Source organism: Rana temporaria, chromosome 5 (assembly GCF_905171775.1).
Source record: "Rana temporaria chromosome 5, aRanTem1.1, whole genome shotgun sequence".
NCBI lineage: Eukaryota > Metazoa > Chordata > Amphibia > Anura > Ranidae > Rana > Rana temporaria.
The window spans coordinates 254,354,508-254,614,661 of NC_053493.1; the positions used below are offsets into that span (position 1 = coordinate 254,354,508).

Below are 260,154 nucleotides of genomic sequence, written 5' to 3' on the forward strand. Positions count from 1 at the left end.
TGACACTTTGGCCATTCGGGAAATGGCCGTGCTTGCATTTCTTCACTATCTATTCTAAACTAGATTTGAACACTGTCCTAACAAAGAGTTAAAAGTAGAAATTGCCCTCCTGCATTGCATGTTATTGAGGGATGGCTCAGTGACTGTATAGACTGTTTACCTACCTATACTGACCATCAATTAAAAGTAGCAGGTCTCCAAAGACTACGAATGTCGGGGGACTCAAAATTGATATCGCCTTCATTTATTTTCTGTTGTTAATTTTATTCATGCAATTTCAACAACTGTAAATGTTGTTGTATGGGGTATGAGGGTAGAAAAATTAATGTGTTAAATATGGTAGGTATGCAATATCATTTATTCATACATTTATAATGTTCTACTATTTTAAAGATCATGCTAATAATGTTCTGCAGATTGCAGGTATACTATTTTTAGCAGAGGTTCTCTGAGACCTGTAAACTAGAGTTCCACCACAGTAAAAATGTTGAGAAAGGCTGGACTTGATTTTCTGTTTGACTGTCTTTGTCTGCTGTGTCCTAACACCCAAACACTCTTTCCCCTGTCACCGGAACAGTAAGACATAGACTTCCCATCACATTCTGTCCATGTAATATGTCACTAGAACAGGAAGTAATGGAAAAGCTCCCACATGAGGCAGCACATAGCAGCAAGAACCTGTAAAGGTTCTAGACCAGGGGTGTCCAATCGGTGGCCCGCGACCTCTTGCTCTGGGATGGAGGGTCGGCAAGCCCACATGGCGGGTTGCCAACCCACCACCCCAGAGCATCAGTGCTGTGAATGGAGCTGGTGGTAGAGGAAGAAGAAATCCCTATAAGCCGATGATTCCTGTATAGCGCCGGCTCCCGTCGCAGGCGGAGCGATACCAAATGCACTCCACAGCAACATCCAATGATACCTGAATGGAAGACTGTTATTAAAGGTCAATTTATTACTAAAATCACAGTGTACATATGGGAATATCTGTTCTATAGTGGTTACTGGATTGCTTTCAACCTGATCCACAGGTGCAGAGCGGTGCTTACCTGCACTAAGCCATAGACTTCTGTTATTACCTGTGGGTTTGGTGCACTTTCTGAAAGTGCACCAAAACCATCGACTGCAGGAGTTTTTGTGCACTTTCAAAAAGTGCACCACACCTGCAGGATATAATAGAAGTCTTTGGCAGGAAAGCCACAGGTGCATTGCGCTGCACCTGTAGTGTGGGTAAACCACATTGCATCAGTGTGAAAGCAGCCTAATGCCCTGTACACACGATCAGGCTTTAGCCCGACCAAACTCACATCGCAATGCAGAAGGAATTCCATCGGAGGAAAAGAGAACACGTTCTCTATGTAAACGCAGACGGAATTCCTGGGAATATCCGATGGAAAAACTCAGATGGGCATACACACGTCGGAATTTCCGATGTGAAAGTCCGTCTGACTTTTTCCATCGGAAATTCCGATCGTGTGTACGAGGCATTAGGCCCCTTTCACACGATCGGTTTAATCGGGTCTGCCTTCCATTTTTCAGGCAGACCCAATCAGACCCTCCATTCACCTGTATGGAGCAGAAAATGTACCTGCAAATTACACCCACGTACCTCCAATCCGATGAAAAAAAAAAAAACTGAGTAGAGCAGGCTGTGCCTGTGTCTGCTCTGCATATGCCCTTCATCCGCCCGCTCCACCCATTGGGTCCCGCGACCAGTTACCAAATTGTTCTTCAAAAAGTTGGGCACCCCTGTTCTAACACTCCCCTAGTCTATCCAAAACTAAAACACATGTTTAGCTTGGGTTAAGCTTGTAAGAAATCTTTTTGTGAGCAGGTCCAATCCATTAGTCTTTGAGCATCTTCCATTCTTAACACTGATTACCATTATCAAGCCAATTCTAATAAGCTAAAAGGAGAAAAAATAGCACCTTAGACAGTAGGAGGCACACTTTATTGCACACAGAAATGTTCCAACTTGCAAGCAGGTCCAATCATTCTCTCTTTTCTGTAGAAGACTGAAGGATCCAAAGTGCCTTGTGCATGCACCACAGTCAATATCAAGTACGTTTTTGGTCTTGAGCAATGTCATCTCAATGTTTGAGTTTAAATACATACAGTATGTGTCAACTGTATTAGCAGAGCTCTTACATAAGGAGACACTTTATTTTTTAGGTCTGTAAAAATCCTCAGGCCTTGTACACATGACCAAGTTCGATCGTGTGTGCATTTTCGTTGAGGAAACTGTCGAGAAACTCGACGAGCCAAAAAGAGAGCATGTTCTCTATTTCCTTGACGGGAATGGAGAAAATTGGCTTGTCGAGTTCCTCGACAGCCTAACAAGGAACTCGACGAAGAAAACAATGTGTTTCGCCCGTCGAGTTCCTCGGTCGTGTGTACGAGGCTTTAATCTTTAAATGCATCTTTAGCCAAAACATTTTCAGTTTTGGATAGCTTGAGGGAGGTTTTGAACCTATATCAAGGTTTTATCTCTGTCTGTGTTCTTGCTTGAATATTCACCTTCTCGATTTGTACTAGTGACCACCCATACCGGGAAAATATATAAATTGGGAAATGCAAAGTTTTATAGTGGACACCAAAATAGAAGGTAAGGGAAGAAAATAGATCATATCCCAATTCCTATTAGGTCTTTGCCTTCAAGACAGTGAAGGCAAATATCTCCAATAACACACAGTTCACAAAACTGTGTTATGTTTGGCCTATAGATACACTTTAATTGATGCGCCTTGAACGATATTTTTTTACCTCACCTTTTTACAATATTCTTCTACAGCCTGAATTCTTAAAGCGGAGCACCACCCAAAAGGGGGAAGTTGCGCTTTAAGTACTCCTCCCCCATCCCCTGCCACATTTGGCATGTCATTTTCTTTTGGGGGAGGGGAGTGTGTACCTAGTTTTGACAGGTACCCGCTCCCACTAGGTGATCCAAGTGGAAGTTCTCCTCTCTCCCTCCCTTCAGTCTTCTGTCACAGCCGGGTGCCCACAGTTGAAATGCTGGCGCCAGGGAAAGAAGCAATGGTTTGGGTGAGCCCATCGCTGGATCCTGGGACAGGTAAGTGTGTGTTAAGAGTCAGCAGCTACACTTTTTGTTGCTGCTGACTTTTAATAAAACACAAAAACGTCTGGAGCTCCTCTTTACTATATTATATACATATTGCATCAGTTGTAGCTGTAGTAATGGCACATCAGTGAAATGTTGGCGATTCTAAAACCACAGTTCAAAGTGAAGAACTCTTCACTGATATTAGAAGCTCGATTCCATCCCATAGAAGACAGCATCACACCTTTTCTTTCTCATGCCTATTTTATTTCCAGGACAAATCTCCCAATGTCATCATACCAACTTGATCCTCTACATCCCTTCTCCTAGGTGGCTATGTAATTGGAAAAGAAAACAGCAGGATACTGCGAACAGATTTTAGAAGGATATTTTTTGTACTTTCAAAATTTTATTGTATTTCTGTTTTCAATGCACATATGGATTCTTTATTCTGGTGTCTAGACTTTCAATGTAATTTGTATCTTAGTTTATTGGTACCTCTTCCTACCTTTCCACACACTGCTGGGTCCAGACCCGTGCACATCCATTCTTGCCAACTCTGATGCCTGCTGCTTGGCCAGTAAAAATAATGCAAGCTGCCAGGCACAGATGTCCCATAGGCTTGAATGGGACATTTTGATCAAGCAATATGGGTTTGTCCCATTCAAATCAATGGAGTGTTAATGTGCAGGCACAGGCAGCTTGGCACTAGGCTGCAGACAGCACCAGAGGAGACAAGTATGGACCCTTGGGGGTGGAAATTCCGGCTGTGTGTGTTAAGAGGAGCTAGGGGCATTTTTGTTGCATAATGTACTTGAAATAAAATCAGCAAATATATTTTTTTCCCAGTAATGTTTGTAAAAGACAAATGAACCCACGTATCTGTTCTATGGCATCCTCTTTGCGTTGGTGTATTGCTTTTCAAAGTCATGCTGCATTGCAATTATAAAAAAAACTTTTATAAGATGGGACCAATTTTGTAGATGCTGATTATTACTTCAGATTTTTCCTTTTCTTTTTAACCAAATCTTAAAAGCTTAGGTTAAAAGTATAAACCATATGTTCGTAAGAGGAAAAAATAAATATTAGAAATCTCTTTACACAAGTGTGGCTACATGGCTGGTATTTTAATATACTGGCAAATAAAAAAAAGTGAATTTATGTCAATGGTAATAATAGGATGTCAATGCAACAGTAGGCATGTCATGGTTTCTAGTGAATTTTACAGTAATTTATGGCTAAATGGTAGAGACATTAAAGAGAACCCATGCTAAGCTTTTTAAAGAAAAACACAATGAGAGTGTATAGCAGGCACACTGAGGTGCCTATCCTTACCTTAAGTTAAAATGCCATTGCAAGCACTACAATCTCATACAAGCTTTAACATGTTGGTGCACTTACAAAATGTATTTCCATTTTTTTTTTAATATCCAAATTTTATTAAAAGCATTATAAATCTTCCTATCTGAACCTTGTATTTTTAACCTGCATACGATGTGTGTTGATCCTGCAGCTTCATGGTGTCATTAGTTGGCCTGTACACATAGCCTATAGTAGGGTAAATCTTCACATCCCGCTGTCACAATTTTAGTTTGTGTTCAATCATAAGGCATGCAGCATGGCACTGCACAGATTAATGTATGACCTCTGTCTGTAGTCCAAGAACTGACACTTCCTGTTAAGAAACTACATATCTAACAATCTTTGCCTCTATCAGTCTAGTGCTCTGCAGGTTAAAGCTAATAATGAATCTGACACAGACAGAGAGATCACCGTTTTATAACATTAGCAATCTCTCATTTGTGATCCAACACAGGAAATGGCAAGGCTTGCACGGGACGTTATGTGACCCGGAACAAGAAGTTGCTTTTCCCTTTAGTGAATAGGGACAGGCTAGTTGTATAAAACTATGGTGAATCAATAAGCAATTACACCGCAGCTACAACATATGGGCCCATCATTACAAGGTAAGGCAAAAAAACAACACAGGGAATAAAACTACACTAATAGATAAAACAACAAAAAACAAACATTTAAAAAAAAGAATACGTTGCCTTTAAACTAGTTATCCTGCCTGGTTCAGGCTCTTCTAGTTATGAGGTGATGACTTATTATCATGCTCCTTTGTTGTCACGATATGAGTTGGCACACATTGTCTCCATCAGGGTTGCATGCGACATGCAACCCTGATGGAGTCAATGTGTGCCAACTCATATCGCGCAGGCATTGGCCATTGTTACACTATCAGTATGTAGGTCCAGAGCAATGTTGTTCTAGAATGTGCATGTAGACAGGAGATACCAAAAGCATAAAACAAAAATATATATAAAAACATAAATTTTATAAAAACTGTTAAAAATATAATAATTTATGAAAAAGAAAAACATATGTATGCTTTTGCAAACTGTCTTCCAGTGCAGTGCCTGAATGACAAACATGTAGTAGCAGGAACGTTAGTGTACCCACTAAACCATGGGTACTCAACCTGTGGCCCTCCAACTGTTGCAGGACCACAAGTCCCATGAGGCATTGCAAGGTTGATAACTACAAGCATGACTGCCAAAGGCAGAGGCATGATGGGACTTGTAGTTCTGTAACAGCTGGAGGGCCACAGGTTGAGCACCCATGCACTAAACACTATCACTATCATTTCCTTAAAATACTTAGCATGGGTGTATTTGAAGCTTTTGGCTTGAATTTATCATACACAATAACAGTAATGCATATTATATACTGCAGGTGGACATTTTCAGATGGAAGTATACATCCTAAACAGCATACTACTTACAAGGAACTTCAAGTGAGATGTATGTGCATTGTGCTTTGTAGGTATAGCAGTCCATGTGTTTAGGACATACGCAGCACCATTCATGCTGCAAACAAGAGAGTCAAGAAATTCTGAATACAGGAGACAAGGGATGATTGAGCAGTTTGGAAAAGACTGACATTCAAATGTTCTAAAAGAAAAAACTAATCTTATTAAAAAATGAACATATCTGCAGTGGTGAGCCATTTCTGAAGCTCAAAGGCAAATAAAGTTATGCATTTGTGGCTAAATACCCCATGGTAAAATACATTCTCATAAATGTTCACAGCTTGTCTGTGATGGAAAGTTCAGTTCCTTTCCAACTACAGCAGTTATACAGAGATGCATAAGTTATAACACGAACTTGTACCATAGGCCTGGTACATGTACGCATGTCAATCAGCAGTTATTTACAAACGGTTCCAGATTTGGTCACCTATGGCTGCTAACAGTACAAAGACATACGACTCCGGCGCATAGCTTCACTTATTAGATAGGCAGGGCTTAACTCAGGCTCCTCTGTCATTATTACTATATTTTGCCATTCACCAGTCTGGTTTGATTTTTTTATAGTGTCTACTACACACAGAGCATACAGACAGTCATCAAAAGTGGCTGCCATTGTAAGCGGCCTGCCATCCCATGTTCTTCTGTCTTCCTGGTCTTCAAATGCTTGCCGCACAGCCTGTACCATTTTAATAGTCCCTCTCAGGTAAGGAGAAGGTATGTCGCTAAAGGCCTTTTCAGGCAAGAGGGAGTTGCTGACAGGTGTAGAATCTTTTAACAGTAATTCTCTCTCCAGTGAAGTGTTCCTTTGGCCGTAGAGGTCCGTCCCCAATACCATTAGTCTACCAGCTGATCCACCAACTATAATGTCTTGTTTAAATTCCCCGGGGACATTGAAGTTTAGAGTAACTGTACAGCAAACGCCACCTTCCAGAACCATCTGAAATGTACAAAAGTCATCACTCGTTATCTGGCGTATTCCTTTTATATGGTCTGTCTGCTTCACAAATGTTTTCAGAAGCCCATGGACCTTTACTGCTTTCTGGCTGGTCAGGAACGTCAGCAGATCAATTATGTAGCTACCCACAGAATGCAGTCCACCTCCGCCCATAAGGTCGTCACAGCTCCAATTATACTTCTTTCCCAAGAGGCTTCCACTGTGAACCTGTACTTCACATACTTGAAGCTCCCCCACGTATCCCTCCTGAATCAGCTGTTTCATCTTTCCAAAAGCAGGCAGAAACCGTAACACATTTCCCATGATGCTCATTAACTTCGGGTAATAATGGGCCGCCGACATCATGCGGAAAGCATCAAGAGGCGTTGCTGTTCTGTCACAAATGACGTTCTTTCCGATCCCTGTAGGACATAAACAAAAATAATTAGACTAATATATTGACATGTTGTTTCCAATGTACATAAACAGTGTATAGGAGTTAAATGAATGCAACTGGTATAAACAAGCTACAAATTATTTTCAACACACCAATCTCAATGTACAGCAAATGAGACATTTGTCAGTTGGGATCCTAAAAATAGAAATGTCAAGGGTTCCAAAGGAGCCAACAATCACAATATGCCGACAACATTGAACATCAACATCTGTCCTTCAAGACGCAAAAGAGGGTTTAATTTCTCAAAGAATAAACATACCGTCTATACTCGAGTATAAGCTGACCCGAATACAAGCCGAGGCACCTAATGTTACCACAAAAAAACTGGGAAAACGTATTGACTTGAGTATAAGCCTAGGGTGTCCATCTTCATGCCTCACTCTGTCAATGTGCATGCCTCACTGTGCCCATGCCTCACTGTGTCCATGACTAGACTTACGTTTAACATGGAAGTATATAGAAGGAGCGCCCGGCTTTGAAAAATCCGTGCTTCTCGGCCATAGGTCCTCCAGACAGCAAACTTTGCACATTTATACAGGAGAACTGGGGCTACATGTGTGCCAAGTTTCAGAGGACCTACGGCCGGCCAGTACCGGGTCCCCAAAGTCTGGGAGATTAGGCGCAAAAAGGTGACTCGTATAAGCCGAGGGGGGCATTTTCGGCACGAAAAAATGTGCTGAAAAACTTGGCTTATACTCGAGTATATACTGTACATAAAATGTGTTAAAATCCAAAGTCTATTATCACAACCAAACTTAGCAGTGTCAAATAGCAAAAAGTAGCTAAGGGCAATACATATATGTAATGGCTGACTGAAGTGGACATCATAGCAAGCTTTCAAGTTGTCAGCTGGGGTTAATTCAAAGAGCAATTCAAATATTATTTATATCAAGTGTGCTTTCGATCGTTATCCATGAAGGGAAAAAGCAACAGGTTCACTTTAATGCCTGCCTCCCTCCCCAGTAGCACACACACTTCCCATCGCTCCCCTGCTACTCTATTCAATAAGGAAAGCAAACCATCCATGTCAGACCTTACATAGGGCTCACTGCCCCTGTGACTGGCACAGCCCATGCATCAAGCATCGACATTGTCACAAGAGATGAATCAGAATATAAATGGTATGACAGCCATTGGAGAATGGCTACTTTCACATCATTTGTACAACAGACAAAACACAGAAATTGCCATTTGTTCACACTAAACCTGATTAATGCTACATTTCAATGTGCAAAAAAATTGCAGAACCAGGGTTGGGGTTTTCTGTCCCAGGTGAAAAATACAGAAGCTGACAGTTTAATTCATAATGGTTCTGGTATGACAGGATACCTGATAATGGTTATATGAGTTTAGGGATAGAGGTGTTAGGTTTAGCAGTAGGAGAAGAATAGTGAGTTTTCGTTTTAGGGGTTTGATTTAGGGATAGGTTTAGGTTACGTTTAGTGTTTATGTCAATTGATTTTTGAGTCTGATACATTTAAAGACACCCAAAACTATTTTATTACACCACAAATGACTACAGCAAGCCAACAACAGACTCATGCTTTTAGGTTGTTGCCCATCGAAAAAATTAAATAAAAATGGTCTTGCAATGATAGAGCATTATGGGCATTGGGAAGTTTAGGTACTCCATAGGAAACCCCCGTTCATCAGGGCTGCATAAAAACTTCTATACATGGAAGGAAATCGACAGCAGTGAAGGTAGACTCAAACATAACAGAATTTTTAGGAATACCAGTAAAACCTTGGTTTGCGAGCATAATTTGTTCCACAAACATGCTTGTAATACAAAGCACTTGTATATCAAAGCATTTTTTTTACAGGGTATAAAAGAGAAGAGAGGCACCTCTAAGTGTAGCAATAAGTTGCAAAATGTTGTACCTTCATTAAATGTAACCATATTGCTACACTTAGAGGCTCTTCTCTTCTTTTTTATACTCAGTTGTGACATGACACTACTCTTATATAAAGACATCGCTTGTATATCAAGGCAAAATGTATTAAAATATTTAGCTCGTCTTGCAAAACGCTCTTAAACCAAGGTTTTACTGTACAAGCTTCATCAGCTGGTTCACGCTCTTATTTTACACTTGCTACTTTACAAATGGCTTGCAGGCCCCCCCCCCCCCCAGTCGTTAGGTGATGAAGGTCATGTATAGGTGATATAAGTTATGTTTATGTACTACAAGATACAGACAGACATCAAAGTTTAGTACCGTATATACTCGAGTATAAGTTGACCCGAATATAAGCCGAGGCACCTAATTTTACCACAAAAAAAAACTGGGAAAACGTATTGACTCGAGTAGGGTTGTCCCGATACCTATACTAGTATCGGTATCGGGACCGATACCAAGCATTTGCCCGAGTACTTGTATTCGGGCAAATGCTCCCGATGCTTCATCCTATACTTGTACTGTCGGCGGTGATCATTCCTTCGGGAAGTTACAAGCACCGATCACCGCTGATTTTAAAGCAGCTGAAAGCCGCTGTGTATCCCGTGTATGCCGCTGTGTATTCCCGTGTATGCCGCCGTGTATCCCGTGCATTCCGCCGTGTTTCTCTCTTCTTCCGTGCTCCTCCTCCACTCCCTGGAAATGTCAGGATGAAGAGCGGGGTAGGAGTCTGTAAATCCGGCTCCTTACTGCTCCGAATGGACAGAGTCAGTGACCACTGACTCTGTCCCTTCACATAACTGAAACATCGTAACCTGTGTTTACAAATGTTTCAGTTTATGAATGAAGAGAAGACGCTGATGCTGCCGAGAAAGGGACAGGGAAACATGTGTTCCTAGTCCCTTTCCCTGTCTCAAAGGGAAGATGTCAGAGGTCTGTTAAGACCCCTGATATCTCACCAAAGCCCCCCCAACAGGGCTGAAAAAATAAATAAAAAAAATAAAGAATAAAAAAACAAAAGAATAAAAAAAATGATTGTAGAAAATAAAAAAATTTAAGAAAAAACACACTGACATGGTCCAGCCCCTCCCTTAAAAAAAAGAAAGCATTATAAATAAAAAAAATTGTAAAAAATTAAAAACAAATTGTTAAAAGATAAAAAAAAAAAAAAAAAACCATACTGACACATGTGCCGCTGTCACGAGATTAAAAAAAAGTATCGCTATTTGGTATCGGCGAGTACTTGAAAAAAAGTATCGGTACTTAAAAAAAGTGGTATCGGGACAACCTTAGACTCGAGTATAAGCCTAGGGTGTCCATCTGCATGCCTCACTGTGACCATGTGCATGCCTCACTGTGCCCATGCCTCACTGTGCCCATGACTAGACTTGCGTAAAACATGGGAGTATATAGAAGGGGTGCCCGGGTTTGACAAATCGGTGCTTCCCCGCCGTAGGTCCTCCAGACAGTAAACTTTAAACATTTGTAGAGAACTATGGCTACATGTGTGCCAAGTTTCGGGTCCAGAGGACCTATGGTCGGCCGGTACCAGGTCCCCAAAGTTACAGGAGAAATTACCGTTTAACATAAGAGTCTATGGAAGGGGTGCAGACTTTGAAAAATCGGTGCTCCTCGGCCGTAGGCCCCCTGGACAACAAACTTTGCACAATAGTAGAGGAAGATAGGGACTATATGTGTGCCAAGTTTGAGGTCCAGGGGACCTACGGCCGGCTGGTACATGGTCAAAATCCAGGAGATTAGGTGCAAAAAAGTGACTCGAGTATAATCCGAGGGGGGCATTTATAGCACAAAAAAATGTGCTGAAAAACTCGGCCTATACTTGAGTATATATGGTAACTATATTTCCACCAGAGCTCTGATTTGGGGGCAGAATGTGTTTTTTACCTTAGAACAACTTTAAAAATACACGGGAATGCAATGCAAAATTGTACATAGTATAATACTGCACCTCTGACAGAACATTTGTCAGTGGGGACACCATGTTATAAATATTCCGCTCTCGGAGGAACAACAATTCTACAAGAAGTAATCGAGTCATTAGAGACGCTTCAAGTCTTCTAACTCCTCTGCAAGGCTTGTTGATGCACACTGCTGGAAACAGCATAATAAATATTTTGCCACTTAAAGTAGATTTAGGAGAAAGATAAAGATCTTGTATCTGATTAGATACCGTACACATACAGGAGATTTGCATCTACTTCCATTAGAACACTGAGGCACTGGCTGTCTGCAATAAATACATTCATTGTACCCTGTCTCTTGCTGGAAATCTAATAGCGATTTCCATTTACCAACATCTTGGTGAGATCTGATACCGTGCTACAAGTCCACAAAATTCATTATTGGTCACCAATGGTCATCATTTTGTATTTTAAACCATAAAAACAACAGTAGACTCTGCCAATGTTTACATGGAAAAAGACTGCTACTGTCAAATTTACCTTCGTTTACTGCCACCTTCCTTCTGCAGTCCACCCTGAGTACATAGGCTGATCCAAATCTGTCCAGTTCAGCAGGGACCGGTTTGGTCAACTTCTGTCAAAATGACAGGCTGGAAAACTTTTGTCAAATCAGCAACTGGAGCCAATCAGCTGCAGCCACTGATCAGTGTATTCTAAAGCCTCGTACACACGGTACAAGTGTTGGCCAACTGAGCCTTTTATTTTTATCAAAAGGGAGCGTGCCAGGATCTTGTCTTGCATACTAATGTTACACAATTGCCGTGCCACAAACTCAAATGTAGTGACGTACAACAAGGAATTTCAGTTTGAGCGCTACCCTTCCTTTTGCCAATTTCGTGTTTGGTGAGCATCGATTCCTGAGCAAAAAACAAAAATCAGACGCGCAGCGGTTGCCCCGCCGAAAATTTACTAGCCTGTCATCCAACATTTGTTGGCCGAAAGTTGGACAACATTTGTCAAAAGGAGCATACCAACGGTCAGATTTTAGGACAACAGTCTGTCAACAGACAATGTGTACGAGGCTTAACAATGGTGGGTCCCACTGTCAGAAAACAATGTACCCGCAAGGGGATGCCTCCATGCGCCGCTGGCTGAAAAATACCTGTCTACGGCCAGCTTAAGCTTTCTTAGTACTTAATAGTACTTAATCATATCAAGATGGATGATGTCAACACCCGCCATATTCTGGCCTGGCAACTGTCCTCTTAAAGTGATTGTAAAGGTTTTTTTTTTTTTTTTTAAAGGGTAACTCCACTTTCGTGGGGGAAAAAATAGCAAAGAAAGAAAAAATAATATAGCACATATAATTGTGACACTAATCATATTGTAATTTAATGTTATTTAAAATTACCTTTCCTTTTCAATCTGCGCCACTGTACGTTTCTGAGAATGCATTGCAATACGGCTACCTGGAGTTGTTCTGTAGGCATGTGTACTGACCACTCCCCAGAAACCTAATTTCCTGCTTTTGTGATTGGCTTACCAATTTTCCCAGAAGTCTGCCTAAGATACAAGTCAGATTTCAGGCATCCCCTGCAACACAAATGTCATTTTTGGAGAGATACTTTCAATAGGAACCCATCTAAAGGGATGGAGGCCCGGCAGATTTCCTCATTAGTGCCCTGTAGCTGCACTCCTGACAGATAATTATGAAACCACTCCCATTAGACCTACTCGGACAGAGGCACAGACAAACACACATGGATTTCTTAAGAATAACAAAAAGGTAGGGATCTGCAACAAAGGTTGTTATAATCCATGCAATGTACATTGTCCACCGAGAGGGGAATGTTTTCTACAGGAGTAGGGAGGTGGCAAAGAAGCAGAGGGCAAACATTGTTGCTTTCTCTATAAGGACAAAGGGACAGTAGGGGTTGATTAAAGCTCAAGTTAGAATTTTTCAAAAATGGTAATTAATCTTTATGCAAACATGCTGCAGTGTTTTTATTTACATTCCACATACTAATTTATGCACAGTGTATGCTACATTCATGCCTCTGGTGAGAACTGTTGGCTCTCAAATGGTTTCAAGAATGGCTGGTGACATAGCTGATCACATGTACAGCACCATGGCAACTGCAGATTTACATAAAGACTAAGATGGCGGCATACTCGGGGGATAGGAAATACTAGGGGTGCAACAGATCAAAAAACTCACGGTTCGGAACGTTTCTTGGATCAGAGTCACGGATCTGATCATTTTTTGGATCAGCAAAAAAAAAAAAAAGACAATAAGTCAGGGAAGGCAGGGGAGCTCACCTAGGCCGCCGCCGGGTGGAGCAAGATGGCCGCCGCTTTAGGAGGTAGGCTGACGCCGCGGTCAATCCTAAGGCAGGTGTAGGCTGCGGATGTGCTGCGGGAGCGCTCTCAGGCACTCCGGAGGCTGATCCAGGAGGGGAGCGAACTTCAGGCAATCTGGAAGGCCACGAAGGCTTGTTGCGGCCACCGCCATGTGGGCCAAGATGGCCGCCTCTCCGGGAGCTAGGCTGAAGCCGCGGCCTTTCCTATGGCCGATGCAGGAACGGGAGGCCGCTCACACTACCTGCGTCCTACTCCAATCCACGGATCACATGTGTGCCGACCCGAAGGTGTTGATCCGTACGGATCACAGGTTAATGACGATCTGTTGCGCCACTAATACATACATATGCACTTTCATTTTAAATTACCAATATACTTCCGATTGGATGAAAATACATTTAATTGATAGATTAACATTTATATTTACTAAAACTTGCAACCTGTACTTTTCACTTTCCATGTATGAAAGTTCAGTAATAATTTGCTGAATTATTCTAAAGTTCCAAGTTTACATCTTCTTTGAACAGGTCTAAACATAATGGGGTTTATTTACTATAGCAAATAGGCTGTTCACATTGCAAGGTAATTTGCCTTACAGTTTACTGAATGTGGTGACATTTCACTTTACAAAAGAGATTATCCAATCATGTACAAGGAAAAAAAAAAAAACAGCATTTTTGCTTGCACATGATTGGATGATTCAAGACAGAGATTCACTTAAATTTACCTAAGCTCTGGGGAAATTCCCTTACGAAGTAAAATGCCTATTTGCCTTTAGAAATCAACCCCAATAGCTGTATTGCTATAGTACCCTGTGCTTCAGGTTTGGCTATTTCTATTTCTATTTAGGTCTCATCTTAGAATGGATCTCTTGTGCATATCAAACCGTTCTATTTTTACACTGATTAATGTAGATAATCTCAGTCACCAACTTCCGCCAGACCTCCGCAGCCAGCAAGTGTAAATGCGGCTTCATTACCCAGCTCTTAGCAGCAATGTATAAACACTTCAATTACACCCAGTCAGGCTTGTGAAAAACAGAAACAGGAAACATGCTGTGCCATCCCGCTGATGTTTTTTAATGTGTAGATTACTTTATTGTAATTTATTGTTTTATCACTACAAAATAGCTTTTTAGTTATATAATATCGGAAACAGAGTAGGCGAAGCCAATCTGTCAAATGTTTAACAATCAAGCACTGGTTATTTACTACATAGTCCTTGGTTTAACTTGAAGAGCAAACATATGCCCCCTCCTTTACCCTCACCCTAATCCCTAAACGCAATGCTCTTTCATAACCAATAGAAATACTCGCATTGCAAGGGTTGAGCCAAAGCTCTGACTTGGGGCAGAAAGTCACTATTTGCATAGTGTGAAGGGGCAGTCTACTTTTTCATTTCATGGACTGCAGATTTCATTACTAGAGTATGGCATTTTTTTTTTATTATTATTAAAGTGGTTTTCCACCTTTTTTTTTTTAGTTTATGAAAAGTCAGCAGCTACAAAAAGTGTAGCTGCTGGCTTTTAATAAACAGACACTTACCTGCTCCACGGCTCCAGCGACGCACCGGCCGGAGCTCCGCTCCTCGTCCCCCCTCGCCGGCCGGCATCTTCATTCTTAGTGTGGGTACACGGCAGTGACAGCTTTTGGCTTCATGGCCGGGCACCCACTGCGCATGCGCGAGCGTCAGTGCGCATGCGCGAGCGGCGCGGCACCGTCCGATTGGACAGGCGCTCGCCTACAGGGAGGGGCTGTGAAAAGGCGATTAAGCTAATCGCCTTACCAGCCCCTCGGCGGAAGGAGGTAGTGGGACAGGAAGTCCCCTTCTCCTGAAGCCCCCACTCCCCCCCCCCCCAAAAAAATTTACATGCCAAATGTGGCATGTAAGGGGGCGAGGAGTGGGTTAAGCGAAAGTTCAATTTTTAGGTGGAACTCCGCTTTAAAGTCCCATATACATATTACTAGAACTGACCAATAGATATGATCATATATACCATTTCTTTTAATTGCAGTAGTAAGTGTAGCCATCTTCATTGTTTAAATTTCGACTTTGAGTAACTGCAGTATCAATTCATAGAGTAGAGTAGAGGAAGCAACAGGAAACTTCCATCAACTGTAATGCAAATTACAAGCATCTGCACTGGTCTTTTATTATCAGTACCCAAAGAATTTACATGACTATTGTCTGACTTTAACAATACTGAATGACAATCAGGTTTTCTAAAGGGTGTCTACATTAGAAAATTTGCCATCACTTCTGTTAGGGCAAAACTTACTGGCAGTGACAGAAATTTCGGCCAATTACTAATTTGGGCCGATTTACCAAAAGAGTTGAGAATGTTTTCTAACTTGCGTGAATATTCACTTCAATCATTCAGTCATATGCAGATGAAATAAGTAAACAGGATTTTTTTTTAACATGATTGAATAACTGAACTTGGTGATTATCGCTAGCGGCTACAGCTGCTGTTAGTGATAATTGCAAGAGATCTGGCAGGCTGGTCGTACCCAAGTTAGACGAGCGATCAACTTGGTACATTCGGCAAGCTCATTAAGGGTCCTTTCACACTAGCGGACCGTTCGTCCGCTCATTACAAGTCCGTTAACAAATTTGTAATGAATCCCTATGGGATTGCGTCCGTTAGCGGATGGAGCATCCGCTAGCGTCCGCGTCAGTCGGGATCCGCTTTTCCGAACGGAAGAAACCCTATTTTTCTTCCGTTCGGCGGAACGGATTGGATGCAGACGGACAGACGGTCCGTCTGCAGCCGATCCCCCATAGGGGAGAGCGGAGCAGAGACAGGGCGGTCTCTGCACTGTGTGCGGGGACCGCCCTATCCGCCGACAGCTCAGCGGGGATCCCCGCTGAGCTTTGGCGGACACATGGAGCGGACCCAGAAACGGTCCGCTCCGTGTGAAAGAGCCCTAATGGTCTGAGCATCGGCCGATTCCTGCTGAACAGGCCAAGATTGGAACTGTGTATGGCCGGCCTAAGGCAGAAAGAGCAGTAAAAGCACAATCCAAATGGCAGGGCAGTTCTGTTAAAGATGACAATCACACGACCCTGACATCAATCAGACTTGCTAGCTGATGCGTTTCAAGGGATGTGCCCACTTCTTCAGAGCAAAGCTTTGGTAATGCACTAAGCCTTTGCGCCTTTTTTTTATGGTGCAAGACTCCCTGGTCTGAAGAAGGAGGCAATGGCATAGCTTGTCAGTTGCTGATGGCAGTTGACATCTGAATGGTCAAAGGAAAGGGGAAAGAGCGGTGCCAAGCCGTCAATAATGTAGATTTATTGTATGGCAAACTAATATACAGTTAAAAATGCACTCAAAAAATTTCAGTAGAAAACGAGCATGTCAATAGCTCCAAGGAAGATTGCTAGTGGGGAATCTTGTAGCAGACCTGTCATCCTAGTGGCTCCAGGCTGGATTTGACTCCCCATTAGCAATTTCCCTTGCAGAGGTATCGGCAAGCCACCGGGAAGCCGCTACAAGGGATTCAAGCCGTCAGAAGAGCTGTCAGATACCAACGATGCAGGAGACAATCAGGAACGCATTTCGAGGGCCAGGTCCCGCCTCCTTTGCCAGCCAGCCTTCGACCTAGAGGCTCAAGTCTGGATTTGATTTTCCATTGGCGGTCTCCCTTGGAGCTAATGACGTGCCCGTTTTTCACTGACATTTGTGAGTATATTTTTGTCTGTATATTAGCGTGCCATACAATAAAACATGCTAAACTATTGGCAGCTTGGTGCCTTTCTTTCCCCTTCCCTTCTTTTATTGCAGTGTATGGGTTCCCAGCCTGCTCCAGGAGGCTTTTACCAGCAGTGTCAGGCTACATACTGTTAATTATTCTAAGCCTATACCTCCGGGACTATCTTTTAAGTGTATTACTTGCACACAGATTTATCTCTAATTGTACCCTGGATTGGCAGCTAGTGCAGCGCTAAAGTATTTAGTTGTGGTTTGGTTTATAGACATCTGAAAATTTCTAAAATTTAGATATGTAAATCCCAATGTTTACATGCACACTGGACTTGTGCACTACCGGGAAAGCAGGGGCCAGTGCGCAAGTCCCCACATGCATGTAAACAATGTGATTTGTGTATATACTTCTCTTCTACTATGCTGTATGGCCCTCTTGATGTGAGCAAGAGGCCGTTGTAAATCAGATTGAATTTGTTTCTGTGCTGGGTCAGAGTGACATGAAAAAAAAAAAAAAAACCTGCACTAAAAAAGGTAATTATACAATCACTTTCACTCTAGATATCCCTGCAAATTTCCAGAACAAAATATTAAAAAGGTATAGCTTACCTTTACCAAAAAACTGCCTATGAAAATAAGGGATGTCTGTATATTAAACCAAGCTGTGTAGCTTTGTCCAAAATTTAATAATGCTTTTGCTACAGGTATAGGCCACTTAAGACCCTTTTCACACGGGTTGTCTGATCAGGTCTGCCTGTTAGTTTTTTAGGCGGACCTGATCGGACCCTCCAATGTCCTCTATGGAGTGGCAGATGTCATCGGTGACATAATCAACTGACATCCGCTGCTATCCTATCCAGTCTGCAAAATACACACGGATAGTGGTCCTATTTTCAATCTGGCGGATCGGATTAAAACTGACAGGTGGTCCATTTTCACCTGATTTGCCCATAGAGGTAGCGAGACTGGATCCCCCCTCTGAGCATGCAGAGTCCATCAGGCGGAGGCTCCCATGTGAAAGGGCCTTAGTACCTCATGAAGCCTGACCTGAAAACTCCCAGGATATTGCTAAGAGAGTGCCAGCTATTACTGTTGACCAGGGTTCGACAAATCCCGGGCGCCAGGTCGCCATGGCGACTAGAAATAGGGTCCTGGCGACTTGGCTTGGAAGGGGGGCAAAAAAAAAAAAATTTTTTTTTTGTGAGCTGGTGCCATCTGGTGGGCAGCCGTTGGTATTACAAGTTATTACCACCATATGTGTAAGCTGGCGCCATCTGGTGGTGGTCGTTGGTATTACAAGTTAAGCATTACAAGTTAAACAGCAATTCTAATGTTATTTTTCACTATTTTCACTGCCATCTTCTTCTCTCTAATTACAACTCCCAAACATTATATAGATTTTTTATCCTAACACTCTAGAGAATAAAATGGCGATCGTTGCAATACTTTCTGTCACGCCGTATTTGCGCAGCGGTCTTACAAGCGCACTTTTTTTGTGAAAAAATTACACTTTTTTTAATAAAAAATAAGACAACAGTAAAGTTATCCCCATTTTTTTTTTATATTATGAAAGATAATGTTACGCCGAGTAAATTCATACCCAACATGTCACGCTTCAAAATTGCATCCGCTCGTGGAATGCCGACAAACTTTTACCTTTTAAAATCTTCATAGGCGACGTTTAAAAAAATCTACAGGTTGCATGTTTTGAGTTACAGAGGAGGTCTAGGGCTAGAATTATTGCTCTCGCTCTACCAATCGCTGCGATACCTCACATGTGGTTTGAACACCGTTTACATACGCGGGCGCTGCTCACGTATGTGTTCGCTTCTGCGCACAAGCTCGTCGGGACGGGCGCGTTTTCTGGCTCCTAACTTTTTTACCTGGCTCCTAGATTCCAAGCAAATTTGTCAACCCCTGCTGTTGACCTTCACAGGAAAAGAACTCAAATGCCGGGCTACGCATCAGAGGAGGTTTGACTCGGACAGTTTTCAGGTCAGGCTTCATGAGGTACGTAAATGGGCTCCACCTATAGCAAGGGCATCATTCAGCTTTAGGCTCGGTTCACACTAGCCAACTCCAAAGTTGCACAATTTTCAATGCAACTTTGCAGTTCGAATTTGGTATGGCTTTGAAGTGACTTTGATAAGACTTTGACAGTCTCTGGCATTGAAGTTGTGTTAAAGTCAGATCAAGGTAGTGCAGGAACCTTTTCTGAAGTTGACTTCAGTAGAGTCAATTGGGACAGATTTCATAGAGATACATGGCATTTTACATATCCTGCAACTTTGGGTCTCAAAGTCGCATCCTAAATCGAAATGAGACTTACCGTATTTACCGTATTTACTTACCGTATTTATCAGCGTATAACACACACCCTAACTTTAAGAGGGAAGTTTCAGGAAAATAACTTTCCACCGCCCTCTATTTTCAGGGTAAAAAAGTGAGCGTTATACGCCAATAAATACAGTACATAGAGCTGCAAAGCTTGTTTTTATATACAGACACCCCTTATCGGCACAGGCAGTTTTTTGGTAAAGGTGAACTAAGCCTTTAAAATTTTGTATCTACCTACTAATGACCAACTTCACAGTAAAACAGTTCTACCGCATACACACCATCGTTTTTCTTGTCGTTCAAATACCCGTCGTTTTTCACGACGTGATTCCTCTCCAGCCTGACTTGCATACACACGTTCATGCAAAAAAACGTCTGACCAAAGCGTGGTGATGTACAACATGTACAACGGGACTGTAAAGGGGAAGTTCCTTTCAAATTGCGCCACCCTTTGGGCTGCTTTTGGGCTGCATACTTGTTTCTGAACATGCACATTTCTTTCCCCTCGGAAAAGCATACACACGACTGTTTTTCGCGACGAGAAAAAGACTGACGTGAAATATGACGAGAAAAAAGAGCCGATTTAAAAAAAAATTGGCGGACATTTTTTTTTGTTGAGAAAACTGCTAGGGTGCATACACCCGACCGGTTTTCTCGACCAATATAAAAAATGGCAGTTTTCTCGTCATGAAAACTGTCATGTGTACGAGGCATCACAGATTATGAAATTCTTTTTGATTCATTTGACTGGTTATGTTTTTATCATGGTATGTTATTATTGTTATGAATTGCTATTGATTATGAATTTAATAATTTTAAAATTAAAATTTTAGACTTAAATAAACTTTCAAAAATTAGGCAAATACAGCACAGCGTGGGAATAAAAACGTTTAGTACAAATCTCAAATCTGTTGGCAGCAAATCAGATCATGTGAATATAGTTTAATCTTTCAACGAAAGGACGCAAAGTACTTCTCTATCACAGTCAATAACTAAAATTCCTTGTAAAGGCCTTCTTTCAGATCACCATTTGTTTATTCTTATATTAATACCACCCTGGGAATTTCATATATTAGCTATAAAAGCTACCCTTTCTCAATACTAAAAAGAGAGACCGGAAACATCACTGACTATGGGAACAGATCTTAAGTCTAAGATGGTTCTAAAAGGATAACTAGCATCAGAGGGGACATGGTGTTATTTTCGCCAAATCCCAGAGCACAATCTTAGCGTATAAGGGGATTGTAGAAAACAGTACATCCCGGATAACCCAGATGAACTCTACCTAGTACATCTGGAGAATGCTGCAACCCCACATCATGTGCAAAAGTGAACTAATCTCAATATAAAATTGAGATTGTTGATATTATAAAGAGAATAATAATGGGTATGCAAGTCATTAATCAATGCAGCAAAGACGACATGGCATTTCCTACATTTCCATAACAAACACTTGCCTTCATGTTCTTTTAAACTACTAGTTAGCAAGTGTTGAGTAATGCAAATATTAAGGGCCAGATCCAGAGACAATTGGATCCGCGCAGCGTATCGGAGATACGCTACGCCGCCGTACCTTACCTGGCGGAATTTCGAATCCTCAACGATTTCGCGCCGTAAGTTACAGCGGCGTAGTGTATTTTTGGCGGCGGAATTCAATTCGGCGATCAGGGGGCGGGTTTCATTTAAAATGAAGCGCGTCCCCGCGCCGAATGAACTGCTCATGCGTCGTCCAGAAATTTCCAGCCGTGCATTGCGCGAAATGACGTCGCAACAACGTGATTTTTTTTAAACTTAGATGTGAGTTACGTCCATCCCTATTCACGGACGACTTACGCAAAAAAAAAAAAATTCAAATCTCGACGCGGGAACGACGGCCATACTTAACATGGCAAGTCTATCTATACGCCGCAAAATACCAGCTTTAACTATATGCCGGAAAAAGCCGACTACAGACGACGTTAGAAAATGCGACGGCCGCGCGTATGTTCGTGGATCGTCGTAAATCGCTAATTTGCATACCCGACGAGGAAAATGACGCAAACTCCACCCAGCGGGCGCCAAAGTATTGCATCTAAGATCCGAAGGCGTACGAAGCCGTACGCCTGTCGGATCTTACCCAAATGCCGTTGTATCTTGGTTTGAGGATTCAAACTAAAGATACGACGCGGGAAATTTGAAAGTACGCCGGCGTATCAGTAGATACGCAGGCGTACTTGCTCTGTGAATCTGGCCCAATGTAATTTAGAAGTACGCTCCAGTCAAAATGAAAACTAAAGGGGTTGTAAAGGTACAATTTTTTTCCTAAATAGCTTCCTTTACCTAAGTGCAGTCCTCCTTCACTTACCTCATCCTTCGACTGTACAGAAGTGTACACATGCCTCAGCTGCAAATCGCGTTACTGCAAAAATTATCCCCCAGTCGCAATCTGTCCGCCAAACGCAACCCATTCAATTTACCACAGTTGTGGGGCATTGGTGCAGACTATTTGAGGTTAAAACAGGTATTGAGAAGGCAGCACAATGTCTCCTCACTGCCATTGCTGTAGAACACTCTGTAGAGGGCTAACGCAAATGTAAATAAACCATAAAGCAGGAATAGGTGATCTGAGAAATTTAGAAAAGCTAAACGCAGGGGTGCCAGTGTGAATATGGCCTTGGGCTCCAGTATAAGGAATTTTCAGTTTTTCCAATAAACCCCCTTGAGCTACCTGTAAGCCGAAAAAACATATTTCTTTACACCCCTCTGGATTTCAAGAAAGAAGTTCCCCTTTACTGGACTATGATTGTGCTTTGTGACCCTCAGAAATATGCTATGAGTTAGAACACCCTGTCGGGTTTTTACTAATGTACACCTTACCTCTCCTGTACAAATTTATCAATATTAGTTACAAACAAAATTATTTTACTATCCTGCTTTACCATTTCAGATATGTTTGCTTTATGTTGCAAGCAATTCTGTGGGAGAGTTTGATGTTCAGAGCAGTCCAAAATATTCTTCACGTCTTAGTGTGACATATAAACGCTGACTGCGCTGTCATAATACACTTCATACAACACTTTGCGAGTGTTATAATAAAACATTCCTAGCATTTCTACTCCGCTCAGAGACATGATAAAATAGTCGCTAGCATAGCTAAACAAATGCCAGGTCAGACAGATATATTTTACAGAAGTGGTTCTGTAGAATTTGAACAGTCACTGTCTACTTTTTGCGAATATCAGTCCCATAGAGTTAATATGATGCCACTGCTAGAAGTTAGTGGGAAAAAAACGAATTTACGGTCATCGAAGGAAACCACAATATCACAGTTTCTACTGGGCTACAGATTACAATTTTGTGTTGGGGAGTGCAGATAACATGATGCTGTTTCAAGTAAAGCCAAACTCCAACTAAATATAAAAAGACCCAAACAAGTGCATCCATTGGCTCCCGCTGCTGTCAATTAAAGCAGAGTTCCATCCACTTTTTAAATTTGATCGCATTTAAATTAATTTTCTGACCTTTGTTTTTAAAAGCAGTTTACCTTATTTGGCAAGCAGAAATTTTCTCTTCTTCTTTACCCCGCCGTACGTAATTTCCACCCGCCCATTGGCTCCTGGGATATGGGTGTCATCAATCTCAGGAGTCAATGGGCATCCCCCGCTGCTAGCATCGTGTTATTTTACAACTGGAAAATGACGCAACGCTAGGCGTAGATAGACACTTTTGTTTGTATTGGTACTCGGCGGCAGCGAAGATATCAGTAGCGACTGGTGGCGGCAGCAACAGGAGCAAAATTGCAAAGCAGAGATGCTTTTATTGCACTGCATGCGAAAACCGAGATGGGGCACTGCACTTGCATGAGATCGGGAGGTGCATGCTGGGTAGCCAGCTGCACCTAATGCCGGAAGGGAGTCCCAGCAGGCTTCAGATGCCCACAATCAGGATGGTTGCTTGCTTTATCAAGAGTTCCAAGTCTGTCCTAAGATGTGCAACAAAGGTGGAAACTCTATAATATACAGGACATGCCGATTATGTACAAACGGCGACAGTCACGGGGGTTATAAAAAAAAAAAAAAATGGCTGGAACTCCGCTTTAAATCATGTGAAGAGGGAGCGAGGGGGTACGAGCAGCGCTGTGTTTGTGAGTGGACGCACGCAGCTTTGCTCCGCAGTGAGCTCCCATATCAAGCAGCTTGCTTTGAAGGCACACGCATAAGAGGGCAAGCCGAGAGCACATACAGGGGGCCCTACAAGAGGATATTTGGGGCTGCTCAGCACAATACCATTTCACAGAGCAAGCATAACATTTTAATTATTTTAGTAAAAAAACAAAACAAAAAAAAAACATGCACTTTAAAGTATAACTGAAAGTAAAACATTGCTATTTTTTGGTTAGAGTGAAGATTAGGACCCCTGTTGAAGTCTTATTGCGGTCTGTGTCCCCGCTAGGGATATTCCCCCTCTCTGTGCAAAAACTTCCAAATTTGGAGTGGAGTGGACAACATAAATCGTAATAGCAGGAAAACTTCCAACCAGGACACCAGTTCTAGTGACCACCAGAGATTTTCCTTACTTTAGAGGGACTCCCGCTCACATTCTGTTGCGTCTATGGGACATGAAGTAAAGCGAAATCTCCCCAATGGGACACAGGTGGCAAATAAATTGTTCTCCTCTTCCTGTCCTGGTGACAGAATTCATAAAGAGCGAGGGGAAATCTTTCTAGCGTAGGGAGAAGTCTCCAACAGGGATACAGACACCATGACACACTGGGATTGATTTACTAAAACTGGAGAGTGCAAAATCTGGTGCAGCTCTGCATATAAACCAATCAGCTTCCACGTTTTATTGTCAAGTCTAAATTGAACAAGCTGAAGTTAGAAGCCGATTGGCTACCATGCACAGCTGCACCAGATTTTGCACTCTCTAGTTTTAGTAAATCAACCCCAGTATCTCGATTTAAAAATGTAGAACTTGTATTCTTTTATGTTCCAATATGGTCTGCCAAAATTCCAACCTGAAAACGCAAGAAAGAGTTAACTCCGTATAACGTAAAACTAATTTACGAACGTGTGTTTTTTTTAATTCTTAGTTTCTATGGACTAATGGTTATGAAACCATTTCCTCCTCTGCATGAAAAGCAGTCAAAGTACTGTGCAAGATGGTCCACCAGAAATGTTAAGCAGATACAAATGTGACAAAAAAAAGTAAACATCCCCATAGGTAATGTACTGTTTTACACAAACTCAAGAACAGCTACGTAGGTCTGATTAATGTACTAGGTCTAATGCATTAGCCTGAAATAGCTTGCTGGGTTGCAGACAGAAAGCCTTGCTTGTATCACACATTTAAGAGCGGCCTGCTTTTCAGATGATTTAGTAGGACTCTTGTCTCTCCAGGCAGACAAATATCATTAAAGAACCTAATTATCTGTAAGGCCTTGTACAGACGACCCAACATGTCCCATGAAAACGGTCCGCGGACCGTTTTCATCGGACATGTCTGCTGGGAGGTTTTGGTCTGATGTGTGTACACACCATCAGACCAAAATCCCCGCGGGCAGAGAACGCGGTGACGTAGACGTCACCGACGTTCTCTGACACGGAAGGTCAATGCTTCCATGCATGCGTCAAATCAATTTGACGCATGCACGGGATTTCGGGCCAGCGGACATGTCCGATGAGTTGTACTAACCATCGGACATGTCCGATGGACAGGCTTCCAGCGGACAAGTTTCTTAGCATGCTAAGAAACTTTTGTCCGCTGGAAACCTGTCCGCTCGGCCGGAAAACTGTCCGGTAGGCCAAACACACGGTCGGACATGTCCGCGGAAACTGGTCCGACGGACCAGTTTCAGCGGACATGTTCGGTCGTGTGTACAAGGCCTAAAAGATTTTGATGGGAATTAATACATTGAAAGCCGTGTAACAACACGTAGCCAGGGTTGCCAACCGCCAGTAAATTTACTGACAGTTTGTAAAAATCTGTGATTTTTTTTTACAACTGCCAGTAAATATCAGGGGCTGATAATTTCATGCTGTGTTGACTTTTTAAGGGGAAATCAAGCAAATTACTTTGTTATAGGTATTGTCAGTGTTTCCATATTATGTTTATACTGTTCAAATATTCACTGTGTAAGTTTTCAATAGGACTGCTGTAATTTCTTAGGTTGCCAGTAAAAAAATGTGCTCCGCCAGTAAATTTTTCATGTTTTGTCAGTAAAAAAAAATGCTGCGGGAGGTTGGCAACCCTGCACGTAGCTGAAAATGTCATATGCTATATTCTATCCAGCATGGCCAACAATTGTTAGGGGAGAAACCCATTTTTTGATGCAGCTTTATGGATTGATGATAAAGAAAACCATCTATGGAATAATATTGCATCTGATGGTTATGGAATGTGCTGGATTTTTTCTTGTGGGACCTGATAGTTTAGAATGTAGACAGAATGTTTCTTATGCCCTGTACACACCATCGTAATTTCTGATGGAAAAAGTTTAACGGTCCAAGTACTGAATGGTATAATTTGTGGACAGTGATGGAAAACATTCATTTTGTCTCCAAATGTATTAAATGAGTTCAAATATTATATCAGGATCCCCATGTAAGAACTAGATTATATTACATAGTTGTTCATTTATACTACAGGAGAGTCCCGGTCAAGACATTATCTGTATTTTTGCACGTTTTCCCTGTGCTTGTGTGGGTTTCTTTCAGGAACTCCGATTTCCTTCCACACATCAAAGACATGCTGCAAATATTAAATACAGTTTATATACTGTATGTATATGATAACATACATGTGGGCATACCTCACCCTTCCTCTTGCTTTTCTAGGTGCCGCTCTGATGAGCTGGTATGGCATGTAACACAAAAGCAGGAAGTTCTCCAAGGATTCCTCCCTGCTTCGGTCAGCCTAAGACAGGGGTTACCAACCAGTGGCCCAGGGGCCACATGTAGCCCGCAGAGCCCTCTGATGTGGCCTACGACCTCCTGCTCTGGGATGGAATAGAATGGAAGACAGTTATTAAAGGTATGTTTATTACTAAAATTACAGTGTAAATATAGGCATATCTGTTCTGCAATGGTTACTTGGCTGCTTTCAAACTGATCCGCAGGTGCAGAGCAGTGCACCTGCGTGTTACCTGCACTGAGTCAAAGGCCCCTTTCACACGGTCAGTCCGACCCAATTGGACCCTTCATTCACCTCTAAGGCCCCGTACACACGACCGAGTTTCTTGGCAGAATTCAGCCAGAAACTCGATCGGAGCCGTATTCTGCCGAGAAACCCGGTCGTGTGTACACTTTTGGCCAAGGAAACCGACGAGGAACTCGTCGAGCCAAATAGAGAACATGTTCTCTATTTCCTTGTTAGTCAATGGGGAAACTTGGCTCACCGAGATCCTCGGCGGCTTCACAAGGAACATCGTTTTGCTCGTCGAGTTTCTCGGACGTGTGTACGGGGCCTAAGGAGTAGCAAATGTAAATGTAAAATGTAAAAGTAGAGTGGACTCTATAGAGTAGAGTGGGCTGCCATCCACCCACTCTGCTCATTGTGGCCCGCGACCCATTACCAAGTCACTTAGGTGGACCTCGTGCTTCAAAAGGTTGGGCACCCCTGGCCTAAGAGAACAGGACATCTCTTCACTATGCACTGGTCAACAGTCTGATTAGGAAGTGCGATTTGTGATAGGTCTTCCTTCAGCAGGCATTGTCAATATCAGATAGTCCTGCAGAGCTGCAGGAAATGTGACTAGTGGCTTTACACGGATACCAGAATAGTGATAATGCCTGCCCACTGAAGTAAAGGTTGAGTCTAGAGTAGTAAAGTGAAATTTACAAAATGGGACACAGATTACGAAAAAAAAAAAAAAACAGGAGGTATTAACCATTCCTTACTCCATCCCAAACTAAAAAAAAAAAAAAGAAAGTTGTTAGATTAACTGTCCATGTAAAATTGTAAGGCCTCCTACACACGACCAGTTTCCTCGGCAGAATCCATCAAGAAACTTGGGAGAGTTTTTTTGCAGAGGAAACTGGTCGTGTGTACATTTTTCATCAAGGAAACTGTCGAGGAACTCGTCGAGCCAAAAAGAGAGCAAGTTCTCTTTTTCCCTCAACGGGAGTCAAATTGGCCCGTCGAGTTCCTGGTCGGGCTGGTTTCGGACGAGAAACTCGAGCGTGTGTATGCCAAGGAACCCGCGCTTGCTAATAATAAAGTATGAGACGGGAGTAAAAGTAACATTTGTAATGGAGAGAACACATTTTTAAAGCTGTAACAGACTGAAAAGTGCAAATCGTCTCTTACCAAACTTTTACTTAACACGCAAACACATGAGATTAGCAAAACCAGCCCCAAGAGTTTAGCAAGTGGAATCGAACTTCCCCTGCCGTCCTATGTGTTGTAGTCACCGCGTTTGAGAATGAGGAGATTTTGTCTTGACTGTGTGTACGCAAAGCAAGCTTGTCGAGTTCCTCGACAAGCCTAACAAGGAACTCGACGAGGAAAATAAAGTGTTTCGCCCAACGAGTTACTCGGTCGTGTATACGAGGCCTAAGACACACTTTGGATGAGATTGGTCCTTGAAAATTATTAGAAGGGTATTCCGATTTTGGTGAATTAGCTATCCTGAAGATATCTAGTGTATAGAAATTTCAACTACATAACACAGGGGTTATTGGTTTAACCATTTCACTGATGCACTACCTCAAGATATACCTCAAAAATGAATTAAAGGGGAGTTCCACCCACAATTTCACTTTTTAAATATAAATACCCCTGTAATACACAAGCTTAATGTAGTCTAGTAAAGTTAGTCTGTAAACTAAGGTCCGTTTTGTTAGGTTGTTAGAGTATTTAGTTAGTTTATAATCTAGAAATAGACCGTGGCCATCTTAAGTGTGGGCATCATGAAGCCAGACTGTAGGACTTCCTGTATTTCAGCCTTGCAAATCTCGCACATGCTCAGTGCTGCACGAGCGATGTAATAGGTTTCAGTCAGGTTTCCATAGCAACGGGAGTGTCAGAGGAAGTTGCCGCCCCTTCTCTATGCAAATAGGCTATTTGCAAGGACTACTGGGATACATGATGCCTATCCCAGAAACCCTTGCAAATAGCCTTGTGACTTAATAGCCTAGGCTAATAAGGAGGAGGAAGTAATGAAGGACTACAAAATAAAGGTATTTACAAGCAACAAATTAAATAAAAATTGTCCATTCTGAACACTATTAGATTAGGGCATGCAGCACAGACAAACATAAAAAAATGGGTGGAACTCCACTTTAAAAAGAAAAAATGCCTGGATAAACATTTGTATATAAAACATGTTACAAGTTTTGTGTTCTCTTTTATAAAAAAAACACCATTGGTGCTGCTACACAGAACTATAAATAGTTACTTGGAAGTTAACTGCTGCTTAGGGACCTGCTAAAAAGGATCCAGCAACGGCAGTAAATTCTTCTGCATTCAATTAGTATGATCGTTTAGCAGAATCTGATGAATGAGGTTCCGTTTGTGTTCCAAGAGAACTTCAGCATCATAATCTCTCCAAAATGCCTGCAGGCACTCACTGCATATTTAATATGACGTCTTCTATTTACATCCTGCTTCTACCGATACGCCAGACTATTTACGAAGACGAGATTTAAGGACAATGGCTGTCTATATTTTTGTCTGAATGCACTCCTATTTATAAAAACATATGATACAAATACAAAGTATTCATTGTACCCTAAGAACACATAGCCATTTCCACCAATACTCGTTCAACACCTTACTGGATCTATTGCCGTTTCACTATACAATTTTACAGCAACTTCTATCAATTTAGTTTTCGTTTATAAATGCTGTGCAGTAAGAGCCATTACTCGAAAACTGGGGTCTCCAAACTTTTGAAACAAAGGGCCAGTTTACTGCCCCTCAAAGTTTGGGGGAGGGGAGCGGACTTTGTTCGGTGGAAGCAGAAAATGGTGTCAGTGGAAGGAATATTGTACCATCTTTGGTGTCAATGGGAATAATAGTGCCTGATTGTTGTTATCAGTGTGAGGAATTGACCCCATCATTGGCGCCAGTGAGAGGAATGGCTCCTTGTCATTAATATCCGTGAGAGGAATAGCTCCTTGTCATTAATATCCGTGAGAGGAATAGTCTCTCATCATTGGTGTCCAGTGGGAGGAATAGTGCCCGATGTCCAGATAAAGGCAAGCAAAGGTTTACGGGCTGTAGTAAAGGCCCGTACACTCGATAAGATCAGAAGAAAATTTTAGTACGGCGAATGTTCAGCCAATTATCTGATCGATAGTACTGTAAATTGCTTTCGACAGCGGATTCCGACTTTTCGGACAACAAAAACTGAAGGTGCAGGCTAGAAAACTTTTAGTGTAAGTGAACACAACGTTCAATTTTCATTTAATCAGTACATTTTTTGTCCGAAAAAATATTCTGTCATACGAGAATTTTTGTAAGATGGGTAACCTTTTCATTTTTGATATGATACTAGCATGCAACAAAAACGGGCTATCATTCATCCGATATTCTCATTGCATGTAGAATACGTTTTACAATTGCTAGCTTTTAAAACTGCCTTCATTCACAATTATGATATAATTCAGCAAATAATGGTCCTGTTAGACCCCTTTCACACCAAGGTGGTCTTCAGGCTTTTTAGCGCTAGATATAACCTCTAAATAGCGCCTGAAAACCGCCTCCCATTCATTTCAGTGTGTCTTTTCACAATGGGGCGGGGGCGCTTGCGGGACATTAGGAAAAGTCCTGCAAGCAGCATCTTTGGGGCGGTTTGGGAGCGCGATGTATAAATTAACAGCGCTTCCAAAGGGCCTGAAAAGTGCATTGGAAGCGCCGCAACACGGGCGTTTTTAACCCCTTCTTTGGCCGAAAAGCGCCGCTAAACCAAGCAGTGCTTTAGTGCTAATGTGGACACGGCTCAGTGTAAAAGGGGTCTTGGATGCCCAGGGTTTTTTTCTCCCGTTTTTTTTTTTTTTATTATTATTACATTATGGATAGAGCAAGTAATAATTAGAACCTCTCGCATGGTTATATTTAGGGGTGCAACGGATCGTGACCGATCCGCACGGGTCGGCCTGTACGGATCGGCACAGATTGCGATCCGCGGAACGCACCGCTGCCTTAGGAAAGGCTTTGGCCTACCTCCGGAGTGGTCGGCCATCTTGGTACACGTGGCGGCGGCGGTGCGCGCTGACATCATCACCCCTCTGCTCGTGGAGCTTCTATTCTACGAGAGCGCGCAAAGCGGTACAGTGAGTTGGATCATTTTTGGACTGGCTTTTATTATGCCTAAACTATTGGCAATGGCTATTATTACTAATATGTGGGGGCAATGTTATACTAGTACTACTGGCTATTATTACTATTGTCATGTGGGGGCAATAGTAATACTAGTACTACTGGCTATTATTACTATTGTCATGTGGGGGCAATGTTAAACTACAGGCTATTACTATGTGGGGGCAATGTTAAACTACTGGCTATTACTATGTGGGGGCAATGTTTAACTACTGGCTATTATTACTAATGTGGGGGCAATGTTGCACTGGAACAGTGATGGTGATGACGAGTGGGGGGCAATGGTGGACATTACGTGATGAGTGGGGGGCTGGGGGCAATGGTGCATTGCGGGATGCAGTAATTTCAACACAAAATGGAGCTTATTTGCTTAAATACAGTATTTGTAAATCTGACGGACAGTTTAAATGTTAAAATAAAAAAGTGAAAATCAGAGGTGTTCTGTCACATTAGCAACCATGTGAGGTCAGCAGGTTTGCTGCGGCTTTTAAAAATTAACATTAAACAGTCCGTCAGATTTCCAAATACTGTATTTAAGCACATGAGCTCTGTTTTGTGTTGATCCGAAAATTATCCGATCCGTGACTCCTGATCCGAGGATAGATCCGATCCATGAGTTTTTTGATCCGTTGCACCCCTAGTTATATTGCTGTCTATTGCTGTCTACTCCAAAAGACATCCTGGTAGGTTAATTGGCTTCTGTCTAAATTGGCCCTAGTATATGAATGTGAGTTAGGGACCCTAGATTGTAAGCTCCTTGGGGGTAGGGACTGATGTGAATGTACAATGTATATGTAAAGCGCTGCGTAAATTGATGGCGCTATACAAGTATTTTAAATAATAAATTATAATATTTACATCTATCCTCTCTATTAATTCTGATATCATTGTCACCAGGGCCGAAAGTGAGGGAAAATTTTACATTTTAATTTGCAACTCAAATTAAAATAGAAGGGGAACCTTCCAATAGGAACACTTGAATTTTTATTATGCTGGGAAAATAGTCTATCACTTAAATGAGTATGAAATTTCATTATGAATGTATGCCATCACTTTCTGGTCTGCCTTAAGAAAGTAAAGTAAGGCCTCGTACACACAATAGGTAAATCAGAGGACAACGGTCTGATAGACTGTTTTCATTGGTCAAAACCGATCGTGTCTGGGCCCCATAGGTTATTTAAACTATCGGTTAAAAAACAGCCAACTTGCTTTAAATTTAACCGATGGATTCCTAACCGATGGGAAAAAAACAATCGTTAGTAGGCACAACCATCGGTTAAAAATCCATGCATGCTCAGAATCAAGTCGACGCATGCTTGGAAGCATTGAACTTCGTTTTTTTATGCACGTCGTTGTGTTTTACGTCACCACGTTCTGACACAATCGTTTTTTTAACTGATGGTGTGTAAGCGCGACGGACCATCAGTCAGCTTCATCGGTTAACCGACGACAACGGTCCATCAGACCGTTCTCATCGGATGGACTGATCTTGTGTACGAGGCTTAACATCTACCCAATTGGACACAGCAAAAATAAATAATAATATAATATTATTATTAAAATATATATAATCTCAGGGGTTTTACACATTCTATATCCATCCAAAAAGAAAAAAAAATACGTTTTGGCTTCTGGATATATTAAGCTTTCAGTTATCATTTTCTTCAGTCATGATGTACAATTCTGGTTTATAAAACTTGGCAATTTTGGAGAATATCATCTTACAACCACAGCAATCTGGCACCAACAATTTCATAGAGTTTCCAGTTTCTAATAAACAATATCAAAATGAATGTGGAAATCAATTAAACCCCCTGCAGAACCAGCTGCACAGCAATTATGAATACATTTATATGCCCATTTGGATTATTTAGTCACTATCTAAAGAGTAGATGGCAGCTTGCTGCGACTGAAAGGCCCAAAATCCAGCAGCAAAATTAGCAGGCATTGCCAGCATAAGACTTCAACCTATGGCAAGGGAAAGTATCTCTATCTTGTTTTAAACAGATATCATTTAAACCCAGTGATCGCCCTTACAATACTCTTGCTCATCACGAAGAAACAGGCTGCCACAAGTGATTTTCCTTTAGCTATTGTTAGCAATGCCAGTGAGTTGTATTGTTTCATATAGGATGCCAATATTGCTTGCTAATCTTAAAATAATATAAAGTTTATAAATAAACAGATTGAAAAGATAAAAATGACAGACATCAAAGCTTTGAGATATAATTAAATATATATATAGTGTAGGCGACATGAGAACAATAACACGGAATGTTGCTCAGGTTATCAGTGGTTACAAACCTGTTCTGAGCTTCCTTGTACAATCTGGCCTGGTCTGGTAATAAGTTTGTGTACAATATGAACCTTCTACCAGATTATTCCAATTCACACTAAACATCAGACCCCAGACATTTTAATTAAAGCGGGGGTTCACCCGAAAAACAAAATTTTAACATTAGATTGAGGCTAATTACGGGAAGCACAAATCGGGTGTTTTTTTTAAAATCAATGCAGTACTTACCGTTTAAGGCCCCATACACACGGGAGGATTTATCCGCGGATACGGTCCAGCGGACCGTTTCCACGGATAAATCCTCGCGAGGATTTCCGCGGATTTCTATGCGATGGCGTGTACACACCATCGCATTGAAATCCGCGCCGAAATCCTCTGGCGATGACGTGTCGCGCCGTCGCCGCGATTATGACGCGGCGACGTGCGCGACGCTGTCATATAAGGAATTCCACGCATGCGTCGAATCATTACGACGCATGCGGGGGATCCCTTCGGACGGATGGATCCGGTGAGTCTATACAGACCAGCGGATCCATCCGTTGGGATGGATTCCAGCAGATGGATTTGTTTGGCATGTCAGCAAATATTCGATCTGCTGGAATCCATCCCAGGGGAGAAATATCCGCGGAAACAGATCCGCTGGAGTGTACACACCATAGGATCTATCCGCTGAAACCCATTTGCTGGGATTTTTCAGCGGATGGATTCTATCGTGTGTACGGGGCCTTAGAGATAGATGTTCTCCGCCGCTTCAGGGTATGGTCTGCGGGACTGGGCGTTCCTATTTGATTGACAGGCTTCCGACCGTCACATACAGCGCGTCACGAGTTGCCGAAAGTAGCCGAACGTCGGTGCGCAGGCGCCGTATAGAGCCGCACCGACGTTTGGCTTCTTTCAGCAACCCGTGACACGCTGTATGCGACGGTCGGAAGGCTGTCAATCAAATAGGAACGCCCAGTCCCGAAGACCATACCCGGAAGCGGCGGAGAACATCTATCTCTAAAACGGTATGTACTGCATTGATTTAAAAAAAAAAAAAACACCCGATTGTGCTTCCCGTAATTAGCCTCAATCTAATGTTAAAATAAAAAAAATTCGGGTGAACCCCCGCTTTAAAATAATGGCGCAGGACCACAACTTCAAGATTTAAATCACCCAGCAGTTTTATATGCTGGCCTCGCGATTTCCCTGGTCTCCACATCTGCCATTAGTTCATTTTATGCCATTATAAAAAAGATACACAAAACATAAAACCACTCATACTGCACTAAGATCCTGAGTGCATAGGCTCAAATAACAATAAAACCCTAATCTAAATGGAGTAAGGATATACTGATCCCAAGAAGAGTGTCTGGTGCATCTAGCCCAAGAGAAAAACTCTTTCAGTGTACAGTCCAAAGATTGACTTTCATCCCAGGAGACAAGCACAACCGATACAGAGTATTTGCTTAGCGTTCCCCTGTATAAATGTACACTATGCCATTATGAGGGTTATTCCCCCTCTTTTCCATGAACGTTCCTCTCTTTTTAGTGGATTTTTATTTATTTATTATCATTTTCTACAATGGGTAGTAGGCACAACTGTGAGGATGGACAAAAGCATGGAATGGAACTATGGAAGGGAAATGCAAGGAGCCAGAGGGTGACTTGGACCACCATACCCCACTTATTATGGAAACAAAAAGGTTTGGATTAGAATGACCCCCTAAATATTGACACATGTAGACAGGATGCATGTACCGCCACCAATGCAATGATTCAAACGAGGGCTGTTACTCATTAAAATTTTCGTGTTCGATTAATCAAATTTTTTCTAATCGATCAACTAAAGGTACAATTTGTTTTCCCTAAATAGCTTCCTTTACCGTAGTGCAGTCCTCCTTCACTTACCTCATCATTCAATTTTGCTTTTAAATGTCCTTATTTCTTCTGAGAAATCCTCACTTCTTGTCTGTAACTACACACAGTAATGCGACACTTTCTCCCTGGTGTGGAGTGTCATGCTCGCCCCTCCCTTGGACTACAGGAGAGTCAGGACGCTCTCTACGTTGCAGATAGTGAAAGGAGCTGTGTGTTAGCTGACTCTCACGTAGTCCAAGGGAGGGGGCGATCACGACACTCCACACCAGGGAGAAAGCCTTGCATTACTGTGTGGAGTTACAGACAGAAGAACAGGAAGTGAGGATTTGTCAGAGGAAATAAGGACATTTAAAAGAAAAATTGAAGGATGAGGTACGTGAAGGAGGACTGCACTAAGGTAAAGGAAGCTATTTAGGAAAAAATATATATATTTATACCTTTAAAATGATGTGGTCCAAGGCACCATAGGTAAATGGCCTCCATCCCAAATTTGAACAGAAAAAAAGAGAGAGTTTGGTCAGCGGGACTTTAAATGAGGCCAATCACCATGCGGAGTAAGCATACAAGGTATACAGTATTGCTTGATTGGGTTCCAACACAAAAAGGGCAGTTAGTTGGGGACTTGGAATGAGAGATGTATAACAAAGAGCAGTCTTCGCAAAGAGCAACCCCTTTAAGGTCATAACATTTAACACTCACGTCTTTAGAAAAAAAAAATAAAAAACGTATAAAATTGCTTCCTGGCCATTTCCATATTGTTTGTGGGCATGTGAAGTCCATAAGCATAATGTTCCGGGATACGGTGCAGCTGAGGGACCAGCATGCTCCGCCTGTTCCCGCGCATTTTCACAGCATGGCAGCGCCATCAACTTCTCAAGTTGCCATCCCAATGGTCACCGTTGTGATGGCAACTAAACCCTTGAATCAAAACCCATACTGTCCGGGTGAATCCCGTACAGGTGGCAACCCTACGGCCTCGGCGCTGCCCACTGACTCCTGAGGAATGGTGACACACATCTCCCAGGAACAGTAGCAAGCGGAGGCACAGAGGGAAGGGACGTAAGGTGAGGAAGGGGAACATTTGAAGGGACCACATAGCAACAGGCAAGAAAAGGTAAGTTTTAAAAGAAAAAAAAATCTCCAAATGCAATTTATTATTTGCTGCACAGTAATATTTTTTTTTTTGTTATGGGTGGAACTCTGCTTTAATGTGGCCTGTGTACCATTTACTTATAATATACCAATAGTTTTACTAAAGGCAGAGTTTTGCTTTAATAATGAATCAGAACAGGGTCATGTAGAAAATTGGAAGAGCTGTAAGCCCATTATTCTTGGGAAACAAAGCATACGGGCACATTCTTCCTGCCTTGATTACTTTCAGGATGTTGCTTTGTCCAGGCCCACAAAAACTGTTTCCACTTTCTTCTGGTTGCTTTCCATCAATTTGTTCTTATTATGCAGGGAAAATAAAATAATCAGTAAAAAGCTCTCTAAAGCCCTGTCTAGATTATAGAACACTAGGAACAAATGACAGTAAAACAAATAAAAATGCCTCAGTCTCCATCAATGAATATAATCTTCAAGTCTTTCCTACCATTATGCTTGTTTCTCCATTGTAGGTCAGAAGCCAAAGTCAAAAGAAGATTGCTATGAATTCCCATGGCTCTAATAAACAGCAGTAATTAAATAGTAAAACAAGGCAGAGACTAATTAAAAAACCTACACATGAGTGCACTCTAACAATTGGCACAACATATTTCCAGCAAACACAAATCAGCGCAGCGCACAAATGTGGCAAATGTTTTAGAAATATTGAATGGTTTTTAAACCACCATAATAAGGTATGAGCAATTCAACCTCAGACAGGGGCGGACTGACCATTGAGTCACTCTGGCACTGCCCGAGGGCCCCATGCCACTAGGGGGCCCCATGCGGGTTGCCAGGCTCAATAAAACCAGGGACAGTATGTAAAAATCTTTTTTTTTTTTTACATCTGTCCCTGATATGTCTGAAACCGACATGCTTTTGATGTGAAAATCCAGAGATTTTAACTGCCCTGCCTCGGCACTGCCTCCTGGCATGGTGGCCATCTGTAAGCCCGGGGGCCCCATAGTCTTCTATTGCCCGGGGGGGCCCCATGAGTTGTCAGTCCGCCCCTGACCTCCGATATGGTTAGTACGCCACACCAGTCTTTTTCCACCAAGGTGCCTTTTGGGTTCTTCATGGGTGCCTTGGCAAAATGCCCAAAAATTTATCCAAACTGCCCAAAAATTGTGAACAAGCTAGCAGGTGGGCCAAGCCTGCTTTTATGTTACACCAAGCCAGGTTTTCATTGTGCAAGATTACAACCTTGGGCACTGGGAAGGCCAGCTGCCAGCGTCCTAACAACCAGTGACATCGTTGGTTGATAAGGAGGACATCGGGGACCTGCGCAGCATTCTTGTTTGCCCCCCCCCCCCCCCGCACTTCTCTGTCAGCACTGGGGTCATGGAAGTAATGCTGGAATAATAATCCGTACAAGTGTGCAAAAATGTATTTTCTTTCTAATAAGGGGGCCCTGTTCACGCCTGGGTGTTTGCAATTGCGGGCAGAATCGCTGGGATTCTGCCCCCGATCTCAAAACGCTCTGCAAAACTGACAAATCACTCTACGCTTGGTCAGGTGCCATTTGAAAATTTTCAAACGCGGGTGTGATTCCTTCGCAACTGTAAAGATCATGACCATATGGTCGGAATTCGCCCACATGTCTGGACCGGTACCTGGCTCCACCCCCTTCACAGCCCAGTGCTCAGCACTCCAGTGAGCGAGGGGGGGGGTCAGAGAGCCTGACTGTCACCGGCTCTCTGCTCATGGACCTCTGAGAAATGAGCGCTCAGCTGTGTTTGATCGCTCGGTTCCCAGCCTTAAGCCTCGTACACACGATAGGTTAACCAGAGGACAACGGTCTGAAGGACCTTTGTCCTAGGTTAACAGATGAAGCTGACTGATGGTCCCTCACGCCTACACACCATAGGTTAAATAACCGAACGTGTCAGAACGCGGTGACGTAAAACACAACGACGTGCTGAAAAAAAACGAAGTTCAATGCTTCCAAGCATGCGTCGACTTGATTCTGAGCATGCGTGGATTTTTAACCAATGGTTGTGCCTACCAACGATCGGTTTTGACCTATTGGTTACCAATCCATCGGTTAATTTTAAAGCAAGTGGTCTTTTTTTTAACCTATGGGGCCCACACACGATCGGTTTTGACCGATGAAAACGGTCCATCAGACCGTTGTCCTCTGGTTAACCTATCGTGTGTACGAGGCCTTAGAGCCGGCAGGGGACAAATACAGCATCGGGCCAATGCTGCAGCCACCTAGGTAAAGTATGATTCTAAAAAAATATATCTTCCCATGCCTCTCTCTTTTAAAAAGATGTCAGATCATGAAAAAGAGGGGCAAAGGGAGAGCTTGTGCTTTCTAAAATACAACGTTGGGTCTAGCAAGTATTTTTTATATTATTTTAAGATGGGGATCATCTGCCTGTAAATCTCTGCCACTTTGTAGGAGTAATGCTTGCAACAGCTCTGACACAGATTCACCATTTATCACCGTATCCGAAGACAAAGGGAATCTACCACACTCTTTATGAATTCCAGCAATGGTCTTTATTCATTCAAACTCGTAGAAATGTCATTCATTTAACCACTTGAGAGCCGCGCTGTTGACGTCTTTTGTCAATAGCGCGGGTCTCAAGTGCCAACTGGACGTCTTTGGACGTCATTTAAAAGCATTACCCGCGCGCGCCACTGGGGGGCGCGCAGCAGGTAAACACTGTCCCGGCGCTTCGCTCGGGAGCCGATGCGTGTACCTGGCGGCCGCGATGTCCGCCGGGTACACGCGATCGTCGGTAACACAGCAGGGACGTGGAGCTCTGTGTGTAAACACAGAGCTCCACGTGCTGTCAGAGGAGAGGAGACCGATCTGTGTCCCTTGTACATAGAGACACAGCATCGGTCCCCTCCCCCAGTCACCCCCTCCCCCCACAGAGTTAGAACACACCTAGGATACACATTTAACCCCTTCCTCACCCCCTAGTGTTAACCCCTTCACTGCCAGTCACATTTATAACCCCTTCACTGCCAGTCACATTTATACAGTAATTAGTGCATTTTTATAGCACTGATCGCTGTATGTGAATGGCGCAAAATTTGTGTCAAAAGTCTCTGATGTGTCCGTCATAACGTCGCAGTCCCAATAAAAATCGCAGATCGCCGCCATTACTAGTAAAAAAAAAATAATTAAAAAAAAAATCATAATTCTGTCCCCTATTTTGTAGGCGCTATAATTTTTGCGCAAACCAGTCGCTTATTGCGAGTAAAAAATATATATATATTTTTAAAATTGACGCTCTTTTTTGTTTATAGCGCAAAAAATAAAAACCGCAGAGGTGATCAAATACCACCAAAATAAAGCTCTATTTGTGGGGAAAAAAAGGACGTCAATTTTGTTTGGGAGCCACGTCGCACGACGGCGCAAATGTCAGTTAAAGCGACGCAGTGCCATAAGCTGAAATTTCGCCTGGGAACGAAGGGGGTTTATGTGCCCAGTAAGCAAGTGGTTAATACACATTGAAAAAAAACAAGATAATGTCATTGCTTGCTGTAGGCAGCATCGTAATATTTGCTTGGTTTCTATAAATATGCTGCACTGTAGATAGTAGGCATATTATAGCTCAGGGAGTCTGAATCAGCATTGTGCCTTTATTTGGTCATGAAACTGCATAGTAAACACACGCTCTTATTACCATGTACAATGGTTGTGTGCATTATTCCATGTATACATAAAGCTCTTATGTTATACAACATCTAGGAAATGTGTGATCAAGCCTGATCTTTTACTATGCCTTTTGCACTTTTGTATAGTAAAACAAGATACCGGTAAATATAATTTGATAAATAAATGTGGGCTTTAAATAAGAAATGACACGGTTGTAACTATACTACTTGTATACATATATTTATAAAATGCAAACTGCACTGACAGAAAGCTTGGTCCTTATAGGACTTGCAATTCAGGAAATTCTTGTTCTACAATGCTAAGGGGTACACACCCTTTTGTGTGGGGATTGCAAAACGCAAGTTGCGATAAAAAATAAAATAAAAAACAGATTCATGTCCTGACCCTTTAATATGTTGAAGGAACCATCACCGACATGGGAGTTTTTTTTTTTTTCAGATTTCCCCTTATAATCCAGTACCAATACAGACTACACCATTATGCTTCAATATAACAATCCTTTGCTGGTGCGAATATGACTAAAAGATCGCTTAAAACATGGGTCTTCAAACTATGGCCCTCCAGTTGTTCAGGAACTACAATTCCCATCATGCCTAGCCATGTCTTTGAATGTCAGAGTTTTACAATGCCTCATGGGATGTGTAGTTCCGCAACAGCTGGAGGACCGTAGTTTGAGGATCCCTGGCTTAAAACATGCTTTAGCCTGGGTTCACACTATTGCAATGCGGGAACCAGTGCGATTCCAGTGTCGGTTCCCGCTTCGCATCTCCCTCGCAGGCAGTTCACACTGCAGGTGTCAATACAAAGTTAATGGCACTCCCAGATCGGTTTGCAGATCGCAGTGCGAACTGTGGAACCGGACAGGAATCAGATCGCATGGGTGTACTTCTGATCCGATTTCAGTGTGGGAAAAAAAAGAAAAAAAGGTTCCTGCACCTTTTTCGTGCAAATCCAATTCGAGTTCAGCCATAAAACTGCATGACCCCTTTCACACTACTGCGACGTCAAAGTCGCGCGTTTTTACTGTGATAACGTGGCTGCGATTTCAGGGAATGCCTGTGTAACTGGCATCAAAGTGCAGTCGTACCAATACGAATGGTTGTCATTGGAAATCTGAGGGAACGACTTGTCATGCTACTTTGCAGTCACAAATCGTTGTACAAGTGTGAAAGGGGCCTATTGCTGAATTCGCATTGCACAGACATCACATGTACAAATCACATGCAATATCTGTGTTCGCAATAGTGTGAACCCAGGCTTTAACCTCCCTGGCGGTATGATTCTGTCAGAAAAAACATGCTAAAAGCGGTACCATTATTTGCAAGGAAATTTGGCGTTTTATATTGTAGGTCTGTAATTTTTAGAAATAACTCACTTAAATCTGACCAAACAAGATTCTAATAGGCATCCCGGGTATGACATTTTTTTAAAAACAAAATTATAAATTATAATATAATAAATAATTATAAATAATTATAACAAATAATAATATAATTATAATAAAAATTATTCAATAATGTAATCAAATCAAAATCACTGAAATTTGCTCAGTTGCAGAATTGTCGCTGTCATTATTTTTTTTATTTTTATGACGAATTTCCCCACAAATCGCTATCGCACAATTCTGCAAGTGATTATAATTTATTATCGCTGTTTTTTAGCTGATCTAAAACTATTTTTGACATAAAGGGACACTTTTGGTTGCTATGGACAATCTACAGTTTGCAGGGAGAAAGAAACGTTTTTATTATATAAAATGACATGCATGACACAGGACAGACCACTAGGGACAAGGGGGGTGTGTTTTTTTTTACATACAGTACTGTAATCTATAAGATTACAGTATACTGTATGTAAGGTGTTTGTTTACTTTTTTGAATTTGGCGCCGTTCTCCGTCCCCGTGCGTCGTAACGTCGCAGGGAACGGAGATCGGCGTCACACGGAGGCACTGTGTGAATCGAGCGAGGTCCCACTCGCTCACACAGCGCGGTGGCATCGCTGGATCCAGGGACAAGGTAAGTAACTTTGCCTGTGGATCTAGCGAGGCAAGCCCGAGTCTGACTCGGGGTTACCGCTCGCAGCAGGAAAATCTAACCCCGAGTCAGACTCGGGAATACCGCCAGGCAGGTTAAGGGGTCGTAAAGGTTCCTTTTCTTTAAACAACAAACATATCATACTTACTCCACTGTGCAGTTCGTTTTGCACAAAGTCCTGGTCTTCTGGGGTCCCTCGGCGACTGTCTCAGCTCCTCCCCGCAAGAGCTAACCCCCTTCTGGGAAGCGCTCTCCCAAGGGGGTCAGCATGCGGGCGCACCCCCGTGATGCAGTCGGTGGCCATAGCCACCGACTGTATCACTCGGCCCAGCACCCCACGTCATTGATTTGATGGACAACGGAAGCCAATAGCTGCGCTGCTATCAATCATCCAATGAATGAGCCGAGAAGCCCGGCCGAGAAGCCAGCGCGTTCACGACGCATGATTTTCGAGGGCTCAGGTAAGTAAACAGGGGGGGGGATAGGGGGGAGCTAATCGTCAGATGTTTTTTCACCTTAATGCAAAGAATGTATTAAGGTGAAAAAAAATGTACCTTTACAACCCCTTTATAGTATTGAAACTTCAGCTTTTGTAGCATAACACATTGAGCACAATAAATAAACATTCCCCAGTAAACTACTGTATTTATTGGCGTATAACACTCACTTTTTTACCCTGGAAATAGAGGCTAAACTGTGCCTGCGTATTATACGCAGGGGGCTGTGGAAGGTTTTTTTCCTGAAACGTCCCTCTTAAAGCGGAGTTCCGGCCACAATTTCACTTTTTAAATATAAATACCCCTGTAATACACAAGCCTAATGTATTCTAGTAAAGTTAGTCTGTAAACTAAGGTCCGTTTTGTTAGGATGTTACAGCATTTAGACACTTTATAAAATAGAAATTGACTGGGGCCATCTTAAGTGTGGGCATCATGAAGCCAGACTGTATAACTTCCTGGATTTCAGCCTTGCAGATCTCGCACAAGCTCAGTGCTGCACAAGCAATGTAATAGTTTTCAGATCAGGTTTCAGCACCTGTACTGTCCAGGTCACATGATTCTTCGAGACTGGGGAGTGCACAGACTCCTGGAAAGTTACACCCACTACATTCCCAGGAGTCTGTGCGGTGTAGCTTAAGCACCTAGGTGCAGGAAGAGGGAAGATTAACTATTCTGCCTAGCAACAACTACTTATGTAATGTTATATTTATGGGTGGAACTCCACTTTAAAGTTAGGGTGCGCGTTATACGCCGATAAATGCGGTATTTGTTAGAATTCTTATCCCTGCTCTTGCAGGTTACAACTTCCAATGCTGCTCCGGCTTTTTCAATGCTGCTTCACTGAACTTATGGTCTTCAAACGAAAGGGTTAACAGTGGACAGTAGAGCCTCCGGTCAGTCTGTTAGGTTGGAAAAGGGAGGAGTAAGGAGGAGGAGAGAAGAGCAGGGGGTGCCCTGACATCCAGGCTACAGGGATGGGAGTTTCTATTGATGCACACAGTGTAGGAAGACACAACTAGTCCCTGCATGTAATAGTGGTTTGTTAACAAGCCCAGCTGGTGGGGTCAGTGTCATGTTTTATACCTATGGCTGATATTGTGCCAAGTCCTATAGCTAAGCATGTGTATGGTAAGATACCATTTATTGTGATTTTAAATGATAAGCTTGGGTTTCACAAATTTCAAATATTACCATGGCCATTTCTTGCAAATAAACAAGACGTAAAAAAAAAAAAAAAAAAAAAAAAAAAAAGAATATATATATATATATATATATATATATATATATATATATATATATATATATATATATATATATATATATATGTGTTTTGTTAAATATTTGGCTTGGTTGGGTGCCATTTACAGTCCCATGTATTATTATGATTATAAAAGCAATATTATAATTACAATGCAAGCTACATTGCTACCTAACAATTGGTAAAGGAGGTTTTAAGTGTTAGCGGCCCATTTAATCCACTCTCTGTATTTACTTCTGTGACTGCCTTACTGCTTAATGTGTAATAAATCTGACATATGATCATTTTAAAAGGTTTGGATAAACCTGCAGATATAAATAGAACTAGTCAAGTAACAAACTGCAGTAGGAAACTTGATTCTGTTTAATCCTTAAAGCGGATCTTTACTGCACTTGAGCAACACAAACCAAAATTGCTATTTACGGTAATTAATTTTTAATATTCAAAGCAAACTCCTCCATCCATGCACATCTTCATACCTTATTTTGTTGAGAAATCACATTGAAAAAAAAAGAAACACCCTAGCATTTCTGGCTATGGCCATCTTGAGTAAGGGCAAACGATTAATGTAACATTTACTTCCTGGAATCCATCTGCCCTTAGCTCAAGCATGCAGGTAGGAGGGTGTGCTTAGCTGAGAAAACTAGGAAGTAACTAAAGAAATGTAAAAAAAAAAAAAAAAAAAAAAGTTTAAAGAAAGTAAATATGCTATACTTTCCTATCTATTTACTAATGCTAGCAGCGAAAGGATTCAAATAATCAATGTTGGGAGAGTGGAGTTCCACATTCATAACCACTCCAGCCCTGGAAGGTTTTACCCCCTTAATTACCAGACCATTTTTTATGATACGCACTGCGTCGCTTTAACTGACAATTGCATGGTTGTGCGACGCTGTACCGAAAAACTAAATGGATGTCCTTTTTTTCCCCACAAATAGAGCTTTCCTTTGGGGGCATTTGATCACCTCTGCAGTTTTTATTTTTTGCGCTATAAAACAAAAAAAAAGACTGACTATTTTGAAAAAAAAAAACATAATTTTGTAGTTTCTGCTATAATACAAATCCCTGCATACAAAAAACAAATCAATATATATTCTACATATTTTTGGTATAAAAACAAACAAAAAAAAAAAAAACACAATTTGGGTATATTGGTTTGCGCAAAAGTTATCGCGTCTACAAACTATGGGAAAGACGTATGGACTTTATTTTTGCTTGTAATGATGGCAATCTGTAGATTTGTCCACTGCAATGTTGCAGTCCCGCTAAAAATCGCAGATTGCCATCATTACAAGTAAAAATAAAGTCCATACGTCTTTCCCATAGTTTGTAGATTTGTCCACTGCAATGTTGCAGTCCCGCTAAAAATCGCAGATTGCCATCATTACAAGTAAAAATAAAGTCCATACGTCTTTCCCATAGTTTGTAGATTTGTCCACTGCAATGTTGCAGTCCCGCTAAAAATCGCAAACTATGGGAAAGACGTATGGACTTTTTATTTTTACTTGTAATGATGGCAATCTGCGATTTTTAGCGGGACTGCAACATTGCAGTGGACAAATCTGACCCTAAGTGACACTTTTTAGGGACCAATGACATTATTACATTGATCAGTGCCAAAACATGGCACTGATCAATGTATAAATGGCACTGGCAGAAAAGGGGTCAACACTGGGGGGCGATCAAGGAGTTAAGTGTGTTCCTTGGGTGTGATCTAACTGTGTGGGGGCTGGGCTTACTGGAACACCACAGAGATTCCAGTGATTGGGAACAGCAGATCTCCATGATGTCTCCTGTCAGGCAGATCCTCGTTCTGCCTCTGTATACCGCGATCGCAGGTCGCCAGCGGACATTGAGTCTGCGGGACCCACGGTGTGTCCACAGTGTCACATGCATGGACTGCCATACAGGTACAGTGGTTTGCACTATCGAGCTGACCCGCCACCATATACACACACACACACAGTGGCTGGTCGGCAAGTGGTTAAGGTAACTGAAGAGGCCTTTATAGAGGTCATGTAAAAAGGTGTCTATAAACGGGTTATGCCCCGTACACACAATCAGAGTTTCCGTCAGAATAAACTGACAGTTTTTTTTAGACGGAATTCCGTTCACGCTGTCTTGCATACAAAACGGACACACCAAAGTCCAACGGTCAAAAACGCGGTAACGTACAACACTGCGGTGAGCCTAGAAAAATGAAGTTCAATGCTTCCGAGCATGCGTCAAATTGTTTCCGAGCATGCATGTTTTTTTCTCCGTCGGAGTTCCATACAGACGAACGGAATTTCCGATAGATTTTTTTTCCGTCGGAAAAAAAGGGAACATGTTCTGTTTCTAACTCCGTCAGAATTTCCGACGGAAAAAGTCAGATGGGGCATACACACGGTCGGAATATCCGAAGAAAAAATTCCGTCTGACTTTTTCCATCGAAAATTCCGATCGTGTGTACGAGGCATTATAAGGAGAGCCAACAAACACACTGGGGTTGAAGGTAAATAGACTGTGCACTTTGCCAATGTGCACTTGCTCCATAGCTTAGCAAACTATGGGATAAAAATGCATGGCCTCCTTACTATTTAAAATAGAAACAAGACAGAAAGTCATAGTGTATGTCTTCCAGTAGACAGTCTTGTACCAATCTGACAATATTAACCACTTCAGCCCCGGACCATTTTATTGCTAAAGGACCAGGCCACTTTTTGCGATTCGGCACTGCTACGCTTTAACTCACAATTGCGCGGTCGTGCGACATGGCTCCCAAACAAAAACAACGTCCTTTTTTTCCCACAAATAGAGCTTTCTTTTGGTGGCATTTGATCACCTCTACGGTTTTAATTTTTTGCGCTATAAACAAAAGTTTATATGACAAGTTTGAAGAAAAAAAATGCAATCCAAAAAAAATGCAATATTTTTTACTTTTTGCTATAATAAATATCCCCAAAAAATACATAAAATTTATTTTTTTCCCCCTCGGTTTAGGCCGATATGTATTCTTCTACATATTTTTGATAAAAAAAAATAAAAAAATCGCAATAAGCGTTTATTGATTGGTTTGCGCGAAAGTTATAGCATCTACAAAATAGGGGATAGTTTTATGGCATTTTTATGAATAATCTTTTTTTTTTACTAGTAATGGCGGCGATCAGCCATTTTTATCGTGACTGCGACATTATGGAGGACACGACACATTTTTGGGACCATTGTAATTTTTACAGCGATCATTGCTATAAAAATGCACTGTGAAAAGAAGACTGGCAGTAAAGGGCATAACCAGTAGGTGGCGCTGTAGGGGTTAAGTGTTTCCTAGGGAGTGCTTCTTACTGTAGGGGGGGTGGGCTGTGTGTCACATGACACTGATCTCCGATCCGAGTACACGGAGCGGAGATCAGTGTCCTTGTCACTAGGCAGAGCGGGGACGGTCGTGGGTGTCCCTGCGGCGATGAAGTCCACGGGACCCACGGAGCAAGCGTCAGGGTCGCGATCACCCACGGAGCAAGCGTCAGGGTCGCGATCGCGCTGCCGGCAGCGCGCGCACGACCACACGGCGGCATCTTAAAGGGGACGTATATATACGTCCTTATGCCTGTCCGTGCAACTCTGGCGACGTAAATATACAGGAGGCGGTCCTTAAGCGGTTAAACCTTTTTCCACCCAAAAGGGGAAGCTCCACTTATCCCTCCCCTGCCACATTTGGCACCTTTCGGGGGGGAGCGAGTACTGTACCTGATTTTGACCCACTCCCCAGATGGCACCCATGTAAAAGCGGCATAAGCCAATCACTCTTAAAGGAGAGTGAGCAAACCAGCAACCAAAAAGTACCTCAGGAGGCTTGTATGTTAGTGGGCAAGCAGCACATCCTGTAACACTTCTAAATACACACAACACTCATTTGTTCAGGTTTTGACGTGTTCAAATGTGACCCATTTACATTAACTCTCTTTAACTGTACAAATCCATTTACAGTGGGCGCCTAGAAATGCCCGCACATGTGGTCAGATACCTTGTATAGAACCTCAGCAACACTAAAGACCTCTACAATTCAAATATGGCTACCCCCCTCCATGTCTTACTAGTGGAGTGATGTGCAGCCTCATTGACCAGTAGTGAGGTATGGAATGTGGTCAGTCATGTTCATTTTAAAAGCCTGAGTTGATACGGTTCGAAATCTCGGAGAGAAGTGAAGTGCAGCAAACGTGTTTACTTCAAAACATCCAATCGTGTGCAGAGGAAAGGAAAAAAATGATAGCTTGTACACATGATTATATGGTTCAAACGGGCACAGGCTCATCTCACTGCACAGGCTTCACACTAGGAATTGACACATTTTAATATATTGTTTATTCACAAGCTTTATTGCATTTTACAAAGCTGGAGACTAAAAGGACTTTCGATTGATCATTTTCATGTTTATTTTAGTCTGTTTATTGCACAAATATTTAATTGCATATAGCATCCCTCCATCATGCTGAAATAATAGGCTACTCGGCTTGAGACAATCTGTCTCAATCACCAGTATGTCCAATTGTAAGACTTGCATATCAACATGGATCCCAAGGTGACATTTTGGGATCCAAAAGCACAGGTTACCCCCCACTTGTGCAAGTTAAAATTCCATCCTAAAAGTGACATTGCAATGATAAAAAATATTGGGCTGCCATTGATTGCGCTGGTTCACTGCTCCCTGCTTCCCAACCAGTTTTCCCTGGCTCATCCATGATGCGAAGGGAGGTTGCCACCAGCAATGTAACAACCAATGGCTTTGTGATGGGGGAACTAGGTGGTTGGGGGGCTCTGTGGTGGAGGGGCCTCATGAACAAGGAGCCCTTAAATGTATAGGGGGGCTCTCATGTGAATAAGGCCTCTGATGTGATGGGGGAGCCTCTGATGTGATGGGGGAGCCTCTGATGTGAAGGAGGCCTCTATTGTGATGGGGGAATCCTCTGATGTGATGGGGGAATCCTCTGATGTGATGGGGGAATCCTCTGATGTGATGGGGGAGGCCTCTATTGTGATGGGGGAGGCCTCTGATGTGATGGGGGAATCCTCTGATGTGATGGGGGAATCCTCTGATGTGATGGGGGAGGCCTCTATTGTGATGGGGGAGGCCTCTGATGTGATGGGGGAATCCTCTGATGTGATGGGGGAATCCTCTGATGTGATGGGGGAATCCTCTGATGTGATGGGGGAATCCTCTGATGTGATGGGGGAATCCTCTGATGTGATGGGGGAACCTCTGATGTGATGGGGGAACCTCTGATGTGAAGGAGGCCTCTATTGATGGGGGAACCCCTGATGTGATGGGGGAGCCTCTGATGTGAAAATCATTTTATCAAGGCAGTTATGTGTACAATCCCAGGCTCAGGTTTCTTATTGAGAAGTAATATTTTTCTTTAACATTTTAAACTGGGATGCTAAAGATTTTGCATGCTTTTAACGGGTGCCACAACTGAAAGGACAGTTTTGGAAACGCTCCTTTAGTTGGCTGTGTCTGGCTTAAAGTGTTACTAAACCCAGGATCCTGTATTCACTACATCTCCCCCCCCCCCCCCAGTACACAGAACATGGAAATGCAATCATCTTAGTAAATATAAACTGCTAAATACCATTTCTCATCAGCAGTATATAGCAGTCTTGTGACTTATATCAGTGTCTGGCTGAGCACTGGTTAAAGCTTGTAGGAGATGGATTGGGACAGTGGAAGAAGGAGAGGATCAAAGAGGAAAGGCTCAAACAGCCTTTTTACCTCTTTTGACAGCGAGTCTAACAAGCACGCTTTACTGCATATACAGACTGATTTTACTGTTGTAGGTTTAGTAACAATTTAAAGTGGTACTAAAGCTTTGTGGTTTAAAGAAAAAACAAAAAACCACAACATACATATCATACTTACCTCCACTGTGCACTTAAGTTTTGCACAGCGTGGCACAGAGTGGCTCCGAACGTCCTCTTCTGCGGTCTCACGGCGTCTCTCGCAGCTCTTCCCTGCAAGACCTAACCCCCTCTGGGAAGCTCTCTCCCAAGGGGGATACCCTGCGGGCGTGCTCCTGTGTGATACAGTTGGCAGCCGTAGCCGCTGAGTGTATGACTCAGCCCCACCCCCTGACAAATCATTGGATTTGATTGACAGCAGATGATTTTATTTCCCAAGGATCGCTGCAACTGTCACTAGGAATGTCACTGTTATGTAGTATGCTGTTTTCCTGTTACTGTATTAAAAAAGGCCACCTATAATTAATCATGGTTGCTTCCTTCCCACAGTTTACAAATGGAGGATCCTTTGCTAGAAAACATTTGTTCCAAGTCAAAGACTCAGCATTGAAGTCAAAGCATCAGCATGACAGCCAGGGTAATGACATTCTCATAGGAGAGGTCAGCTACGGCAACCTCCATACCTTTCTCAAAGCAGAGTCACTTTAAAGGCGCTTTTCCGACATTCAGCTCAGTAATGTAAAGAATTGTGACTCACTATACATGTATGCACATGCAGTCACTGCAGCTATTAAAAAGAACAACCTTTTGGTATCTGCAATAGAAAGGAGGAGGCCAGAACAGACAGCTTGCAATGAATATTAATGTGTGACTGTGCTTTTACTCTTTAAAAGAGTGTGAGAGCTAATGACGCAAATCCCAATATATACTTGTGACTTGTCTGTCTTATACTGTATGCACATCACATTTGCACATAGAACATTTACTAGGTATAGGTGTTGGAAGCATAGCATTGTAGCTTCTACTTCCATGGGCTTACAAGTGTATATACAGTATTACAAATATCTTTTTCTGTACTGCAAGCTTCAAAAAAACAGTACACACTCAACTGGGTGATATTTGTAATGATACCCTTGCTCGCTTGCTTCCGCTCTCCCGACACTCCTCTGCTACTATTGGATCAGCTTGCAGATCGCAACGTCTGATGGTTCGGTCATCCAAGGCTCCGGGATCCGAACTACAGCTATGTGCCGTTTGGGATCCATTAGAACAAACACCAGGCAGGCTGTATGTAAGTTCAAACAGGAAGACCTTTATTGGAAGTATACAACACACTTTTAAACAGAATTTGGAACATCCCGCCCCCAACAACCGCTTTCCTATTGGTCAATTGTAAAGTACATGTAGTCCTCCTTCAGGTCCTCCTTAGCCATGCAAATGAGGACTTGAAAATGAGTCAGCGGGGATTGGTCTGATAGCTTGATTAGACCGACTGTTATGTGTAATGTAATGAGACAGAAGCCCCAGGGGGCAATCAATGTACACAATAGCCAGACACATGGAGCCGTCTGGAGCCTTAAGACAGGGCAGAAGACCCCCCACTGTGTAACAGATTTCCAGGAGGAACACTTCCGCATTCCAAGGTCCATGACAATATTGTTTTTTTCATTTTTCTGCACAGGATTGCTATTTTCAATGTGAACACAAGTACACTTGGCCAAGAGAAGGTACACTACATCACCAAATGTATTGGAATGCCTGCCTTTACACGCACATGAACTTTAATGGCATCCCAGTCTAATGCCCTGCACACACGATCGGTCAATCCGATGAGAACGGTCTGATGGATTTTTCCATCAGTTAACCGATGAAGCTGACTGATGGTCAGTTGTGCCTACACACCATCGGTTAAAAAAACGATCGTGTCAGAACGCAGTCACGTAAACCACGTACAACGGCACTATAAAGGGGAAGTTCAAATCCAATGGCGCCACCCTTGGGGCTGCTTTGGTTGATTTTGTGTTAGTAAAAGACGATTTGTGCTTTTCTGTCTGTTACAGCGTGATGAATGTGCCATCTCCATAATGAACACTAGTTTTACCAAAACGAGCGCTCCCGTCCCCTAATTTAGTCTGAGCATGCGTGGATTTTTAACCGATGGACGTGCCTACAAATGATCGTTTTTTTTCCATCGGTTAATTTTAAAACAAGTTTCAAATTTTTTAACCGATGGATAAACAACCGATGGGACCTACACACAATTGGTTTGGTCTGATGAAAACGGTCCATCAGACCGTTCTCATCGGATTGACCGATCGTGTGTACGCGGCATTAGTTTGTAGGGTTCAATATTGAGTTGGCCCACCCTTTGCAGTTATAACAGCTTCAACTCTTCTGGGAAGGCTGTGCACAAGGTTTAGGAGTGTGTCTATGGGAATGTTTGACCATTCTTCCAGCAGCACATTTGTGAGGTCAGGCACCGATGTGGACGAGATGGCTTGGCTCGCAGTCTCCGCTCCAATTCATCCCAAAAGGTGTTCTATCAGGTTGAGGTCAGGACTCTATGCCAGTGTTCTGTTAAAATAGCCAACTCGTCTAAATCTCAAATCACATCACTTACGATTACTCTAAAGCAGGGGTAGGCAAACTTGGCCCTCCAGCTGTGGTGAAACTTCAAGACCCATGAGACACTGCAAGACCCTGACAATCAGAGGAATAACTCTTAGGCCTCGTAGTTGCCGAAAGAAGCCGAACGTCGGTGCGGCTCTATACGGCGCCTGCGCACTGACGTTCGGCTTTTTTCGGCAACTCGTGACGCGCAGTATGCGCCGGTCGGAAGCACGTCAAGCACAGCCTGTGATTAGGAACGCCCACTCCCGCGGGAAAGCCGGGGGCTGAAAAAAGCCCTAAAATGGTATGTACGCAAGAAAAAAAAAAACACAAAAAAAAAAACAGCATACTGTCGGTCTCATAGGTCGGCTCCATGCAATGTTAGACATTTTTTTTAAGGTGAACCCCCGCTTTAAGAAAATTACATGTGTAGCCCCAGCCTGTCAATTAAGACTCTCCTTGTAGTCTTTGAGCCCCTGACGATTGTGACACTTTTACAAAAAAAGCCAAGTGATTGTTAAATGAATGCATCCAAGATTTGGGATTTATAGGATGGGCTGTATTTTAGGTTGTTCTTCCCCTGGGCATTATAGTTGAAAACACCCAAATAAATAGGACTTCCGACAAGCAATTACCAATCTGTATCACACACCCTTTTCAATGACTTGGATTGTAAAGAAATTTGTTTTAGATATTTATTCAGTTTTTCTCTTCCCTTTTTTTATTTTATTTTTTAAGAAGTCCTTTTGTGAATACTAGTCGCTTGATTGCCTCAAGTTCTAATCCTACCCGAGTCACTGGAGTTGATTTACTAAGCTTAGGGATTGATTCACTTAGCTTAGTGAATGAGGTGAAGTTCTGCTCACTTCCATCATCCAATCGTTTGCAAGCAAAAATACTTTTTTTCTGTTGCTTAGGATTTAGAATTTTTTTGCAAAGCGAGTGTTTATTTTCACCACGTTCACTGAGCTAAATAACAAATTTCCTTGCTAAGGGAACAGCCTGTTTGCCTTTAGTAAATCAAGCCCCGGTGATTCAGATTTACTGGCTGGATCACCAGATAAAAATAGAAGAAAAAATAGAAGAAAAAGCCTAAAAAGCTGCAATATAATAATTTTTTTTGTTTTGGGTGTAATACTGCTTTAAATCGCATGTAATATTACATATTTTTTATGCACATTTGGCAAGCCTTTAATGAATATGCTCTTCAAAGGAATTATGACAAAAATATGGGAGCAACATTTAGTGACTTGTGGAAAGAACGTGCGGTCTTCTTCATCTATGCTAAGACTACTTTGTAAGTAACTGACTTGAAACAATTATTTGTAGGTTAGAGCATGCCCCTTCCAAATGAAGTAAGCAAAGGCCACTAACATACTTTTAGGGTAGATTCCTATTACTATACTATAATACAGTACAACGATCTCGGAATCATTCATCCGAGATATGATTGAAAATATATGCAATGTCAAATGCGATTTACCGGGTACAACTCCGATGCATTAAGACAATTTTGAAAGCTTCAATTCAACTGACTCGAGATTTATTTGGACAACCTGGTATAATTCTTATTTGAAGCCCAACTCCAGTAAAAAAAAAAAAAAAAAAAGTAGCCACCTGTTAAGACCCGCAGTGGTTATGGTACTGCGGCCTTCTTTCCACCCCTCAATCGCCGAGCTTAAGTGATTATCGCTACCATAGGAGGTATAGGGATAGTGGAGATGAATGCAGTTTCCAGGATGATTCTTCCCAATGGTTAGAAACATGAGCCAAGACTTCATGAAGGGTGTACCAAGCATAGAACATCTTTATTGAGAAGGCAGGCTCTTGTATACACCAAAAAGAATACTTGCAGTAATCAGATGGACAATGACACTCCACCCACAACAGCATACAATGGGTACCAACGAGCCCCCAAGACACATTTATCATCAATAGAAATTCACACAATACAGTGTCTTGAGAGCCAGACTAAGGTTCATTTACATGACAGTAGCAGACGACATTACCACAGCAAGCTTTTATAGTACACCCGCCCTCTCTCTGCCTGGGAGATAGAGATCAGTTAAGGAAAAAAACAATTATCTCCAGGCAGAGAGCATACAATTTCCCCAAAAGTTTGAACACCCCTTTCCACACAAGGTATCCCTACAATTAAATATCCCCTGATAGCCCCGGTCTGGGGGACCAACATATCCAAATTTCACCCAGATCGGTCCAGGGGTTCTTAAAAGAAAACCGAACCTATGAGAAAATACAGAATAAAGTCTATTTTCTTCACACCACCCTTCCTCCAACTCCATTCTATCTGATCGCTGAGTTGAAGTGGGATTCCAGAATAACCCCAACTACTCATAAAACTATTCCCGCCCCTCCTCCTACCACCTATGCTTACTAACCTGTGTAAAGCCTAGTACACGGGCCTAATGTCGGGCAGTTCAATATAAACCAGCCGACATTTGGCCCGTGTGTACTGCAGCTGGTTGAACAGAAACCAACCTTTGGCCAGCTTCTGTCAATGGGGCACGACCGAAAAAGGTCTGCCAATTTTCTCCCGATCAGCGCTTTCAGCCAATGGTTGAGAGAGCTGACCAGAGTGTTCTGGCGGGGCAGCAGGGGAGATCACAGTACCAACATCGGATTAATAATACAGCGGCTTCTCTGAAGCTGTCAGGTTTTTCTCCTTCAGCCCTGCTGGGTTGAACAAAAAGAACAAATAGTGTGTACTAGGCTTAAAGTGGTTGTAAACCCTTTACAAACACTTTTTACTACAGGTAAGCCTAAAATAAGGCTCATCTTTAGCTACCCCGGATATCTCCAAAACCTACACGGTTTAGGAGATATCCCCTGTATCAGCATGTGCCGACGTACTCGGCACATGCGCACTGAAGCAACGGCGCGGGAGTGACGTCATCACAGCTCTGGCCAATCACAGCATCGGAGCCCGCGATTCCCCGGAGGTAACTCCGGGAGCGATGTCGCCAGCTGGAGCAATGTGCAAGGACCGCTGTGGTGGCTTCGATCCAAGGAAAGGAATTCATAATGAGCTAGTATGCTATGCCTTTGTCTTTCAGGTTTTTTTTGTGGAGGGGGTTTACAACCACTTTAAGATTACTATACTTGCTTATATACAGGCTGCTCCAGTCCGGTCACGTGATCTCCCCTGTATTAGCCAGAGTTGGCTAAAAAGGAGAGCAGAGAGCGCTTTGACAGCAGCTAGTAATATCTGGAAGCTGGATATCACCCATAGGCTTCAATGGCCAATGTTGTCAATGTTCCCGCATAGTCCAGATTACATGACCAAACTTAAGAGGTCTGAAAAAGGTAAGTATATACATCTTTCTTTCACAGGTTAGTAAACAAATCTTAAAAAATGGATACCATTCATCTAAGAGGCTTTTAACAATTTTTTTAACGCATATGAACAACAACGTATGGAATTCGTGATTAAACGTAAGCAAAGGTGTTGGGGCGTTGAGGGAGTTAGTTTTAAAAGTTGTTAGGTTATAAAAAAATAAAAATTCCCAATGGCCAGCCAGCAGAGGGATCCTCTTAGGATCCTGAAAAGAGATAATGTGGACCAATGGGAGTGAAGGGAAACGGATGGTGAGGGTTAACAAGCAGTGCTGGATTAACCATGCCAGTAGGAGGAAACATATAGCCAGATTCAGATAGACTGGCTTAATTTTGAGGCGGCGTAGCGTATCGCATATACGCTACACCGCCGTAAGTCCGAGAGGCAAGTGCTGTATTCACAAAGCACTTGCCTCCTAAGTTACGGCGGCGTAGAGTAAATGGGCCGGCGTAAGCGCGCCTAATTCAAATGATGAACAGGGGGGCGCCGTTCGTGGACATATCCCAGTGTGCATTGCTCCAAAGTACGCTGCAAGGATGTATTGGTTTTGACGTGAACGTAAATTACGTCCAGCCCCATTCACGGACGACTTACGCAAACGAGGTAAAAATTTAAAAAATTTGACGCTGGAACGACATCCATACTTAACATTGGCTAGGCCAGCTATTTGTTCGACTAACTTTACGCCGGAAAAAGCCTTGCGTAAACAACGTAAAAAAATGTGCCGGGCGCACGTACGTTTCTGAATTGGCATATCTAGCTCATTTGCATATTCTACGCCAAAATCAACGGATGCGCCACCTAGCGGCCAGCGTAAATATGCACCCTAAGATACGATGGCGTAGGAGACTTACGCCGCTCGTATCTTAGCCTAATTTAAGCGTATCTGGTTTCCAGAATACGCTTAAAATTTACAACGGCGTAGATTCAGAGTTACGACGGCGTATCTACTGATACGCCGGCGTAACTGAATCTAGCCAATTGTCCACAAGGAATCTGGATGGGGGAATTTTTATAAAAACACAACATCATTTGAAAATCGCGTCCTAACTTCCTGTAAAAAAAAAAACATTTCTCCACTTGTGTCAGCTTCAAGACCATCATAAAATTTAACGCAGAACTAGACACCATTTTTACCGGTATGTCTTTCAGGCTAAGAAAAAAAAAAAATATTTCCTTTACTGAGGCTCAAGAGAAATTAAATTTCCTGAGAAAAGTCTGGTTTTATTACAAAGAACTGGAGTTTTTACAACCTTGCAGCAAAACTAAAAAAAAAAAAAAAAATATTATAAAAAAAATAAAAAAAAACAAACAAAAAAAACACCCTTTTTAGAATAGAAATGACCAACGATGGCACAATGTCCCTCTTCTGAAGTCACATAGCTGCTTTGGCTAGGCAATGTTCTGCAAAACTGGCACTAAACACAAGCCATGAATAGCCATAGAAAATTGGTTTCCTCAGAAAGTTTGTGAGATAAACAATTAACATTTTATGTCATGCCTATGTTTTAGTTAAGATTTCTTCATGGGAACTAAACAACAATCTTCTACACAGCTGTATGGGGTGCCCAGTGGTCTTTTCACGTTGGCAGTCAAATTTGACAAACCCCTTTTATGTGTTCCCTTTCACAAAGCATACCTAAATTAATTAAAGAATATGCTTCTTCCTGTTCTATTTGTATCTTTTGAGCAGATTTATATACATAAGACTCTATAAGCAGCTTCCATTGCTTTGAAAAGATGGTAATGTGAAAATAAGGGACAGTCGTATGGACAATTTTATTTATTTTTTTGTGTGTGCAGTGGAGAGCTTGGTAGGGTGTTTAAAGGGGTTGTAAAGGTTAATTTTATATTTTGAAAATAGGTTCCTTTAAGCTAGTGCATTGTTGGTTCACTTACCTTTTCCTTTGTTTTCTTTGTCTGAACTTCTCACTTCCTGTTCCTCCTCAGTAAGCTGTTCTGGCTGACTAACCCCCAGCCAGAACAGCTTGATGATGGGGGCAAGCTTACTGAGGAGAAACAGGAAGTAAGAAATTCCAACAAAGAAGAAAAACATTTAGAAGGGAAATCGAAGGAAAAGGTAAGTGAACCAACAATGCACTAGCTTAAAGGAACCTATTTAGAAAACAAACAAACCTTTACAACCCCTTTAAGCAAGGAAAAAACAAACACTTAGGCCCCTTTCACACGGGGCGGATCAGTAATGATCCGCCCCGTGAACCTCCGCTTGCTCAGCAGGGATCGCTCCATCGATCCCCGCTGAGCCGGCGGATGACAGAGCGGTCCCCGCACACTGTGCAGGGACCGCCCTGTCTTTTCTCCACTCTCCCCTATGGGGGGGGGGGGGGAAATCGGATGAACACGGACTGTCTGTCCGTGTTCACCCGATCCGATAGACGGATGGAAAAGTAGGTTTTTCCTCCGTCACACTTTGGCGGATCGGATGTCAGCGGGCATGTCACCGCTGCCATCCGCGGCTCCATAGAGGAGCACAGAGCGCCCGTTCAGGTCCGCCTGAAAAACTGACAGGCGGACCTGAACGGGCCCTTAAAACGGTAAGCCGCAATTTTTTTTTTTTTACGATATGTAAATGTTACAAAAATGAAGTAGGTTATATCCAAATTTGGCTGAAAAGTGGAAATACTGTTTAACCACTTGACTTCCAGAAGACCCCCCCCTCTATCATGACCAGGCCATTTTTTGCGATACGGCGCTACTTTATTTTAACTGACAACAGCGAAGTCGTGCGACACTGTACCCACATAAAACGTATGTAATTTTTTCCCCACAAATAGAGCTTTCTTTTGGTGGTATTTGACCACCTCTACTTTTTTTTTTTTGCGCTATAAAAAAAAAAAAGACAAATTTAAAAAAAAACAAAAACATATATTTTACTTTCTGCTATAAAACACAAAACAAACAAAAAAAAAAATGGTAAAAATCGAATTTCTTTGTCAACGTAGACCAATATGTATTTTGCTACATATTTATGGGCATTGATTGGTTTGCGCAAAAGTTATAGCAAATTATGGGATATTTTTAATTATTTTTTTTTTTTTTTACTAGTAATAGCAGCGATCAGCAACTTATAGGGGAACTGCAGATATTCTGACACTTTTTGGGAACCAGTAACACTAATACAGTAATCAGTGCTAAAAATATGCCTAACCAGTGTTTATGTGAACTGTGTGAAGTGCCTTTATTAGGGGAAGAGATGGCATTTATTCCCCGCTTTGCAATGACACAAATTCCTTCCTTTCCCACCTGTCAGAACGGCGATCTGCCTTGTTTACATAGACAGATTGCAGTTCTGAGTCTCTGTCCGAGAATTGGTGGGTGCCGGCTGACAGAGTACCTGGTACCCACCAATCGGCTCCTACTGGCGACTTCTCCTGGATGTAATTAATATTATTATTATACAGGTTTTATACAACGCCAACAGTTTGCGCAGCGCTTGACAAAATAAAGGCAGACATTACAGTTACATTACAATTTGGTACAAGAGGAATCAGAGGGCCCTGCTCAATAGAGCTTACAATCTAAAAAGGGAGGGTCAATTGATACAAAAGGTAATAGCTGTGGGGGATGAGCTGATGGAGGAAGTAAAACAGTGTTAGTTAGAAGCAGGATAGCCTTTTTTAAAGAGAAGAGTTTTCAGGGATCGTTTAAAGATTGATAGATTAGGGGACAGTGGGACAGATTGGGGTAGGGAGTTCCAAAGGATGGGAGAGGCTCTGGAGAAATTCTGGAGGCGAGCATGGGAGGAGGTGACAAGGGGGCTAGAGAGAGCAGGAGGTCTTGAGAGGACTGAAGAGAGCGGCTTGGTTGGTATTTTGGGACTAGGTTAGAGATGTAGCTGGGTGCCGAGTTGTGAATGGCTTTGTAAATTATTGTTAGTACTTTGAATTTTATTTGTTGGGTGAGCGGAAGCCAGTGCAGGGGTTGGCAGAGAGGAGTGGAGGACACTGAACAGTTGGTAAGGTGGATGAGTCTTGTAGCGGCCTTCATGATGGACTGAAGGGGGGGATAGTCTATGTAAAGGTAATCGAATGAGGAGGGAGTTGCAGTAGTCGAGGTGTGAGGTAACCAGGGAGTGAATTAGAAGCTTGGTGGTGTCATGAATCACAGCGGGAGCGAGCCAGCGGCAGCGCGCATTTGCGCCCCCTACCCGGAAGTGAAACTCCAGGCAAACGCCACATACAGTATACAGTAGAAATACATAAACACACAATTCTGTACAGCTAATCAAGTGAATTTTGTGAACAGTGAATCAAGTGAACACACTGCACAGCAAAACAACTGATACAAAGTATAACCAAAGGCAAAACGTTTTACATAAAGTGCTAGTATGCAATGCATACTAGCACATTAGGCCCTTTACCTTGTAGGTAAGAATTTTTTTTTTACAAATAAAACGTTCTCAGCGGCTTAAAACCACTTTAAGCAGAGTTGGCTGCCTTGCTATCAGAAAATAAGTACATTGTTGCTTCAGCAATAGCAAGGTTGTACGGGATATGATGCCAACAGTCTCCCCGGCGCTGCTTTTAATAATGCCCCACTGTGTCTGAACTGCAGACAAATGGATGGGGTCGGCCACATGCTAAAGAATGAAACCCAGCTTGCCACTTGGGCGTAGTTTATGGACACAGCGCTGCACAGAGGTACAAGGGGATGTCGAAACTGAATGGAAATTGCGCAGTGCCATGGTACTGCTCCTGAGAGGACAAAACACTTATTTCGGTTTGCAAGGAAGAATGTATGGGTCTGATGTTTTGGACCAAGGTGTATACCAGGATAGCAAATAAATGTAGCATGCATTAACGTGACCTCCTTTGTTCAGTATGCTGGGCATAATGGCTATTAAGTGATGAAAACCATTATCAAACAGACATCGATTTCCATTAGCTGCAAGCTGAAAATATATACTATATACAAAGCTGGTAAGTAGCAAACTCACCAGCCCCCCCCCCCCCCCCCAAAGATAGGATCCTCCTATCTCATGTACACACAAGAGGTCTTGGGAGGAGTGGAGAGGATGATTTGGGCAATATCTGCATATGAGGTTGGTGATGTAGCTGGGGGGGGGGGGGGGGGGGGCAGTATTGTGGATGGCTTTGTACGTTGTGGTTAGTATTTTGAACATTATAATTTGGGCTAGAGGAAGCGATTGGCAGAGAGGGGCCGGGGTCACGGATCGGCAAGTTGGGTGTACAAGTCTATCAACAGCATTCATAATAGACTGAAGGGGGGACAGTCTGAGTATAGGTAGGCCAGTGAGGAGTTTAAAAAAAATACTCCGTGACTGGAAAAGAGGCTGGGCACATGACCTTAACAGGTCCGGGACTCTCCTCCTCTTGCCTTTTCCTCCCCTATTTATTGATCTGAAAAGGTGTTTGCTTGCTTTACAGGTCTGAAAGAAGGCCTAGTACACACATATGGAATATCATGCGACATCAGCTGGTTCAATAGAAAATGGCCGCCATGCAGTGTGTCCTGCAGACGGTCTGACAAAAGCCAACCGTTGGGCTGGCTTCTGTCGAAGGGGCGTGACCAGAAAAGGTCTGCCGATCAGCGCTCTCAGCACTACGAGTGTGTACTAGGCTTAAGTGAAGCGCTAACCAAGTACATTTGAAAATCGTCCTGTTGTACTTTACAATTGTACATTTTCTTTATTAATACAGTTGTATGGCCATATGTAAATGTGCACCGTTACTATAGATGGGAGATCCAGGATAACAGAGCAAAGATAAACAAATATAAGCAAAGCATGGATTATAACTCTCTAGTGTCTACATTTTATATCTGCAGCAGTTCTATGTCAATAATTGAGATTTCTTCAAAGCTCTTTATGCATCTAAACTGGCTACATCACAATGAATTTTACAACAGTAACAACCCTTCTATCAAGTCAATGTTTACTTTTACAGTCTAATTTGGGTAACTGGCTCATTTACATATTAGCAGCCATACTAGCTTTAGAAAAGGAGAGTACTTTCTGTCATGTTATACTTATATAGCTATACAGCACTGCCATTAGAAACCCTATAAATGTTGTTTCTACATTATTTTTTCTTCCAAGAATCCTTTAAGGCAGTGGTTCTCAACCTGGGGGTCGGGACCCCCTCGGGGGTTGAATTACAATTTGCCAGGGGTCACCAAATCCTGGGCTGTTTCTGAAGCCGGCACCTCTCTCCCTGCCTTTTTACGTGCCCATTTAGTTCACGGCATGGCTGGAAGACATAGACTAGAGGTCAGCTGACTGGTGAGAAATGTGAAGTGGAAGGGGCTGGAGGAGACCCTATCTGCTGATTTCGGTAGAGGTGTCACTGCTACGAGACACCACAAAGTCGAAGACACAGTGAGTAACACTGACTGTGAATATAGTTCCCAATTAAAAGTCCCCACTACAGTTCTCAGATCAGCAGATTACCTGGATCAAGAGCCCCTTATTAGGGGCGCAAATGACTTGTCTTGCCCTGGGTGCTGACAACCCACACTACGAAAATAATTTTACTGTTAGGGCTCCCCACAGCTTGGGAAATTTTATCAAGGGGTCACGGCACTTGAAAGGTTGAGAACCACTGCTTTAAGGCATCATGTACACTAGCCTTACTCTAATCAAATTGCTGTGCTTTGTTGTAAAACCTATTCTGAGTCTAAAACGGACTCTTATACTAGTATCGGTACAGATGCAGAGTATTTGCACAAGTAACAGTACTTGTGAAAATACACCGATACCTGAAATAGATACTTTCAGGCTCGGTTCTTTGAGCTCTCAGTGGGTCTCCACTGTTGACAGCTGAAGTGTTAAAGAAGTCCGGTAATTGAAGCCGTCAAAAAAAGCGGCAATGTGTGTTTATTAAAAACATTGCTTAGCCCTAAAACACTAAAATAAAAAGAAACGTTGTTTCTTTTTGTATCTTTCTGTTTCTTCATCTGCAGATCAAAAGGGGTGAACAAATGTTCCTCTGTTTAACTTCCCCTTAATTTACTCTAAATCAGCCCTAATTAACTCCCTATTCTCCATTAAATTATTATTATCTTCTTGCTTTTTTATTTATTATGTTTGTTTGCTTTGTTAGTGAATATTTGTACACATATACATTAATATATATTTACACATTTCACATTGAAAAAGCCCAAAAAAAAAAACAAAAAAAAAAAACACACACACCAAACAATTTATTTAATTTGTAAATAACTATTTAATGCTTTGTACCATTGCTAACAGCTGAAGTGAAAACAAAAAACAGTTGCGGTAGGTATCGGTAATTGGTATATATATATATATATATATATATATATATATATATATATATATATATATATATATATATATATATTCGTAAAAAAATCCCTACTTATAACAAAAGCATTCCTTAAAACTAGGGTTGTCCCGATACCACTTTTTTAGGACCGAGTACAAGTACCGATACTTTTTTTCATGTACTCGCCGATACCGAATACCGATACTTTTTTTAAAATACAGCCACGTGTCCCCAAATGCAGCCTTGTGTCCCCAAATTCAGCCATGTCCCTAAATTCAGCCATGTCCCTAATGCAGCCTTGTGTCCCCTAAGACAAAGCCAAGTCAATCCCCCCCCCCTCCCCCCGCCGACATCTAGTTACTATGCGCTGGGGGAACACAACAGCTGTCATTTGCATTTGAATAGCTGTGTGTTCCCCCGCAGCGCCGTCATGTATAGCCCCTCCCCCTTGCCCAGAAACTTTGATAGACAGGTCACCCGTCCGACGGGTGACCTGTCTATCAAAGTGCCCGGGCAAGGGGGAGGGGCTATACATGACGGCGCAGCAGGGGGAACACACAGCTATTCAAATGACAGCTGTTGTGTTCCCCCAGCGCATAGTAACTAGATGTCGGCAGCGGCGGGGGGAGGGGGGGGATTGACTTGGCTTTGTCTAAGGCGGCAGCAGCAGCTCTCCTCTCCCCCCATACGAGGATTGCTCTGCTCCGCTCTCCGCCTGCACTCCACCCCCTCTCCACCCGCACTCAGAAAAAAAAAAGTATTCTACCAGGCATCGGGAGTATTTGCGCGAGTACAAGTACTAGCGCAAATACTCTGTATCGGTCCCGATACCGATACTAGTATCGGTATTGGGACAACCCTACTTAAAACCAAAAATAGTCCTTGACATGAAAAATCCTAAATTCATAAAAATAAACACAACTACATACATATAATATACATCAACAATAAACTATTCCACAAGCAACTGATGTTCACATCGAGCTCTTGTAATGTTTTTTGTACAACACACTTTTACACCTTTGTTTTACTACAGACTTTTATATGATGCTGCTTAACGAACTACTTTTACTTTTACAGTAATATATATTTCTATTTGAACGATGGCGGAAGTACTTAAACCTCATTAAAAGAAGTTTGAGTCCAGCTACACATGTGATGAGGAGGATTTCTCAACATGTAGATATATCCTGCCTGTTGTAACTAAAGCAATGTTGTACACACCCCTTCTGTGTCTGTGGTTATGATGCTATTGCAAAAAAAGAGGAAAAAAGCAACCAAGAGGTCACTGAAAGTATATATTATTAGTGTTTAGGGGTGCAACGGATCAAAAAACTCACGGATCGGATCGATCCTCGGATCAGGAGTCACGGATCGGATCATTTTCGGATCAGCAAAAAAAAAAAAGACAAATCTTGGTACACCCACCAGAGTTTTTGATTTCACAGTTCTTGTCAACACAAAACGGAGCTTATGTGCTTAAATACAGTGTTTGGAAATCCGACATGTACGAAAGTGGTGTCACCAGTTCCCTACTGTGACCTGAACTATCCCAATCATCAGATCCCTTTAGTGTCATTGATCGGCGGGCTGAGTGTCTAGTGAAAATCCCCCCTACGTGCTCAGTCCATACAGATCCCCCCGATCGCCTCCTCTCTCTTCTCTGGCAAGCAGCAGGACGCCCGGTGCGGCGGCTGCAGCGGCTCCCCGTGTGGATTCCTCAAGGTGCAGCATGGAGCTCATCGCTGGGCTGTTAGGAGTCAATGACATATTGAGCTCAAGTGCCCACAAACTTCCGAGGAGCAGCCTGCATCCCCCGCGCCGGGTGGACCTCGATGGCCGCCGCTTCGATAGCTAGGCCGAAGCCGCTGCCTTTCCTATGGACCGGGAGGGCCCGTGGATCGCCGTGTGTCCCGACCCGAAGGTGCTGATCTGTACGGATCAGTTGCACCCCTAGTGACAATACTTGATGTGTTCCCACTGTCATATGGCATTCTTGTGCCACAGTGCCTACACAACGTCACGGTTTTATCCACTAACCTCTTTCCTTCATCATAATATTTGACAGGGAAGCCAAAATGCTCCCATACAGGGGATTTAAATGACGCGGGGCATTCAAGCTCCTCCGTTCGCCATTACCACGCTGTGTGTGGACTGAACATGCGCAAATTATTATTATTTTTTTTTTTTAGAAAACAATCCTCGGATCACGTGTGTGCGGTTCGGATCAATCTTTTTCGGTTCGGATCACGGATCAATGACGATCCGTTGCACCCCTATTAGTGTTAATGTAGAAGTAAGACTAAAGTCATGTGTAACCATGTGTCCAACACCCATCTTGTGGCACACAAGAATTAAAGTGGAACTGCAGCCAGAATATTTTTTTTTTAGCTTTGGATAGACTATGGAAATGCTTAGAACCTCTGGGACTGAAGGTTTTTATGGGAAAAAGGAACAATAGGATTCAAAAATCGAACTTTCAAGTTTTAGTGTTACGGCCTATTCATGTCACGTTTATTGGGCTGCGTTGCTCAATGCTGGCACAACACAAGCTGGAATCTATTATTTCCCATGGACCCAGTTCACTCCAATATACTTCACTGATGTGCACTGGGTGAAAATGGAACACGCTGTTATGTGCTGGGGAAAGAAAAATGCTCATCAACGCAAAAGGTTTAAGAAAGAGCATGTCAACTCTTTCAGCACTGTCGCACTTTGAATGACGCTTGCGCAGTCATGCAGCGTTGTACCACAATTACATTTTTTTCCCTTGCTATATAAATGGAAAAAACAAACAAAAACAAAAAAAAACTTTTTCCATTAGTTAAAATTAGTTAGTTAAAATTTTGCAAACAGGTACATTTTCTTCTTCACTGATAAGGCTGCACTGAGGCTTTCAGTGCAAAGTGGATTTGCCTTTCGTAAATAACCCCTATGTTATCACTCTCTTGAAAGATTCTCATCTCGTCTCCAAGAGAGCAATACCACCAGTTCTCTTCACCAACAGCAGTGCCTCAGTATCGTTTCTGCATAGCCCAAGTTTTGTGTGTGGGGATAGAGTGTTATGGAGTATCTACCCTCACGAGGTACCCTCCCCAATACGATAAATAAGTGCCTGAGTTGTTGGTGGTAAACAGCCAGCCAGGCCCGGGGGGAAACCAAACCAAGTCCTCCAAAAGCTACCTCATATCCAAGAGTCACCAAGAATGTAAATGTAGATATTAAGATTTAAGGTTCATCAAAAATATCACATTATAAAGGGAAAGGTAAAACAAGGAGGAGGGGAGAGGAGGAGGGGGAAGAAAAGAGGGAGAAAGGCAGGGAAAAAGAAAAAGGGGAGGTTGGAGGAAAGAAGGGGGGTGAGGGTTGGGGAGTGAGGGTTGGGGGGAACCCCCACACCCCTATTCCCCAACCCCCCCTCCTTTCCTCCACACACCCCCCTCCTTTCCTCCACACACCCCCCTGTTCTACCTTTCCAATGTGATCTTTTTGATTAGCCTTAAATCTTAATATCTACACCATTGGCAACTCTTTGATATGAGGCAGCTTTTGGAGGTCTTGGTTCGGTTCCCCCTGGGCCTGGCAAGCCGTTTATCACCAACATCTCAGGAACTTTTTTATAGGTGATTATATTTGATTGATGTATTGTCGATCAACATTAAGTAGTTGATCATGTTGTGAAGTTTGGTGTCCAGTAGGTTTTTTGGGCATGTGTTGGACTGGCTATAAGAGGACGTTGGAGGCCAGTATGTTTTTGAGGCGTGTGTTGGGCCGGCTATAAGGGGAGGTTGGAGGCCGGTATGTTTGGCCGGCTATAAGGGGATGTTGGAGGTCGGTATGTTTTTGAGGCGTGTGTTGGACCAGCTACGAGGGGAAGTTGGAGGCCAGTAAGTTTTTCAGGTGTGTGTTGGACAGGCTATGAGGGGAGGTTGTCTTCCTGTCTTCAGAGGTGGGAGGAGTCTTTCCAGCTTTTTAGGCTTTCTCTGATGGGGAAATGAGAACTCTTCCCACCAGTGAGGTCTTCATGGAGAAGTCAAAGTCCTCACTCACATGATGTGTATAAATCTGTACCCTGTGTGGGGGCTGTGTTTACCCCAAAAAGGACATCCATGTGGGTGTAGTTGCGTGGACGCACCCTGGGTGCGTTCAGGGCCGTGCACCGGCACCCACACAGATGTCACATTGGGTACAGCCACATCACCCCAGTTGACAGCAATGGGACTGCCTACATGAGATGCTGGCAACACCTGTGCATCCCTGTTGCAGTAATCAAGGCTCTCCCATGGGGTACGGATTCATACCCCGAGTGAATGAGGCCCAAGTGGAAATGGAATATTTAGCTCCATTGTGTTGCCAATATGGGGACTAATGTACCCCTCTTCATTGTTATTTGGATGGGTTTTATTATAGGAGTGTTATATATTGTAAATTAGGATAAATGTTTATATGTTGTGGAGCTGTGCGTTATTCTTTGGGTGTGTTTTGGAGTGTTATATATATATATGAATTGTAGTTTTGTTTTTTTTGGATTTCGTCTGAAGGTGCTTTAAGTAAAACATAACTGATGGCGGGGGCGGGCCTTAGAGAACTGAGGCTGCATATGGGCAGCACAGAGGCTTAGTGGTTAGCCTTGCAGCATGGGGTCCTTGGTTTAAATCCTGACCAGGACACTATCTGCATGGAGTTTGCTTGTTCTCCCAGTGTTTGCGTGGGTTTCCTCTGGATACTCGGTTTCCTCCAACACTACAAAGACATGCTACCTTGCGTTGGTGGTGCAGTGGCGAGCATAGCTGCCTTCCCAGTAGCTGACCTGAGTTCAATTCCCAGCCAACGCCAACTCCAAGTACTTGGAGTCCCCAGAGAGAAAAGTACTATACAAAGGTTAATGCTGAGTATATATTAGCGGTGGAATAAATAATGAACGCATCATAAACACACCCCAGTGCATCTAAAAGCATCAAAAATACACCACAGTGCATATAAACACAACACAAATACACCAGAGAGCATCTAAATGCATCAAATATACACCAGAATGCATCTAAATTTATCAGAAATACACCAGAGTGCATCTAAACGCATCAAAAATACACCATGTCTGCAGTTTCTAACCATTCTCCTGCATCATATCTGCTAGAGGTGCACCGCATGGAAATTTTGCTAATACGATTAGCAATGTGTTATGTAAAAATGTAAACATTTTATTTAAAATATAAAAATACATTTTATTTAAATATATATATAAAAAAAAAAAAAAAAACGAAACATACAGTCATTTTCGGTATCGGTTTTCGGCCTAGTGTATCCTTCATTTTCGGCACCAAAATTTCCATTCGGCGCACCCCTATCTAGAAGTATACTGCATTTGATTTCTGTACAAGAGCCCTAAAACATTTAGATATAGAGACCTGGGCTCGTTGTGCTTTTTATACCCGGACCGTTTATTTACTCCCAGTACATCTCTGTACTGAATACTTCTAGAAAACAAAAAGGTTCAGGACCTGAAGGGTCAGCCCGATTTCCTGAAAGAAAAAGATAAGGCTCCATGGCAGAGCACGTATATATGAAATCACACCCAGCCAGGCCACAGTTCCATACGCCTGTTTTCTTCCCTGCTTCAACATACGGAAATCATTAGATTGTTTCCTCTAAACTAATTATTACACAGAATGTAAAGAAAAAATGTCACCAGTGAATGTACAGAGATTTTCTTAAAGTAGCCATTCCTGAGGAAAACATGATTGCTGCCATTGCGGACCTCTTTCTGAAAAGATAGTTACCTGGCTATTATAATGACCCCCTAGCTTCCATCCTTTCTAGGACACTCTCCTAAAACATAGAAAGGATCACCAGACCAAAATTAGATAAAAAGGAGTCCAAGATCATTTTCATTGTTGATAAAAAAAAAGTCATATAAACATTTCCAACGCGTTTCAGGGGCATGTGCACTCCCCCTTAATTAGAGCTCAACGCAGGAGAAAACTTTGATGGACCGAGAGAAAAACAATGACTTTACTGATCTATATTAGAACCAGTATTGAACTTTCCTCATGGAGGAACTTGACAGCAATATCTGCTCAGCAATCGGAAATCAAAAATCAAGAATGATGTTAGAAATTATAAAGCAGACTGTGGCCAGAGGGCCAGATGTGGCCCTATGCTAGCCTTTATCTGGCCCTCGGACACTATTACTCCCACGGACACCAACAATGGGGCACTATTTCTTCCACTGATACCAATGATGGGATATCATTCCTCCTACTAAGAGGGGCACTACTCCTCCTATTGACCACTAACCCTGAGACCTTTTTTAGTCTTACTGATGCCAGGCCCCGAACATTTCTACCCCCGCTAGCCACAACCCGGCCCTCCTAAAGTCTGAAGGACAATAAACTGGACCTTTGGAAAGTTTGGAGACCCCTGGTATAAAGGGTAGTGCATATTTGTAACAGACTTACAGCAGAGGTGATTGGTCATCCAACAGTAAGTGAATTTTCACATGCTTAGTATAATCATAAGTCTATACTTGAAGCTTCCAAAGTATCTTGGCTAGGACGAACCTTCAGGCTGGGTTCACACCAGTCAGGTACGAATTCCAGCTCAGTTTTCCTTGCAAAGACAAAAATCAGTTGTTCGGTGTTTCAGGTCAGTTTTTGATCAGTATCAGGTCAGGATTGCATCAGTATTTTATCCTGTTCACAATGGAACACATCTGCGAATCAGATGCATGCCCATAGAAGATAATGGGCCTGAATTCCCACCTGAGCCGGACCCGCACTTTTTTTGTGCAATGCCCCGCAGATATGTGAACCAGCCTCATTAAATTAATGTATTTTAAAATGTTATGCGAATTGGATGCGATGCATCCAATTCACATAGGTGTGGACCCAGCCTCAATCCTGTGTCTGGATTATACCGAGTGCCTGCAGCTTGTATAAATATACACAGGTGTGCCGAGTCAATAAATACTCAAGCGTGAGGATAACCCAGGACTCCCAGTTTGCAGACAGAAGATCTTGTCCCAGGGGTCAGTAGGGCTCCCATCGGCCTATCCAGAGACCAGGCCAGGTCCGTGCAACAGTGTGCTGCGACTAAAGGCTAAGAGAGCCAAGTTAACCAGGAGAGCTGGGCAACACAGTAAGGCCCCTTTCACATAGGGTGGATCAGTGATAATCCGCCCCGTGCACCTCCGCTTGCTCAGCGGGGATCGCCCGTGTGAAAGAGCCCTAAGAGAGAATGGTAGGAAGAACAGCAGAGCTGCCAACGAGGGAGCCAGGTGGCTCGGCAATTTTCAGTTGACTATTCATGTTGATGTGGAAGAACCCCTGCGTGGGCAACTGATGTTTATGTGAACTTTCTGTTTTGCGGGCAGTCATGCTCTAAAATGCAGTTTGGACTTGTGCAACTCATCGGAATAATCACCCCAATACCACAGTACTAAAATTGATGTGCTGAAATTGTGTAGGGTGATTTTGAACTTGACGCCATGACTATAATGGTGCTCACAATTTACATTTAATGGTGATATAAAAACTAAGGCCTTGTACACACGACCGAACATGTTCGCTGAAACTGGTCCGCGGACCAGTTTCCGCGGACATGTCCGACCGTGTGTAGGGCCTAGCGGACAGTTTTTCGGCCTAGCGGACAGGTTTCCAGCGGACAAAAGTTTCTTAGCATGCTAAGAAACTTGTCCGCTGGAAACATGTCCGTCGGACATGTCCGATGGTTAGTACGACTCATCGGACATGTCCTCTGGTTATGACGTATAACCAGCAGCCCGAAATCCCGCGCACGCGTCGAATTAATTCGACGCATGCGTGGAAGCATTGAACTCGCGTGTTAGAGAACGTCGGTGTCTTATACGTCACCGCGTTTTCTGTCCGTGGGGATTTTGGTCTGATGGTCTGTACACACATCAGACCAAAAGCTCCCAGCAGACATGTCCGATGAAAACGGTCCGCGGACCTTTTTCATCGGACATGTCTGCTCGTGTGTACAGGGCCTTACAGTTCTGCTAAAAAAATAAAATCATTATAATGAGTATAGTGTTGCGTATAGATTATTTTACAATATGCAAGACGATTCTCAAATATATGCTATAATTATGTTGTGGCACAATGTTTCGTTATTGTAATAAGATCTGTTATGTATAGAGAAAAAGTGTGTTTTCTGAGTTGTAGAGGAGTTATTAGGCCCAAGGACAAAAGACTAGGCCGGGATTCGATTCAAAACAGTTAATAAGAAAAGTGCTGTTGTCCCATTAAAATACACTACTAGGGAACCCCAAAGGACTTCTGGCTTCTATAATCCATTTTCTGTAACCACCCTGGAGGCAGATAGTCTACAGTGCAGCTGAGGTAAACGCTAGTCAGCAGCCTCAATTTATAGGAACAATTAGGCGGACTTTCCAGCAGCTATAGGCCTGCATACAAACACATTACAAGTTTTTATGTTTATCGACTTTGCTGAAAAATTTCCATCTGATAGACAAAAAAAATTGAAATATCCTATAAAACTATAACAGGCATAAGCTATATGCAGTAGAACAAAGCCCTTCCCCAAATATATATATATATATATATATATATATATATATAAAAAACTCCAGGCAAACTGTTCTATCTGCCATAGCATTATTAAATCGTGCTCAGCTTGTGATGCAGGCACCTCTGCCAAACAGCGCACCCAAGTTGGTGCCCCCTCTTTTCTCTACTGCAGTTAATGTGGAACTAAAGTTTAAATGCATTCTTTGCATTTAGGTTAAAAAATGCCCCACACCTGTCCTACGCACCCCGATTCCTAAACACCTACTTGGCTCCATGTCACTGAGTAACCCCGCCCCCTTGTGACGTCGCTTACCGGGCCACGCTAAAGTCATAGGGTGACTCCACCCCTTAGCTCTTTAACAAATGTCAGTCTGGGTTCACACCTATGCAAATTGGATGTGGCGAAACCACATCCAATTATCATGACAGGAGATTGAGACTGGCTCTCTATGGAGCTGGTTCACATATCTCTGTTGCGGCTGCGGAGCGTCTTTGGCTCGGTTTCAAGACCCAATTCAGGCAAAAATTTGTGCCGTATTCACCCCTGAAACAGAGATGTGCTGGACTCCGCATCCGATTTAGGTGTGAACCCAGCCTCAGACGGCGGAGCAGGCAGTCGGTGGGAGTGTTCGACAATACACGGGATTTTTTTTCCCTTTCCTTGGGTCCGGCGGCATAGCTGGTGTCGCGATTGACGATGGATCTACACTGGGGGCAGTTAATTTTTTTATTTCTTAATAAAGGAATTGTGAAAACGTATGTACTGTCTTTATTCACTTTTTAGGTGAATGAGTAGGCAGAGCCCCCCCCTGCCCAAAAGCACCCCCCCCCCCTCCATGTTAAGGGCATGTGGCCTGGTATGGTTCAGGAGGGGGGGCGGGTGCGCTTGATGGCCCCCCCCACCCTTTCCTGTCTTGCCTGGCTGCATGGTCTGGTGTGGAGGGGCCCCTCATAGCGTAGAGCTTCCCTTAAAACCCAAAGGGTCTGGTATGGAATGGAAGGGGGGGTCCCCACATAGTTTTTTTCAGAATTTTCTGTCAACGAAAACCGTATACAGTGCGATACAAGAAGATTGAGCTGTTTTGAGCACATCGGCTAACAATAACAAAAGTTGTCGCCACCCCAGGGGCAGCCATTTTGTTGGCTAGTATCGGTGCAGAGTAACAATTTCCGCTCATAATATCCTGCACCTGACTATTCGGTTGTGTCCAAACACCAATTCGTCAAAAGTTCCCATTACTGCTGGTTTAAAGAAACCAGAAGTTAAGTAGTTGGAATTTCTGATTGGTTGGAGAAATTGACAGAACACTGGCATTCTTTTGTTTACATTTCAGGTCTCAGCGGGGATGCCTGCTGACAGTTGTTAAAGCGGAGTTTCACCCAAAAGTGGAACTTCCGCTTAAACCACTCCTCGCCCCCTTACATGCCACATTTGGCATGTCATTTTTTGGGGGGGGGGGGGGGGGGAGTGGTGGCTTCAGTAGGAGTGGGACTTCCTGTCCCACTTCCTCCTTCCACCCAGGGACCGCTAAGGCGATACGTCATATCGCCTTTTGGCAGCCCCTCCCAGTATGCGATCACCTGGGACACTTGATAGGCCCCAGGCGATCGCCTGTCCACTCAGGGAGCTCTGCGCTGTTCACGCATGCGCAGTGAGTGCCCGGCCGTGAAGCCGAAAGCTGTTACGGCCGGGTGCCCACAGTTACAATGGAGGCGCCGGCGGAGAAGGGGGGGGAGGGAGAGGAGCAGAGCTCCGGGCTGCGCGGCGCTGGACCGTGGAACAGATAAGTGTATGTTTATTAAATGCCAGCAGCTACACTTTTTGTAGCTGCCGACTTAATAAACATAAAAAAAGGCTGGAACTCCCCTTTAAGGACGCGGTAGCCGGCTTCCCAGCCCGCTCCTCAACAACCAGCTATTCTTTACACAGAATCCAAATCGGTTGATAATTTTTTCAACCAATCTAAATTGATCCAAAAATTTGGGAATTTGTTAGAAGATTAATAAACAAAACTAAATTAAACTTAACAAAATGATTGAAACATTAGTAACCAATATAAAAAAATCTATTCAAAACTAAACAAAACACATTTTTCGGTTATGCACATGTCTGATTATAGCCGGCTGCACTGATCGATCAGGAAAAACCCGACTGGCTGGTTGTACACAAGTTGATCAATAGATCCCTGACCAACCAGCCGGTTTTACATTGTAGGCAAAGAGGGATTCTTGTGGAAAAAATGCATCTTTACAAAAGCATCCTCTCTCCTGAGCACACCAACATAGGCAACACGCAGTTACACAACAGCTCTGCAATAAAGTAAACAGGCTTTACAATTAAGCAATCTGGGATGACACTGATAAATTAAATGTACAAGCCCGGCAGGCAGCACAGTTAAAATACATTGCTAAAGAGGACAGAGCCCTCAACGCAGATGGAGCAAGGGAAAAAAAAAAACACTATTGTACACTAGTAAATAAATCACTGGCAGTTATATAACTCCTAAAGGTGCCTATAGATATGTGATGTTATAATAAATGTATTTGTTATATATTTTTTAATTATTATTATATTTATCATTTATTTAATGAATGCATTTATTATATATTTTTTTTAATTATTACTATATTTATCATTTATTTAATTTGTCCACTCTGGCACAAATACACATACTATACTCACAGCAGCTGGCATGTTTTTTTTTTTAAGTGAACAGGCACTCCTGGCACCGGCCTTATCACAGGGGAACACCAGCGATCAACTGCCAAGCTGCATCGCCGATGATCAACTCTCACCCCGAGATTAGCCAGCTGGTAAAGGGTCACAGCCTGTTTACAGCTATGCACTTTTTTCCTGCTCTGACTGTAAGGACATGTTCACACCAGCAGGCGTGTGTTATGGTACACATAAAGCAAGTGAGCTGGTGTGCCACATGCTTAGATGTGCGATTGCTTTTTTTTAACTTGATTTAATAAAATCTTAACAGCAGAACGCGTGATGTGCCGACCAGTGTTGCCAACCGTCCATATTTTTATGGAAAGTTCGTAAAAACGGGCACTTTTTTTCCCCCCGTTCGTAAATGTCCGTGGTTGCGGGAACGTGCCAGTAAAAATAGCCGAGTTTGGTTCGGCTTGGAACTGCGCATGGAGATTGGAAGCAGGGGGTGATGTTGGCAGCGGTGGCACCGCAGAGGCCGATGGAGGCAGGGGGGAGATTGGAGGCAGGGGGAGATTGGAGGCAGGGAGTGTTGGTGGCACCGCAGAGGGTGGGGGATGGAGACAGGGGTTGTTGGTGGCACCGCAGAGGGGGATGGAGGCAGGGAGTGATTGGAGGCAGGGGGAGATTGGAGGCAGGGGGAGATTGGAGGCAGGGGGAGATTGGAGGCAGGGGGAGATTGGAGGCAGGGGGAGATTGGAGGCAGGGGGAGATTGGAGGCAGGGGGAGATTGGAGGCAGAGGGAGATTGGAGGCAGAGGGAGATTGGAGGCAGAGGGAGATTGGAGGCAGAGGGAGATTGGAGGCAGAGGGAGATTGGAGGCAGAGGGAGATTGGAGGCAGAGGGAGATTGGAGGCACCGCAAAGGGGGGTGAAGGCAGGGGTGTTGGTGGCAGAGGGGGATGGAGGCAGGGGTTGTTGGTGGCACCGCAGAGGGGGATGGAGGCAGGGAGTGATTGGAGGCAGGGGGAGATTGGAGGCAGAGGGAGATTGGAGGCAGAGGGAGAGGGGGGTGAAGGCAGGGGGTGATGTGACTAAATAATTTGCACTTATTATATCGAAAATAACAAATGTTTTTTTACCTTAATATATACCTTAAATCACATTGCTATTTGCCTAGCGTACTTGTTTGTAGCCTAAATACTGAAATTTGCACCTAAAAATGTAATTTAGTACCTTCTGTGAAATGCCAGTAAAAACGTGGCTACGCCAGTAGATTTCGGGTGTCGTGACAGTAAATTGCAATTTGGTAGGTTGGCAACACTAATGCCGACATGCGTTGTAACGGGTTTTTGTGCACTGGACTGCAGAAAAATACAGCATGGCTACACATTTCTCCCCCCTACACCCCCCCCCCCCCCCCTCATTCTACATCACACTGCTGCCTTACACAGACTCATCATTATTGGATCTGCACTACTCCAGTTGCATCCCTCTGAGTTCACAGGAGCCGAAACTACAGAGGAGGCGAGTGAGTAACTTTTATAGCGCTACAAATGTGAACTACATCGCCCCAAGGCGCTTTTTGCAGCCAGTGTTGCCTGTGTCTTCAGAAGAGATGAGTATTAAGCTTCTTCCTGAAGGCCTGATGGTTTTCTTCCAAGCAGATGTCCGTGGGTAGAGCGTTCCATAGCCAGGGTCCTTGGACTGCGAATCTTCGTTCGCCTTTGATTTGTAGCGGGTCTTGGGGATGTGGAGGAGGTTTTGGTTAGTTGACCGAATGGGGCGACTTGGGATGTAGTGCTTTATTTTGTCGCAGAGGTATTGCGGAGCATTGCCTTGTGTACATTTGTGGGTGAGGCAGAGGGTCTTAAATGTGACCCGATCCTTCACAGCTAGCCAGTGGAGGGTCCTCAGGGACAGGGCGATGGATTCCCAGGTTTTTAATGCACTGCCTCGGTTATTAATGCACTGTTAGCGCGCATTGAGAACAACACTGGAAACAACATTGGGCGGTATACATCCGCCTACAATGTTGATTTGCGGCAGAACCCCATGGGGACCACCAACATTTCCTCATGGACCATCAGTGGTCCACGAACCACTGGTTGGCAACTGCTGATTCAGATGAACGTAGCTCAATGCTCCTGGGTGAAAGAGCCCCGACTGGTTTGAGAAAGCATAATTTCCATCTATTTTTTAAAAATGTATTCTCATTTTCCAACATTTTTTTTGGTCATTTAACCCAGCAGGCTGAACGAAAAAAAAAAAAAGAGAGACCGTGTACCAACGGTGTTAGTATAGTGAGCCCCCGAGCGTTTGTGTTCTGACAGGGAGGATTGGATGCCAAAGCTGATCAGATGCCGGTTGGATGCTGGTTTTCCAGCATGCCCATATGACAGGAGGCGGTCGGCTTCTATAGAACAGAAAGCTGTATATACTGGGGGAAAGTCAGCTAGTTCCTGCTGAAGCGGACAATTTCGGCTGATTTTCGGCCTGTGTGTACAAAGCTTTAGACCCTTTCACACTGGGGCGTTTTTCAGGTGCTTTGGCATTAAATAAAAGTCTGTAAAGCGCCTGAAAGAAGCCTCATCTGCAATCCCAATGTGAAAGACCGAGTGCTTTCAGAGCCCTTTCACACTGCCAGCGCCCCCGGCACTTTGGTGTTAAAAAAAGCTCCCTTAATGGGCAGGGGGCTTTAGGAGCGGTGTATTCAACACTCCTAAAGCGCTGCAAAGAAGCTGCTTGCAGGACTTTTTTGGACGCCCTGCCATTGCAGCGCCTCAGTTTGAAAGCACTTGGGGCTTTCACATTGGGATTGCAGATGCAGCTTCTTTCAGGCACTTTTTTAACGCCAAGACCCCTTTCACACTGGGGTGTTTTTCAGGCGCTTTAGTGTGAAAGCACTCAGGCTTTCACATTAGGATTGCAGATGCAGCTTCTTTCAGGCGCTTTATTTAACGCTAAGACCCCTTTCACACTGGGGCGTTTTTCAGGCGCTTTAGTGTGAAAGCACTCAGGCTTTCACATTAGGATTGCAGATGCAGCTTCTTTCAGGCGCTTTTTTTAACGCTAAAGCGCCTGAAAAATGCCCCGGTGTGAAAGGGCCCTTAGAGCTTCTATAGATTTATTGCCATCTATGACCCCACTGAGGAAATATCCCTTTGTTTTTATCCCTGTGACACCAGGGAGTAAATAAGGGAATGGGGTCACCGCAACAGCAAAACACAAACAGTAATAAAAAAAAAAAAAATAATAAAACAAAAACAAAAAAACACAGATTTGTCTAACCTTAAGAGCCGATTCACACAGGGGCAACACGACTTCCAGCACGACTTTGGGAGGCAACTTGGACACGACTTGAGCATGAATCATCAGGCAACTTACAAGGCAACTTCAAGTTGCCTCCAGGACAAGAGGCTTTCCAGTGGCCAATCCAACAACAATCAGCTCTGTGGGAGGGAGGGGTTGGCCTGAGAAATGTATGTTATCCTGTATTGTTGCTTCAGTTAAAAAGGCCAAAAATCTTTTGCCTAAAATTAATGTCTGCAAGGTAGACAGACAGAATAGTGTAATGATTCTGTTAAAAAAAACTAGTAAATACCTATTAAATTCCTTCATCTATATCACCTCCGGCGTTCTAGTTTCTGTTCTCTCATTCACTTCCTGGTTTGCATCGCTCCTTCATGTAAGAACTACATTTCCCAGTATGCATTGCGGCACGCCCAGTAATTCACACCTCCTTGAAGTCTCTAACACGTAGAGAGCGTCCTGCCGCACAGATGTAGTTCCCAGGAGGGGGTGAGCCCATCACTGACCACCGCAGTAAAGCCTCCCATCACGGTGGTCAGTAAAATCAGACAAGCAGGAAGTGAACAGAACAGAGAGGAAATAGAGCAACTTCTGAGCAAAAACGAACAATGAGGAAGTGAAAAGAGGAATGTCTGCAGGTAAAGGATGCTTATTACGGACCTGATTACCTTTTATACAAAAGCAGCAGGAGGGAATTTTCAAACCTGTACATAAAATGCATTCATGAAAAGAAGGTAAAAACAGAAATGAATAATGTTGGCAATAAATCAACATAAATTTGTATATTCTCTGCAATCGTCCTGTAGTAGCCCTATAAAAGTCAGCAGGCTGAGATGCAGTCACTTTTATGAGAGATCGGCAATACATCCACATAGTGCTGTTATAGCAGAGTCACTTCTATTTACAATACTTATCTTCTGACCCATAGTAAAAACACAATTATTGATCATCCATCCAAGCAAGCCCTGATTGACCTGAAGGTCGCACAGCGGAATCAATGGCCACTTACTGAAAACCTGCACTTTATGCATTCATACCACTCTCCTGGTATTTATAGGGATGCAATTCAAGGCTTTAGTACTAGCAACAAGCACTGATGAAAGCTGATTAATATACCACAAGGTTATTGGCAATAGTGCACATTAGTACTGTAGTCAGGTTTCCAAAAAGCAAAAAAAAAAAAGTCACCAGATAAGTTGCAGTATGACTGATTAGGATATTACCTATGAATTAAAACATTAACACATCGTAGATTTTATATATATATATTATATCTATTATATATATATATATATATATATATATATATATATATATATATATATATATATATATATATATATATATATATATATATATATTACACACACACACACACACACACACACACACAAATAAAAATATGTATATATCATTTTTTTGTGGTGGTAAGTGGTATTAAAGGTTTGGCCTTAAAAAAAAAATAACAAACAAACATGCTATACTTACCTTCTCTGTGCAAGCCCTGATCTGCCTCTTCTTGAGTCCCCCACTGGCGCTCCTGGCTCCTCCCTCTTACCCACTGGCCCAATAGCAAGCCGCTTGTTATGGGGGCACTGGTGTGTGTTCACTTCCTAGCCCTGCTCTCTGCCCTTCCCCCCTCTACAAAAACAAAAACAAAAAAACACATTGGGACAAGGGCCTCTTCCCCACAACCCTGGCTGGTGATTGTGGGGTCAGCGGATGGAGGTCTTATTGGAAAAAAAACAAGAGGGCCTCCAGATCTAGTCCTGCTCTATGGGAATGAGTATTGGGGACATCGAGTGTGCAGCCTGGGAGCGTACAGCAGCTTGTCAGACTGCATACACACTCACACAACTGCAGTGTATGTCTGCCCCAGTGTCCCTGATGTCTGCCCCCAGCATAATACAAAGAGTGCAACCAGCCTGTCACCTGTCCCAGTGTCCAAAGTAACACCGTAATCACAGTAATCACCACCATATCAGCACCCCTATCACCGCCATACACCATATCCGAATCTTGATCACCACCATACACCACACCAGCATCCTGATCACAGGCATACGCCATACCAGTGTCCTGATCACCGGCATACAATAATTTGTAGACTTTATAACTTTCACACATACTTAATACTATACACAGTTTTGGGTTATTTTGACTAGAAAAGTAACAGAATACATTCTGGCCTAATTTTATGAAGAGCGATTATTTGCAAAATGTTGTAACAAAAACGAAGGAAAAAAAAAAAATTTGTTGCGTGCCTCAGTTAGACCCCTTTCACATTGAGCTGGGGGAGCGTTAGCGCTAAAGCTCCGCTCGTTTTAGTTTTTTTGTAATATAAAACAATATATATATATAAAAAAAAGCATATACTCAATACAAAATGTTCCCCACAGTGTTCATCATAGCAGATTTTTCTCTAGAAATATTTCATTCTCATATAACAGCTTAAAAGTCCTGAGAAAGGATGTCAATAAATCCATCCCTACTATTGTCCTACTTCCCATGCTGTGTTTTGTTGATCGGCGTTGGGAATGAGCAGGAAGCTCATGACAAATGAAGCTCCAGCCTAGAAAATGCACAGTAAGACTTGCCATGCAGCTGCAGAACTAGGGTAGTCACACAGCGTCCTGTACAGTCTGGCACAAATCTTTATGGATTTCTGCCCATTTCATCTGACACAGCAATGTTTTCACATTCACCGTACAGCTAAGCAAATTGCAATTCCGTGACTGTTCTCTTCCAATGTAAGGGGAGGGGATGCGTTGGACATCTAATCTTACAGATACAACCGACCCTTTTGAGAACAATCATAATGCTGATGCGGCCCGCGATGAAATGGAGTTTGACACCCCTGCCTATGATAAAAAGGGGAGCCATGTGCTTTTTGATCCTGCAAAGACTTTGGATAAGCTGGCCATAAACAGATCAAAATTTGTCCGGTTCTGCAGTACCCGGACACATTTCGATCCATCTATGGGCAGGCTGGTTGTACTGAAGTCGATCTATTGATAGAACAACCAGCTTGTTGGTTTTGTTTTTTTATTTGATCACTGCCAGCAGGTATAGCCATCGCTAGTGATCATTGTATTCTGGCAGCTAGGAAATCTCCAGCTGTCAGAATATAACAGTGAAGCCTCGTACACACGACCGAGAAACTCGACGGGCGAAACACATCGTTTTGCTCATCGAGTTCCTTGTTAGGCTGTCGAGGATCTCGGTGAGCCAAATTTCCCCATTCCCTTCGAGGAAAAAGAAGACATGCTCTCTTTTTGGCTCAACGAGATCCTCGACAGTTTCCTCGTCGAAAAGTGTACACACGCCCGGTTTCCTCGGCAAAAAAAAAAAAACACAGCAAGTTTCTTGCTGGTTTTTGCAGAGAAACTCGGTCGTGTGTACGAGGCCTGAAGCGGATGGGATTTTCCCATCAACATTGACAAATCAAGCAAATTTAATTCCTTCAACTGATGGTAGAATGAAAGAAAACGGCACAATATATGGTCTACCATAAAAGTGGAGGTTCACCCTAAAACAATTATATAACATTACATCCAACATACTTGCGACATGAACAGTATGCTGGTATTTTTAGATGATTGACGTCTGGTGAAAAACTTCCCAAGGCAAATCACCAGTTTTCCGTAAATAGCCGACCTGCAAGTCTACTCTATACGGCGCCTGCACCCCCCATGTAGAGCTAACTGCGCAGGCGCCATATAGAGCTTCTCACCAGACGTCAATCATCTACCTCCTGAATAGGAACGCCCAGTCCCGCGGGAATCAGAACCCAGAAGCCGGGGGAAAAATGACAATATAACGATATGTACGGCGAAAAAATAAAAATACCAGCATACTGTTCATGTCGCAAGTATGTTGGATGTAATGTTATATAATTGTTTTAGTGTGAACCTCCACTTTAATAAGGCAAAAAGCAACATGCAAAATGAAAACAGTAAAAACTATGCCCAATAGGCTCTATTCTGTACCGCAATTGAAATACTGCATAAAAATAATAATGAAAAAGAAATAAATAAAGAAAGAAAAAAAAAGAGAAGGAAAGAAACAGTAAAAACTGATCTCAATTGCTAAATGTTTTATTTCTCATAACTACTATAAATTTTAATTCCTGACTGTCATGTCGATCCAATAGCTTCGGTCAGCACTCTAAACGAGTATTAAGAGCTCTGACTTTCCTAATGGACTACAGGAGAGTCAGGACGCTCTCTACGTTGCAGATAGAGAAAGGAGCTGTGTGTTAGTGGGCGTCCTGACTCTCCTGTAGTCCAAGGGAGGGGGGGATCACGACACTCCACACCAGGGAGAAAGCCTCACATTACTGTGTGGAGTTACAGACAGAAGAACAGGAAGTGAGGATTTCTCAGAAGAAATAAGGACATTTAAAAGCAAAATGGAAGGATGAGGTAAGTGAAGGAGGACTGTACTAAGGTAAAGGGAGCTATTTAGGGGGGGGGGGGGGATAGCCCTTACTACCACTTTAAGTTAAAAAAAAATTATATATTATATATATATATATATATATATATATATATATATATATATATATATATATATATTTATATTGTTTTCCATTTCACTCTGTAGAAGTTGTAACTGTCAAAAAATGTTGGGTCACTTTCTTGCAATATTTGGAGGCATTGCAGAATGTCTTCCGAAATGTTGCTTCCTGCTTGTGTGATTGGCTCCCGCACTTTTCTGCAATGTCGGCAATGAAACACATTTATGGTATCTGCTGGTATTTTTAGCGAGATACTCCAAATCTCATCCTTTTTTCAATCATTTTTTTTTAGGACCATGCATGCAAGGATATCTGCAAGGCTCTTCTTAAAGTGATAGGGGTAGAACATGATGCTTTGTTTCTGTATGGAACGCGGCAAAATGCATAAAAACGTCTCTGAATGCATCAAAAATGCACAAAAGCCTCTGAATGCATCAAAAATGCAGAAAAGCCTCTGGAACGCAGAAAGTTTGGTGTGAACCGGCCCGTAAAGCCAACCAGGTAGAAGAATTGGCCAGCAGCTCCTCAAAAAGCAAGGTCCTGCCTGGCAGAATATTCTTGTTCATCAGGAACAGTGGCATAACACCTCCCTATCACATGTGGAGAAATGGCGATCAATGTTTCCTGCAACATCGGCTTTGGTCAGAGGACTCCTTTGAGCATCATTGATCCAAAAGGTAATGGTCAAACTTGTTGACTATCATCTCATGGGTACCCCAATGCTGGCCATACTGGCGAAATTGCGTCCATTTCCTGCTAAATCAGACAAACTTCAAGCCACAGATGGCCCTGTCTGCACCACTTGGCTCAACAAACTTCTATCTGAAAATCAAAGCAGAAAATTCTCAGATTCATTATACCTGTAGCTGTGGAAGCAGCAGCTGTCACCACACAATGGGTAGTTTGGGATATACCTCCATTCATACTGTTCAGCACTACCAGTGTGCCCAGCGGTTTAAAATGAAATAAAACGGACAGCTCATGTCAGAATCGCTGTACTAACAACCCAATGTTAGTACAGCGATCTCCCCTGCTGTACTATTGTGTGCTGACAGGGGGGTGCGCCAGGACGCTCCTGTCTGATCAGGAGTCGGTGGGCTGATGGTTTTCCAGACCGAATGTCAGCCGGTGTTTATTGAACCGATGGATGTCACCCGGCATTCAGCCCATGTGTACTAGGCTTTAGACATGGATAGAGGAATCAAGTGATTTCTCTTGTTCTGTCCATGGGGCTTAACTAGAGATATCTTAACACGTATAGCCATGGGCGCCCGCTGAAATTTTTTCTGGGGGTAGGCGGCACTTTGGCAGCGGCGATACACAGTCGCATTTAACCCTTTCTTCAAACGCTAGCTGGGGTCAAAAGCGCCTCGCTAGCGGCCGAATAGCGCAGCTGAAAATGGTAAAGCGCAGCTTTTTAGTGATGGTAAAGCGCCTAGAGAATGTACAGACCCCCCTTCAGCACAGATGGATCCCTCTTCAGCACAAACCCCCCCATTCCGCACAGACCCTCCATTCTGCACAGATGGATCGCCCCTTCAGCACAGACCCCCCCCATTCCGCACAAACCCCCTCCCCTTCAGCACAGATGGACCCCCCATTCAGCACAAACAGACCCCCCCCCCCTCGCCCAATCCCATTCAGTACCTCAGATCAGCCATCAGCACAGCACAGGCACTGCAGGTTCCCTCTCCCTGTGTACACAAACACTGGAGTGGGAGGTGGCTTCACTCTGCTCGCTGTGCCTGTGTGACATCCGGCCCGGGACTACTCAGACAGCCCGCGAGAGAAGGGATTGGTTGGTCACCCCACACCAGACCACCCCCTGCCCCCCCCCTTGCAACGCCACGGGCAGCAGCTTGCCTCTCTCTTGTTGTTCTAACCTGCCTGTCACCACGGCGCTGACATTACTTTAGTCGTGGAGGGGTGTCTTTACTCTTCAACACCTTCTCGATTTTCCAGGGGGGGTCAATTACCCCCCTTGCCCTATGGAGCGGACGCCCATGCGTATAGCTAGCCTAAGACTAAAAAAAAAGTTAGCTGTTTAGGAAATATCACACCCACAATAAAAATGTTATTCCAACATAATGTCAGCTCTGAAAAACCCATCAGATCCAGGTTATTTCCCCCAAAACATAACAAATGGAAGAAAGAAGGAAGAAGGAAGAAGAAGCAGAGCTCAGTGAGGAGAGTTCTGAGAGCTGATTGGAGGGAAGAGACATTCCTCTTCACACACCACACAGGAAGAGAGCGGAGGCTGTCAATCAGCTGGAGGTCCCTCCCCTGTCACCATTTTTCTTTTGGTGTCAGGAAAACTTTTTAGAAGTGCTGATATTAGCAGAACGGAGGAGGAATTGAGATAAGTACACACAATAGATATATGCTTTGTTCATATTTCATATCTGAGGTTTACAACCACTTTAAGCAACAGTTACAGCCCTTCTAAGTAATGTTGGCATGCACAGAACAACCGTTGGCCTGCACACATTCTTTTACGCCTATCAATTTTACTAATAGGTGGAAGAACTCAAGGGCCCACTCATAACATCAACATCATTTGAACGCAAAGAATCAATAAGCAAACTGAACTTTGGCCAAAATGGATTTTTCCATTTTTTGAACAAGTCAGACTGTGTATCTATTTAGAAAATGAATATGAAGTGTTTAACAGCATTGGTTAATTTTTAATGCAAAGTTGAGTGACGGGTTAAGCAAAGTAAAGGGAACAGCCTCAAATGTTATTCTATAAAATAATTCATGGGACACCAGAAACATACTGGGCTACTGAGCTAAAATATAGAGGAAGTCAATGAGGGTCATGTATTACAATAACATGAGGTCCCATCAAGGGCCTAGATATTTGGCTTTGACTGCCACTAAGGACTTCACTACAAATGCTAACTTTTTGCAGGAAATCACACACAAAATCTAGGTGTGTGTATATACTTAAACCCACAACAGTAAAATGAGTGTGTATATGCAGTAAAGCATGCTTGTTATACTAACTGTGAAACCTAAGGGGTTAATCCTCTGCATTGTGTAAGAAAAGCTGTTTGATCCTGTCTGCTCTAAACCTCCCCTTCTCCCACTGTCCCCGCCCTATATCCTTATAGAACCTTGGAGGGCAAGCTACACATGTTCAGTTTTTTTGTGCGTTTTGCTAGAGCGTTTGATTTTTTTCTTGTAAGGGTGGATGTGATCAGCACAGGGCCAATTCGCACTGTCCAGACAGAAGGTCAGGGGTTCTGCAGCCTCATAGGACTGTCGGGGGGAATGAAAACTCCCCCTACAAGCTTTACCCAGTGCTCTGCTGGACACTGATAGAAGTCACAAGACTGCTATATACTGCTGATGAGAAAGGGTATTTAGCAGTTTAGATTTACTAAAATACCGTATTTTTCGCACTCCCCCCCCCCCACAAAAAAATTGAGGAAAATGGCTGTGTCCTATGGAGCAAATATTGACCCTTCACCGCCGTGTTAGAACGGGGGGGGGGGGGGCGGCTGCAGCGGCCGGCAACTAGCTGTCACTGTTGCATTCTGGGAGTTGTAGTCCACTCTCCGTGCACGCTCAAGCCTCCCAGTGGGTGGAGAAGCAGCACAGCCAGGGAACTGCAACTCCCAGGATCTTGGAGGAAGGGCACACCAGAGAGTCGGGACTTGGGACCAACGTGACTAGCTGCAACTTTGCTTGACCCCAGGACAGAAGCATCCCACCCCTAGGACTGGAGAAGACTGTGCAAGAACCTGAGCTGGCACTAGCAGCTGCTATCACTGAGGTGAGGGACCCTGACACCCCCAGGGCCAGCTGACCCCCACATCCCATCTATACCCCCCGCCCCACCATACCCCATTTACTCTGCCCCAGTGTCCACCCAGTAACCTCAAAATAGCCCTCAACACTGTGGGTCCTGCTGGGAGCTGGCCATGGTCTGTGGGTCCTGCTGGCCCATGTGTCCTACTGGCCACTGGCCTGTAGGTCCTGCTGGGAGCTGGTCATGACCTGGTGTGTCATAGGCCATGGCCAGCTCCCAGCAGGACATACAGGCCAGTAGCCAGCATTAAGGATGAGCTCCGGCGTGTTCGGGCAGTCCATGTGCAGAGCCCGCCAGGAAGACAGCACCGTGCTGCGCTAATCATAGGCAGGGAGACATTTCCCGATGCTCGGCTGCAGAGACCGGGAAATGTCTCACTGCCTGTGATTAGCGCAGCGTGGTGCCGACTTCCTGGCGGGCTCTGCACAAGGACTGTGCGAACATGCCGGAGCTCATCCCTAGCCAGCAGGACATACAGGCCAGTAGCCAGCAGGAACCATAGGTCTGCGGCAAGCTCCCAGCAGGACCCGTAGCCATTTGGGTCAGAATATTTTTTTCTTATTTTCCTCCTCTAAAACCTAGGTGCGTCTTATGGAGTAAAAAACACGGGTAATTGCATTTCCATGTTGTGTGTACTGTGGGAGACCAGATATAGTGAATGCAGGGCCCTGGGTTTAGTAAGGGCCCTTTCACACGGGGCGGGTCAGTAATGATCCGCCTCCGTGTGTACGTCAAGCTCAACGGAGATCCTCCGTAAAATACCTGCTGAGCCGTCAGCTGACAGGGCGGTCCCCGCACACTGTGCAGGGACCGCCCTGTCTTTTCTCTGCTCTACCCTATGGGGGGATCGGATGAATAATACTTTCTGTCACGCCGTATTTGCGCAGCGGTCTTGCAAGCGCACTTTTTTGGGAAAAAATTACACTTTTTTTAATTAAAAAATAAGACAACAGTAAAGTTATCCCCATTTTTTTTAATATTATGAAAGATAATGTTACGCCGAGTAAATTGATACCCAACATGTCACGCTTCAAAATTACGTCCGCTCCTGGAATGGCGACAAACTTTTACCCTTTAAAATCTCCATAGGCGTTGTTTAAAAAAACTCTACAGGTTGCATGTTTTAAGTTACAGAGGAGGTCTAGGGCTAGAATTATTGCTCTCGCTCTACCAATCGCGGCGATACCTCACATGTGTGGTTTGAACACCGTTTACATATGCGGACGCTGCTCACGTATGTATTCGCTTCTGCGCACAAGCTCGTCGGGACGGGGCGCGTTTTCTGGCTTCTAACTTTTTTAGCTGGCTCCTAGATTCCAAGCAAATTTGTCAACCCCTGCTTTAAGGGTTGCTTGCATATTAAATACATTTATAGTAAATGTGCCAGTCTGGTGACCACAGATACTAGTAAGTTGCATCCTAGTTAGAAGCGTCCTCAATCATTACTAGGAAGCAAGGCAATACGCATTTAAAACTGTGAATATCGACCTATCGCCACAGGTGCCTGACTTTACGTGTGCCTTGTTTTTCAGCATATGAGCTTTAGTTCACATACTTTCAAAGTAATAAAAAAAGGGATTTTTAATACAGCTTACCTGTAAAATCCTTTTCTTGGAGTACATCACGGGACACAGAGCGGCATATTCATTACTAGTGGGTTATATGGAGTACCTTCAGGTGATGGACACTGGCAATCTCAAACAGGAAGTGCCCCTCCCTATATAACCCCCTCCCATAGGAGGAGTACCTCAGTTTTGTAGCAAGCAGTATGCCTCCCAAAATGGTCCCCATAAGAGGGGTGGGAGCTCTGTGTCCCGTGATGTACTCCAAGAAAAGGATTTTACAGGTAAGCTGTATTAAAAATCCCTTTTTCTTTCTCGTACATCACGGGACACAGAGCGGCATATTCATTACTAGTGGGATGTCCCAAAGCAATGCTTACAATGAGGGGAGGGAGACATCTTCCCAAGACAAAAGGATTTAATTTAGAGATATACTCAAATCATAATAAATCCAACTTAGTTGAGAAAAATAAATTTAAATTTTAAATTTTACTCAAAAGGGAGCCCCCGGACTCCGAGGGTCTCAAACTGCAGCCCGCAGCACTGCCTGCCCAAAGGCTGCATCAGTATTCCTTCTTACGTCCAACTGGTAGAATTTTGTAAACGTGTGGACAGAAGACCAGGTTGCCGCCTTGCAAACTTGAGCCATAGAGATCTGGTGGTGTGCTGCCCAGGAGGCGCCAATGGCCCTAGTAGAATGAGCCTTTAATGATAACGGAGGAGGCAACCCCTTCAAGCCGTAGGCCTGAGTGATTAACTGTTTAATCCACCTCGAGATGGTGGATTTTGCAGTTGCCTGCCCCTTCTTGGGCCCATCCGGTAAAATGAACAACACATCTGTTTTCCGGATCTTCTCTGTAGCTTTAAGATAGGCCTTCATGGCCCTGACAATATCCAAGGTATGCAGCAACCCTTCCTTTCTGGAAGTAGGTTTAGGAAAGAAGGATGGTAATACCAAATCCTGGTTTAGATGAAAACTGGATATAACCTTTGGTAGGAAGGAAGGATGAGGGCGGAGAACGACCTTGTCCTTATGTAAAATAAGATATGGTTCCTTACAGGATAAGGCTGCCAGTTCCGATACTCTTCTGGCGGAAACTATGGCGACCAAAAATACTAACTTCCTTGTCAGTAAAACCAAAGGAATTTCAGCCAACGGCTCAAAAGGTTGTTTCTGTAAACTTGACAGAACAAGATTTAAATCCCACGGACAAAGCGGGGATTTAACTGGAGGATTAATACGCAAGACCCCTTGAATGAAGGTCTTAACCAGCGAGTGGGTGGCCAGCGGCCGCTAAAACCATACTGACAAAGCTGAAATCTGTCCTTTGATTGTGCTTAATGCCAGTCCTCTACCCACTCCTAGCTGGAGAAAACTTAATACTCTATCGATGGTAAACTTACGAGAAAGCCATAACTTGGACTCACACCAGCCTACATAGGCCTTCCAGACCCTGTAATAAATCACCCTAGAGACCGGTTTCCTGGCTCCGATTAGGGTAGAGATTACTTTCTGAGACAGACCTCTACCCCTGAGAATCAGGGATTCAGCTTCCAGGCTGTCAAATTTAGATGCCGTAAGGCAGGGTGGAGGATCGGACCTTGCGATAGCAGTACTGGCCGTAGAGGAAGAGTCCAAGGGTCTCCCACAACCATCCTTAGGATTAGTGAATACCATGCCCTTCTGGGCCATGCTGGAGCTACCAGGAAGACTGGTATGTGCTCCACCCTGATCCTGCGCAGCAGGCGGGGTAGTAACTGGAGCGGGGAAAATGCATAAAGAAGTTTGAACTGATGCCAAGGGCAAACTAACGCATCGGTTCCGCAGGCCCTGGGATCCCTTGTGCGGGACATGAACCTGTCTAGCTTCTTGTTCAGTCTCGATGCCATGATATCCACGTCCGGCACTCCCCATTACTGGCAGAGTGTCTGAAAGACCTGTGGATGCAGAGACCACTCCCCCGGCAACAGAGTCTGGCGACTTAAGAAGTCCGCCTGTAGGTTGTCGACTCCGGGAATGAATATAGCCGATATGCAGGGCACATGGGCTTCTGCCCACAAGAAAATCAAGCTCACTTCTTTCTGAGCGGCTTGACTCTTGGTTCCCCCTTGGTGATTTATATATATGCCACCGCCGTGGCATTGTCCGATTGTATTTTCACCGGGAACCCTTGTAGTTTGGACGTCCAAGCCCTGAGGGCTAGTCGAGCAGCTCTGAGCTCCAAGATATTGATGGGCAACTGCTTCTCTGCCGCTGCCCAAGAGCCCTGGCGAGTGCAACCATCCAAAATTGCTCCCCAGCCCATCAGGCTGGCGTCTGTGGTTACTATCTTCCAGGTCACAGGACTGAAAGTCTTTCCCTTCAGGAGATTCTGAGGGTTTAACCACCAAGCTAGACTTTGCCGCACTCTTGGTGAGAGTGGCCAAGGAATTTCTAAGGCCTGAGGCCTCTTGCTCCAGGCTGACAGGATGGCTGCCTGCAGGATGCGAGTGTGGCTCCGAGCGTACGGAACCGCCTCGAATGTGGCCACCATCTTGCCTAGTAGCCGCATACATAGGCGAACACAGTTGGCCTTCTCTAGCTTAGAACCATTTGTATTAGCTCTTTGATGGCCTTTAATAGGGGTAGAAACACTCTCTGTTGTTCTGTATCCAATCTCATGCCGAGACAATCCAGCTGCCTTGTGGGCAGGAATGCTGACTTGTCTCGATTTAGGACCCAGCCGAACCTCTCGAGGTACTGAACCGTGAGGGCCACTGCTCTTTCCAGGCCAGGAGACGAATGGTCTACGACCAACAGGTCGTCCAGGTAAGCCAGGACCGTGACCCCCTGGATCCTTAGATTGGCTAGGATTGGGGCTAGGACCTTCGTGAATACCCGGGGGGCCGTAGCCAACCCGAAGGGGAGCGCCACAAATTGGAAATGATGCTGAGCCACCGAGAAGCATAGAAATACTTGATGTGGCTGAAAAATTGGCACATGAAGGTAAGCATCCTTTATGTCCATGGACGCCCTGAAGTCGTCCTTCTGGAGCACGGCGACAGCTGACCGAATAGTTTCCATCCGGAATGAGCGGACCTTTAGATACGCATTTACTCCCTTTAAGTCCAAAATTGGCCTGACATCGCCGTTGGGCTTTGGGATGATAAACAGGTTGGAGTAGAACCCCAATCCCTGTTCCCGGACTGGTACTTCTACTATCACCTTCTGGCATAGCAGATGATTCAATGCCGCCATCAATGCGGCTCCTTTCACAGGGTCGCCTGGTACTCCTGGTAATGAGGAGGAGGGAATTTTAGAAATTCTAGCTTGTAGCCCGTGGTCACGGAAGACCGTACCCAGCAGTCGGGAATGGTGGCCTCCCAAACCTCTGCAAAGAGACGCAGCCTTCCCCCCACCATCGTGGGTGGGGGCGCCCCTTCATAGGGCCGACTTAGGGGCTGGCTTCGCAGGCTTGTGGTACCACTGCTTCTTGCCCCCAGTGGCTTGGCCCTGCGGCTTATTGTTAATGCCTGATCTTGCAGGAGGCCGTCGATACTGTTTGGTATTAGAGGGCCCCTGCCCCGGGGAGGGCTGGCGCCTAAATGCGGGCCCTCGGGCCTTCTTCTTGACTGGCAAGAGAGTGATTTTGCCGCTTGATATAGTCTGAATATATCTATCCAAGTCTTCTCCGAAGAGACGTCCTCCATGGAAGGGAACCCTACCAGGAGTTTTTTGCACGGGGGCTCAGCCTCCCAATTCTTCAACCATAAGAGCCTTCTCATATGGATTAGAAATAAGGATAAACGCGACGCCTGCTGGATGGAGTCCTTGATCGCATCCACCGTAAAGCGTATAGCCCTGGGTATATCCAAAATTCCTCTGCCTGCTGGGCAGGGATAAGTTTAAGCATTTGCTTAGTCTTATCTGATAATGCTCGGGCCACTCCAATAGCAGCCACAGCGGGCTGAACTATCGCCCCTGCTGAAGTAAAGGAGGCCTTAAGTAATGTTTCCAAGCGTTTATCAACCGGATCCCTAAACACCTGCAAGTTTTCTACAGGACAAGTTAAAGATCTGTTCACACATGAGATGGCTGCGTCCACAGTAGGGACAGCCCATCTCTTTGAAAACTCTTCCTCTAAGGGTTACCTGTCTGGCTTAGCCCAGTCCTGAAAAATCAGGTCCTTTAACAAAGGATGTACCGGGAATACCAAATTGGCTTGGGGCGCTTTCAGGGAGCCCAATGAGGATACCGCGGAGGCCAGAGGCTGAGGCACAGGTATCTTAAAAGCCAACCGCACCATATCCGTTAGGGACTGAACCCACAGTCTTTCTGCGTGAGAAGCTGAAAAAGGTTCCTCTATTGTAGAATCCTCAGAACCTAAATGGTCAAGGTGATCCTGACCTCCCTCTGTCTGGTCTCCCTGATCCTCCAATTCGTCAGTCGGAGAGGATATCCTCCTCCAGAGACTCAGACCTGGGAGACGGGGATCTAACCCGCTTCTTCCCTGCCAAAGATGCCGTAATTAGAGCGGCCATCCTCCTTTCCAATCCACCCAAGGTGGAGGCTAACATCTCTTCCGTTACATAGGAAGGAGCTGGTTGAGTAGGGCCAGCCATAGCACCTAGCAACCCTGATGGCTCACCTAGGACAACAACTTCCGGGCATTCCGGAGTAGTAGGGGCCACTAGATTTTGGATATCCTCAGAGCCCGATGGAGAACCTTTTGGTTTAACCGTTTTAGCGTTCTTAGCGCTACCTGCACCCTTAGGAGCCATAATATACAAATTCTGAGGCACTCCGCTAGTATACAACTGACTGTAATAGCTGGAGAAAATACACATATAATCAAATAAATGTGAAACAATAGGATAGGGTAATGTTAGAGGGACTCCAAACCTCCCATAACCTATAAAAAGGGAAAATCAATACTGAGCCCCAAGGGCTTCAACCAGAAATTTTTTTTTTTTTTTGTCTGGTATTGACCCCCTAATGCTGGGCTAGGTGAGCACCCTAAGTGTTCAAAGGCGCTGCTTAGTACACAGGCTTGAATGCAAACTTTTAAGCCAGAGGCTCCTTAGTAAGGTGTACTTCCCACAACTGCCACCGGGTGTCACTGTGCCAGAAAGCTCTGTCAAACCTTCCTATGCTGTAGCCAGCATCGCTGCTCCGTGTCCCCTCACAGCCTTTACAGACTGAACAGCCCTCCAGGATTTATCCTCCCTGTGTGCAGGGGGGAGGAGCCGTCCGGCGTCAACCGCCCCCTCCCCGCGGCGCCGCCGCGCGCAAGCACACGCACAGATAAGTAAAAGCGCGCACACGCGCGCGCGTCAAACGCCGCTAGGGGAAGCAGGAAGCCATGTGGAGAGGAGACACCAGGACCCTAGACGCTGGAGCAGCAGACACAGGTAAAAGGGAAGCTTTAAACTGTCTCCCTAATGGTATGGTTCCTTCTCTGTGGAACACCCTGCCCAAAAGAAGGCCCTCCTTGTGACAGAAGCAGCAGCAGCCTACTAGCCCAGCCAGGGGAACCATACCTGGGTGTTTTGAGCCATCCCGTTTAAAAACTTTGTGGTTCTCCTTTGCCCATGCACAGAGGCATAAATAGGCTGCCCAAGAATCCCCTGTAGGAAGCCTACTGACAAACCAAGTTCCGTAGGCCCCCTGCTTACCTTTCCACGCCGCAGGGTATTGCTCTGCAAGAGGCCCAATCTTCACCCTTCACCGTGGGTATGGTCATAGACCTTCAGGGACTGGGGTCTTAAAAGAACACCACAACCTGGACCTATACAGCACCACTGGCAACAGGTATTCTCTAGGTTAGAAACCAGACCTGGAACCCAGGGTCCAGCCCTCCAAGGAGAGGCATTATAGGCAAAACCCCATCCACGAATTGGGGCCCGGGTACCGTCCACTTTGGCTATGAAGCACCTTGGACGGATCCGGTCAGCTGGCCCTGGTCCCAAGGACTACTACAGGCACAGCCTCAACGTGCACCAACACCTAAGACACTGGCGAAAAAACTGAGGTACTCCTCCTATGGGAGGGGGTTATATAGGGAGGGGCACTTCCTGTTTGAGATTGCCAGTGTCCATCACCTGAAGGTACTCCATATAACCCACTAGTAATGAATATGCCGCTCTGTGTCCCGTGATGTACGAGAAAGAAAGGCATTTTTATTAAACCTGGTGAATGACAACTTTCAAGCATTTCAGCGAGCCCACTGAGCAAACCCTTATCTTTAGTAAATCCGCCTCTAGAGCCGGCTGTGAGCCAGTTCTTGATGAACCGGCTGAGATCTGCACTATGGTTGACCCTGACGAAACCCTCTGACCCAACATCCTTCGATTGAAAAATCCAAGTAGTCAGACTGAAAAATGTCTCTGCAATATGTTCACATCCCCCGTGTTTTAGCCCTTAAAAAACAAAAAAAACAAACACATTGCAAGTACAACAAAAAAAATATATAACTGTTGATCTGCCAAAAATGCACTCAACTCGGATGTTCTCTTGTGGGCTGACAGCATTCTTTTGGACCGAGTGGTGTCAGGCCGGCCAATTGGTCTTTTTGTTCATTCTGTAGTGCCGATACAAAAATGAAAAGGGCTATTTGCACTTCAGTAGCTGGATTCAGAGAGGTTAACGCCGAGGTATCAGTAGATACACCGTCGTAACTCTGAATCTACGCCGTCGTAAATTTAAGCGTATTCTGGAAACCAGATACGCTTAAATTAGGCTAAGATACGAGCGGCGTAAGTCTCCTATGCCATGGTATCTTAGGGTGCATATTTACGCTGGCCGCTAGGTGGCGCTTCCGTTGTTTTCCGCGTCGAATATGCAAAGAAGCAAGATACGCCGATTCACGAATGTACGTACGCCCGTCGCAATTAGTTACGCCGTTTACGGAAGACATACGCCGGAACAAGCGTATCTTTTTACGTTGTTTGCCTAAGTCGTACGCGAATAGGGCCGTTCGTTCAAAACGTCATTTCCGTAGGGTCATGGTTTATTTACATAAAACACGCCCACCTCAACACAATTTGAATTAGGCGGGCTTACGCCGGCCCATTTACGCTACGCTGCCGTAACTTAGGACGCAAGTTCTTTGTGAATACAGCACTTGCCTCTCTAACTTACGGCGGCGTAGCGTATATGAGATACGCTACGCCTGCCTAACGTTAGGCAGGTCTTACTGAATCTTGCTACAGAAGTTTTGCACTTATCGAACATAAATAACAAAACTTTCAATAGTATATTTAAAAGCGGTTCTTCGGTCAGTTCAGCAAAAAAATTTATTCAGCAGCTACAAATGTTTATTTAACCACTTCAGCCCCAGACCATTTGGCTGCCAAATGACCGGGCCACTTTTTGCGATTCAGCACTGCGATGCATTAACTGAATATTGCGCGGTTATGCGACGTGGCTCTCAAACAAAATTGATGTCCTTTTTTTCCCCACAAATAGAGCTTTCCTTTGGTGGTATTTGATCACCTCTGCAGTTTTTATTTTTTGCACTATAAACAAAAATGGGAGAGACAATTTTAAAAACATAAAAAAGATTTTTTACTTTTTGCTATAATAAATATCCACAAAATATATATATATATATATATATAAAAAAATCTTTTTTTCGTCAGTTTAGGCCGATACGTATTCTTCTACATTTTATTTTTTTACCAAATATATCACAATAAGTGTTTATTGATTGGTTTGCGCAAAAGTTATAGCATCTACAAAATATAGGATTGATTTATGGCATTTTTTATTAATATATATATATATATATATATATATTATATTTTTTTTTTTACTAGTAATGGCAGGGATCAGCGATTTTTATTGTGACTGCGACATTATGGTGGACATATCGGACACTTTTGAAGCCATTTTGGGACCATTCACATTTATACAGCGATCAATTCTATAAAAATGCACCGATTACTGTATAAAATGTGACTGGCAGTGAATGGGTTAACCATTAGGGGGCTAGGAAGGGGTTAAGTGTGTCCTAGGGAGTGATTCTGTTAGGGGGCCTGGCTACGAGTGACACGTCACTGATCGCTGCTCTCGATGAGAGGGAGCATACGATCAGCGTCAGTGTCACTAGGCAGAACAAGGAGATGCTTGTTTACACTGTCCTCTCACCATTCTGCAGCTCTGTGAACCAATCGCTGGACACCGGCAGACAGAGTCCGCAGGTCCCGCGGGCACAGTTACAGAGCTTGTGGCAGGGGCGCGCGTGCGCCGCCGGCCGGGAATTCAGTGACGCAAATATACGTCACTTTGCCCAGCCGTGCCATTCTGCCGACGTATATGCGCCGTCCTCACCTGGTCAGATTCTTCACCGGTCTTCGGGTCTCTGATGTCGGCATGTTAACTGTGGGAAGTCGGCTATGAATCCTTGCAGCTTCACAGCCGGCTGCCCACTGTGCATGCGTGAGCCGAACTGTGCTGTATGACTGGTCCAGCAGCCTTTTGGGGCCTTTGACATGTCCTAGAAGGCTGTGGGTGGGGAACTTCCACTTATATCACAAGCAGGAGTGAGAGCGGGTACCTGTCAAAAGTTTTTCTTTTTGATCTTTTGTTTTTAAAGGTAAAATAAGAGATTTGGGGTGTTTTTGACCCCAGATCACTCCATAAAGAGGACCTGTCATTTTTACTTATATTAAAAGGGATGTTTACATTACTTGTAATAGTAATAAAAGTGATTATTTTATTTATTTTTTTCAAAAAAGGGACAGTGTGAAAATAAAACATTAAATAAATAAGAATAAAAATGTAAAAGTGCCTCCCATCACTCTGTTCTCGCACACAGAAGGGAACGCATACATAAGTTGCACACACACATATGTGAACAGGGTTCGCACCACACATGTGAGGTAACATTAGAGCGAGAGCAAAAATTCTAGAGCTAGACAGGTAACGTGTAAAAGGCGTTTAAAGCGTTGCCTATGGAGATTTTGAAGTACCGTAATTTGTTGTCATCCCACGAGCGTGCGCAATTTTAAAGTATGACATGTTAGGTATCTTTTTACTCAGCGCAATATCATCTTTCATATAATACAACTTGGGGTAAATAATGTGATTTATTAAAATGTATTTGTCCAAACAAATTGCGTTTAAAAAAAACGCTGCGCAAATAAATACTGTTTGATGTAAAGAATTGCAATGATCACCATTGTATTCCCTAGGGCGGGCATCACTAAATGGCGGACCGCGGGCCAAATGCGGACCGCCTCACTCTCTTATGCGGCCCGCCGCGGTACCGCCATTTAGCAGCCTTTTCTTTCCCCTGCCGTCTCTGTAATCCTCACACAGAGCCGACAGGAGGAGGCGGGACAGTTCTGGATGCAGGGCGGAGTTGCCGGAGGTAAACAAGCAGGTGATTGGCTGCTAGGATGAAGGGCAGTCTTAGCAACCAATCATCATCTTACAACACCCGCCCTCCATCGGAGCTATGCCGTGCCTCCCTCCGATCTTCGGTCTATGCAAGGTGAGTGAGGGGGCAAAGTTGCAGTGGCTCTGTAGTTCCCTCACTGCGGGGGGGCCCTCAGGAGACCGGGATATCGCTCCATTGTTGCTGGCTGCAGTTATGAGCAGAGAGCGTCTACTCTCTGTCACACTGCCAAGACCTCGCACTGACAGCCCACCCCCCTCCTCCTCCGGACACTCAGACAGGAGAGGAGATAGAGAGAGCAGGAGCTTCTCCTCCTGTGTGCACCAGCAGCCCCGCCCACATCCAATCCCTGGCAGCTCCGTGCCTTGCAAAGGGAAAGTTCAGCAGCCTGCAGCTAGATAGATAGTGGATGAAAGATTGCAACCCTCCACAATAGGGGATCCACAGCTCTCCAGGACAGCCTTTCTTCCTTCCTTCAAACCTCTCAGTGATTGAAAAGAAAGCAGCTCACAGGTGGGTCAGTCATGAAGAGAGAGTCTGTTGTCACCTCCAGTGCCCCTCTACCAACACAGCAGCCTGCTGGGATTTCCCTGGTATGGTGCACTACAAGCCCCAGCATGCTCTGTCAGCCTATGTGTATGTATAGCACAGGTGACTAGGCCTGCTTGCTGACCACAGTGGCAGAACTCCACTGCCCAAGTCAATGGCAGCTGGTGCTCAAATAAACTGAAAAAACCCCCCCCCATCAATTGCAGCCTCACTGTACCATCAAACGCTCCCACTGTGCCCCATCAAACGCTCCCACTGTGCCCCATCAAACGCTCCCACTGTGCCCCATCAAACGCTCCCACTGTGCCCATCGAATGCTCCCACTGTGCCCCCCCTACCGCTGTCTGCCCGGCACTTACCCTGTCTCAGTAGGGCAGACGGCGGGTGGGCACAATGCCCCCCCGCCATTTAGCAGCCTTTTCTTCCCCCTGCCGTCTCTGTAATCCTCACACAGAGCCGACAGCAGGAGGCGGGACAGTTCTGGATGGAGGGGGGCAGCAGTGGTTTCCTCCATGCTACCTTATATTTATTCTCTTTTCTAACACAGCAGGGGGAACTGCGAGTGCCAAGAATAGGGGGTGTCGGCGGCGGCCATTGATAGATTCATGCATTGCATGAATCTATCTATTGGTGATAGAGGGGGGTGGTTGGAGAGAGGGGGCAGCGACCGGGCGCACCACCACTGACCCAAGCCTCCATCTATGATGGAGGCTTTCTCTTATCTCGCCAGCCTCTGAGCACACCAATGTAAGGGAGAGCTCCGTGGACTGTAATGTAAAGGGGGATTCTGATATAAGTGAGGGCTTTGGTGAGTAGAGACCCCCTTATATCGGTTCCCAGAGCACCCCTTACATCAGAGTTCCCCTTTATATTACAATCCACAGAACTCCCCCTTAGGGCCCTTTCACATGGGACAAAACGGACACCATGATCATTGGAAAGGGCCCCGGGACCAGAGATCAGGGGGGCCTTTATGGTTCCCTGCACCGGGGCCCAGATGGTTCTAGTTATGCCTCTGAGTTACAGGGAGTGAGGACACTGGTCTGGAAAGCGGAAAAAGATAACTCGCTGAGGACATTAAAGTGGAGTTGTTGAGGGCTGTCATGTGGTGGGCTGAGGACATGAGGGTGGGGGGGGAGGGAGGCTGAGCGGACTGTGATGTATGGGGGGAGATGTGGATATTACAGGGTGGGAGATGTGGACATGACAGGGGGGAGGCTGAGGACTGTGATGTGGGGGCAATGAGGACAGTAATGTGAAGGGGGCTGAAGATAGTAATGAGGGGGGATAATGTAAATTGGGGCAAAGGACAGTACTGGCGGGGGGGTTAGTGTCAAGGTAGTCTGAGAACATTACTGTGGAGGGGGGAGATATAAAGGAGGACCTGAGGACACTCCTCAAGAGGGCTCTGATGTGCACTGGGGACTGAGGATGCTGATGTAAGAATGGGTTCAGATCTGTACATGTGCATATGTCGTGGGTAGGTCAGCCCTTTTTAATGGGCTGCACTGCCCGCAAAAAAACTGGGGAAAGACGTCCTTGACGTCTTTTCCAAAATAGTGCGGCAGCAACATGCGGTTTGGCACATGCGAAAAGGCGCAACGGGTAATGACATGATGTTCGGACCCCTGCTGGAAGAAAATTTTGCTGACCGGACCTCAGTGAATTTTAATTCATTACCCCTGCCCTAGGGTCTCTGCTAAATATATATATATATATATATATATCTTTGGGGATTTAAACTTGAAAACAAAAAGTGCGAGAAAAGGCTTGGTCTGCAAGCAGTTAACAGACTAAAAGCTAGCAATTAAGAACATTTCACATAAATAAAACTGGCTAAACATTTTAAAGAAAGCTACCCTTGGTTTGAAGATTTACTTCCGTTGGAGCTTAACAAATGCTCCATAAATACCAAAAAGCGCATATCTTCTCTTACGTGTTCTGTTCTCCTTTTATGGAAATATAGCTAATGACTAAAAAAAGTGTTGCAGAAATTTATGATGGCATTTTACAACAGCTCTTCTACATGAAAATGTATACAGTACAGCAGTGTACATAGAAGTTGTGTAAGATATGATGATATATTTTACACAGTAAAATCTATAGAAAGGGGGAGATGAAAACTTCCACTCGAGTCATCTAGGCAACCCGAGCAAAAGTGGGAGCTGGGTACCTGTCAAAACTAGGTACGCCCCCCCCCCCCCCCCCCAAAAAAAAATGACATGCCAATAGTGGTATGTCAGGGGGTCCTTAAAGCGGAAGTTCCACTTTTGGTTGGAACTCCGCTTTGATGCCACATACACGTTTCCGGCAGGAAAACTGGGATGACAGTTTTTCGTCCAGGGAAAATGTCCGTGTGTATGCTAAATTGCAGTTTTCCCGACAGGAAAAGCGCCGGGAATCCCCACAGGAAAAAAGAGAGAACATGTTTTATTCTCCTGCCGGGATTCCCGGCGTTTTTTTCTCTGCAGTTTTCCAATGGTAAACACTGCGAGGCAGTGCCAATGGAGCATACACACGGCCGGAATTCCCGACCAAAGCTCTTATGGCAGTTTTCCTGTCGGGAAACCCCGGCCGTGTGTAGGGGGAAAAAAAAAAAAGCTACGAGCAGGTTCTCCGTTTTCCCGGCGATCTTTTTCCCCGCCAAGAAAACCGATCGTGTGTACAAGGCATAAGGGTTTTTTTATTTTATTTTTTAACAGCAGTTTGTACTCCCCCTGGGAACATATACCTACCCTGTCCTAAAGTAACCCAACATCCATCCACCCAGCACCATGCTTACCTGAATATCTGTGCCGTGTCCACAGGAAAGATGTAACCAGCATGAGGACATTGAGGAAGTCTAAGTATACATCTGGAGGAGCAAGCTACTTTGGGTTGGTGGGGGGGGGGGTTAAAAATGCGTGCACTTTTTCTTTAAGGCATATAAGAAGGGTGGAATTCCCACCATTGACAGTTGTTACAGGGAAGTTTTTTTTTTACAAATTTCTACTTTTGTTTGAGTGATAAATGACAAGAGTAGATCTTTCCCTATTGGTGGATATTCATCTGATTTCGAAAAACGAAGGTGAAGTTTTGGAGAGGTTGCTTACATCTGCCAGTTAGTTCCACCTGTGCCACGGAATCTAATTTCTATGAAAAGCCTAGAACAGGTTAGAAAATAATCAGACATGTTGTGGGCAGAACTTTCATGTCTCCATACTTTTTATCCATGTGAATCCATTATAGCTCCTCATATCAAGAAGTCTACAGTAAAAACTTGAATTATAATGTGCAGAAACTGTGTATGAAGGTAAGGCAAAGGTAATGTTTGCGTAGTATATGGCGAGCAAACATAAGATAATGCGTACTGTGAGATAACACTGCTTTATGTCATTAGTCCGAACCTCTATGGGTGAACGATGGAAACCTGCTTTGTGTGTATCTTGGAAACCCATCTCGCATTGTACTATCTTTACATATGGTAAGAATACCTATCTAGATGGCCATAAAGAGTTAAACATTTACAGCAGAGACAGCAGCAAGTAAAATCGGGAGAAATTAATGTGTACTGATAGCATATGAAGATAGCAAAACTAGGACAACCTGTCATTGCAATGCTACAGTACATAATCTGTTGACATTAGTAACGCGCACACACAGTCGCAAACTGAAAAATTAACAAGTAGGAAACGATATAATGCCTAATGGATACATTTAAAAGAGGTGTAAGTACATTCAGTAAGGATCTGCAGTAATTGCTTTCTTTTTCTAACCTTCATTTGTAAATTAAACAACATCAGTTGCCTTCAGAAGTATTGAAGTACTTAAATCAACATTTTAGTAAAAAGTGAAGCTTACATTGATTCTTCAATTGTTTTAGTGCATAGAAGTGAAAATTTGTTTAAGATGATGTTCCTATGATAATAGGAGACAGGGATGGACTGGCCATAGGGACTACAGGGAGTTTCCCGGTGGGCCGATGGCTCAGTGGGCCGTTTTTTTAAAAACAGAGATGCTGCCTGGAGGACTTTTTGTAACGCCCTGGCAGCGCCCCAGTGTGAAAGCACTCAGGCTTTCACACTGGGACTGCAGCGGAAGCGTTTTTCAGTCGCTTTACAGGTGCTATTTTTAGCCCAAAAGCTCCTAAAAAACGCCTCAGTGTAAAAAGGGGTCTTACACTCACCCCCTCTCTTTTACACTCACTCTCTTTTTCTTACACTCATCCCCCTCTCTCTCTCACCCTCTCATGATATTCAATAATGGATGTAGGGGCCTTTTGGTGGGCGTGATTTTTGGGGGGGGTGGGGGCAGCATTTTATTTAAATAAAGTGGGCCGGTCTGGATGAAGTCCAGGGCCAAATTTTTGTCCCAGTCCAGCCCTGATAGGAGATGCTTCTCCCAGGCATAAATTAGCCATAAAACTGGGACTCGCCTGTCCAATTGTGGTTTCTGGTTGGCAACAAAACTTCAACTAAGCCCTCCTTTGCCTTACACATACATAGAGTAGGTAGAATGGTAGAGTAGTTGGGATGAGATGGTTGGTAGGTAGAATGGTAGAGTAGCAGGAATGACAGTATAGGAAGAATGGTAGAGTAGTAGAGATGAGAGAGTAGGTAGAATAGTAGACTAGTTGGGATCAGAAAGTTAGTAGAACAATAGAGTAGTCGTAATGACAGAATAGGTAGAATAATAGAGTAGTAGGAACAAGAGAGTAGGTAGAATAGTAGAGTAGTAGGGATGAGATAGCTGCTAAAACAGTAGAGTAGCAGAGATGGCAGACTAGGGAGAATGGTAGAATAGTAGGAATGAGAGAGTAGGCAGAATGGTAGAGTGGTTGGGATGGGATAGTATGTAGAACAGTAGAGTTGTAGGGATGACAAAATAGGTAGAATGGAAGAGTACTAGCAATGAGAGAGTAGGTAGAATGGTAGAGTAGTTGGGATGAGATAGTTGGTAAAACGGTAGATTAGCAGGGAGATGGCAGAATAGGTAAAATGCTAGAATAGTAGGGATGAGAGAGTAGGCAAAAATGGTAGAGTAGTTGGGATGAGATAGTTGGTAAAATGGTAGAGTAGTAGGTACGAGAGAGTAGATGGAACGGTAGCTGTAGTAGCAAAGTATCTCTTGATACTATTAAAATCCTGATTGGGTAAATGGATTTGTGAAATGGTTTCCACAGACTGCTCTGGGAACAGGAGCCAACTCCAAGTTCATGCATTAATGTTACTGAGTTCAGACAGGAGACAACACCAGATCAATTTTCTTTGTTGTTTGAATTCAATAAAAAGGCCAACGCGTATAAGGCCTCGTACACACGATCGGTTAAACAGAGGACAACGGTCTGATGGACCGTTTTCATCGGTCAAAACCGATCGTGTGTGGGCCCCATAGGTTATTTAACCATCGGTTAAAAAAAAGCCAACTTGCGGCCAAGCGGCGGCGCATTCTGGGGTTTGCGCACAGGTCCTCCATCTGCGCCAAAACCCAGGAGACCAACTACAAAATTCTGTCGCGCTGGTATAGAACCCCTCCACAAGTTTTTCCCGGAGACGTCTGACCTTTGCTGGCGCTGCCGGGCCGATAAGGGGACGCTGCTTCACATCTTTTGGTCTTGCCCTGGGCTGAGTCACTTTTGGCGAGTGGTTCGGGAGGTGGCTCAGAAATTTACTCCTGCATGCATCTAACATTCCAGAGAAAGTATACAAAAAATCCGTGCTTAGGCACCTTTTAGATGCAGCCAAGGCCTGTATTCCTCTACATTGGAAGGCAAAACTGCCGCCGACGATCGCAAAGGTGGAAGAAATACAACGCATGGAGGACCTTATCCTCATGGCGCAAAACAGGCAGGAAACATTCACTAACACCTGGAGATTGTGGAATATCTTCGGATATTCAGATGAGGGCCAGGCACTGAGGGAGCCCGCGACGGATGTGTGAAGGTGTAATTCTTGGCATGCTCCCGCACACTCATGTCAGCTCCCATAAAGATGAGCGACAACACAAAATAAGAGAATCCTCCCCTCACCGGGGCATCTGCGTACAGGGGATTTTATGCCCCAAAAGTTACCACCCCCCCCCCCCCCCTCTGTTTTTCTTGACCACTTTCCTTTTCTTTTGTTTCTTCTCTTTTCCTTTCTCCCTATCCCTATCTTTAGCTCTGACTTTCCTTTTTCTCAAGAGTACTTAAAAAAAAAAGGGGGGACCGGTTGCGAGGTCCGGACATTTTGTTATAAATGGACACGGTTGTTATTTCTTATTGTTGTATTTATATTCAATTTCGTGTACTGTTTGCACTGTTTTATCCTGTCGGCCGGCGTGGCCTTGTCCCCGTTTACAATATTAAAAAACAAAAAACAAAAGCCAACTTGCTTTAAATTTAACCGATGGATTACTAACCGATAGGTCAAAACCGATCGTTAGTAGGCGCGACCATCGGTTAAAAATCAGCGCATGCTCAGAATCAAGTCGACGCATGCTTGGAAGCATTGAACTTGATTTTTTTCCAGCACTTCGTTGTGTTTTACATCACCGCGTTCTGACACGATCGGTTATTTAACCGATGGTGTGTAGGCGCGACGGACCATCAGTCAGCTTCATCGGTTAACCGATGACAACGGTCCTTCAGACCGTTCTCATCGGATGGACTGATCGTGTGTACGAGGCTTTAGGGGTTACAAAGGACTGCCTCCTACAGGTCTTAAAAGGTACAATCTAGATTGCGATACATACGAGTCACAGGAAAACTTTGTTTGAATTTAAAGGTCTGCTTGCAGTTGATGATTTTTCTAAAAGGACATTGAACAAGTCAATAAAAAGGTTCAAAAGCAGGAACACAAAAGCGGCTTCCTACTTAATAAGGACCTCAAATTATATTCATCTCTATTACGCCATAAAACATGTATTTTTATTATATATTTTAAAAGGGTATTGATAATGGCGAGAAAGTAGACAGTATCTAAAATTGTATAGGTTTTGAGATATGAGAGAATAAGCCAACACGATATGAAATATTGTCTCAAATTGGAATTCAGAAGAGCTTTAATGAGCATAATTAGGTTTCATATTATGTCACTTTACGCCATCAAATTGCATGCTTAGATCTGGGTGCAGCTACTTTTCAAATACTTTACCTATGAGTGACTGGCTAAATCAACCTTTAGTATATATTACTAGCCCATGAGAAGGTCATATGAAAAGGTAAACACTTCTTTAACCTAGAGAATGTCTGAGCTAGGTCACAAGTCACAGTTACCTTGAAGAAATGTGGAAAAGCTGGAATTACTGGTGGTAACTGCACACTAAACTGAAGAGAATTTACACTGTAGATCATTCAGGGAACCTACCACAACCTTAGGTTCAATCCCATAGTCTCTTCTGCTAAAAACACTCACCTCTTTTCAATGCCTTTTAAGAAAATAATGCAAATCTGTGCCATTAATTACCATTTGAATTTGTTACTGGTGTACAGGAAATATCCTGACAACAACAAAAACATAGGGCCAGATTCAGAGAGAACTTACGCCGACATATCTGTTGATGCGCCGTCGTATCTATGCGCCGTATTCTTGAAACCAGATACGCCTGAATTCTGTCTCCATCCGACCGACGCAAGTCTCCTACGCTGTCGTATCTTGGGTGCATATTTACGCTGGGCGCTAAGGGCGCTTCCATTGATTTACGCATCGAATATGTAAATGACCTAGATACGCCTATTCACAAACGTACCTGCGCCTGTCGCAGTAAGCTACGCCGTTTACGTAAGACTTACGTCCGGCGTAAAGTTAAGCCTCATAAAGCAGGGGTAAGTCATGTTAGGGTATGGACGTTGGAACAGCCGTCATATTTTACGTTGTTTGCGTAAGTCGTACATGAATGGGGCTGGGCGTAGGTTACGTTCACGTCGAAAGCATTGAGCCGACGTAACTTAGGGAGTATATGCGATGCGATTCTGAGCATGCGCGCGCATGCGCCGTTCGTTAATTCATTTACATGGGGTCACGGCTAATTTTAATACAACACGCCCACTACCTTCCTAATTTGAATTAGGCGGGCTTATGCCGGCCCATTTACGATACGCCAACGTAACTTAGGGAGCAAGTGCTTTGTGAATACTGCTCTTGCCTCTTAGAGTTACGACGGCGTATCGCATATGAGATGCGCTACGCCCGCACAAAAATATGCCGCTGTCTCTGAATCTGGTTCACACTGGGGAAACACGACTTCCAACGCGACTTTACAAAGCAACTTGGAGCCAACTTGAGCGCGACTTACAACGCGACTCCAGGACAGGCGACTTTGCCAGTGGCTAATCACATAATAATCTGCTCTGTGGGGGGGGGGGGGGGGGGGGGGTTTGCCTTGGAAAACAATTTTCGCTTCCTCCAGGAATGCGTAAATCAATGGAAGCGCCATTTCCAAAGTTGCTTCAGTTAAGGCAGGGGATCTGACTTGGAGGCGACTTCCATTGAAATGGGTACAAGTTGCCTAGAAGTCGCCTTGAAGTAGTACAAGAACCTTTTCTGAAGTGTGCATTAAGATGGCTCTCATTCACTTCCATGTAATTTGTCATGTCGGGCGACACAAGTCGCCCCCCAGGTCGCGGTAGTGTGAACCGGCTCTAATGAACACTCACTAGATCCATCTTTTGACAACTCATATCTGATAACATTCAGATTTTCTGGAGTTGGGTTTAACATCAAAACAGAATATAAGGGCAGATAATGCAGACATCTCAGGAGTGTTGTGAAAGTTCCTAGCTATCCAGACAGGTTTTTCTAAAAAGCCCACAAAGTCAAGAAAAACACGGGACCAATCGAACAGAGAGGAGAAGCAGATCCAACATATGTGGCTAGAGCATCAGAAAAAACTCCAAAAGATTTTTAACAAACATCCAGCCCCTTGTGTTTTTCAAGTCGAGCAATACACAGAGACAGAAGCTTCTACACCCAACACCCAAACACCCCACTCCGCCACCCCGATTGGAGAGACGGCGGTTTCTTCCTGATTTTCCCGCTCATGTGCACTGCGAGATCCTGTCCCTCACAGAATCCGACTCATATGTATACAAGCCACGGGTCTCTGACAGATATTTGGAATCTTACAGAGACCTGTGGCATGTCTGTGTATGCTCTGGTGCCCATAAGGAATGGGATCTTGGGGCAGAAAATCAAGAAGAATCATCCATCTTCCAAATCTATCCTATCCCCCCCCAGTCTCCCTGGGGACATATGCATGCTGATACGTGGTACTACAAAGCCTTGAAAAAGTGATCATACCCCCTTGGAATTTTCAACATTTTATCATGTTACAACCAAAAACGTAAATGTATTTTATGTGATGGATCAACACAAAGTGGCACATAATTGAGAAGTGGAAGGAAAATTATATTTGTTTTTTACAATTTTTTACAAATATGTGAAAAGTGTGGTGTGCATTTGTATTCAGCACCCTTTACTCGAATACCCCTGACTGAAATTTAGTGGAACCAATTGCCTTCAGAAGTCACCTAGTTAGTAAATTGAGTACACATGTGTGTAATTTAATCTCAGTATAAAATACAGCTGTTCTGTGACGCCCTCAGCAGTTTGTTAGAGAACCTTAGAGAACAAACAGCATCATGAAGGTCAAGGAACACACCAGACAGATTAGGAATAAAGTTGTGGAGAAGTTTAAAGCAGGTTTAGGTTATAAAAAAATATCCCAAGCTTTGAACATCTCACGGAGCACTGTTCAATCCATCATCCAAAAATGGAAAGAGTATGGCACAACTGTAAACCTACCAAGACATGTCGGTCCACCTAAACTGACAGGCCGGGCAAGGAGAGCATTAATCCAAGAAGCAGCCTAGAGGCCCATGGTGACTCTGGAGGAGCTGCAGAGATCCACAGCTCAGGTGGGAGAATCTGTCCACAGGACAACTATTAGTTGTGTACTCCACTCCAAATCTGGTCTTTATGGAGAAGTGACAGAAAGAAAGCCATTGTTGGAAGAAAGCCATACGAATTCCCATTTGCAGTTTGTGAGAAGCCATGTGGGGGACACAGCAAACATGTGGAAGAAGGTGCTCTGGTCAGTAGAGACCAAAATTGAACTTTTTGGCCTAAAAACAAAACGCTATGTGTTGTGGAAAACTAAAACTGCACATCACCTTGAACACACCATCCCCACTGTAAAACATGATGGTGGCTGCATTTTATTGTGGGGATGCTTTTCTTCAGCAGGTACAGGGAAGCTGATAAGAGTTGATGGGAAGATGGATCGACCCAAATACAGGGCCATCTTCTAAGAAAACCTGTTAGAGTCTGCAAAAGATCTGAAACTGGGGCGGAGGTTCACCTTCCAGCAGGGCAACGATCCTAAACATACAGCCAGAGGTACAATGGAATGGTTTAGAACAAAGCATATTCACGTTTTTAAAATGGCCCAGTCAAAGTCCAGACCTAAATCCAATTGAGAATCTGTGGCAAGACTTGAAAATTGTTGTTCACAGATGCTCTCTATCCAATCTGACAGAGCTTGAGCTATTTTGCATGCAAAGAAGAATGGGCAAAACTGTCATTCTCTAGATGTGCAAAGCTGGTAGAGACATCCCCAAAAAGACTTGCAGCTGTAATTGCAGCAAAAGGTGGTTCTACAAAGTACGCCACGCTTTTCACTTATTTATTTGTAAAAAAAAAACTGTAAAAACAATTAATAATTTTGTTTTCCACTTCAATTATGTGCCACTTTGTGTTGGTCTACATAAAATCCTAATAAAAACACATCTACATTTTTGGTTGCAACATGAAAAATTTCGGAAAATTTCAAGGGGCGTGAATACTTTTTCAAGGCACCGTATATACACTTTCTATAGTTTTTCTTATAAAGCAGACTAATGTCTGAGAAATACGCCAAAACAGTTACCACCATTCCACATGGCCATCTCTATATATTGGAAGCTGCATATTGTAAAAATCTTCAGTGAAAAGTTTATTGGGTAGTTATTACGGACATATATAGCTAGATTCAGGTAGCCGGGCGCATCTTTGAGGCGGCGTAGCGTATCGTATTTACGCTACGCCGCTGTAAGTCAGAGAGGCAAGCGCTGTATTCACAAAGCACTTGCCTCCTAAGTTACAGTGGCGGCGTAGCGTAAATGGGGCCGGCGTAAGCGCGCCTAATTCAAATGAGGATGAGGGGGCGTGTTTTATGTGAATGATTGGTGACCCGACGTGATTGACGTTTTTTACGAACGGCGCATGCGCCGTCCGTGTACATATCCCAGTGTGCATTGCTCCAAAGTACGCCGCAAGATGTATTGGTTTCGACGTGAACGTAAATTACGTCCAGCCCCATTCACGGATGACTTACGCAAACGACGTAAAAATTTCAAATTTCGACGCGGGAACGACGGCCATACTTAACATTGACTAGGCCAGCTATTTGTTCGACTAACTTTACGCCAGAAAAAGCCGTACGTAAACGACGTAAGAAAATGCGCCGGGCGCACGTACGTTTCTGAATCGGCGTATATAGTCATTTGCATATTCTACGCCAAACTCAACGGAAGCGACACCTAGCGGCCAGCGTAAATATGCACCCCAAGATACGACGGCGTAGGAGACTTACGCCACTCGTATCTTAGCCTAATTTAAGCGTATCTGGTTTCCAGAATACGCTTAAATTTAGGACGGCGTAGATTCAGAGTTACGTCGGCGTATCTACTGATACGCCGGCGTAAAGCTATCTGAATCCAGCTAATAATATGAAATATTTCATGTACCATGTCTCTAAAGTACTCTAGGTATATGTATTCTAGAGGTGTCTTTACATTTTGTAAAAATAAAAGTGATTTTTATTTTTTTTATGATATAATTTGGAGTTTTTGTAATTATGATCTTGCAACACCATAAAAGTCCCGTTTGTTCATCCAACTGCTATTTAGCCTCTTATATAATTGTAATTATTATACATTTAGCTCATCATTACAGTGGATTGGCCTTAGGAGCAGCAAAGCAGAAGATCCATTTTGGGAATTCCTTCTTACTTCCTGTCTCAATGCAAATCAGATACCCTCATTGGCTCTAATGCCCTGTACACACGCTCGGCAAAGTCTGTTGGGAATCCCGATGGGGAAAAAAAAAAAAGAGAGCTGGTTTTCTTTTTTGCCAGCGGGTTTGGCAGTTTTCCTGCGAGGGAGCATACACACAGCTGGGATTCCCGGCCAAAAGCTCTCCTCGCAATTTTCCCGTCAGGAAACTCAGTCGTGCGTAAGAGGCATAAGACCGAGAACTAAGCGACGAAACACTGTTGATCTCTCAGCTCTTAGTCTCCGGGCTGCAGAGGGCTCTCCACTCTGCCCCTCCAGTACTCACTGAAGCTCTGGCCTGTGCAGGGGACAGAAGCGGCTAGCTCAGGCTCTCAACGAATCGCTGCTGGTCCAGGCATCTGGATGGATCCCGATCTTTTCACAGCCTGAACTGGCTCTATGAAAGCCCGCTGTCTGCTAAAATATGGGTCACAGGAGTACAGAACGAACTGCACTCCTGTGATCCATAGGAGAACAGAGAAAAAAGCTTTGGCTATACTTCTTTAACCACTTCAGCCCCGGACCATATTGCCGGTCAAAGACCAGGCCACTTTTTGTGATTCGGCACTGCGTCGCTTTAACTGACAATTGCGCGGTGGTGCGACGTGGCTCCCAAACAAAATTGGCGTCCTTTTTTTCACACAAATAGAGCTTTCTTTTGGTGGTATTTGATCACCTCTGCGGTTTTTAGTTTTTGCGCTATAAACAAAATGAATATTTTTTACTTTTTGCTATAATAAATATCCCCCAAAAATATATAAAAAAAACATTTTTTTTCTCAGTTTAAGCCGATACGTATTCTTCTACATATTTTTCGTAAAAAAAATAAAAAAAATCGCAATAAGCGTTTATTTTAAATATGTGGTAGTCTTTAGCGCTGGTCAAAGTAAAATTGAATGAATAAAATACAAACGTGTATACAATATAATTGCTGCTGCAATCTAAAGTGGAAACAACTCACTTTTTTTAATAAGCGTTTATTGATTGGTTTGCGCAAAAGTTATAGCGTTTACAAGTTTTAGTTTTATAGCATTTTTATTAATATATTTTTTTTTTTTTTACCTGAAGGAGACTCATACAAGCTCCATGCAAATAGTGTCCTGCCTGGGTTTCAAACCGGTGACCCCACCACTGCAAGGCATAAGCGCTAACCACAAAGCCATATGTGCTATATTCAAAACGAAAAAATAAATAAAAAAGTTGAAGTTGTGAGAAATACGAGTTCTATATTTATTTGTAGTTCTCTGTATATTGGTTTGACCTAATACCTTCAACTACATATGACCAATACATGGTGTACAGCAGGAAGTATTTTGGTTTTTGATTCTCTGAAGCATAGGGAGCATACTCTATACCACTGAAGTTTACATCTGAAAAGATGATTACAACGTCATGCAGTAAAGTAAAACAAAAAAAAAAGCCAGGAAATGGAAATACTATAACATGCAATGTGTAAAAACTGAACTATGCGTCATGTGTCACACATAGGATTACTGCATATCTCTTCCTTAATAGTTGAAAACACAAATGTTGTATAGGCGGTTACTGAATGCATCTTTGCATGAGGTTTCCTTCCTGCCTTTGCTCAACGATCCGAGCGGTTTTACCACTTCGCTTTCATCACATTTCATCCAGCAAAGGCAACACTAGTAAAATGCGAGAAAAAAAGTGTCTCACAACAATGTAAACGCTCCCATTTGATCTGCCGTTCTTATACATTGTATTTGAGATATGAAAGCAGTACTGAAAAACATGACTATTTACTGGATTGTTCAGCTAACTTCTGGTACTCCGATTTATTTCCATTTTAAGTATAACTGGACTTTAAAATAACGTTTCTAAACACGCCAGTAGCTTTGCAGTGAGTTTTTCAACTTTTTGCAATAGCGGTTTTTAGCGGTGTATTAGCGTTTTTTTTTTTTTATTAAAAAAATTAAAAATAATAATAATAATAATAATAATAATAATAATAATAATAATAATAATTTTTTAATGGATCAAACACATTTTTGAATGTTTATCTGCATTTTTTACAGCTGAAAAACGTCTCTCAGAACCCATTAGTTTGATTTATTTTTTTACTGCCCAAAACTGCTGATAACTGCTGATGTGCATGGACACATAGGATAACATGATGGAGAGTTTAAAGTGGAGTTCCAGCCAAAAAAAAAAAAAAAAGTTTTCATTAATGTGCATGAAGTATTTTTTTTATTATTTGGAGAAACTTTTATTTTGATTTTTTTAAAAACTTACCTCTTTTTGCCTGTTGCTATGCGGTCCATTGAAATCTTCCCCCTTCCTCACCACGGCTCCTTACGTCACTTCCCTCAGCGCCTCCGCTCGCTACTGCTCCTGGGAGATGTGTGTCATCATTTCCCAGGAGTCAGTGGGCAGCGCCGAGGGCTTCGTTGCCATCACAATGGGGAGGGCACTTCCGACGCCACCGCCCGTTGCGATGGTAACCTGAATAGTTGACTATGATGACAGAGTGTGCATGCGCGAGATCGAGGAGAGAACAGATGGTGCATGCTGGTCCAGCAGCAGCACCGTGTCCCCGGAAACCCAAAACACATTCATCAAATGAAACCCGACATCATGGGACACATTTTACTATGACATTTAAAACTCTAAATGGTTTAAAAAAAAAAAAAAAAAAAAAAGAAGAAGAAGATTGTGGTTTGCAGTTGGAACTCCGCTTTAATGATTGTAGAAAAAAAAGACTACAACAAAAACAGCTGCTGTAAAAACTTAAAGTGGAAGTAAACCCTACTATTGTTTTCAGCCAAGGAAGCTGCCATCTTGGCCTCTGTTTAATCTGCAACTGCCATAATGCTGCACATGTGATCCATTATGACACCGGTCATTGGATTGTTTGACAGTTTGGTTGAGAGCACAACCAATGTGACAGCTAGCATTTCCGGCATGCCGGGAATGTTAACTGTTTTTTTAAACTATAAAATAGAAGGGTTTACTTCCGCTTTAAAAAAACGTCCAGTGTGCATGAGGCCTAAATAGTACAACAACAAAAAAAGAAGTATAGGAATAATGTATTCATATAAAAGTTAGCTTTAAAAAAAAAAAGTGTGTGGGGGGGGGGGGGGTTGGGACGGGACACATGCACCATCCATAATTCAGAATTGTGATATGATTCAGAAAGGAGATAAACTCTGGCTGCTCTCCCCAACAACAACAAAAAGCAGGCAGAGTACAAAGTACCAGCATTGTCTGTGTTGATTTACTAAAGGCAAATAAACTGTGCACTTTGCATGTGCCGTTGCATTCATTTTCAGAGCTTACTAAATGCTCTGCTGATTTCCATTATCCAATCATGTGCAAGCAAGATTTTTATTTTATTTTTTTCCTTGCAACTGATTGGGTATAATTTATAAAAAAGACTCACCACATTTCATTTACCAAGAAGAAAAAACGAGTGCAACTGTCAAAAGCACACAGTTTATTTGCCTTTAGTAAATCAACCCCACCATTACTTGTTCTGAAATGTCTCTGTGTGGAGACAGCCGGGGCATTGCTTCAAGTCAGACTCCAGCAATGGGAACAGAGAGCACAACAGTAGTGACGTCACCAAATGCCACTCCACATGTCCTGGCAGTCAGAGGTAGCAGTGTCTTAAGGTGTTACTAAACCCAGGACCCTGCATTCCCTATATCTGGTCTCCCACAGTACGCAGAACATGGAGATGCAATTGTTTTAGTACAGATAAACTGTTAAATACCTTTTTTAGGTTCACAACTCTGAAAGATGTGGCTCGCAGCAGGGGTGTTCTCCGTTTCAGGGACACATTTTTGCCTAAATTCAGCCCTGAAATGGAGCAAAAGACGCTCAGCATTCCAGTGCAAGCCGCTCCGCAGCAGCAATGGAGAAATGTGTACTGGCTCCATAGAAAGTCAGTCAAAATCTCCTGTCATGCGAATTGTATGCGAGAGAAAAACGCTTCCAATTCGCATAGGTGTGAACCCAGCCTTAATCAGCCGTTAGAACAGTTTGGCCCTGTGCTGATCACATGCACTCTCCCAAGCAAAAAAAAAAAAAAGGAGCAATACACACCAAACTGAGCATGTGCAGCCTGCCCCCTGGCTCTGTAAATATCAGGAGATATATTGGAGGCAATGGAGGAATGACATGTCTAGAGGAGACAGGATCAAACAGCCTTTTTACACAATGCAGAGGACTAAAATGCTGAGATTGGACGCACAGGGACTGGACACCTCATTTGCAAGTCGTTTTCAAGCATATGGCCAGCTAAAAAGTTTTTTTTGGGGGGGGGGGGGGGAAGTTAAAACCCGTTTTGCAATTTAGGGCTCCATTACAGAGATGCCCCCTCACCTCCTGTCCTGAGGACAACATTTTACCAAGCAGGAAGTGAGAGGAACTCTCCAACAGCAACACCAACAGAAATAGAAATGCTCCTCTTTAGTAGGGTACGAGAAAGGCCAAATCCCCCGCTTTTTATTTCTGTCCACGTGCCTGTTGTAGAATTTCCCTTACGTCTTGTCTAGTAAGACCATTGTAAGCAAGAGTTCTACTTCTCAACTCTATCGAAAAACAGAAAAAAAGGTTTTGAACGGACATACTTTAAAGTCTGATTCAACTTACTGTAGTTCCCATTACGCATCTCAGCCACTACCCCAAAGCTGTTAGCATTACATATTCTTTTATAATAGCAGCAAATTGCTCCGATTCATTGATTGGCACTTGGCCCCAAGCCTTAGATTGAGACATGCGTCTAAATCTCTCTTGCCTCTGAAGCCTGATCTGCTTTCCGATCACGCTCAACTCCAAAGGCTACTGACAGGCGGCAAAGAAACGATGCGACGCCTCCTCATCACCCGTTTTGACCCAATTTTTGCCGAAAAATTAGCCATAGTAATGGCACTTCCCCATTGACATGCCACCCACAGATGTTGGGTCAACTTTGCCATGGGCATGAATCAAAGAATTGCAGTCACAGCATGTAAACATTCCCGTCTGCTGCCTATTGTAGCTTGAAGGGGGGTGGCTGGCGGGCTAAACAAGGCCTTTCAGACAGTATATAAACGTCCTATCTTTAAAATATATATTCTTATTAAAACACATAATTGTGTTTACAACCCCTTTAACAAAGGGAAGACAAAGGTACAATTTTTTTCCTAAATAGCTTCCTTTACCTTACTGCAGTCCTCCTTCACTTACCTCATCCTTCCATTTTGCTTTTAAATGTCCTTATTTCTTCTGAGAAATGCTCACTTCCTGTTCTTCTGTCTGTAACTACACAACGTAATGCAAGGCTTTCTTCCTGGTGTGGAATGTCGTGCTCGCCCCCTCCCTTGGACTACCGGAGAGTCAGGACACTCACTAACACACAGCCCCTTTATCTGCAACGCAGAGAGCGTCCCGACTGTCCTGTAGTCCAAGGGAGGGGGTGAGCACGGCACTCCACACCAGGGAGAAAGCCTTGCATTACTGTGTGGAGTTACAGACAGAAGAACAGGAAGTGAGGATTTCTCAGAGGAAATAGACATTTAAAAGCAAAATGGAAGGATGAGGTAAGTGAAGGAGGACTGCACTAAGGTAAAGGAAGCTATTTAGGAAAAAAAAAAAATTGTACCTTTACAATAAGGTGACCAGATTTTTTAAATTAAATCCGGGGACATATTTTTTCTTTACTAGTAATGGCAACAATCAGCGACTCTCTGCCCGTCGCTGCCACCTCACAGCCTCTCAAGTCTTATGCCCTGTACACACGATCGGTCAATCCAATGAGAACGGTCTGATGGATTTTTCCATCAGTTAACCGATGAAGCTGACTGATGGTCAGTCGTGCCTACACACCATCAGTTAAAAAAAAAACGATTGTATCAGAACGCGGTGACGTAAAACACAACGACGTGCTGAAAAAACTAAGTTCAATGCTTCCAAGCATGCGTCGACTTGATTCTGAGCATGTGTGGATTTTTAACCGATGGACGTGCCTTTTCTATCGGTTAGGTATCCATTGGTTAATTGGATAAATAACCGATGGGGCCCACACACGATCGGTTTGGTCTGATGAAAACGGTCCATCAGACCGTTCATCGGATTGACCGATCGTGTGTACGCGGCATTACTCTTCGGGCCCCCGACTACTACTGGATGGGGAGCGGAGGAAGATCACTCTACCAGGGAAGGCAAGGCGATAGGCAGGTGGCTGGCCAGGATTTGAGCCAAGGCAGAATAACATGTGAGCGAAGCAAAATTGGCATGCGCCCGAAACTGAAGAAATAATCCCTCCGCTCCGACCAGCACATGATCATCAGAAAGGGGCACAGATAATGGGAAAAATACAAACCCCCTATGCTAGTAGGCACGGCCGAGCGGGGGGGTGTAATTCAATTTTTTTTATTTTAATTCTGCAAATTGCCCCTGCCCCCTATTAAATCCAATCTGGGGACAAAACCAGGGACAGACTTGGTCCGGGGACAGTGTCCTCAATCAGGGGACTGTCCCCTGAAACTGGGGAGGTCTGGTCACCCTACTTTACAACCCCTTTAAGAATGCTTTTGATGTCGTAGTGATGTTCAAGGATTAATTCAGGCAGCTAAACTGGCCATGGTGTGGTAAGTATACTACGAATATCTGCAGCCAGAAGCCCAGGTGTTTGTTGACAGCTGCAGCCGGGAAGACCGTACAAGTCAATGACAGGAGCCACAGATGTCCACCGCTGTAAGCATGCAACCGCACATCGAGCAGTTACATGCTATTAAGGACAGATGATCAGCCCTGGATGAAGACCGGTTACTGATTTGGCTATGTGAATGAGGCCCAAGCCTAAAAACCAGGTAACCAGAGGAGATGTACTTTTCACCGACTGCTGTCACAAAACTGAATAGCTTTGCCAATTACCGCCAACTCCTTTACTATTACTAATTGTGTTCTCTTCATAGGTTAGTGCTCCAGTTCATTGATTTACCGTTTAGCGCCAACCTTTACACCCTGCAGAACTTACAAAAGACATATAAGACAGCCTAAATGTTTTATATATTATGTTTCATATATTATGCATACATTTAATTTGTTACCAGTTTCTCTTTGTGTTACCCTAGATTTGACCCGACCATTTTATTTTCAGTTCACACAGTGAGATTCCCTGTGTCAGGATTATAAATAGCATTGATTACGCTCATTATTACATTATGTATGTACAGGCTCTTGAATTATTCACTGTGCCTAGTGGAAAATGTTCAAGGTTTGCTTGTCGTCATTGAGATTGGTCTAAAACCTCCGTGGAATTCCTGTGTAAACTCAGTATTTCATTGGTCTGCAAACATTGTAATACAAATAAAATGTAAATCATTTTTCCACTGTATAAAGTGGATATTGTATGGAGGAGCCTGTACAGGCATACAAAAGGAAAAAGACGTTAAACGTACTCACATATACAAAAAAAAAAAAAAAAAAAAAAAAAAACACACACACACACCATAGAAGGACTGCTTCTTGTTTGGAAATCAAGAAAGTAAAAAGCCTCCTTAGATGTCATTCACGACGTTCTGCATTTCTCTACGTTGGATCTTGCCAGAATGATCCTGCATGTAGGCATATCGCGCTTGATGGATGTTTACATGAATACAGCCATTGGCCTCTACTGGCTACCACCAATGCTAAGCTAGATTCCAATACAGACTGTTGCTGAGCACCGTGCAGCAGTATCTGTGCTTTTCCAACCTTGGGATTTTCCAATATTGTCTACCCAGGCCCTCATATCTCTCGACTCCCTGGGGGTCCATCTACCATCATCAGATCCCAGTTGGAAGCCTTTTCTGTAGTAGCTCTGTCCACGGTATTGAGATTCTGGTGCATTATTATGTTCATCTGCACTCCAACAAAATTTTTATATACACACAAAATTTTATTCTGGCTGTCTCCTGAAAAGGGGGGTGCTGTCCCCAAGAAACGCGTAGACATCACATGTATTTACAACTCTATGTGGCATTTTGTATATATAGGTCTGATCCGTTGTTATTGAAGATGCCACCAGAACTGAATTGTATATTTTTTCTGCATCTTTAAATTAATTTGTATTTTTATAATATCTGGTTGTACCATTTTATCTGGCACTACTGGCCTCTTTTGGTCTTTTCTCATATATTGGGGACCGAGTTTAGGGCAGTTGCTCAACAGGTCCACTCTTGCAGCCGGTAAGAGCAGCCATTTGTGCCTATATGCAATTTGTTTGGCTTTGCCAATCAAATTCATTATAAGCAGAATTGGCTCCTCCCACCAACAGTCAGAAGAAGACCTGATGAGCACTGTGAAACTATTCTAGCTCCACCACTGACATATCCCATCGGGTCCGCTTTGACAGACAGTGGGAGGAGTCTTTTCTGCCCATGTACGATTTGCTTGGTTCCAAAATGGATTACAATACATAATAGGCATGCGCATCTCAGTGTGCATTCTCCAAAAAGATTGCAAGCAGGCAGGTAGGTACATTTTATTGCCGAAGAGATATTGGGGTTGATTTACTAAAACTTGCGTGCAAAATCTTGTGCAGCTGTGCGTGGTAGCCAATCAGCTTTTTACTTCAGGTTGTTCAATTAAGCTTTGACAAAAAAAGGCTGAGCCTAGGTTCACACTGAGGGCCAGATTCTCGTAGAAGAGCGTATCTTTGTTCCGGTGTAGCGTATCCTATTTACGCTACACCGCCGCAACTTAGACGGGTAAGTGCAGTATTCTCAAAGCACTTGCTTCGTAAGTTGCGGCGGCGTCGCGTAAATAGGCCGGCGTAAGCCCGCCTAATTCAAATGTGGAACAGGGGGGCGTGTTTTATGTAAATGTTATGTGACCCGACGTGATTGACGTTTTTAACGAATGGCGCATGCGCCGTCCGTGGACATATCCCAGTGTGCATTGCTCCAAAGTACGCCGCAAGGACGTATTGGTTTCGACGTGAACGTAAATTACGTCCAGCCCCATTCACGGACGACTTACGCAAACGACGTAAAATATTCAAAATTCGACGCGGGAACGACGTCCATACTTAACATTGGTACGCCGCATGTACGCCTCATATAGCAGGGGTAACTTTACGCCGGGAAAAGCCTAACGTAAACAGCGTATCTGTACTGCGTCGGCCGGGCGTACATTCGTGAATTTGCGTATCTAGCTGATTTACATATTTCTAGCCGTAAATCAGCGTACACGCCCCTAGCGGCCAACGTAAATATGCAGTTAAGATCCGACGACGTAAGAGATTTACGCCGGTCGGATCTAATAGAAATCTATGCGTAACTGATTCTATGAATCAGGCGCATAGATACGACGGCTCAGACTCAGATATACGACGGCGTATCTGGAGATACGCCCTCGTATCTCCTTTGAGAATCTGGGCCTTAATAGGGGTTTAGAAACCCATGATTTCATCCCGGCATTTCAGTCCAATTTGGGAGGGGGAGACAGGTTCATGCACAGATGTTTAATAAAAATGCCCTCAGAGTCAACAAAAGTAGTGCAGGATATACTTTTTGGAGTCGGTGCGGCGTCGCACTGATTCGGATAGTGCCGTTGCCAGGAATAGGCTCCAATTTGACATGTGAACAAGGGCTGACAGCTGATTGGCTACTATGCACAGTAGTAACAGATTTTGCACGCTCCAGCTTTAGTAAACCAAACCCATTGCATGTTTCTTGCGCAAGAAAAAGTCTGTCTGCAAACAGTGTTTTTAATATTAGAGTTTAGTTCCACTTTAAACAAGATTCTTACCTTAGATAGCTACAATTACTGTAGCTGCTGACTTTTAATAAAAGGACACTTTCCTGTCCAAGTATCCAGCACCATCCTCACCCAGGCTGGTTCTTCACCGCTCACAAGATCCCCGGCGATGACATGTTTAGTTTGGGAACCCAGCTGTGACCCCTTGTTGCTTCACAGCCATCTTCCCACTGCTCATGTGCAAGCTGTGCTTTGTGAATGGTCCCGTAACCTCCTGGGAGATTTTCCAGATAGCTGTGGGCAAAGAGAGAGGGCTAAACTTCTGCTCGGATCGTCTAATCCATGGGTGCCCAACCTTTTGAAGAGCGAGGGCCACTGAAGCGACTTGGAAACCGGTCACGGGCCAAAATGAGAGGAATGGGTGGATGACAGATCTGTGTCCATGCTGCATATGCTGAACAGAAAGACACAGCTCACGCTACTCTATGGGCCCTCCAATTCAATCCGCCCAGACGGAAAGGGGACGGATACCCTTCTGGTTTTTTTTAGCGGATTGGATTAGAGGTAAGTGGGGCTAAACCGACAGAGGTGAATGTGAATGGAGAGTCTGATCGGGTCCTAAGGCTGCTTTCACACTGAATCACCACATGCACCTGTGGCTTTCCTGCAGGTTAGCTGCACTTTGCCATAGACTTCTATTATATCCTGCAGATGTGGTGCAATTCCGGAAAGCGCACCAAACCCACAGGTAATAAACAGAAGTCTATGACGGTACAGATTTCAGTAATAAACATACCTTTTAATAACAATCTTCCATTCAGTTTTTTTGTTGCTGTCCCAGGCAGAGTGCATTTGGTATCGATTGTGACAGGAGCTGGCGCTATACAAGAAGCATCAGCTTATGTTTGCTTTCTCTACCACCGGGTTCATTCACAATGCTCTGTCATGACGAGTCAGCAACCTGCGATCTGGGCTTTCCAAATCCCCATCCCAGTGCAGGAGGTTGCGGGCCACACCAGAGGGCTCCATGGGCCACATGTGGCCACTGGTTGGTCACCCCTGGTCTAGTTGATCCGAGTGGAAGAGCGTACCTATCAAAACTAAAGTACCCATTCTTCACCAAAAAATATAATATGCCACAAAGTGGAATTTCCCCTTTAGGGTTGTAAACATACCACTTTTACCTACAGGTAAGCCTTACCTGTAGGTACTGGAAATATCTCTCAAACCTGCACGGTTTAGGAGATATTTTCCATATACGCTTGCGCAGATCTCATCAGCACATGCGCACTGTGCCGTTTCTACAGAGCCCATGCCGCGACCGTCGTCTCCTGCGGCGCACAGGAGTGACGGTACGCGACTCCAGCCAGTCACAGAGCTGGAGTCCGCAGCCCCAGAAGGAAGAGGGGTGGAGATGGATCGCAGGTTTTCGTTTGCAGGTAAGTGGCACATAATGGGATGCGATGCATACTAGTCCATTTTGCTTTTACTTTGCAGGGATCAAAAGAGGAACTAAAACCCATCAGGGTTTTCTTCCTAAGTAGTAGAGGTGTATGGATTCTTTTTTAAGAATAAAGATATTGTTTAGGGTGCCATTTTAACTAGATGCCGACCAGCAGCCGGTCGGCTCTCCTGCACGAGAGGCCGTTGTATAACGTCGGCTCTAGGGGCGCGTGCGTGCCTGGCGGTCGCGATCCCTGCCGGGCACCCGTGATTGCTCGTTACAGAGCGGGGACCGGGAGCTGTGTGTGTAAACACACAGCTCCCGGTCCTGTCAGGGGAGAAATGCTGATCTTCTGTTCATACAATGTATGAACAGTGATCAATCATTTCCCCTAGTGAGTGCACCCCCCTACAGTTAGAACACACCCAGGGAACATACTTAACCCCTTCCCCGCCCCCTAGTGTTAACCCCTTCACTGCCAGTGGCATTTTTATAGTAATCAATGCATTTTTATAGCACTGATCGCTATAAAAATGCCAATGGTCTCAAAAAATGTGTCAAAAGTGTCCGAAGTGTCCGCCATGTTGTCGCAGTACTGAAAAAAAAACAAAAAAAAAAAAAAAAAAAAAAAAAAAAAACCGCTGATCGCCGCCATTACTAGTAAAAAAAAAAAAGATATTAATAAAAATGCCATAAAACTACCCCCTATTTTGTAAACGCTATAACTTTTGTGCAAACCAATCAATAAACGCTTATTGTTTTTTTTTGTTTTTTGTTTTTTTTACGAAAAATATGTAGAAGAATACGCATCGGCCTAAACGGAGGAAAAAATATTTTTTTTTTATATTTTTGGGGGATATTTATTATAGCAAAAAGTAAAAATAATATTTTTCAAAATTGTCGCTCTATTTTTGTTTATAGCGCAAAAACTAAAAACCGCAGAGGTGATCAAATACCACTAAAAGAAAGCTCTATTTGTGGGATAAAAAGGACGGCAATTTTGTTTGGGAGCCACGTCGCACGACCGCGCAATTGTCAGTTAAAGCGACGCAGTGCCGAATCGCAAAAAGTGCTCAGGTCTTTCACCAGCAATATGGTCTAAAGTGGTTAACCTCCTCTTACATTTACTGAACTTATTGGCTTTTTTTTTCACCACTATTATTTTTGTTACGATTTGCAAAAAAAAATGTTTTAATAGAAGGTACAAGAACTTCTAACTTTCTATTCGTTTAGAACTGCAGAGGTCCCGGTGCTCCAATGACTCGTGTCCTATTCAACCTATAGGCAGCCCTAGTTATATGGTTAAGCAATAGACCTTTAATGAGGGACCTTTAAAGTTGACATTATTTATACACCCCATTGTCTTTTTTTTCCTGTTTTTACAGATGACTAAAACTCTATTGTATAACATTCTGCAAGTTCTTCAGAGGATGACCTAATTTTCAAACAGCCAGGACATTGCCAATTGTCTATTTTAGTCACGTCAGGCAAGTGATCCGGCAGACCAAAAGATGCTGTGTCAAAGTATTGCTTCTCGATAGTCATCGCGAGTGATGCAGATCACAGCTGACCTTCACCATTCAGGTTTGACATTTGTAGGTTTATTATCAAGTCCAAGTAGTAACTGTATATAGGTCTATAAATAGCAACAAAACAAACTGACACGTACCCAAATGTCATTCCTGTGGGTGCGTTGTTTAGAATGGATGTGGTTCTGTACAGCATAAAAACCGCACCTCTACTACATTTTGGAATACATTAAACACATCTCATTACAATACTTAATTGTTCTCTTTTTGTGCTCTGCTTATTTTCATATTATGCCCCCAATCACACAGCATTTATATGTGAGTGAGTGACTTGTATAGCGCAGCACATGCAAACTGAATCACCTCAGGGCGAAAGAAAGAATTTAGCGTTTTCCTGCAGCTGGATTCACTGGTAGATGCAGATAGTTGCGGCAATCCCAGTCTATACAAGCAATAACATAGGTGTTTGGATGAAATCGCACACGGAGCGACTGCCTGCCATAAGAGAGAGATGAATTCCCCTCAGGGTGGATTTGATTTAAATCAAGATTGAAAGCGGGCCTACAGTCATATTGTCATGTATTAAATCTTCTGCCCTTGTTGTTTTACCTTTGGATAGTAAAACGTTTTTTTTCTGCCAGTAAATACCTTATACAGCCCGCTTCCTGATTATTGTCTGGAAAATATCTTATGCCGCGTACACACCATCACTTTATGTGATGAAATAAAAACGACATTTTCTGTGAAGTAAAAAAGGACGTTTTTGAAACTTCAATTTTCAAAGACGATGTTGCCTACACACCATCGTTTTTTCACAATGCTCTAGCAAAGCGAGGTTACGTTCTCACCACTTTTTCCATTGAAGCTCGCTTCATAACTAGCTTCTGGGCATGCGCGGGTGTAAAAACGTTGTTTTAAACGTCGTTTTTTGCTACACACGGTCAATTTCTGTGAAGTAAAAAACAACGTTTTGAAAAACGACACATAAAATTGAAGCATGCTTCAATTTTTTTTGTCGTTTTTCACAAGACATAAAACAACGTTTTCCCCCACACACCATCATTTAAAGTGACGTTTTTAAAAACCTCGTTTTTTTTCATCACATAAAGTGATGGTGTGTACGCGGCATTAGGCTTATGACATCATGCACAGCTTTCTCTCTCACTCTGAGGCTGCATTCACACCTGAGCGTTTTGTCGCCTGAAGCCTGAAGCTCCAAAACGCTAGAGGCGAAAAAATACATTATTCTCAATGGAGATGGTTCACATCTCCACTCCAAAATGCCTGAAGCCGAACGCCTGAAGCTCAAACAAGTTCCGGACCCTTTTTTGTTGCGTGAATTGGGCGGATTTGGGCATTTTAGAACATTTGCATTCCCATAGAAAGTAATGGAAACGCTCGATTCAAGCGTCTAGCGCGACAACGAGTGTTTCTACGGGCGTTTTGTCGCTTTAATCTGTTCTGTGAAATAGAACATTTCACCCAGGCAGAAGATAAAAAAATCTACAAACATAGCAACAAGTGATGAAAGAGATGATAATTTTTCCTATTGGCTAAAATAAAAAACGTCGAAAGTTCAAAAACGTCGGACAACGCTGTATGCAAACGCGCGAATACGCGCGACAAAACGACCAAAAACACTACGCTCAGGTGTGAATGCAGCCTGAGGGTTTGTCAGGAAGGGAGGGGGGGGGGGTGAGTCATGAGGGCCAATGAGACCTGCAGAGCTGGGAGGTGTGCCTCTGTGCCTGTAAATCCAGGAAGTGAACAGGCAGCAGCTTCAGATAAAATGGCTGCAGCCAGACTCATGATTTAAATCACTTGTAAAAAGGCTCGATTTAAAATCGACTCGATTTAAATCATCCTTTTTAACCACTTAAGACCCGGACCATTATGCAGTTAAAGGACCTGGCCCCTTTTTGCGATTCGGCACTGCGTCGCTTTAACTGACAGTTCCGCGGTCCTGCGACGTGGCTCCCAAGCAAAATTGGTGTCCTTTTTCCCCCCCACAAATAGAGCTTTCTTTTGGTGTTATTTGATTACCTCTGCCGTTTTAATATTTTTTGCGCTATAAACCAAAATAGAGCGTCAATTTTGAAAAAAAAAAATATGCAATATTTTTTACTTTTTGCTATAACAAATACCCCCCAAAAATATATAAATAAAAAAAAATCCCCTCAGTTTAGGCCGATACGTATTCTTCTACATATTTTTGTTAAAAAAAAAAAAACAACAAAAAAAACGCAATAAGCGTTTATTAATTGGTTTGCGCAAAAGTTATAGCATTTACAAATGTGGGGATAGTTTTATGATGGCAGATTTTTTTCTCCAAAAGCATTGTATTAAAATCAGTTTAATAATAAAAAAAAAAATTATATATATATATATATATATATATATATATATATATATATATATATATATATATATATATATATATATATATATATATATATATATATATATATATATATATATATATATATATATATATATATATATATATATATATATATATATATTTTTTTAATCCTCAATCTTTATTCACCCCGATTCCCCTGGATTCAAACAGTCAGCATACAGAGCGCTTATCTCTTTCTAAGGGCTCTCTGAGAAGCAATCTGCATTCAGATTGGTCTTCAGAAAGTATTTGACAGGCGGTGATGGGGCATTGTATCGCCTCCTGCTTTAACTCCTTGAAGCCCACACTAGCAGGTCGCAACAGTGTGCATTGCATGCGATTGCGAGACGCTTGCAGAGTGTCTCCATTCACAAGGCGCTATGCACACTAGGGGCGGCAGGGGATATAATTCCTGCTGTGCCCATGGCACGTGAACACAATGGCTGCTGCCTCTGCAGCTAAAAGGGGTAGAAGTTGGCCACTGGGTTTTACCCCCCCCCCCCCAACTTCATGTGTGAACAAGCTCTAACCACAGGTAATCTCTCCATGTGTGATTACACCTGCACACCCACAGACAGCTGTCACCGCCACAACTACCTCCATCGACCAGAGAATCCAGCTACAGAAATACACTAGGTCAGTGATGGCGAACCTTGGCACCTCAGATGTTTTGGAACTACATTTCCCATGATGCTCACCTACACTGCAGAGTACATGAGCATCATGGGAAATGTAGTTCCAAAACATCTGAGGTGCCAAGGTTTGCCATCACTGCACTACAGTAGGTGCTTGTCACAACTGACACATAATAGCTGTGTGAATGAGGCCTAATATCTGTCCCTCACCGCTGTAGCTACTGATCTCCTCAAAGCTTTTTTTTCCCCCTCCAGCTCAGGTGACGGAATATTTTGCGTTTCCATTGTGTCTCAAAAATCTCAATGAACTAGTCTGATGTACTGGTACTTGTTATCAGCAAAGGCATGCCTACACAAATTATCAAAGGGATGTCCTTGTAAACCTGTATGAACGTCCTTGCCATACAGGAGCAGGTTTGGTATCATGTTTAATCGCTCTCCTGAGGAAATGTAGCAGCCATTGTGCAAATGGATGGTGAACACAAAAACCTGTGATTTCTATGGGCTGAGCAATGGTTTGCTTTAAGTAAACTTGTCGCCAACATAAACAGTTCAAACTGCTCCGATGATGAGAGAATACATAAAAGCGCACTTGTTCTTTAAAGGCCTCATGTACACGGGGGTATTAGGTCATACAATGGAAATAGCATTCGCATTTCTGTGCTCCGTAGACACAACGGCAGCATAAAGCTGCCCATAGTAATGAATGGCTGTACTTACGTAAACTCACACATGGTCATAAATCCCTGGACGCATACAAGCGTCATTTAGGGATTTACACAAGCACCGCATATACCCACATACAGCTAGCATACAATCATTACCATAAGCAGCTGTGTCTCCCAGTCATCAAAATACTGTAGAGTCGAAATTTACACTTACAGTCTCATACTTCCATGTGCATGAGACATTTAAAGCGGAGTTCCACCCTGAAAAATGTTTTGCATATTCACAGACCTTTAATAGTATTAAATAAACATTCGGGGGGAATTTTTTTTTTATACTCGGCAGAAATGCCCTGTTGCTATTTAGTGCTCCTAATCTGCCACTTCCTGGTCCGCTGTGCTCCTCATCACTTCCTCCCTCGCCTGCGCTCCTGAGAAATGCGAGTCATCATTTCCCAGGAGTCAGTGGGCAGTACTGTGAGCAAAAATCGCGTTATTTCCCGTCAGGTAATGACGCGATTTAAAGTGGTTGTATAGTCACTTTTTTTACTTTTACCTACAGGTAAGCCTATAATGAGGCTTACCTGTAGGTAAAAAAATTATATATATCTCCTAAACCTGTATGGTCTAGGGCATGGGTCTTCAAACTACGGCCCTCCAGTTGTTCAGGAACTACAATTCCCATCATGCCTAGTCATGTCTGTGAATGTCAGAGTTTTACAATGGCTGGAGGGCCGTAGTTTGAGGATCCCTGGTTTAGGAGATATTCCCCTCGCAATGAGCTGCTGACTGCAGCGGCGCATGCGCACAGGGGATTCTCGGCTGAAAGCCTGGCAGAAGCCGGACCTTGCTGAAAATAAATATCCCGCATGCATGCGCGGGAGTGACGACATCGCGTCTACAGCCACTAAAGAGGGCTGGAGCCGTGATACCCGGAAAACACGCCGAGGCAACATGTCAGCTACCTCGGCGTGGAACAAGTGAGTTACCGACGCATCATTCTAAGGCAAGTATTTCATAATGAGCTAGTATGCCGTGCATACTAGCTCATTATGCCTTTTGCCTTACAGGGGTAAAAAAAAAGAAAAATTCAGAGGGTATACAACCGCTTTAAGGCGGTTGTCATAACAACGGGGCGGGATATTCCTCCGTCGTCGCCCATTATGGCAATTTTCTAAACAATCGGCCGCCAGAGCATCGCGCGATATCGAGAGGTGCATCTCCATCAGTTATGCCAGAAAAAGTTGCGACTGGGCTTCAAATGCCCACAATCATCATGGCAACGGCCATAAGAGGATTTACCAAATAGTAAGTTTAAAATAAAGAAGTTAATTTGTTTCTGGCATTTCTGATCGCAGCTGCAATGCTTTACAGGCGGCAGGGTAAAAAATAAAAAGCCAATTTTTGTACCTGCAAAAAGATGTGCATTTATTATGTTTTTTTTTTTTTTTTTTTACAAAAAGGTGAACTTAACCTAAGAGATGAAAAATGTACAAACACTAAAAATAAGTCTGCCTCAGGGGGGTAGAACATTTAAGACCAAGCAAGCCTGTACTAGAAGAAGCTTTAGGGCACAATTATACTATATGCATTGGGCTACAATGGGCAGCCTTACAAATAGAACCCCAAACACATACAAGTGCAATTTGCATTATGTGCAATTGGTCTGATTAACAACAGTGTGCTACAGTTTTGTGCGCTAAAAAAAGTAGGATGTGCTGTCATTTTTTTCAGCGCAGTACACTGCATCACATCAGAGTATTAAAGATAATAGTAATGTCATGTTATGACATTTCAATAAAGTGTAAATAGTGAAATGACACTACGCCATTTCCTTCACAGCGCACAACTGCAGCCATGGCAAAACAAAGCTGGTGGTGTGAAGAAGTCCTTATACTTAAAGCGGAGTTCTGACGTTTTATTTTTTTAGTCAGCAGCTACAAATACTGCAGCTGCTATCACTCGGCTCTCGGGTGCTGCCGCCACCATCTTCAGTAAGGGACTACTGCGCATGCGCGACTCGCACTGAACGATCCCACTGGACCTGTGCGTCTCCCAGAAGACAGGGGGGGTGAAATGGCGTAGATACCCGCGGGTGGCTTGGGTATCTATGCCCGAAAGTGGGAGAAAAATACCTGTATTTCACAGGTATCTGTGCCCCCCTCCCCCTGAAAGGTGCCAAATGTGACAACAGAGGGGCGGGGTTACGAGAAGTTCAATTTTTGGGTGGAACTCTGCTTTAACCTTTTGCCAGGTAACTTCCAAGTGTGTTGGATGGCACCCCACCGTTTTCTACCACCAAGTTCACTGGAATTACTGCAGGTACTGTATAATGTATTTTATAATTGAACAGATATACCGTATTTATCGCGGTATAACGCGCTCTGGCGTATACCGCGCACCCCCAAAGTGGCCCCCAATCCTGTGGGAAAAAAAGATTTTTTGTTGTTTTGTACTTACAGTTTTGATGTCTTGCGCGGCGTCCATCTGCGGCCTCGTCGGGTCCGGCGTCCTTCTGCGGCCTCGTCGGGTGTCCTCTTCGGCGGGTCGGGCGTCCGTCTTCGGCGGGTCGGGCGTCCATCTTCGACGGGTCGGGCGTCCATCTTCGACGGGTCGGGCGTCCATCTTCGACGGGTCGGGCGTCCATCTTCGACGGGTCCGGTGTCCATCTTCGGCGGGTCCGGCGTCCTTCCGCTCGTTTCCCGCCACGACTTTGAATACTGCGCCCGCATATAGCGAGCGCAGTACACTCGTGAATCTTCGGGCAGGCTCGGGCGCCTCTCGCACTGACGTCCTGTACGCGAGGTACGTACGAGAGGCGCCGAGACTGGCCGAAGATTCACGAGTGTACTGCGCTCGCTATATGCGGGCGCAGTATTCAAACTCATGGCGGGAAAGCGGGTATCGGCGTATATCGCGCACCCACGATTTTGCCCTGATTTTCAGGGCAAAATAGTGCGCGGTATACGCCGATAAATACGGTAACAAAAACAAAACGACGGGAGCACAGACCGGCTTAAGATATACATCTCGAGCCGGCCTGTGCTATATATATATATATATATATATATATATATATATATATATATATATATATATATATATATATATATATATATATATATATATATATACACATACATACATACATACATACATACATACATACATACATACATACATATATATATACACACACACATAGCCTTGAAAAAGTATTCATACCCCTTGAAATTTTCCAATTGTTTTTTATGTTACAACCAAAAACTCAAAAATTTATTTTATTGGGATTTTATGTGATAGAACACAGTGGCACATAATTGTGAAGTGGAAGGAAAATGATAAATGGTTTTCAACAGTTTTTACAAATAAATATGTGGAAAATGTGGTGTGCATTGTATTCAGCCCCCGCCCCCCGGAGTCAATACTTTGTAGAACCGCCTTTCACTGCAGTTACAGCTGCAAGTCTTTTTGGGCATGTCTCTACCAGCTTTGCACATCGAGAGTGACATTTTTGCCCGTTCTTTGCAAAATAGCTCAAGCTGTCAGATTGAACGGAGAGCTCCTGTGAACAGCAATTTTCAAGTCTTGCCACAGATTCTCAATTGGATTTAGGTCTGGACTTTGGGCCAGTCTAACACATGAATATGCTTTGATCTAAACCATTCCAATGTAGCTCTGGCTGTATGTTTAGGGTTTTCGCCCCAGTCTCAAGTCTTTTGCAGACTCTAACAAGTTTTCTTCTATGATTGCCCTGTATTTGGCTCCATCCGATTTCCCCATCAACTCTGACCAGCTTCCCTGTCCCTGCTGAAGAAAAGCATCCCCACAACATGATGCTGCCACCACCATGTTTCACAGTGGGGATGGTGTGATCAGGGTGATGTGCAGGGTTTGTTTTCCGACACATAGCATTTTGCTTTTATGTCAAAAAAGTTAAATTTTGGTCTCATCTGACCAGAGCACTTTATTCTGCATGTTTGCTGTGTCCCCCACATGGCTTCTTGCAAAGTGCTAATGGGACGTCTTATGGCTTTCTTCTTGCCACTCCTCCATAAAGGCCAGATTTGTGGCGTGCATGACTAATAGTTGTCCTGTGGACAGATTCTCACACCTGGGCTGTGGATCTCAAAAGCTCCTCCAGATGCAAATCGCAAAAAAAAAAAAAAAAAAGTATTACAGAAACTACTTTTTGAAATCAATGCAGCGTTGCACCAAATAGGACGGTGCCATTGCTGGCAAATGCCGTCATTTTGAGATGTCAAAACGCACCAGTGTGAACCAGGGCTTAAGGGGCCTGAATACAAATGCACACCACACTTTTCACATATTTATTTGTAGAAAATTATGAAAACCATTTATCATTTTCCTTCCACTTCACAATTATGTGCCACTTTGTGTTGGTCTATCACATAAAATACATTTACGTTTTTGGTTGTAACATGACAAAATGCGTAAAATTTCAAAAAAGGTATGAATACTTTTTCAAGGCACTGTATGAGATATAGATAGATAGATAGATAGATAGATAGATAGATAGATAGATAGATAGATAGATAGATAGATAGATAGATAGATAGATAGAATAATCTCTATATATTAGAGCTGCACGATTAATCGTAAATTAATCGTGATCTCGATTCACCCCCCTCGACGATCTCCAGGCCGGATGACCCGCGATTTTCGGGTGCGGCCATAGGAAAGTCCCCGGCTTCGGCCTAGCTCCGGAGCGCGGCCATCTTGGTACACCCGGCGGCGGCTGTCTCGTCAGGAAGTGACGTTTCGTCGCCGCCATCTTGCTCCACCCCACACTCCTGTACAGTAATGTTAGTTAGAAGGGGGGCAAGCGGACATCTTGTTACACCCAACAGAGTAATAACTTTCACAGTTATTTTTCAACACAAAACAGAGCTTATATGCTTAAATAAAAGTATTTGAAAATCTGACAGACGGTTTCCATGTTAAATTTTAAAAGCAGCAGCATACCTCACATGCTTAAAGCGGTTGTAAACCTGCATATGGAATTTTTTATTTAATTTTTTTTACACCTGCAAGGCAAAAAACATAATGAGCTAGTATGCACCGCATATTAGCTCATTATGAAATACTGGGCTTTCAGGTAGGTTTAAAAAAAAAAAAAAAAAAAAACACGCACACACACACACACACACACACGAACGGGGCTTACTACCACTTTAAATAAATAAAAAAAATATTGAGAATCGTGATCTTCATTTTATGCAAAAGAATCGCGATTCTCATTTTTCCCCAGAATCGTACAGCCCTAATTTTTTTATATATATATTTATATTTATATATATATATATATATATATATATATATACATACATATATATATACACACATACATATACACACACACACACACTGTATGTGCATAATATATACAGTATAGATCTACAAGTACAGCATTTTATAACAATATTATTAACAGTGCAGGAAGTGTAGGGATGTCCCCCAATGGACCCCAGGACAGCTGTAAAAACTGACAGAAGTTCTCACCCTACTTCATTCTATCTAAAAATACATGGAAAAAAAAAAAAAAATCTTTTGTCTGACACTTTAAATAAACAGCATTCATTTCCTGTAAGGGTGTCAGACCTCAACATCCAATGACTATACCATTACTCACCGCTTGTCTAGGACACTCCATTCATAGAATGAACTAGCAACATATCCGTCTATTATTAATCACCAAATTTTAATTTTAAGGCTCCTTTCACACAGGCGCCTCCACTAAGTGGAAGCCACTTCCTCATTGGGGGAATCGCTGCTCTGGTCCCCGCTGAGCAGGCAGATGAAAGGTCCATGTTTGCTCCGCTGTGCAGAGCGGACACGGGCACAGTGCCGCTCTCCTCTATGGGGTGGTCCGTTTCCATCTGAAGCCATCCGATCCAATCCGCCGGACAGCTGGGGAATAGGACCACCATCTGCCTGTTTTTGGCACACGGAGTTGGATTGGATGGCGGCGGGTGTCAGCAGACATGTGACTGCTGACATACGCCCACCCATAGAAGAAACTGGAGGGTCCGATCAGGTCCGCCTGAAAAACTGACAGATGGACAGCCCGTGTGAAAGGAGCCCAATTTATAGTAGCTTAGTATGTGAACAGGTTACCATTCCAAATGAGTCTCTGTTCACATATGTGCAACAATAAGAGAGCTTTCACAGCGTCCGGGCCTCTGCGGTAAAACGCCTCTATCTTTAGCGGCGTTTTGTCAACGTTTTTTAGCCACTTTTAACCCCTAGCGACCGAAAAAGTATTAAAAGCGCCCGCAAAGCGCCGCTTTACCAGTGGTTTAGCGGCGCTGCCCATCGATTTCAATGGGGAGGGGCGCTTTAGGAGTGGCGAGTTCACCGCTCCTAACGCACTGCAAAGAAGCTGCTGGCAGGACTTTTCTTGATGCCCTGCCAGCTCAGCAACCCAGTGTGAGAGCACTCAGGCTTTCACACCGGGTTTGCAGCTGATGCTTTTTTCAGGCGATATTTTTAAGCGCTAAAGTGCCTGAAAAACGCCTCCAGTGTGAAAGGGGTCTAAATGACCAAGGGAATCTCATTATTGTCTATGTCAGGGGTCCCCAAACTGCGGCCCGAGGGCCAGATGTGGCCCTTTGCTAGCTTCTATCCGGCCCTTGGGGCACTATTCCTTCCACTAATATGAGGCACTATTACTCCCATTGAGACCAACAATGGGGCACTGTTTCTTCCACTGATACCAATGATGGGATACTATTCCTCCTACTAATAGGGGCACTACCCTTCCTATTGACCACCAATTCTGAGGCCATATTTATTCTCACTGATGCCAACATTTTTTGCCCCTGCTGGTCACAATCCGGCCCTCCTAAAGTCTAAAGGACAATAAACTGGCCCTTTGTTTAAAAAGTTTGGAGACCCCTGGTCTATGGAGCCCATTCATGACTATACAACGTGCTTCCATGTCACTTGAAAAAGTAAGGCCCCTTTTACACAAAGGGTCCGAACAGGCAGACCTGATTGGACAATCCATTCACCCCTATGGACCGCCTACCTCCAATCCAATCTGTTACTCTTGGAAAAAAACAAAAAAACGAAAGGGGATCAGTCCACTTTTATTTAACCATTTGCCGACCTCCTCATGTACATATACGTCAGCAGAATGGCACGGACAGGCACATGTACGTACCTGTACGTCCTCTGCTTGACGTGGGTGGGGGGTCCGATCAGGACCCCCCCCCCCCCGCTACATGCGGCGGTCGGTTAGCCTCGAGGAGCGATCCGGGACGACGGCGCAGCTATTCGTTTATAGCCGATCCGTCGCGATCGCTCCCCGAAGCTGAAGAACGGGGAGAGCCGTATGTAAACACGGCTTCCCCGTGCTTCACTATGGCGGCGCATCGATCGAGTGATCCCTTTTATTAGGGAGACTCGATCGATGATGATGATGATTTTTTTGCTGTGAAAATGACAATTGTCCCAAAAATGTGTCAACATTGTCCGAAGTGTCCGCCATAATGTCGCAGTCACGAAAAAAAAAAAAAAAAAAAAAAATCGCTGATCGCCGCCATTAGTAGTAAAAAAAAAAAAATTAATAAAAATGCAATAAAACTATCCCCTATTTTGTAAACGCTATAAATTTTGCGCAAACCAACCGATAAACGCTTATTGCGATTTTTCTTACCAAAAATAGGTAGAAGAATACGTATCGGCCTAAACTGAGGGAAAAATTTTTTATATATGTTTTTGGGGGATATTTATTACAGCAAAAAGTAAAAAATATTGCATTTTTTTCAAAATTGTCGCTCTATTTTTGTTTATAGCGCAAAAAATAAAAACCGCAGAGGTGATCAAATACCACCAAAAGAAAGCTCTATTTGTGGGGAAAAAAGGACGCCAATTTTGTTTGGGAGCCACGTCGCACGACAGCGCAATTGTCTGTTAAAACGACGCAGTGCCGAAATGTAAAAACCCCTTGGGTCATGTAGCAGCATATTGGTCCGGTCCTTAAGTGGTTAAGGTGGAACGGATTGTATTTTGTGGATCAGATTGACGGGCAATCAGGTGTAAAATGGGCAGCATATTGTAGCCGCTAGCAATCTAGTGATAATTGCAGGTAAAACCCGGTATGCTGGTTGCATGATCGACCAACTTAGTACATTCAAGCTGCCCATACACAGTTCAATACCCAATGAATTTTCAACACTAGATTGAGAGCGGGACCACGTGGGAAATAACTGTCAGGGCTGACTATTTTAAAGGTAAGTGTGCCCTTCTCAATGAATACAGAGAGCTGAATAGGCACAGTGGCATACATTGGGCGTGTGCAATGCATTTCCTGCCCACCCTGAGAATCTAAAACCACATTATGCTGTACTGGCCGTACACAGAATGAAAATCACCCATAAGCCTGGATTACTATGGATAGAAAATGCATTTGGCTAGTATGATCCCAGTTATTAATGATTGGCACCTCTCATTATCTAATGGCTGTGCTTGTGTTCTGCAAATGGAAGAAGAGTAAATTATGCAGCAGCTGGATAGATAGGAGCTATTAATTAATGCCAAGAAATGATGCTGCCGTAGACTGCAACCCCCTCTCAACCGCAAAGACAGTAAGACAAAGTAAATGGCATAAACATATGCTGACACAGACTAAGTGCAAACTTTTTACTGCTAGGAGCCCACTGATTAAAGATCGAAATTGGGAACTCAATGACTCCTACTAAAAACACACAGAGGGGAATTTACCAAGACCGAAGAAGACAGAATCTGGAGCAGCTGTACATTGCAACCAATCAGCATCTAGCTTTCATTTTCAAAGCTTAAAGGGGTTGTAAAGGTTTGTTTTTTATGTTCTAAATAGGTTCCTTTAAGCTAGTGCATTGTTGGTTCACTTACCTTTACCTTCGATTTCCCTTCTAAATGTTTTTTTCCTTTGTCTGAATTTCTCACTTCCTGTTCCTCCTCAGTAAGCTTTCCACCATCATCCCAGCCGTTCTGGCTGGGGGTTAGTCAGCGTGCTCGCCCCCTCCCTTGGGACTACATCGTTTCATAGCGTTTCCCTGCAGGGATGTACTCCCAAGGAAGGGGGCGAGCACGCTAACTAACCCCCAGCCAGAACGGCTCGGATGATGGGGGCAAGCTTACCGAGGAGGAACAGGAAGTGAGAATTTCAGACCAAGAAAAAAAACATTTAGAAGGAAAAGGTAAGTGAACCAACAATGCATTAGCTTAAAAAGGAACCCATTTAGAAAATAAAAAACAAACCTTTACAACCCCTTTAAAAGAAGTTGTAGATCCTTCCATATACGCAGTGAAGTGACAGGCCTCAGGTGATACACAGAACTGAAAAAAATCCTCCTACATAAGTTGTACCTGTTTGAATGAAAATAGAGAAGTCAAGACTTCAGACAAAGTCTAGAATTTATAAAATTTGTCTGAGCTGTCATAAAAAAAAAAAAAAAAGGAAGAGCGGAAGTTACACTCTGCAGAGCTCAGTGAAGAGAACTCTGGGAGCTGATTGGAGGTGAGGTAAGGGGAAGGGGAAGGGAAAGGAAAGGAAAGGAGGGAAGCACACACACACACAGGAACAGAGCTGAGATCCCTCCCGTCACCTTTATCATCTTGGTGTCAGGAAAACTTGGCAGAAGCGATTTATGCTGATAGCAGAGGAACAAAGCAGTAGACAGAAATGGCACTTAGTGCTCCCAATTGAGACAAGTACACACTATAGCGCAGGGGTCTCAAACTGGTGGCTCTCCAGCTGTTGTGAAACTACAAGTGCCTTGAGGCATTGCAAGGCTGACAGTTACAAGCATGACTTCCATAGGCAGAGGCGTGATGGGACTTGTAGTTTCACAACAGCTGGAAGGAGGCCAGTTTGAAACCCATGCTATAGAGGGATATGCTTTGTTCATATTTCACGTCTGAGGTTTGCAACCACATTATAGGGGTTGTAAAGGTTTGTTTTTTATTTTCCTAATAGGTTACTTTAAGCTAGTGCATTGTTGGTTCACTTACCTTTTCCTTCAAAAATGTTTTTTTTTCCTTTGTCTGAATTTCTCACTTCCTGTTCCTCCTCAGTAAGCTTGCCCCATGATCTGGCTGGGGGTTAGTCAGCCAGAACAGCTTACTGAGGAGGAACAGGAAGTGAGAAATTCAGGCAAAGAAAAAAAAACACTTAGAAGGGAAATCGAAGGAAAAAGGTAAGTGAACCAACAATGCAGTAGCTTAAAGGAACCTATTTAGAAAATAAAAAAACGAACCTTTACAACCCCTTTAAGTTTATTATTATTTGTATCTTGGATTGCTGGCTTTTCCAGCCGCTTCCTGTCTACATGCACTGGATCTGGCATTGGTGGCACATCATTGATCTGGAATGGTTTCCGAAGGGTTTGTACACACCAGCCTGCAGCACACAGAAGGTACGGGATGGTGTCCTTTATGTACCAGCAGTGAGATGTGATGTTCCAGCAAAGGAGGATTTTACCTCTCCAACATCCAACTTCTTTTGGACAATTTTAGGCAATTTCTGCCTCTCAGGTAAGTAGCCATTGACACCAATGATCTTTGTAGCCATCTGTAAATAATGCACTCATCCCAATGACCATCACACTTTCATTTATAGACTTCCCATGTGACAACACAATAGACACTTACCACCCCCTAACAGGAAGTGCCTAAACAAGGTCAGTCAAGGCAAGATCATCGGGAATTGTATTAATAAATACTGCATATAGAAAAAAAATTACATTAACATGACTGGCTATAAATCTACTTTTATATGCATAACTGCAGATTGGTTAGCGTCTCCTTTCTCAACTAGGGTTCCTCCAGAGGTTGCAAGGGGCTCCTGGAGCAAAGACCAATCCCTAAAGGTGACCACAGGCGGATTGAGATTTGGGCAGGAACTGGACAAATTTCATTTTGTCTAGTATAGGCAGGCTGGTTGTACTGAAAACAAACCACAGATCGACTTTAGTATGACCAGCCTGTCTGTTTTTTTCCTACCAGATCACTGCCGGAGGCTATGGCTGTCGACAGTGATCATTGTATTCTGCCAGTGGGGAAGCCCCCCTTCAGAACACAAAGCGCCAACAGGGGGATTTTGCCATCAACGCTATATGTGTTGATGGTAGAATCAAGACATTTTCATAAAGAATGGCTTGCCCAACTCTCAGATAAGTGACCAATGATCTTTGTACCCATCTGTAACAAGGGCATTCTGCCCACTGAGCACCAGTGTAAGAAACATTCTTTCCACTGACCAGTACACCAATGCTCCCCGAGTTGGAGATATAGTAAATATTCTTAGGGGTTCCTTGAGGCCTGAAAGTTTTTTCAATGCTTATTTTGGGTGTAAAGGGTTGGGAAAGGCTGAGTCAGCATATAAACTGGTCACAAAAGATGTAGAAGTAGCCAGCATCCCTTATCTGATCCCAGATTCCACATCACATACCACATCCAGGATCTCTGATCAGATACCACTTCCATGATCAGATCCATGATCTCTAATCAGATACCACTTCCATGATCTCTGATCAGATACCGCTTCAGTGATCAGATCCATGAACTGTGATCAGATACCACTTCCGTGATCAGATCCATGAACTGTGATCAGATACCACTTCCGTGATCAGATCCATGAACTGTGATCAGATACCACTTCCGTGATCAGATCCATGATCTCTGATCGGATACCACTTCCATGATCAGATCCAGGATCTCTGATCGGATACCACTTCCATGATCAGATCCAGGATCTCTGATCAGATACCACTTCCGTGATCAGATCCAGGATCTCTGATCAGATACCACTTCCGTGATCAGATCCATGATCTCTGATCAGATATCACTTCCATGATCAGATCCAGGATCTCTGATCAGATACCACTTCCATGATCAGATCCATGATCTCTGATCAGATATCACTTCCATGATCAGATCCAGGATCTCTGATCAGATTCATGATCTATGGTCAGATACCACATCCCCAATCACACACCACATGCATGATCATATCCATGATCTCTGATCATATGCCACATTCCCGCTCATATACCACATCCATGATCAGATCCAAGCTCTCTGGTCAGATACCACATTCCACAATCACACACCACATGCATGATCTCTAATCAGATATCACTTCCATGGTCAGATCCCAGCTCTCTGATCAGATACCACATCCTCAAGCACATACCACACAGATCCATGATCTCTGATCAGATACCACATCCCGATCACACACCGCCATCCATGATCTCTGATCAGATACCACATCCAGGATCTCCGATTAGATACCACATCCCGATCACACACACCACATCTATGATCAAAGGCAGCTCTAGGCTTTATGAGGCCTTAGGCAAAACTTGACATGGGGCCCCATTCACACCCATGATGGGAAAAATAATTCAAGAGCCTCTTCCCCACAACCCTGGCCGGTGGTTGTGGGGGTCTGCGGGAAGGGGGCTTATCAGAATCTGGAAGGCCTCCAGATCCTGCTCTTTAATAACTAAAGGAGCGGGGGGCCACCAGGCGATGTCACCTGCTGAACCTGCCCCCTTGTGACGTCATTGACTGAGGGCATGCTGGGTCATTGACGTCACAAGGGGTGGTGTCATCGATATTCACTGGTTGTTAGGGACGCTGGCGGCCCCGACCCTGAGTCAGGGCTCTTAACGCTGCCTGAGCACAGCAACGTTAAGGTCCCCTGTCCCTCAAAATTGGGGTAAGTTAGGTGGCCGCGAGGCCCCTGTGAGTGTGAGGCCTTAGGCGCCCACCTAATTTAAGAGCCGCCTCTGTCTATGATCAGATCCCAAATCAGTTACCACATCCATTATAAGATCCTGGATCTTTGATCAGATCCCACATCCATGATTTCTGGTCACAGACCACATACCTAATCAGATCCCACATCCCTGATCTGATACCACATCCATTATCAGATCCCCAGGTCCCTGATCTGATGTCACATCCCTGACCATATCCTCACCCCTGATCAGATTCCAGATGAGATTCCTGAGCACACTGAGGCTTCTGGGAGGAAACATGTCTAGGAAGCCCCCTCCCTGTATATAATGCACTAGTGACAGCAGAGCAGGACAAGCTGACTTGTTGAGGGTGGTAGGTGGACCTGGCAAATGGACTTACCTAGGGTTTTGACTGCAATCTGTTTGGTGAGAGGTGGCGGTAGGTTGATGCAGACCAGATCCACATCTTGATGCAACAAGACGTCGTCGATGCGGTTGGTATAGAAGGGGACACTCATTTCCTTGGCCAGTTCCTCAGCCTCTTCCTGGGTCCGACCCCACAGAGCCTTGACCGAGAAGCCTTCATCCTTGAGCAGAGGGATGATCACCCTGGAGGTCAGGCTGGTGCCGAACACCCCGACTCCGGGCAGCATGGTGGTGCTATGTATCAGATGAGGCGCACCTCCTCCTCCTCCTCCTCCTCCAGCAGGCACAATGACAAGGTGCAGTAGCAGGAAGCGTGCATGCAGAATGACACACTGGAATGCATGGGGTGTCCACCCTTCGATGGCTCTAGCCTCGGATGCCCCTCTCACCTCTCAGGCTGGAGGGGCCAAGCTCTTCCCTCCATGTCCTGCTCATGTCAGGATCTCCCAGGCAGCCTGCTTCTCCTCCCCGATTCTTCTAATCAAAGGACAATACGATCCCAGGAGAGGACATCAAGGAGCTGCTGGCTGTAGGCAGATCCTCATATTCCTAACCAGAGAGAGGAGCTCCGGCTGCAATCAGGAGGTCCCCGGGCTGGAGGCAGTGAGCCGATCTGGCCAGTCTTTAGTCTTGTTCTACCATGATCTTCATTGCTGTGATACAGAGAGTGGGCGGAGGCAGCCGCTGTCACCTAGTGTGTGTGTCTTTTCCTGGAACGCCCTCTCCCAACAACTCCTCTCCTATTGGTTACTGCTAAGGGGAGATTTAACCATTGCTTGCCCCTGGAGGACCACATTTGGCATGGATCTACAACTGGTCCAAGATGATGCTCATTGCAGGTGCTATGCAGATACTGAGTACATAACACACACACATAGGATCACATTATACTTGTGGGTGCTGCAATCAGCCATCAATGTTTACACATTTACAGCACTCAGCATTTCCACTTTACAGGGACAAAAATAATAATCCCTGAAGACAAAGGGTCAATTCAGTAAACAGGCCTAGGCGTGTCTGTAAACAAATGGTGAAGATAGAGTAAACAGAGCCTCCCCCACCCAACTGGGAGTAAGGGAAAACATGCAAAGAACCAGTTCCACCTGAAAACAGGAGGGGGGTTGTCATGAGGATACTAATTACATGGAAGCACCCGTCTGCGTCGTTTTATTGTAGTGTTCTCATAGGATTTGTTTTATAATGGATAGATCATCAACCTTTCTCTACATGTTTACCCCCAGAGCCGATCCGAAAATCGTACGAAAAATGCCGCTTTCGAATCGATCGTACGATAATCGGATCGTTAGTACAGAGTTTTCGAGAGCCGAGCAGGACAGTTCATCTGATATTATTATTATTATTATTATACAGGATTTATATAACGCCAACAGTTTGCGCAGCGCTTTACATCAGGGAAGACGGTACAGTCACAATACGAATCAATACAGGAGGGAACAGAGGGCCCTGCTCGTTAGAGCTTACAATCTAGAAGATATTATTCTATGGGACATGCACAGATTTTTTTTTTGTACAATGCCAGATCGTACGATTTTCGTTTAACCCCTTAAGCCCCGGACCATTTTGTTGCTAAAGGACCAGGCCACTTTTCGCAATTCGGCACTGCGTCGCTTTAACTGACAATTGCGCGGTCATGCGACATGGCTCCCAAACAAAATTGATGTCCTTTTTTCCCCACAAATAGAGCTTTCTTTTGGTGGTATTTGATCACCTCTGCGCTTTTTATTTTTTGCGCTATAAACAAAAATAGAGCGACAATTTAAAAAAAAATTCTATATTTTTTGCTTTAATAAATATCCCCCAAAAATATATAAAACATTATTTTTTTCCTCAGTTAAAGCCGATATGTATTCTTCTACATATTTTTCGTAAAAAAAAATCGCAATAAGCGTTTATTGATTGGTTTGCGCAAAAGTTATAGCGTCTACAAAATAGGGGATAGTTTTATGGCATTTTTATTAATAATTTTTTTTCTTTTACTAGTAATGTGGCGATCATTGATTTTTATCGTGACTGCGACATTATGGCGGACACATCGGACACTTTTGACACCATTTTGGGACCATTGTCATTTTTACAGCGATCAGTGCTATAAAAATGCACTGGTTACTGTGAAAATTACACTGGCAGTGAAGGGGTTAACCTCCAAGGGGGCGCTGAAAGTGTGCCCTAGTGAGTGATTCTTACTGTGTGGGGGGCGTGGCTTGGCGTGTGACGTCACTGATCGTCGTTCCCTATGACAGGGAACAGACGATCAATGACACTCTCACTAGGAAGAACGGGGAAAGGTTTGTTTACACTTACCTTTCCCCGTTCTTCAGCTCTGTGACCCATTCGCGGGAAACCGGCAGCGGGCAACCCACGGCTGGGCATTTTAAAGGGGGTGTTCCTGTACATGCTTATGCCCAGCCGTGCCGCTCTGTCGATGTATATGGGCGTTAGGCGGTCCTTAAGCAGTTAATGAGTACAGCTGTTGTTCGAAAATGCAATACAAATGCATTACAAGTTAACACATGACATCACTTCCAAATTTTTATTCTGTCGTACGAGAATTTTCGTGACTTTAGAAAACTCATCAGATTCAACGTGAGATTAGCATGCAAAAAAAACAAAAAACGATCATTCATCCGATAGTCGGATCGTGTGTACCGGGCATTAACGTTATCCAATCAAAGCGCTGCGTAAACTGTTGGCGCTATAAAAATCTTGTATAATAATAATAATAAGGCCATTTTTTTTGTGATACTGCATTACTTTAACTGACAATTGCGCAGTCGTGTGGCGCTGTACCCAAATAAAATGTATGTCCTTTCTCACAAATAGAGCTTTCTTTTGGTGCCATTTGATCACCTCTGCGGTTTTAATTGTTTGCGCTATAAACAAAAAAAAAAGACAGACAATTTATTTTTAAGAAAAACAATATTTTTTAATTTCTGCTATAAAACACTTCCAATAAAAAAGAAATGCCTTTTTTTTTATGTATTCATCAATTTAGGCCAATATGTATTCTGCTACATATTTTTGGTTAAAAAAATCCCAATAAGCGTATATTGATTAGTTCGCGCAAAAGTTATAGCGTCTACAAACTATGGGATACATTTATGGATTTTTTTTATCTTTTTTTATCTTTTACTAGTAATGGTGGCGATCAGTGACTTATAGTGGGAACTCCTTCATCAAAGCTCTGTGTAAACTGTTAGCGCTATATAAATCCTGTATAATAATAATAATGACCAGGCAATTTTTTGCGATATGGCACTGCGTTACTTTAACTGACAATTGCGCATATTGTGGCGGACAAATAGGACAGGGCAGATCCGCTGGACAGACTCCACTAGATCAGCAAGGGATCACTTTTGACACTTTTTTTGGAACTCGTAACACGAATACAGTGATCAGTGCTAAAAATATGCACTGTCACTGTACTAATTACATTGGCTGAAACTGGGTTAACTTCAGGGTCCACTGTGTACCTAGCCAGTGTTTTTGTACAGTGTGGGAGGTGCAGTTACTAGGGAAAAGACATGGATCCATGTCCCTGCTTTGCAGGAACATAGGATCCGTCACGTAGCTGACAGGTGAGCCTGACCGAAGGCCTGTGTACAACCCCCGGCTCAGGGACCACTAATATTATGAATAGTGGTCACAAGAGCGGAGTGGTGTAAGAGTGCCTGGATCTTCACTTGTGCAGCTGATGAACTCCCAGAGTAGACCAGCAGGTAACAGCAGGTGTAGTCAGCTCAGTAGACATGAAACAGGAAGCTGGTAGATGAGGAGCTGTGGGGACACTGGATGCGTGGTCAGACAAGCCGAATTCGGTAATAGATGATCAAGTAGACACAAACGACAGGCAGAGAATCGTCAGGATACAGGCAAAAGTTTGGCAACATGATATCAGCATGTAGCGGGTGGTTTCTATGAGTTATTACATCCACACATTTCACCCTACTGCCAGACATCCATTAGACACACTCTTTCAGTCAATGAAAAGTATTTTGCTTGTTTTTGTTATTTTATTAGGGGATTAACTTGGTTGGGGAATAGGGACATGGGATGGCCATAGGATGAATTGATACTTGAATTAGTTATAGCAATTGATGCGTCACACTTCTTCAGATAGTGCGTCACACTTCTTCAGATAGTGCATTACACCTTTAAAGTAGGACAAAATGGCAGACACTAATCTTGACAGACTTTTACCTCAGAACATTTCCCGCCTCTGCACTCTGCCTGCAGACTTTTACCTCAGAACATTTCCCGCCTCTGCACTCTGCACTCTGCCTGCAGACTTTTACCTCAGGACACTTCTCTTCCTGCACATCACTTTCTGTCACAGCCTAAGTACTCCTTTTCCTGCCATCCTCAGCTGACTAGGCCTCACTCTGAATAAGACCCCTTTCAAACTGGGGCGTTTTTGAGGCGCTTTGGCATTAAAAAAAAGTGTATGTAAAGTGCCTGAAAGAAGCCTCATCTGCTTTCAGAGCCCTTTCACACTGCCAGTGCCTGAAAAATGTAAAGCTCTGCTACGACACCAATGTGAAAAACGCCCAATGTGTGAAAGGGGTCTTAATCACCACTGTGTTTTTTTTTTTTTTTTTTTTGCTAAAACGAAAAAAGAAATACATTTCGAAAATAAAAACATGTTTTACTTGAAAATAACCCAAATCAGTGTTTATTATTTAGTCCATAGTAAAGAGTCCACAACTATGATGTGATCGATCTATCTATCTATATATATAAAAATATATATATGTAGCAAGGTATTACCCTTGCAAGTGTCCTGAAGGACTGCAATTTGTGCTTTGAATATAAGTTGCCTCCCTCTGGTGTTGGTTTCATGCTAGCTCGTTATAACTTGTTTGGTTCAGTTACCCAGAGACAAAACTCTATTATAGTGGGCAGCACAGAGACTACATTGCCCACAAGGCTACTGTGCTACCAGAGGGCAGTGCACCGCGCATGGCTTTATGGGAGGACTTATTTAAGACGAGCGCGCCTTCAGCTCTCTCTCTCGGGATGCCATCTTTAAGCCGGCAGGAGGCCTGTGCTGAGGCCTGCTGAAAGTTTCCTAGGTCCAAGGAGCCTGGTCCTACAGTAGGGTGACCAGACGTCCCCGGTTTCCGGGGACAGTCCTCGGATTGAGGACAATGCCCCCGGGCCAAGTCTGTCCCCAATTTTTTTCCCCGGATTTGATTTGAACAGGGGCTGCAGTGATCCTGCATTTCTGGGTATAGGAGCCAATCATCGGCTCCGGCGGACTCGATGTCCATCGGTAACCGCTGATCATTATGTACACAGGCAGAACGGTGGTCTAGCTATGTAAACAAGGCAGATTGCTGTTCTGTCAGTATGCAAAGCAGGTACAGGGATCTATGCCTTCCCTTAGTAAAAGCATCTCCCCACAGTAAGAAAACACTTGTTAGGCACACACTTAGCTGTTTGATTGCCCTAGATGTTATCCCCTTGCCAACCAGTGTCATTACTACAGTGACAGTGCATATTTTTAGCACTGATCACTGTATTGGTGTCACTGGCTCCCACAAAGTGTCACTTCGTGTCCGATTTGTCCGCCACAATATCGCAGTCCAGCTATGAGATGCTTACTAGTAAAAAAAAAAAAAAAATGTCCCCGGATTTCATTTTAAAAATCTGGTCACCTTATCCAAAGTCCCCCTCTATAGTGGCGGGGAAATGGAGTGGATGGGGCTGTCTCATTGCTGTTATGGGGGCTGTCTCGTTACTGTTATGGGGGCTGTCTCGTTACTGTTATGGGGGCCGTCTCGTTACTGTTATGGGGGCCGTCTTGTTTCTGGTCTTGGGCCGTCTCTTTGCTGGTCTGGGGCCGTTTCTCTTTGCTGGTCTGGGGCCGTCTCTTTGCTGGTCTGGGGATGTCTTTGTTGTATTGGGATGGTTCTCGGGGTGACTATCTGGTCACCAACCACCCCCGCGAACGCCCGCCCCACATCTCCGACCTACTCCCCCCAGGGATTGGGCTGCCCAGTTTAAAATGCCCGGGCCTATTTCTTATCTCAGTCCGGGCCTGCCTCCCGTTACACTGCTCTTTAATAACTAAGGGCCACCCAGTGATGTTACCAGGTGAACCCACCCACTTGTGACGTCATTGACTGAGGGCATGCTGGGTCATTGACGTCACAAGGGATGGTGTCACCAATATTCATTGGTTGTTAGGGATGCTGGCGGCCCCGCTCCTGAGTCAGGGCTCCTAACTCTGCCTAAGCACAGCAGCGTTAAGGTCCCCTGTCCCTCAAAACTGGGGTAATGCATTGGGTAAGTTAGGCAGCCACAAGGCCCCTGTGAGTCTAAGGCCTTAGGTGACCGCCTAATTAAAGAGCCGCCTCTGACATGATGTGCACACAGCATGGTGCTAGATAGGTGTGTGTGCAGCTGCAGCATGAACACTGCAATTGGAGGAGACTAGAGGCTGGAAAATCGGAAAGTCTTCACTGTCCAGACACCCCCCTCCACATAACAAATCTGCTTCTCTGAGCCGGTTCACACTATGCAGATGCGGGACAGCACTGCATTCCTGTTCAAATCACATGCGATTCTTCAGCAGTGCGAATTGAGACACTCCTAGGTGTGTTCGCAGCCCCTAAACGTTTTCTATCAGTTGCTGGGTTCACCTTCTATACATTCTGGGGGAACATTTTCTTCCTCAAACATTCCACACATTCTCTTTATTCTTTATTCCACCGCTAATATTATACTCAGCATTGACCTCGTATAGTGCTTTTCTCTCTCAGGACTCCAAGTATTGGAGATGGCGTTGGCCGGGAATCGAACCCGGGTCAGCTGCTTGAAAGGCAGCTATGCTCACCACTGCACCACCAACGCAAGGTCTCCTGGCAGGGTCTCTCTATTACACACACTGCTGACCCCAGAAACTGACTTCTGATTACTTTATATGAGAAGTAGAGGCGATAGATCGGAGTTTCTTCAGAATGTGGAACGGAAGTGATGTTCCCTCGCCGCCATCTTGCTACACCCCACACTCGGCCACAGTAAACTGTAGCGCCTGTGTACTTTATGGTACCGGTGCTAGTTAAATTTAAGGGTAGATCAGAGTATAGTTAAACTCTGATCCAGATTAAGTGTAATATAGGGTCTCTGTCTCAGCTTGGCTGTGCTGTGGGTCATTCTGCTGTACTGGGGTGTTCTTCCAGCCCCGGTGCTGCAGGTGGCAGCAGTGGAGTTGAGATTTGGGTGCTCTTTCCTAGCGGCCAATCAGGAGGGTTTGTCCTTGCGGTGCATGCTGGGGAGGGGTATTTATGAGACAGACGCCATTGGTTCTGGGTCTTCTTCGTCGGTGATGTGGCCACCTACCTGGCCGGGCGTGCGTGCCACGCAGTGTTCCTGGGTTCCCACCTTTGAGAATCCCAAGCTGCACTGCTGTTCGGTGGGGAGTCAGTCTGAGGAGTGCCATTGAGAGGCTGGCGGTCCAAAAGGGCCTCGACAAAACCACCGGGCATCACAGGTAGCCGGACACTGAGGGATTGATCACCTGTCAATTGGTACCTGGGCGGCAAGTTGAAGGAGATCCAGGCGTAACCCATTCAAGGAGGTATATCTCAGAGAATTCAATCCAGAGAGGACCTGTGGCAGAGGTACCTTTTCTGAGGCTCACCGAGGAGGGTCTGTGGCAGAGACTTTATCCTACAATTGTCCGAGTGATACTCCGGCTGCCAGGTCAGTGAGAGAGGCCTGTCTGGGTACGCTGGGCCCAGGGCCGGCGCTCGTGCATGGCAACATGGGCACTTGCCCAACGGCGCCAGCGCTGGCCCTGGGGGGGAGGAGCGCCAAAAAAAGCTCCCTGCTCGGAAAAAAATTCCAACCCGTCCTATGGTGGCGGCACGGCACTTCACTTGGGCTCCTGCGCCGTTATCTGTGTTTTTCAGGCCTTCAGCCTGGTTGGCTGGTGGAACTGTCTGTCTCACTCGATGTGGGGTGGGCGGGGGAACATACAAATTTTTTTTTTAGGCTCGTTTGTGCGCGATTGGCGGGCGGCGGAGTGGGAGGCGATGTGCCTCTGTGGTGCGCTGATTGGCCGTATAGGACATGATGCCCATGACGTGTGCGCATTGCTCTGTTTACAGCGTGGCGGCGTCAAGTTTGGTTTTCTCCATCTGGAGCATCCAGCGGGTAAGCAAAACACTCTCTCCTGTACTGCAGGGGAGAGAGACAGTGAGCAGTGCCGAGTAGAGAGCTGCTGAAGCTAACGTAAGTAAACCAGCAGTTGATTGCCCTCTGTTCAGCGCTGCTCACGGTCTCTCCATCTGCATGATTAATGTAGGAAAGGACAGAGCTGGGGGGGTATCTGTGTAAATCTAAAGGGGTCTAGGGGTGCAGAGTGTTGCTGTGTAATGTTAAAGGGGTCCAGAGGTGCGGTGCTGTGTAATGTAAAAGGGGTCCAGAGGTGCAGTCCTGTGTAATGTAAAAGGGGTCCAGAGGTGCGGTGCTGTGTAATGTAAAAGGGGTCCTGAGGTGCGGTGATGTGTAATGTAAAAGAGGTCCTGAGGTGCAGGGTGCTGTGTAATGTAAAAGGGGTCCAAAGGTGCAGGGTGCAGTGTAATGTAAAGGGGTCCAGAGGTACAAGGGCTGCCGCCGCAAGTTTGGAGGTAAGTGGTTTGTGAATTACCCACTTGCCTCTCAAACTTGCGGCAGCGTATCTTAAATCACATAGATCACGCGGATCTAAAGATCCGCTGATCTATGTGAATCTAGCCCATTGACCTTTTATGCACACACTAATTACAAGCAAACAGATCACAGGTGAGGATGGTTATCTTTAATAGCCATTCAAACCCCTTTGTGTCAACTTGTATGCATGTTATCAGGCCAAAATCACCAGGGTATTTAAACTTTTGATCAGGGTAATTTAGGTAGTTTCTGTTGTCATTACGATTTAAAAAGAGTAAACATAATTGATTGATAATAAATGGCTTCAGCCAAACACTAACCATGCGTTAAACATTTTTTTTTTATATAATTTTTTTTTCTACATACAGTTACCAGTGCAGTACAGCATCATCATCATATAACTGGCGTGGTGGTGATCAGGAACACTGACTGGTGACAGTATGTAAAAGAAAAACAAAACAAAAATTATAATTAGTTTTCTTTTTTTACCGTTTTTTCTTTCTTTTTTATACACATTGGGCCAGATTCATCAAGAGATACGACGGCGGATCTCCTGATCCGCCGTCGTATCTCTGAGATCCGACGGTCGGATCTATGCGACTGATTCATAAGAATCAGTTCCGCATAGATCTCCCTTAGATCCGACTGGTGTAAGTGACTTACACCGTCGGATCTTAGGCTGCAATCTCCCACCGGCCGCTAGGTGTCGCCTCGGTTTTTTACGCGTCGGATATGCAAATGAGGAGAACCGCCGATTCAGTAACGAACGCCCGCCCGTCGCTTTTTTTCACGTCGTTTGCGTTCGGCTTTTTCCGGCTATAGCAGGGGACGCGCCTGATTTAAATAGTACACTCCCCCTAGCCACGGAATTTGAATTCCGCCGGGGGAGTTACGATCCGCCGGTGCAAGTTTCGAGGTAAGTGTTTTGTGAATACTGCACTAGCCTCGCAAAATTGCACAGGCGGTTTGTAAATCAGATAGATTACGCGGATCTAAAGATCCGCGTAATCTATCTGAATCTGGTCCATTATGATTACTTACTCCAATGAATTTCATTGGTATAAGCTGGCCCTGCCTGTACCATGTGATCACTATAACCAATCACAGCTAACAACACAATTGTACACAATTGATGGCATGAAAGGGAGCAATCCATTGTTTATAATTATTATGTGATCTGCTGTGATTGGTGACAGCGATCACATGGTACCGGCAGTGGGCTAGAACAGTGATCTGTCATCGGCGGCGTCAGTGGTCACTGCGGGTGACAGATCGAGCCTGCAGGTCCAAGGCAGCATATGACATCCATCCGGAATGATGAAAGTTTTGCCTGCCTATCATTGTGCAATAGGCCGAGTGGGAGGTGGTTATCCCTGATAACAAGGATACCTGCCACAAAGTTGTGGCAGTTGTAAGGGGTTAGCTCGGTAGCAGGGGTGTGTGACCTCCTGAGTGGGTTCACTACACACTGAAGTATACAGAGGCAGCCGTTGGTGGTTGAAAAAACAAGGGTTATGGTTTATTCTTCCATATTGCTGGAAACAAGTGCAAGCATCCAAACAGCATAAACAAAACAAAACATAAAATAAACCCTGGCCACTTGGGCGGTCTATCTTCACAACATAGGAACCTACCTATGGAGTCTGGCACAGCCTACTGCTGGGCAGACACTGCTGGTCCTCCAGCAGAAAACAATAGTCTTTTTGATTTTCTTATCACACAGCAAAAATATCAACAACCACATCACCTTCAGACGTCTTCCTCAGCTCACTGCTCTCCTTAACTCAACAAGCCTCAGGATGCAGCATTCAGTAGTAATCCTCTGGACAACTTATAGAGGCCTTAATTTTCTCATTCTGAACAGCTGAAGCTATCCAGCGTCCTTAAACCTTTCTGGATACCTCTGCAGCCGACACCTGATAGTAATTGGTGAATTTTCTAAACAAGGCAGAAATGTATCTCCCGTCTGACAACACCACCTGTCACACAGTGTTGAATTGTAAGCCTTTTAACTTGCTACACATTTTCACTGGCTAGTTGTACACTTGCAGAGCATTTGAAGCACAAGTTCTAGTTGATACTTTTCCAATTTGTAGCAAATTTGCATGGCAAGTCTCTAGCAACACCAGAGTTTCAGTGGTGAGTCTACAGCAAGAGCTCAGTAAGTCTACATCATGAAAAATCAGCCACAGTGTCAGGTCACCTGTGGCCAGGTGACAAGTGCACCCCGTTGGGGTCAGGGATGCACCACAGGGTAGTGAACCCTATGGCCGACTGCTGCGATCAGAGAGGAAGCGTGAGCCCAAGATTCCCCAGGGCGCAGAGTTTAAGACCCAGCTTTGTGTTCACCAGAGCCTCTGGTGGTGAGAATGGCCTTTTCCGCAGCTGGATCCAGGTCCCCAAGGTCACGCTCCGCAGGGAGAGAGGGGAAGCAGCAACCAGGACAAGTGATAGTGATGGGTAAGCCGAGGTCGGGGCAACTGGCAGACAAGGGTAAACAAGGAACAGGCCAAGGGTCAGGGAAACAGGCAAACAGGAGAAGTCAGAGACGAGCCAAGGTCGGTACACAGGAAGGTAAACGTAACACACTGCAGACAGGAACAAGCTACAAAGGTTGAACAGCACTGCAGACCTGTAGTGCAACATTTAATATAGACTTCCTGGGATGGCCTGGGTGGGGCCATACAGGGAGGAAGGTGATAAAAGACAGCCAGAAAGAGGGTCAGGCCTCTAATGGACACATGAGACAGGTAAGCTGCCAGACTTTATTGCATAACCATGACACAGACCTTCCTTGATGGGTATCATACAAAATCAAAGTACACAAATTGGCAGCAAACCACAAAGTGAAATAAAGCAAAGTACCTTTAACTGTTGGTAGTATTGTCACAGAAAAAAAGCCAATGTGTTTTAGGGGCAACAAAACTCCCCATTCATCAGGGCTACAAATCAAAAAAAGAGTAACAGAAATGAACACAAAAGCGTGTTAGCTCTTTTTATGCGACGTATTACTAACAATTTAAGACACTTTCACTTTGTGGCTTGGTGCCCACTTGTATACTTTGGTTTGATATTTATTGTATCAGCTTGATCAAGCCTGTTTTCTTGGGTTCGGATCGATTTATCTATAAATTAAAGTCCAAAACCCTCTTTTTTTTATATACCAAAGAAATAGAAAGACCACAACACATATAAAGAGATAGATGAAAGGCGCCTCGTGGTGACCTAGCCACAATATCTCCAACAGCTACTCAGGTTTGCTATGGCTCCATTCATATGGCATATGAGGTAAAGACAGAAAAAAATGTAAATTCATAGTGCAGAAAAATCTTAAAAGCATGGACAATTTATTGTAATAATCCACTCACATGAGCGAAACTCGCAGTATAGAGAAACCAAGATGACGTCACAAGCCTAGCACATTTCCACCACACAGTCATCATCAGGCTTCTTTTTGGTTTTATATGTTCAGTGAATGTAAGCACTCTGGCAGGGATCTAGGTCTGTGCGCAATACCGGGCAGTACCTCATAGTTCTAGCACAGAGGATGTGGGAATAATCATGTACAGAGCAACTCCTGTTTCAGGTAAGTAATCACTGGATTAAATAGTTATTTTTAGTCTTGTGAATGTTCAGCTATCAGTGGCACTTTTTGCTGAAAATAACGATGCTTATAGTTTATTAAAAGAGGGGGATTTTTGCACCAGTATGTGAACTTCTCAGAATCCCACACTAAATGACTAATAGTAAATAATAGGCTTGTACACCCCATTAACACCCATCGTATTACGGCCAGGTGCCACCATAAAATACCCTATTTAAAACTAACAAGGCCAAAACGGGCTCAGTAAGGTGGCTGGTGGGACACTTCATATTGTAGCACCCCCTTGCTTTCAGCATGGGCACTACGCCTAAATTTAGTGGGAAGGGAGAGTTACTTTGCTCCCTTGCAGTGTTTGTTTAAATTTGGGACCTCTGTCATTCTGGAAATGTCCACTGGGTTAGTCTGCGGTCAGGGAGTGCAATGCCACCCCTGGCCGGCAGCTGGCGCCAGAGGGGTTCTAGCAGAGCAGATCTTTTCTTAGCAGCCAATTAGAGGATGTTTTCCCTCGCAGGGCATGCTGGGGGAGGGTATATCTGGGACAGAGTTCATGTGTTGAGGATCCTTTTTCCGCCCGGTCCCCATTCCAGGTGCGGTACCCACCTTCAGCCCTACCCTGCGCAGCCCACCTGGCCAGAGCTGAACTCTGCAGCCTGATATGAGAAGGGACCTCAGCGTTCCACTGGGTTCCAAGGCCTATTGAAAGAATCCCAGCCTGGGATCGGGTGTCCGGAAGACTGACAGGTATGCTTGCTGTCATCCGGGGACCATTCATAGAAAAGTCTACTGGGAGGATTCTCTTTCCTTATTCACTCAAGTCCTCTATTGAAATTGGCCTGTGGCAGGGGCCCTAGAGACAGGTCTGTGTGAGAGACCTGTTCCTCCCAGTAGTATCCTAAGTGAAGTTCCGGCTGCCAGGCCTATAATAGGGGCCTGTCCTGGGGCACTTCACCCACTCCGAGTAGAGTGGCGACGTGTAACCAAATTGGTTCAATGCAGAGCAGTGTATTGCTCAGTTCTATATCCAGGCCTGATACCGCATGGTTCTCTTTTTCTTCCTTCATCAACTTTGATCTCCCTAAATTGTGTTGATGTTGGCCGTGTTTGGCATGGGCAATAAAGCATTGAAACTTTTATTGAATGTCTGGACCTCCACTCACTGTTGTTATTCTTACTGTTACACCCCTAGACACTGCCAGGGTAACTTAGTAGGCCGATCCCCAAATCAACCAGCGGCTCCTTCGGGGGTAGCGATACAATATCACATGTTGTCACCCATTAACAAGAAGGAGAAGCTGCCAAACAAAGGAGGATGGTAAATAAAGTTTTAGTATATAGAATAACATGATACTGCTGTGGAAAGGAAACTACAACTCCCAAAAAGCTTTGAGGGGAGTAGTAAAGCTTTGAGAAGGTTTGAGGTTTTAGTCGTCAGACGAGTAAAAAAGGAAGGACACAGGGATCCGAGCACTGAGCCTGGTGAATTTCCTGTCCTTCAGCAGAATCAACACATCTGCCGCGGAGTGGCCAGGTCCTGCATTCTGATACCAAAATTTTTAGGAGCATCGGCTGTGTCAGGAAGTCCACCGCAGAAGAAATCCTATTGCTGTTCAAGCTAATGCAAGTTTTGTGAGTGCTGAGGCACGTGCGTGTGCGATTCTCTGTGCCAAACTAACTATTTAAACCAGGCTTGTAAACAGGATCAGCGCTGTCTGATCTGCAGCTCCACGTGACCCCTGCTACCTGTATCTGGCATCTGTGAACTGTTCACTTGTTTGACCCGGTTTGCCTCTGACTCTTCCTGCCTTCTGCCTGCACCTGACCCCAGCTTGTCTTTGACCTTGATCCTGCCTGCTTCTCAGATTACCACGCTGTCCGCCTGTTACCGACCCAGCTTGTGCTCTGACCCCGCCTCTCTTTCTGCATCTGCTCCAGCATTTACTGCTTGTGTCTAACCTGGCCTGCCTTTACCTAACAGTGCTCCATATCCATCAGAGCCTATCTGCTGTTAACCAACCTCTGCATCCCTGTGTGTGGTGTCCAGATATCAGCTGATCCAGTTTCAGCCTGCCTGCTGTCCCGATCTCCCATCTGGCTGGTACTCATCACAGTGCCATCAGGAACTCCAGAGCGGCCCTTCTGACAGCAATTCCGCCAGGCACTTATACCACTCTGCACTCTCGAGCCTCCTGGCTCCTCTACGAGGGGCCGTGATTCAGATACGCAAGAGATGCCTTCCTCTGCGTTATCGGGCTCATCTACGAGGTACGTGTAACGTGACAGTATCAGACAGTAATGTCTGAGGGAGAAGGAGGAACCTCTCTCATGGACAATTTTTGCCAGCATCTGGTGGGCCTGACGCAAGCCGTCAAAAATTTACAAGAGGGATAAACCCGACTGGAGGAACGAGTCCAAGATCATCCCCTGCCAGTACCCAAGGTGTTCCTCACTCTTCTGCTACTTTTGCCAGGACATCACCCACACCCGCAGTTGTGATGCTACCACCAGAACCAAGAGTACCTACACCTTAAAGATTCTCTAAGGAACGCAGCAAATTCAGAGCGTTCCGCAACGCATGTAAACTTAATTTTGCCTTACAGCCACGCACGTTCTCCCTGGAGGCAACCAAGGTGGGCTTTGTCATCTCGCTGTTATTGGGTGAGCCTCAAGCCTGGGCACACCGTCTCCTGGAACAAAAAGCGGTATTCTTAATAAACCTCACCACCTTCTTTGATGCCATGTCTCAACTATATGAGGATCCCCAGCAAACTGGCACTGCTGAGGCAGCATTACATTCAACCTAGCAAAGTCGCACAGCGGCTGAGGACTACGTGGACAAATTCAGGGGCTGGAGTTCTGATACCAATTGGAACGACACTGCCCTCCATTACCAATTTCGTATGGGCCTATCAGATCCCCTAAAGGATGAGCTAGCACAGGTAGGAGTGCCTCAATCTTTGGATGCTCTTATTAAATAGGTCTATACAGATTGACTGACGTCATAGAACGATGAACGGAGAAATCTTCAGGGCAATATCGTTCAACTTGGATGTTACCCAAAGTTCCCAGTTTCTCCAGCCAGGCTCCACCAGCTCCAGTAGCTTCTGCTCCCGATACATCCGAGCCCATGCAATTGGGCTTGCTCCATCCTTCTCTCACCACAGAAGAGCACCAAAATCATCTCCAGAACAATATATGCATGTATTGTGGAAAACCAGGGCATTACGTGAGATCCTGTCCAGGGAAGCTGTGTAAGTGCTTATCAATCAATTCTACTTATACTACTGCTTTGCCCAACAAATCTTCTCACCTCGCTTCCCATTCTGTTACAGCTCCCAGGAAGGAATATCCAGGTGTTCACCATCATTGACTCTGGAGCCTGCAGCGGCTTCATGGACTTGTCCTTTACAGCAAGACACCTAAATCCACTTCAACCCAAGGCCCAGGGACATCTGGTCGATGGGTCTACCATCAAATCAGGATCAGTCACACAAGAAACCATTTCATTGCCAGCCACCATTGCCAATCAACACCAATAATTATTATGCCTAGATGCCATCTCCTTACCGCTATTCCCCATCATCTTAGGCATGCCCTGCCTGCAGAAAGAAAAGAAAGATCATACTTTAGGGCCCTGTGTAGATTATCATAAAAAAAAAAAAAAAAAAAAGATTGCTACACCGGCATAGGTATGTAGTATGTCTAATGGCAGAGCTTAAGTTGGATAGGTTGATTTTTGGAGAAGATAACCAAGGACATGAAGGCTTCCTCAAAATCTTCCCATTCCTCTCATCAACAATTGTGGAATAATATGTCATTTGGAGCGAATTAGCGGACTTAGGCCTCATACACACGGTTTGATTGTGGTACGACCGAGCGTCTGATTTTTGTCAAAAGCGTGTGTGCAGGATTTTGTCTAGCATACTAACCAGAGCATTTTTTCAGGGGGAATTATGGCGCGTGGAAGGCTGGAAGGATATGGCGTGTGGAAGGCTGGAAGACTATGGCGCATGGAAGGCTGGAGGATTATGGCGTGTCCCTATTCATAAAGGAGGGAGAGGGAAGCAAGGTTTCGGGCGGCCGCATCATTGGACCGTGGGACAGGCGATTGTCTGTTTATTAAAAGTCAGCAGCTACACTTTGTGTAGCTGCTGACTTTTAAATGGGTGGAACTCCGTTTTAAAATGAATAACTCAACACCAAGTTCGCTATATGGATCCCTTATGTATTTGTACTTGGTCATCATATGCCCCCTAATCTCCTCTTCTCGAGAGAGAATAAATTCAGTTCCTCTAATCTTTCCTCATAGCTGAGCTCCTGCCTCTTATTAGTTTGGTTGCTCTTATCTGCACTTTCTCCAGTTCCCCGATATCCTTTTTGAGAACTGATGCACAAAATTGAACTGCCCATTCCAGATGAGGTCTTACTAATGATTTGTACAGAGGCATAATGATATCTCTCTCTCTTGTTCAGTTTGGCTCTTCTGCTTGATTCTGAGCATGCGTGTTTTTTTGCGCGTCGGAATTGCATACAGACGAGCAGATTTTGCGATAGGAACTTTTTCTATCAGAAAAATAGAGAACCTGCTCTCAATCATTTGTTGGAGGAAATTGCAACAGCAAAAGTCAGATAGAGCATACACACGGTCAGAATTTCCGACCAAAAGCTCACATCGAACTTTTCTTGTTGGATTTTCCGATTGTGTGTACGCGGCATTACACAATACAAAAAAGGACTTTGCTTTCTTTGGAAACCGCAGCTTGGCATTGCATGTTATCATTGAGCTTATGATCTACCAAAACCCCCAGATCCTTCTCCACCATTGATTCCCCCAGTTGTACTCCCCCTAGTATGTATGATGCATGCAAATTCTTAGCCTCCAAGTGCATAACTTTACATCCATCAACATTAAACCTCATTTGCCACTTAGTTGCCCAATTAGAAAGTGCATTGAGGTCATCTTGTAAATTGGAGACATCCTGTAAGGACGTTATTCCACTGCACAGCTTAGTGTTATCTGCAAAGACATAGACCTTAGACCATTCACAGTACGAGTCATTAACCACCACTCTCTGAATTATGTCTTTTAGCCAGTTCTCTGTCCATTTACAAATTGATCTTTCCAAGCCTGTAGACTTTACCTTACACATGAGCCGTGTGTGGGGAACGGTGTCAAACGCTTTTGCAAAATCCAAATATACCACAGCCACCCCTCTGTCCAAGGCATGTATTAAAATATAAATATATATTTAGCTGTTTGTATGGAGTTTAGCAGCAAAAGTAAAATAGAATTTCAATGTTGTTTCAGTCTTCCCTACAAGATAATCCTTGCTCCATTCATCACATGTGACAGATTTGCTTTAATTGTTCAGGAAAGCAAAGGATCCTTCCTAAACAAAGGTGCCAGTGTTATCACCATTAAACAGTTAAAACCCTGCAAACTGAGGTTTAATGAAAATCCCGCACAATGATTACTAAACATAAAAAAACAAAAAACACATTTATAATTCTAAGTTCTCACTCAGATCTACATATAAGTCAACTTTATTCATAATTCTACAGAATACACCACCAGAATTGGCAGAAAGAAGTCATAAGAATTGCTTGTCTTTAGTTTGCACCATCTAACAGAAGATATGTAAAGAATCATAAAACTCAGCATGCTAAATTATATTAACTGCAGCTATAGGTTAGAGCAGGGCTCAAAATTTCAAGTCCTGAGCTACTAGCCAGGCCTCAAGAGTTACTCGCCACCAGTTGCCCCACCCAATTCATACACTGCCCTGCGCCTAATTGCACCCGTAAACACGCCCTCGTAGATTATCTCATGGAATGACAATGTTTTATGCAGAATCAAGTTACAAAATTATATATTACCAACAACAACTTTAACAAAATGGGACAGGGCACTGGGGGCAGACCAGGTGGACAAGGCACTGGGGGCAGACCAGAGGGACAGGGCACTAGAACTGTGTCTCTTCCCCATTCTCTTGCTGTCTCCTCTGCAACTCCCATCCATCCTCTCTCTCTCTCCCATTCATCTCATCATCAGGAGCCTGTGTGTGCGGCTCCACGTTTGCATGTCCCCACTTCCCCCTTTTATTCAGGCTGGCAGAGAGGAGCTGCAGCACAGCGGGAGGGAGTACAATCCAGCGCTGAGATCCACACAACTGCACAGCCATTGACACCATAGCACAGCACACACTGACAGCGCACAGCACACATTGAGACCAGTCTGTTCAGTGCTCAGGCTAAACTGTTGGACACTTACATAGAGCACAAGGAGAAGAAAACTGCACAAACTAGAAGGCTGCCGCTCTCATGTCAGGGCAACTTTCAGTGAGCGCTGCACCGGAGTGGTAATTTTTGCAATCCTCCACCTCACTCATCACTTTCTGCTCTCCAGCTACATTGGTCTTGGCCCGGGGGAGGGGGGCAGGCTCAGAGAGGTCATACTGTTAGGTCCCATGGCTTAATGAGAATTGTAAGGAGAGCACCTGTGTACTGCTCTGCTGTGCGCGGCTCACCAAACTACTTTTCCCGAGCATGCACCTTTCCTCTTCGGCCGCCAATCTCATCGGGACTCTAAGTGTAGGCACAGATTGGAGGGAGATTGGCCATGCAGCCCTTTCATCACTCGCCCCCTGCTTAAATCTACTCGCCAAATGCTAGTAGGCGAGTGGAAATTTTGAGGGCTGGGTTAGGGTATGGGGGGGGGGGGGGGGGGAGTGCATAGTACATACTGCATTAACTGCCTGGACTTCTGAATTGAAATAACCTTAAAACAAAAATGTATCCAGAAATACATTTTCCAACCAGCAAATATATTTTATATTAAAAAGAACTGTAGTAAAGCAACTGTTAAGAAAATTAAAAAGGGGTGCAGTTTTTGTGCTCCAAAAGCAGAAGGTAATCAAATGGATTTATATATCTGGGTAAGGTTGGCCTCTAGTGGCAGAATAAAGTAACTTTCTCTGGAAAGGTAATTGTAATTGGTATAATAATTTTAGGAACTCCACAGATGATCTCGTAGCACCACCTTTTTGCATTGAAAATAGGAGTGTCACCTAATCCTAAATTACTCCGAACTGTAAAGCACACTCTAATACAAATCCCCGCTAGACAGATGTCCCTGTTGGAAGATATTTGCTCTATTCCTGTTCTGGTGGCAATGCAAAATTTAGGTCTCTCTCTCTCGAAGTAACCATCAATCTTTGCCAACAGATAGACCTCCCCAGCTGCCATTCCTTTTGAATGTCCACAGGCCCAGGTCTCCTCACACTCTGGCACCTGCAGCGGCTTAGGGACGTGCAGAAACTCCCAAATCAGGTCATCCATCCTTCCACTCTCCCTGGGAGTCCTAAACAATGTCTATGATTTCGGGAGAGACATGGGATTCCATTCCCCATTCCAAAGCGACCCCTCCTTTGAATCTCCAGCTGGAACTGGGAAAGCCTGGGCAACTCTCTAGGCTTACCTTTCCTGGGATGTCACAGTCATTAGGGGACCTCTTCACCCACTGCCTGTAGGTGGGCGCTCTGGTCTGGGTGGTGGAGGGTCTCCAGATAAAAAGCTTTCTGCCGCAAATAAGGGCTCCTGTAGCTCTTCCAGGTTCCCCAGCAAGATCTGGCTCCTCTACCCATCTATGGCTTTGTCCCTGCACTCCCCTTCCAGCTCCCATGAAGACAGACTCCCTTCAAATGTTGGCTCCAATCGGACACTGGTGTTGACCAGCGTCCGCTCCCCTCTGGTGGTTGCCGATTGCAACAATAACATTTTGCGACCAATGTCTCACTGAAGGGTACTCATTTAGCACAGTCCCATCCTCAGGCTGACCCCGATCACCCCGGGCAACAGCAGACTTGCCACGCACAACTTTACTGTTCAAGCAGGAATTTGGAGTAATATTTGTAATCCATGGGCGTAATCGCCTGCCATGGTTATTTCTTATGACAGCACAAAGGAGGACCCACACGAAGGTGGACTTTAAGTCCAATAGGGGTGTTCAAACTACTTTTGGGTTTCAGTCTAAATCTGGCTAGTTAATTCTCTTTCTTTCTAACAACTATGCCAACAGTACACTATGTACACCCTAAATTGTCTTCCCCTGCTCTTAAACATTATCTCACAGCTTTTTTCCCAGAAGTCTTCACAGATCTTGTTGTAGAATGTAAGGTATGCTCTGCCTTACCCTTAAGTTAATTGCTGTGACCCTTTCACCTTTGGTCATATTCCAGCAATTCAACTATGGAGGAGCTGGGGATGATGCTTCTGACATTACATCTCTAACATAAAAACACTGCACTAAATGGTGAAATCTAACAATTAGCAGCTAGCACAACATTAGCTACACAAATGGTAAAAACACATAAATCAAAAAGACGTGCAGCACTAATCAAACAGGATCAAAACTAATAACAGTACAGTTTGTGTATCCATCCATAACATAACATCCATAACATAACATCCATAACATCAGTACTAGGGTTGTCCCGATACCACTTTTTTAGGACCGAGTACAAGTACCGATACTTTTTTTCATGTAGTCGCCGATACCGAATACCGATACTTTTTTAAAATGTCATGTGACAGTTTTCAAACCACAATACAGACTAAGGATATTTTCTTTAGAATTATGAAGAACTCTAACTCAAGACATTATAAAAATAAAAATGAGTAAAAATGAATAAAAATGTTTTATTTGCTTGTCACGCAGTAGTAAAAAACTCAAAGAATTTTCATAGAACATGTTGATAAATACAAAAAAAGTATTCTATTTAGGTATCGGGAGCATTTGCGTGAGTACGAGTACTCCCGCAAATACTCGGTATCGGTATCTGGACAACCCTAATCAGTACCCAACATTCCTATACCCCCGTACCACCAGATGATGTAGGTACGAACTGAAAAACCAATGCATAGTCGGCAATAAACAAATTATAACAATACGTTAAAGCAAATATACAGCCAACCCAGGGTTGGAAATTGTAATTTTGTACAAAAATTGCCTCCAATCTGGCTGTGGGAGGATCTAGAATTTTCCAAGTAAGAAACACACATAGAAAACTACCTACTATAACTGCTGGAAAGAAGCATAGAAAGATACCCTATTAGAACTAGGAGGGGGAGGGAGAGAAAAAAAATAGGGGAGGGGGATTGAGAACCAACCAATAAGCAAAAAATGTGTGCATAATCCAAGAGAAAGCCACAAGGGCTCTCCTGCAACCTCAGCTTGTCTTTCACCAGCGAGATATTTGTGGTAGTCTTGGGAGGTATCAAATATTTAATTAGAAACCATTGTTATAAAGGGGGGGGGGGAATGGCGCTTGCTAATAAACAAAAGACAGAGTATTACATTAAATAATAAAATAGTGCTTCGATCGCAATCCAAATCTATATCTGACGAGCCAAATGAGCCAGAAAGGATGTTTCACTCCTAATCAATATCACCCACCATCGATCAACGGGATGATAAGGGGGGTACACTGTGATTTTTTTTGTAAAACGTGAACCAATTGATGGTATAAAGAGTACCACCAACTTACCAGTGCAAAATAACAATATTAAGAAATAATATGTGAAAGTTGATATAAATGGTATAACAACTACAAATTAATGAATATGTAGATTATCAAGTGACAACAATGAACAACTACCAAAATAATAATTAAGGTGCACTAAATATAGAATGCAAGTATCAAAACATGCATAAAAATAATAATAAATAAAAAAAAGGGAATTTAAGATGTGAATCTCTGTGCACACTCCAAAATATGTGCATGAAGTATAATATAATCAAGTGTCCAAAATAGATTACAACAACGTGCTTCAGTCAACAATATTTTTCCAAAGTGCATATGTGCTCCAATACAGTGCTTGACTCCACAATAGGTCCCACGGTGCATACGTGCAAAAAAAAGGTGCTCCGTTTCCCCAAGCCTCTACAACAGCCTATAGATCTCCAATCCTGCTGGCTTGATAGCACAGCAGATTCTGCTTGTGATGGACGATTCCCGGCCAGCCTGTTAGCCCACATCACTCCAATCCTCAGGTTAATAATGTCCAGGTCCCAGCAACAAGCTCACAGGGTGGATGGCTCTTGTAGTCCGGACCCCCCAGCAGCTCTCCTCCTGAGCACACCACAAGTTTCTCAGTCTGAAGAGCCCAGAAGTTTGCAGACTGGTGACTTCTGGGCTCTTTAGACTGAGAAACTTGTGGTGTGCTCAGGAGGAGAGCTGCTGGGGGGTCCGGACACCAAGAGCCATCCACCCTGTGAGCTTGTTGCTGGGACCTGGGGATTACTAACCTGGAAATTGGAGTGATGTGGGCCAACAGAATGGCCGGGAGTCGTCCATCACAAGCAGAATCTGCTGTGCTATCAAGCCAGCAGGATTGGAGATCTATAGGCTGTTGTAAAGCCTTTCTGAGGCGAGAGGCTTGGGGAAACGGAGCACCCTTTTTTTGCACGTATGCACCTTTGCACGTATGCACCGTGGGACCTATTGTGGAGTCAAGCACTGTATTGGAGCACATATGCACTTTGGAAAATATTGTTGACTGAAGCACGTTGTGATCTATTTTGGACACTTGATTATATTATTCTTCATGCACATATTTTGGAGTGTGGAGTGTGCACAGAGATTCACATCTTAAAGCGGGGGTTCACCCTTAGAGGGCACTTTTTCCCCCTTAGATTCCTGCTCGTTTTTACTAGGGGAATCGGCTATTTGTTTTAAAATATGTGCAGTACTTACCCGTTTACGAGATGCATCCTCTCCGTCGCTTCCGGGTATGGGCTGCGGGAATGGGCGTTCCTTCTTGATTGACAGTCTTCCGAGAGGCTTCCGACGGTCGCATCCATCGCGTCACGATTTTCCGAAAGAAGCCGAACGTCGGTGCGCAGGCGCAGTATAGAGCCGCACCGACGGTCGGCTTCTTTCGGCTACGAGTGACGCGATGGATGCGACCGTCGGAAGCCTCTCGGAAGACTGTCAATCAAGAAGGAACGCCCGCTCCCGAAGACCCATACCCGGAAGCGATGGAAGAAGATGCAGCTCGAAAACGGGTAAGTACTGCTCATATTTTAATACAAATAGCTGATTCCCCTAGACCGAACGAGCAGGAATCTAAGGGGAGAAAAAAAAAAATTTTAATAAATGGGTGAACTCCCGCTTTAAATTCCCTTTTTTTATTTATTATTTTTATGCATGTTTTGATACTTGCATTCTATATTTAGTGCACCTTAATTATTTTGGTAGTTGTTCATTGTTGTCACTTGATGATCTACATATTCATTAATTTGTAGTTGTTATCCCATTTATATTAACTTTCACATATTATTTCTTAATATTGTTATTTTGCACTAGTAAGTTGGTGGTACTCTTTATACCATCAATTGGTTCACGTTTAAAAAAAAAAAATCATCACTCAGTGTACCCCCCTCATCATCCCGTTGATCGATGGTGGGTGATATTGATTAGGAGTGAAACATCCTTTCTGGCTCATCAGATATAGATTTGGATTGCGATTGAAGCACTATTTTAGATTATATTTATTATTTAATGTACTATTCTGTCTTTTGTTTATTAGCAAGCGCCATTACCCCCCCCCCCCCTTATAACAATTCCTGTGTGAGAACTATATTGTCGTGGCTGCTGCTTAGTTGTATTTTAGTTTATAGGACCTATTGCTCTAGCTAGTGTGGTTTTGCGCATCAGTTCCCCCCAGTATTCATAATTAGAAACCATACTACTTGCATCTAAAAAAATATAGACAGCGCTGGGCTCCATCCAACATGTTTCGTCAAAAATGACATCGTCTGACATCTTTATTATACATTAGATACCATTGATTTTACAGTATGCGGAGCTTTATTTTTTAATGTGCATTCCTTTGAGTGCCTGCCCATTTGTATTGTGGAGTAAAGTGGCAAAACATACATCTAGTATTTAAACTAATCACTTTCAAGTGCTATATGACTTCTCATTTGGAGGTTCATACTGTTCTGCTAAGCCTCCGATTTGCGCATTGGTGTAGGAGCAGTGTGCTTTTTTTTTCACCTGGGAGTTTTGCACATTATAATGCCAAGATTTATATTAACATTATCTCAACTAGAATTCACAGTGGAGTTCTTTTGTTTGCATGGCCATTTTATAATAGATACACACAATAGAATATTTTTATTTTATTATTTAGTTTTAAGAGCTCTGCACTTCAATTTGTTTATTCTTGTATTATATCACTAGGAGTGAATTATGTGATTATAGCTGGCAGACGTTCCTAATTGCACTCCAAGGAATTAATTATGTTCTGCCTCAGTATCTACAGAGCAACAAGTAGGAAAGAATCTGAAACAAAAAGTTTGTTAGAACCCTTGCAATGATTATGACTGGCTTGGAAAGATGTTTTCTTCATTAACCACTTGACCGCTGGAAGATTTACCCGCTCTTAACCGCTTGCTGACCATCGATGTACGTCGACAGAACGGCACGGCTGCGCATATTGGCGTACAGGTGCGTGCCACTTGCGCCTTGGTCGGGTACTCCGTGACCATGCCCGCAGGAACCGATCGCCGCCGGAGTCCCGTGATCGGGTCACAGAGCTGAAGAATGGGGAGAGGTAAATGTAAACAAACCTCTCCTTCCTAGTGAGAGTGTCACTGATCGTCTGCTCTGTCATAGGGAACGACGATCAGCGACATCACACGCCAAGCCACGCCCCCACACAGCAAGAATCACTCCCTTAGGGCACACTTAAACCCTTCAGCACCCCCTACAGGTTAACCCCTTCACTTCCAGTGTCATTTTCACAGTAATCAGAGCATTTTTATAGCACTGATCGCTGTAAAAATGACAATGGTCCCAAAATAGTGTCAAAAGTGTCCGATGTGTCTGCCATGTCGTCGCAGTCACGATAAAAATCGCTGATCGCCACGATTACTAGTAAAAAAAAAAAAATTTAAAATGCCATAAAACTATGCCCTATTTTGTAGACGCTATAACTTTTGCGCAAACCAAACGCTTATTGTGATTTTTTACCAAAAATATGTAGAATACGTATCGGCCTAAACTGAGGAAAAAAAATGTTTTTTTTAATATATTTTTTGGGGATATTTATTATAGCAAAAAATAGCATTTTTTTCAAAATTGTCACTCTATTTTTGTTTATAGCGCAAAAAAGAAAAAAACTGCAGAGTCGATCAAATACCACCAAAAGAAAGCTCTATTTGTGAAAAAAAAAAAAAAACGACGTCAATTTTGTGTGGGAGTCACGTCGCACGACCGCGCAATTGTCAGTTAAAGCGACGCAGTGCCAAATAGCAAAAAGGGGCCTGGTCCTTTAGCAACAAAATGGTCCAGGGCTTTAGTAGTTAATGACCAGGCAATTGTTCGCTTTTTGGTACTGCGTTACTGTATATAACAAAAAATACAAAAGAAAAATAATTAAACCGCGCTAGAAATATTGGTTTGTACATTAATGAACAAACAACATAATAGACCAATATTAAACAGTCCCAATAAACGTGATGTTCACAAGTACTCAAGCTCAAATATACATCTGTGCTCTTTGGTGCTCAGACTGGACATGGAGGTACACCCACCCCTAAGTATTGACCAACTATTGCTAGTGTGGTCAAACAAGCATGTGGTGAGACCCCTGAAGATGTCCGTTGCTGGCAACTTCTTGAAGTGGCTAAGCCACAGAGCGCTTTTGAAGAGCTTTTCAGGCGCTTTTGAATAACTTTCCATTCATTTCAACGGAGAGGGGGTGTTTTTTCACCGCACTGCCCCAGTGTGAAAGCATTCATTTATTTTAATGGAAATAGGTTTTTGTAAGCTTTCCAGGTGCTTTTTTAGTGTGAAAGAGCCTCAGTGTGAATGGGGTCTAACAGACACATTGTAGGAACCAGTGACACCAATACCATAATCAGTGCTAAAAATATACACCATCACTGTACTGACACTAGCTGGGAAGGGGTTAACATCTAGTGCCATCAAAGGGTTAAATGTGTGTCTAACCGTGCTTTGTGCATTCACTGTGTGCAGTTTTTACCAAGGGATGTGCCAGTTTTTTATTACCCGGCTTTTAGGGAAACAAAAACCGGCACATCCCCACTAACAGGACAGAGCTCTTTATCGTTTACATTTACAGAGCTCTGTCCTGTCATCCTCTTTGCCAATGGTCAATCATTGGCCGGGAAACCGCTGATCGGCTTGTGCTGTGACTAAACAACTGGAAGTGCTGGATCACATGAATTATATTGTCAAAAGTATTGCGACACCTGCCTTTACACGCACATGAACTTTAATGGCATCCCAGTCTTCCTCCACCCCAAACGCGCTCATCCATGTCTTTATGGACCTTACTTTGTGCACTGGTCCAAATCATTTGGTGGAGGGGGGAGTTATGGTGTGTGGTTGGTTTTCAGGGGTTGGGCTTGGCCCCTTAGTGCCAAGTAAAAGGACCTCTTAAGACATCAGCATACCAAGGCATTTTGGACAATTTCATGCTCCCAACTTGGTAGAAACAGTTTGGGAGTGGCTCCTTCCTGTTCCAACATGACTGCACACCAGTGAACAAAGCAAGGTCCATAAAGACATGGATGAGCGAGTTTGGTATGGAGGAACTTGACTGGCCTGCACAGAGTTCTGACCTTAACCCGATAGAACACCTTTGGGATGAATTGGAGCAGAGACTGCGAGCCAAGCCATCTCATCCAACATCAGTGCATGACCTCACAAATGCGCCTTTGGAAAAATGGTCAAACATTCCCATAGACACACCTAAACCTTGTGGACAGCCTTCCCAGAAGAGTTGAAATGGTTATAACTGCAAAGGATGGGCCAACTCAATATTGAACCCTACGGACCAAGACTGGGATGCCATTAAAGTTCATATGTGTGTAAAGGCAGGTTTCCAAATACTTTTGAAAAAAAAAAAAGTTTATCTAGCACGTAGAGCTGAGCGATTTTTTCCCCTAAAAAAATCTGCGATTTTTTTTTATAAAGAATTACGAATCGAAACAAGTTTTACTTTTTTTTGATGGACACCGAGCCGGTCCCGCAGTGTCAGCGCCAGTCTTGAGGAGCTGCAGGCAGGAGTTTTTAGGCAAGGCCGCGGCTTCGGCCTAGTCCGCGGTGTCCAGCCTCACGGACTAGGCCAAAGCCTCAGCCTTGCTTAAAAACTCCTGCCCGCAGCTCCTCAGGACCGGCGCGGTGTCAGCGCCGGTCCTGGGAGAAAAAAATATATAAAAAAAAAAAAAAACGACTCTAAATCGATTTGACCTACCAACTGGATTTTTTTTAATCAAATCGATTTTTTGCACAGCCCTACTAGCACGTGATCCATCGCAGGAAAGCCGCTTTGCTGCTGTACTCCTATATGAGGCGGTTAATGAGAGTAAAACATCACTTTTCGTTCAGTTCAAAAAGACCTGCCATATTTCAGCAAGTACTCAATATACATTAACTGACAAGCATGAATTATAATTTTTTTTTCCAAGTTTATTAACTTTACAAATGATTTTAACAAACCTAAAAAACACAAAACCACACATCTACACAAACACACAATTGAAATCGAATTGATGTCCCTGATGCCGACATTTTAGGACGAGAAAACTCCAATGCTGTGAAAGGGATAATTAAGCAGCAATGTTGTGTGTATCTATAAAGCGGTATGTGCAAAACAACATATCCTAACAATGGCACTTAACAAACCAAAGTTAAGGATGTCCCCGAGAGGTTTGCAAGAAACCTGTAACATACAAGTAGTGTGCATGGCAACTGTTGGCCTAGATTATTTTGTTCAGGGTATAGATGGAAAACATGAGCCCTAAACAGGCTTTCGGTTTCATTTAACTGCTAGATAAAAGAAATCAAGTTTTTTTTTTGTTTTTTACAGAACCTTTGCGGACACCAAAGATTACAATTTTTACCTTCATCTACAAAACCTAACATTACAAATTTTTATTGTACAAGAACAATTTAAGCTAGCAGAAAACTAAATTGAATATAGAGGCAAAAGCAGTGGTATGCAGTAGCTCATAGCAGATACATTCTTCCAGCAGATTAGAATTTGCAGATTCGGGCATTGGAGATTTTTTTATATATTAGAGAGAGATATATATAATTTTTTTTTTTATTTATATTAAATCTCTATCTTGTTCCTTCTTACAGAGAGATCCAGGCTGTAAGGCCAACATAGAGCCACCACGCAGGTGCCTCTACAATTTCTATTGCTGGTCCCACATTTCTGCATTAGAAACCCCCATTTATTCCTATGGTGGAGGCAGTCTCTTGCTGCGATGCAAAAAATTATGGCTTCTGCACAGTGATCAATTACATTTTTCTGCATATTCACAGAAGAAATTAGAGACCAGCTGTAGAGTACTCGGCAGTAAATTTGTGGTTCTCTGTGGGCCCAACAATGGGGTTGATTTACTAAAACTGAACAGTGCAAAAATCTGATGCAGCTCTGCATAGAAACCAATCAGCTTTCATTGTCAAAGCTTAAAGCGGAGGTTCACCCTAAAAAACAAGTTTCTACCATGCCATCCAGCATACTAGCGTGAGCTACAGTATGCCTTTATTTTATTTTTTTGCGCCGTACTCACAGTTTAATCCCTTAGTTAAGTTTCAGACTCCCCGCGGGGAGTAGGCGTTCCTATGCAGAGGGGAACATGATTGACGGCCGGCTATGGCGCGTCACGCTTCCCGAAAATAGCCAGAGTAGGACTTGGCTCTTCACGGCGCTATACGACGCCAGCGCACAGACTAGGAGCTGACTGCGCAGGCGCCGTGAAGAGCCAAGTCCTATTTCGGCTATTTTCGGGAAGCGTGACGCGCCATAGCCGGCCGTCAATCATGTTCCCCTCTGCATAGGAACGCCTACTCCCCGTGGGGAGTCTGAAACTTAACCAAGGGATTAAACTGAGTACGGCGCAAAAAAATAAAATAAAGGCATACTGTAGCTCGCGCTAGTATGCTGGATGGCATGGTAGAAAAATAAAAAAATGTTTTAGGGTGAACCCCCGGTTTATTGGACAAGCCAAAATTAGAAGCCGATTGGTTTCTATGCAGAGCTGCACCAGATTTTGCACTCTCCAGTTTTAGTAAATCAACCCCAGTGTCTCTTGCAGGATAGTAGACAGAGTAAAAGACCTTTGGGGGAAACTTAAAAGGCTAAATATACAAAAGTTTAGTTATGCCTTACTGATTATTATGGGAACACTATTGATAAAGAAACAGACTGAACTGACAGACTGAGCTGTGTGAGGGTGGCTCTATACAAACTGGAAAATTACTTCTGAGAAGGATTATCGTAAACATCATAAACCTAGGCCATTCAAACTGTGCATATTATTAAAAAAATGCAAAAGCAGCGGTTACATTAAGTGAAATCGCATGCCAACGTTATTATCAGAACTAGAGATATAGGTAGCTGAAGTTCTATGCATAATTTCACTTTTCCTTTAAATTTTCATTTTGGCCCGACCTCTCCTATGGCCTCAATGAGATTTGGGAGAAGTTAGGCGAAGAAAAAAAAATTTGATGTTTTTGCATATGAACTTTGACGATTTGTCAAAACATACAGCAGACCCAACAAGATAACTAACTGTTTTCACTGCTTATGTTTTTTTTTTTTCCCTGTTATATTTTCAGTTTGAAGTTTTTTTTTTTTGGTACATTTTTTGGTAAATACATTTTTGGTGATTTGTAGTTTGTAAGTCAGATCCTTGCAAATTTGTATCTGGTGCAAGGTATTGATCATAGTGCAAGCGAACAATGTTCTGAGGACATCAAGAGAACCCAAAAAAAAAAAAAAAGTGGTAAAAAAGGTCTGGTTCCTAGAAAATTCAGCCATTCTGTTGAACCAATCCTCCCTTTTTGCTCAAATACCAAAACAGTCCATTCGTTGCTTGTGCAAGTTAAATTTAAGAGATAAGCTCAGTTTTGTGGCGAGCAATTGCTGGAGGCAATGTTGTTCCACAAGGACCTTGGAAATGAAACCTAGAGAGAAAAAAAAAAACAACGATCAAGAAGGTTAGCAGGATATATTAAAGGAAATTAAAGACATTTGTCAAAAACCGAGTATCCCCCCCAGTTAATCAGTTTTTAAATATGTTAAAGATTCATGGGCAGCACAGCGGCCAAGTGGTTAGCACCTCTGCCTAGCAGCACTATTACAGGTACTTGTATAGTGCCATCAATTTACACGCACGATATAGAATAATATATATATATATATATATATATATATATATATATATATATATATATATATATATATATATATATATATATAATTTATTACATTCACATCAGTCCCTGCCCTCAAGAAGCTTACAATCTAAGGGCCCCAACTCAAACACCAAGTATAGGACATACAATTTAGACAGGAGCCAATAAACCTACCAGCATGTATTTTTGAAGTCAGTCTATTGAACCAAGATCGCTAGTTTGAATCTCAACCACGGCACTACCTGCACAGGGTCTGCATGCTCCCCCCTGTGCCTGCGTGGGGTTTCCTCTGGGTATTCTATTTTTTTCCAATGCTCCAAAGACCTGCTGCTAGATTAATTGTCTCCTGTCTCTAAATTGTTCAAGGTATGTGCATGTATGCAAGTTAGAGACCTAAAATTGTAAGCTCCTTGAGGGTAGGGGATAATATGAATGTATACTCTGTCAGGTTTTTACTGTGATGTGTGCCCCCATCATAGCGATAGCCCCTTAGTTCCTGTCCTGGCGACACCATGTAGAACCAAAATTCCCCTCACAATGTGGATTGTTTGTGTCAGTCAGATATCCACTTTGCACCCTGACCTGGGAACACATCAGGTAGTGAAGTAATGAGAAATTTCACCAACAAGGGACACAGAGAAATAAACTGCAACTGGTTTTAACCCTACCATATGCCATTCAAACCAAAAAAGAAAAAGCTGCTGCGGGCCTTTTTGGGTCAAATTTGGCATCATTAAAAAAAAATGTATACGTTAAAATAAATGTGAAATAGTGTAAAAATGACTTGCTCTAAGGTCTTTCAAGGTAGCAGCCAGCACTACAATCCAACACGCAATTGTGTACCAAATCACATGCAAAACACATTGGAAATCACAACTTAACCAGCATCAAGTTGCACTAGATGTGATCTGTAAAATCGCACCAAAAAAACTCATGCAAATCGCACTGCATAAGTGTAAACCTAGGCTAAAAAGAGGTATAAACTATACATTTTAAATGGCATCCCATGCACTACAATGCACAATAACTACTATACATGGCGGTGCACTGCATTAGAAAAATTCAAGTTAGTCTTACCGGTAACTTGTTTTCCAGAAGTCTTTCAGGACAGCACCTTGAGATATGGTGACTCCTCCCACTCCATCAGGAAACACCTTCTTTCCAATCTTTAAAAGGGAGGTCCCTCCTTGTACCATCAGTTGTAATAGAGAAAAACCTCCGGCCCCGGCTGGAACACATAAACACATACGTTAGTCACAGCATAGTTCATTTAACACTCATAGGGCGGGTCGTTGCTGTCCTGAAAGACTTCTGGAAAACAAGTTACCGGTAAGACTAACTTGAATTTTCCCGAGGCGTCTTTCAGGACAGCACCTTGAGAGGATAACAGAGACTTACTACCTTAGGGCGGGACGACAGCTTGTAAGACCTTCCTGCCAAATGCCTGATCACTGGCCGAGGTGAGGTCCAATCTATAATGTCGCACGAACGTGTGAAAACTTGTCCACGTCGCTGCCCTGCAGATTTGCTCTGGCGTGGCACCAGCTCTTTCTGCCCATGAAGTTGCAAGAGCTCTGGTTGAATGGGCATTAACCCCTTCTGGTGGGGTCAGGTCTGCCTGTAAATAAGCCTCCCGGATAGCCAGCTTCAGCCACCTAGCTAGGGTCCCCTTAGATGCCTGTTGGCCCTTCTTAATACCCCCAAAGAGGACAAATAGAGCATCCGAGCGTCTGAACGGACCTGTTATCTCCAAATAACCTAATAAAGTCCTTCTGACATCCAACATGTGAAAAAATAATTCCTTCTCTCCCGAAGGACTAGAACAAAAGCTGGGAAGGACAATGTCCTGTAAACGATTTGCCTTAGAAGCTACCTTTGGCAAAAATTTTGGGTCAGTTTTAAGCACTACCCTATCCGAAAATAAACATAAATAAGGCTCCTTAATAGACAGGGCCTGTAATTCGCTGATCCTACGTGCCGAGGTAATAGCGATCAAAAACAAAGTTTTTAGGGTAACATTCCTAAGCGATGCTTCCCCTAAGGGTTCAAACGGCTTGTTTGCCAGGGATCTAAGTACCACTGAGAGTTCCCACTTCGGGAACCCCTGTAACCGAAGTGGTCTGGATCTCGTGAGAGACCTAAAAAACCTACCCACTAAGGGTTCTGTGGCCACAGGCCTCTCTAAGAACACTGTGAGTGCGGATACCTGCACCTTTAGGGTACTGATAGCTAAGCCTTTATCTGCCCCTGCCTGTAAAAACTCCAAGATGGAACTTAAATCTCTAGGGTCCTGGCCCGCTGAGCTACACCATGTGGAAAATACCTTCCAAACCTTGGCATAGATAGCTCGGGTCACTTTTTTCCTACTGTTAAGTAAGGTGGAAACTAGACGGTCAGAAAACCCTTTATTTTTTAAGATTTCTCTCTCAGAAGCCACGCTGCCAAGGAAAGTCGTGCCACTTCCGGGTGAGAGACCGGGCCCTGTGCTAGAAGATCCCGCCTGAGGGGCAGGTGCCAACAAGGTTCGGCTGCCATCGTCAGGAGCGTCGCGAACCATGCTCTTCTGGGCCAAAACGGGGCGATGAGGATGACCGGGACCCTTTCCTTCTGGACCTTTCTCAGAACCAAGGGAATTAGCTGAAACGGGGGGAAGGCAAAGCAAAGGCGAAATTCCCAGGGATTCGCCAGAGCATCCACCCCTAGGGAGCCATCCCCCTGGCTCAGGGAAAAGAACTTTCCTACCTGGGAATTCTCCTTCGAGGCGAACAAGTCCACCTCTGGTAGACCCCATCTGTCGGTGATCTGTAGGAAAACCTCTGGATTCAGGGACCACTCCGATTCCCGAATCTGGTGTCTGCTTAGAAAGTCTGCCACCCGGTTTAGTGATCCTTTCAGATGTAAGGCCGTCAGGGAAAGTAAGTTGCTTTCTACCCAAAGCAGGATTTCTGTGGTAAGGGACTGAAGTATCTGGCTTCTCGTACCCCCCTGTCTGTTTAAGTAGGCTACCACCGTGGAGTTGTCTGTCAAAACCTGAACATGGTGACCCCGTAGGTGTGGAGCAAAGCCCACTAGGGCCAGGGCGACTGCTTTTAGTTCCCTCCAATTTGAGGAACGCAGGGATTCCTCCTTTAGCCAATTTCCCTGAGTGAACCTTTCGTCTAAGTGGGCTCCCCATCCCCAGGCGCTGGCATCCGTGGTAAGCCTCTTTTCCACTGGGAAGAACCATTCCAGACCTTCCGCAAGCACTCTCTGATTTTTCCACCAGTATAGGGATCTCTTTACACTGGCTGGAATCTTCACCTGGGAGTCCAGGGAATTGGGTTTGTGATCCCATGCTTTCAACAAAAAGGCCTGCAGGGGTCTGAAATGCAATCTCGCCCACTGGACGGCTGGCATGGTGGAAGTCAAGACTCCCAGAGCTGCCATAACCTGCCTGACTGTTAGTGTCTGGTGGGCCTGCAACAACCGAATGGAATCTAAGACCTTGGTTGTCTTGTCCAAAGGGAGAAATATTCTCCGGCATAGTGAATTCACCTGGAATCCCAGAAAACGAATCTCCTGGGAGGGTACTAGGGCGGACTTCTGAAGATTTAAGATCCAGCCCAGGGATTCCAGGTGACTTCGTGCCCGAGACAGATCTGCCAACAACCTCTCTTTCGAGGGGGCAAAGAGGAGAAGGTCGTCCAGGTAGGGGATGACCTGTATCCCCTGAAGCCGCAAAGGTGCTAAGGCCTCTGCCAGCACCTTGGTGAAGATCCGCGGTGATGATGAGAGCCCGAAGGGGAGGGCCCTGTATTGGAAATGCTGTACTGTGCCCTCCAACTCTACCGCTAGCCTGAGAAACTTCTGCGACTTTGGGGATATAGGAATGTGTAAGTACGCGTCCCTCAGGTCTATCGAAGCCATGAAGCAACCTGGCGTCAGAAGATTCCTGATGGAAAATATCGAATCCATCTTGAATCTTCTGTACTTCACACATCTGTTTAGAGGTTTTAAGTTCAGGATTAGCCTGAATTTTCCTGTGGGCTTTCTAATTAGGAAGACATGAGAGTAAAAACCCCCTGCCCTGGTCTACTAGAGGGACCTGGATTAATACTCCCTGCTGTCGAAGCTCCGACAGGGAGGACTTTAAAGCCAATGCCTTCACTGGATCTCTTGGGGTCTGAGTTACCAAAAATCTTGTTGGTGGGGCCTCCGAGAACTCTATAGTGTAACCCTGGGCGATAGTGGTCAGAATGTACCGGTTGTCTGATACTGCTGACCACTGCGGAAGGAAATTCTCCAACCTTCCGCCTACCCGAAGGGCTGAGTCATTGCGGCTTGTTGGTTTGCGCAGGAGGATTGAAAAGGACTCCCTTACCTTTACCCCTCTGCGCTGACCAACCTCTCTTTCCCTGTGGCCCTTTACCCTTATTTTGCTGCTTATGGGCCCGAAAAAAACGCTTAGGGGGAGGATTTTTCGCTTTTACTGGGAAAGCCTTTTTCTTATCTGCCGTCCTGTCCAGAATACTATCTAGTTCAGGGCCGAACAGTAGATCTCCCGAAAACGGGATTCCACATAATTTGCTTTTGGACGCTGCGTCTCCTGGCCAGGTCTTGAGCCAAAGGGCCCTCCTGGCTGAGTTGGCTAAGGCTGCGGACCTGGCAGAAAATGTAATCGCCTCGGCCGAGGCATCTGCCATATAGGCCACTGCTGCAGCTATAGTGGAAAAAGAATCCAAAATATCCTGTTTCGGGGAATCAGCCTCAATATGTGCTTTAAGCTGATCCACCCAATATTCCAGGTTACGAGCCACGCAAGTGGTAGCCATGGCTGGTTTCAGATTGATCAAAATGGACTGCCAGGCTTTCTTAAGGAGAAGATCCATACGCTTATCCATAGGATCTTTGAGCAGACCCATGTCCTCAAAGGACAAGTCCGTGGAACGCGAGACCTGCGAAAAGGCTGCATCCACCTTTGGAACCTTGTTCCAGATAGCTGATGGATCCTCTCCAAAAGGAAAGCGTCTCTTGTGGGACTTGGGAAAAAAAGGGTTTTTTCTCCGGCTCCTGCCATTCTCGTAGAATAGTCTCGGAAATAACCGAATGTACCGGGAAGGTACGACCCTTGGGTTCGCAGAGACCAGCATACATTCTATCGTGCAAACTTAGGTCCTTCTTCTCCTCACCCAGTCCTAAGGTAGCGTAAATGGCTATAAGGAGATTGTCCACCTCCTCTAAGGAAAGTTTAAACTTTGCGGGAGACCCTGTTTCCTCCTCCGTCTCCGATTCCCCACTAGAGGGGTCCTGAGGTTGCCCTAAAGATACCTCCTCGAAGACTGAGGGCCCAGAAGATAATACTACTACCTCCTGGGAGGACTGAGAGGTGGACAGCTGAGTAGAGGGGGTAGAAGCTAGGAATCCCCTAACTGACTGGAATTGGGCCAGTAACTCGTTTTTAACGGAAGAGACTAATTCCTCTCTAATAGAAGCTGACTCTTCCTGCACTACTGCTGCAATGCATGCTTTGCACCAGGGTTTCTTCCAGTCCTCCCCCAATCTAGTCCTGCACGCAGGACACCTTCTCTTAGTATCCGTTTTGACCTAAGGAAACGGGCGAGAAGGAAAAACAATAAAAGGGGTCCGGAATGAGACCCGGTCTCAGACAAGAAACGGAAAAAAAAACCCCCATTCACCAGGTGCGCCAGGAAGGAAAGTGACCACTGCCTGCGTCCTGACAGGCCCCCATGCCACTGGGGGGAAAAAAATAAGGAGACCGAGAGAGAGAAATAAGACCCCCTCACCCCTAAGGAAGACAGACTCACGTTACTGCTTCCCGCCGAGGTCCTGCTGGTGCCAGTGCCTGCTCCACTCGCTGTGTCTTCTGTGCTGTCCATAGTAGAGACGACAGCGCTACTCATGTGGCATGTGTAGCGCTTCCTGGAATCCTAAAGCGCCGCTGCGCCGGACCAGGAAGCGGAAATAGGCCCCAGCGTCCGCCCTGCCCCTCCTCCCGGCTCGCCGGAAGTGACGCGCGTCTCCGGAGCCTGGCTCCGCCAAAATGGCGGCGCCCCGCGCACACGCGGGGAATCGAATGCTAGGCCCCAGATTTGCTGGCTCCACTGAGCACGGAGAAGAGAGGAGCCTGAATACCATCACCGCCGCGTGGGTGGCACAGGAGAGCGGACAGTCTCCGCGACGATCGCCGCAAAAAAAGAAAAGAAAAAAAGGTAGGAGTACAAAAAAAGAGTCCGACTTTCAGGAGCTCCCTGAGATATCAGACTCCCTCCTAAAAAGATGCCCCCTCCGGAGGAGGAAACACAAAAACTGATGGTACAAGGAGGGACCTCCCTTTTAAAGATTGGAAAGAAGGCGTTTCCTGATGGAGTGGGAGGAGTCACCATATCTCAAGGTGCTGTCCTGAAAGACGCCTCGGGAAAAAGGGTTTATTGCAATAATACAAGGCACTGGAGCAGAGAGGTATGAAGGAGTCCTTACAATTAAAGGGGTTGTAAACCCTTGCGGTTCTTCACCTTAATGCATTCTATTCCAGAACCACAGCCCCCCCCCCCGCATTTTAGTTGCCTGAACCAGATTGTTCCATCAACAGGGATGAGCACAGCAGCTCCAGCCGCTGTCTGAGATCCTCACTGGATAGATTGATAGGAGCGCAGCCATTGGCTTCCGCTGCAGTCAATCAATTCCCATGACCCGGGAGCCGAGGCCGAGTCCTGCTGTCTGTGTCAATGGACGCTGCAGCAGGACTCAGGAGCAAGCCCGCATGAGTGTCCTCTTGGAATGAGGGCCTCCAAAAGAGGCACTTAATGCGGGGAGGAGCCAGGAGCACTGCTGGGGGACCCCAGAAGAGGAGGTAAGCATGACATGTTTGTTAATTTAAAAAAAAAATACGAACATTTAAAATGGTAGTAAACTTCATTTTTTGATATATAAGGCTTACTTGTATGTGCAGTAACTATCTCTGTGGGCCCATTCACACCTAATGCAGTGGGATGCAGCTGGATGCATTTCTGACTGCACTCCAACTGCATAGAAAGTCAAAAATCTATTTAATCCTATGGGTATAGTTCACATTACTGCAGTGCACTCATAAAACACACACATAAAAAGTAGAGCATGTTACATGTTGTTGCGCACAGCAAACATGCATGCAAGTGCATGCATACACACTGCAACACATCACAGTGCACAAAGAGCCCCATGGAAAGAAAGAAGGAAGTGACCTCACAAGACAAATGCAAACAGAAAATCGGTGCGTCAAAAACTGAATTAAATGTCAAATGAATGCGTACGTGCAAGGAAAAAAAAAAAAAAAAAAAAAACCAGATGTGTAGTTTCTAGTGTAAATGGGCCCAAAAAACATACACCGTTTAGGAGAGATTTACTTTAGTAGCAGCTGGTGACGTCACCAGCACATGCGCACTACCCTCTTAATGGATGGTTGTGACGTCACCATGGCTCAGCCATTTAAATGGCCGAAGCCCACGAACCTGGAAGGAAGACCAGGTGAAGATGAAAGCTCTGTCGGCAGTGACAGTGCGCTGCTGGAGGGCTTTATTTTGAAGCAAGTCTGTGATAATGTGCTAGTATGCATTGCATACTAACCCATGCTAACATTATCCTGCAGGGGCCCAATTTTTATTTATTTTTATTTCTTTGCAGTTTACTACCACTTTAATAAATGACAAAGGATTCACAGAACACTATGGGATTGCCAACGAGTAGCATGGCAGTAACTGTCTCCTTTTAGGCAAAAATAATTTTCATTGTATTTTAAATTGAGCAGTCCTGGAACACTCCACCTTGAGCGAATAATCTCTGTTAACAGTGAGCTTTTATTCAAGGTGTGGTAAAGAGAGAAACACAAAACGTTCCACCTGCTGGCTGTGTATGTGCAATATTTCAAATTTACTGCATCTAAAATATTTTTACAGGTTTTTATTTTTATTTTTTAGTTCAGATTATAATAAATAAACATTTCCTTTTTATTTATTTGTTATACCATATAAAAACACCAAGAGCTTCAACACGTGACTTCATCTGGGGAACTGTTTACCACGCACTGCTTGCACTTATATACTTTTAAATACCCTTGTAAATGTAATAGACCATTTGGCCTTTAATAAATCTTGTTTATCTATACGTTTTTACACTATGGGAGTTTTTATTTTATTTTTCCTTACATAACATTAGAAACCTTGAAACCACTATGCGATTGTGAGTTTGAAAGCCGCCATCACCAGTGGAAACCCCCAATTGGAATCAGCACTATCAGGAACCAAATTTTCCTTGAGAGATTAGGAGTTGGAGAATTGTCCTGACCCTAGGAGATCGATAAGGCCAACTGTATTCCTCATTGAGGCAAGAGCTCTGGGAGCATTACGTTTACAAGAATTATGAAGAAGAATCGTTTAACACATTATGCGGAAGGATTTTTTACACGGCACAATAATTAGTTGTTAACACTATTTTGATAGTGTGCACTTTGTTTCTTCGCTATTATCAGTTGAAGTTTTTTCTTTATTTATATTCAGAAAGTTGCGTTGATCAAACACTTATATGAAAAGAGCCATCACCCGTTTTAAGAGAAGAAACCTATTCTGGTTTTAGCTTTGTGAATTAAACCACGGCCTAATAATTTTCACAGCGACTGCAATTGAAGGGGTTGTAAAGGTTTGTTTTATTGTCCAATTAGGTTCCTTTAGGCTAGTGCATTGTTGGTTCACTTACCTTTTCCTTCGATTTCCCTTCCAAATGTAATTTTTTTTTCCCCATTGTCTGAATTTCTCACTTCCTGTTCCTCCTCGGTAAGCTTGCCCCCATCATTCGAGACGTTCTGGCTTGGGGTTAGTCAGCGTGCTCGCCGCCTCCGGTGGGACTACACAGTGTCTCCCTGCAGGGATGTAGTCCCACGGGAGGGGGCGAGCATGCTGACTAACCCCCAGCCAGGGGTTACTGTGGAGAAACAGGAAGTGACAAATTCAGTAAAAGAAAACAAACATTTAGAAGGGAAATCGAAGGAAAAGGTAAGTGAACCAACAATGCACTAGCTTAAAGGAACCTATTTGGAAAATAAAAAAACAAACCTTTACAACCTCTTTAATTCTTCTTCGGACTAATTATAGAAGGCACAGCATGTCATGTAAAGGCTAAACATGTAAACTGCAGAATCTAAAGTACGTTTACATTCAAATTTGTGAAAACTGCTGTCCTTTATACCGATCTAGCAAGAATACAACATAAAGTTCAACTCAAGACACTTCTTACGTAAAGCCCAAAGTTGCAGGTGTACTTTCCATGTTGAACTCCGCAACAGGCACTCCTCGAGCAGCCACTTGTGGTGCAAACATGGCAGCAGGATAGACAACTGATGAAGTTCCAACCTGCAAGGGAATTCATGTGACAGTATGACTATAACAAATAGGATCACTGCATAATAGGATATATAAAAAAATAAAAAATAAAACACAAACACACACACACACACACACACACACACACGCGATGGATTTATTTTAAATGGGACACAAACACTAATGCCGCGTACACACCATCACTTTTTGTGATGAAAAAAAAAAAACGACATTTTTAAAAACGTCATTTAAAATGACCGTGTGTGGGGAAAACGTTGTTTTATGTCTTCTGAAAAACGACAAAAAAAAAAAAAATCGAACATGCTTCAATTTTTTGTGTCGTTTTTTGTCTCATTTAAAATGATAGTGTGTGGGCAAAACAACGTTTTTAAACCCGCGCATGCTCAGAAGCAAGTTATGAAGCGAGCTTGAATGGAACAGAGTGCCGCTGTACGTGCTGAATGTAACCGCGCTTTGCTAGAGCATTTTGAAAAAACGATGGTGTGTATGCTACGTCGTTTTTTAAAATTAAGTTTCAAAAACGTCTTTTCCCATCACATAAAAAGTTTTTTTTTTCTATCACAAAAAGTGATGGTGTGTACGCGGCATAAGACATAGGCTAAGATGTGTGTTGAGCACATGTTGGCTCTGAAGTGAATAAAAAACTTTTATTTTTTATTTTTTATCCCAAATATCACTTACCACCAAACACAAATCACATGTTTCCAACTCTTTCTCCACTTCTGCAAGAAGAGTGGAATCCAGAGTCTCACCAAACCATACACTATTAGGTCGGAGGAGACCGCGGCAGTCAACTTCTTCACACCTGGAAGCAGATGCAAGACATTGTTTACTTCAAGAACTTGGTTTTACTTATTACCCTGGATTCATGGAAACCGGCTTATATATATATTGTTTTCTGACAATCAGTTGCATTTTTTTTTTTTTTTAATAAAACTGAAAAAAATTAATAAAATAATTATCTATCTTCACCTTGGTAAGTCATCTGCTGGAATAGCAGCATCAGGCACTTCAGGTTCAGGAGCACTAACGGAAACAAAGAAAGAAGACAGTCATGCTATATCCCATTCCATAAGACAATGTAGCAAAATACACAACTATCAGCATAGTTAAACTTTCAGGCCTTCTGAGAACTTTGCCTTTGGTAGATCTATTACTTGGTCACTTCTACACTGTGGGGTGTCATCAATTCTCAGGCCTACCCTGATTAATAATAAAAAGATTACTGTATTTATTGGCGTATAACACTCACTTTTTACCCTGAAAATCGAGGGTAACCTGTGCCTGCGTGTTATACGCAGAGGGCTGTGGAAAGTTGTTTTCCTGAAACTTGCTCTTGAAGTTAGGGTGCGTGTTATACGCCGATAAATATGGTAGTTAAAGCAGACACTTCTTTCAGAACCAACACGCTTAAATCACAGTACATCCGCCTGCATTAGACTTCTACTGATCACATCTGAAGTGCATGCCCTGGACCAGTGATGGACAGAGTTGCAGTGGTCTTGAAAAAAGTCAGCGCTCTAGCGAATTAACATTATAGCCTGTACAATTACAGGCATAAATTCAGAGGCATGTAGAAGATGAGGATACTGGGAACTATTGGAACCTAGCATGCAGGCAAGTTCGGTGAACAAAATGAGCCACATAGAATCTAGAGAAGTTAGGACCTGTCCTTGGAGTCATAATGTTAAAGAACATGTATGAGAGGCAGAAAAAAAATATATATATCTTCATTCTTGCATCTATCTTGCAGCATCGGTGTGATGTTGCAGGTGTCCTACATTGGCCCCAAGACAGAGGACTGCGCTATCACATAATTGCTGATCGCTCAATTCACATGTCTGCTCCAAGTAGAGGGCAGTGACTGACAGTCACTTCTCTACCCCTCAGCGCTCACTGGAGCACTGGGCAGGAGAGGGGGTGGGCACACATGGCTTCAGTTATCAGCCACGTGCTGAGAGCAGAAGCCAGCTGTCAATCAGGCAGCGGAGTGGATCCCGAAAATATGGTAAGGATCTTTACAGAAGGATGGCTCTCTAACATCAGCTGACAGCAGGCAATAGCCTGTTATAAGGAGACGCTGGATCACAGGAGAGAAAATATAAGTCCACTTCTGTGACCCACAAGAGAAGTATGCCCAAAAAAGCTTTGACAATACTTGTCTGTTAAAAACTAGAACGTGTACCTTTAACAATAGTACTCAAAACTAGGGGTGCACTGAATGGAAATTTTGGTGCCGAAACGGATACCGAAAATGAATACACTAGGCCAAAAACCGATACAGAAAATGACAGTTTTAAAAAAATATTTTTATACATTTTAAATAAAATGTATACATTTTTATATAACACATTGCTAATAGTATTAGCAACATTTTCATGCAGTGCACTTCTAGCAGATATGATGCAGAAGATGGTCAGAGACTGCAGACATGGTACAGGAGATCAATGCAGCCTCACCAGTGTCCATCAAATGCAGCCTGCCTGTGCTTCACCAGTGCCCAGCATATGCAGCCTGCCTGTGCCTGACCAGTATCCATCATATGCAGCCTTGTCAGTGCCCAGCAGCTTCACCAGTGCCCATCATTTGCAGCCTGCCTGTGCCTCACCAGTGCTCAGCAGCCTACCAGTGCCCATCATATGCAGCCTGTTTGTGCCCAGAAGCTTCAACAATGCCCATCATTTGCAGCCTGCCTGTGCCTCACCAGTGCCCAGCATATGCAGCCTACCAGTGCCCAGCAGCTTCACCAGTGCCCATTATTTGCAGCATGTCTGTGCCTCACCAGTGCCCAGCAGTCTACCAGTGCCCATCATTTGCAGCCTGCCTGTGTCTCACCAGTGCCCAGCAGCTTCACCAGTGCCCATCATTTGCAGCCTGCCTGTGTCTCACCAGTGCCCAGCAGCCTACCAGTGCCCGTCATGCAGCCTGCCAGTGCCTGATTCAGAGCGGCGATCTCCATGTGTCACAGAGCTGTATTTGAATTTCCCGAGTCGCTGTAACAATGTCCCGCCTCCTGTAATCACGTCACATGACCACCATTGGATCAGTGTGCTGTGTGTCACAGGAGGCAGGACATTGTTACTGCAGTCTGTGCAGTTCAGCTCCATGACATATGAAGATCACAACGAGAGGAGAGGACTGGGGCGCTCCAGAACAATACCCCCGATATGGGCGGCACCAGGGGCGGGGCCCAGCCCCACTATTAACGTTAATTTGTCTTTCGGCAATATGCCGAAACCACCATTTTCGGCCAATATGTTTCGGCAGCTGAAATTTTGGTGCATCCCTACTCAAAACATTTCAGAATGGTTAGGCTTTAGAATGTACCAATGACCCACTACAAGCTACTAGCTCATGAGAGGGGCTTGCCCATATTAGGGTCTAGCTCAAACCCAACCTGAGAAAATAGATGCAAACATAAAGTTCATGTGAAAATCTTACCCTTTTCCTTCAAGAGCAGGACATATAGGGCTCTTGTAATTTTCCTTCAAACTGCCACAAGTGTTACAACGGGTCTTAAATATGCTACCTAATTCAAAATGAAATACAGATAATAAATACACTTCTAAGCTATATGCTTTATTACAATCATTACTTAAAGGACCGATACTATTTTAGTCTAAGCAAAAGAATAAAAAACAATCTTATCCCCCATTCACACGAGTAACTTGTTGCACGTTTCCAGAAGCACGCCAACACTCAACATAAAGATTCCTATAATATCCAGTGGTACCCAGTTACACCTGAGCGTTGTCACATGAAAAATATGTGAGCTTTTCTCCAACAGAATTGCACATTTTTGGCTCCATAGACTTAAACTGGAGCGCATGACATAAGCAATCGAGCGCATTTTTTCACATATTCTGCACCTGATCTCCATCTCCTGGCAGCCTCATGCCCATGAACAAAAATGGGATACTTCGGAGTGTCCATGCTGGAAGTGGAGGGCACACAAAACACCTCTACAACCCCAGTGATGTCCATTACAAGAGCCATGGCAAGCAACAGAAGGCCTGGGAAGAAATTGGCATAGCCCAAGAGCTCTCACAGTGCAAGAAACCACACAGAAAAAAAAAAAAAAAAAAAAGCAGATACAAGAACATATGATACTGCATTTCATTGGCCAAAATAAAAACAAACAAGAAAATTGCTTCAAAAAGCGCACAAAAAAAAAAAAGCTTCAAAATTGCATTAAAAGACTCACATTCAAGTATAAATGGCGGCTTACTATAAAGCAACTCATAAAATACATGTTTTAGTAGTGCCTATCTGGTTATTGAGGGACAATCACAAAACGTTTCCAGCCTACCATGTATTTCAAAGAGATTGCGCGTCCCAGCCCTGCGATGCAGCTCATCAACATTCTGTGTGATCACCACCACCTTCCTTCCCTGCTTGCTGAGCCGAGATTCGCACTCTGCAATGGCTAGATGTGCTGGGTTTGGACTTTTTGTCAGCATGACTTCTCTGCGGTAATGATAGAATTCCCAAACACGAGAGGGATTCCTGGCAAAGGCCTCTGGTGTTGCCAAGTGCTAGGATGAAATAATGGAAGCAGCTTTAATATTACATAAATTATGTCAGCAACATGTCCTTCTGTATAGAGACATTTTTTGGCGATGGAGTTTAAAACACTAGCCATGTAAAAATGTAGATATTTACACTTTAACTTTACTATGGAAGTGGCAACAGAAATGAAAGGGGACACCAAGGGCTGTTTCAGATGTGCGGACCGTATGTCCGCAGTTTCATTCATCCGTTGCGGATGAAAACGGGACATACATTGGTCCCTATGTGATTGTGGGTGTCAGCGGATGACCATCCGCTGACACCCGTAATCGTCTGCCTCCGCAAAAATCCGATTTTTCGGACGGAAGAAAATCCTATTTTTCTTCCGTCTGGCGGATCGGATGAACACGGACATACGGTCCGTGTTCATCTGATCCCCCATAGGGGAGAGTGGAGAAAAGACAGGGCGGTCCCTGCACAGTGTGCGGGGACCGCCCTGTCAGCCGACGGCTCAGCGGGGATTTTACTGAGGATCCCCGCTAAGCTTTTGCGGACACACGGAGTGGATCAATACTGATCCGCCCGTGTGAAAGGGCCCTATGGCGTGGTTTGCTAAAACTGGAGAGTGCAAAACCTGGTGCAGCTGTACCCAATCAGCTTCTAACTTCAACTTGTTCAATTAAAGCAGTGTTTCTCAATTCCAGTCCTCAGGCCCCCCCAACAGGTCAGGTTTTCAGGATTTCCATTATTTTGCACAGGTGATTTGATCAGTTTCACTGCCTTAGTAATCACCACAGCCTTTTCATCTGAGGGAAATCCTGAAAACCTGACCTGTTGGGGGGGCCTGAGGACTGGAATTGAGAAACACTGAATTAAAGTGACACTGAGCCCTGGTTCACGCTGTTACGATTTGAGATGTCAAATCGCATTTCAAATCGGCGGCATTTCCCGGCAATGGCACCGTCCTAAATAGGTGCGGCGCTGCACCAATTTAAAAAAGTAGTTCCTGTACTGCTTTTTGCGATTTCAGGCCACGATTTACCTGCACAGAGGTCTCTGAAATCACGGCCGAAATCGGGACTGCCACCGGGAGTGAAATCGTGCGAGTTCAGCTGAACTCGCATGGCTTCACTCCCCCAGCCCAGTGTGAACCTGGGCTAAAGGTTACGTTTTATTTCTTTAAATAAACAAATACTTACCTCTACTGTGCAGTTCGGTTTGCACAGAATGGCCCCGATCGTCCTCTTCTGGGGTCCCACAGTAGCTCTCACGGCTCCTCCCCACATTAGATAACCCCCTCTGGGAAGCTCTCTCCAGAGAGGGTTACCTCGCGGGCGCGCTCCTGTGTCATACACTCGGCATCCATAGATGCCGAGTGTATAAACATCCATAAACGAGGAAAACACATTTTTCGCCCCAAATTTTTGGTATTTTTTTGGATTATTTAACAAAAAAAAAAAAATTAAAACCCCAGTGGTGATTAAGACCCCTTTCACACTGAAGCACTCTGCTGGCGCCATAGCGCTAAAAAGAGCGCCTGCAAAGCGCCCTGAAAGAGCAGCATCATTCACTCCAGTGTGAAAGCCCTCGGCCTGAGAGCAGCATCATTCACTCCAGTGTGAAAGCCTCAGATAAAGTCCTACCAGCTGCTTTGCAGCACATTAGGAGAAGTGAACTCACCGCTCCTAAAGCGCCCCTTGAAATCAATGGGCAGTGCCGCTGAACCGCCTGCAAATCGCAGCTGTAGCAGTAATTTGCCGTCGATTTTAACCCTTTTTCGGCTGCCAGCGGGGGCTAAAAGCGCCCTGCTAGCGGCCGAAACAGTAAAGCGACACTAAAAATAGCAGCGTTTTAACAGCCGACGCCTGGGCGCTTTCAGTGTGAAAGCAGCCTAAATATTACCAAAAGAAAGCTCTATTTGTGTGGGGGGAAAAAAAATACTAATTTGGGTACAGTGTTGCATGACCGCGCAATTGTCATTTAAAATGTGAAAGCACTGAAAGCTGAAAATTGGCCTGGGCAGGAAGGGGGTAAAAATGCCCTGTATTGAAGTGGTAAAAAGCTTTATTCAAATTAACCACTTGCCGACCTCCATACGACTATTTACGTCGACATAATGGCACGGGCAGGCAGATTGGCGTACAGGTACGTCCCTTTAAATCTGCCGCCCAGCAGCCGCACGCCTCGCGAGTGCGGCCACGGGTCCCAGGGACTCAATGTTCCCAGGAGTCCCGCGATTGCAGTCGGCAAGGGCAGAACAGGGGAATGCCTTTGTAAACAAGGCATTCCCCAATTCTGCCTAGTGACACTGTCACTGATGACCGTTCCCCGTGATCGGGAACAATCATCAGTACGTATCACGTGTAGCCACGCCCCCTAACAGTAAGAATCACTTCCTAGGAAACTCTTAACCCCTACAGCACCACGTAGTGGTTAACTCCTTCACTGCCAGTGTCATTTTTACAGTAATCAGTGCATTTTTATAGCACTGATCGCTGTAAAAATGACAATGATCCCAAAATGGTGTCAAAAAGTGTCCGATGTGTCCGCCATAATGTCGCAGTCACGAGAAAAAATAATAAAAACGCAGATGGCCGCCATAACTAGTAAAACAAATAATATTAATAAAAATGCCATAAAACAGTGCCCTATTTTGTAGAAGCTATAACTTTTGCGCAAACCAAACGCTTATTGCGATTTTTTTTACCAAAAATATGTAGAAGAATCTGCATCAGCCTAAACTGTGGAAAAAAAAACGGTTAGTTTTAACGCTAACAGTATTTCCAGGAACCTTCCAGCACAGATGATTGGCTCCGCCCTCTACAGGAAACACAAATTAAAGATCAAGTAAACCTCCACCACAGTGCACTCTGCAGAGGAAAAAAAACACAACACCACCACCAGGTGAAAGTAAAATAGGGTGGGAATATAGACGCTGTCCTGGAAGTTTCCGGGAAATACCGTTACCGGTAAGACCAACGGGGGTTTTCCCCCCTCGCCTTCCAGGACAGCTACTTGAGAGGATAAGCAAGATACTATACCCTAGGGAGGAACAACAGCCTGAAGCACTTTCCTACCAAAGGAAAGGTCCTGGCTGGAAAGCATCTGAACTCTATGTTTGATAAATGAATGAGAGGAGGACCAGACTGCAGCTTTAGAAATTTCTTCCTATGATGCCCCCCGCCCTTTCTGCCCATGACGAAGCCATGGATCTCGTAGAATGGGCCCCAATTCTAGAAGGAGGGATACGACCTGACGCTCTGTAAGCTTTGCAGATAGCTTCTCTAATCCATCTGGCAATAGAGCTTTTAGACGCTTTGGACCCTTTCTTGGGGCCACTGAACAATACTAACAGCTGGGAGGAACTCCTAAACCCACTGGATTTCTCTAGGTAAAGTAGAAGACATCTCTTTACATCTAAAAAAACGAAATCTTTCCTCCTCCGCATTTTTGGGAGAGGTACAGAAACTAGGCAAGACTACTTCCTGGGACCTATGAAAGTTAGACGATACTTTGGGCAAATAGAAAGGATCAGGTCTAATCACTACCCTGTCCTCTAGAATCCTCAGGAAGGGATCTTTACAGGATAGGGACTGCAGATCAGAAATCCTTCTCCCTGACGTAATAGCTAAAAGGAAGGAAATCTTTAATCTCAAAAGGAGCCCTTGTTAGAGCATTTAACACCAATGATAGATCCCAAGGAGGCACATGTTTGACAATCCTGGGAGCAGGTCTAGATCTGTCTGAAAGGAACCTCCTGACTAAAGGATCTTCCGCTAGCCTCTTGTCTGAAAACACAGACAGGGCCGCAACCTGAACACTAAGGGTGCTGCTGACAGACAGACCCTTCTTCGCTCCCTTGTACAAAAAATCCAATATACAGAGTGTGGAAAAATAATCTAAACCCGATTTCCTTTGCCAGGAATTAAACATTTTCCCAACTTTTTCATAGATTCTTCTAGTTACCAACTTGCGGCTGTCCAGGATAGTTTGAATAACTTTCTCTGAACACCCTCTCAACCATAAGATGCGCCACTCAGCCTCCAGGCCATCAAACGGAAGATCTAAGGGTTTGGATGCAAAACTGGTCCCTGATGGAGTAGATCCTTCCGATCTGGTAGGGGCCAGGGAAGAGCCACAGAGGGTCTTCAGAGAGGAAAAGCAACTCCTCCTGGGCCACCAGGGGGCAATCAGAACCACTTCTGCCTGATCCTGAATACATTTTCCGAACTACCAGAGGTAGGAGGGAAGGCGTAGTCCAGAGCGAAATCCCACGGGAAGAAGAGAACATCCGTCCCCAAGGACCTGTGTCTCTTTCCAGTGAGAAAAATGCCGGCAGCTTTCTGTCGAGATTGGAGGCAAAAAGATCCACTGCAGGAAGGCCCCATCTTAGCACAATTACCTGGAACGTGCCTTGATGCAACTCCCAACAGCTGGAACTGAAGCTCACTCTGCTCAGATAGTCCGCCAGCGTATTCTCTGAACCCTTGATGTGGACTGCTCTGATTGAGGCGACATTGATTTCTGCCCAGGACAGAATCTGCTGTGATAGCGTTAGAAGTGACTCCAAACGAGTGCCCCCTTGCTTGTTCAGGTATGCCACCGTAGAGGCATTGTCTAAAAAAAACAATAGATCTTTTGAACTGAGCCCCTCTTGCAGAGCCAAGAGAGCTTTCCCTACACCTAGTAGTTCCCTGAAATTTGAGGAGCGGCCTGCCTCCTCTGGTAACCAAGCTCCCTGGGCCTGCCAGCCCTGAGAGTGCACACCCCAGCCCCACAGACTGGCGTCTGTAGTAACCTTTACTGGAGCATGTTGTGCCCAGTTCTTCCCTCCCTGCACGTGTTCCCGCTGCTCCCACCAGGAGAGATTGAGAAAATCCTCTCTTGGCAGATGAACTAGCTGTTCTAGAGAATCCTTCCTGCGATCCCAATGATGCAAGAGTAACGTCTGAAGGGGTCTGGAGTGTAATCGGGCCTAGGGCACCCCTGGGATGGCTGCAGTCATTAAACCTAATAACTGCATGATCTGCCAAAAGCAAGGTCTGTGGGAGCAATTTGAAGGCCTGCACGGCGAGAAGAAGTTGGGACAACCTTCCCCCTACCCTAGCGTCACTGGGGATTTTTGGGAGGGGCTGGAGGAGTAAAGAGAGTCCCCTTCTTCTGCTTATCTTTGTTAAAAGACTACCTTTTCTTTGTCTGTTGGTTCCAAAATTAACTTTGTTCTGGAAATTGCAAAAAGGCTTCTTATTCTGTGGCTTATTCTTTTGACAAGAAGGGAATCGTTTACTCTTCTCAAAGGAACGAGCTAGGACCTCCACCAAGAAGGAAACCGAATAAGAGCTTGCCTTCAAAGGGAAGGACACAGAGCTTGTTCCTGGAGATAAGGTCCCCCTCCCAAGACTTAAGCCAGATCGCTCACCTGGCTGAATCAATGAGCAGAAGACCTAGCTGCAGCTTTCACAGAGGCTGCATCAGCCAAGAAGGCTACTGACTTGGCATTGAGTGGGAGGGACTCCCTAATTTGCTTTTTGGGGGTGTAGGATTAAAGGAGATCATCCAGACGCTGAACCCATACATCCAAATTCCTAGCCACACAGGTGGATGCTACAGCTGGACCAAAGGACAAAGCTGAAGCATCTCAGGCCTTACGCAGCAAAAAGTCAGCCTTCCTATCCATTTGCTCTTTAAGGACCCCTGAGTCTGTCAAACATGTCAAACCTGTGACATAGGGGCATCAAGCTTAGGACATTTAAAGAAAGTCTCTTCAATTTCAGATTGAAAAGTAAATAATTTTGTGTGCCCTTTAGACTGGAACAACCTCCTTTCAGGTTCTTTCCATTCTGAAAGAATCACATCTTTAAGTGACTGGTGAACCGGGAAAGTCCTTGACTTCCGCCCCTGAAGACCCCTATACATTCTATCCTACACAGATTGGATATGCTGTGGTATGTCAATCTGTTCAAAGGCATAAATTGATTTTAAAAGTTCATCAATATCCTCTGCTGGAAAAAGAAACTTAGGGTTACCTGCCTCCCCCACTGATGCTGAATCCCCATCAGATGAGGAGCTCGGGTTCTCCCCTTTTTCTGATCTCAGACCAAGGAGGGGGTCTAACTGAAGCTGAAGGCTCTTGAGTTTTGGGACCAGAGGAAGAAGGCCCCAGACCTGCTGATCTGTCATTAAAAGACTGGAAGGAGGCTACCACCTCCTACATAGAAGACATTAACTCTTTAAAAAGGTCTCTGAACTTGCCCTATATGGAATACAATCTTCATAAAAAGCCTTTTATATCCATCAAACAGCCTGGCTCTACAGTTTCCGCATTTCTTTTTCATCAATCTATCCTAGAAAAAAAAAAAAAAAACAGAAACAAGAGCCATAAGAAAATACCAGTTACACTTACGGTAGCTGTTTTTCTGTAAGTCTTACAGGACGGCACCTTGAGAGTAGACTGGCTCCACCTGACAGGAAACACAATCAGAAAGAGGTTTAAAAGCCCCGCCCCTCCCCGTGCACCTCAGTTAGTGATAAAGTAACCACCATAAGAGCACGGGAACCAGTATATAAAAATACAAACCATATAAATTCCTCAGGGTGGGAAATAGGCCTGCCGTCCTGTAAGACTTACAGAAAAACAGCTACCGTAAGTGTAACTGGTATTTTCTCAAGTCGTCTTCCAGGACGGCACCTTGAGAGATAAGCAAGTAACCCTCAGGCCTACCTTAGGGCGGGACAACTGCCTGCAGGATTCTTCTGCCAAACGTCAAGTCTTGGGGTGACAGAAGTTCCACTCGGTAGTGTTTGAGAAAGGTGTTCTGGCTTGACCACGTTGCTGATCTACAGATTTGTTCCACTGAAACTCCTGCTCTCTCTGCCCAGGAGGTTGCTATAGATCTCGTGGAATGTGCCTTGACTTTAGGTACTGTTTTGCCAGCCTTAATGTATGCTAATGAAATTGCCTGTCTTATCCACCTAGATATAGAGGCTCTAGATGCTTGGCAACCCTTTTTCTGTCCTGAAAAATTAATTAGCAAGTGAGATGAGCGTCTGAACTCGCTCACCCTTTCCAAATAACTTAACAAACAGCGTCTTACATCCAAACAGTGGAAGGTCTCTTCCCTTTCGTTCTGTGGATTTGCGCAAAATGAAGGAAGAATAATTTCTTGTGACCTATGAAATTTCGTTGCCACCTTAGGTAGGTACAGGGGATCCTGACTTAGGACTACCCTGTCTTCAAAAAGCCGAAAATAAGGCTCTTTGATTGAGAGCGCCTGCATGTCTCCTATTCTTTTGGCCGTAGTAATAGCCAGAAGAAAGGAGAATTTAAATGTCAACAGCCTAACCGGAATGCTGTCTATCGGTTCAAACGGAGGTTTGGATAGATGGTCTAGAACCAAGGTGAGGTCCCAGGGGGGAACCCTGGAGATTTGAATAGGGGATAACCTATCCCTAGCCGACAGGAACCGCTTGATCAGCGGATCCAGGGCCAGCCTCTTGTCTAAAAAGTAGGACAAGGCGGCTACCTGTACTCTTAAGGTTCTTGTGGCTAGTCCTAGATCAACTCCTTCCTGGAGAAATTCCAGGATGACAGATATTTCAGGTAGTGGGGCTTGCCTGGCTGCACCCAGTGTGAAAAAACCCCCCAGGTCTTAGCATAGATTTTCCTAGTGACCTCCTTATGACTAGCCAAAAGGGTATTTATTACCTTCTCCGAACAACCTCTCCGCTGCAGGTTCCACCTCTCAAGTACCAGGCCGTCAGACTGAAAAAGTCGGGCTCTGGGTGAAAGATCGGTCCCTGCCGCAGAAGGTCCACTCGGACCGGGAGAGGAAGGGGGGGAAGAACTGACCAACGTTCTAACATTGGGAACCAAGCTCTTTTGGGCCACTGGGGAGCGATCAGGATCAGCTTCCCCCGTGAGCGACTCAGTTTCTGTAGGACCCTTGGGATCAGACTCAGGGGAGGGAAAGCATAGGCCAGCTGAAATGTCCAGGCCTGGGCCAACGCATCCACACCCTCCGATCCCTGATCCCGGGAGAGGGAGAAGAACCTTTCTACCTTCCTGTTCTTCCTGTTCGCGAAGAGGTCTATCTCTGGGTTGCCGAAACGATGTCGAACCCAGTCGAAGACTTCTCGATTTAATTCCCACTCCCCCTGGAGGATGGGTTGGCGGCTTAGAAAGTCTGCTTCTAAGTTTAGGACTCCCCTGATGTGGATTGCTGAAAGGGAGAGGACTCTCTGTTCTGCCCAACTCAGAATTTTTAAGGACAGCCTTAGGAGGGAACGGGACCTGGTGCCTCCCTGGTGATTTATGAACGCCACCGTGGTTGCGTTGTCGGAGAGAATCTGTATTTCTTGGTTTATGACTCTCTCCTCGAACGCCTCCAAGGCCTTCCCGACCGCTAATAATTCGCGGAAGTTGGAAGAGGACCTGCTCTGTTGTCGATCCCAGCACCCCTGGGCCTGGAGACCCGACATGTGGGCTCCCCACCCCCAGGAGCTGGCATCCGTGGTTATCCTGAGAGGATTTGTCTGGTTCCATGGGAGGCCTTCCTCCAAATTCTGAGGAATGAGCCACCACCCCAGTGTGCATTTTACTGACTCCGGGATGCTGACCCTGGAGTCTAGGGATGAGTCCTTCCCGTCCCAGGAGGAGAGCAGGAAGGCCTGCAGGGATCTGTAATGAAGCTGGGCCCATGGGACCGCTGGGATGCATGAGGTCATCAGTCCCAGTAACCTCATGATCTGTCTGAGGGAAATTTCTATTGACCCCATGACGGACCTGACCACTGACCCGAGTCTCTGGATCTTGTCCTCTGGAAGAACCAGCTTTTTCTCTATGGAATCTATCAGGAATCCCAGATACATTTTTCTCTGTTCTGGGAGGAGAGAAGATTTTTCTCTGTTTACAATCCATCCCAAAGATTCCAGAGTAGTCAGGACGGTGGCCAGATCCGAGAGAAGGAGTTCTCGGCTGGGGTTGAAAAGCAGTAGGTCGTCCAGGTAGGGGACAAGGGAGATCCCTTTCAGATGTAGAAAGGCGACCACCTCTGCCAGGACTTTCGTGAAAACCCTTGGGCTGGAGGCCAGACCAAAGGGGAGTGCGGTGAACTGCCAGTGCTGAATCCCCTGAGGGGAGGCAATGGCAAATCGGAGGAACCTTTGATGGTCCCTGAAGACTGGGACATGGAGGTAGGCGTCCCTCAAGTCTATGGTTACCATAAAGACTCCTTCTAACAACAGTCCCTTGAGACTGTAAATGTTTTCCATGCGGAATTTCTTGTAGAGGAGAAAGGTATTTAAAGGTTTTAAATTTATGATCAATCGGAATTTCCCCGAAGGTTTGGGCACCATAAAAATATGTGAGTACACCCCCTGACCCTGTTGTCCTGGCGGAACTGGGATTACGACTGCCTGCTGAGCTAGATCTGTGACACTTCCCAGAAGGGCAGCTGCCTTGAGGGGATCTTGGGGTAGATGAGTGAGGAGAAATATTGGGGGGGGAAGTTGGCGGAATTCCAATCTGTAACCCTCCCTCACTATTTGCAGAATGTGAGGACTCCGTGTTATACTCTCCCAGGCTGGAAAAAATTGGGAGAGTCTTCCCCCGACTCTTAAGTCACTTGGAGTCCTTACCTGCGGGTTTGGGATCGGGGAAAAGGATACCCCCTTTTGGCTTATCCTTTTCCGCGATCCAACGCTTATTAAAGGCCGATCTTCGGTCAGAAGGTCGGTTTTTATTCTGGGGGCCTCGAAAAAAATCTTCTCCTGTTAGGTCTAGGTTTTGGGGGGAACCGTTTCCCCTTTTCTGAGGCCCTAGTTAGAGCTTGATCAAGTCCTGCCCCAAAGAGAAGAGTACCTTCAAAGGGCAGGGCACATAGACGGGTCTTGGAGGCAAGATCACCTTCCCACGTCTTGAGCCATACCGCCCTTCTGGCGGCGTTGACGAGAGCACCCGTCTTAGCAGAGGATCGGACTGTTTCAATCGATGCGTCTGCAAGATAGGCAACCGCACTGCCTATGACTGTAAGAGAATCTCTAATTTCTTTAAACTTGGAGGTCTGAGGTACATGCTCCAGAAGTCTGGTTAACCAGGTATCTGCATTCCTAGCGATGCAGGAAGAGGCTAAAGCGGGTCCAAGGGCGGCCGTATTAGCCTCCCAGGCCCTGCGAAGGGAGGTGTCTGCCCGCCTGTCTAAGGAATCCTTTAAGTTCCCTGCATCTTCAAACGAGAGGTCAGACTGCCTGGAGAGTTGGGCTAGAGATGCATCTAGTTTAGGAGTTTTAAACAAAGTATTTTCTAACTCCTCCTTAAAGGGACAGCGCCTCTTCCAGGTCTTGTACCTTAGTAGTTTCTTTTCAGGCTCAGCCCATTCCCTCAGAACTATATCTTTAAGTGACTGATGGACTGGGATAACCTTTGGCTGGGGTTTAGCTAAACCCTGGTACATTCTGTCCTGAGGTGACACCAGCTCTGCTGGCTGCTGGATCCCCTCAGAGGCATAGACAGCAGACAGCAGACCCCCCATGTCATCTGTAGAAAAAATATATTTGCCTGATCTGGCATCCTCATCCTCAGAATGACTATCAATTACCCCATCTTCTGGAGCCTCTGAATCTTCGGTGTCAGATAGGAGAGACTCCCTAGCCCTGGAAACTCGTGGCACTGGGGTGGATGAGCTCTCTTGAGAAGAGGGGCCGGCTGCTATGGGCTCAGGATCCCTATTTTTTAAGGTGTCCTTAAATTCCTTTAATGTGGAGAGCATTTGGGATTGGACAGCTAGGAATTCTTTCATAATTAGGGAAGTTTCCTTTGCTGTCAATTTTTGTATGCATTTGGCACAAAGAAGTTTGGAGTAATCTGCAGCCAGCTTAATGCTACAGTTACCACACCTCTTGGTTTTGGAAGTGTGTTTTAGGGAGAGAATAGCAGCTTCCCCCTGGGCAGAAACCTCCTCCCCTGTAAGGGGAGAGAAAAATATATCACAGTTCAAACATCAAGTGTGAGAGGAGAGGAGAGGAGAGGAGAGGGGGGGGGGGGGAGGGAGAGGACCCAGTCCAATATGCCCCCCTGATATTCTGAGGCAGACTCACCCTTGGTGGTGTCCTCGGCAGCGGCTGCTAGCGAACGATCCTCGCGCTCCATAGCGAAGTCGTGTAGGCGCCACTCTCCTCCTTGCTGCAGTGAGAACAGCGAGGAGCCGACGCCGCTGGCGGCCGCCATCTTGGTGAAGACCGGAAGCGGAACTTCGTCATCACCGCGCGCCGCCTGTGACGCGGCGTCGACTGCTGGCTCCATTCGAAAATGTCCCCGGGAGGACAGCACCGGAGCCACGCTGAGGAAGCCCTCACACCCGCCCAGCAGGTAAGGGGTCCTGGAGGAGAGGGAACATGGCCACATAGGAGTACTGGAATAGCCACTATCCCAGGGATTCCTACAGAAAGGAAAGAAGGGGGGTATTGTTTGCAATCTTCCTCCCCCCCCCCCTATCACACGGGGAAAACCCCCCGGGACAGGCATTACACCTTTTAGCTGAGGCAGAGACGGCCCCCAGGACCCACTGCTCAGTACCCGGAGGGGGACCACCAGCCCCAGGCCTTAGGTCTGATAAAAAATAACAAACTGTTTCGCTGGTGGGAAACACAATCAATAACTGAGGTGCACGGGGAGGGGCGGGGCTTTTAAACCTCTTTCTGATTGTGTTTCCTGTCAGGTGGAGCCAGTCTACTCTCAAGGTGCCGTCCTGGAAGACGACTTGAGAAAAGAAGGCCCATACGAAAAAGGTCCCCTGCAGCATAATCACAGACAAGGGCTTACCATGGGGGCAGTATGGGAACCGGAGGCTGCCACTGGTTCCATCCGAGCGGGTGCTCCATCCTCAAGCTTCATGGGTGAGTGGAGATCGGCCAGGGAAAATAGGCTGCTGTCTCAGGCAGCATGTCCTCGGTGTACTCAGCCATGTTCCTTATGAACATGGCGCTGGAAAGTGGGTCACGTGACTTCCGGCGCTATCTTGCTGCGTCATCGGATGTCCTCCAACGACATTTTGGTACACCTCTGTGAAGCCGAGGAAGACAAGGCTTCCACCAGGCAGAGCTGGAGGAAAAACCTGAAGGAAGTTGCCACCACCTACACAGGTAAGCACGTACCTCCAACAATAGGGAACCCTTCTGGCCGGAAAAAAAGGGACTGAACACACCCAGGACTTGGCCACAACCAGTACTGGATGTTGCCAGAGCAGTGTGGTCCTCCAACCACAGTTACCAGACCTAGGAAAAACAAAAAAACGTGTCGGTGCTCCTGGAGGTTCTGGAAACACAAAACAACTGAGGGTCAAAGGAAGGGGAGGGGCCTTTTAAATTGTATCTGATTTGTGTTTCCTGTAGAGGGCGGAGCCAATCATCTCTCAAGTAGTTGTCCTGGAATGTGAGGGGGGAAAAATTGTTTTTATATTTTAGCAAAAAGTAAAAAATATTGAATTTTTTTCAAAATTGTCGCTCTTTGTTTATAGCGCAAAAAATAAAAACTGCAGAGTCGAACAAATACCACCAAAAGAAAGCTTTATTTGTGGGAAAAAAAAAAAGAAGACGTAAATTTTGTTTGGGAGCCACGGCGCATGGCCGCGCAATTGTCAGTTAAAACGACGCACATGGGCGTCCGCTGAAATATTTTCAGGGGGGGGGGGCGCTTCGGCAGCGGCAATACACAGTCACATTTAACCCCGTCTTCGAACCACTAGCTGGGGTTTAAACCCCCCCCCCCCCCTAGCAGCCGAATAGGATGGATGGTGTCAGTCGTTTTTTTATTTATTTTTTACAAAATTTATTTTTACATTTTTTAACAGTCTTGTTGGGGGGCTTTGGTGAAATATCAGGGGACTAAACAAACCCCTGATAGCTCACTTTCGAAAAATAGAAAGGGACTGAGTGCGAATTCTCCAGTTCCTTTCTCTGAGGCATAATAAACATAGCAAATTGTAACAAATATACTCTGTGTACCAAACTTTTGCTGATTCCCTCAATCTCTGTGACTGGTCCCAGATAATAATAATAATTTTTAATAAGATATGGTGTGTGTGTGGAATGCATCCATGTGGAGCCTGAAAAGTGCAGTCCACTCTGACTTCCAGGGGGGGGGGGGGGGGGGGCAATTGACCCCCCCCCCTTGCCCTATGGAGCTGACGCCCATGACGACACAGTGCTGAATCACAAAACGTGGCCTGGTCTTTGACCACCAAAATGGTCTGGGGCTAAAGCAGTTAAATACACTAAAAAGGGGGAGGGGGGTCATTGTAGCACTGTATTGTTTCTAACCTGGTAAATGCAGACTGATGAAAAGCAGAGAGGCAAGATGAGCCACAATAAGAATATATTTTGTAACTAAACAAGTATGTGATAAAACATGTAATTAGATTGGTTGCAATGGGCAACCTTATCTCTACTTTGTGCACATAGTTTGGGTTCCTTTTCTTCTACAACTGGTTTACAACACTTCAGTTTATATGACTGAGCTTTATAAACAAACTTACAGATTAGAACCGATTTTCAGTTTATGCCTTTAGCAGATCTATCACTCTGATAGGGATTTCATAAATATAACAGACAAAATGCTATCCAGTGGATTCTAATGCTTACCTGAGCTTGCCATTTCCTCCAGAATCCTCCAGAACCTCTGAAAGTAGGAACTCCACTCTCTGCACTAACTCCAGCTCCTGTAATAACTGCTATATGTTTTGCCTTAGCAAATACTTCTCGAAATTCAGCCAGATCTATTACATGTGAGAAATGATTTAAGGTTAAAAAACAATGCAGGGTTAGTGTTACTACCATTTCGTGTGTAAAGAACCCCATGTCTCCGTTAGACATAATCTCCCATCTTTTTCTACCTCTTGGCGACTACAGCAGTTTATAGTCCTGTAGGAGGGGGGCTCGATCATAAACTGCTACAAGGAGACACAAAGGGGTTGATTTACTAAAGGGAAACCCACTCTGCACTACAAGTGCACTGCCAGTGCAGTCACTGTAGATCTGAAATGAATGAATTGCCGATTTAATCATCCAATCATGTGCAAGCTAAAATGCTGTTTTTTATTTTCCTTGCGTGTCACCCTCAGATCTACAGTGACTGCACTTGAAATTGAATGTTTAGTGCAAAGTGGATTTGCCTTTCGCAAATAACCCTGAAAGTCACCAACCTACTGCTGGGCTTCCCAATTATTTGTATATTCTACATTATAGAAAATTCCCAGGGGAAGTGTGAAACCATTACATGGCTTTATATTGTCCACAGCTGGGATTTCTATTGAGGGCATCTTATATAAATGTGATTCTTGTGAGATAAAATAAGCCAAATGTGTGATTTAGCTTGCTGGCAACCATGCTAAACTAAAATAAAGCATTGACCTTTACACAGAACAGTGGTAATATACTAGAACAGCCTTTCTCAACCTTTTTATCCATGAGGAACGCTTGAAAATTACTTTTAGGTCATGGGGAACCCCTTCTAAAACCAATTCATGGGGAAACATGAACCTTACATTGGTGGCCAGTATGAGGAATGCCCCTTTTACAGTTCTGGTCATCAGAATGACAACTTTCCAGATGGCTAAAAAGATCATTTGTGTCATACCACTGACTACCATGTGGTGTTGGCCCCAGAACTACCCAGTCATGTCCAATTTGCCACAGCTCAGGGAACCCATAGTAGCTTGCAGAGGAACCCTAGTGTCTATGGAACCCAGGTTGAGCATGGTTGAACTAGACATATGTTAAAACGGGTTGTAAAATGTACAATTTTTTTTCCCCTAAATAGCTTCTTTACCTTAGTGCAGCCCTCTTTCACTTACCTCATCCTTCCATTTTGCTTTTAAATGTCCTTATTTCTTCTGAGAAATCCTCACTTCCTGTTCTTCTGTCTGCACCTACACACCGTAATGTGAAGCTTTCTCCCTGGTGTGGAGTGTCATGCTCACCCTCTCCCTTGGACTACAGGAGAGTCAGGACGCTCTCTACGTTGCAGATAGAGAAAGGAGCTGTGTGTTAGTGGGCGTCCTGACTCTCCTGTAGTCCAAGGGAGGGGGCGAGCATGACACTTCACACCAGGGAGAAAGCCTTGCATTACTGTGTGGAGTTACAGACAGAAGAACTGGAAGTGAGGATTTCTCAGAAGAAATAAAAGGACATTTAAAAGCAAAACTGAAAGATGAGGTAAGTGAAGGAAGCTATTTAGAGGGGGGGAAAAAATATATATATACCTTCATAACCCCTTTAATGTAGGATACACACGCACACACAGTAAAATACACAAGTGCATAGCAATATGGAGTGAAACATCAAGTAGAAAATCCTAAAATGACTACTTCTGAACCAGATGTAAAGTCCTTCAACCAGTCCCTCAATTAAATCAATTCACCAAGCACGTTGTCCTATTGAAACATTCAGTTCACATACATAGACATGGTTTGTGAGATATTGTTATTTGAATGAGAGAGTTACTTTATCAAGCAAGCCTTACTTTATCACGCAACAGCATTTTTTCCTTAAAAAAAAAAATATTATAATAATTCTAGCTCCTCCTTCCACTAGTACATCAGGGCCTAGTTCACACTAGTGCAAATTCAGATTAATCTTGCGTTGCACAGAACTGCACGACAATGAAAAAAAAATCACATTGTTATCAATAGTGTCCATTCACATCAATGCAACTTGGCACAGAGCAATTTTTGTCCCATAGAACATGCAAACCACATCCAAGTAGGATCAAAGTAGCATTACATATTGCAGTCTGATTGCAGCAGTGTAAATCTAGTCCTAATGTTTTCTTTAACGGACACCTTACAGAACCCCGCAATAACATTCAGAAGCTAGAATCACGCTAAGATTTATTAACCTGTGTGATAATTGTGAGCTGACTTTTAATATAAGAAATACTTCAAAATCTAATATTACAACATTGTTATGGTAAATTCAATATGTATGGTGATAAAAAAACGGAATGTATACTGTATTGCGTTAACCACTTGCCTACGGGGCCAATTCTAACACTTCTCTCATATACATACCTCCCAACATTTTGAGATGGGAATCAGGGACACCTTAGTACGAAGGCATAGGATACGCCCCCTGCCACACCCCCTTAAAGGAGCATTAGCCAAACACTTTATATTGGCTTTTGAATTGTACAAATTCAGCCATTTAGAAATTGGATGAAAGGTTTAGCACTGGGGAGCACCCTTTGAAAGAAAAAAAAAAAAGTGAATTTTGTATACAACTAATCGATCAGACCAAAATGAGGGGGAAAGATGGGGACAGATGGACATTGGTCCAAATCAGAGATAGTCCCTCGAAATCAGGGACAGTTGGCAGCTATGCATATAAACTGAATTCAACGTCATGCTTTAAAATAGCGCACAATCATGGAATGACGGCAAACTACGCTACTTAATCTCCAGAGGTGATGCTTCTAACATTTCTACAGATTACCAGTTTAAATTTCCAGAGCATATCTTGTGCCAGAATTATTGATACCCCACGTGTGTGGTTTGAATATCATTCACACATCTGGGCGTGACCCACATGAGTTCACCACTGCGCGCGAGCACAGGGGGACAGGGGTGCTGCAATTGTTAGAGAGATTACAAGGAATTTTAATGGCAGTAAATCATGGTATACACACACGGAGTTATTCAACCAGCTGGTTGATTGAAATAAATAATAAAAAAAAAAAAAACGCTCAGATCCCCGTATCCACACAAGTGAAGAGGATGCAGGAATCTCCCCCACTGCTCTATTGCAGCGGTCGCCAACCAGCTGTCTGTGGACCACAAGAACATTTTTGTGGTCCCCAGCGGCTCTGCCGCAAATCAACATTGTGGCAGATGTATACCACCCAATGTTGTTTCCCAATGCGCACGGACAGTCAATATGCTCAACACGCATTGATACCCAATGTCTCCTCTGTAGTTCTGGCTCTTGTATGAACTCAGATGGAGTAGTGCAAAGAGGGGGGAAAAGGAGGGGACTTTCAATGGCAGCACTGATTACAGACTGTGGGAGAGAGCACAAAGCTCGAGCACATGGCTGGATAAGGAGACAAGATCCAATAATGAGGAACCTGTGGAAGGCAGCAGTGTGGAAGGGGGGCAGAAAGCTTGAGCATTGTGTGTATAAGGCAGCAGTGTGATCCGGGGGGGGGGGGGCAGAGAGCCCAAGCATTGTGTGTATAAGGCAGCTGTGTGATCGAGGGGGAGGGGGCATTGTGTGTACAAGGCATGTAAAACTCATTATAGTGGTCTGCAGGCTTCAAAATTGTGAGTTTAGTGGTCTGCAAGGCGACCACTGCTCCATTGTATTCTGACAGCGATTATCCCTTGTCGGAATACACAGTTCAGCGCTGCATGCACTGATCAAACGCTGGTTTTCCAGCAGGACCATTCAATAGAAGCCGGTCATTAGACCGGCTTCTGTTGAACAGATAAGGCTACACACATACCAAAATTTGGTACGTGTGTTTATACCAGCTTTACTGCCCCACGGTACTGAAAGATAATTGAGCTATGGCCATTTAGCTAATCTTTGTCTCCTCACTAAAGCTGGCCATACAGATAAAAATGTTTTTTAAATGGTAATAGCAATGTCAGAGCATTCCATAGTACCATTATGGACTTGACAAAGTTCATATGAAAACCCTGAAATTTTTTGCCTAATTGCCATATGTCAAGGCTTTGAATTATAAATTCAATTTTGGGATGCACAAGTGCATTACAATAGGATTTTTCCCAAACAAAACCACATTCATAGTTAGAATTTTGTTTGCTCAAGAAGAAAAAAAAAAGCCAATTTCGTCGACTAAAACAATTGAGGACTAAAATACGACTAAAACGAAAATGCCATTTTAGTCAAAAGACTAAAACTAAACTGAAATTTTACGTCAAAAGTAACACTGGTCTGTAGTGCACGTTCATACCTTAATAACACAAATAACAGAATAGATTTTTCACTCCAGCAGTATATAATGAGTTTAGAAATTGTAGAGAAATGCTTAAATAATGCATTACAATTTAACTACACCCTTTTGATTTAAGTCGACTAAAATGCACTGGAGATTTAGCCGACTAAATACGACTAAAACACTTGCAGAAGACTAAAATTGGACTAAAACTAAAAAGTGCCCATTCACACCTAGGTGTTTTGTCTCCTGTAGTGTGACGCCCGCTTTCGGCATAGGAGATGGGAACCATCTCCATAGGGGGACAATCGCGGCGTTTTGTCGCCGCAAATCGCGGTACAAAACACTGCTATTTGTCGCCGCAATTCGCGGGACAAAACGCCGCGATTTTGTCCGCCTAGATGTGAATGCAGCCTAAATTGAAAATTGCAGCCAAAATTACCACTGCATTCAGGCCGTGAGAGACAGAGAAAATACCTGACCCATGACCACATCCGATAGGTTGCAGTTGCTATTCAGGCTAGAAGTTTGCACCCGGCTCAGTCGAGCAGGCTGGGGCTTGCAGAGCCACTCAGGGGTTGAATTTTGGACTATTTAACAGCCTTTATAAAACTAATGTTGGAGTTTTGATGCATGTTGCCTTATAATTGTAAATAAAATGCAAAATTCAAGCCACATTAAACATAAATGTCTTTTTTTTTTTAATTTTAAAGAAAGTCTTTAAACAGTTGGATGGGAATGACATCTTATTTCTACCAACACAGTGATACCTACTAGAGCTTGGTCGTGCCATATCAACAACAATGCCCTTTTGTCTTCCTGGCTTCAATCCAAAGTAAACCTGGGTTACCAGCCTCCGAGTGTGGAATTGTAGAAGAATCATTACGACTAATTAGGCGACCTATAAGACAAAACATGGAAATAGAATTATCAAATAAAAATCAAAAAATGGTAACTGTTCTATCAAAGTGTAGGTGTTGGAGCACATATAAAAAGTACCAGTAAACAATAACGTTTTCTAAACAATACGATTTGACAAGGTTATTAAAAATATATTCAGCCTTAATTTTGTTAGATATAAAGCGCACTATGAAGTTTCAGAGTTGCTAAACCCATTCGTTTTCCTGTGTAGTAAATTCTGAAATAGAAGGGAGACCAGGATGTGAATGGACAGGTTGCAGCGTTGAGCATCTTACCATGACACAGACAACAGAGCAGTGTATAGCTTTGCCTTGCAGAGTAGGAGAGGAAGTCCTCGGCACACAGCCTGAGTCACGGCCAACATACAGGAGAGACGTGCAGTTCCAGGCATCAGACTCTATAAAGTGCTACGTGAGCAGAGAGCATGGCATCTGAAAATTGCTGACAATAGACCCCCCTCCTATGACTGGCCAGCTTCCTCCAGAGCAGCTTGGCATACATACATCACCCTGAGTAGTTTGACATCTGTCTGGGGTAAAGGAGTGTAAAAAAGATGTAGCAATAGCAAATTCCAGCTTGTATAGATTGCTTTCAGAGCAGAAGCGTAACAAATGACGAAGAAGAAAAAAAAGCAAAAAAATATAATTATTTCGTAAAATATTTTGATATAGAAAGCAAACGCATTTTAAACAAACAATCAAAAACATCTCTTAACCACTTCCATACCAGGCACTTACCCACCTTCCTGACCAAGCCAATTTTCAGCTATCAGCGCTGTCGCACTTTGAATGACAATTGCGCGGTCATGCTACACTGTACCCAAACAATTTTTGTTCCCACAAATAGAGCTTTATTTTGGTGGTATTTGATCACCTCTGCGATTTTTAATTTTTGCGCAACAACTAAAAAAAAAATAAAAAAATATTTTGAAAAAAATAAAAAGTTTATTTTTTTCTGTTATTTTTTTTGTGAATACGTACGTTTTTTTCTTCATTACGGGCACTGATATGGCGGCACTGATGGGCACCGATAGGCAGCACTGATAGGCAGCGCTGGTATGCGGCACTGATAGGCACTCATAGGTGGGCACTGGGCATGAGTGGGCACCGAGGGGTGGATGGACACTGAGGGGTGGCACTGATGGACACTGAGGGCATTGCTGGGCATCACTTGTTTATCCCAGTGCCCATTTTGCCAGTCAGTGCCCATTTGTGGGCACTGATTGGCATCTCTTTTTTTTTACTGCCCCCTTCCCTGGTGGTCCAGTGTGGGCATCCGAGGGGGGGCTGCGCTTATAAACAATCAGCGCGAACCCCCCCTGTCAGGAGAGCCGCCGTTCGGCTCTCCTCTACTGGCGTCTGTCAGACGCGAGTGAGGAAGAGCCATCAACGGCTCTTCCTGTTTACATCGTGATCAGCCGTGATTGGACACGGCTGATCACGTGGTAAAGAGCCTCCGCCGGAGGCTCTTTACCGAGATCGGAGATGCAGGGTGTCAGACTGACACCCGCAAGGCCTGGTCCGGTGTGTTTTTGTTCAGCAGCGCAAATTAGAATCGTATGAGATTAGAAAAATCACACCTGAGCCGGACCGAAATCACAGGACTTTTTTGCAAATCGCACTGTGACTGGCCCGCACATACATACATGTGGGAACAGGCTGTAAAAACTCACTAAAACACACATGGAAACTGATGTGAGACTGATGTATCTGCAAGTGAAATCTGTGCAGTTTTCTTGCATGTATGGTGTGAACGAGCTCTTAAAAAACCATCACATGACACTAAAAATAGGTAACTAATTGGCATTGGTGAATACTTGAGAAAAAGCATTGGTAGTCGTACTCCGTCTTAAAAAAAAAAAAAAAACTGGCATCGGTGCATCCCTAACTTGGGGGATGCTGCCAGGTATAGCCCTTCTCAGGATTTTACAGGGAAGCCACAAACCCCCCTTTTTTTTTGTATATCACAGGTCATTGAGAACTTGTATACACTACTACTTGGGACATCCCAAAGCACTGAACGAGGGGTGGACAACAAAGCAACAAGGCCATCACACCCAAAACACTGTAAAAGGAGAACCCAGCTAGAAAGCAACCTGCAAGACCTTTGCCCAAAGCCGATGCCCGCAGATATAAATACCTAGCTGGTAGAACAGAGCAAACATGTGAAGAGAAGACCTGATAGTGATTTAGAAACCTGATCAACAGAAGCTTGCTGCTGAATAGCCCAGGAAGCGCTGTACTCCCGGTGTAATGGGTCTTCACCTGGAATGAATAACCTTGCAGTGGGGAAATTGGATCAAGAAACAGCATACCCCTGAAGGGAGCCCAGACTGTCCAAATAAAGCTATACATTTCAGATAAATGCAGACAGCTCAAACAAAATCCAAAGAGTAAAGCTCACTTGCCTTAGGACATGTAGGATTAGGACAAAAGGATAGCAACACTCTTAGCGGGATTCAGGTAGAGCGGCGTATGTTTAAGCCGGCGTAACGCATCCCATTTGCACTACGCCGACGTAACATAGTGAGGCAAGTACAGTATTCACAAAGCACTTGCTCCGTAAGTTACGTCGGCGTAGCGCAAATGGGCCGGCGTAACCCCGCCTAATTCAAAGTAGGCATGTAGTGGGCGGGCTACATTTAAATTAACCGTGACCCCATGTAAATGAGGGCCGTTCGTACGGCGCATGCATGCTCAGAATCACGTCGCAAATACTCCCTACGTAACGACGTCGGCTCAATGCTTTCAACGTGAACGTAACCTACGCCCAGCCCCATTCACGTACACTTACGCAAACGATGTAAAATACGACGGCTGTTCCGTCGTCCATACCTTGCATGGGCTGCGCCATCTTTTTGGTGGTTTATCTTTACGCCGGCGTATGTCTTGCGTAAACGGCATATCTTACTGCGACGGGCGTACGTATGTTCGTGAATCGGCGTATCTTGCTCATTTACATATTCGATGCGTAAATCCACGTACACGCCCCTAGCGGCCAGCGTAAATATGCACATAAGATACAACGGCGTAGGAGACTTACGTCGGTCATATCTTGGCCAAATTTAAGCGTATCTGGTTTCCAGAATACGCTTAAATATACGACGGCGCACATTCAGACTTACGACGGCGTATCTACTGATACGCCGTCGTAAGTCTTTCTGAATCCGGCTAAATGTTTTTGTTTTTTTTTTACAAAAGGCAAGCTCCAAGTGGAAAGTGCACCTGAAATTGCACTGAAAGTGCACTTGGAAGTGCAGTCGCTATAAATCTGAAGGGTAGATCTGAAATGAGGGGAAGCTCTGCAGATTTAATTATTCAGTCATGTGCAAGCTAAAATGCTGTTTTTTTTTTTATTTTCCTTGCAAGTCTCCCTCGGATCTACAGTGACCGCACTTCCAGTGCAATTTCAAGTGCTCTTTGCACTTGTAGTACAAAGTGGATTTGCCTTTTGTAAATAACCCCCTATGTCCTGATTTTGGAGGAACAAAGGAACCACCTTAGGTAGGAAGGAGGAATGAGGCCTCAATATCAACTTATCCTGTTAAAAAAAAAAATGGAAAGGTTGCTTGTAGGAAAGTGTAGCCAACTCCAAGACCCTGTGACCACCTTGCATGTAAAGATTGATAAGGGAATCTCAGAGAGATTCAAAAGGAGAAAACTGCACCAGCTTCCACCTCTTTCTCGACCTTATCCTGAGGAACTTCCTCCCATACCTCATCCTCCCTCATAAGGGGAGGAGGGGGAAAGAGGATGACCATGTTTGTGCCCCAGGTATTTCAAGCCAGCAAAAACCCCTAAGCACCGATTACGCAATGAAAATTCCTCCATTGAAAGAATGGAAGTGGAGGACATGTGCCCCGAAACCATGAAGATACCAGATAAGTACAGGGATTCAGAGCTAGTTTAACCCTCAAGGAGCCACTGCAGGGTGAACTTCGCAGCGGGCCCTTCCTACCCAATAAAAGACATTTTGAAGCCTATTCCATTGTCCTTCTCTCATCTTTGCCTGTGCAAGGCCATGGCTTTCTGAGGGACAAACAGGCCTGTGTACCCCAGAGCCACTCACTCAAGTGTAGCATCAGCCTAAGCCAAAACACTTGTGACAAGTGTCCCAATACTTAAAGCGGTTGTATAGTCATTTTTTTCACTTTGACCTACAGGTAAGCCTATAATAAGGCTTACCTGTAGGTAAAAAAAAAAAATCATAAACCTTTACGGTTTAGGAGATATTCCCCTTGCACTGAGCCGCTGACTGCAGAGGTGCATGCGCACAGGTGATTCTCGGCTGAAGGCCCAGCAAACGCCAGACCTTGCCGGAGAGAAAAGTCTCCGGCACGCATGCGCGGAAGTGACGACATTGCGGCTCCAGCCACTCACAGGGCTGGAGCCGCAATACCTGGAAGACACACCGAGGCAACATGTCAGCTACCTCGGCGTGGACCAGGTAAGTTACCGACACCTCTTTCTGAGGTAAGCATTTCATAATGAGCTAGTATGCGGTGCATACTAGCTCATTATGCCTTTTGCCTTACAGGTGACCAAAAAAAATATTCAGGGGACTATACAACCGCTTTAAGCTGCCTGGACATGTAGGCTGAAAAGGGACGAAGGCAGGATGTCACTGATGCAGGATGTCTGGAATGGGCGCCAAGAGCTTTGCAAGCACATGTTCTTCTGGAAGTCAGCAGACATACGCGATGTCATCACCCGTGCCATACCAGACCACCCTTTCATACACCGTCACTGCTATATGGCACCCACTAGGGAAAAACTGCTACAAACTGTCCCAAAAAACAGTAAACTCAAAAAGCACTGCCAAGGGGGAACTGCCACAGCTGCCCTATACACAGAGGCTCTACTCAGTACATACTGCACAGCCACCAGGCCCAAACTTCAGCCATCACAGTACACCCCACAGGACCTTCAGGGACTCAATTCCCCTCCAAGGGGAACACTGCTGTGGACCTGTACAGAACCCTGGCAATTAGATCACTGGGCACACTGTACAAAAGAGGTCACTGCCAGCAGGGTCCAAGCAGACACTATAGGCCACCCCAGTTCTTGCATGTGGGGTCTGAGTACAGTGGCACTTGGCTTGCTGGCCATAACAACCAATCTGGACAGAGCCCACCTCTGCCCCAGTAGGGGTGTTAGGAAGAGGCTAGGAGTTAGAGCAGGGATCTTCAAACTACAGCCCTTCAGCTGTGGTGGCACTACACTTCCCATGAGGCATTGTAAAAAATCTGACATTCACAGACATGACTAGGAATGAGGTAAATTGTAGTTCCTGAACAACTGGAGGGCCATAGTTTGAACTTTGAAGACCCCTAAAAGAGTTCCAAAAAAACATTTCAGAGAGGGACACAGGGAGGCAAATCCATCACCTTCAGGCACTGGCACAAAAAAAAAAAAAAAAAAGGAGGCTTAGCTGAGCTGGAACGATTTATATCTGGGCAGTGTTCATTACCCAAGTAGTCATGTATTTAACTGCTTGCCGACCAGCCGCCGCAGTTATACGGCGGCAGGTCGGCTCTGCTGGGCGAGAGCACGTAGCTATACGTCATCTCTCCCCGCTCGCTCCTGACTAGTGCCCGGCGGACGTGATCACCGCCGGGCACCCGCGATAACTCGTTACAGAGCGAGAACCGGTCCTGTCATGGTCCTGTCATGGATGAACAATGTATGAACAGCGATCAGTCATTTCCCCTAGTGAGTCCACCCCCCCACAGTTAGAACACACCCAGGGAACATACTTAACCCCTTCCCCGCCCCCTAGTGTTAACCCCTTCCCTGCCAGTGGCATTTTTATAGTAATCAATGCAATTTTTATAGCACTAACCCCGATATAAAAATGCCAATGGTCCCAAAAAGGTGTCAAAAGTGTCCGCCATAATGTCGCAGTACTGAATTTAAAAAAAAAAAAAAAAAAATCGCTGATCGCAGCCATTACTAGTAAAAAAAATATATTAATAAAAATGCCATAAAACTACCCCCTATTTTGTAAACGCTGTAACTTTTGCGCAAACCGATCAATAAAACGCTTATTGCAATTTTCTTTACGAAAAATATGTATCAGCCTAAACTGAGGAAAATAAATGTTTTTTATATATTTTTGGGGGATATTTATTATGGTAAAAAGTAACAATTATCAATTTTTTTCAAAATGGTCGCTCTATCTTTGTTTATAGCGCAAAAACTAAAAACCGCAGAGGTGATCAAATACCACCAAAAGAAAGCTCTATTTGTGGGGAAAAAAGGACGCCAATTTTGTTTGGGAGCCACGTCGCATGACCGCGCAATTGTCAGTTAAAGCGACGCAGTGCCGAATCGCAAAAAGTGCTCTGGTCTTTGACCAGCAATATGGTCTGGGGCTTAAGTGATTAAAGGGGTTGTAAAGGTAATTTTTTTTTCCTAAATAGCTTCCTTTAACTTAGTCCAGTCTAGGGCTGCAACCAACGATTATTTTCATAATCGATTAGTTGTCCGATTAATCGGATAATAAAAAAAAAAAATTGAATTTTTACATTTTTTTTGGGCCAATTTGTTGTTGGGCAGATTACAAAACACAAATTGCTGCAAAAACACATTACTTGCTTTTCTGCAGCTTCTCCATTGAAGTATATTGGACCAAAAAAAAAAAAAAAAATAGCACTGGTTTGCGTTAAAAAGCCCTTTCCAAATACGCAGCAGCTGAAAAAAAATCATGGATGTGAACGTGTCCCATAGGAAAACATGTAACTGAACTGTAGTGTGTTTCTGCAAAAAGCACCAAAAAAGAGAAGGTGTGACTCAGACCTGAGATGTTTAGTAACATAATGGGGGTTAAAAAAAAAAAAAAATAAGTACAAAGAGAGCAAATAATCGCTACTGTAAGGGGTTCATTTTTTTTTTACTGTGGGACAGTGAAAGAAAAATTCCCAGTAGCGATTTGCTTTTTTTTACTATTTTTTTTAACCCCATTATGTTACTGGCCGATTAATCGATTATGAAAATTGTGATCGATTAATTTTATAATCGATTAGTTGTTCTTTTACCTTAGTGCAGTCCTCCTTCATTTACCTTGTCCTTTGATTTTGCTTTTAAAATGTCCTTATTTCTTCTGAGAAATCCTCACTTCCTGTTCTTCTGTCTGTAACTACACGCAGTAATGCAAGGCTTTCTCCCTGGTGTGGAGTGTCGTGCTCGCCCCCTCCCTTGGACTACAAGAGAGTACGGACGCCCACTAACACACAGCTCCTTTATCCGCAACATAGAGAGCGTCCCGACTCTCCAGTAGTCCAAGGGAGGGGACATCCCAAGCTTTGAACATCTTGTGGAGCACTGGTCAATCCATCATCCGAAAATGGAAAGAGTATGGCACAACTGCAAACCTACCAAGACATGGCTGTTCATCTAAACTGACAGGCCGGGCATAGAGTGCATTAAAGGGGTGGTTCACCCTAAAAACTACTTTTTCTTATTCCACTGCCCCCCCACATTACAATCCGATTAAGGCTCTTATTATTTTTTCCATGCTGTACATACCTTAGTACAGCATATTCACCCGTGGCATCCGGGTTGCGAGTCCCGCGGGAGTGGGCGTTCCTAACATGTGTGTGATTGACGTTTTGCCCAAAAACAAGCTCCTCCCCGTCGCGTAAGCCGCGTCACGATTGGCGAAAGGAGCCGAACGGCGATGCGCAGTATAGCGCCGACTCGCCGTTCGGCTCCTTTCGCCAACCGTGATGCGGCTTACGCGACGGGGGGGGAGCTCGTTTTTGGGCAAAACGTCAATCACCAGCATGTGAGGAACGCCCACTCCCGCGGGACTCGCAACCCGGATGCACGGGTGAATATGCTGTACTAAAGGTATGTACAGCATGAAAAAAATAATAAGAGCCTTAATCGGATTGTAATGTGGGGGGGCAGTGTAATAAAAAAAAGTAGTTTTTAGGGTGAACCACCCCTTTAATCAGAGGAGAAGCCAAGAGGCCCATGTTAACTTTGGGGGAGCTGCAGAAATTTGTAAAAAAAAAATAGTACAAAAAAGCAAATCGCTACTGTGAATTTTTCTTTCGCTGTCCCACAGTAAAAAAAAATTAACCCCTTACAGTAGCGATTACAATCCCTTTAATTCAAATCTATGAACCAAAGCACATGGTGATGCAGTGTAACACAAGTGTTTTGTAAAAAACACATTTGCTTTTTTCCCCATATGCAAGTAAAAAAAAAAAAAAAAAAAAAATTATGAATACGCCATGTTTTTTTACAGATCCGAGCACAAGTGCACAGTTGTCTATGGAACAATACACATCTGTGTAAATAACAGTAATACAGAGCTATACAATGACATGGGAAAATGTGACACTTGTGTGCAGTCATTTATGTGTATACCTGCATATATATCACCGCTGGCAGCACATCAGGACCTGTCAACAAGATCTGGAGTATATACACATCAGTAAATGACTACATCCATGTGCAACAAGCCTAGCAGAGCACATTGGTGGGCACAGATAGAGTGCCTTGTGTATATGTTTGCACTGGTCCGAGCCATGCTGCCCAGTGCATATGGTGGGAATGAGCCCTACATATTTACTTTGCTGTGAGCCCAGCTAGATATCAATCAGCATGCTTCCAGTACAAGGCCACACAGGACATGTTGGGGTCCCTGGGATCAGGACTGGCAGCACATGTAAATATGCCCCATACAGGGCACAGTCACCTCTAACAACATTGCCCCCTGTAATCAATGTGTACACACACAGAGACTTGCACATGGGCAGTATAACAATCAACAAGGTCGATCTGTATTACAGGAAGTCACCATCGCAGTAACTCATCGTCGCGTAAGCGGCGGCGTCCTCCCCCCACCGTCCTCTATCCGGCCCTCCCATACAGCCCCCTTGTACAGATATCCCCAAACATCACAGATCTTTCCTTATTACCTCCTGCCGAGCAGCCAGGCCTGCAACTACTCCAATAAACAAGTGACAGCAGCCACGCGTAGCCTGCAGCACCACCTATCGCCCGCTGCCTGTAATACAGTCACCAGGTCTGAGGCAGCTGCTTCCACATGGAGCTGACTGAGTAGAGCACACTTCTTATAACCTATGTTTCCCGACAGGCTGGGCTCAGGTCACAAGTGCTAAACTACATTGTCATTAAAAACGTTACACTTTGTAGATGAAAAAGTAATAAAATAAATGGAAGGGCCCATTAACACCTTGGCATCCTGGTGTGTTAAAGCAATTCTTCAGCTAAAAGCGGGAGTTCACACATACATATTTTTTTTCAAAGAATCCCCTTAGATGGATGCTTGTTTTGTCTAGGGGAATCGGCTAGTTGTTTTAAAATATGAGCTGTACTTACCGTTTTCGAGATGCATCTTCTCCGTCGCTTCCGGGTATAGGTCTTCGGGAGCGGGCGTTCCTTCTTGATTGACAGTCTTGCGAGAGGATTCCGACGGTCGCATCCATCGCGTCACTAGTAGCCGAAATAAGCCGAACGTCGGTGCGGCTCTATACTGCGCCTGCGCACCGACGTTCGGCTTCTTTCGGAAAATCGTGACGCGATGGATGCGACCGTCGGAAGCCTCTCGGAAGACTGTCAATCAAAATAGGAACGCCCAGTCCCGCAGCCCATACCCGGAAGCGGCGGAGAAGATGCATCTCGTAAACGGTGGCCCAGGTTCAAGAAGCAATTGCGCCCGTGTAACCATAGGTTACACGGCGCAATTGTTTACTTGCTCCGGTGTAACGAGTGCTCCTGATTGCATACTACCACTGATTCACAAACTTGCGCGGGCCCTGAGCAAGCCAGGTACGGAGTTTCCGTACGGCAACTTTAGCGCAAGGCTGCCCCTTCTAATAGTAGGGGCAGCCAATGCTAAAGTATAGCCGCCGCTCCCGCGCTGGACGCCATTCACGTTCACTTTGAAGCAAATGACGTCCTTGCGACGTCATTTGCCGCAATGCACGTCGGGATAGTTTCCCGACGGAGCATGGGCTGTACGCTCGGTGCGGGAGCGCGCCTAATTTAAATGATTCCCGCCCCCGGCGGGATCATTTACATTGCGCGCGCTTACGCCGGGCAATTTTGTCGGCGCGCCCTCGCAATTTACGGAGCTACTGCTCTGTGAATCGAGGGCAGCGCAAAATATTTGTGGGGGCGCAGGGCAAAATCGTTGCCCTGCTCCCCCGCAAATATCGTGCAAATGTACCTGAATCTGGGCCGGTAAGTACAGCTCATGTTTTAAAACAACTAGCCGATTCCCCTAGACAAAACGAGCATCCATCTATGGGGAAAAATTGTTATGTACGGGTGAACCCCCGCTTTAACAAAACAAAACAAATACTGCAGCTGCTGACTTTAAAAAAAAAAAGCCACTTACCTGTCCAAGGATCCAGCGCTGTCCTCATCTGGGCCGGTTCTTTGCTGGTCTTGGGTTCCCTGGTGTTGGCATATTTACTATGGACAGCCAGCTGTGACTACTTGCTGCTTCACACTGTGCATGTGCAAGTCAGGGGACACCTGAGAGATGTAAGGAGGGACTCCGCTGGGGAAACCTGTGATGTAAGGTGCAAACATATACACAAGGCACTCTGGGCCAGATTCAGAACGGAGATACGACGGCGTATCTCCGGATACGCCGTCGTATCTCTGAGTGCGGGCCGTCGTAGATTTCCCTAAGATCCGACCGGCGTAAGTGTCTTACACCGTCGTATCTTAGGCTGCATATTTACGCTGGCCGCTAGGTGGCGCTTCCGTATAGTTACGCGATGAATATGCTAATTAGGTAGATACGCCGATTCAGAAACGGACGTCCGACCGGCGAATTTTTAACGTCATTTACGTTAGGCTTTTTTTGGCGTAAAGTTACCCCTGCTATATGAGGCGCAGCTAATGTTAAGTATGGACGTCGTTCCTGCGTCGAGTTTTGAAAATTTTACGTCGTTTGCGTAAGTCGTTCGCGAATAGGGCTGTACGTAAGTTACGTTCACGTCTAAAGCAATGATGACTTGCGGCGTAATTTCGAGCATGCGCACTAGGATTTTTTCACGAGCGGCGCATGCGCCGTTCGTAAAATACGTCAAATACGTGGGGTCATAGTGAATTTACATAAAACACGCCCACATCATCCCCATTTGAATTAGGCGGGCTTACGCCAACACACATACGCTACGCCGCCGTATCTAAGGGCGCAAGTTCTTTCTGCATACGGAACTTGCGCCCTAAGTTACGGCGGCGTACCGTATCTGCGATACGTTACGCCCGCCCATAGATAGGCTATTCTATCTGAATCCGGCCCACTGCCTTCTACCTGTGCACACCAATGTGCTCTGCATGGATGTAATAATTTACTGATGTTTATATTCCAGATCTTGTGGACAGGTCCTGAGTAAAATGTGCTGCCAGCATTGCTATATATGCAGGTATACACATAAATGACTGCACACAAGTGTAGCGGGGTCATACTATCAAGGACTATTGATAGTTATGCATACCTAAATCCCCCAGGAGTTTCAGTCAAGTTGTACATATGTGTTTACTCTTTCCTAAAGCAATGCATTGTGGGATTTGAAGGATTAGGAGAAACGGACTGCATTGACATTAGTAGGAATAGACTACGATACCCACAATGCATTGGCTTCCCAGAAAACATTTTTTTTTTTACACTCATGTATTGGCTAATTGGGCCCAATTTGAACATTTTCACTTAGGGGTGTACTCACTTTTGTTGCCAACGGTTTAGACATTAATGGCTGTGTGTTGAGTTATTTTGAGGGGACAGCAAATGTACGCTGTTATACAAGCTTTACACTCACTACTTTACATTGTGCAAGTCAGGGGACACCTGATATGTAAGGAGGGACTCTGCTGGGGACACCTGATGTAAGGAGGAACTCTGCTGGGGACACCTAATGTAAGGAGGGACTCCGCCGGTTCTTCGGGTTTCTGGTGTTGGCATATTTTCTATGGACAGCCAGCTGTGACTCCTTGCTGCTTCACACTGTGCATGTGCAAGTCAGGGGACACCTGAGATGTAAGGAGGTACTCCACTGGGGACACCTGAGATGTAAGGAGGGACTCCACTGGGGACACTGGGGATGTAAGGAGGGACTCCACCTTACATCACAGGTGTTCCCAGCGGAGTCCCTCCTTACATCTCAGGTGTTCCCAGCAGAGTCCCTCCTTACATCTCAGGTGTCCCCTGACTTGCACAATGTAGCCTATAGCATTAGGGTGTGCACCCGAAATCTCAAACACACACTACTGATCACTCACTGTGTTAATTTAGAAAAGGAAGGGGTCGTTAAATTACATATTTAATTTGTCCTTAATACTTTAGCCCAGGTATTTCAGATACCAGTTGTTGCTGACCCGGTGGTTTGCCTCCTTGGCGCTTTAGGCCCGGTACACACGAGCAAACATGTACGGTGAAACCCGGTCCGTCGGACCGTTTTCACCGTACATGCCTGCCAGAGGGCTTCTGTACGATGGTTGTACTAACCATCGTACAGAAGTCCGCGCGTAAACAATACGCGGGGCGTGTCCGCGTCGTCGCCGCGACGATGATGCGGCGATGACGCGGAGACGTGGGCGGGCCTGCCATTTAAAGGCTTCCACGCATGCGTCGAAGTCATTCGACGCATGCGAGGGACGGCGGGCGCTCGGACATGTACGGTAGGTCTGTACTGACGACCGTACATGTCCGAGCGGGCAGGATTCCAGCGGACGGTTTTAAAATACGTCCAGGAATATTTGCCCGCTGGGAAAAGGCCCGGCGGGCAAATGTTTGCTGGAATTCGGCCCGCTCGCGCCCACACACGACCAAACATGTATGCTGAAACTGGCCCGAGGACCAGTTTCAGCATACATGTTTGGTCGTGTGTACGGGGCCTTATGCCGCGTACACACCATCACTTTATGTGATGAAAAAAAATGACGTTTTTAAAAACGTCACTTTAATTGACTGTGTGTGGGGGAAAACGTCGTTTTATGTCTTGTAAAAAACGACCAAAAAAAATTGAAGCATGCTTCAATTTTATGTGTCGTTTTTCAAAAGTGCACTTTTTACTTCACAGAAATTGACCGTGTGTAGCAAAAAACGTTGTTTTCTAAGACGTTTTTTCATCCACGCATGCCCAGAAGCTACTTATGAAGCAAGCTTCAATGGTAAAAAGTGGTGGAACGTAACCTCACTTTGCAAGATCATTGTGAGAAAACGATGGTGTGTAGGCAACTTCGTCTTTGAAAATTGAAGTTTCAAAAACGTCATTTTTTACTTCACAGAAAGTGTCGTTTTTTTTTATCACATAAATTGATGGTGTGTACGCGGCATTAGAGTTACCTGATTTGTCACCGAATGGTCACACTGCGGTGCTACGATCACTTTATCTTGCTCGCAAAGAGATCGCTAAATTATGGATCACTCCTAGGGTACCAACTGGTGCACAATGGGTGAAACAGGTTAATAATATATTAATACGTGAAAAGCTAACATACCAGCACCGTAACGTCTTAAATAAATTCTACTCAATGTGGCAGCCTTGGTTGGACGTACCTGGGCTTGGTCCGCTGCAACTGGTGAGAGACAGATTACTACAGGGATGAAGGTCTCTCCTTTTTATTTATTATTATTTTTTCTGTTTTTTCAGGATGTGGGATTGTGATTGTGCTTTGGGCGGAGGGGGGGATTGGGATATGATGCACTGTCTATGTGGGAAACTGGAGAGATGCCGGGAAGATGGTGGTGGTCCACGGCTTTAAATAAGACTTCTTCTTCTCTCTTCCTTTTTCTTTTTTTTCTCTTCTTCTTCTTCTTACTTACTCTCTCTTAGGCTGGGTTCACACTACGGTTTTCCCGTCCGTCAGCCGCATACGATTTATATGAAAAACCGTATGCGGCTGAAACGGACGGGAACGTATGGAACCGCACATATGTACGTTTTCCATTGACATTAATGTTAAAGGAAAACGTATGCGGTTGCCATACTGTTTTAAAAACGACCGCAAAACCGTGGTTGAACACGGTTTTGCGTACGTTTAAAAAACGTTTTGCCAGCAAATCGTACGCACCCGGATGCATCCGAGTGCATACGATTTGCAATGCATTCTCTATCTATACGTTTTCCTGTCCGGGCCCGTACGTTTTCGATACTGAAATCGTATGCGGCTGACGGACGGGAAAACCGTAGTGTGAACCCAGCCTTATTCTGCTATTTTACCTCCTTTTCCATCTATCTTGAATCCCAGTTCGGTTACTTTTTTTTTTTCTTGTGTTTTCGGAGGTTACTGGTTAATGCTGCTGTACACAGTCAGACTACGTTCTCAGGACCATGTTATAAGCAATGCAGTACTTTAAAAAGTATAACATTTTCTCCTATATGTGTATCTGACGGCCGGCTGGCCAATTAGGAATGCAGGCACTAGGTTGAACCTTGATGTATGCTAGTATAGAATTGTGTCCTGATTCTTATCCTTTGTAACTGTAAATACTGCTGATCTGTCTGTGTGTGTTTATACGATTGTATCGCTACTTTTGTACAATAAACTTTTTTCTGATTTAAAAAAAAAATAATTACATATTTACCAACCCCTTTCCCCCCTCATCCAATACCATCCCCCTGTGTGTGCCCACAGCAGCCAGTGGGAGAGGAGAGGAGGAAAGCTGGCAGCACTGTGGGGGAAATGGGGGGGGGAGCAGGGCAATAGGAGGAATCTGTGCTGCACAGAGTAATTAGGGTGTGCCTGGGCACACCTGGCACACCCTGTGCGCACGCCTATGTCTATCAGCATTATAGGCTTTGTCTCTCTCCTGAGTGGCCAGCCAGTGCTAAGAAGGCTGCCACTCAGCCCCCCTCCTCACTCCCTTCACTGACAGAGGACTCTCTCAATTGAAATTTGACTTTCCCAGGGAACACTGCTGCTTTGCAATAACACATGGAATAGATTCCTCTAGGTTTGTGGTCTCCAAACTACAGACCGGGGGCTAGATGTGGCCCTTTGCTTGCTTTTATCTGGCCCTTGATATACTATTTTATCCACTGATACAAATGATGGGGCAGAAATCCCCCCACTGACACCAATGAATGGGCACAATTCCTCCCAATGACAACAACAATGGGACACAATTTCTCCCAATGACACCAGTAATGGGCGTAATTCCTCCTAATGATGGGACATGATTTCTCAGAATGACACCAACAAAGGGGCCCAATGACACCAATGATGGGGCACAATTCCTTCCAATGGTATTTAAGAAGAAGTGCAAATCCTCCCACTAACACCAATGATGGGGCACAATTTCTCCCATTGACACCAAAGATGGGGCATTGTTTTTTCCCAGATGCTGAGACCTTTTCTACTTTCAGTGGTCATAGTCCGGCCCCCCTAAAGTCTGAAGGACAGTAAACTGAGAAAATTGAGGTCAAGGCCATGGCTACGCTATCTGCCAATGGTGCCTAGAACTCAAGTTTGGCTTCATGCAGTTACAAAAACGTTGGCAAGTAAAACAGGCCTCAAATCAATATGAATTTTTAATGGTCCGTGTTGATGGGGTGCCCACCCCCAACTCTAAGGTGGACAAGCTCCACTGGCCTGTGGGGGTGGGCGCCCCATCAACACGGACCAATGCTAGGCCCTGGGAGATCGTATGAAATTACGCTTTTAAAATACAAGTCTCTGGTCTAGCGATCTAACATGGTAAAAGAGTAATGCGACATACATGGCATGTTTTTTCTTGTTTGTCTTCTTATAATATAAATATAGAATATTTTTTAGAAATTTACTATTAAAGATAGGAGACACTAGAAATATGCTCTATCTTAACACACCTTTATTTTTTGATGTTCTATAGAAATATAAGATCCCCCTGAGGAAGACCTAGAAGGTCGAAATGCATTGGGGTTTTCTTCTGTTCATCAAATTGCGCTGAAGTTGATCCATGCAAAATTGAATACCACATGTTTACTTGTTTCATCACCCTTGCATGTATTTCACTTTTTTGTAATTACCAGAGCTCATAAATTCATCAATTTTTATATGTGTCATTTGCTACTTTTCTATAAATAAAATCAATATTTTTTATTCAAAATTGATTCACTATCTGTTGTTGCTAACAAAAAAAAACATGGGAAAATGTTCTTCTATTTTTTAAAGTGGAGGTTCACCTGGAAATTACCATTTTAACCTTAGATTGATGCTCGTTGTGTCTAGGGGAATCGGCTATTTTTTTTAAAATCGAAGCTGTACTTACCGTTTTAGAGAGCGATCTTCTCCGCCGCTTCCGGGTATGGGCTGCGGGACTGGGCGTTCCTTCTTGATTGACAGTCTTCCGACAGGCTTCCGACGGTCGCATCTATCGTATCACGATTTTCCGAAAAATAGCCGAACGTCGGTGCGCAGGCATCGTATAGAGCCGCACCGACGTTCGGCTTCTTTCGGCTACTCGTGATGCGATAGATGCGACCGTCGAAAGCCTGTCGGAAGACTGTCAATCAAGAAGGAACGCCCAGTCCCGAAGACCATACCCGGAAGCGGCGGAGAAGATTGCTCTCTAAAACGGTAAGTACAGCTTCGATTTTAAAAAAAATAGCCGATTCCCCTAGACAAAATGAGCATCAATCTAAGGTTAAATTTTTTTTTTAGGGTGAACTCCCGCTTTAAGCACCTAAACTGGGTGTGCAGCCCTCTCAGACCCTTATATGTGTCATCTCATAATAAATAAATAATAAATAACTGTAGATCCTGCCACAAATCTAATAATAAATTCCTAAATTACTGTGATCTTTGTTTCTGCTGCACTAAAATCCCAAGAAGTCTTATCAACCTTGTCCAGTTCATGTCTGTGAACTACAAAAGACATACCACCCATGTTATGGACATAGGGAGTGGTGAAGGTGTTCTGTGGTCCAAAACACATTCTATCCTAGAGTGCTGCTCCTCAGAATGTGGTGATTCTGGTGGCCAATCAGCTTCTGGCTTCAGCAGTGTTTTTGTACTCTCTAATTTTAATTTTAATTTAATTAATTTTAATTTTACTCTCTAATTTTAGTAAATCCCCCCCCCCCCCCAAGTGTCTTTACACGTAGGATTACCAGGGTAAAATAACGAAAACAAAATCTGGAATAAAAAACTTGTTTTTAATGCTTTTTCTATTGAATCGCCCAACTATCAGCCAGTGTGTACAAGGCTTAAGGATTGGTTAACTGCAACATATGAATTTATTTGTTCTTAGATGTAAATACATTTTTATCTGCATAAATAGCTGTTTGCCTGGAGGTCAAGTTTAAAAATAACCTTTAACACGTAGGCTTAATCCTATCACTTAGCTAAACACTTAGCCAATTAAGTCTTAATGTGATCATGTAAGGATAGAAATGCGGGTGCGACCATTAGTCACTTGTTTTTGGAAGGTGGAGATTTTAATGCTTGTATCATGATACCGGCTTCACTACGTACAGAGCCACAGAGCCAGCAATTTGTCACCTGTAAAAAGCAACAATTGCCCAAAAAACAGCAAGAAATTGCTGACTGACCAGAGGCAGAAATGCCCTCTGTATAACTCCCAACTATCCCTGATTTCGAGGGACTGTCCCTGATTTGGAGCAATGTCCCTCTGTCCCTCTTTCCTACTCATTTGTCCCTCATTTTTTCTGATCTATATAGTTATATATAAAATGCACTTTTTATTTTTCAAAAAGGGTTTCCCAGTGCTAAACCTTTTGTCCAAATTCTAAATTGCTGCATTTATAACGTTCAAAAGCCCTACAATAGTGGTAAAAAAAAGAACTTGTTTCCCCTGCTAAGACTGAGAACGGAAACTCAGGAGAATCCTCACAGTTAGAGGATTCTGGAGTAGATGGTTCAGGCTCAGAAGAACCATTTACTGGGGAATCTGGGCAATCCCAGAGTTCCCAGAACTTTGGGAAATCCCTTCCCACAATGGCGTCATGTGGCAGTCGGGGAACTAGACCCACTTGGTGGCACAAGTTACCGAGGGAGGTTTCAAAGGAAACCGTAGTTACCGGATATTCTCGAGTGTCCCCATGTACACAAACTACAGCCATTTTCCTAGGATGTAAGGTTTTTCCCACCACTAGATCACTTTTCACTAAGGTGACCAGGCTACCTGAATCCAACAATACCACAACATCTTTACCATCTAAGCACATTCTACATAAAGGTTTCTCATTCCCCTTTACTGCAGTGCATGTGGTTGCAAAAAGGGACTGTCGTCTTTCTGTCAGAAAGTCACACTGCATGGGCTCATCAACCGTTGGGCAAACCCTCTTCCCGGCAACGGTAACAGATCAACCTTCTGGTCCTCTCTTGTGGGATGGGTCTTCCAGGCCGCTCTCGCCAACCACTAGCAGTGGTTCCGATAATACCTCTAGTTGTTCTTTGGTCCCTCTCTCCACCCCCATCCCTTGATGCGGTCTTACCTATAGGTGGAGAGGGTCTGGTCTTGGGGTGGAAAGTCTGTGCGTCTCTGGGGAAAGGGGACAAATTTTCTGTTGTTAGGTACTTTCGACCAGGTCTACTAGTTTGTCTGCGGTTTCCGGACCGCCATGGCTCACCCATTTCTGCAGGGTGTTAGGAAGAGACCTAAGAAATTTGTCCATGACTACTCGCTCCAAAATTTTTGGTCCGGACAGAGTTTCTGGCTGCAGCCATTTCCTGGCCAAATGGATGAGGTCATACATCTGCGATCGAGGTGGCTTCTTCAGCTGATAACTCCAATTGTGGACCCGCTGAGCACGGACAGCCAGGGTTACACCAAAACGTGCCAATATTTCCTCTTTTAACCGATCATAGTTTTTTGCATCTGCAAGCTCCAAATCAAAATATGCCTTTTGGGCTTCTCCAGATAATAGGGGGGCCACTAGTCCAGCCAGTGGCGGAACTATCGCCATTGCGACCCACGCGGGCGCTATGGGGCCCGCAGCTGAGTGAGGATCAGGGGGGCCCGGTGAGCCCCGAGTGCTGACGAGCAGGGACCGATCTGTAGCGCGCGCCGAATCCCACCAGCAGCACTCCCCCCCGCTCCTGTGACTACAGTGGTGAGTGCCTCATCCTGTTCCCCACTGCAATGCCCTCTCTCCCGCCAGCAGCAACCCCCCTCGCCCCCTCCTTCAGCGGTAAGCAACACTCCCGAGTGAGTCCCCCCCTCTCTCCCTGTAATGTCCCGATCAGGACGCTCTCTCTCACCCAGCAGCACGCGGCTCTCCCCATATTCCCCCACTCCAGGAGAGCTGATGACTAGTTTGACAGGTAAGCTACTGACAATTCCGTTCGGTCTCCCTCGCCCCTGTCAGTTCAGTGCTACTTGCAGGAGCCCAGCAGAAAGAGCATCTCACTGTCATCCCCATCCATCCCATGGTCCTCGCGTACACACCATGGTCCCCATGTCCATCCCACTGTCCCCCATCCATCCCACTGCCCCCCGTCCATCTCACGGTCCCCCCGTCCATCTCACTGTCCCCCCTGTCCATCCCACCGTCCTTCTGTCCATCTTACTGTCTCCCATCCATCCCACTGTCACCCTGTCCATCCCACGGTCACCCTGTCCATTCCACGGTCCCCCCGTCCATCTCACGGTCCCCCCCGTCCATCCCACGGTCCCCCCCCATCCATCCCACGGTCCCCCCCATCCATCTCACTGTCCCCCCCCGTCCATCTCACTGTCCCCCCGTCCATCTCACTGTCCCCCCCGTCCATCTCACTGTCCCCCCCGTCCATCTCACTGTCCCCCCCCGTCCATCTCACTGTCCCCCCGTCCATCTCACTGTCCCCCCTGTCCATCCCACCGTCCTTCTGTCCATCCCACCGTCCTTCTGTCCATCTTACTGTCTCCCGTCCATCCCACGGTCACCCTGTCCATCCCATGGTCACCCTGTCCATCTCACTGTCCCCCCGTCCATCTCACTGTCCCCCCGTCCATCTCACGGTCCCCCCCATCCATCTCACGGTCCCCCCCGTCCATCTCACGGTCCCCCCCGTCCATCCCACGGTCCCCCCATCCATCTCACTGTCCCCCCTCCGTCCATCTCACTGTCCCCCCCGTCCATCTCACTGTCCCCCCCGTCCATCTCACTGTCCCCCCTGTCCATCCCACCGTCCTTCTGTCCATCTTACTGTCTCCCATCCATCCCACGGTCACCCTGTCCATCCCACGGTCACCCTGTCCATCCCACGGTCACCCCGTCCATCTCACGGTCACCCCGTCCATCTCACGGTCCCCCCCGTCCATCTCACGGTCCCCCCCGTCCATCTCACGGTCCCCCCCGTCCATCTCACGGTCCCCCCCCTTCCATCTCACGGTCCCCCCCGTCCATCTCACGGTCCCCCCCCGTCCATCTCACTGTCCCCCCCCCTGTCCATCTCACTGTCCCCCCTGTCCATCCCACCGTCCTTCTGTCCATCTTACTGTCTCCCGTCCATCCCACGGTCACCCTGTCCATCCCACGGTCACCCTGTCCATCCCACGGTCACCCTGTCCATCCCACGGTCACCCCGTCCATCTCACTGTCCCCCCGTCCATCTCACGGTCCCCCCCGTCCATCTCACGGTCCCCCCATCCATCTCACTGTCCCCCCCCGTCCATCTCACGGTCCCCCCGTCCATCTCACTGTCCCCCCCGTCCATCTCACTGTCCCCCCTGTCCATCCCACCGTCCTTCTGTCCATCTTACTGTCTCCCATCCATCCCACGGTCACCCTGTCCATCCCACGGTCACCCTGTCCATCCCACGGTCACCCCGTCCATCTCACGGTCACCCCGTCCATCTCACGGTCCCCCCGTCCATCTCACAGTCCCCCCCGTCCATCTCACGGTCCCCCCCCGTCCATCTCACGGTCCCCCCCCTTCCATCTCACGGTCCCCCCCCGTCCATCTCACGGTCCCCCCCGTCCATCTCACTGTCCCCCCCCCCGTCCATCTCACTGTCCCCCCTGTCCACCCACCGTCCTTCTGTCCATCTTACTGTCTCCCGTCCATCCCACGGTCACCCTGTCCATCCCACGGTCACCCTGTCCATCATACGGTCACCCTGTCCATCCCACGGTCACCCCGTCCATCTCACTGTCCCCCCGTCCATCTCACGGTCCCCCCCGTCCATCTCACGGTCCCCCCCGTCCATCTCACGGTCCCCCCATCCATCTCACTGTCCCCCCCGTCCATCTCACGGTCCCCCCCGTCCATCTCACTGTCCCCCCCGTCCATCTCACTGTCCCCCCTGTCCATCCCACCGTCCTTCTGTCCATCTTACTGTCTCCCGTCCATCCCACGGTCACACTGTCCATCCCACGGTCACCCTGTCCATCCCACGGTCACCCTGTCCATCCCACGGTCCCCCCGTCCATCTCACTGTCCCCCCCATCCATCTCACTGTCCCCCCCATCCATCTCACGGTCCCCCCCGTCCATCTCACTGTCCCCCCGTCCATCTCACTGTCCCCCCCGTCCATCTCACTGTCCCCCCCGTCCATCTCACTGTCCCCCCTGTCCATCCCACCGTCCTTCTGTCCATCTTACTGTCTCCCATCCATCCCACGGTCACCCTGTCCATCCCACGGTCCCCCCGTCCATCTCACGGTCCCCCCCATCCATCTCACGGTCCCCCCCATCCATCTCACGGTCCCCCCGTCCATCTCACGGTCCCCCCCGTCCATCCCACGGTCCCCCCGTCCATCTCACTGTCCCCCCCGTCCATCTCACTGTCCCCCCCCGTCCATCTCACTGTCCCCCCCCGTCCATCTCACTGTCCCCCCTGTCCATCCCACCGTCCTTCTGTCCATCCCACGGTCACCCTGTCCATCCCACGGTCACCCTGTCCATCCCACGGTCACCCTGTCCATCCCACGGTCACCCTGTCCATCCCACGGTCACCATGTCCATTCCACGGTCACCCTGTCCATCCCACGGGCCTTAGATATGATCGACTGATTTGGAGTGTTGAGATAGAATGGGCCACCTTGGTGTGGTGTTGATAGTGTGGGTTGCTATAGGTAGGATGGCCTACTTTGAACTGGCAGTGGAAGGTTTGGGTGCAGTGGATAGTAAGGGATTTTGTAGATAGGGTGGGTTTCATTTAGGCCCCTTCCACGGTTAACGCAATGTGGCCACTAATTGGAGTTGGAACTCGGTTTGAGACCATCTTATGGGAACCACTCCAGGAGGTATACAGCCGGAATATCACATCTATAAGGAGGTAAGTGCTCTGTGAGCCCACTGTTTGAAGACTTTTTTAGAAGATTACCAGAAGAACACCAGTTTTATACACGGAGATCACAGTTTCTCACCTATTAAGACATTTTGTGGTATATTATTTGTTCATTGCACATTGCTGCAGTTATTTTTCTGTTATATATAGCACTTTTTGCACTTATAATTCTTTATTATATTACTATTGCGCTCATCATTTTACATTTCATCCATTTTTGCATACCACGGCTGCCCACTGCGCCACGCCACATCCCTGCTCCCTGCTCGGTGGCTCTCCTCTCCTCCTCGGCTGCTAAGCCTCCTGACATGTCAGTGTACGTAGGACATGTCAGTGTATGTAGGACATGTCAGTGTACGTAGGACATGTCAGTGTTAGTGTATGTAGGTCAGGTCATGTGTCAGAAACAACCTTGAAAGACATGCTAGTGTCCCTAAGAGCTTCCTTACATGCTGATCTCATGGAATGTGTAACTGACACATCAGTGTGTGTGTGTGTACTGACATACACATAGACACACACACTGACATGCATACACACACACACTGACATACATACACGTCAGTGTGTGTGTACTGACGCACACACACGTAGGTCAGGGTATGTGTTTCAGGTAGGTCACACCGCGCCACTCCACCGCGCCCGCACCCCCCCCCCCATGCCGGCTTCGGGCTAAAGCCTCTAGTCTTTTTGCCACCTAGCAACGCCCCTGATCGCCGGCATGGTCTCCCAGCCAGGGGAAGAGAGAGGAGAGGAAGAGGTGAGCTGTCCGTATCAGCAGAGAGCGGAATTGCCCGCTGTAATAGCTTTCATTAGAACTTCCAGTGTTCCTGGGGCTCATGTCACATAGTTCCACCTCTTGGTCCGGCACCTTTGATTGACAGAACGCCGGTCCAGTGTCGGACATGTGACATCATCAAAGGCGTTGGGCTAAGAGGTGGGGCTATGTGACGATGAGCCCCGGGAAGACGGGAAATTCAAATGAAAGCTATTACAGCGGGCAATCCCGCTCTCTGCTGATCCGGCCGGCTTGCCTCTTCCTCTGCACAGGTGAGGCTGTATTGGGCACAGGCAGGCCAGGCTGTATTGGGCACAGGCAATGCTGTATTGGGCACAGGTCACGCTGTATGGGGCACAGGCAGTTCAGACTGTATTAGACACAGGCAGGCCAGGCTGTATTGGGCACAGGTCATGCCGCATTGGGCACAGGCAATGCTGTATTGGGCACAGGTCATGCTGTATTGAGCACAGGCAGGCCAGGCTGTATTGGGCACAGGCAGGCCAGGCTGTATTGGGCACAGGTGACGCTGTATGGGGCACAGGTGACGCTGTATGGGGCACAGGTGACGCTGTATGGGGCACAGGTGACGGTGTATGGGGCACAGGTCACGCTGTATGGGGCACAGGTCACGCTGTATGGGGCACAGGTCACGCTGTATGGGGCACAGGTCACGCTGCATTGACACTAGGGCGGCTCTGGGGGCCCCATACAACATTTTGCTATGGGGCCCTGTGATTTCTAGTTACGCCCCTGAGTCCAGCCCACTGTTCTTTAGGCCAACTTTCTGTTTCCGCTGTTCTCTCAAACGTGGTCAGAGACCTCTCAGGGTCATCATCTGCAGTCATCTTTGGCAATAGGTGGCTTACCCAAAAAGTTGCTATGTTACTGGCCTGACTCCCAACCTCGGCCTGCTGTCTCTGAAGCTGTTTCACGATGGCCTCCTTTTTCTGCTGGTGTCTCTGTTCCAAGCCTGCAATGCTCTCTTGGTGAGCTTGTTGTTGAGCTGCAAGGCTCCGCTGCAAACCTGCATTTGTCTGCTGTTGATTAGCATTTGCTATAGCCAGCTGCATCAGTATCTCCTCCATTTTGGGTTTACTTTAACTGCCCGCATTCTCCACTATGTGTAAGGGGTTAGCTCGGTAGCGGGGGGGTGTGGCCTCCTGAGTGGGTGCATTACACACTGAACTATACAGAGAGGCAGCCAAGGGTGGTTGAAAAACAAAGTTTATGGTTTATTCTTCCATATTGCTGGAAACAAGTGCAAGCATCCAAACAGCATAAACAAAACAAAACATAAAATAAACCCTGGTCAATTGAGCCGTCTACCTTCACAACACAGGGACCTACCTATGGAGTCTGGCACAGCCTACTGCTGGGCAGACACTGCTGGTCTTCCAGCAGAAAACAATAGTCTTTTTGATTTTTTTTATCACACAGCAAAAGTCAAAACAAAATCAACAACCACCTCACCTTCAGAAGTCTTCCTCAGCTCACTGCTCTCCTTAACTCAACAAGCCTCAGGATGAATTGAGTAGTAATTTATAGAGGCGTTAATTTCCTCATTCTGAACAGCTGAAGCTATCCAACGTCCTTAAACCTTTCTGCCTATTTCTGCAGCCGACACCCGATAGTAATTGGTGAATTTTATAAACAAGGCAGAAATGTATCTCCTGTCTGTGACAACACCCCCAGATTTACCTGACTTCCTGTCACAGTATATATACGTGATCCGACACTTCCGTTTAGGGGGTACACATGCCTGACACCGGCAGCTCGCTTCTGCTGTGATTACACACAGCGGAAGCCAATCCAGGTACTCAATGTCTGCAAACACCCGACGATCGTCAAGCAGCGACACAGAACTGTGATCTACCTATGTAAATGTAGCGCCTGTGTACTTTCAGGTAAGGTGCTATCTTAAATTTAAGGGGGATGAGAGAGTTAGTTAGCTCTCATCCAGTTGATTTGTCTAAATTGGATCTCTGCTTCGGCTGGGCTGTACTGTTGGCTCATTCTGTTGTTGCTGGGGTGTTGTTCCACCCCGGGGCAGTAGATGGCAGCAGTGGAGTTCAGGCTGGGGTGCCTCTTGCTAGCAGCCAATCAGGAGGGGTTTTCCCTCACAGGGCATGCTGGGGGAAGGTACTTCTGGAGCAGACGCCATTAGGCGGGGGTCTTGTTCCTGGTGTGGCACCCACCTTAAGGGTGACCGCACATCACGGCTCCCCAGCGAGATGGCCTACCAGGGGTGCACGTGCCACGCAGTGTTCCTGGTTCTGGGACCATGTGGGCCCGGAACATTTAAAGCTGTGGCGGGGCTCCAGTAATCGACTGGGCCCCAACTCTGAGGAGATCCCAAGCAAGATAGCTGTTCGGTGGGGAGTCCGTCTGAGGAGCGCCAATGAGAGGCTGGCAGTCCAACAGGGCCTAGACAATCCACCGGGGATCGAGGTAACCGGACACTGAGGGGTGGATGTTGGCCACCTGTCAGTCGGTAACCCAATTAAAAACTACCTGAGAAAGATTTAGGCAAGAAGAAGTTTACTGAGGAGAACAGTCTCCATATCCTAAGTTCTGAGGTCAGGTCTGTGGCAGAGACCTGTTCCTCTCAAAGTGCTGAGTGATACTCTGGCTGCCAGGTCGGTGTGAGAGGCCTGTCCAGGTACACTATACCCACTCCGGCTGGAGTGGCGACGAAAGTAAAGTGTCGTTGGAAGCAGGACTGCTTCCATACTGTTGAGCCTGAATCTGCTACTTCTTCTTTCACACCTCTACTATCTACCTCAAGTTTAATGTTTACCGTGTTGGGTAAAGTAAAGCACAAGAAAATACACCTGCTGTTTGGACATTCCATCATTGCTGCTCTCATCATCATCTACCCCTAGACGCTCACAGAGGTAACACGCTATCCCATTCTATAACCAGCGGCTCCTTCGGGGGTGAGCGCTACATGTGGGGGCTCGTCCGGGATCGGCTGTTGCCTCTGACAACGGAACTGTGAGATTTTATTTTTGTCATTGAGAGCCAGGAATTGTTATGGTGTTGGACTGTGCAGTGAGGAAGGAGTTAACCTCAGGTAGTAAAAGTCTGGGCGCACGTGCAGCGGAGCGACGTGTGCCTGCAACGTGCCCAGAAAAGAACTTTAAGTGGGAGGAGTTACCCACCCCTGCGTGAGACGTAGGATGTGTTTGGCGCCAAACAGCAGAGTGATTGCCCGCCCATGAGAGAGAGACACGTGCAACATGTCTGTTCCCCCGAGACCGTTTGAGAAGGTGAGACCTCCAATGTCTACTGTTGGAGCCCATCCAATGCCTGCTGCTACCGGAGTACCCCTGACTGATACTGGGATCCGAATGCAGACCAAGGGGAAGTTTGAGTTGTTCTCGAGTGGAGGCGTGGAGGCCCTCGGACTGTCCTGCCCCCGCTGCTGGGAGCTGGCTATCCGGATCCTGCCCTTTGTTCAGTGCGAGAGGTGCCGGACCTATCTGTTCCAGGTTGAACCACCGACCCAAAATCCCCAGGAGTACAAGGTGGACTGGATCGCTGGAACTGTCACCGCGGAGGAAGAGGCCCCATGGCCGGAACCCTTCCCACCTGCTGTGGTCGCCGATCCGGAGGTCATGACCGTTTCGTCCACGCTTACCCTGCCGTCGGCTGTTTCCTCAATTAGATCGCCGGAGGTAAGCAAGGTCTTGGAAGAGAGAGTGTGTGACCAGTGCGACCAGCGTGCAAACGGATGCTGTACCGGAGGCCACGGCCACCAATGTGGTCTCCGTATGGCGTGCCATTGCTAAAGTGGGCCCCGCACAGGCTTCCCGCGGCTGTGGTCGAGGCCTGCCTGCCCAAACACCGGACTTGTCCAACGTTCCTATCAGGGAAGGCACCTATTTACCTGCAGAGGAATACGATACCTCTGACCTGGAATCTTTGTCGGGTGATGGAGATGACCATTGGTTCGAGCCCGAGTTTCCTGAGTCTCAATTCGGTGGCGGGTTTCGAGCCAACAAGTCTCGGAAGAGGAAGAAACGCTCCGGCCGGAGTGCACCGAGCACAGATGTTCCGCAGCTGACATGGGGAATTGGTGAGTCCAGTACCAGTGTTGCCAATCCCATGCCTGCCGTCATGCCTGTACTAAAGAGGGCATTTGACGCCACCGTGCTACCAGGACTTGGAGATCCTTGGGTTTTGCCTAGACTGGCCCGCTTGCAGCGCATTATTATGCGGAAGGTAGCTGCGGATTATGGATGGGAATGCCCCTATGTGCCTCCAGCTCTTCTGCCCGTGATTGAGCAAGCAAGAGAGAGCTGGTAAAGGGATGCTGTTTGGGAATACTTAAATGTCCCGAAGGTTGACCGTGAGACGGAGTATGCCTTTCTCTGTGTAGGCAACAGACTTGAAGGCTGTTTGAAAGAATGGAGCCCTGGCCAATACATCTTTAGTGATAAAGTGGTTCTCAAGTGTCCCGGGAGAGTGGATCAAGTTTTTTCAGTTACCTCTACAAATTCCCAAGGGGACACCATTGCTCTACCGGATCCACAGTTCTACAAATAGGCCTCATGCCTGTTTTGTCATCCCTGCTGCTGCTTTTAAATAAGTTACGGACAAGAGTTTTTACCCCTTTCCAGTTTGTGTTTTCATCCCACCGGATCCACATATTGGTGCTTGTGCAGAACTTTGGGGGGTGTCAGTTAGAAAGCATAGGGTCTTGCCAGCTTCTTCACAGCACCAGGAAAAAGAAAAGAGGAGAGGATGACATTTTCTACATCTCTCTTTTACTGCTATCTGTTCTAAAGTGAACAGTGGACTGCCTTTGTAGTACCAGGGCACTGACCGCTAGGGGCAGTGTTCTGCACTTTTACTACCGCAGATAGACTAATTGTATATTTTTTTTTTCTAAGGTCTTGCAACTTAGGAAATCCTCAGCACTTACTGATATCTCTTTGGGAGGAAGGGAAATTTCCCCCTCTGACGAGAGGGTGCAGTTTCAACTCCAATCTTAGTCATTTTGTATATATACAGTTAATATATGGGTATATGTTTTTTTTTTGTGTGTATTTCCATTTTGTTTTGCAGGTTGTTGACCTTCTATCAACACTGTCGGAGAATGGGGCAGAATAGATAGTTAGGATTGTGATGTCATAATGTGTTACTGTGTACATTTGTACAGAATAATGTTTCATATCTCAAAGTTTTATATCTTTTCTATTTTTCTCTCTTTACTGTTTTTGCAGATTCAGGTCAGGCATTCAGGCTTGAATGCCTTTGGTTCGGACACTGGGGACAGTGTCTATTTAAGTGGGGGGAGTGTGTAGCGCCTGTGTACTTTCAGGTACAGGTGCTATCTTAAATTTAAGGGGGATGAGAGAGTTAGTTAGCTCTCATCTAGTTGATTTGTCTAAATTGGGTCTCTGCTTCGGCTGGGCTGTACTGTGGGCTCATTCTGTTGTTGCTGGGGTGTTGTTCCACCCCGGGGAAGTAGATGGCAGCAGTGGAGTTCAGGCTGGGGTGCCTCTTGCTAGCAGCCAATCAGGAGGGGTTTTCCCTTTGCGAGGCATGCTGGGGGAAGGTACTTCTGGAGCAGACGCCATTAGGCGGGGGTCTTGTTCCTGGTGTGGCACCCACCTTCAGAGTGACCACACATCACAGCTCCCCGGCGAGATGGCCTACCAGGCCGGGGTGCACATGCCACGCGGTGTTCCTGGTTCTGGGACCATGTTGACCCGGAACATTTAAAGCTGTGACGGGGCTCCAGTAATCGACTGGGCCCCAACTCTGAGGAGATCCCAAGCAAGATAGGTATTCGGTGGGGAGTCCGTCTGAGGAGCGCCAATGAGAGGCTGGCGGTCCAACAGGGCCTAGACAATCCCCTGGGGATCGAGGTAACCGGACACTGAGAGGTAGATGTTGGCCACCTGTCAGTCGGTAACCCAATTAAAACTACCTGAGAAAGATTTAGGCAAGAAGAAGTTTACTGAGGAGAACAGTCTCCATATCCTAAGTTCTGAGGTCAGGTCTGTGGCAGAGACCTGTTCCTCCCAAAGTGCCGAGTGATACTCTGGCTGCCAGGTCGGTGTGAGAGGCCTGTCCAGGTACACTATACCCACTCTGGCTGGAGTGGCGACGAAAGTAAAGTGTCGTTGGAAGCAGGACTGCTTCCATACTGTTGAGCCTGAATCTGCTACTTCTCCTTCTTTCACACCTCTACTATCTACCTCAAGCTTACTGTTTACCGTGTTGGGTAAGATAAAGCACAAGAAAAGACACCTGCTGTTTGGACATTCCATCATTGCTGCTCTCATCATCATCTACCCCTAGACGCTCACAGAGGTAACACGCCATCCCAATCTATAACCAGGGGCTCCTTCGGGGGTGAGCGCTACATAAACAAGGCAGATTGTCGTTCAGAAGGGAAAGAGATGCATAGCTCCCTACTGTCCCTGATTTGGAACAATGTCCCTCTGTCCATCTTTCCTCCTCATTTGTCCCTCATTTAGGTCTGATTTATATAGATGTATACAAAATACACTATTTATCTTTTAAAAGGTGTTTCCCAGTGCTAAACCTTTCATCCAATTTCTAAATTGGTGCATTTGTAAATGTCAAAAGCCAATATAAAATGAATAGTAGTGGTCACCAGTCATCTCTATGACCGTCGGAGGACCCGGGCGCGATGTGATGACGTCACGCCTGGGTCCCCGTAAGTAAACAAAGCCGCAATTGCGGCTGCTAAGCAACAGTAATCATGAGATCGGTGAATTTTTTTTCACCGATTTCATGCTTTCCAGCCTGGAGGAGAGATGTGGGGTCTTACTGACCCCGCATCTCTCCATTCACACATTCCTATTACAAGGGATGTTTACATTCCTTGTAATAGGAATAAAAGTGATAATAATAAAAAAAAAAAAAAAAGTAAAATAAATAAATATGTAAAAAAAAAAAAGAAATACAATTTTTTTTTTAACGCCCCTGTCCCCAGTAGCTCGCGCGCAGAATCGAACGCACACGCAAGTCCCGCCGACATATGTAAACGCTGTTTAAACCACATATGTGTATAGGTATTGCCGCGTGCGTTAGAGTGCCAGCAACAATTCTAGCACTAGATCTCCTCTGTAAATCTAAACTGGTAACCTAAAAATTTTCAAAGCGTTGCCTATGGAGATTTTTAAGTACCGAAGTTTGGCTCCATTCCATGAGTGTGCGCAATTTTAAAGCATGACATGTTAGGTATCTATTTACTCGGTGTAACATCATCTTTCATATTTTACAAAAAAAATTGGGTTAACTTTACTGTTTTGTTATTTTTTTAATTCATGAAACATTTTTTTTCCAAAAAAAAGGCGTTTGAAAAATTATTGCGCAAATACCGTGCAAGATAAAACATTTCAATGACCGTCGTTTTATTCCCTAGGGTGTCTGCTAAAAAAACATATATAATGTTTGGGGGTTCTGCGTAATTTTCTAGCAAAAAAATGATGATTTGTACATGTAGGAGAGAAGTGCCAGAATAGGCCTGGTATGGATGTGTGTATAAAAGCCCTGTATGGAAGTGGTTAAGGGGCGTGGCAGGGGTGTGTCCTATGCCTACATACTATTGCTAATAGGTGTCCCTCGTTCTCATCTCAAAAAGTTGGGATGTATCATATGTCTCTGTGATACATTTAGTAATGAGTAGGGATGAGCCAAATGTACCTGGGTTTGGTTTGAGGTATTTTCACAGAAGTCAGTGGGAGCCAAATGTTAACAGTATTGGCTATTTTCTAGGCTAGAAGGCTAGGAATTGTCAAACAAATGGCGCTGGGGCCTGGGCACTGCCCTGGTGAACATGTACCAAAGCAAGACAAAAAATAAAAATAAATTAGTTTGGCAGGGAGCAGCTATTTAATAATGCGTAAGGGGCAACATTAACCACTTGAAGACCAGACCTTTTCCAGGACAATCCGGATTTTTTTCTAGAAAATTTCTTAGGACCCCCAAACATTATATATTTTTTAAAGCAGAGGCCCTAGAGAATAAAATTAATATTATACAGGATTTATACAGTGCCAACAGTTTGCGCAGCACTTTACAATGTTAGCGCAAATAGTACAGTTAAAATGCATTAAATTGGTGGGTTTTGCATTTTTTTTTATGTCACGTGGTATTTGTGCAGTGTTTTTTTTAACCGCTTAACGACCGTTCACACCGATATACGTCAGCAGAAGGGCACGGCTGGGCACAAGCACGTACCTGTACGTCGCCTTTAGGAGCCCAGCTGTGGGTTGCGAGCGCGCCGCCTGCAGCGTGCTTGCGACCTGGTCCTTTGCTCCGTTACCGTGTCCATGGGACCCGCAGACCCGATCGCCGCCGGTTTCCCGTGATCGGATCACAGAGCTGAAGAACGGGGAAAGGTAAGTGCAAACAAACCTTTCCCCGTTCTTCCTAGTGTGACTGACACTGATCGTCTGTTCCCTGTCATAGGGAACGACGATCAGTGACGTGCCACGCCCCCACACAGCAAGAATCACTCCCTTAGGTCACACTTAACCCCTACAGCGCCCCCTTCTGATTAACCCCTTCACTGCCAGTGTAATTTTCACAGTAATCAGGGCATTTTTATAGCACTTTTCGCTGTAAAAATGACAATGACCCCAAAATAGTGTCAAAAGTGTCCGATGTGTCCGTGTCCGCCATAATGTCGCAGTCACGATAAAAATCACTGATCACCGCCATAACTAGTAAAAAAAAAAAGAGTAATAAAAATGCCATAAAACTATCCCCTATTTTGTAGACTATTACCTAGATTCAGAGACGCCGCCGCAACTTTAAGGCGGCGTATCGTATCGTATTTACGCTACGCCGCCTTAAGTTAGAGAGGCAAGTACTGTATTCACAAAGTACTTGCCTCCTAACTTACGGCGGCGTAGCGTAAATAGGGCCGGCGTAAGCGCACCTAATTCAAATTAGGATGAGGGGGCGTGTTTTATATTAATGGGGGTGACCTGATGTGATTGACGTTTTTTACAAATGGCGCATGCGCCGTCCGTGTACATATCCCAGTGTGCATTGCGCCAAAGTACGCCGCAAGGACGCATTGGTTTCGACGTGAACGTAAATTACGTCCAGCCCTATTCACAGACGACTTACGCAAACGACGTAAAATTTTAAAATTTTGACGCAGGAACGACGCCCATACTTAACATTGACTAGTCCAGCTATTTGATGGAATAACTTTACGCCTGAAAACGCCTTACGTAAACGGCGTATATTTACTGCGACGGGCACACGTACGTTCGTGAATAGGCGTATCTAGTCATTTACATATTCTCCGCCGAACTCAACGGAAGCGCCACCTAGAGGCCAGCCTAAATATTGCACCCTAAGATACGACGGCGCAGGCTGTCGTATCTTAGCTAGGTTTAAGTGTATCTCAGTTTGAGAATACACTTAAACTTAGGACGGCGCAGATTCCGAGTTAGGTCGGCGTATCTACTGATACGCCAGCCTAACTCTCTCTGAATCAAGCTATATAACTTTTGCGCAAACCAGCCTAACTCTCTCTGAATCCAGCTATATAACTTTTGCGCAAACCAATCAATAAACGCTTATTGCGATTTTTTACCAAAAATATGTAGAAGAATACGTATCGGCCTAAACTGAGGAAAACATTTTTTTTATATATTTTTGGGGGATATTTATTATAGCAAAAAGTTTAAAATATTGAATTTTTTTCAAATTTGTCCCTCTATTTGTTTATAGCGCAAAAAAATAAAAACCGCAGAGGTGATCAAATACCACAAAAAGAAAGCTCTATTTGTGGGAAAAAAAGGACGTCAATTTTGTTTGGGAGCCAAATCGCAGAACCGCTCAATGGTCAGTTAAATCGACGCAGTGCCGAATCGCAAAAAGGGGCCTGGTCCTTTACCTGCATAATTGTCTGGGGCTTAAGTGGTTAATGGAGAATTATACAAAAAATTATTAGTTAAACCCCAATTTTTTTTTTTTACACTACTATTCCTTTATATTGGCATTTGAAATTCACAAATACAGCAATTTAGAAATTGGATGAAAGGTTTAGCACTGGGAAACACTTTTTGAGAGATAAAACGTGCATTTTATATACAACTATATAGATCAGACCAAAATGAGGGACAAATGAGGAGGAAAGAGGGACAGAGGGACTTTATTCCAAATTGGGGACAGTCTCTCGAAATCTGGGCAACAATTGGAAGCTATGTAAGCTCAGTCAGATAACAGCACCACCGGAAGAGACTCTCAGCCACAGTAACCCATGAATAAAGCATTCTAGGTAGATGTTACAGTCAGCCTGGGCAGCAGGTGTCGCTGTGCAAGATAGATGTCATTCAAGCCTGCAATGCGCCTTAGTCTCGGTCATACAGTCTCGGGCAGACAGACTCCCTTTGGCACAGGCGGTGTATTGTCACATTCTGCTGGCTATCGTAGAATGCTGAGGAAGTCACGTGGCGGACAACTGCGCATGCGCAATGCGTTCCACAGGATTTACGACACTACACTTCCGGAGCTCTAGTGTTTCGATCAAGAGTTTCGGTCAGCCGGCCAGTAGAGGTCGCTATTCGGGATATTCCGGCAGGTAATGTGCTGTCCTTTTCCGCTTCCTGTGCTCAGCTGAGTTGTGTGTTGTGCGGCAGCAGCATGACTCCGGAGCACGAGCTGGAGAGTGAAAATGATGAGGCGCCTGAGGAGGTCACTTTCCAGAATGCTAGAAGCCAGGCGGAGGAGAACGCTCGCACGAGGAGGGAGGTGGCCGGCAGGTGAATGAGCGGCCAGAAGGACTCTTGTACTATGTGTGTGTTCTGTGGCTGCATCCCCCAGTGTGCAGGATGTGCCGTGTAACTGCAGAGCAAGGATGGAGGAGGCAGTACATTCACTATAGACTCTGTATAATTGCCCCAACCTATAAAAAGGGGAAATCCCACAATCATTGGTGGTCAGTGACATTTCTAACCCACTCACTCCCCCCCCCCCCCCCCAACACCACCACCCTAACCACTTCAGTCCTTGAAGGTTTTACCCCCTTAATGACCAGTTAATTTTTTTTTTTTGCGATGCATCATTGCGTTACTTTAACTGACAATAACGCGGTTGTGCGACGCTGTACACAAATAAAAGTGATGTCCTTTTGTCCCCACAAATCCTTCTTTTGGTGGTATTTGATCACCTCTGCGGTTTTTATTTTATGTGCTATAAATAAAAAAGACTGACAATTTAGATTTTTTTTTCTGCTTTAAAACGCGTCCAAAAATGGGGGGGGGGGGGGGGGCAATAATTATTTTTCATCAATTTTGGCCAGCGTATTCTGCTACATATTTTTGGTAAAAAAAAATCCCCAAAAGTGTATATTGATTGGTTTGCAGCCTACAAATGTTTTATGCTAGTAATGGTGGCAATCAGCGATTTATAGCAGGACTTTGATATTGCGGCAGGCAATCGCACACTAAATGAAGCTTTGTGGGAACCAGTGACACTAATACAGTGATCAGCGCTAAATAATATACACTGACTGGGAAGGGGTTAAACATCTAGGGGTGTTTAAAGAGTTAAATGTGTGCCTAGCCAGTGTTTTTGTGTTTACTATGTGCTGTTTTTAATAGGGAATGTGGTGGATTTTTTTTCTTGCTTTGCAGGGAAACAAAATCCACCACATCCCTGCTGACAGAACAGAGCTGTGCCTTGTCTACTAGGGATGAGCACCGGCGTGTCCGCACAGTCCACGTACAGAGCCCGCCAAGAAGACTGCACGGCGCTGCGCTAATCACAGGCAGGGAGACATTTCCCGAACTCTGCAGCCGAGCATTGGGACAATGTCTCCCTTCCTGTGATTAGCGCAGCGCCGTGCAGACTTCCTGGCGGGCTCTGCACGTGGACTGTGCGGACACGCCGGAGCTCATCCCTATTGTCTACATAGGCAGAGCTGTTCTGTGTCTCCTCGCTGATCAGCGCGTGCCAACGGACATCTATTGGCCGGCACCCACTGATCGTCATAAGCTGTGTCTAATCAGAGCTGCCGCGGCACCTGCCCAGAAGTGCCAAATCATGCTTTAGGTATGTGATCCAGCACAGAAGAGCCGCTCTGCCACCGTACCCTAGCCCTCATTTCCCGGGCCCCCCCTTGACAGCGGATGGGAGTTCCTCTCCCCCGCAGTTGCATGTCCCTTTTTAAAATCGGCATAGTAGTGTGAGACTTCTCCCACAAAACCACATCATTCATTCACGGGGATCTGTGAATTAATAAACTATTAAGTCCTGCCATTGTGCCAGCTGAGCTTGTAGCTCTCAGTGGACTACAAGTGCGCTGATCCTGTGTACAGCAGTTAATTTCATTCATTATAAAATCAAATAAGCTCTCATGTTAGCGATAGCAATCATATATTCTTTCCTATGATTTTGCTTACATTTTTTTTTAATCATCTATGATCACTAAACTGAGAACACTTTTGTCAGATCTAAATGTGACTTTTCTTTACCAGAGAGAAGGCCCTCCTAAAAGAGAAGAGGAAACGCAAACAGGAGCTTTTCAGTGAGCAAAAGGTATAAACTAACATATTATACAGTCATACAATGTAATGGTGTTGCATGATCAGGTAAAATGTTGTAAACATAAAATGTCTGAATGACGGGATACCTCCAGTACACCCTTATATTTAAGAATCTACTTCTGTTAGAGTCAAAGTCGCTCCTGGACCACTGAATGGAAACCACAATGGATTCTGTACCAAATCGGACCTGCATATATGTGAACTTGGCCTTAAGGAAAAGTTTGGGAATGGGGGGGGGGGGGGGAAGAAAAAACATCTATTCTAGCCTTCTTGCTGCATCATCTGACTTTCCCCACAGGCTCTAAGCCCAAGAACGGAGTAATCGCATGACTGCTAATCACTCGGTTCTCGATCTGTTCTGAGCAGACTGGGGTGGAAGTGGCAGGCTCACTCTTAGCGATGAGCTGAGAGGCTAAGCCAGTTGCCAATCGGGCATCTAGGTACAGTAGGGGGGGGGGGTATTTGATCCCCTGCTGCTTTTGTACATTTGCCCACTGACAAATGATCAGTCTATATTTTAATGGTAGTTTTTTTTAACAGTGAGAGACAGAATGACAACAAAAATAGGCAGGCTGCATCTGACAGGCACTGGTGATGCTGCATTGATCTCTTGTATCATGTCTGCAGTCTATGACCATCTCTTGTATCATGTCTGCTAGAGGTGCCCCAAATGGAAATTTTGCTTATACTGTTAGCAGTGTGTTTAAGTAGGAGAGATGGGGACATGATACAAGAGATGGGTCAGAGACTGAGGACATGATACAAGAGATGGGTCAGAGACTGAGGACATGATACAAGAGATGGGTCAGAGACTGAGGACATGATACAAGAGATGGGTCAGAGACTGAGGACATGATACAAGAGATGGGTCAGAGACTGCAGACTGCATTTTTCTTGACCTTTCTTGCACTAAACGTGCCAATAATGGCCATCAATAAATCAATACATTTATATAAATTCTAAATTGATGATATTAAACAGTAAACTATAATACAATTTTTTATATATATATATATATATATATATATATATATATATATATATATATATATATATATATATATAACCTGCAGTGTATCCTGCATTTTCGGTTTCGGCACCAAAATGTCCGTTTGGTGCACCCCTAGAAATAAGTGTACAGGCCTGTCTGAAGTTTGCTAATGAACATTTGAATGATTCAGAAAACTGAATGAAAGTGTTATGGTCCGATGAGAACAAAATTTAGCTCTTTGGCATCAACTCAACTGGCCGTGTTTGGAGAAGGAGGAATGCTGCCTATGACTCCAAAAACACCATCCCCACTGTCAAACATGGAGATGGAAACATGCTTTGGGGGTGTTTTTCTGCTAAGGGGACAGGACACTGCATCAAAGGGATGGTGATCGGGGCCACGTACTATCAAATCTTGGGTGAGAACCTCCTTCCCTCAGCCAGGGCATTGGAAATGGGTTGTGGATGGGTATTCTAGCAATGACCCCAAACACATGACCAAGGCAACAAAGGAGTGGCTGAAGAAGAATCACATTAAGGTTCTGGAGTGGCCTAGCCAGATTCCAGAGCTTGATCCCATAGAAAATATGTGCAGGGAGCTGAAAGTTCGAGTTGCCAAACGTCAGCCTTGAATCCTTAATGACTTGGAGATGATCTGCAAAGAGGAGTGGGACAAAATCCCTCCTGAGATGTGAGCAAACCTGGAGGCCAACTACAAGAAATGTCTGACCTCTGTGATTGCCAACAAGGGTTTTGTCACCAAGTACTAAGTCATGTTTTGTGAAGGGGTCAAATACTCATTAAAATGCAAATAAATGTCTAACTTTTTTGAAAAGCGTTCTTCAGGACATTTTTGTTATTCTGTCTCTCTCACTGTTAATACTGTAGCACATAAAAGTGAAACGGCCACATAGGAAAGGACGGAATTTCATGTAACGTGTTTTGCATGAAGGCTGTGTATGAATACTCCTTAAATGATTTAGTGTTTCTGTGGTAATGGTCTTCTTAGTAGAACATTGATTTCAGATTTGGTTGCCAAAAAGTAGTTCTACCTAGCAGCAAGTAATTACAATTTCCAATGTAACTAAACCCTAATGGACTTTTCGTGTTTTGTGTTGGAAGTAAAGCTTTCTCCAGTAGAATAGAAGCATCGAGACATACAAATTTATACGGAAACAACCTACATCTAAACAAATATTCGTGCCTGGTCCCTTTTTTTTTTTTTTTTTTTTTTTGATAATATCTTCAGTAATAATTTTTGTGCTTCCAAATAAACAATTTTACCTTCTATTTTAGAAAAAAAAGCTGCTTTCAGATGACCTCCTTCAAACAATCGCTGCACTTCCAGAGAAGCCGTAAGTTTACTTCATTACCTATTTTACACAGGTTTATTATTATTTTATTTTTTTTCCTTTGGTCATCTTTCATGAATCCAACTTGTGAGAATAGTTCTTCCACCAAAGCTCTTTTTTTTTTTTTTTTTTTTGTACTTTCTTAGTTAGAAAAGGATCTGCTACATCATAGCCTCCTCCTTTTTCTTATTTGTACCTGATTGTTGGTGTAGTGGTACCTTACTCACCTGAAAACAGCAATGTGTTTCAGTGACCTGGGATTTACACACCACAGAAGATGGGGGACCAGGCTCTTTATTCCTTCAGCCTCAGGTTTTCAATTCCCTTTCTGTTTGGTATTGTAGCTTACAATACCCTGTTTTCAGCAGAATGATTTAGAACAGCGGTAGACCCGGGTTGGGGAGTGGAGAATAAAGGCCTGCCAATAGATAACAGTCTGAATTCACACTGACTTGCGATAAAATGCAGGGAAAATGGATGTACATTTCCATCCATTTCATGTGCATTTTCATGCAAGTTGACTTGCGTGGATCTTCATTTTAGCGTACTTGTAGGAGGAGTTTTCATTCTGCACTGACTGTCCTATCAGAATGCAGGGCGCTTGACTCTCTATCTGGACAGTGCTGATCACATGCACCCTCCCAAGAAAAAAAACTCTCTAGCAATACACACCCAACTGAGCATGTGCAGCCTTTGTCATAAACAAAGGATTACGTTCTGGTCTTCTGATAACATTTATATACATTTTAAATGTGCACTATTATGGTGTCTGACATATAACCAATAAAGGATATTGGATTTTTAAGCATGAAGGCATCCTTTTATTGCAGAAGAGACATACTTATACTGTTTAATACACAACGTTGGTGTTTTGATTTTTGTATCCAGTAGTGTAGTAGTCAATACAATATGCAGAACAATAGCTTGTTGAATTCCCCCCCCCCCCCCCTTTTTATTTTATTTTTTAATCCAAAGTTTTGATATATGTCCCCCTTCTCTGTTTGGTGTACCAGTACCTATTAAACTATGGCTGGTTTCTTTTCATAGAGATGAATCCTCTGAACCTACTGATGAGACAAAGGGAAAAGGTAAGATTTAAATGTTGACTTTATCCTTGTCTGTGCGTTGCCTTGACTTTATCATCTTAATAATATGATATAAAGCCAGATTTACATTGTGCTTGGAATATTTGTTGAATTGTTTGGGTATCAATATATACTTGTATAACTTAGGATGCCCCCCTTACCAGGCATTTAATAATTAGTATCTGGACTTTCTCAATGGGTAAAAACGGGGTAGAAATACATTTTGTGGGGGCGTGGTCTGGAGCTGCATATAGCAGGACGTGCAGAGTGAGAGCTCCGCTCGAGACTCATCCTTTTCAACCGATCCTGGGGGACCTTTTCCCTACCAAAGACCACTTGAAGGCTGCGGGCACTCTACCCACCCGCAGGCTACCATGTCCCCAACTAAAAGGTCCGGGGGTATTGCCAAACTGGCAAGATCCTGAGGAGAAAGATGGCGCCGACCCACCTCGTGCAGACGGAGCTCGGGCCTCTGGAGACACAGCCAGAGTGCTAGAGGCGATCGCTCTCTGCCAATCCACCCTAACGACCAGAATTGAAGAGGTAAAGATCGATATCCACAAGCTCCGCGAGCGGGTGACCGAGACGGAGCGCCGGGTCGGCTTCGTGGAGGAGGGCCTGCATCCCCTCCAAGTTACCAAAGAACAGCTGCAATACCAACTGAATGCAGTCTTGTCCAAGCAAGACGATATGGAGAGCCGCCTACGACGATGTAACCTTCGCTTCGTGGGCATCCCTGAGAGGGCGGAGGGCGCGGATCCCCCTACCTACCTTGAAAACCTGCTGGTCAAGTCGTTCGGTAGAGAGGCCTTCTCCTCAAAGTTCGTGGTGGTGCGCATCGCCTCAAAACCCCGCCCCCCCCTGCTGGAGCCCCGCCACGCACATTCATCGCCAAGTTCCTCAACTATTGTGAGCGTGATTGTGTCCAAGTTCACTCTGCATAGTGGAGAGAACACAGACCTGTCATCCGCCTGCTCAGCGGGGATTGGCGGAGATCCCCCACTGAACAAGCTGATTCCGCTTGGTGTACGTGCCCGTATAGGGGCCTAAAGTCATAAAAAAACGCATTAAAAAAAAATTAATTGCGATACACATTACATATTACGGCACGCAAAACTGGCTCCTAACTTTTTTATCTGGCTCCTAGATTCAAAACAAATTTGTCAAGCCCTGCAATACAACAGAAAAGTTAAAATTAAGCTCTGCAAATTGGCTATTGATTGAGCAACTGCATATTTTTTGGTTTATGTAAATTGAAATACATAAAGTTCTCACTTTTTTGTGACTCTGTCTCTGAAGACTTCAATTTCACCTCTCTTTTTCTATTCTCTTAACACTGAAGTAGCTTCAACTCTTTCTCTAAATCTATTGCATTGGGAGAGCTGTTCATGTTCATTTAATAGGCAGGGAGATTTTCCAGCTGTACATGTGTTTGTTGCGTTATTGAACACTCCATTTGGTATGGAAGGGCCAAGAAGCATCTGGGTAACCAACCTGTCTGTTTAAATGTACAGGAGCAATTCTGCAATCGGAGAGGTAGAAGAGAAATTTTAGCATTTCAGTACAGCAAGCCAAAAACAAAAAATTAATCACTCGTGGGCTTTATCTTGTGCTCCTATCATTTAAGACGTAATCTTTATTTCTTTCGACAGAGAAGGAACACGGTGGCAAAACTAAACATGCTAAGAAGTTGCGTCCTAGAAAAAGGTACTAGATTTTCTCTTGCAGTACTAAAAACTTATATATATAATTTTTTTTGGTACATATCGGTGTACACAATTTGAAGCTGCACAATTGAAACACTTTGGAACAATTGCCATGGTTTGATAGTCACCATGTGGCCTAGACCTGCCTACACGATATATAACTTTCCTAGCGGACAATCTCTAGATTCGGAGGCTTTCTTATAATGGAGCTCTGGTGATGTCACCATTTCCTGTAATGGTGACTGACTGGGAAAGGAGCGGTGAATGGAAATATGATTATAAAGATGTCAGAGGGGTGAACTCGTTCCTCCGTGTGGTTGAATTAAGCAGAACTTTGTTCCTGTAACTAATAAAAAAAGCTGACTTCTATAACTAAATCCCAGTCTTGTAAAAAGATTACAGGTTTTTTTTTGTTTTTTTTTACATGTAAGATACATGAAACCGCTTGATAGAAATGAATGAATGTTTTCCAATCTTACGTGGCATATTTCTTTTATCACAGTATCCAAAACAACTATAAGGTTATGCACCTGAACGATCAAAATGTAATAGATTTACAGCAGCAAAAAGCAAAACAGTTCCTCCAGAGCACATTGTATGGAAAAAACAAAAACAGGACAACAGGTCTGTATTGTACGATTGTGGTGCATGCTTTTGTGTATGTGATGTCTTTTATTTGAAGTTGTGATAAACCCAATATATTATATATTGATCTGTTCCTTTCTAGTACTTTCAAAATCTTTTAAAAATATATTGGTAACAGGATATAGATGGATGTCGCTAGCGATTGTGCAATTCACGGTGTGTTCACAGCCCACTGCCTGTGCTGTGATTGCAGAGAGCTCCATCGCGTAACTCAGTGTTTCTCAACTCCAGTCCTCAAGGCGCCCCAACAGGTCATGTTTTCAGGATTTCCCTCAGATGAAACGGTTGTGGTAATTACTAAGGCAGTGAAACTGATCAAATCACCTGTGCAAAATAATGGAAAGCCTGAAAACATGACCTGTTGGGGTGCCTTGAGGACTGGAGTTGAGAAACACTGGCGTAATTGTTACCCCAGTGCACATGCATGTATTTAGAATTAGGAAGGTTGAAATAATGTTAAATTCTACTAGAATAAAAAGATAATATAACCTTACTGTGTCCTCAGTTCTGAACTCTCTCAGTAGCAGTTTGATTAATTGACTAGATCAGTCACCCAAATGATAAATAATGCAAACGTGCTGGAAAAGGTGATGCCATGTTTAAAGTCCCTTTGAGAACTCTACACACTGGCCACTAGATTCTACATCAAGAAGGATCATGGTATCTTTCCTTAGGAAGATAAAAACTGAGACCATGTTTAAAGGATTTTTAAAGGATAAGTTCAGCTTTTGGGGAAAAAAATAATAAATGCGCATATTTTTGCAAAAAATGTGCATTAATATTTTTTTCCCTAAGGAGCCTGAGTACCATTGCACCTGTAATGAGTGAATTAGGGGTATAATGCCAGACTCCTACAAGATTAGCTCTGCAGCTTTCAGCCCCATACCTTCACATGTACTGACTGTTTAACAAGTCCTGCAGCTTGTAAACAGCTTGTAGTGAAATACAAGGCCACTTATCAGCGATGGTCTCACAGTCCATTCAGAACTACAAGCAACCAGCTGCAATGGCTCACGGTAGTTTTATTTTGTGCATGTAATGTCAGTCGTGTGGATAAAGCCCAGCATGGCCGCATTTCAAATGGTGACAGCTGGAGAGGCTGCAGCTACTGGAACATGTTCCACCCTCAATATGGGCGGAACATGTTCCAAAAAGATGAACTTATCCATTAAATACCTAAAAATGTCACCTGTTTGTAAACACACAAACTGTGAATGAATGACGCGCCTATGTGTGTGGTGCCCAGCACGGCCACGTTAGTTTCAATTAGTGACTGCGGATTTGTGGGAAAGATCCTCCGCTCGCTGTCACAGGGAGAGGGGGAGATGCTACATGCTACTGGAACATAGAACATGTTCCAGAAGGTGAACCTATTCATTTAAATACCTAAAAAAGTGTCTGCAGTTTGTGTCTGCATTAACTTCTTGATGCTAGTATGCTGGCCATATACAGTACAAGACAATATGATATATAATTTTCCCACATAACGAGCGGCTAAATCTGAAGTCTGCTTAAGAATGATCATATCATAAGTTTGGGGACAGGAAGAGGTTAAAAGCAAAATTGTGTTCAGTTTACTTCATTGCATTGGCTTTTTCCCAGTAAAGCATTACTTAAAGTTTACAATTATTAAATACAATATACTTAAAATACAATTTTATAAAAAAAAAATTGGGTTTACAACTCTTTTTAGGCAGATATTACATTCTGGCAGAAAGAATCCCTGAAATAACGCACTTTAGCTAGAATTATACAAGCCCAGACTAGGTTACAGTTTCATTGGTCATTAGCTTGCCATATAGGCATATGGAAAAGTTTGACATGTGAATTCTGTTACAAAAGCACCCAGGTCAAAGGTCCTGGTGAAAAGTGGGTAAAGCAGCTCTTGCATCTTTAACCACTTCCTTACTGGGCACTTAAACCCCTTCCTGACCAGAGGACTTTTTGCGATTCGGCACTGCGTCGCTTTAACTGACAATTGCGCGGTCGTGCGACGTGGCTCCCAAACAAAATTAACGTCCTTTAATTTAGAGCTTTAGAGCTTTCTTTTGGTGGTATTTGATCACCTCTGCGGTTTTTATTTTTTGCGCTATAAACAAAAATAGAGCGACAATTTTGAAAAAAAAAAATATATTTTTACTTGTTGCTATAATAAATAGCTCAATTTTTTTTTTTTTACGTTTTTTTTTTTTTTATCCTCAGTCTAGGCCGATACGTATTCTACATATTTTTAGTAAAAAAAATAAAAAAAATCGCAATAAGCGACTGGTTTGCGCAAAAGTTATAGCGCCTACAAAATAAGGGACAGAATTATTATTTATTTATTTTTTTTACTAGAAATGGAGGCGATCTGCGATTTTTATTGGGACTGCGACGTTATGGCGGACACATCGGACACTTTTGACACATTTTTGGCGCCATTCACATTTATACTGCAATCAGTGCTATAAATATGCACTAATTACTGTATAAATGTGACTGGCAGGGAAGGGGTTAACACTAGGGGGTGAGGAAGGGGTTAAATGTGTACCCTAATTAGTGTTCTAACTGTGGGGGAAGGGGGGGGTGACTGGGGGGGGGTGACCGATCTGTGTCTCTATGTACAAGAGACACAGATCCGTCTCCTCTCTCCCCTGACAGCACCGCTGTCTGCGAGAGCCGGGAATGAGAGATGATCTCATATGTAAACATATGAGATCATCTCTCATTGGCCGCACAGATCGCCTAGGAAACGGCCGCTCCGATTGGCCGTTCACGGCGATCTGTGACTGGCTGTGTCCAAGGGACACGGCCAGCACAGCAGTTCCCCGCTGCGCGCTCGGGAGCGCGCGCGGGGAACGTGCAAAGGGGAGGCCGTAAAAAGACGGCCTGTTAGAAATTGGGAGCCGCGCTGCGGCCATACAAAGTCGTACGGCCGTCAGCAAGTGGTTAAAGGCAAGTCAGTACATGCCATCAACTATTTTGTACATCCAGGTGGATTATACCTTGTTTTTTCAGGACAAATTGAACTTTCGTTTGGTGGTCAATGGAATTTAATATCTCATGATTGATTTATTTTTGTTTTTTTTATTATCACCATTAGTACCATTGAGTTGGGTAATAATGACAACCATTATCAGCGCTTAGACACAGTGACATCGCTGTAATTGGCGCTATATAAGTGTAAACATTATTATTATCATCAAAGGAAAACGGCCCAAAATAGTAAAAACGTAATTTTATTTTTTTATGTAGCTGTATATTTCCTGCTACTACTGTAACTTTCCACCAAAGAACAACCACATGAAATTCTCCTTCTGATGATTGCAGCTATACCACATATGTGTATGTTAATTGTGTGTACCAGTAGAGCTCAAAAACAAGTACACATTTTTCTTTCTTCATCTTTTTTTTTTTTTTTCATTACAAAAAATTAATCCTGTCCAAATATTGACCCAAACACTAACCCTGGCACTGGCCTAGATAAAACATTGTTTTAGATATTTTATTTTATTTTATAATATTTTTTTACAGTGTTTTTTTTTTGAAGAGATATGATGCATCTCTCTGTACTCCATTCACAGAGAAATACATGGGGACGGGCTTCACAGTAGCTGATCACTGTTATACCGAATCGGGAGTTCCGTGTCCCAATCCTTAGTGCGGTGCAGGAGATACGCAAATATGCGGCCCCACTGAAAAAGCTTGGTCCAGTGAGGCCGCCTATTTGTGTTAGGTCGCCGTGAAGGAATTGAGCTACACAGGAGGGTTTACTGCCTTCAGCAGGTGATAATATTCATAATACCTTAAATATTTGTACTTTTGTGTTTTTTGCAGCAAATGAATTTCTTTCCATATCAAGAAAAAAGGGAGAAAAAAAAATGCCAGCAGTTACGTTTATGGACAATTCCTGGGGTATGTAATGATATTCAACACTATTGTATTCATCCCTCTCTGTCTTATATATAGTCTCTATATCTCTCTATGTGCTAAAATACCATACGCTAAAAGGAGTGAAATGATTTCCTGTGTAAAAGATTAAATAAAAAATCATCTTGTGTTGGCATAATTACTGTGGGTATCAAAACTGGAGCAGCTGTGCATAGCTACCAATCAGCTTATTTCTTCAGCTTCTTAAAGGAGTTGTAAAGGGGAAAAAAAATTGCCTAAAATTAATGTCTGCAAGGTAGACAGACAGAATAGTGTAATGATTCTGTTAAAAAAACAAGTAAATACCTATTAAATTCCTTCATCTATATCACCTCCGGTGTTCTAGTTTCTGTTCTCTCATTCACTTCCTGGTTTGTGGCGCTCGTTCATGTAAGAACTACATTTCCCAGTATGCATTGCGGCACGCCCAGTAATTCACACCTCCTTGAAGTCTCTAACACGTAGAGAGCGTCCTGCTGCACAGATGTAGTTCCCAGGAGGGGGTGAGCACGTCACTGACCACCGCAGTAAACCCTCCCATCACAGTGGTCAGTAAAATCAGACAAGCAGGAAGTGAACAGAGAAGAAATAGAGCAACTTCTGAGCAAAAACAAACAATGAGGAAGTGAAAAGAGGAATGTCTGCAGGTAAAGGATGCTTATTATGAAAAATAAAAATTCCTTTACAACCCCTTTAAGTTAAGTTTTGAAAATGAAAGATGATTAGTTGCAATGCATAGCTGCTCAGGTTTTGATAAATTCCCATCACTGTCTTCCTGCAGCTAAATAAAAGGGAGCAAATCTCAATATTCAGTGTGTGTGTATGTATGTGTGTGTATATATATATATATATATATATATATATATATATATATATATATATATATATATATATATATATATATATATATATATATATATATATATATATATATATATATATATATATATATATATATATATATATATATATATATATATATATACATATATATACACATACACATACACATACACATACACATACACATACACATATATATATATATACACACACACACACAATAATGATTTGATTCCCTGCAGATTTTGTAAGTATGCCCACTTACAAAGAAATGAAGGGTCTATACTTTTTATCATTGGTGTGTTTTAAATGCTAGAGACAGAATATCGACCAAAAATCCATAAAAAAAAAACCACATGATACAAATGTTATAAATTTGAGTTGCAGTTCAGTGAGTAAAATAAGTATTTGATCCCCTACCAACCAACGATCATTCTGGCTCCCACAGACTGGCCACTGTATGTGCTCACGTGGTACACAGATTAGTCCTCTTAATTTAAGAAGGTGCTCCTAATGACAACTCATTATGTGTAAAAAAAGACACCTGTCCACAGAATCTTTCTTTCATTCAAACCTCACCATCATAGGCAAAACCAAAGCGCTGTCAAATGACATCAGTGACAAGATTGTAAACCTACAAAAGGCTGTAATGGGCTACAAGATCATCAGCAAGCAGCTTGGCGAGGAGACAACTGTTGGAGTGATAATTTGTGAATATTTGCTTTTGAAATAAATTTCCTGTTGTTTGCTGCGGCAAAGTCACAGGAGTGGGAGCAGGTTCTCCGCTACGCAAGCCCCCCCCCCTTTGCAGGGGGAGGAGGAGGCAAACGAGCGGAGCTTCCTCTTTAGGGTGGAACTCCGCTTTAAGGATTTAGAAAAGATCTGTAAAGAGTGGACCAAAATCCCTCTTGAGATGTGTGCAAACCTGGTCATCAACTACAAGAAACATCTTAACGCTGTGCTTGCCAACAAGTGTTTCTCCCCCAAGTACCAATCGTGTTTTTCTTGGGGATCAAATACTTTTTTTAATCACTTAACTCCATTCGTATCATGTGTTTTTTCAGAATTTTTGGTTGATCTTCCATCTCAGAAAAAGTATGTGAACCGTGTATGTGGAATGATATGGATTTCTGCACAAATTGGTCATAAAATGTGGTCTGATCTTCATCTAAGTCACAACAATAGACAATCAGTCTGCTTAAACTAATAACACTCAAACAATTAAATGTTACCATGTTTTTATTGAACACACCATGTAAACAATTACAGTGCTTGTGGAAAAAGTATGTGAATCCTTGGATTTAATAACTGGTTGAACCTCCCTTGGCAGCAATAACTTCAACCAAACGTTTCCTGTAGTTGCAGATCAGACGTGCACAATGGTCAGGAGTAATTCTTGACCATTCCTCTTTACAGAACTGTTTCAGTTCAGCAATATTCTTGGGATGTCTGGTGTGAATCGCTTTCTTGAGGTCATGCCACAGCATCTCAATCGGGTTGAGGTCAGGACTCTGACTGGGCCACTCCAGAAGGTGTATTTTCTTCTGTTTAAGCCATTCTGTTGTTAATTTATTTCTATGCTTTGGGTCGTTGTTCTGTTGCAACACCCATCTTCTGTTGAGCTTCAGCTGGTGGACAGATGACCTTTAGGTTTGATAGACTTGGGAATTCATTTTTTCTTTGATGGCAAGCTGTCCAGGCCCTAAAGCAGCAAAGCAGCCCCAAACCATGATGCTCCCACCACCATACTTCACAGTTGGGGTGAGGTTTTGATGTTGGTGTGCTGTACCTCCTTTCTCCACACAGTGTTGTGTGTTTCTTCCAAACAACTCAACTTTGGTTTCATCTGTCCACAGAATATTTTGCCAGTACTGCTGTGAAACATCCAGGTGCTCTTGTGCAAACTGTAAACGTGCAGCAATGATTTTTTTTGGACAGCAGTGGCTTCCTCTGTGGTATCCTCCCATGAAATCCATTCTTGTTTAGTGTTTTACGTATCGTAGATTCGCTAACAGGGATGTTGGCATATGCCAGAGACTTTTATAAGTCTTTATCTGACACTCTAAGATTCTTCTTCACCTCATTGAGCAGTCTGCGCTGTGCTGTTGCAGTCATCTTTACAGGATGACCACTCCTAGGGAGAGTAGCAGCAGTGCTGAACTTTCTCCATTTGTAGACAATTTGTCTTACCGTGGAACAGCAAGGCTTTTGGACATACTTTTATAACCCTTTCAAGCTTTCCAGTTTTATGCAAGTCAACAATTCTTAATCGTAGGTCTTCTGAGAGCTCTTTTGTGCGAGGCATCATTCACATCAGGCAATGCTTCTTGTGAAAAGCAAACCCAGAACTGGTGTGTGTTTTTTATAGGGCAGGGCAGCTGTAACCAAAACCTCCAATCTCATCTCATTGATTGAACTCCAGTTGGCTGACACCTCACTCCAATTAGCTCTTGGAGATGTCATTAGTCTAGGTGTCCACATACTTCTTCCACCTGCACTGTGAATGTTTACATGGTGTGTTCAATAAAAACATGGTAACATTTAATTCTTTGTGTGTTATTTGTTTAAGCAGACTGTGATTGTTTATTGTTGTGACTTGGATGAAGATCAGATCACATTTTATGACCAGAAATCCATATCTTTCCAAAAGGGTTCACATACTTTTTCTTGCAACTGTGTATATATATATATATATATATATATATATATATATATGTGTGTGTGTGTATATATGTATGTATGTGTATATATGTATGTATGTATGTATATATATATATATATATATATATATATATATATATATATATATATATATATATATATATATATATATATATATATATATATATATTAGTAATTTTTGGGGTGCTGTAGTCCAGGAAAAAAGCTCCAGCAATGCTTTAAACACTACTTGGGATTTCAGTGCAGCAAAGAGTTGTCTGCCTACTACAAGCGGTAAGAAGCACACAATTTCTGGCAGGAGTGGCCAATTTTGTTCTGCAAATTTCTGCTTTTTAAAAAGATAAAACATGGGGAAACTTGTGTATGGCAAAGATGTACTGCATACTTTTAAACAGGTAATTTGTCATGCATAGTATAAGTGAGAGCTTAACCTTGTGCATTTATTAGTAAATTTGCCCCATTTTGTGTAGACTGTTGTGGGGAAAAACTTTTGATTACCATTATATTATTTTTATAAACAGGAGAAGAGGAGAAACGGAAGGCAACAAAGTTCAACCTTCAGTGGAGGAATAGAAAGAAACTCTGAATTTGCCATAAACAAGACTCTGTAAATGTTGCACAGTGCATGTTTTCCTGGCCTTCACTGAAAATCTATAATGATTAACTGTTAGTTTCTGGGTATGTGCGAAGCCCTTGTGTGTGTTTTTTTTTTTTTTTTTTTTCAAACCTTACGTTGTACCACTTAATTTGTGTATGGGTTGGCAGCTGGGGAAATGGCTTCATGTAACTGGAGCTATGACCAGATGGGAAATAAACAGATCAGGACAGCAACACCATTTTGTCTATTCGCGTCTTGAAAAAGTCGGAACCATCCAGTGGATTAAGTGTAACTAAACAGTTCTGCTTCTCACAAAAATTCTGTACACTTTAACAGCATTCAAACGTCTTAAGGATAAATTCACCTTTTGGAACATGTCGCATGTTCCAGCAGCTGCAGCCTTTTCCACTCTCCGTCTCTTCCTGTGATAGTGAGCGGAAGATCTTCTCCCCACACTCAATGTCCCTATTTTAAAATAATGCAGCTGCGCTGAGCTCCGCCCACACAGCCACATCATTCATTCAGTTTCCTGTGAAGGCATGTACTAAAACTACCGTCATCCATTGCGGCTAGTGCCTTGTAGTTCTAAATGGACTGTGAGGTCCCTGATCGGTGGCCTTGTAGTTCATTAACGGTCATCCAGTATGAAGGTACAGGCTGATGGCTGCGTGGCTTGTCAACAGGAGTTTGGCATTACACCCCTAATCCCCTGATTGCAGGTGCAATGCTTTTCAAGCTCCTTAGGGGGGGGGAAACTAATAAATGGACTTTTTATTCTGAAAAAAATGTGCATTTATTATTTTTTTCCCAAAAGGTGAACTTTTCCTTCAAAGTAGGGCCAAAGCTCTTGGTCATACTTCTCTTCTGGGTCACAGTATTGTGCTTAGTTCTGCACTCCTGTAACTTGGATTCAGCTGACAGCAGGCTAAAGCCCGCTGGCAGCTGATGCCACATAGCTGGTCTAGGCTCTGCAGGGATCCGGACAATAAAGTCGGTATCCACCCAGATGCTGGCAGCTTGGCTCAGCCTCTCAGTGCACCACTAAGAGCCTGAGCCAGCTGAACCTGCCTCCTCCACAGCCCAGCCCCTCCAGTTAGCACTGGAGAGGCAGAGCAGAGAGCTGATGACTGACGGTCACTGCGTTCTGCTCAGTGAAGAAGGAAAACCAAGCGATGATCCGTTGCATGATCACCCAGTTCTCAGTCTTAGAGTCGGAGGGGCACAACTACAGCATCGGGCCGATGCTGGGTCCACATTGGTGAGTATTAATGTTTTTATTTTACCCTGCACCTCTCTTCTGTCAGAAGTGTTTTGTGCTGATATCGGCAGAGGAATGAAGCAGCATACAGAAATTACACTTTGTGTTCCTTATTGAGACAAGTACACACTATAGAGGGATGTGATTTTTTTCATATTTCTTGTCTGATTTTTGCAACCACTTTAGGCTTCAGATGTGAAGCAGTATAGCTGTAGCAACTGCTATGCAGTTTATGGCTGCAGTGCTTTAGTAAATCAAAATTGAAAAGGGGTACCTCAGCCCAGGTATATGGTTAGCGATGGGACTGGAGAATTGTCCCTGCATGATTCTGCAAAATTAGTCACGTCTCCAGAGCTGTAGCAGCTGTCTCTGGGGCTTATTTTCTTGCGCAGGAGGAGACCAGTAACCCTGTACAAATGCAGCTGGGTGGTGCTGCTATTACTGGTTTATTGCGGGAGGTCCTTCTACTACTACTGGCACTTTTGGAGCCTCGCTTTTTTGGACTGTTTTCAGATATTTGCATTGATTTCATTAGGATTAAATGTAATATGGTGAGAGAGATCAGCAGTTACAGAAATATAGGAAATATTTGTGCCCGGTGTTCAGCTTTAAATGTAGATTTTGACTTTATGGTAGATGGGAAAACATGCACTGTTGGAGATAAGAAACTCAAAATAACTGTTCTACAGAGTGTGGGTTATTTTAATTATGTTTTGGATTTCTGTGAAACCAGTTTTATCATGTACAGCTGTACACAAGTAAATGTATACAATTTATTTAGTTCTTTAATAAAAAAAAAAAAAAAAAATGGTGAGATGTTTAATGGGTACAGGTAAAGGCTATGTAGATGGCGTAAATTGGAATCTTTTCTTGAATGGGGATGACATGATTCATAGACATTCACGTGGTCCCAAACTCTGCGTCGCACATCCTCCTGACCTATATTTTAATGCAGCTCATTCAGGCATGTTTATTCAAATTAGTTGAGATTAAAAGGATATGCATCTCAGAATGTACACATCACAAGCACACTTTATTTATACTGATGCACAAAAATGTATTTGCTTATTTGGCCCACATCCACACTGTAGTTAAACAGAACGGTTTTACATAGTACGCATTTCTCCCTCTGCCGATTCTAATTTGGGGAATGAACATCAGCATGTTGGGAGTTAATTTGCTGCAGTGAAAGTGCTGCACACTGGCAGGTTTATTGCTGCCTCAGAATAGACATAGCCTAGCCATTGACCTCCGAAGATGTTAGAGATAAGTAGTTAAGCACCATATAGCAGATGGAGTGCTGAAGGCAGCTGATTTACTTCATTTTTTTTCCTCGCTCAATCTACAGGCAAAGGATTTTGTTTGGGCTGTGATCCAGATTTGGTGTAAGCAGATTGAACTGTGTTGGGTGCACTAATAGAAACACATTGCTGCAACTTCATTTGTTCTATCTGAATCTGAACAAGAAAATGTATAACTATATACAATGACTTATAACAAATGTAGTAAACATACATAATTTGTTACCCAAGAAACTCTTCTTATCTAAAGGAAATTTGCAGTTCTTTTTACCTTCTAAAGCTACATAATACAAAGGTTGTTTTAGCCAAATTTAGGTACAGTGCTTCACATAGGTATATTCCCCCTTGCACTTTCTACATTTTGTAGTGTTACCAATCGGAACTAAATAGTTCAAGTAAAACTAAGCCCTCATAAATGGTCGTTTTTGTAGAGCATTGCAAGTAAAACAGGATCGTGTGTGTGTGTGTGTGTGTGTGTGTTTTTTTTTTTTTTTAAATGGTTGCCTTTTTGATTTCTGTCCATGCACTGTACACATCCTGTAGACTTATTAAACAGGATTTATATAGCGCCAACAGTTTGTGCAGCGCTTTACAATATGAAGGCAGACATTGCAGTTTAACCCCTTGCTGCCGCACATATGCGGCCACGGTCTTCGGGGGTTATACTGGGATGATGCCCACAGCTGCAGGCATCATCCTGGTACGGTTGTTTAGAGCGGGCGATTGGCTATCCAGGCATAAAAACCGATGCAGCTAATGCCCAGTACACACGATCCGTTATCGGACAAATGATTGTCCGTTTTTTTTTTTGCATGCTAATCTCATGTCACAAATTCTTGTACGGCAGAATTAAAATTCTGAAGTGATGTCATGTGTTGTAATGCATTTGTATTGAATTTTCAAATGGCAGCTGTACTGATTAACCACTTGGTAACCGCCCTATAGCCGAAATACAGCTACAAGGCGGTTCCCTTACTCTGGGAGGGCGTCAATATACGTCCTCCCAGAGAATCAGACCCGCGCGCCCGAGCGGGCGCGCACATGCGATCACCGTTGCTCACCGGGTCCACGGGACCCGCAGCAACAAGGATCGCGGTAAGGAGCCAATGGAATCGGCTCCTTACCACGTGATCGCGCCGTCAAATGACGGCGCGATCACTTGTAAACAAACGGGCGTCATGTAATGACGCCGGTTCCTCCCTCTCCTCTCTGTACCGTTCGGTACAGTGTGAGAGAGGGGGGGGAGCGGGTGGCAGCAGCACTGGCTGGATCTGTGACAATTGCAGTCACAGATCCAGCCATCCATCCATCCCTGCGCAATACTGCTGCCATACCCCCCATACTGCTGCCATACCCCCCCCATACTCTGCTATACCCCCCCCCAATACTCTGCCAAACCCCCCCATACTCTGCCAAACCCCCCCATACTCTGCAATACCCCCCCATACTCTGCAATACGTCGCCTATGGGGATTTTTAAGTAGCGAAGTTTGGCGCAATTCCACGAGCGTGTGCAATTTTGAAGGGTGACATGTTGGGTATCTATTTACTCGGCGTAACTTCATCTTTCATAGTATGCAAAAAAATTGGGCTAACTTTACGGTTTTGTTTTTTTTAAGCACAAAACAGTTTTTTTTTTTTAAAAACACGCTTTTAAAAAATTGCTGCGAAAATACCGTGCAAGATAAAAAGTTGCAACAACCGCCATTGTATTCTCTAGGGTCTTTGAAAAAAAAGCATATATAATGTTTTGGGGTTTTATGTAATTTTTTAGCAAATAAATGATGATTTTTAGGAGAGAAATGTCAGAATTGGCCTGGGTGCTCCAGAATGCCTGATGGCGCTCCCTGCATGTTGGGCCTCTGTATGTGGCCACGCTGTGTAAAAGTCTCACACATGTGGTATCGCCATACTCAAGAGGAATAGCAGAATGTGTTTTGGGGTGTAATTTGTGGTATGCATATGCTGTGTGTGAGAAATAACCTGCTAATATGACAGAAACTAGATTTTTTTTTTTTTTTTTTACAGAATTTTCAGGCTTTTTTTCTTTTATAGCGCAAAAAATAAAAACCGCAGAGGTGATCAAATACCACCAAAAGAAAGCTCTATTTGTGTGAAAAAAAGGACAAAAATTTCAGATGGGTACAATGTTGTATGACTGAGTAATTGTCATTCAAATTGTGAGAGCACCGAAAGCTGAAAATTGGTCTGGTGATTAAGGGGGTTTTCGTACCCAGTGGTCAAACAAAAATCGTACGATCTGGCATCGTACAAAAAAAATTCTGTGCATGTCCGATAGAATAATATCGGATGAACTGTCCCGATCGACTCTTGAAAGCTCGGTACGAACATTCAGATTATCGTACGATCGATTCGAAAGCAGCATTTTTCGTACGATTTTTGGATATTTTGTGCAATTATGTTTTTTGTTGGTATAAGCACACCATTGTTTTCAATTATCCATGCCTAATGTTTTAAGATCATTTTAGATGGTGCAGCTGTTCCATTTGGATTTAACACTCTTCACTTTATTCACATAGCAGCGCTTTAATATTTTTAAAACAAAACTGTGGGGGATGAGCTGATGGAGAAAGTAAAACACTATATTAGAATCATGATAGGCTTGTTTAAAGAGAAGGGTTTTCAGGGATCATTTAAAGCTGGATAGATTAGTAGATATTCAGACAGATTGGGATAGGAAGTTCAAAAGGATGGGAGATGCTCAGTAGAAGTCCTGGAGGAGAGAATGGGAGGAGGTGACAAGGGAAGTGAAGACTAGGAGGTCTTTGGAGGATCGAAGAGAGCAGTTTGGATGGTATTTTGAGACCAGGTTAGCGAATGGTTTTGTAAGTTATTAGTACTTTGAATTTTATTTGTTGGGTGAGTGCAGGGATTGGCAGAGAGGGGTACTGGACACTGAACGGTTGATGAGCCTGTCAGCAGCAATCATGCTGGACTGAAGGGGGGATAGCCTATCTAAAGATAATCGAATAATGAGGGAGTTACAGTAGTTGACATGAGATAACCAGGGAGTGAATTATAAGCTTTGTGGTGTCATTGGTTAAAAAGGGACATGTTTCGGAGAGGTTGATGCGGCATGATTTGGATAGGGACTGGATGTAGGCCTGAAAGCACAGTTCAGAGTCCAGGGTTACCCTGCCATGTGGGGACAAGCTGATAGTTGTGAAATAGATTTTGACAGAGAAGTCAGGGGGAGGAAATATGAAATTGGTTTTGGATAGAGGAAGTGATGTGACATCCAGGCTGATGTCTGTTAGTAAATTAGTGATACTTGAGGAAACTGATGGGGTGAGTTAGAGAGATAGATTTGGGTGTCGTCAGCATAGACATAATATTGAAAACCATGGGAGGCTGGTCAGCTGACTTCAGTAGATGTGTGCACCCTCCAGCAGCAGCTGAGTGTCATAGTTTAAGGGCCCATTCACACTTGTTTAACACCTGTTGTGTTTGATGCATTATGGTGCCATTCATTGTGAAAGGCACAACAGTTCATTGAAATAAGTGCACTTCTGTGACCTAGAAGAGAAGTGTGGCCATACTTCTGTTTGGTTGTAAACCTACAGGTAAAGCTTACCTGTAGGTAAAATTAATATCTCCCAAACACGCAATGTTTAGGAGATATTCGCCATTCGCATGCAGTTAGTGACATCACTGGCGCATGCGCTCTGAATTTCCGGCATACCTTGCCAGAGCTTCATGTCGGAACCGAAGGCTTGACGTCATTGTGGCTCCGGCCAATCACAAAGCCGGAGCCCACAAACCCAGAAGAAAGACAGGGGGAACATGTCAGCCTTTCAGCGGTGACTTTACAGCGCTGGAGGACTTCGTTCCAAGGTGAGAATTTCCTAATGTGTTAGTATGCAATGCATACTAACACATTTTGCTATTGCCTTGTGTTTTTTTTTTTTTTTTTTAATTTATATCCGCAGTTTTGAGTTGATAGAGAGTAGAATTCTTACAGCAGTTAATGTGACTAATTAGCCTCCCATATCATATGATCTAATCATGTTTGATCTCTAATTGTTCACTTCCAAATCCTGATATCTTTTTATTAAAGAAGTATGGCCAACGTTATTTGCCCATAGTTCTGCACATCTGTGACCAGGGCTGGTGCAAGGATTTTTGACACCCTAGGCAAAACCTCATTTTGCTGCCCCCCCCCCCCCCCTTTGCCCTGCCCATGTATACCCCACCTTTTTAATGAAGCGCTCATCAAATGCAGGCTACTACTGCCCATCAATGAATGTTTGCTTGCTTCCATTCATTCCTTGGGACACAGTCCTCCGCCGCCAGTGCGCCTCTGACACTATGTATGAACAGAGCGGCGGCTGCCTGCTGATGCTGAGACTTAGTTGCAGAGAGAAGGAACACCAGTGGCCAGGTGCCCTAGTTGTAGCACCGGCCCTGTCTGTGACCCAGATTCAGCTGACAGCGGGCTAAAGCATGGAGGAATGCTGCCTCCGTCTATGTGTTTCTTATATTGAATATTGGGGGGGGGGGGGGGGGGGGTGCTGGAAGCTTTTGTGCCAATTTTCTGGCTTGCATTAGTTTAAATTACTGGCGCAGAACAAACGTGCAAATGAGGATTTCTGGCAGAAGTAAAATTCCCCACTCCGACTGTTGAACAGAACCTTCCCCTGGACAAAGTGCAACAGGCCATCTATTCTATGCAGTCTGGGGAAAACTCCAGGCATGGATGGCCTACCATCAGAGTTCTATAAAGCTGGTATTAAAGCTCTGGCCCCTAAACTTCACACAATGTTAGTGGAGGCTCTGGAGGGAGAGACTCTTCCAACTTCAATGTCTCAGGCCATTGTGATTGTCCTTCTCAAACCAGGTAGGTACTCCAACTTCTGCTCAGCCACCCTCCTATATCATTGCTTAACGTGGATGCAAAAATCTTTACCAAAATGATGGCTGCTTGCCTCGATTTCATTCTATCCTTAATTCAGAGTGATCAGTCAGGGTCCATGCCTGGTTAGGGTACAAACATCAACCTCAGGTGGTTATTTATTAACCATTGATAGCCTTAAAAAGGAGCTGTTAAGGCAAAAGGTTTTTCTTAATGTATTATGATATCAAACCCTCTGTGTGCAGCAGCCTCCCCAGCAACCCCCCAAATTATCTACTTGAGCTCCTTCTCTCTCCAGCAATGTCCATGATCTCTCAGCCATCCAGTACACTCCTGATTGGCTGAGAGAGCAGCAGCACTATTGGCTCCAGCAGCTGTCTAGCAAAGTCAGCAAGTCAATCAGGGGAGAGAGGGGGCGGGGCTCCATGTCCAAATGGATACACAGAGCTCTGACTCTGCTTGGGTGACAACCTGTAGCAAGCTGCTGGCTGAGAGGGCACTCAAAGGAGGGAGGGGCCAGGAATAGCAAAGAGGAACCCGAGAAGAAGGATCTGGGCTGCTCTGTGCCAAACTGAACGGCGGTAAGTATAACATGTTGGTTATTCAAAAAAATAAAATAAAAAGCACTGAGCACTGCTACTCAGGCCCAATTTACATTTCCTCAAGGGACACAACTCCACCTAGTGGAGTCACTTTTGTTTACAGAAAAGCCAAGATAAACCGCTAACCTCCCTTTACCATTGTATTGCTCAGCTCGATACTTCCAAAGTCACCAGCTTATGAGATACTTGGCATGGGTATCTGCCTAATCTAACCGACGGGGATTGGGAGGAGGGGATCCAGCAATATTTTCCTCTTATATCGGCTAGGGATAAGTGGAGTTAACTGAAAAATGTATTCATGGAGCTTACTACTCTCCTCAAATGTTTTCATCCATATAAGCCAATGCTGATCCTACCTGTCCCAAATGTTGGGCTTTGGTGTGTACATTTATTCACATGGTTAAGTCCTGTCCTCGTCTACAAGATTTCTGGAGGATAGTGGTTTCTGAGGTGGTGACTGAGTGGGTTGATGATACCCATGGATCCACTCATGTTTCCAACTACACATTGTTTTTGTTTTATACTTTCTACTATGCTAGGAAAGCCACCTTGTCAAGTGGAAGATGAAGGACCCCTCTTCGATAGCTCAATGGCACACCCTGATTATTAATGTCCTCCTGTTATACAAACATATCCAAGTTGTAACTGTCCCAAAACATTTCATAAGATATGGGCTGCGTGAGTTAGCACGCGAGACTTCACAACTTAAAAACCCCTTTCTTCTGATCTCCTCTCCCCCCCTTTTTCTCTTAATGGTTCTGGGATTTGTAAATAAACTTGTGTCTTTTCATATGTAGGGCTGTAACAGAATCATGGATGCCTTGAAGTCCTCTGTCCCCAATCTTCCATCATATTTTTTTCCCCAGTTCTGACAGGTACCAGTTTCCCACTTCTGCTGGAATCGCTGGCAACCCCCACTAGAAGTTCATCCCTCTACCTCCAGGGACATTTCGCAGGTCCCAAGAGGTTGTGGGACCATTCACATGCAGTGTGGCACACGGATGCGCAGTGGGGAGCTGGCTATGAAACTGCAGGGACTCACACCTGGCTTTGCACAGCAAGCATGGCAGTGCCGGGAACCTGAATAAAATAACCACCTGAGGTTGATGTTTGT

General features: G+C 44.4%; 3 protein-coding genes and 1 non-coding gene across 6 annotated transcripts; 1 reads left to right on the forward strand and 3 right to left on the reverse strand.

Annotated features, from left to right (window-relative positions):
• Positions 1 to 6,013: 6,013 nt before the first annotated feature.
• Positions 6,014 to 139,054, reverse strand: GFOD1 (glucose-fructose oxidoreductase domain containing 1). The gene is made up of 2 exons (XM_040353741.1): positions 138,365 to 139,054; positions 6,014 to 7,226 (listed from the first exon to the last, which is right to left on the reverse strand). Exons 1-2 carry the CDS (start codon positions 138,615 to 138,617, stop codon positions 6,307 to 6,309), a joined length of 1,173 nt encoding a protein of 390 aa, XP_040209675.1. The 5' UTR covers positions 138,618 to 139,054; the 3' UTR covers positions 6,014 to 6,306.
• A 6,137-nt stretch (positions 139,055 to 145,191) lies between these two features.
• On the reverse strand, positions 145,192 to 145,263 carry TRNAE-UUC. The gene has a single exon. It is a non-coding gene; the product is annotated as a tRNA-Glu (tRNA).
• Positions 145,264 to 168,330: 23,067 nt separating this feature from the next.
• Positions 168,331 to 210,713, reverse strand: SIRT5 (sirtuin 5). 3 transcript variants are annotated; one of them, XM_040353742.1, is made up of 9 exons: positions 210,587 to 210,713; positions 201,511 to 201,637; positions 196,425 to 196,558; positions 182,590 to 182,815; positions 181,722 to 181,809; positions 179,253 to 179,306; positions 178,962 to 179,085; positions 178,174 to 178,289; positions 168,331 to 168,678 (listed from the first exon to the last, which is right to left on the reverse strand). In XM_040353742.1, the coding sequence occupies exons 2-9, from the start codon at positions 201,617 to 201,619 to the stop codon at positions 168,603 to 168,605; spliced, it is 927 nt and encodes a 308-aa protein (XP_040209676.1). In that variant the 5' UTR covers positions 201,620 to 201,637; positions 210,587 to 210,713; the 3' UTR covers positions 168,331 to 168,602. The 3 variants fall into 3 exon arrangements, with proteins under 3 accessions (XP_040209676.1, XP_040209678.1, XP_040209677.1); XM_040353744.1 differs by lacking the exon at positions 210,587 to 210,713 and adding an exon at positions 210,456 to 210,479; XM_040353743.1 differs by lacking the exon at positions 210,587 to 210,713 and adding an exon at positions 201,933 to 202,016.
• Positions 210,714 to 235,194: 24,481 nt separating this feature from the next.
• NOL7 (nucleolar protein 7) lies at positions 235,195 to 251,757 on the forward strand. The gene is made up of 8 exons (XM_040353745.1): positions 235,195 to 235,412; positions 237,129 to 237,189; positions 239,484 to 239,542; positions 240,587 to 240,627; positions 242,277 to 242,331; positions 242,833 to 242,954; positions 246,792 to 246,869; positions 250,931 to 251,757. The coding sequence occupies exons 1-8, from the start codon at positions 235,294 to 235,296 to the stop codon at positions 250,993 to 250,995; spliced, it is 600 nt and encodes a 199-aa protein (XP_040209679.1). The 5' UTR covers positions 235,195 to 235,293; the 3' UTR covers positions 250,996 to 251,757.
• Positions 251,758 to 260,154: the final 8,397 nt, after the last annotated feature.

Excerpts from the sequence above, each read along its gene's own strand:
- GFOD1 (XM_040353741.1), bottom strand. The coding sequence starts at position 138,617 with ATGCTGCCCGGAGTCGGGGTGTTCGGCACCAGCCTGACCTCCAGGGTG. Across the intron at positions 7,227-138,364 it reads GATTGCAGTCAAAACCCTAG|GGATCGGAAAGAACGTCATT; the intron begins GTAAGTCCATTT and ends TATGTCCTACAG.
- SIRT5 (XM_040353742.1), bottom strand. The coding sequence starts at position 201,619 with ATGATTCTTCTACAATTCCACACTCGGAGGCTGGTAACCCAGGTTTAC. Across the intron at positions 179,086-179,252 it reads CCAGCAGATGACTTACCAAG|GTGTGAAGAAGTTGACTGCC; the intron begins GTGAAGATAGAT and ends ATCTGCTTCCAG. Across the intron at positions 178,290-178,961 it reads CATGTGATTTGTGTTTGGTG|GTTGGAACTTCATCAGTTGT; the intron begins GTAAGTGATATT and ends ATTCCCTTGCAG.
- NOL7 (XM_040353745.1), top strand. The coding sequence starts at position 235,294 with ATGACTCCGGAGCACGAGCTGGAGAGTGAAAATGATGAGGCGCCTGAG. Across the intron at positions 242,332-242,832 it reads AAGTTGCGTCCTAGAAAAAG|TATCCAAAACAACTATAAGG; the intron begins GTACTAGATTTT and ends CTTTTATCACAG. Across the intron at positions 246,870-250,930 it reads GTTTATGGACAATTCCTGGG|GAGAAGAGGAGAAACGGAAG; the intron begins GTATGTAATGAT and ends TTTTATAAACAG.